We start from the raw sequence: 288,358 nt of genomic DNA on the forward strand, positions 1-288,358 counted from the left end.
GAGTAGAAAAGTTGGCTTAAAGCTCAACATTCAGAAAACTAAGATCATGGCATCTAGTCCCATCACTTCATGGGGAAACAGTGGCTGACTTTATTTTTCTGGGCTCCAAAATCACTGCAGATGGTGACTGCATCCATGAAATTAAAAGACGCTTACTCCTTGGAAAGAAAGCTATGACCAACCTAGACAGCATGTGAAAAAGCAGAGACATTACTTTGTCAACAAAGGTCTGTCTAGTCAAGGCTATGGTTTTTCCAGTGGTCAGGTATGGATGTGAGATTTGGACTATAAAGAAAGCTGAGTGCCGAAGAATTGATGCTTTTGAACTGTGGTGTTGGAGAAGACTCTTGAGAGTCCCTTGGACTGCAAGGAGCTCCAACCAGTCCATCCTAAAGGAGATCAGTTCTGGGTGTTTATTGGAAGGACTGATGCTGAAGCTGAAACTCCAATACTTTGGCCACCTGATGCGAAGAGCTGACTCATTGGAAAAGACCCTGATGCTGGGAAAGATTGAGGGCAGGAGAAGGGGATGACAGAGGATGAGATGGTTGGATGGCATCACCGACTCAATGGACATGGGTTTGGGTGGACTCTGGGAGTTGGTGATGGACAGGGAGGCCTGGTGTGCTACAGTTCACGGGGTCGCAAAGAGTTGGACACGACTGAGCGACTGAACTGAACTGAACTGAACTGAATATTCCATTGCATGGATATAGCCCATTTTGTTTATCCATTCATCATTTGGTGAACATTTGAGCTGTTCCCACTTTTGGGCTATCATATCACTGTTGTGAACATCTGTGTACATCTTTTTGCGTCGACATGTCTTCCAGTCTGTTGAGTCTCTAGGAGTGGAATTACAGGGTCAAATACGAACTCAATGCTTAACTTTTTGAGGAATTGACTATCTGTTTTCCTAAGTGGCTACACCATCTAACTTTAAAAAAAAAAAAATCCCAGTGGGGTCACTGGGATAAAGACTTTGAGGCTCCTTCTTTCACATTCTCCGTGGACTAAGTAGTAAAGCAGTAGATGGTGCCAATGCCGGTGGGATTCCTTCCTTTATGGTTTTGGTTACAGCCTGGGTGACTTGATTCCATAATTATATACATAGCCCAATCCTGGCTGCACCTGCAGTGTTACAGCATCTTCAGTTTTTGTGGATAAAGGGAGGGGCAATAAAGTTACCCTTCTCTGGATATGTATGAAGGGACCCTTTTCTTCATCCATTCCGTTAATCTAGGGACTTCCTCATGAACCATCCTCACAAAGGTATTAGCCAACAGAGGATGGGGTGGGGGTGGCCCAGATACTCCCTCTCTGGCTAGCAGACTTCAAAGCAGGGACAGAGACCCACTTCTAAAGGTCTCGGGAGGGTCATTTCCACAAATGTTTATTAGGATGATGTCTGTGATGATCTACAAAATGTCTCCATTCCTTTACTGAATAATCCCTTATTTCCATGGCTTCCTGCCCTCCACTCTCATCTTGCCCCACTTGAATTATCTCCTGAGTCATCATGGGTGTCACAGGCTTAGCTGGTTCATCAAAAATTATAGCGAAAAAAAAAAATTATAGCGAGTGCCAGCCAGAGAGGGCAGAACTCAACCCATGGAGATTCTGAGTTTGCTTTCATTTGGCTACTGCTCAAAGCAACAACCATGGGACTGAATTTGTAGCTGACTTGACATTGGTTTGCATTTCCCTTCTGATCCATTTAAACTCCTGGAGTTTGGATTCTTTCATTTCTAGATTTCACTGGATAGCCTTATTATTAATAAGTATCTCATTTCAAAATCTGTGCCATTTCAAACCAAGGATGGCTTATTCATTTTCATCTGCTTTATCAGAATTATCTTTTTTTAGGAGCTGTGTTTATTTATTTCTTATTAAGTTATTTATTATTGGCTGCATTTGGCAGCATGTGGGACCTTTGTTGTCTCACGCAGTGAATGGTCTCTAGTTGTGGCTTAGTTGCCCAGTGGCATGTGGGATCTTAGTTCCCTGATCAGGGATTGAATCCAAGTCCCCTGCATTGCAGGGCAGGTTCTTAACCCCTGGATCATCAGGGAAGTCCTGTCCTTTTCCTTTTTAAATAATGCCTTAGCCGTTAAGAATGAGGAGGCTTTCAGTAAGTCCTACTTCAGACACCAGCTGCATAAATGGTGGCAATTAAGAAGGAAAAGGGATAGGCTACCCACTCGTGTTCTTGGGCTTCCCTTGTGGCTCAGCTGGTAAAGAATCTGCCAGCAATGTGGGAGACCTGGGTTCAATCCCTGGATTGGGAAGATCGCCTGGAGAAGGGAAAGGCTACCCACTCCAGTATTCTGGCCTGGAGAATTCCATGGACTATAGTCCATGGGATCGCAAAGAGTCGGACACAACTGACAGACTTTCACTTTCACTTAACAGGGTTCAGTTGCTCAGGAAACTCACGGGGCAATGCTACAGTTTATTACAGGAAAAAAAATAAACAGCAACAGTATTAAAGTAAGGACATGCAGTATAGCCAAAGGCTATTCCATAGCAAAAGAGATGGAAAGACCAGGTCCTATTGTCCATTTTTTATAAGAACCACCAAGACAGAAATCACTTTTTCTTTTGGATCAGGAACCATCAACAGGTGCATGAAAACTTTGGAACAGGGAGCCCAAAGCAGAGTCCTTTAAAGATCTTGCCGGTCACATAGGCACATTCCCCAATGGCAGAGGCCTCTGTGGAGCCTCAGGAAGACCAGGTGTAAATTATCAGTCTGATTAGTATCAATAAATAATGCTGAGATGCTGACATAAACTATTCTAAAGCTCCTTGAACCCAAGGGTTACAAAGCAACACTTCATCAGTATGATGACCAGGGGTTGGGATCCTGCTTGAACTTTCACAAAACAGTTAAAGTTTCTTGTGGTCTTACCATGGTTAACTGCCACAGCACATATCTTATCTTTTGACAGCATTTTACAGTTTACAGAACATTTGGAGGATTTTTTGTTGTTGTTGTTCTGTCGCTAAGTTGTGTCTGACTCTTTGTGACCCCATGGACTGCAGCAGGCCAGGCTTCCCTGTCCTTCACCATCTCCCAGAGTTTGCTCAAACTCATGTCCATTGAGTCTGTGATGCCATCCAGCCATCTCATCCTCTGCCACCCCTTTTTTCTCCTGCCCTCAATCTTTCCCAACATCAGGGTCTTTTCCAGTGAGTTGGCTCTTTGCATCAAATGGCCAAAGTATTGGAGCTTCAGCTTCAGCATCAGTCCTTCTAATGAATATTCAGGGTTGGTTTCCTTTAGGATTGACTGGTTTGGTCTCCTTGCAGTCCAAGGGACTCTCAAAAGTCTTCTCCAGCACCACAGTTTGAAAGCATCAATTCTTCGGTGCTCAGTTTTCTTTATGGTCTTCGACTTGAGTAAGTGGATGTTATCTTCTCCACCTTAGGAATGAAGAGCCTGAGGTTCGGAGTGTTTGTGACTTACTCAAAGGGATCCACACAGTGAACAGCAAAGCCAGGACTAGACCCCAAATCCCACCTCCAGCCAGAGTCTCCTGCTCTCCTTTCTGCTGTCAAGGTATACCTTCTCTCCCAGCAAATTGTTTATCCTCAGTGAGTCCCTCATCATTATCACCAATGACATCCTTTTCTATCTGTTGGAATTCATATTTTTTCTTTTATAAAATGTTTACTGTTCTTTCACTTATGCAACAAGTATTTATTGATTCTGATATTTCACTGAGTTTAAGATGTTCATTGATTCAATAACAGCTTTTCAGAAAAAGAATTAGAAAGTGCATATGAAAACAGTGGAGTTAAAATGTTTTTATTTCTTTTTGGACTTCAATGCACAGAATTTACATGACTTATTTTTAATTTATAACAGCGTATATTTATCCTGACACAATGACCTACCACACTGCTCTTCACTTTCACAATCCAGGTTTAAGTTTAATCCATATTCACCAACTTATTTAAAGAACCTACGACCACTTGTAGCTATTCATTGCTTGCATTGGCATACTTGTCAAAGCCTCCACTTGTAATTTGATTGACTTTACCAACTTTAAGGTTGAAAGTATAATCTTGAGGATGAAAATTTTATCTTTGGTTTAATTATTTTCTACTGGAAGTTAAGCAGCTTCTTTTGAAAGCCAGCTGAAAGCTATTAATACTTTTGTCAAAGATAAGTGTTTCAGGGTACAGTCATTCTGTTTCACGACTCTTGAATGACTTCACAGTGGCATCTCCTAGGTTTGACCTACTTTAACATACTTAGCAGCTTCTGCTGCCTTTGTCACATATAAACCATCTTCACACTCAACAACTTTCTAGTTCAATGGTGAATCACAGGGTTTTCTATTTTTATTAGCTATCTAGTAGATACAAAATAAAAATTTTAAGTTACACATAAAATATAAACAATGACTTAAATTTGTTAAATAGCTGTGTACTCATGACCCTTTTTAAGATAGGGAACATTCCCATTACCTTTGAATTAGCTTGTGTGCTCTTCCCCTAGTCCATCATTTTAACACTTAGCATGAAGACTGTGCATCTTTTTCTTCATGATTAATTGTTTAAAAATTTTATTTAATTTTATTTTTGGTTGTTCTGGGTCTTCATTGCTTTGTGCCGGCTTTCTCTAGTTGCAGTGAGCGGGGGTTACTCTTCATTGCGGTGCACAGGCTTCTCATTGCGGTGGTTTCTCTTGTTGTGGAGCATGGGCTTCAGCAGTTGCAGCACGCAGGCTTCAGTAGTTGAGGTTTGCAGGCTCTAGACCAAAGCCTCTGTAGTCGTGGCTTAGCTGCTTTGTGGCATGTGGAGTCTTCCCCGACCAGGGATCAAACCCGTGTCCCCTGCGTTGGCAGGCAGATTCTTACCCACTGCGCCACCAGGGAAATCCTGTGCATCTTTTTCTCATGCTTTTTTGTCAGAGTTCTACCAATTATGTATACATCGCTAAACAATATGTCCATTATATTAGCATGTTTGGAAATTTTTTTTTTTTACAATGGAATTATGCTTCAATGTATCACTGTGTGACCTGGTCCCTGAGATTGAGCTTCTTTGCTGTGTCAGCAGTTTTCAATTATTTTCACTGCTCTTTTGTATTGTATTTGACTATATATGAATATACCTGAGGTTTACAGGCTTGCATTTGACTGTATAAGCATTTGTTTTCCCCCTTCCCTTAATTCTTAGTGATTACAAATAGTGGTCTGGGGGGGGGGTGGTGGGAGGGAGACTCAAGAGGGAAGGGATATACTATGCATAGTAGTGAAGTGAAGTCTCTCAGTCGTGTCCGACTCTTTGCGACCCCATGGACTGTAGCCTACCAGGATCCTCAGTCCATGGGATTTTCCAGGCAAGAGTACTGGAGTGGGTTGCCATTTCCTTCTCCAATACGTATGCATACATATGCCTAATTCACATTGTCGGACAGCAGAAACCAACACAATTCTAAGGCAATACATATGCCAACAACAACCAAAACAAAAAACAACAAAAAATAGTGGTGCTATAAACGTACCTAGGTCAATTTGTGCAGACGTCAAGTGTTTCTCCAGGGTAACATCTCCGGAGATAATGTACATCTTCAAATTTACTGGACAATGCCAATTTATTTTACAAAAATAGATCTAAGATCATTTTAAAAATTCATTTCATAATTTTGATTGTAGCAAGGGATACTTTCATCAGCAATGATTAATCCCGGAGCAGAGAGACACACAGACACACACGCACACCCGCACACCATTTACACGCATGCACACACTTTACACACACACCCATCAAACACTAAACATCATATACATGCACTGCCTGCAGCCTCGTACAAAAAGCACACGGACACTCAGATCCACAAACATGCACCACGCACGCATACTCCGCACACTCATTACACACTACTCTTACACAGAACAAGCAAAAGAACGTCCCGCACTCCACGCTTGCACGCACGCAGCCCACGTGCTCACGCGAGCCCCCCCCCCCCCCCCACGTGACCCAGCCAGGAAGCGTGGCCTCCGCCTCTGGCGACTGAGGAGTCTTGTCCCCGCCGCGCCGCCGTCGGACGGCAGGTGTCGGAGGTCAAGGCGGCGTTGGCCGTGGCGTTTCTTTCTACCCGGAAACCACGGAAGCCGGACCTGGTGACGAGACCGTGTCGCGGCGGCGGGAGCCCGACTGGCCTCTGGTCCTCGCTTCGGCCCCGCGGAGCCGGACGCTGTCCCCGGCGCGGCGGGGAGAATGGTGCCGAGCGGCCCCGGGCCGGCCGCGCGCCGCCGCTAGTGAGCTCCGAGCGGCCGCGGGCGTCCGGCGAGCAGCTGGCCCGGTCGGGCCCGGGGCGCGCCGCTGCCCACCGGGGCGGGGTGAGCCAGGGCGGGCGGGGGTCGGGGCTCGGCCGGGGCTGACGCGGGCCGGGAGGGGATGAGCTGGCCGGCTTTCGCCCTCGCGTCTCGGGCTGCAGCCCCCGCTCCAGCTGCCAATGGGGGTTGGTCCTTGTCCGGCCTAGGCTGGTGGCCTCGGCCGCCCGCCACCGGTGTTTGTCCACTCGCGTCCCCGGAGCCAGCGTTCCCTGGAGGCCCTCGAGATGGCAGGACTTTCCACGTCTGGAGCCGAGGCCTGGATAATTTGGATTTGGCACGGGGAACGTGTTGGTAGTTTGCCTTTGTTGACTTTGGGTCGCGTTTGCGTTATTCTGCTTGGGAAGGATACACATTTCATGATGGGAGGGAGAGACTTGCGTACGTGCAGGCACTTGAAGTGAACTAGTGGTATTTTTTTGTGTCAAGCTTGGTAACTAACCAGAGCGGGGGTGGATTATCATCTTCACTCCTATATTTTTTTTTCATCCTCACTCATATTTTAATAAACTAAATTGAGTGGCTTCAAGGTAATCTAGAGGCCGGTAATTCTAGTTCCCTTGATAGGCACCCTCTGGAATAAGACGAGGCCTGTTGTGCTGTTTTCAATCGTGTAAACACCATAATCGGTGGACAGCTGGTGAGGGGGCCTTTGTTGAAGAATCCGGTGTCTGTAGTTTAGTTCTCAGCCGATGACAGCCTTGGCTGAGTGTTGAATGATGAGATGCTTTGCGGTCTGCCTGAAAGCAGGAAAGCTTGTGGTTGCTGAATTGCTACTTTCCCGCCTCAAAGGTGAGCCGTCTCCGGGAGGTAGCGGGAGGCACGACCCCAGGGTTGGCGATGACTGTTGGTTTGTCCCTGTAGCACTCTTTTTGGTGAGCTTGGAGTCTGAGCTTTTTGTATCCCATCTGTAGATGAGTGCTCGGTTAAGGCTTGAATGATAAAAGCACCCTCCTGCTCCCTCACTGCATCTAAGTCTCAAAGGAAATAGACCTGTTGTGCAACTGAGATACACTTTATGACTCCAAGCGCGTTTACTCTGGGAGTAAGGAGGCCGCGTGTTGACTTCCTAGTAAAGGTTCGGGAAGAATTTCTGTGGCCTAATTGAGATGTACTGGAATCAGGGCTGCCGCCGGCGTCTGGATAGTAGGATCACAAATGCTGATGGAGCGCACCTGCGCTGTCGGGGCGGGAGCTGCAGCTGCTGCCGGGAAGCGAGACAGACCTAAGTGCAAATATAGTTTCTGCAGGCAAGGGACTTAATTAGAGAAAGGGATGGGCGATAAAACGTGGCAGGACTTAATTGCCATATAGAGATACTAGCGACTAGAGATTTCCTTCTGATTAGGATCAGAAAACCTTCGTAACGGAAGTGACTTTTTTTAAACTTTTTAATTTTTTGTTGGGGTACAGCCGACTAACAAACTATGTTGTGATAGTTTGAGATGAACAGTGAAGGGACTCAGGCATACATGTACATGTATCCATTTTCCCTCTAGCCCTGTCCCATCCAGGCTGCCGCATAACCTTGAAGGAAGTGACTTTTGAGGTGGACTTGGAAGGATGGGGAGGGTTTGGGTCATTCCAGATTTGCTGGGAGATGAAAAAGCTTGGGCCTTTGGTGGAAGGGCACCCGGTCTAGGTAGCTAGGCAGTAGGTGTCTGGCAGTATTGGGAGAGGCAGCTGGTTAAGGGTTAAATGCTTTTCTGCTTCAGAAAAACACAGGCTACTGAGTCTGGCTTCTGGTGGTTTTCTGGGTTACAGAGAATTGTTTGCATTTGATGTGTGTGTCTTGTTCTGTTAAACAGCCAATGACATGAAGCAGGTGCTTAACTTATTTTAAGGACAATGAAAAAAGATGCTGATTGTAGTTCCTGTCTGGTATTAACAATCAGGGAATTAAATTTGCTGTCCTCGAGTGGTTTATGTGCCTGTGTTTAGTTTGCAAGAACACAGATCTAGTAACATCTCTGCCACTCTGGCTGCAGCCCAGTGATGAATGACAGACTTTTAGTCATCACCTGAGTGTTTTTAATGACATTTAGTTAATGAAGCATCACTTCACAGAGATGCTGTTTGTTTCTATTACCCAGTTGTTGAAGAACTGTTGAGGCTGTTCAGACAGGACACCATGTAATTGCCCTGGAATGTTATGATTAGTCTTAGGACTTCACTGGCTTCAACCTTAGCTTTTCTTTAAACATACTAGGGACCAGCTAAACTTTTTACTCCTCCTTTTTGACTCTTCTTCCCTCTCTCCCCACTGCTCTGTCTCCTCCTTGTTACAGTCAAGTGTCTGAAAAAGAGTGGTCCTGGCAGGAATGGCCGATCTGTGGGATGTTTTTGTCACTATTAACCTGCTACAGAGTGATACTGACTTGTGAGAGGACTTTAGAATTTTTTAAGAAAAGTTAATTTTTTTTCACTGAGACATTCCAGTTAAAATGAAAAAAAAAAAGGTAATGGAGGAAAGATTATAAGAGTTTTTAGCAAATTAAATTTCCATTTAGGATTTGTTTGGTAAATGTACAAATCCTTAAATTATCATTTCCATACCAGAGGTATGCCACTCTTTCTGTGTATAACTATAAACCTGGGGACTGTAGAACAATGTCTGATGGTAATAGTTTGCAGAGTACTGTCATTTGCCATTTTGTGCTATTTGTTTTAAAATGCTATTTTCAGAATATATCCCAATCTTTACACTGTGTTCAGATGTTATGATTCCATGTTGTGTTCATTTAATTTTGTCATCACTCATGATTTTTTTTCTTAAGTATCTGTTAATTAAACCCCAAATCATTACATCTCAATCCAAAGATACTTTCAGTTTGGTTTTTAAGTAGGTCAGCAGTTAAAAAAACTAAGAACAAAGAGGTGAGTTATTTTCAATTTTGGGACTAAGATGAATTTATTTGTTAAAAAGAGGGATCTTGTTGGAAATTCCCATGATTTTTTTGTCATGATTTTGAAAACGGAGCAATGCATTAAGTAGTTACAAGTAAGTAGAAATACAGCCAAAGTCTGAATTTTGGAAAATAAGTCATAAAATTATATCAGCCCACATTGTTTTCGGAAAAGGCGATGGCACCCTACTCCAGTACTCTTGCCTGGAAAATCCCATGGATGGAGGAGCCTGGTAGCCTGCAGTGCATGGGGTCGCTAAGAGTTGGACACGATTAAGCGACTTCACTTTCACTTTCATGCACTGGAGAAGGAAATGGCAACCCACTCCGGTATTCTTGCCTGGAGAATCCCAGGGACGGGGGAGCCTTGGTGGGCTGCTGTCTGTGGGGTTGCACAGAGTTGGACATGACTGAAGCGACTTAGCAGCAGCAGCACATTGTTATCCTTTTGTCTTTATTTGAGTACTGTTATTGCCTAAAATGCACATTTAGCAACTGAAACTTTATGCTTTCTGTTATTTCCCTTTTGATCATTTAAACTTGTTGGGTGAAACAAGTTTTTGAGAGTCTCTTCTGCATTGTAAGTTGTATGAGATTAAGAAACAAGAAACTATTGGCAGGAGATTCCACTCATCTTTGCTTTATACCCTTGGTGAAAGTGCTCAAGTGGGAGTTGCCTTGCTAAAGAGATGGGAAATAAGGTAACCATTTTAAACTTCAGAAAAAAATCAGTCTTAATTGTGCTCATATTGAAGTCAGCTAAAATACACTATCCAAGGTATGTGAATTTTTTTTTTCCTATCAGGCATTTGACTTGAAAACTACTTATCAACCCTGGTTTTGTGATTGATGGCACAGGTTTTGAGGTCAGGTGAATTAAGTCAGAATCTTAATTGAGTACTTCCTGTGACTGTTTTGTAATATAATCTTGTATAAATTACCCCCTTTTGATTTCAGTTTCCTCTTGGGTAAAATGAGGATAGGCATATTTACTTAGCAGTGTTGTGTGGATTAGAAAATATGTATGTAAAACACTTGGCACGGAGCCTGGCCCTCAGCCCATTTTAAATGGTGGCTATTAAGCATGATCCTTAACCCCTAATGAGAGAGGTTTCTACTTATATCGCTGTTGATGTCTTAACTGCAAAACTGTATGACTGCTCTTCAGTGCGTGTTTCATTTGATGGGGTGGACTCTGTATTCAAACCCCTAACATCTCCTGGGAGCCGGTGGAGCACTTGGTTAATGTCCAGGCCCTGAAGTCTGACTGGACTTGAATCCAGGTTCATTTAGGACTTGGGGCAGCTTAGCCAACTTCCTTATTATGCCTGAATTTCCTCATCTGTAAAGTACAGATGTCATGAGGATAAAATATGTGCAAAACTCTTAGAACATTGTGCTTCACTCATGAAAGTGGGTGGTAATGTTAGATGTTACTGTTGAGCACCTTCCCAGGGCCAGGCCCTGCCCGAGGAAGGAGGTGTGCAGAAACGGGTCACAGAAATGAGAGCCCAGAGGAGCAGGATGCCTTTGGAGTCCAGCTGGGCTGAAGGAGGCAGCGGGGCTGGAGAAAAGCCACTGTTGAGAGACACTGCAGCGTGGGAGCAGCGGGGCTGGTAACCCGTAACTGTTGGGGTGTAGGAGAGAGTCCAGAATGGCCGGCAGGGGTCCCCGGGTAGAGAGGAGCTGATGTGGAGACTTTGGATAGGCTTTGAGCTGGATTGTGGGTCCTCTCCGTGGAATGTTCCAGTAGATGGATGTTTCCATCTGGAGTGAGGAAGTAGGTGAAATTGACAGAAAGCTGTGAATGAGTGTGTCCATCTTGAGCAGAGGCCCAGCTGAAGCCCAGGGGGGACCCCAAGTTTTGAAGAAGAGTGAGAAGGAAGAGCAGCCAGGTGAGGAGGTCCTGGCAGCTGGAAGGTGGGGTGGCCCTTGGTGTCCATTGCACTGGGAGGTTATAAGGACTGAGACCCAGACCTCGGCTTTAGAGTCGAGACCTTTATGGAGACCTTGATGTTTCCCTTAGACTTTGTTGCTCTGCATTTGCCTCTCTGAGGGTCTTTTCCATTTGCACTCACTTTTTTGTTGGGGAAGGAGGTGCTTTCTCAGTGCTGGAGAGCTGGGTGTTGAGATCGCCCAGGGTTTCTGTGACACGAGCCCGTGTCCTCATCTCTGCTGAGTCTTGGATAATCTGGCATCGCATCCATTAATGTTCTTTATTAGCCTTAGGGTTTTTTTTTTTTTTTTTTTTTCCCAGTGGGTTTTGTCATAGCCTTAGGGTTTATAGCAACCAGCCTTAAAGCCCTTTGACTGTGTCAAACATCACAGGATACTTGAGAAAGGCTGCTTTAATTTTTACACTCAGAATGAGCCTCTCCCACATCAAGGTGACTGCCTGGCCTTTTCTCTTAGCATAAGACCAGCATATTTCCCTCAGCGGGTGTTAGAAAAAGCTTGCCTCCCTCACCCTCCCCGCACAGTCCCCCTGTGAGTTCTTCCACCACTTCCCTGACTCCTAGTCTCCTCAGAACTTTGAAAAGGGTGTGACTTTTATATAAGAAAGTTTTAAGGAATTTCTCATTTAGCCTAAGGTCGAAAATTCAGTTTAATAAAATGGTGGTTTTGTTGTTCATGTGAAGTGAACTTTTTGATCTGCGTCACAAGTAGTGGTTTAGTGTAACTTAAAATAAGTCAGGAACTGTTTAGGAAATATCATCTGGAGTGTGGAATTCCCATCTTGTGCAAAGATTCTACTTTTAAACTGGAACAGGTTGCCACGTGGTATCCTTTGAAGTATGTGGGCTGTGGAGAGGGGGAGAGAGATGCAGAGAGGACTCGTGTATCTGGCATGATGAATGTTAATTTACTTCCTTTTCAATAAAATATTATAATTGCTAAATTATCTACTTCTGCCCTCACTGTCCCCTTGGGAGGCCTTCCTCTTTTACTGGCTGTTTCTCTGCCTGTGGATGTGCTGGCTTCCTCCCTCTCACTGGAACCAGTGCTGACCCCCTGTTATCATCTCTTTACCGGCTGATTCCCCCCAGCGAGAGCGAGGTTTCAGGGATCTCCAGTGGTCTCTCCAGGTGGGGGATTGTGTCATGCAAGCTCAGTTCACCTGAGTTCTTTCTAAAACACCGAGAACTCAGAGAGCCTTTCTTTTGTTACTGCTGATGCTGGGTCACGTCTCAGCAGTATTTGGCTGATACTTCTTCCTTGACACTCTTCTCCTATGCCTTGTGGGACCCTTCACCATCCTGGGCACCCCACCCCAACCTCTCTCAACCTCTGCCCTAAGGGAGGAGCCCACGCTTGTCTGGGGAAGCTCTCTGCACCACCTGCCCCAGGAGCACGCAGTACCGGGTTGTCTGGAGTCTAGTCAGTGTTCTGATTTCAGTTTTGGTTTCTCATAAATCCAAACACAGATTGCCACAAGTTGAGCTTTGCCTTTCTTTAGCACCAGGACATACTAAACAACTGTCCTGTTTTTTGTTTTGTGGTTTTTTTTTTCCCCTAGGTGGGTTTAACAAATTTTCTTTCCTGTTTATTGCCTTTATTAATGAAGAGAATGAATAGAATTAAGGTTTAATGAAACTTTATTTAGACCAGGAGACCAGCAGGGTCGATTGACAGTCAATTATAAATTTTAGTTAGAAATTATTATAAAAGAAATACATTCTCGTGATGGAAATGTTAAAGAAAGACATATAATCTCACCATCTAAAAGTAACCACCCTTGTTTGCATTTGAGGGTGTGTTATGTGTTTTTTTCCCATATGGGTGCTTGTGTAGCTCTCATATTTTAAAAACCTAAAATAACCTCATTTTGTGTGTTTTAGATCTGTGTTAATGGCTACATAGTTTTCCTTCTGGGGCTATGTTATACTTTAACCATTTCCCTCCTATTGTTGGATAGCTGGTTTTCCAGTTCTTAAAATTTTATATACTCCTAAGATGACTGTCATAGTAGTTAAGTCTTTGTTTTCAGCAGTGCGGGTTTTCTCAGGTTCACTTTTTAGAGGCAGAATCACAGAAGTAAGAGTGTGCTTGAGTTTTAGTGCTATTGGCATGTATGGCCAGGCTGGTCTCTAGAAAGTTCGTAACAGCCTCCTCTCTCCCCATTTTTAGGATCTCCTAACTTGTGGGTTGCTGGAGTTAACCCTAGGATAATCTTAGCATTGCCTTTTGCTTACTTAAAAAACTACAACCTGATGTTTAGTGTTGTCATTAAACTAGTCTCAGAGCTCTGGGCACTGAATCGATGGACTTTAGTCGTGTGCGCTCACACCTGTGAAGTTGGCCCTTGACTGTGTTCTGTGTACCTTACCTCCTTAGACTTTGCAGAGAGGCAGGTCCACAGCCCAGGTCAGCTCTTGTCTCCATCCTGGTGAACGTCTCCGATTGGGGTTGGGATGCGTGAGTGTAGGGGAGAGAGGTCAGCTCGTGTGCTTTCTCTCCACCCACTTCCTCCTCCCCATAGAGCTTAACTTATTTTTTAATTAAAAGTGAGACATTTACTGTTGAGAGGATGATGGAAATTTTCTTGTAATTCTTTGCAGGGGAAATAAATTTGTTTAGCCCTTGTTAATTCATCTTTGAAAACACTTGTGAATGGTGGAAAGGAATTTTAAGTTTATGAAGTATTTGGACTTTTAATAATTTCACTAAAAAACCACAAAAATGCTTTTACTTTTTAAGTGAATCCAATAGCCTCCTCTGGAACTTGCTCTAATTAAATTGGTGTATGTTGACATTGCTTGCTAATTTGTGGTTATTTATGTTGAGATATATATGTATTTATATGTATATGTGTGTTTATATATGTATGTGTTTATTTATATTCTAGAGTGATATGGTTTTAATGATAGCTTTATCTAGAAGGGAATTCAAATTTTTTTGTTTTTCTAAATATTTCATTATTGTAGTTCCAGGTGGTGAATAGTTCCTAATTATTTTATATGCAATTCAGATTTCATTGTTTTCTTAATAAATGGAGCTCTCATTTATTGTTGACATTTTGTTTCTGAAACCTACTAATATTTTATTTTTTAATTGAAGTATAATTGATCTACAATATTAGTTTCAGGTGTACAACATAGTGATTTAATACTTTTATAGATTATACTCTGTTGAGAAGTCTTATAAAATATTGGCTGTATCCCCTATACTGTCCATTACATCTTTGTAGCTTATTTATATATGGTGATTTGTAACTCTTAACCCTCTACTGCTATTTTGCTCCTCTCCCCTTCTCTCTTCCCACTGGTAACCACTAGTTTGGTGTATCTGTGAGTCTGTTTCAGTTTTGTTATATTTATTTGTTTCATTTTTTAGATTCTACCTATAAGTGATAACATACAGTATTTGTCTTTCTCTGACTTATCTCACTAAACATAAGACCCTCCAGGTCCATCTGTGTTGTTGCAAGTGTCAAGATTCATTCTTTTTTATGGCTGAGTAATAACCCATTATATGTATATGGGATATCTTCTTTTATTCGTTCATGTTGATGGACACTTAGGACATAGGTTGCTTCCATGTCCTGGCTATTGTAAATGGTACTGCTATGAACATTGGGGTGCGTGTGTCTTTTTGAATTATTATTTTCATTTTCTTCAGATATATACCCAGGAGTGGAATTGATGGATCATATTGGTAGTTCTATTTTTAGTTTTCTGAGGAACTTCTGTACTGTTTTCCATAATGACTGCATCAATTTACATTCCCACCAATGGTTTACTAGAGTTCCCTTTTCTCTGTGTCCTCGCCAACATTTGTTGTTTGAATCCTATTTAATGAATAGAGAGGACTATTGCTCCGCATCCTTGCCAGTATTTGGTATTGTCAGTGTTCTGAGTTTTGGCCTTACTAATAAATGTGTCCTGGTATCTTGTTTTAATTTGCATTTCCTGATGACATATGATGTGAGAGCATCTTTTCATATGCTTATTTGCCATCTGAAAAATCTTTGTCAAAATGTCTATTAAACACTGTGGCTAATTTTTAAGTTGTGTTGTTTCTTTTCTTATTGTTGAATTTTAATAGTTCTTTGTGTATTTTGGAGAACAGCCCTTTATCAGATGTCTTCTGCAAATACTTTATCCCAGCCTGTGCTTGTGTTCTTATTCTCTTGATAGTGTCTTTTGTAGAGCAGAAATCCTTCATTTTAATGAAGTCTAGCTTACCACTTCCTTTTTTCATGAATGGTGCTTTTGATATCCTTATCTTAAAAGTCATCACCAAACTCAGGGTTTTCCCCAGTGTACCTTCTAGGAGTTTTGTAGTTTTGCATTTACTGTCAGGTCTGTGGTCCATTTTGAGCTCGCTTTTGTTAAGAGTGTAAAATCTGTGCCTAGATTCATCTTTTTTGGCGTGTGTGGGTCCAGTTGTTCCAGCAGTATTTGCCGAAAGACTTGTCTTTGCGTCATTGTATTGACTTTGGTCCTTTCTCAAAGATCAGCTGACTGTATTTATGTTGGTCTCTTTCTGAGTTCTCTGTTGTTTCATTGATCCAGTTATTCTTTTGCCAGTACCACACTGTCTTGATTACGTAGCTTTATAGTAAGTCTTGAAGTCAAGTAGAGTCAACCTTCCCACTTTGTTCTTCTCCTTCAATATTAACTGTTTTGGTTTTTTACCTCTCCATATAAACTGTAGAGGAAGTTTGTTGATACCCACAAAATAGTTTGCTGGGATTTTGATTGGGATTGTGTTGAATCTGTAGGTCAAGTCGGGAGGAGCTGACATCTTGACCTACTGAATCGTTGTATTGATGAACATAAAATATCTCTCCATTTATTTAGTTCTTTGATTTTGTTCATGGGAGTTTTGAAGTTTTCCTCATATAGATCTTGTACATATTTGTTAGATTTATACTTAAGTATGTGGCAAGGGGAATGCTAATGTAAATGATACTGTGGTTTTTAATTTCAAACTCAACTTGTTCCTTGTTGGAATATAGAAGAACAACTGGCTTTTGTATATTAGTCTTGTATTCTGCAATCTTACTGAAATTACTTTCTAATTTATTTTTCAGTGTAAGTCTGGATTCATTTGATTCATTTAATAAACTTCATTTTAAAATTACCTACTTTAAAAAAAAATAAAATTACCTACTTTGTGTTTAGATATTGATAAAGTAGAGACAATAAGATATCGTATCTATCTGTGAGAGGCTTACAGCTTGGTTGGGAAGGTAGACATGTACACAGGCAGCTGCAGTAAGGTATTTCATTCTGTGTGAGAAATTTTTGGTGTATAGTGGGGACATAAAGGTGAAAGACACTTCTCCCTAAGGGACTGCTAGAGGTGGGAAATGTTTCATAGGATGAGGTAACCCCTCAGCCGGGACTTGAAAGAGGGGAGTTGAAGTACTGAGAAATGGCATATGACGGTCAGGAGGACCTGTGGACTCAAAGACCTGCAACTATAGGATTGTCTAATATGTTCCAGGAATCGTAGGCAGTTAGCAAACCATTAAGAAGGAGACAAGACAGAGTTTATGGTGGACTGCTATTATAAGGAACTTGGACTTTACCCCTAGGTCATTTGGAACTCTGAGATAATTATGCAGTGACAAGATTAGATTTGCATTTGAAAAAAGTCACTGACAGGAAGATGAATTATTTGACCCGTAGCAGGAAGATCCAGTTGAGACTCGTAGCAGTAGCTGCAAGTGAAGATGATGAGGGCCTGAACTAAGGGGAGTATCAGAGGAGTATGGAAAAGAAGAGTCAGAAGTAAGAGATGTTGAAGAAATAGAATCTTTAGCTCTTAATAGTTGCTTGGGTATGGGGCAGCAGTAGTCCAGGATGTTTTCCAAAGGTCTGGGTTGAGATGGAATACAGGAGGAGGAGTCAGGTTGGGCAGGAATGCAGGTTAGTTCAGTTTTGGACATGTAGAATATGTAGGTACAGGGGCAGTCAGTGGGCACTTGGATGCAGTGGTCTTAGGGCTGTGGGACATGTGGAGGACTGATGCAGTGGTCAGTCTCCATCATCTTAAGAAGATGGGACACAGCAGGTAGATCTGAGACATTATTTTGGGAAGAAAATCCACAAGATTTGCTGATGGATTAGATTGATGGTAGTGGTGAGGGAAAGCAATGCAGGTAAAGGAGGAGTATGTTGAGAAAAGTTTATTTTGAAATGCTTCCACTAAAAAAGAATAAAAAAATCTGAGATGAGATTCCAGCTGCAGAGGTTAGAAAAATCAAGCTGAGCTAACCCAAAGAAGGCCAGTGCAGAAAAATAATTTTTTTTAAATGTAGAAATTACTAAAAAAAGAAAAGAAATTATCTAGGTATAATCTATAAACCCAAATAATGCTTTTCTTTGAAAACACAAACACAATATAGCTCTGGTAAGACTGATTAAAAGGAGAGAGAAGAAGACAAACACATCACAACATTTGTAATGAAAAAGAACAGGACTACAAGTAAAAATTGAACAAATCACAAGATAATACTGTGCCAGAAATGTTAAAAACCAATATAACATGGGCAGTTTCCTAAAATAATATGTCTTATCAAAATTACTAGAAATAGAAGACATAGATTTTTAAAAAAATTATTTATTTTTGGCTGTGCTGGGTCTCTGTTGCTACGAGCAGGCTTTCTCTAATTGCAGTGAGCAGAGGCTACTCTAGTTTTGGTGTGAGGGCTTCTTGCTGCGGTGGCTTCTTGTTTCAGAACAGGGGCTCTAGGGTGTGAGGGCTTCAGTAGTTGCAGCACATGGGCTCAAATAGTTACGGCACATGGGTTTTGTTGTCCCAAGGCATGTGGAATCTTCCCAGACCAGGGATCGAACCTGTGTCCCCTTCATTGGCAGGCAGATTCCAACCACTGGACCACCAGGGAAGTCAAAGTTATTTTTAAAGCATGAATAAGTAATTAAGATAGCCCATCAAAATACAAAACTAAAAGAAACTTGAGTCCAGATGTTTTCTTGGTCAAGGTATATCAAACTTTGGGGCTTCCCTTGTGGCTCAGCTGGTAAAGAATCCGCCTGCAAGACGGGAGACCTGGGTTCGATCCCTGGGTTGGGAAGATCCCCTGGGGAAGGGAAAGGCTCCTCACTTCAGTATTCTGGCCTATAGAATAGAGCTGTATAATCCATGGTGTTGCAAAGAGTCAGACACGACTGAGTGATTTTCACTCTATCAAGCTTCCCAGAAAAAGAAGCAGATATCTTATATATGTTGTTCTAGAAAATAGGAGTGAACACAGTCAGTTAATCCTACGATATTAGAATGACCTAACTGTACTAGTCAGGGAGTATATATAGTCAAGGAGAGAATGATTTTGGCTTATAATTTTTTATTATCTCACTTGTGAATAGATGTGGAAATTCAGAGTAAAATTTAGCAACCATAAGTCAGCAATATAGTTTTAAAAGATCATGATTATATGAAATTTATTCAAGGAATGCAAATGAATCGTGAAAAAAAATCAGTAGAGCATAGTTCATGTTAACAGATTAAAGGAGAAAAATTGATTGTTCAGAGGTTGCAGATAAAACATTCATTAAAATGTAACAGTTATAGTGAAATTCTCTTTGCAAACTTGAAATAGAGGGTACTTCCTTAACCTGATGAGGAATTTCTTTCAGAAATCTTTGGCATATACTGTATTTATTAGTGAAGTGTCAGAAGCATTTCCTTTAAAGTCAGGAGTGAGGCAAGGATTCCTATTACTGCTGCTTCTGTTCATTTCACTGAAGGGTCTAGTCAAAGTAAGAAAAAGAAAAGAAGATGAAACAAGGATTGGAAAGAAACACTGTTATTCCTTGTGGAGTTACTGTCAAGAGAAGCTACAAACAGTCTAATTTGAATTTGAAAGATTTTAGCAAAGTGTCTGGAATTGAGATCAATACACAGAAGTCTATTGCTGTTGTATAAACTAGTAACAAGGGGAAATGTCATTTTTAGAAGGATACTGTCAATGGTAGCTGCATAAATTATCTTTGAATCAATCCAACAAGATGATTAAGAGAAAATTTTAAAAAACTGTTGAAAAAGAAAGTGGACCCAAATAGACATTTACTGCTAGAGGATATGAGGTTTCTTTAGAACATGATGAAAATGTTTTAAAATTGACTATGGTGATGGTTTTCCAATCTGTGAACTGAATTGTATATTTTAAATGAGTAGATTACATGGTGTGCAAATTTTATCTTAATAAAGCCATTAAAAAAATGAAGAACCTGTCATAGGGCCAAAAATACCATAAGCCATATTTAAGGAAAACCCACAGACTTGGAGTAGTTATATATAATGTTTAGAAAAAATTGGAAAAAAAGGTCCAGTGTCTAAAATATCCAAAAACAAAAAACTTTTGAATGTTAATAAGACACAGACAAACATCCTACTGGTGAATGGCCAGAGATTCAGGCAGTCACCTAGGAAGAATCTATATGGCTGATAAAGAAGTAGAAAGATACTCTTCAGAGAGATGTAACTTAAAATAATGGTGAGATACAGTTTCACATAGAATATCAAATGTTGGCATGAATGTTGGGAAATGGAGCGAGTGCTTTCCTTGCAGGTGGGGGGCTGGGGAGAGGAATATAAACTAGGACGACTTCCTGGGAGAGTCTGACAGTCAGGTTGCAGATGGGCCTACTGGTGACCTCTTTGTGTTAGAACCACTTGTGCCTGCTGTGGTGTCCTTTGTGAGTGACACAGTGGGAAGAACCCGAGATGACTGTGATACAGTTGCATGGTATACAGCAGGTAAGCCAGTGGGCTGGGTCAACAGGTTATGTCTCAAAACAGAAGGATGAGTCAGAGTCTTGTGCAGACAGACAGGCGCACAGCCTGGCTTGTGGCAGGGGGCTGCTCTCTGTTCTTAGGGGCTGTTGATGCATCTTTTTCTCTCTCAACTTTAAAAGCTGGCACATATTTAAAAAATAGTTTTTAGTATTGTAGCCTGATCATACATAGAAGAACTTATTATGTGCCTCTGCTGTTCTCGGGGCCAGGAGCCGGGGCCGTAGCAGTGAACAAGACGGGCAGCATCTCTGCTCTCATGGAGTCAGAAGGAGGGATGATAAGACTATAAACAAGTAAAAATTTAACTGAACAGCGTGAAGGAATTGAGGCAGGGTTCTGGGAGATTGGGGGTGGAGGGTGATAATGGAGGGGCTCTCTGAGAAGCTGACTACTGAGCAGAAACCTACTTTTGAAGAAGAGCAAGCCTGGAAATTTAAGGGGGAAGGGACTCTAGGCAGAGGTAAAAGCCTTCAGGTAGGATATGTTCAAAAATTCCAAGGGTAAAATACTTAGGAATAAGTTTAGCAAAAGGAGTGCAAATATGTGCTTTGAAAACTGCGAAATACTGAAATAAATGAAAGAGAACATAAATCATTGGAGAGACACCCCAGGTTTGTGGACTGGAAGACAAATATTGTTAAAGCGGCAGTACTCCCCAGACTGATCTGCAGGTTCAGGGTCATCCCTGTCTAAGTCTCAGCTGACTTCCCTGTAGAAATTGACGCGCTGCTCCTGAGAAAAGATGAGTGTGGCCAGTGCCCAGTGAATGGGGGAGGGAATGTTGGTGAAAATGGAGTTACTGAGGCTGGCAGGGTTTCTGGATCATGACACCCTGTGGGCCTTGACAGGAAGCCTCAGTAGGACGCCACAGAAGGGATTCAAGCAGGGGAGTGATAAAATTCAGTATTTGTTGGGTGCCTACTCTCTGCAAGGTGCTGGAATGGGCAGGAGTGTGGTGAACAGGACAGAACGTTGAATAAATAGAATTCCACTCTTCAGTGGTGGGAAATGAGAGCATCCTCAGCTTATTTTTGTACATGTTGGCATGTATTTGTGTCGTGTCACTGACCTACTTACCTGATTTCTGAAGTAATGTGGAGGTAGCAAACGTTCCTTAAAGAATAATTAGAAAATTCCAACCAAAAGAATGTCTGTCTTTCAAAATCCTACCATTTGGAAATAATAACAGTTAATATTTCATATTTGTTTTTTTCCCCTTCTAGTCTTTTTGAATGGATTTATGATCAAACAGTTCTCAGGTTCAATAACGTGTGACCTCCTCACCCCCCCCCAACCCCAGTAAAGAAACATGTGAGTCATAGGTTTTCCTTCAGCGAGTCTGTCAGTGATTCTGATGAACTCCTTTCAGGTGGAGCTGATCAGAATAATGTTCAGCATCAACCCCCTGGAGAACCTGAAGCTGTACATCAGCAGCCGGCCGCCCCTGGTGGTGTTCATGATCAGCGTCAGCGCCATGGCGATCGCTTTCCTGACCTTGGGCTATTTCTTCAAGATCAAGGAGATCAAGTCACCAGAGATGGCAGAGGTACAGTAAATTCTCAGCTCTCCTCTCAGATGGGCTGGACCTTTGTAGGGTGGGAAAACACCTTTTGGCTCTCCACATACCTTTCTTTGGCTCTCCACATACCTTTCTTTGGTTTGTGACTTTTATTTATCCCAGTGAGGAGTCATATTCAGAATTTTTGGCCTTCCATCTTGCAGTGACTCACTTTGGTAGGAAGTAACCTAGTCAGATAGTTATTGATTTAAATAATGCTACCAGCTTTAGTTAGACTGTTTCAGCAACAAAGCATGTGTTTTAGGAAGTATATTTGTAAAGTGTGTGTCAAGAAGTTCAAAAACTAACTTTTTGCTATTCACATTAAATTAGCTAATTGCTATTTTAAAAAACTTAAGCATTTATTTTAAAACCATATATTGTCATGGAGTTTTATACTGTACTGAAAGCCTTTTCACTGGAAAGAAAGAATTCTAAGAAAGCAGGATCTTATTTCCAAATATATTTCTCTTCTTCTTATCAAGGAAAATTTTAGTTATCTACAAACTTGCCTTATAGATTTTGTTTTTTGGTCAGTTTAAATGAATTATTTGGGCATTGCTCTTTAATTGTTAATCTAGGCATATAGTAGTTTTTGAACGGTCATAGTACAGATTTTATATGTTTTTGGAAATTACCTAGAGGTCCAGTGGATGACTCAGTGATTTTACCGCCAAGGGCCTGGGTTCAGTCTGTGGTCGAACTAAGATCCCACAAGCCATGCAGCACAGAGCCCCCCCCCCCTCCCCGCCCCAAAAAAGCATGTTCTTGCATATCAGAAAACAATACAGAGTTAATAATCTTGTTTAATAGAGGTAAATGACAGTATACCTGTTAATAAGTTTACATTATGCCAAACCACTGATACGGTGAATTTCCTGGTGGATGAGTTTCCTTTAGGACAAACTAGTTTCCATTTTAGTGGATTCTTTGAGTGCCTTCTCCTGCCCTTTTCCTTCTTGGGTGTGTTCCGTGGTGGGAATGTGGGTGGGGTAGGGATTGCATGATTGTCGCAGTGTGCGCGCCTCGGGATGGAGAGCAGAGTTCTGCTCAGTGGCGTGGGGATGGTGCTCACTCTGTGCCATTCTGGATTATCGATGATCTTGGCAAGAGGAACCACCTTCTCTGACACAGAGCAACAAGTTTGAGCTATTTCTCCCACTAAACCCTTCCAAAGAGTTTCTTACCAGGAGACCTACTGGCTGGCTTAGTTCTCCCTTTTCTGACCCTGCCTGAGTCTTTAGGGCTGAAAATGAACATTCTACTCACAACCAAAGTTCTGCAGCATCCTGGCATTCCTCTCCCTCCAAGCTCAAGTCCATGTTGAATGCTCAGCCAAGGCCAGAGGTTAAGATGTAGCGTGGATAATTAGCCCTTGATAAGCAGAATGGGGCCTGACATTGGCCTTGGCCAACTTCAGAATGGACTCGAACTCTGCAGGAAAGCAGAGCTGCAGGACGCTGCAGAACTTTATGATTTAATTTAGGGATTTTATCTTCAGTTAAGGAGCCTGGGTATATAGGGAAAGTTTGGGACTGTGAACCAGAAAACTTAGTTCTGATTCTGCCTGCTTTCACCTCAGCTGGAATTGGACAGTCCCCACTTTGCTCTGGGCCTCAGTTTGCTCATGTCTGGAATATGAAGGGGCAAGACTAGAATATTCATTCTCAGCTCTAATGTTCTTGAATGGTCTGCTGAGTTTTTAGGTGTTAGAGAGAGTGTAATTTGAAATTGCTGGTTGCCCTCTTACTAAACGCCCAATACTGATAAACTGGGGCTGTAAAAGTAGACTTGACCGCTTGGGGAATTACTTAAATAGTATTTTTAATTAACATTACAGTTATTGGCTGTGTCATTTGGTTTGTCTTCACATTTGGCAGCTTTCTGTAGATAATGTTACTTGGAAGAAAGGAATTGTGTGGAACAGCCTAGGTTGATTTGTTATTGCCATTCTAGCCTGAGTTCATCTTTGGGTTTCTGCTTAAATGAAAAAACACCCTGGTGGGTACTTTACTATGTTGGTATCAGTTTTAAAACTATTTATAGTTTAAACCATCAATATAGATATAAAGAGAAGCTTGAGAACATCTTTTCTCCTCCCTTTTGAAATTGTTTCTGTCCTAAAGTGGCACCCAGGGTCCATGACGAGGGGGAGAAAGTATTAACATCAGAGTGGGTATTTACTGCGGTTTCATGTTCTCAAGAGAGAAGGAGCTCGGTTTAGAAAAGGGACCTTTTAAGGAAATATTTTAAGGCAGCCTTAATTTTTAAAAAATAGCTAGTTGTACCCAGAGGGTTGGGGGTGTGAGAGGAAGGTTTAGGAAGGCGGGGACATATGTGTACTTATGACTCATTCACACTGTTGTATGGCAGAAACCAACACAGCGTGGTAAAGCAATTATCCTCGAATTAAAATAATAAAAATAGCTAATTGTAACTGCTGAATGAGTTTAGTTTAATACTTTGAATGTTTTACTACTTTTGTTCAAGTCGTCTTGAGGCTAGATGATTTTCTGTGAGTGTGATATACTTTTTTTCCTTCACATGTTTTCCTGAGTTGTTTCAAGTCAGTTTATTTAATAGGTCATGCCAATGGAGAGTTCATATTTTAGATTTTGAATGTGAGAGTGTTTGGAATCCCACACAGTGACGGCAGCGCAGGAAGCTGAAGGCTGTGCCCTCCCGTCGTTTGAAGGACTGACTGAGGCGCAGCGGGCCGTGTGCGGCACCACGCGGAGGGCCGTGACTGCGCCGGCAGCACTCGCAGACGCCTCACCCTTGTTCTCTTTCGTTTTGCCAAAGGACTGGAATACTTTTCTCCTGCGGTTTAATGACTTGGACTTGTGTGTCTCAGAGAATGAAACGTTAAAGCATCTCACAAACGACACCGCAGCTCTGGAAAGCACAGTGACCAGCGGCCAGGCCAGGACGTCCACGCAGTCCCCACAGGCCCTGGAGGATGCGGGCCCAGTGAACATCTCAGTAGCCATCACCCTCACCCTGGACCCACTCAAACCCTTTGGCGGGTACTCGCGAAACGTCACGCATCTGTATTCCACCATCCTCGGGCATCAGGTCGGGCTCTCGGGTACGTGAGTGGGAGCCAGCTCCCCCAGGCTTTCTCTGGCCACAGCTGTTAGAACACAGAGTATTAGAGTGTCTGGTTTTCCTCCTCAGACTGTTCCTTAGTTTTTGTATGTGTCTTCCCTTTTGTTGACTTTGAACTAAACAGAATCAGGGAGGAGAACCATTTCTACTGCATCTTCGCTTATTCAAGTGCTTGGTATGCAGTTGGTGCTCAATGAAAGCTTATAAGAGTGGGAGACTGGGAAGAAACTATAAGGCCTATTTATGGTCTTAACATTCTTAAATGCACATTTTTTTATTTGTGTTTTTTAAATTTTATTGACGTATAGTTGATTTACAATGTCGTGTTAATTTCTGCTGTAGAGCAAGGTAACTCAGTTATACATACACACTTTATCATTTCTTTTCCATTGTGGTTTGTCACAGAGTAGCGAATACAGTTCCCTGTGCAGTAAGACCTTGTTGTCTATCAATTCTGTATAATAGTTTGCTGGAGGGGAGGGAAGGATTGGGAGTTTGGGATCAGCAGAGGCAACCATAAGTCTGTTCTCTGTATCTGTGAGTCTGTTAAACACAGATTGTCTAAATTCTGGCTCATCATGTTGGAGTTTTGTACATACTACAGATATTGCTGTTAAGTCTTAAGTTTTTTTTTTGAATGCACTGGGCTGAATGCTAGGAATTAGAAAAAGCCAAAGATCTGGTCTCTTCCCTTTGCAATTTTGGCATATGAAAGAGACAAGCATAACGTAAGTTAATATTCATCAAGCACTTAAGAGTAGTTCCTGGCAGACAGGAAATGCCGTATAAATGCTTGTTAAATAATATTAAACATCTGTAGAACATTGAGCGCTGCCCTCGGACTAGTACCAAACCCAGGACAGACCATAGGTGAATCAGGAGGAAGTTGAAGTAGTGGAAGCTGGAATGATCAGGACGGGCTTTGTGCCAGAGACTTGGGCCTCAGAGGAATCGTCTTTGGTTACCAAGAACCTTTGAAAGTCCTTAAAGGAACTGGGGAGTACCTGGCAGCCCCCTCCTGGCTCCTCCTGATGAGAGGTGTTCCCATGTAAGGCGGTAAGGGCAACATCTGGGTTTTCCATGTAGCGGGTGGACCTTTTTCTTTTGCTGTGATGTTTAATACCTTGGTATTCATTTGCACTTTATCGCTCACCTGTCCCATGACCTTTCTTAAGTCTGACCTGCTGACCCTCAGTCTGCTCATATGTGAAAGGGTTACAGTAACACTTCTTTGGGCTTGTTCACGGGATGGTGGCCACCAAGTGAAGTAACACATACAGAAGCAGAGTGGCAGTGCTGAGCGCTGTTCCCGCACTGTGCGCGTGGTGAGGACTCACACAGCCCCAGCCGTCGCCCTCGGGCGTGGCCTCTCCAGGCGGCGGCTGAGAGCGGCCTGGCTGTGTCTGCCGCATCGTGGGTCTGCCGGCTCAGCAGGCCTCAGAGTCTGGCTCGGAACAACCACTGTTATTCCTGAACCCCCCGCAAAGGCAGGGGTCCCACCTCTCTGGGTTGATGGGATTCCTGGGTGGGTTTGATTTCAGGATTCAGTCAAATCCCAGAGAATCATAAATGGAAGATTTCTTGCCTTATTTACCAAAACACTGATTTTTTTTCCAGGCAGGGAAGCCCAGGAGGAGATAAATATTACCTTCACCCTGCCCACATCCTGGAGCTCGGACGACTGTGCCCTTCACGGGCATTGTGAACAGGTGGTGTTCACAGCCTGCATGACCCTCACAGCTCACCCCGGCGTGTTCCCCGTCACCGTGTAAGTGCTCCCTGACCCCCATGGACGTATGTGAGAGGCTGTTTACCGTGAACTTGACTAGAATGCTTTAGCAGCAAATTCTCAAGACAGCTGGCGTCACGTTACCTTGCAGAATTGTCATCGCTGGGACTTGTCTATAGGATTATTTCAGTTTAACTTGCTTTTCTGAGGTAAAACTTCTGCACATAAATATCAGAGGGTTAGTCTTTCAGTAACGTCATAAAAGCATCTGGTTGTGTTTGCAGGTTTTAGACTTCCTTTCCTGTTGGTAGCAGAAGCCACAGGAAAGATGTGTAAGAGCTGATCCTGTGACCATAATGACCCATAATGACGACTTCTGAACAGTATTTTGTTCATCTCCATTATCCAGGAAGAGTTATTTTTTAAATTGATAGTATAAATTGAACCTTATTTTCCATGAAACAGTTCCTGTTGCTGAAACTTCTGCTTCATTTTTTTTTTTTTGAGCACCTGTCAGTGTTAACAGCTTTGCCTTTAAGGCTGTTCTTGCCTCTGCTTTCTCTGTAAAGGAGGTAATGATCTATAAATACGTGAAATACACAAGGCAGAGCCTATTTAAGGATGTTAGGGTGGGTCTTTTTCAAATAATTGTCCTGGGATTAATCTGTTTTAGATGTTTGGAGGTTTGTAGGCCAAGTTCAGCATTATTTGCTGTTGGTTGTAACAGCTGATAGAGAAGTTTGTATGGAAAACTTCCAGTGGTGACAAAGTTTAGCTTATTTGAGAAAATGGGCTTAAAAGGAGTGACTCCTTTCTGGTGAGAGGACCTAGGATTGAATTCTGAAAGCAAAATTCTAACACCCAAACTCTCAAGTATCAATGCCTAGTTCTTATTCTGTTGTGTTCATTAATTTTAAAAAAGTCACTAAACCAAAAACATAATAGGCCTTATCTCAAGAAAATATGGCTGTCTCCGATTTCTCCTTCCCCACATGAGGCCTGCTCAGCGCCGTGTCTCGCCCCCTTCTCCTGCAGACAGCCGCCGCACTGTGTTCCTGACACCTACAGCAATGCCACGCTCTGGTATAAGATCTTCACCACGGCCAGGGATGCCAACACAAAATACGCTCAAGACTACAACCCTTTCTGGTGTTACAAGGGGGCCATTGGAAAAGTCTACCATGCTTTAAACCCCAAGCTTACAGTTATTGTTCCAGACGTAAGTGAGAAGAATCCTGTGTGTCCGTGTGTGTCCAGGAACCATTAGAGCAGACCCCACTTACCTCCGTCCTTGGGTTAGCTTAGCTCCTGCCGTTCTCGATGTACCGCCGGGTGGGGAGACCAGGCTGGGGGAGCTGGAGACTTGCCGAGACATGCCGCCCCTTTGCTTCTGTTCTTCATTTTCCACTTTGTCCAACAGCAGTTACGTATTGATTGCAGCTGTGTGCTAACTCAGAGGGGCTGCAGGAGAGGCTGGCCAGCCTTCCTCTTGCACACACCCCTCGCTGAAGCATCTGTGGTTAGTGGCGGCAGGAGCAGTACATAGTGTGGGATTCAGAGAGGCAGACAAAAATAGGAAGAGGGGACTCTAGCTAAATATTGATGCCTGGATGGGCTTTGACTTTACAAAGAGAAGACAGAGGGAAGGCCCTGTCCTCTGAGCTGGTGGGTGATTTGCTGATTTTGTTTGCTCCTCAGACTGGAGCCCACTTTTAAAAGACTGCACTGAATTTTTGTGAATGTTCTTCTCTTCTGTCAGTACCTGCCAGGTGGATTTCTTCTCTTTTTGCCGGTCCCTCTCTTTCCTTATGTCTCACTTGTATCGAGTTGTGGGCATTGGAACAGCAGGGCCTGCAGGAGCGCGCAGTGGAGCCGAGACTGTGTGGTGGGCGGGGGCCGGTTCCCGAGGCCCTCGGGGCCCCACTGAGGCGTTCGGTCTCCCTGGAGAAGCAGGCCAGCGCGGCCTGCATCTGGGCTGTAGGGAGTTTGTAAAGCAGTGTGTCAGGAAGACTGGTCTACCCCCCGATACACGAAATGGGAGGGAGCCTGAGGCCTGGAGCTGTGAGGAGGAACAGGAGTGGAGGCCTGGCTGGGATCTCAACAGCTGGCCGGGCCTATGGCCGGGCGCCTGGGGGGATCAAAGGCATGAGTCACGGCTGGCGTTTCCAGCCAGGGGCTCATCCACGTGGGGAACGGCTGCAGCCTCTCTGAGGAGGAGTAGCTAGGGGTTAGGAACACAGACTTGGGGGGTCAGCCGTGCAGCTTGAGGGCTGTGAGAACAAAAAGAAAGGGAAGGGCAGGGGTTAAAGGCTCCGGGGGGAATTTGAGCAGAGTACCGGTTTAGGAAGGGAGGGTGTGGGTGGGTATCTGGAACACCGTGAGCTCCAGCTTTCCTCCTTGAGAAGATAGGAGGAGAACCTTCGGTTCTCACGTGAGAAGGAACGTTGAGGCAAGCCTAGAGGTTATGCCCCCTGATTTCAGGAAGCCAGCCTTAAAATCTCAGTGACTCAGTGCGGACATCTCTGGTTGGCTCTCTCTGTTTAGGATGACCGCTCGTTAATAAACTTGCACCTCATGCACACCAGTTACTTCCTCTTCGTGATGGTGATAACGATGTTTTGCTACGCGGTTATCAAAGGCAGACCCAGCAAACTGCGTCAGAGCAATCCTGAATTCTGTCCCGAGAAGGTGAGCGGTGGGTGGGGTCTGGCCCGGGACTGCTCTGGAGGTCTCTGGGTAAAGTCCCAGTTAGTCCTATTTCCACTTACTGTGGGTGATTCCTTTTCTCTGGGGAAATTAGTTCCTGTCTATCAGCAGCCATTGCCCCTCAGCCTATAACATGGTGTTGCATTTTCAACCATATACCCGTCTTTGGTGGGAAAAAAACGTTCTCATATCTCCACTGGAGGGACTTCCCTGGGTCCAGTGGCTGGGACTCTGTCCTTCCAGTGTTCTGGTCGGGGAACTAAGACCCCACATGCTACACCGTGTGGCCAAAAAAACAAAACAAGCAAAATGAAAATTAGATCGTTAACAAATTATGTAGTAGGGACTTCCCTGGTGGTCCAGTGGCTAAGACTGCACTCCCAGTGCAGGGGGTCTGGGTTCGATCCCTGATCAGGGAACTAGATCCCACATGCTGCCACTGAGCCCTGGTCCAGCCAAATAAAATAATTTAAAAAAAAACTACTTAAAAAAATTATGTATTAAAAACAGTTCTCCGCTGGAGAACAGCTAACCTCGAGGGCTGCCGCCTTCCGCGTGGGTCAGCGTGCTGGTCACCTCCCAGGGTGCTGACACTTGGCCCATCTCAGCACGGAGCTTCCTGAGATCAGCCGACTTCTATTCATTACCTCCTAGATGAGCTTGATCTTTTTAGCGCTTTAATCATTCCCCTGTCTGGCAGATGCATGCGTGTGACTCCCTGGGTTTGGGGCTGGGCCCAGGGCCTCAGTAGGAGAGCTGATGGGGCTGAGTTACCTGGGCGTTGCTGCGTGACCTGTTGGCCGTCTTGCTCTCTCCTAGGTGGCTTTGGCAGACGCCTAATCCCACAGCTGCCGTTTGCCAAGAGAGACCGAAAGAACCATAATCATCGCCTGCTGAAGCCAGCCTGGGCCTGGACACTCTGTGAATACATTATCTTGCAATGTTGGGTTATTCCAGCCAAAGACATTTCAAGTGCCTGTAACTGATTTGTATATATTTATAAAAGTCCATTCAGAAATTGGTCCAGTGATGCACGTGCTTCGCACTGGGTGCCGCCAGAACCCTTCAGCCTCACCTGCAGACTCGGCGGGATGACCCACGCGGTGCCCAAGAGGATTCGCAACCTCGCTGCCGGGGCAGGCTGTGCTGTCTCTCCCGGGGCCCGAGGCGTGTCACCGCTGTGGGGGAGGTTTGCTTTGGTTCTTGTTCAGCCCGATCTGTACAGAATGTTCAAAACAGTCTGCCCCTTTGATATGATACTGCATTTCCAAAGCCACCCCAATCCAGTTTGTGGATTTTATGTGTCTGTGGCTTAATAATTATAGTAACAACAATAATACCTTTTTCTCTGTTTTGCTTGCAAGGAGACAGACCTTTTTTTTTTAATCCACCTCTTTTCCCCTTTGAAGAAAAAATAGTCACATTTTAATACTACTCTAGTTAGGAGAGATTCGTGCTTTTATCTTGAGTAAAAAGTTAAATATTTAAAAGTCACTTACTTGGTAAAGATCAAAGTTTCATTTTCCACATGGACAGCGAGGAGCTTGGTCCTGTTTGAGTTGAGCTGGCTCAGAGTGTTCCACTGTCCTTTTTCTTCTCTGTTGTCCCTTACCTCCGTTACAAAAGTTGAAACAGCTTCCTTGCTCCAGAGGGCTTCAAAAATGAAGCACAAGAGGCTCTAGCCGTTCTCTTCTCTGAAATGCAAGTGACAGTATGGGAAGGAGAGGGCGATGGTTCGGTCTAATAGTCATGAAAGGGTCTCTCGTTTTCTTTGAGAAGGGAGAAGATTTTTCTTTCCCGGGTGTTTCCCGGGGTTTCATTTTTATGCAGTTAACATACTTGGAAGGAAATGGCAACTTGAAGATACAACATTAAGAAAACATTGGCTGTGAAATCTGAGGGAAAATGATTCTGATTTGCCATTTATCAGGAAAACCAAAAGCATTTTTTTTTCTTATAACATTCGGATGATCTAATTCTTTTATCCCTTTTTCCTTCCAAGCCATCTTCATTTTAAAACGGTTGTGCATCTTTTCTAGCCCTTTATCACTTGTGTTCTTATTACCATTTTTCTTCACAGCTTTTTGCCTTACTAACTCACAGTCATTAATGATTTCTGAAAGTTCTCCGACGCAGTGATAGAGCAAAAGGGCAGTTAACAGTCTTGGGTGTGACTGTCAGCACTTCTATCCCTTAACTCCAGGTCTGTAGTCAGTTCTAAATTAGAACCAGCCCTGCAGTCTGAAATATATTGGCCTAGAACATTTTATCCCCAGGTTTTTTTTTGTTTGTTTGTTTGTTTTTTAAATCCCAGGCATTCTTGAATGGAAAACATTTGTGGGCTTTTACTGAAGGTTATTAAAATAATCATCATAGTAACTTGATATGTTAATACTTTTTTTTTTTCTTTTAGTACATTTCAAGCACAGTAATCAGACTTGTCTATCTGGTTTTTTTTTTAATGATGTGAGTTGCTTACCTGATGCATAGCTAATCAGTTAATTTAGTTTTCTCTTTAGAGACTTTGAGACTCTTACGAGACAAGATTGAGAAAGAGCCATTTGCTTGGCCTTTAGAAACATCAGTATCATTAAGACCAACAGATTTTAGATGAAGCTGCTACTGAATTAATAAAATCCCAAGGAAGTAGAGTTACAGGAATAGATTATTAACTGGCAGAGTAATATAAAAGGAAGACAGGTGAAAAAAGTCAGTTTCACTGGTTCGTTGGGTCCAGCTTGTTGCTAATATTAATGACCCTTGTGTTAATTACAGGGACTGGCTGGCATCTGCTGGCAGGGGAGGAGGGACTCTGTTAGGCACAAGGAAAGAAAGTGCCAAAATGCCTGGACAGTATGACTTGTCACGAGGCCAGGACACACTCTTTGAAACCCAGCATTCTCCTCTCGCAGGTGATCTCAGATCTTACAGAAGCCCAGTCAGATGTACAGAGGAAGGCTGGGGATGCCAAGGGTGCTGGGTCCGCCGACGCTCAGCAAGTCCAGAGGACCCGTTACTATCCGGGCACTGACAGACCAGGCCCTGTCCTCCGTGTCCCTCACGGGGCGGGCGGGGCCCTCAGGATGAGCAGAGGGTCGTAGACAGGGCCTGTCTCCCCTCCAGGGGCGACCCCGTGCAGAAGCACTGGCCCGTCCTCAGGCATCTTGGACTGGAGTCCAACAAAAGGTCAGCAACTTACTATTAAAACAGTTGTTTCAGATCATATTGATCTCTTTCCCTTTTCCTTTTGTCCTTTCACTGTATGACTTGAATCAGTTTTGATTCTATTTGTAAGTTTTTCTCGTCATTAGGAACCTGCCACTTCTGTTGCGTTCTCTTGGGCAGTGTGTAGGGGTTCAGCCTCCTGGTTTTTCACCCTCCTGCAGGCACTGTGGGGTTCCGAGGGCCAGCGGGTCCGTGTCACTCACCTTGCTGCATGGTGGTCGGTAGCCGATCTGTTCCGGCATTCACTCCCAGGTTAATTTTCTGTGTTGAAACTCTGTGCACATGTGCTTTCCAGAATAAAACATCTGAATTTATTCGCTGTGTCTCCATTTCCTCCTGTCTGCTGGGTGTTTTCTGAGGGGAGAACATACATGATAAGTCAGTGGGGATGTTTTGCAAGCTGTTCTTAAGTGTCACCTGTCGTCAGGATGAGGGGCGGGCACTATTTCCTACCAGGCTGGCTCCGCTAAGCACCCAGGTCTTCTCCCCAAGAGTACAGAACCTTAATGTGCTGGACTCACAAGTGCGCGCAGACCTGACCCAACTCCTGCCCGGAAGAAGGAGGAGATACAGGGCAGTAGGAGCGTGTGAATGGGGAGGGGGTTTACAGACACCCTTCTCGGTTCACGCGCTCTTGGTGTGGTCTCAGCCCGCGGTACCAGGGCCAGCCCTGACTCCCTGGAACAGAGCTACCACACAGGCCAGGCCTGCTTTGTCAGGAAAGGCATTCTCCGCAGTTAACCTGTAGTTATTTATAAAGGGCAGGGTGTTCATTGATGTGAATTCTTCCCTTTTCCCGGGAGGCTGGGGCTCTATGGGTCTTCCCTCCCTCAATCCCCCGCAGGTGCCAGGCAGTGAGGGGGTCAGCCTCCAGGTGCCCCGGTGGGAACGGGACCCCTCAGCGGGCTCTCGTCTCCCCCGCCCTCGCCTGGCCCTGCCTTCTCTCTCTAGTGGGTGGAGCACAACTCGCCATGCCTTCTGCCACTCGCTGCTACCTCCTCGGACTCGGAGGTTCGGGTGTGGCGTTCTCTCTCCATCACGTGCAGAAGCCCTTGGAGAATAACAGCCTGCATCTTCCTTCTCTTATCATCTGTAAAATCTGACATCGACCCAGTTCCACAAGTCCATTAGAGATGGTGCTTTATAAGCATCTCCTTGTCGGTGAGTCTCAGACACACAGGACCATCTCTGCAGATTTTGGGAGAAGCAGAGTGAATGCACAGACCCAAGGTGCACTGCGGAGTCGGGTCCAGCTTGTGAACTTATTTCCTGTCTTGAACAAACCCTCCCTGCCCATCTGTTTCCCCTCTGTAGGCCCCGAACCGCTTATACCGCGCTAGGTGTTGCTGGTGGATGAACAGCGGTGATCTGACCATTGCAAGAACAGACGGCAAGTTGCTAGGGCCTTGTCCAGGGGGTAAGGAGATGAGGTTTTGCTTTTCATGTTACTCACCCTCTTTACTCCAGACTCTTGCTCACCCAATAACACGTCTTTCTGGGGTTCTTAAGCGCTGTCGTCCATCTAGGAACTAGAGGCGCAGCAGCCCACAGACAAAATGCTTGCCCTCTGGGTGCTTCCTTCTGGTGGGGGAGACAGTGCATAAACACAGAAATATATTTCTGATGTAATGGCAGCTAGGGATGAGGTAAGGGTTCTTGGGACAGAGGATGAGGGCTGTGATGCCTCAGCTGCGGTGATCACAGGAGGCCTCTTGAAAAGAGGTACACTTTGAAGTCACACACAGAGCGGCGAGTGCTGGCCTGGGGCATTCCAGGCAGAGGGCAGAGACTGCTCCCAGGGCCCTGGCTTATTTTTTTTTTTTTTTTTAGGGCCCTGGCTTATGATGGGTGGAGAATGGGGTCCCACAGGGATCTGTCTTCCCACTGGAGGACAAGATGCCTCCAGGCTGCTGCCGGGGTGACCCCGCAGTCTCTGTAGGGAGATGTCTTACCGCCGTCTAGTCCATGCAGGGTGTTCTGAGTCAGCGTGGCAGGTCTGAGCTCTGGCCTCAATTCACAACGGGCCATGTAACTTAATCTGAATGGCTTAACCTGTGTCCATTTCCCATCTGTAAAGTAAGGATAACAGTAGCCACTTGAATACAGTGAGGACGAAGCAGGTTAACAATGGAACAGTATATGGTGCTCCGTAAACATTATAATGAAGTGTGGGGGAGGGGGGTCGTGTCCAAGAGCGAGGCTGGTGGGTCACCTCTGGTTTGGTAGGTGACCTCTGGTTTGGTAGGTGAGAACTAGCAAAGCAGAGAGATCTCCTCCAAGCTCTAGTCTTTGTCAACAGCGGTATTGCCCTTGTAGTAGGTTCCTATCATCTGATGAGAACTGATCTGCAAAGAAAGTGTATATAACACATTTCATGGAATGAGAACCATGCTTATCACATAGGACATGCATTGCTAATTAACATTTTTAGTTTCTTCTATCTAATTGAAAAACTGGGCTTAACCACTAAATCGATTGCATGGCCAACTTCAAGGAAGGCAGCCTGCTATTTTAAAAGCACTACAATATTATAAAGTAATTAGCCTCCAACTAATAAAAATAAATGGAAAAAAAAAAAATAAAAGCACTGTTCTAGTGCCAGCAGTCACAGTGACCAGATTGTGAACAGATAGTAGCATGTGGGGAGGCAATAGGACCTCGTGTTTAGGAGTTTGGGTTTAGGATCAGGAATTGGATTGTCTGGGTTCAAATTCTGGCACTGCCAACTTTTCTCTTGGAAAGCCTTGGGCAAATTTAATTTATACTCTCTGCCTCCATTTTTTCATCTGTAAAAGTGGGGAGTAATAGCGTTTACTTCCTAGAGTTGTGAAGATTCAGTGAATCAAAATCTGTGGAGCCTATAGCATCTGCCTGCAGTGTGGGAGACCCAGGTTCAATCCCTGGGTCAGGAATATTCCCTGGAGAAGGGAATGGCTACCCACTCCAGGATTCTTGCCTGGTGAATTCCATGGACAGAGGAACCTATCTGGTTACAGTCCGTGGAGTCACAAAGAGTCAGACACGACTGAGCGACTTACATTAGTCAGCAGCAGAGACAGATGATAAATGTTATAGTTGTGGAGGCCTGGAGTCAGCCCACTTACTTAGATCCCCTCCATGCAGGGAATGCGGTGGTGGCGTGGAGTCTAGCACTTGGGGGTCAGTTGAGAGAAACGAGACCAGAGCTGAGCCCACAAGCCCCGCCTACTGTCCTAGTCACACCCTCCCTACTTTGGTCCCTGGAAAAGTTCAAGGTTAATCGGGCAACTTGAGCAGTGATCGGGCCCATTGAACTATGTGAAAGTTGACATTCCTCATGAGCTCTGATGGAGGAGGGAGAGGCTAGGACTCATCTGCAATCGTGAGTGTCTGCTGGTAAAATCAGGTGCCTTGGATTGCAGGGCGGGGTGATGTCGGAGGCTGCTAGTTATGTACTGAGTTCTGGTCCTGCAAGTTCGACCCGAAAGCTTCTGAGTCTTCCCTCACCTGTGGAGGGAGGTCTACCTTAAGAAGCCGGGTTTATCCACTGGGGCTGAAGTGAGGAGGTTGGAGTCTGGGTTCCCAGAGGTTTAGGGGTGTCCGAATATTTCTGGCAAAGTGTCGGGCAACTGTAAAACAGGGTGAAATTGTCAAGATAACCACTTCAGGGCTCTGAAAGTTGACTCAAGGCAAGTAAATAAAAAAATAAATAAAATTGAGATGCAACTGTTTATGGAAAGATGGCTGAACTTCCAGAAAGAACACTAAGTATTTCGCCTGGAGCTGTTTCCATTTTCTCCCTCATCCCTAGCTTAGAATGTTACCAGGGTGAAGGTGTCTTTAAAAGCTAGCAGTTTCATTGTTGGGCTTGCTCTGGAGGGAAAGGTGAAAAACTCTTGTTCAGTGGCATTGTTTGTAAAAATAGCAAACTTGATAGGAAGTGAAAGGAGAAAGCTTGGGGTGGGTGGCAGACTCTAGAAGAATTTACCAAGAAACTCCTGGAAAAGAACCAAAGAGGTTCCACACATCCCTGGGAGAATGGGAGGCCACATGCACACACAGAGGAGACCCAAGGATTCAAGCTCTGTACTGGGAAGTATTAGAAGTTGGGATAGACTTGAAAACAGGCTGAATTTTGAATAGGCTTCCCCACTTGCCCCCAGGCCTATAGGCAAATGTCAAGATGTTTGAGCAGAACCTCTAACCAGGCATTGCCTGACTTCTATGCTATGTAGACCTAAGGGCAATCTCTTCGGAGGTTTTTATTTTACAAAAAACAAAATATAAGTTAAACTGAGCAGAGACATCATGGGTTACGTACCATGGAGAAGATAGTTTCTACAAGTTGAGTATAGGCTATTTACTAAAAATGAAACAGTAACATCAGCCTCAGGGGGGAGTCAATCCACAGTTACTACAATATATTAGCTAAAATGTCCAGTTTTCAACAAAAAATGAAAACCAAAATTAAAAATACAGTATCATGTGTGTGTGTGTGTGTGTCTTGAGTCGCTAAATCATGACCAACTCCTTGTGACCCCATGGGCTGTAGCCCATCTGGTTCCTCTGTCCATAGGATTCTCCAGGCAAGAATACTGTAGCAGGTTGCCATTTATTTCCAACTCCAGGGGTTCTTCCCAACCCAGGGATCTAACTGGCACCTCTTACGTCTCCTGCATTGGCAGGCAGATTCCTTACCCCTAGTACCACCTGGGAAGCCCCTAAATCCCCATAAGTTATGCAAAAATTAACTCAAAATGGATCATGTAAAATATAAAACTTTAGGGAAAAACAGAGAATCTTTAATGTCCAGGGCTAGGTAAAGGAACCATAGATATGACATCAGAAGCACAATCCATAAAAGGAAAAACTGACAAATTAGACCTCATCAAAATGTAGCTACTGCTACTGAAGAAGAGTGGTGAAATAGCTCCAGAAAGAATGAAGAGGATGAGCCAAAGTGGAAACCACGCCCAGTTGTGGATGTGACTGGTGATAGAAGCAAAGTCCGATGCTGTAAAGAGCAATATTGCATAGGAACCTGGAATGTTAGGTCCACGAATCAAGGCAAATTGGATGTGGTCAAACAGGACATGGCAAGAGTGAACATTGTTATTTTAGGAATCAGTGAACTAAAATGGATGGGAATGGGCAACTTTAATTCAGATGACCATTATATCTACTACTGTGCGCAAGAATCCCTTAGAAGAAATGAAGTAGCCCTCATAGTCAACAAAGAGTCCGAAATGCAGTTCTCGTGTGCAACCTCAAAAACAACAGAACGATTTTGGTTTGTTTCCAAAGCAAACCATTCAATATCACAGTAATCCAAGTCTCTGCCCCAACAACTAATGCTGAAGAAGCTGAAGTTGAATGGTTCTATGATGACCTAAAAGACCTTCTAGAACTAACACCAAAAAAAAGATGTCTGTTTCGTCATAGGACTGGAATACAAAAGTAGGAACTCAGGAGATATCTGGAGTAACAGGTAAGTTTGGCCTTGGAGTTCAAAATGAAGCAGGGCAAAGGCTAACAGAGAATGCATTAGTCATAGCAAACACCTTCCAACAACACAAGAGATGACTCTACACATGGACATCACCAGATGGTCAATATGGAAATAAGGCTGATTATATTCTTTGCAACCAAAAATAGAGAAGCTCTATACAGTCAGCAAAAAACAAGACCTGACTCAGATCATCAGCTCCTTATTGCAAAATGCAGACTTAAGTTGAAGAAAGTAAGGAAAACCACTAGGCCTTTCAGGTATGACCTAAATCAAATCCCTTATGATTTTACAGTGTAAGTGACAAATAGATCAAAGGATTAGATCTGGTAGACAGAGGGCCTGAAAAACTATGGATGGAGGTTTCTAACACTGTACAGGAGGTAGTGAACAAAATCATCCCCAAGAAAAACAAATGCAAGAAGGCAAAGTGGTTGTCTGTGGAGGCCTTACAAACAGCTGAGAAGAGAAGTGAAAGGCAAAGGAGAAAGGGGAAGATATACCCAACTGAATGCAGAGTTCCAAAGAAAAGCAAGGAGAGATAAGAAAGCCTCAAATGAACAGTGCAAAGAAATAGGGGGAAACAGCAAATGACAGACTAGAGATCTCTTCAAGAAAATCAGAGAGATCAAGGAAGTGTTTCCTGTAAAGATGGGCATGACAAAGGACAGAAATGGTAAAGACCTAACAGAAGCAGAAGAGATTTTAAGAAGAGGTAGCAAGAGTACACAGGAGAACTATACAAGAAAGGTCTTAATGACCTGGATAACCATGAAAGTGTGATCACTCACCTAGAGCCAGGCACCCTGGAATGTGAAGTTGAGTGGGCCTTAGGAAGCATTACTACAAGCAAAGCTAGTGGAGGTGATGGAATTCCAGCTGAGCTGTTTAAAATCCTAAAAGATGATGCTATGAATGTGCTGCACTCAATATGCCAGCAAATTTGGAAAACTCAGCAGTGGCCACAGGACTGGAAAAGGTCAGTTTTCATTCCAGTCCCAAAGAAGGACAATGCCAAAGAATGTTCAAGCTACCATTCATTGCTTTGCCAAAAATCCATCAAGTTAGGCTACAACAGTATGTGAACCGAGAACTTCCAGACGTGCTAGCTGAATTTAGAAAAGGCAGAGGAACCAGGGATCAAATTGCCAACATCCACTGGATCATCAAGAGAGTTTCAGACAAAACATCTACTTCCACTTCACTGACTATGCTAAAGCCTTTGTGTGGATCACGACAAACTGGAAAATTCTTAAAGAGATGGGAATACCTGACCACCTAACCTGCCTCTTGAGAAACCTGTATGAAGGTCAAGAAGTAACAGAACCGGACATGGAACAATAGCTGGTTCAAAACTGGGAAAGGAGTATCTCAAGGCTGTATATTGTCACCCTGCTTATTTAACTTATATACAGAGTACATCATGTGAAATGCTGGGCTGGATGAAGCTCAAGCTGGAATCAAGATTGCAAGGAGAAATATCAATAACCTCAGATATGCAGATGATACCACTCTAATGGCAGAAAGTGAAGAGGAACTAAAAAGCCTCCTGATGAAGTTGAAAGAGGAGAGTGAAAATGCTGGTTTAAAAAACTCAACATTCAAAAAAACTAAGATCATAGTATCCGGTCCCATCACTTCATGGCAAATATATGGGGGAAAAATGGAAACAGTAACAGGCTTTATTTTCTTGAGCTCCAAAATCACTGTGGGCAGTGACTGCAGCCATGAAATTAAAAGACGCTTTTTCCTTGGACAAAAAGTTATGACAAACCTAGACAGCATATTAAAAAGCAGAGCTATCACTTTTCTGACAAAGGTCCATCTAGTCAAAGCTATGGTTTTTCCAGTAGTCATGTATGGATGTGAGAGTTTGACTACAAAGAAAGCTGAGTGCTGAAGAATTGATGCCTTTGAACTTTGGTGTTGGTGAAGACTCTTGACTCCCTTGGACTGCAAGGAGATCAAACCAGTCAATCCTAAAGGAAATCAGTCCTGAATATTCATTGGAAGGATTGATGCTGAAGCTCCAATACTTTGGCCACCTGATGCGAAGAACCAATTCATTGGAAAAGACCTTGATGCTGGGAAAGACTGAAGGCAAAAGGAGAAGGGGGCGGCAGAGGATGAGACGGTTAGATAGTATCACCAATTCAGTGGACATGAGTTTCAGTGAACTCCAGAAGATAGTGAAGGACAGGGAAACCTGGAGTGCTACAGTCCATTGCATTGCAAAGAGTCGGACACAACTTAGCAACTGAACAATGACAACAAAATGTAAAACATCGGTTCTTCTGTGCTCACCCTTCTTTATGGCCCTGGTGGTTCAGTGGCTCAATGCAGGAGGCCCAGGGTCGATTCCTGGTCCAGAAACTAGATCCCACATGTCGCAAAAGAAGATCAAAGGTTCTGCATACTGCAACTGAGACCCCATGCAGTCAAATAAATCTTTTTTTTTTTTAAATGTAAAACTCTTGCTGCTCTGTGGAAGACAGTCAAGAGGAAGAAAAGGTAAGCTACAGAGTTGAAAAAAAAATTTGCAAACCATATATCCAACAAAGGACTGCTTTCTAGAATATATAAAGACTCCCAAAATTCAACAGTAAAGGCAAAACAAAACCCAAAACCACCCAACAATCCAATTAGAAAATGAGAAGAAAACAGGAACAGACATCTCACTGAAGAAGATCTACAGATTTCACATAAGCACGCTGAAAGATATTGAACATCTTTAGCCATTAAGGAAATGCAAATTAAAACCACAGTGAGAGATGTCCGTGGTAGTCCAGTGGTAAAGAATCTGCCTTTCAATGCAGAGGACATGGGTTCGATCCCTGGTGTGGGAAGATCCCACAGGCCGCAGGGCACCTAAGCCCATGGGCCATAACTAGAGAACCCACGCAGTAACTAAGACCTGATGCAACCAAATAAATAAACCACAATGAGATCTCACTGCGCACCTACCAGAATCACTAAAATTACAAAAAAATAGTGACAATATCAAATGCTAGCAAGGACACAGAGAAACTGAGTTACACATTGCTGGGGGGATGTAAAATGGCACGCATACTCTGGAAAACAGTGTAGAATTTCTTATAAAACTAAATGTGCAATTACCATACAACGAGAAATCCCAGAGAAATCAAAATGTATGTTCCCATAAACACCTGTGCATGGGCTTGCCTGATGGCTATGTGGTTAAGAATCAGCCGGCCAATGCAGGGGACACAGGTTTGATCCCTGGTCCAAAAAGATACCACATGCCGCGGAGCAGCTAAGCCTCAGCGCCACAACCGGTAAGCCTGTGCTCTTGAGTCTGGGAGCCACCGCAAGAGAAGCCACTGCAGTGAGAAGCCCTCAACGCTGCAGCTAAAGGGTAGCCCCTGCTCATTGCAACTAGAGAAAGTCATCAAGACCCAGCATAGCCAGAGGTAAAATAAAAAATAAACAAATAAATCTTAAGAAGAAAAAAACTTATGCATGAATGTTCATAGCAGCTTTATTTGTAATAATCAAAAACCAGAAATGATTCGACATGTTCTTTAGTGGGTGAATGGATGGTTCAACAAATTGTGTGTGTTAGTCGGTTTGGGAAGCTATAACAAATTACCATAGGCAGGCAGGCTTATAAACAACAGAAACTTATTTCTCACATTTCAAAAGTGGGAAGTCCAAGATCCAGGCTCCAGCAGACCTGATGTCTGATGAGAGCCTGCTTCCTATTCTGGAATTTCATTTGTTGTTGTTGTTAAGTCACTAAGTCATGTCCAACTCTGCGATCCCATGGACTGTAGCCCACGAGGGTCCTCTGTCCATGGGATTTCCCAGGCAAGAGTACTGGAGTGGGTTGCCATTTCCTTCTCCAGGGGATCTTCCCAATCCAGGGATTGAACATGTGTCTCCTGCACTGGCAGGCAGATTCTTTTCTGCTGAGCCACCAGGAAAGCCTGGAATTGCCTTTATAAAGGTGTTAATCCCATTCTTAAGTGTCTTGCCTTCACGACCAAATAATTTCCCCAAAGTCCCACCTCTAAATACTGTTATATTGGGTTAAGTTTCTCCATATGGCAACACAAAAATTTAATCTACAGCACTGTGGTACGCTCATACCATGAAACACTCTTCAGTAATAAAAAGGAATACATTCTTTTTTGTTGGCCATGCTACATAGCATGTGGGATCTTAGTTCCCCAAACAGGGCTCCAACCTACGCCCCCTGCACTGGAAGGCGAAGTCTTAAACCACTGGGCCACAAGGGAAGTCCCAGAAATAAACTCTTTTTTAATTATATTTTTTCTTGTAGTTATTTATAATGTTGTGTTAATTTCTGGTATACAGCAAAGTGATTCGATTTATATATATATTTATATATATATATAATATATAATAGAATATGATATATATTCTTTTCCATTATTGTTTATTATAGGATATTGAATATAGTTCTCTATGTGTGTATATATATACACACACACATATGTATATGTATACATAGTTCCCTGTGTGTATATCATAGAAGAAAGACCTTCTGTAGTAGTTTGTATGTATAGGAGTTTGTACCTGCTAATCCCCAAACTCCTAATTTCTCTCTCCTCATGCCTCTTTCGTGCTTCCCTGATGGCTCAGATGGTAAATTATCTTCCTGCCATGCAGGAGACCCAGGTTCCATCCCTGGGTCAGGAAAATCCCCTAGAGAAGGGAATGGCTACCCATTCCAGTATTATTGCTTGGAGAATTCCAGGGACAGAGGAGCCTGGCAGGCTACAGTCCCAGGGGTTGCAAAGAATTGGCCACAACAGAGCAATTAACACTTTCACTATCTGTTTCCCCTTCAGTAACCATAAGCATGTCTTCTATGTCTGTGAATCAGTTTCTGTTTTATGAATAAGCTCATTTGTATCATATTTGCTACGCCACCTGTGAGTGATGTTGTACGGTGCTTGTCTTTCTCTGTCTGAATTACTTCACTCAGTGTGACTATCTGTAGGTCCTTCCATGTTGTTGCAAATGGCGTTGTTTCCTTCTATGGCTGAGTAGTATTCCAGTATCAGAGAAGGCAATGGCACCCCACTCCAGTACTCTCGCCTGGAGAACCCCATGGACGGAGGAGCCTGGTAGGCTGCAGTCCATGGGGTCGCTAAGAGTCAGACACGACTGAGCGACTTCACTTTCACTTCTCCTTTCATGCATTGGAGAAGGAAATGGCAACCCACTCCAGTGTTCTTGCCTGGAGAATCCCAGGGACGGGGGAGCCTGGTGGGCTGCCGTCTATGGGGTCGCACAGAGTCGGATACGGCTGGGACGACTTAGCAGCAGCAGCAGCAGTATTCCAGTATATATGTGTCTATACATGTAACATGTATTATTATATACATCACATGCTCTTTATCCATTTATCTGTCAGTGGACACTTAGGTTGCTTCCATGTCTTAGCTGTTGTAAATAGTGCTGCTATGAACACTGGGGTGCATATATCTTTTTAAATTAAGAGTTTTGGCCAGAGGTATGTGCAGAGATAGGATTGCTGGATCATATGGCAACTATTTTTAGTTTTCTTAAGGAGCTTTCATACTGTTTTCCATAGTGGTTGCACCAACTTACTTTCCCACCAACAGTGTAGGAAGGTTCCAAAAAGAAAGGAATCTTTCTTTTAAATGTTATTTGCTTACTTTATTTTTGGCTTGCTGGGTCTTCATTGCTCTGTTCAGGCTTTCTCTGGTTGTGGCGGTTGGGGGTGACTCTCTAGTTGCGGTATGCAGGCTTATCACAGCAGCTTCTCTGGTTGCTGAGCACAGGTTCTAGGGTGTGTAGGCTTCAGGAGTTTGGCACTTGGGCTTAGTTGCCCTGCAGCGTGTGAAATCTTCCTGGACAAGAGATTGAGCCTGTGTCCTCTGCTTTGACAGGCATATTTTCAACCACTGGACCAGCAGGGACACCCAGGAATGAACTCTTGATACATGCAACAGCTGGGATAGATCTCAAAGGCATTGTGCTAAGTAAAAGAAGCCAGTCTTTAATGTTCACATACTATATGATTTCTCTTATATCACTTTCTTGAAATGACAATTATAGAATTGGACAACATTTCTTCCTAGTTTTCAGGAGTTGGAAGTGGGGGTGTAGGTATGGCCATAAAAGAACAACAGGAGGGATCCTTTTCTTCTTTTGAGCCATGCTGCACAGTATGCAGGATCTTAGCTCCCCAACTGGGAATCAAACCTGTGCCCCCTGTAGTGTGAGTGCAGGTCTTAACCACTGCACCACCAGGGAACTCCCACTAGATGATCTTAACAGTAGATGTGAGATGGTAGAAGAATCAATGAACGTGAACACAGATCGTAAAAATCGCCCAAGCATGAATACTAGACAGAAAAAAAGATTGAAGAAAAATGAACAGAGCCTCAGGACCCATGGGCAACGTCAAGTATACCAACACAGGAAATGGTAGTCACAGAAAAAAAGGAGGTTAAAAACAGGGACAGAAAAAACCTTTGAAGAAATAATAGCCCTCAAACTTTCAGATTTCATAAAGATCACTAAATCTGCAGATCCAAGAATATCAATGAATCCCAAGTTAAATCAACACAAAGAGATCCCTCCCTAAATATACCATAAAAGAACAAAGAAAGTAAGTGAAAGAGAAGTCACTCAGTCGTGTCCGACTCTCTGCAACCCCATGGACTGTAGCCTACCAGGCTTCTCAGTCAATGGAATTTTCTAGGCAGGAGTACAGGAGTGGGTTGCCATTTCCTTCTCCAAGGGATCCTCCCGACCCAGAGATCCGACCCGGGTCTCCCGCATTGCAGGCAGACACTTTACTGTCAGAGCTACCAGGAAAGCCCATGAAAGAACAAGGAAAGGTCAAAAAGCAGCAAGAGAAAAATGACTCAAAGGGACAGTGCGATTAACAACTGGCTTCTCAGAAGCAATGGAAGAAGACAGTGGAGTGGCATATGGTTGTTGTTGTTTAGACACTGTTGTGTCTGACTCTTTGTGACCCCATGGACTGTAGCCCACTGGGGCTCCTCTGTCCATGGGATTTCTCAGGCAAGAATACTGGAGTGGAGGAAACCAGATCTGAAAGAGACACGTGCACCCCAATGTTCATCGCAGCACTGTTTATAACAGCCAGGACATGGAAGCAACCTAGATGCCCATCAGCAGATGAATGGATAAGGAAGCTGTGGTACATATACACCATGGACTATTACTCAGCCATTAAAAAGAATTCATTTGAACCAGTTCTAATGAGATGGATGAAACTGGAGCCCATTATACAGAGTGAAGTAAGCCAGAAAGATAAAGACCATTACAGTATACTAACACATATATATATGGAATTTAGAAAGATGGTAACGATAACCCTATATGCAAAACAGAAAAAGAGACACAGATGTACAGAACAGACTTTTGGACTCTGTGGGAGAAGGCTAGGGTGGGATGTTTCAAGAGAACAGCATCAAAACATGTATATTATCTAGGGTGAAACAGATCACCAGCCCAGGTTGGATGCATGAGACAAGTGCTCGGGCCTGGTGCACTGGGAAGACCCAGAGGGATCGGGTGGAGAGGGAGGTGGGAGGGGGGATCTGGATGGGAAATACATGTAAATCCATGGCTGATTCATGTCAATGTATGGCAAAAACCATTACTTTACAACATTGTAAAGTAATTAGCCTCCAACTAATAAAAATAAATTAAAAAAAAAAAAGAATACTGGAGTGGGTAGCCATTTTCTTCTCCTGGGGATCTTCCCGACCCAAGGATGGAAGCTGCATCTCCTGTACTGGCAGGTGATTCTTTATCCCTGAGCCACCAGGGAAGCCCTGGAGTGGCATATTTAAAGAACTAGAAGAAAAACTGCCAACCAAGAATTCTATTTGCAGAAAGACTATCCTTAAAAAATGAAGTTGGAGGAGATCAAGATGGTGGAACAGAAGAACACAATCTTGCCTACCCCTTTGAACACATCAAAAATGCATGTGAGGTGGAGCAGTTCTCACTGAAAAACTGGAGAGCAGTGAAGGACACATACCACCGAGGCTGTAAGAAAGATTCACACGGAATCAGGCAGGAAGGGAAGAAAAGTGATCAGGTGGTGATCTGCACCCCTGGGAGGGGACACAGAAGAGGAGGGGGATTACAAGACCGTGGAGATATCCCCTGGGGATACCGGGCATCCCAGGCTTGGGGGCCTGACCCTGGGAGAATGAGTCCCCTAAACTAGTTTGGAACCAGTGGGGCAGACAGCAGGGCTGTAGGAAACCTAGACTGCTCCTGAAGGGTGCACACACCTGCTGATTTCCAAAACCAAGGTAGAAGAAACAGATTAAAGCTGTCTGGGACTCTGGCCAGCTTCTCTGAAATGTCCCAGTGGGGCCGCAGCCCGAGCTGAGCATCTGCCCGGCCCCTCTTGCCCCGTGGCACAGCTCCACACTAGGGCGGAGGCTGCCCCGGCTGAGGGGACCGCAGGGCTGTGGGGGACAGAGCCAGCTGAGACCCCGCCAGCCCCTGGACAGGTGAGGGAAGCCATGTTTGGTGCTTCCGGAGGCAGGAGAGAGGGAGGGAACAGGAACTCTGACTGGTGCAGGGACGCGCCAGCCCCTCTTGCCCAGCACTGCTCCCCTTTAGGACAAAGGTGCCAATGCGGGGAGCAGGGAGCGCACACACAGAGGGGGCAGACAGCTGGGGCCTGATGCTCAGGACTGCTGCTCCAGCAGCGTGGGGCCTGACCCACACCCGAAAGGGATGTGCTGGTCACTGTGACAGAAGAGATGCCCCAGCTCACACCAGGCTCCAGCCCGAGCCTCTAGTTTCTAGCCTCACTTCCTGTCAAGGTGATAACGGCCCGCACACCCTGGGGGTGATGACTTGTGCTCAGGCTTCCACCAGGTGGCGCCAGTGGGGAGAACCAGCCTGCCAGTGCGGGAGACAACAGACTTGGGTTCCACCCCTGGGCTGGGAAGACCCCCTGGAGGAGGGCATGGCAACCCACTCAGTATTCTTGCCTGGAGAATCTCATGGACAGAGAAACCTGGCAGGCTACAGACCATAGAGTTGCAAAGAGTCAGACGCTACTGAGCGACTTTCCACACATGCACGCGTGTCAGACCCAGCTCTCCCAGAAAAGCCACTGGGCACAGGGTTGCTCTCACACAAGACCAGGATAGGTAACTGTCTCACCTAATTCCATGGAGACAGAGACATTTAATCAAAATGAGAGGACAGAGGGATTTGTTTCAAAAGCAAGAACAAGAAAAACAACTAATGAAACAGAGATAAATAATTTAAAAGAAAAAAAGTTCAAAGACTTAGTAATAAGAATACTAATTAATATAGGGAAAAGAATAGATGAACATAGTGATAATTTTAGTAAGTAATTACAAAATATAAAAAGAAAATCTGGTCAAATCTGAAGATTACAATAACTATAACAAAAAAACACTAGAAGGAGCTAACAGGAGACTACGTGATACAGAAGAATGCATAAGTAATCTGGAAGATAGAATAATGGAAATCATCCAATCAGAAAAAGGCAAAACAAATTTTAAAAATAAGAACTGTTTAAGGGACCTCTGGGACAACATCAATTGTACCAACATTTACATAACAGAGATCCCAAAAGAAGAAGAGACAGAAAAGGGTCAAAAATGTATTCGGTGAAATTACGGGTGAAAACATCCTGAACCTGAAGAAGGAAACGGATATCCAGGTAGAGGAAGTATAGAGGGCCCCAGAAAAGATGAACCCAAAGAGATCCATGCCAACATATATCATAATTAAGATGGCAGAAGCTAAAAAGAAAATTCTAAAGGGATGCAGAGAAAAAGAGTCATAAACAAAAGTGAAAAGTGAAAGTCGCCCAGTTGTGTCTGACTTTTTGTGACCCCATGGACTATACAGTCCATAGAATTCTCCAGGCCAGAATACTGGAGTGGGTAGCTGTTCCCTTCTCCAGGAGATCTTCCCAACTCAGGGATGAAATCCAGCTCTCCCACATTGCAGGTGGATTCTTTATCAGCTGAGCCACAAAGGAAGCCCAAGAATACTGGAGTGGGTAGCCTTTCCCTTCTCCAGAGGATCTTTCCAACCCAGGAATCCAACCAGCATCTCCTGCATTGCAGGCGGATTCTTTACCAACTAGAGGTAGGAGAGAAGCCCATCTAGAATGGAAGGACATGTAAAGAACTTGTCAGACAAGTAAAAACTAAAAGCTAATCAATACTAAACCCACCCTAAAAACCATGTTACAGGGTCTTTCCTAGGTGGAAAAGAAAAGGCTGCGACAATAAATAAGACCCCTAGTGTGGGAACTAAGATCCCACATGTGAGGGGCAACTAAGGCTGTGTGAGGCAACTACAGCGCCCACGCCCTCTGGAGCCCGTGAGCCACCAAAAGACCCTGCCTGCTGCAACTAAGACCTGACGCAGCCATAAACAAATATTAAAAAACCCACAAAATCCAGTATGGTATTGGCCCAAAAACAGACATATAGGTCAGTGGAATAGGATAGAGAGCCCAGCAATAACTCACACACTTGTAGCCAGTTGATCTATGACAAAGGAGGCAAAAACATCCAGTAGGGAAAAAGACAGTCTCTTCAATACGTGATGCTGGGCAAACAGGACAGATTCATATAAATCAATGAAATTAGAAAATGTTCTAATGTTCTCACATAGTATACGAAAATAAACTCAAAATGGATTAAAGTCCTAAATTTAACACATTATTAACCAGGGAATTTTCGCAGAAACTAACACCTGTGGCCAGTGATTTGTTATGAAGGTGAATACTAAATCATCTCTGGTCAATAATGTTTGGCCAACAAAAGATGTTTTAATACATCACCAGTCAATAATGTGTTAAGACCGGAAACCATAAAACTAGAAGAAAACACAGGCAGAACACTCTTTGACATAAATCAGAGCAGTGGTTTTCTGGATCTGTCTCCTAAGGAAAAGGGAAAAAAAGCAAAAATAAACAAGTGGGGCCTAATTAAACTTAAAAGCTTTTGCACAGCAAAGGAAACTATCAACAAAACAAAAAGACAGCCTGCTAAATGGAAGAAAATACTTGCAAGTGATATGACTGATAAGGGTTAACATCCAAAATATATAAACCCTTCATATAGCTCGATATCAAACAAACAACCTGATTTTTAAAATGAGAAGACCTGAATAGACATTTTTCCAAAGACATACAGAGGGCCAGCAGACACATGAAAAGATGCTCAGCATCACTAGTCACCAGGAAAATGCTAATCAAACCCACAATGAGATATTACCTCACACCCATCAGAACAGTTACCATCAGAAAGGATCACAAACAAATGCTGGTGAGGATGTGAGAAAAGGGAACTCTGGTACACTGTTGGTGGAAATGTAAATTGGCGCAGCCACTGTTGAAAGCACTATGGAGGTTTCTCAAAAAGCTAAAATTAGAACTACCGTATGATCCAGCAATTCTACCACTGGGTATATCTCTGAAGGAAATGAAGACACTAATTCCAGAAGATACATGCATCCCAATGTTCATAGCAGCGTGACTTACAACAGCCAAGAAGTGGAAGCAACCTAAGCATTTATCAACAACTGAATGGATAAAGAAGATGTAGTGTGTACACACACACACAATGGACTGTTACTCAACAATAAAAAAGAATGAAAACTTGCCATCATACCAACATAGATGGACCTGGAGGGTATTAAGCCTAGTGAAATTAGTCAGACAAAGACAAATTCTGTATGTTAATACTTATATTTGTAATCTAAAAAAAAATGAATATGAACAAATCAGGAACAGATGCAGAGAACAAACTACTGGTTATCAGTAGGGAGAAGGAAAAGGTTTAGGGGATTATGAGACACAAACCACTATATAGAAAATAAATAAGCTACAGAGAATACAGCCAACATTTTGTAAGAACGTCAAGTGAAGTATATTTCATACTATAAAATGTAGTATAAAAAGCTTATACTATAAACTATAAAAAAGTTTATACCATACTATAGAAGTCTTACACTATACTATAAAATTTATACTATACTATAAAAGTTTATAAAATTTTTGAATCACTGTGTTGTACCTCTGAAACTAATTTTGTAAATTAATCATATTTTAATTTTTAAAAAATGACTGAATGATGATTAAAAGGGGAAAAGGGGCAATCTTTCACATGGAATTCCAAATAATGTGTGGAAATGCTTGCTGACCCCTTCTAGGAGATGGAGCTTAATTCCTTTCCCCTTGTGTGTGATCTGAGTTGAGTGACCTGCTTCTAAGGAATAAAGTTCAAAAAGAAAAAAAAAACTACGTGGAGAAACCCAGCAGATGCAATCTTAGCCTACTGATTAAGGTTATATTGCCATTAATGTTGTGCTTTCAATACCCTAATATGATGCATTAAGAAGGGTATTTCACTTTGAAGTATTCTTTCCAAAAACATATAGCCCCATTCTAATCACAAGGACACATCAGAAATTTTGCAGGACATTCTACAAAATACTTAGCCAGTATTCTTCAAAAGTGTTAAGGTCCTCAGGATATGAATAGATTGAGAAATTGTCACAGGTTGGAAAAGGCTAAGGGGACACACGATAACTAGATGCTAGGGGTATCCTGGGTTGGGTTCCAGAACAGAAAACGCTCTTAGTGGAAAAACTAGGGAAACTGGAATAAATCATATCAACTTCATTGATATTATAGTATTTTACTAATGATAATTTCTTAGTTTTGACAAGTGTGCCACAGGTGTTAGATGTTAATATCGGGGGAAGCTGGGTGAAAGATATATAGATAGGAACTGTCTACTGTCTGTAATTTTTCTGTAACACTAAAATTATTCCAAAGCAAAAAAGTGTTAAAGAATGAGAAAGATGTCTATGGAATGATATGGAGAAAACTCCAAGACATTCGTGAAAAAAATCCAGGCGTAGAATGACAGATGTTATTTGCTTTTGTGTGTCATTGTAAATGCTGAGGCTGCTTCGGGAAAGACACCTCTCAAGGCTGGTCAGAGAGCTGCCTCAAGGGGAGGGTAACTGAGTGGGGGTGGGCTCAGGAGTGGGACGGAGACTTTCTGCTCTGAACTTTTGTACCTTTTGAATTTTATAGCATGTGTAAAAAGTAAATTATATAAAAGGTGGGTAGGAAAATTGCAGTTGGGGTCCTCCCTGGTGGTCCAGTGGTTAAGACTACCCACCTTCCACTGCAGAAGGTACAGGTTTGATCCTTTGTTGGGGAACTAAGAACCCTGAGATGTGTGGCATGGCTGAAAAAGAAATAGGAAAAAAAGAAGGAAAATTACTGTTGGTCAAAAGCACACCCCCACCTTTTATTATTATTATTAGTCAAACAGCACTTGATGAAAGTGAAAGAGGAGAGTAAAAAAGCTGGCTGAAAACTCAACATTCAGAAAAACTAAGATCATGGCATCCAGTCCTATCACACTTCATAGCAAATAGATGGGGAAACAATGGAAACAGTGACAGGCTTTGTTTTCTTGGGCTGCAAAATCACTGCAGATGGTGACTGCAGCCATGAAATTAAAAGATGCTTGCTCCTTGGAAGAAAAGCTATGACCAACCTAGACAGCATATTAAAAAGCAGGAGACATTACTTTGCTGACAAATGTCCATTTAATCAAAGCTATTGGTTTTTCTAGTAGTCATGTATGGATGTGAGAGTTGGACCATAAAGAAAGCTGAGTGCCAAAGAATTAATGCTTTTGAACTGTGGTGTTGGAGAAGATTTGAGAGTCCCTTGGACTGAAGGAGATCAAACCAGTCCATCCTAAAGGAAATAAGTCCTGCTTATTCATTGGAAGGACTGATGCTGAAGCTGGAGTGCTAATACTCTGGCCACCTGATTCGAAGAACTAACTCACTGGATAAGACCCTGATGCTGGGAAAGACTGAAAGCAGGAGGAGAAGGGGGTGAAAGAGGATGAGATGAGGTGAAAGAGTCAGATCACTGACTCGATGGACATGAGTTCGAGCAAGCTCTGGGAGTTGGTGATGGACAGGGAGGCCTGGCCTGCTGTTGTCCATTGGGTCGCAAAGAGTCGGACACAACCGAGCGATTGAACTGAAAAGCACCCACAAAGATCCCTGAAGTAACCCAGGATTAGAAAAAAAGTTTAAATTTGGTTGATTCTCCCAAAGAAGCAGCTGGCCTGATCTTAGGAGCCAGGATATGTGGTTTTCTGTGCTCAGGTCACTGGGAGGGGGCTGCCCGGAGTAGCTGTGAACCTGCGGCAAGCAGGTTCACACGCCCTCCTAAGAACGGTTCTCAGTTCTCAGTTCTCAGCTCTGCCCTCATTCTGGCTCACTTTTTTTTTTTTTTAACAGGTTTGGTTGAATTCACTTCATTTGCCACTCTGCTCATCAGCACTTCTCCGCCCTGACTTTCTTTATAACACTGACGCTGTGTAACATGAACGTTATATTATTTGCTTGTTCTGACTATATACTGCCCCATAACAAACCATCCCAAATGTAGTGAGGCAATAATCATTCCGTTGCGATCACGAGTTCTGTGGGTCAGAATCTGGACAAGGCAGGGATGAACTGTTTCCGCTCCAGGCTGTGGGAGTGCGGAGGTGGGGAGGGGGTGACCTGGATGCTGGCGGCTAGCATCAAGTGAGGACTGGAGAGGATGCTCACTTGGGACCTTGAGTACAGCGCCACCTTGTGGCCGCTCCACCAGGGTTGCCCTTCTGAGAGCATTGGCAGGTGCGTCTGGCGCTCGAGGTAAAACCTGCCTGCCGATGCAGGAGATGTAAGACACGTGGGTTGGATCCTTGGGTGGGGAAGACCCCCAGGAGGAGGGCATAGCAACCCACTCCAGTATTCTTGCCTGGAGAATCCACGGACAGAGGAGCCTGGCAGGCTACAGTCCATGGGGCCGCAAAGAGTCAGACACGACTGAGCCTCTGAGCAGGCAGGCACACCCGAAGAGGCGCCTCAGCAGAGCAAGTGTTCCAGGAGACGCGGCCTTCTATGAGCTAGTCTGGGGTCACTTGTGCCCTTCTCTAATGGCTGAAGCAGTCCCAGGCCTGCCCAGATTCAGGATGGAGCGGTTATCAACTCCACCTCTCCTTAGGAGTGCCAGAGAAGCCGGGGTGGGGGGCATGTTTTAAGACCACCACTCTCTCAAGATGGAGGGGACATATGTACACCTCTGGCTGATCTATGCTGATGTTTGACAGAAAACAACAAAATTCTGTAAAGCAATTATCCTTCCATTAAAATAAATAAATAAAAAATGACCACCACTCTTGCTTATTTTCTGTCTCCTTTCTATGAGGGCTGGGACTCTTGTCAGTTGTGTTTTCCACCATATCCCTCAAAGGCACAGAAAGAAATGTTTGCCGATGAAAGCTGTATGAATTTCATGTGGAAAGTGTCATTTTATTCCTAGTTTTAAAGCTTTTCATTGAGAGAACATCTCAAATGGCAAGAGCGTCTTCTCAATGGTCTGTGGAGACCGCCAGATGGCCCAGCCACCTCACCTTTCCTGAATCCACACACTGTGCCCTGAGCCTTGCTTCTTCCAGGCTCCACGCTTCCACCCTTGCTATTTCCCAGCACTGTGGTCCTGCTGGCCCCTATAAGCTGTTTAAGACATCCTCAGACTTGACGAGCATTGGATATGACATGTATGCCCAGGACCAAGAAGCATTTGAAAGTGCTGTGGTGTCAAGCAGGTGAGGGGCCCCTGGGTTGGCAATGTCACTGACATTTCCCAACAATGCCACCCGTCCATGCCACATGCCGGAGCATGACTACCTGTGACCCCAAGAGTTAACAGAGTCCAGAGGCCTTCTGGGTTGAGAATGTCCCCTACTTGATGGTCCCTTTCATCCTCACTGAATCCCAGTCCTTTTGGTTAAGACTCTGAGCTTCTCCACTCAACCTGGCGCCTTGCTCGAACCAGAACAGGAATTTGCCATTTTGAGGTCACCTAAGCCTTTAGAGATGACAGCACATTATTCTGCTTTGAGAAAGCCTCTCTGCCACCATGTGTCATATTGCTGGGATCGCAAATCCAAGTCACCCGCCCTTCCTCTATAGAAACCGTGTGGTCCCTTCACTGGTCACTTTCTCTCCCCTCCAAGCCAAGGACTTGATCTACATGTAGCTCATCAGTATGTCTGTCGTGGGACTGCATCTCTCAAAGGCAGTGACACAGGGTAGAAAAATGACCAAAGCCACCCTGGAAGTAGCTCCAAGGCATGACTGTTGAGCAGTTCCCACTGCTGCGCCTTCCCCTAAAGGTGCCAGGCTCCTGTCTGTTCCGAGCCTATGTCTCCATCCTCCTGTGCACGCTGTTGCTTCTCCCACACATGAAAAGACGTTCAACCTCACCAATCATTAGGGGAATGCAAATCAAAGCCACCTCATGCCTGTTAGAATGGCGATTACCAAATAGGCAAGAAATAACCCGTGTTGGTGAGGAGGTGGAGGAAAGGGACCCCTCAGACAGTGTTGACAGGAATGTAAATTGGTGTTCTCACCATGGAAAACAGCATGGAGATTCATCAAAAAATTAAGAATAGAACTATCATATAATCCAGCTATCAACTTCTGAGTATTTATCCAAAGAATTATAAAATACCAATTTGAAAAGATGTATGCACCCCTATGTTCAATGCAGCACTGTTTATAATAGGGTTTCAGTTATGCGAGATGAAAATTATTGATACCTGTTGTATAGCAGTGTGATATAGTTAACAGTACAATAAATTTAAAAATTAAAAAGCGAGGAGAGATAAGAAAGCCTTTTTAAGTGAACAATGCAAAGAAATAGAGGGGAAAAATAGACTGGGAGGGCTTCCCTTTTAGCTCAGGTGGTAAAGAATCTGCCTGCAATGCAGGAGACCTCAGTTCAATTCCTGGGAAGGGAAGATCCCCTGCAGAAGGAAATGGCAACCCACTCCAGTATTCTTGCCTGGGAAATTCCATGGACAGAGGAGCCTGGCAGACCACAGTCCATGGGGTCACAAGATTCAAACATGACTTAGTGACTAAACCACCACCAGAGATCTCTTCAAGAAAATAGGAGACATAAAGGGAACATTTCATGCAAAGATGGGCACAATAAAGGACAGATACAGTATGGACCTAACAGAAGCAGAAGAGATTAAGAAGAGGTGGCAATATCAAGGGTGAAGCAGATCACTAGCCCAGGTTGGATGCATGAGACAAGTGCTCGGGGCTGGTGCACTGGGAAGACCCAGAGGGATCGGGTGGAGAGGGAGGTGGGAGGGGGGATCGGGATGGGGAATACATGTAAATCCATGGCTGATTCATGTCAATGTATGGCAAAAAAAACCACTACAATATTGTAAAGTAATTAGCCTCCAACTAATAAAAATAAATGGAAAAATAAATAAATAAATAAAAGCAAAAAAAAAAAAAAAAAAAGAAGAGGTGGCAAGAATACACAGAACTATACAAAAAAGTTCTTAATGACCCCATAACCACGATGGTGTTGTCACTCACTTAGAGCCAGACATCCTAGAGTGTGAAGTCAAATGGACCTTAGGAAGTATTGCTACGAACAAAGCCAGTGGAGGTGATCGAATTCCAGCTGAGCCATTTAAAATCCTAAGAGACGATGCTGTTTAAGTACTGTACTCAAAATGCCATCTAATTTGGGAAACTCAGCACCATACAACTGGAAAAGGTAACTTTTCATTCCAATTCCAAATAAAGACAATGCCAAAGAATGTTTAAACTACCATACATTTGCACTCATTTCACATACTGGCAAGATTAAGCTCAAAAATCCTTCAAGCTAGGCTTCAGCAGTACATGAACCAAAAACTTCCAGATGTACAAGCTGGATTTAGAAAAGGCAGAGGAGCCAGAGATCAAATTACCAGCATCCACTGGATCATTGAAAAACAAGGGAATTCCAGAAAAACAGTTACTGCTTCACTGACTACAGGAAAGTTTGTTGTGTGTAGATCACAACAAATTGTGCAAAATTCTTCAACAGATGGGAATACCGGACCACCTTACCTGCCTCCTGTGAAACCTATATTCAGGTCAAGAAGCAACAGTTAGAACTGGACATGGAACAACAGACTGGTTCCAAATTGGGAAAGGAGTATGTCAAGGCTATATATTGAGGTCCTGCTTATTTAACTTCTATGCAGAGTACATTATGCGAAATACCAGGCTGGATGAAGCACAAACTGGAATCAAGATTGCTAGGAGAAATATCAACAACCTCAGATATGCAGATGATACCATTCTAATTGCAGAAAGCAGAGAGGAACTAAAGAGTCTCTTGATGAGGGTGAAACAGGAGAGTGAAAAAGCTGGCTTAAAACTCAACATTCAAAAAACAAAGATCATGGCATCCAGTCCCATCACTTCAAGGCAAATAGATGGGGAAAAAGTGGAAACAGTGACAGATTTTATCTTCTTGGGCTCCAAAATCACTGTGGATGGTGACTGCAGTCATGAAATTAAAAGATGCTTGCTCCTTGGAAGAAAAGCTATGACAGCAAATTAAAAAGCAGAGACATCACTTTGACCACAAAGGTCTGTATAGTCAAAGCTCTGGTTTTCCCCAGTAGTCATGTATGGATATGAAAGTTGGACCCTAACAAAGGCTGAGCACCAAAGAATAGATGCTTTTGAACTGTGGTGCTAAAGAATGCTCTTGAGAGTCCCTTGGACAGCAAGGAGATCAAACCTGTCCATCCTAAAGAAAATCAACTCTGAATAGTCATTGGAAGGACTGATGCTGAAGCTCCAATACTTTGGCCACTAGATGCAGAGTGCTAACTCATTGGAAAAGACCCTGCTGCTGGGCAAGATTGTGGGCAGGAAGAGAAGGGGGTGACAGAGGATGAGATGGTTGAATGGCATCACTGACCCAATGGACATGAGTTTGAGCAAACACCGTGAGATAGTGAAGGACAGGTAAGCCTGGTGTGCTGCAGTCCATGGGGTTGCAAAGAGTCAGACCCAACTTAGTGACTGAATGAGAACAATACAATACAACTTAAAATTTAAGAGGGTAAATTTATGTTGTGCGTTTGTGTTTTTTTTTTTTTTTTTACCACATGAGAAAGAGCAGGGCAGGGCAATGTTTTCAGTAAGTATGTTTAAAAAGTAAGGAGAAGGAGGAAGAAGACAAAGAAGAGGAGGAGGAGTCCTTATCTCTTCCCAAACACAGAAATGTTTAATATATATAAATACAGTCTTCTAACTCCTGGACATCTCTGGACCTTTATGCTGCTGTACATTGGCACTCTGGAACCAGGAAATTCGTGGAATCAACCCAGTGTCCATGGACAAATGAATGGATAAGCAAAACGTGGCATATAATACGATGAAATATCAATCATCTAAAGAAAAGGAAATTCTGACTTGTACTACAAAGCGGATGAACCTTGGGGACACAAGGCTCAGTCAAATAAGTCACAAAGAGACAAATACTGTGCAATTCCATTTACTTGCAGAGCTTAGAACAGTCAGTAGCATGGAGGCAGAAGGCAGAATGGTGGCAGAGTGGTGTCGGCAGGTGGAAACGCTCCCTTTGTCCGTCCCTTTCACTCTACAACCAGCAGAGCATCCACAACTCCAAGATACCTCCGCCCAGCACCCCAGAGAATGCCGCACATCTGACGGTAAAGGTGGGTGGGCTGGAACCCACCGAGGGGCGGGGGGAACCAGGGAAACCGCGCGCGTGGTTCCTGCGATCCTGGCCTCTGGCTAGGGCAGCTGAGCCCAGAGAACGTGGGAGCCCCAGGAGGAGAGGTCCACGCGGCTCCAGCCTCAGGCGGCAACAGCATCTGCAGCCACAAGTAACTAGGGAGTGTCGGCAGTGGCGGCCCCCGCAAACCTTACAACACCGCACACAGCAGGGGTGCCCCTCACCATTCCAGGCGCTACTTCACCCCACACACCGCCGGCAGCAGCAGAGCCTGAGAATCAGGGGACCTCGGGCAGGGCAAAAGGAGCCCGCCATGCAGATGCTCCAGGCCAGGACACCAGAGACACTGGAAGCCTGGCACTAAAGACCACAGAGGCACAAGAAGCAACAACAGGGGCACAGGCTACGGACAGTGAAAAAGGCTACGGACAGCAGAGGGCGCGGATTCTAACCACCTAAGGCAGCTCAGTGAAGAGAAACCAAAGAACTGTGCTTTAGCGCCACCTGCTGGAAAACAAAAGAAAGGCCTCTACATTCGAATCTTTAGAATTAAAAAAGGTTTTTTCTTTTCCGAAAGAGACACGTGTATATGCATAGCTGATTTATTTTACTCTACAGCAGAAACTAGCACAAAATTGTAAAGCAACTAAACTCCAATAAAAATTAACTTTAAAAAGGTTTTTGTTATTCTAAATGTGCCAGTAGATGAACAACTCATCAAGAACCATGGAGAAACTCAGTAACAATGTACCGCCAAATGAAAATTACGATTCTCCAGAAACCAATCTTAAATTTATAGAAAATTGCAATCTAACATAGAAAATTCAAAATAACTGTGAGCATGAAACTCAATGAGCTCAAAAATAAAATGAATAGAAGGAATACTTTACCAAAAAGACTGAAATTCTAAAAAGAACCAAACTGGGACTTCCCTGGCCATCCAGTGGCTAAGGCTCCATGCTTCCAATGCAGGAGATGAGGGTTCGATCCCTTGTCAGGGAAGTAAGATCCCACATGCCTCGAAGTGTGGCTAAATAAGTTAATAAATAATAATAATAATAAAAGAACCAAACAAATTCTGGAGCTGAAAAATTCAATAAATGAGATGAAGTATTCATTACCAAGCATTGGAAATAGAGCAGACCATATGGAAGAGAGAATTAGTAACCTTCAAGACAGAAATTTAGAAATGAAGAGGAAAGAGAAATAAGATATTAAAAAATAAAGAAATTCTGTGAGAGTTTCCAACTCTTTTAGAAGGGCAACATTAGAGTAATGGATATCCCAGAGGTAGAAGAGAGGGAAAAAGGGAAAAGAGAGTTTATTTAAAGAAATAATAGCTGAGAACTTCCCGAACCTGGAGAAGGAACTGGATATAGAAGTTCATGAAGCTAAAAGAACACCTAATAATCTCAATGTAAACAGGTCTTTTTCAAGACACACTACATTAAAATTGTCAGAAGTAAATGCCAAAGAATTTAAGGCAAAGAAGGAAAAAAGGATGGTAAACCGACAAAGAACCCCTATTAGGTTATCAACAGATTTCTCAGCAGAAACTCTACAGGCCAGGAGGAAGTGGAATGACCTTCTCAAAAAACTACTGAAAGATGGAAATGGTCACCCCAAAACACTCTATGAGAAAACTTATCATTCAGATGTGGAGGAGAGATAAAGACTTTTCCAGAGAAACAAAAGCTGAGATAATTCATCAATACTAGACCTTGTCTTACAAAAAATGTAAAACTTTTCTAACTCATCTCTTCTTTTGTTTCCTTTTAGGCAAAGGTATACAAAACTTTGAGTAAGCTGATAAATAGACAATCAGAAAATTTCGATTCCTTATCAGAATTGTTTTTTAAACACTTTATTGTAGTATAAAGGTTAAAAGAGGGAGTAGAAAAATAAACTATAGATACTTCAATTTGGTAACAAACCCACAGAATAAAAAGGGATATTTTGAGATAAGAAAATCACAAAAGGGAAAAAGGAAAGAACAGAACTTATATAGATAAAGGAATATATGATGTTATCAGCAGCGGGACCTCCCTGGTGGTCCCGTGGTTAAGACTTTGCCTTCTAATATTATCAATATAAAAAGAGCTATTTTATCTATGAGACATTTTATAAAACTCTCATGGTAGCCAAAATATAAGTCTAAAGAAAAGACACAAAATCTTTATTTTTATTTATTTTTGTCACAAAATCTTTAAAAAAAAAAAGGAAAAGAAAATGAGAAAACATTGTAAATCCCCACCAAACAAAATGGCAGAGAGAAACACAAGGATAAAGCAACAGTGAAAATATGGAGCAACTAGAAAAGATAAAATGGCAGTACTAAATTTTCCTCTATCAATAATCACCCCAAACATAAATGGATTAAATTCACATATCAAAAGACACAGAATGGCTGTATGAATTAAAAAACAAGATGCAACTATATGCTGCCTCCAGGAGACTCATCTCAGCTCTAAAGGCAAATACAGGCTATAAGCAAAGGGAAGGAAGATGATTCTCCAAAAAATGGAAGCCCAAAGTAAGTGGGTATAGTCATACTTGTACCAGATGAATTAGACTTAAAGTGAAAGAAGGTAACAAGAGACAAAGATAGACAGTATATAATGATAAAGGGGACAATTCATCAAGACGACATACAGTAATTAGTATATATGCATCTCACATAGGGACACCAAAACATATTAAAAAAGTAACTAATAGACCTGAAGGGTAAAACTGACAGCAACACAATAATGAGGAGGGGACTTTAACAGCCCATTTACATCAATGGATAGGTCAACAGGGAAATGGTTTCCTTAGGTGAAACATTAGGTCAGGTGGATTTAATCGATTTATACAGGACATTCCATCCAAAGGCAGAAAAATACACATACTTCTCAAGTGCATGTGGAACTTTCTCAAGGATAGACCATCTATTGGGACACAGAACAAGACTGAGATCATATCAAGCATCTTCTCCAATCACAATGGTATGAATTAGAAATCAACCACAAGAAGAAAGCTGAAAAAATTACAAATATGTGGAGATTGAACAACTTGCAATTGAACAACTATTGAGTCAATGAAAAAAATCAAAGGAGAAATCAAAAATTACTCAAAGACAAATGAAAATGCAACACGAGATCTATGGGGTGCAAGAAAAACAGTACTAAGAGAGAAACTTATTGAGCAGGCCTACCTCAATAAACAAGAAAAATCTCAAATAAACAATCTCACCTTATAACTAAAGAAACCAGGGAAAGTAGAACAAATGAAGTCAAAAGTCGGTAGAAGGAAGAAAATAATAAAGATCAGAGAAGAAACAAAAGAGCCAATAGAAAAGGTCAATGAAAATAATGTTTTTTTTTTTTTAAAAAGATAAACAAAATTGATAAACTTTTAGCTAGCTTCACTAAGAAAAAGTAAGAAGTCTATGACAAGTAATATTAGAAAGCAAAGAGGAGAAATAACAATAAATAGCACAAGGATAGGAAGGATTAAGACAGCTTTATGAACAGCTATATGCCAAACAAATTACACAACCTAGAAGAAACAGACAAATTCTTAGAATCATACAACCATCCAATACTGGTTCATGAAGAAACAGAAAGTCTGAACAGACTGGCACTAGTGTAGAGATTGAAATAGTAAATAAAACGCTCCTCCCAAACAAAACTCAGAACTAGAAAGCTTCACAGGTGAAGATGGCTACCACATATTCAAAGAAGATTTCATGCCTTCTCAAACTCCTCCAGAAAACTGAAGAGGAGGGAACACTTCTTATTTTATGAGGCCAACATCACCCTAATACCAAAACCAGACAAGAACAACATCAAAAAAGAAAATTACAGGCCAATATTTCTGATGAACACAGATACAAAAACCATCAACAAGATATTAGCAAACCAAATCACATATCATAATCAAGTGGGATTTATCACAGAGATGCAAGGATACTCCAACATCTGCAAAGTCAATATGCTACAAGTGCATATACAAAATGAAGGATAAAAACCATATGATCATCTCAATAGATGCAGAAAAAGCAGTTGACAAGATTTAACACCAGTTTATGATTTAAAAACTCTCAATAAAGTGGGTATAGAAGGAATGTACATCAACATAATAAAGACTACATATGACAAACCCACAGCTAACATCATATTCAGTGGTGAAAAACTGAATGCCATCCCTCTAAAATCAGGAACAAGAAAAGAATGTTCACTCTTGCCATTCTTATTCAATGTATGTTGACATTTCTACCCAGAGCAATTAGTCAAAAACAGGGCAGGGGGCATCCAAATTGGAAAAGAAGTAGTAAAACTGTCACTGTTTGAGGATTACATGATTTTATGTACAGAAAACCCTAAAGACTCCATTGAAAGTCTGATAGAAAAAATAAGCAAATATAGTATAGTCACAGGGTAAAAAATCAACATACAAAAATATATTGCATTTCTATACATTAACAATGAGCTACCAGAAGGAGAAATTAACATTTTCATTTACAAAAAAGGAAAACATACCTAGGAATAAACTTAACCAAGGAGTTAAAAGACTTGTATACTGAAAACTATAAGGCATTGTTAAAAGACATTAAAGAAGATGCAAATAAATGGAAAGATACCTGTGCTATTGGATTTGAAGAATTAACATTGCCTTAGGTGATACGGACATTTTAATAATCTACAGATTCAATGCATTCACCATCAATATCTCAAGGACATTTTTCACAGAAATAGAGCAAAAAATTCTAAAATGTATGTGGAACCACAAAAGACCCCAAACAAAATCATCCTGAGAAAAAAGGACAAATCACTTCCTGATTTCAATCCATATTACAAAAGCACAGTAACCAAGACAGCATGGTATTGGCAGAAAAACAGATACAAAGATCAATGGAACAGAACTGAGAACCCAGAAATAAACCCATGCATATATGGGCACTAATATTTAACAAGACAGCAAAGAACATACAATGGAGAAAGGATAGTCTCTTCACCAAATGGTTTTGGGAAAACTGGTCAGTCACATGCAAAAAAGTAAAACTACACCACTATCTGACACCATACACAAAGATCAATTTATAATAGATTAAAACTTGAATGGAAGACCTGAAATCATAAAACTCTAGAAGAAAACATAAGCAATACATTCTTTGATAATGGTTTTAAGAATAACTTTTTAGATATGTCTACTCAGGCAAGGGAATCAAGAGCAAAAATAAACAAATGAGATTATACAAAAATAAAAAGCTTTGCATAGGAAAGGAAATTATCAATAAAACAAAAAACAACCTATAGAATGAGAGAAGATATCTGCAAATGATATATTGGGTTGTCCAAAAAGTCCATCTGGCCATTTTACAGAAGAGCCAAATGAATTTTTTGGCCAACCGAATATCATATGAAAGTGAAAGTGTTATCGCTCAGTTGTGTCCAGCTTTTTGCGAATCCATGGACTGTAGCCTGCCAGGCTCCTCTGTCCATGGGATTCTCCAGACAAGAATACTGGAGTGGGTAGCCATTTCCTTCTCCAGGGGAATCTTTCCGACCCAGGGGTCAAAGCCTGCTCTTCTGCATTGAAGGCAGAGTCTTTACTGTCTGAGCCAGCAGGGAAGCCCAGTATTATCTGATGAGGGGTTAACATTCAAATTATATAAAGAACTCATACAAATCAATGAGAAAAAATAAACAACTTGATTAAAAAATGGGCAGAGGAGCTAAACAGACATTTTTTCCAGAGATGATATATAGATGGCCAACAGGTACATGAATGATGTTCAATATCACTAGTTATTAGGGAAATGCAAGTCAAAACCCCAGTGAGACATCACCTCATGCCTGTTAAAATGGATATTCTTAAAAAGGCAAGAAATCAGTATTGGTAAGGAGGTGGAGAAAAGGGAATCTGCATGCAGTGTCGGTGGGAATGTAAATTGGTACAGCCACTATGGAAAACGGTATGGAGATTCCTCAAAAATATTAAGAATAGAACGACCATATGATCCAGCTGTAACACTTATTCATATCAGCCAAGGAATACATAAACACCAATTTGTAAAGAAACATGCACTTCTATGTTCATGGTGGCATTATTTACTATAGCCAAGATATGAAAAAAAATCTAGATGTTCATCAACAGATAAAGAAGATATGACATGTACTATATGTGTGTACACACACATACACAGACACACTAGAATCTTAAGATATTTTGAAAGCCAGACACAGTCACATAACTTCTTACAACTATTTTTATAATTGTTTCACTTTATTATTAATTATTGCTAATCTCCTACAGTACCTAATTTATAAATTAAACTTCATCATAGTGATATGGGGTTGGTATTATTCCAGGTCTCAGGTATCCACTGGGGCTCCTGGGATGTATCCCCCTCAGGTAAGGGGTGACTGAAAGTGAAAGTGTTAGTCGTGTCCGACACTTTGTGACCCCATGGACCGTAGCCGGTCAGGCTCCTCTGTCCATGGGATTTTCCAGGCAAGAATACTGGAGTGGGTTGCCATTCACTTCTACAGAGGATCTTCCCGACCTAGGGATTGAACACAGGTCTCCTGCATTGCAGGCAGGTTCTTTTTTTTTTTTTTTATAAATTCCAAACTACATATTTGTATGTTGTTGGTGTTTAGTTGTTAAGTCATGTCTGACTGTTTGCAACCCCATGAACTGTAACCCGCCAGGCTTCTCTGCCCATGGGATTTTCCAGGCAAGAATACTGGAGTGGGTTGCCATTTCCTTCTCCAGGGGCAGGCAGGTTCTTTATCTTCTGAGCCACCAGGGAAGCCCTACTGCATATATAAAAACACATCATTGCCTCGCATCTCATTGTCAAGGGATAGATACAGACTTTATAATGCTCAAGTCAATCTTACTCACTCCCAGAACACACTAAGAAATGAGATGTGCCTGGTACCTGCTGTCTGGTTATTACTGGATGGCCCATCCAGTCTTGGACCTGATTCCATGATAGGCAAGTAGCCTTGATAATAACAATCATATCAAGGCAGAAATAAAAACTACAAAATAGGTCTTCAGTTGAGAGTTCTGGCCAAAGATGAGAACTCCATCTTTTTTTTTTTTTTTTTTCAGTTCTACCACTTTATTGCTACCAACCCATCTCCCTCATGTGTGCAACCCTCATGCACACGCTCAGTCATATAAACCCATGGACTGCAGCCCGCCAGGCTCCTCTGTCTATGGACTTTTCCAGGCAAGAATACTGGAGTGGGTTGCCATTTCCTTCTCCAGGTAGAACTCCATCTTTTTTTAAATGATGAAACCAGGGCTCAGAGAGGTTAAGGAACCTTCTGGAGGCTTCATGCTATTAAGTGATAGAACCAGGTCTGTTTGATTCATACTTTAGCTTTTGTGATATTAAACGTGAAGTTAATGTTACTACATGCACCAGAAATTTATAATTCCTTTAAAAAATTATGCTTCTGATATGCAGGGCAGAGAAAATTAACATTCCTGAAGCTGATGGTGGGGTTATTTTCCTGATGAAGGTGAAAGAGGAGAGTGAAAAAGCTGGCTTAAAACTCAACATTCAAGAAACTAAAATCATGGCATCCTGTCCCATCACTTCATGGCAAATAGATGCGGGGAAAAAAGGAAACAGCAACAGACTATTTCCTTGGGCTCCAAAATCACTGCAGACAGTGACTGCCGCCATGAAATTAAAAGGTGTTTGCTCTTTGGAAGACAAGCTATGACAAACCTAGACAGTGCATTAAGACACAGAGACATCATTTTGCTGACAAAGGTCCACATAGTCAAAGCTATTCAGTAGTCATGTACAGATGTGAGAGCTGGACCATAAAGAAGGTTGAGCACCAAAGAATTGATGCTTTCAAACTGTGGTGTTGGAGAAGACTCTTGAGAGTCCTTTAGACAGCAAGGAGATAAGTCAATCCTAAAGGAAATCAACCCTGAATATTGATTAGAAGGACTGATGCTGAAACTCCAATACGCTGGCCACCTGATGCAAAGAGCGGACTCACTGGAAAAGACCCTGATGCTGGGAAAGATTGAAGGCAGGAGGAGAAGGGGATGACAGAAGATGAGATGGTTGGATGAGATCACTGACTCAGTGGACGTGAGTTTGAGCAAACTCCAGGAGATGGTGAAGGACAGGGAACCCCGGCATGCTGCAGTCTATGGGGTCAAAGAGTTAGATTGACTTAGTGACTGAACAGCGAAATTATAGGGCGTGACTGTAGGTGGCACCAGTGGTAAAAGAATCTGCCTGCCTCCAGTGCACAAGAGATGTGGGTTCAATCTCTGGACTGGGAAGATCCCCTGGAGGAGGAAATGGCAACCCACTCCAGTGGGGTTGTCTGGGAGATCCCATGGACAGAGGAGTCTGGCGGGCTACAGTCCATGGCGTCACAGAGTCGGACATGACTTAGCTCCTGAGCAGCGGCAGCAGGGCCCCTGGCAACAGAGCTGCCCTCTGTCCCTTTTCCCATGGGAGGCCCATTTCATGTGAAATATAAAAATGTCTTCACAGACTTCATGGATAATGAAATATTAGACCTGTTAAACTAAAACAAAATCCAAAACAGGCACCACCGAAGCTCAGATCATTTCAGTCATATTATTAAGGGCAAAATAACAGCGTGAAAACAAAATGATGGAGGTTAGGCCCCAGACTTTGGGAAATAGCAAGTATAATCACTGACTTGTTCTACAGGGATGAAGTCGAGATGAACGATTTGAAAATTGCATGAGATTTAGAAATGTCTGGCGTCCTTTACTTCCCTGTCACTGGGTGTGTGTTTCATGGAAATTCAGTCTCATCTGACTGGAGGTGTCAGGCACTTTTCCACGTGTGCCTGAGTTTTTCTTTCCAGGGTGTTTTGAGTGGCTGTTTATGAAATCTATTTATGGATCATTTCATGTGAAAAGGTTAGGGCTGTTTGCATTGAGTTCTGGGAGAAACCTGCATCCGGAGACAATTAGGGTGGCAAAGGTCAAAGGGCAGGGAGCTTCCTTGGGAAAAATAAAACAAAACATCGAGGTCTTTTTTCTCTCTAGTGCCTGTCTGGGTGGGACATTCTGCTGACCTCAGGTATCCGGGCTCACAGCTGTGCTCTCTGACCAGGAAGACAGTTCCCTCAGGACATCACATCCTTTTAAATTTTATTCATCTTTTTTTATTAATTTTTTTGATGTGGACCATTTTTAAAGTCTTGACTGAATTTGTTACAATATTATTTCTGTTTTATATTCTGTTTTTTGGCCACGAGGCCTGTGAGATCTTAGTTCCCTGACCGGGGATCGAACCCACGCTGCCTGCATTGGATGGTGAAGCCTTAACCACTGGACCCCCAGGGAAGTACCACATTCCTTCTCTAGGGTCCCTTTTTATCTTTTCCTCAAGTAAGCCTGTGATCTCTGTGACCTTATATGATCTTCGGTTTCCAGTCCCTGTCCCATCACAGGACTTCCGGGAGGTTGGGGTTAGAATGAAGACTGGTCATGAAAAAGTGTGTTTGGCTTAAAGGTGGTTTTGCAGGTGGCCCGAGGACCAAGTGGGGTCGGGGGGCTTCTCCAGGGACACGGTGTTTAGCAGTCCAGTGGATTCCTCGGGCACTGGGGATGGAAGGTCCGTCTCAGCACTGTGTCATTGCCACACGTTTTGTGATTCCCTGTGAGCTGTGTGCAGACAAGGTTTTGTTGTTTTTAGTCCCTAAGTTGTGTCCAACTCTTTTGCGACCCTGTGGACTGTAGCCTGCCAGGCTCCTCTGTTCAAGGGATTCTCCAGATAAGAATACTGGAGTGGGTTGCGATTTCCTTCTCCAGGGGATCTTCCCAACCCAGGAATCAAATCCCCGACTCCTGCCACATCTCTTGCATGGCAGGCGGGTTCTTTATGGCTGAGCCACTGGGAAAGCTCTGGGGACAAGCTGGGCAGAGGTTAAAGGGCTCATAAATTGTTAGCAACATGTACCAAGTTCAAAATGACTTTCATGTAACAGTTTCTCAGGAAAGGTAGTGTGGTGATTCTAACCTCCATCCACAAGAGGGGGCAACTGAGAGTCCCTCATGGGAAGCAAGAGGTTGCCAAGGCTGGCAGTTGGCAGTGCTGGAATCTGCCTTCTGACCCCAGGATCCCTTCCACCCCGTAGACCCACCTCCCTCCTGGGGAAGCAGCAGGAAGGAGGGGGCTGAGGTTCTGGGCCTGACACCAGTTGCTACTCTCCTTGTGGGGGCGTTCACTATCATGGGGACAGGCGTTCACCGCTAGTCCAGTTGGGCCCAGGGTTTGATGGACAGTGAAAGTCTGAGCCAGGCTTTCTCAAGAAAATCCCCAAAGCTTTTGTCACTCGTAGATGCACATTTCAGTGAGTCTGAAATTTTTACAACAGCTCCCTTCGGGTAGTTTATTTTTCTTGGAAGCTGTTCAGGTTTGGGAAGCTTGGACTTGGTTAAGATCAATGTGGTAACCAAGGCTCTGGCAGGAGAACGTTCCAAAATTCCCCAGCCACCTCTCCCCCTATGAGGCAAGCCAGGGCAGCCCCTGGTGACCCATGACCGACCACAGGCTCTGTGCTCCAGACCCTGCTTTGTTCTGGCTACACAGCTCCTGAGAGGTACTAGGGAGGATCAGGCAAGGATGATTCTAGAAACCCCAGCCTCTGCTCCAGGGACGCTTCCAACTCACTTTCCTATGTAAACGCTCTATTGAGGCAATCTATACATAGGATATAAGGGCTTCCCTGGTAGTTCAGACAGTAAAGAATCCACTGGCAATGCAGGAGACAAGGGTTCAATCTCTGGGTCGGGAAGATCCGCTGGGGAAGGGAATGGCTACTCACTCTAGTATTCGTGCCTGGAGAATCCCAGGGACAAAATCCCATGTAGCTTGCGGGCTACAGTCCATGAGGTCACAAAGAGTCAGACGCAACTGAACACTTTCACTTTCAAAGACAGTCCATCTCTATTATTTGCCTGGAAGTAAAATTAGAAGGCTAATATTTTTCTTCTCTGCCTCCATATTCTAGAGGAAATTCCGTTTAACATCCACCATGATTTATGGCAACCCACTCCAGTATTCTTGCCTGGAAAATCTCATGGACAGAGGATCCTGGCATGCTACAGTCCATGGGGTCCCAAAGAGTCGGACACGACTGAGGAACTTCACATGATTTATTACTTTGTAGCAAAATAAAACCAGGTAGCTCTTTTACTTGATGTGAATGCCAAAGGAATTCACATTTACAGCATCCATAATTGTTTGGTGGTGGTGGTGGTGGTGGTGGTTTAGTCGCTAAATCTTGTCAGACTCTTGCGATCCCAGGGACTGAAGCCCACCAGGCTCCTCTCTCTATGGGATTTTCCAGGCAAGAATACTGGAGTGGATTGCCATTTCCTTCTCCAGTGGGGATCTTCCTGACCCAGGAATCAAACCCAGGTCTCTTGCATTGCAGGCAGATTCTTTACCAACTGAGCTATGAGGGAAGTCCCCGTTAATTGTTTACCTCCAAATAAATCTTTTGAATGGAACAATCCACAAAATACTTCCTACAGAGAGAAAGAAGTAGGCACATCTGATTTCTTAGTGTGTCCTGGGGGTCGGATTGACTTGAGCATTACAGAGTAAAACCTGTATCTGTCTCATGACAATGGGATGTGATGTAATGATGTATTTTTGGATATACAGTAGTCACCCCCACGGGCTTCCTAGGTGGCTCAGTGATAAAGTATCTGCCTGCCAATGCAGGAGATGCAGGTTGGAACTCTGGGTTGGGAAGATCCCCTGGAGGAAGAAATGGCAACCCATTCCAGTATTCTCGCCTGGAGAATCCCATGGACAGAGGAGCCTGGTGGGCTGCAGTCCATGGGGTCGCAGAGAGTCGGACATGACTGAGCAACTGAGCACGCATGCATGCACCCGTTACCTGAGGGGGATACATAACTGGAGGCTCAAATAGTACCAAACCCCATTCATACTATGATGAATTTTAATTTATAAATTAGGTACTGTAAGAGGTTAACAATAACCAAAAGGGACTTCCTTGGCGGTTCAGTGGTTGACTGTGCTTCCAGTGCAGGGGCCTACAGGTTTGATCCCTGGTTGGGGAACTAAGATCCCACATGCTGCATGATGCATCCAGAAAATTAAAAACAAAAACAAAACAAAACAAAACAAAACACCCCCCCACCCCAGGAAAAAAAACAAGGAAAGTGTGAGAAACCATCAGGGCCAAGAAGCACCTAAAGGAGTCATGACAAATAAATGTAATGTATCCTGGAGGGGATCCCGGAGAAGATAAAGGACATTAGGGGAAAACTGAGGACGTCAGAATAAAATCTGGATTAAAAAAAGAAACAAAGTAGAACAATTATAAAAATATACTGTAATAAAGGTTATGTGAATGTAGTCTGTCTTTCAAAATATCTTATTGCACGGATTTTATGCCTTTTCTGTCTTAACCAAGGACGTATGTGCTATGGCCATGACTTTTGCAGTTTGCGGTGGACAGTAAATGTAACACGAATTTCTTTTTTCCTTTTCCACAATGTCATGGACTGATTTATTCTTACCATAAATCTTAGGAACCTCACCATGTGATATTCTTTCTTTTCCTTATTAAGTTGAGGACTTTCACATTTTCACATAAAGGAAACACTATGGCTTCTCTTTGGCACAGATCGCCATCTTCACTCCTCTTGCACTCTGGAGTCATTATTAAGTCAAGTAAGGGTCACTTGATATCAGAGTTGGCTACTAAGTAACTAACGGGTGGTGGATATGCTGGACAGAGGTATGATTCATGTTCTGGGTGGGACGGAGCTGATGTGAGATTTCACCACATGACTTAAAACAATAAGCAGTTTATAACTGATGAGTTGTTCAGTTCCAGAATCTTCCATTTAATATTTTTGAACTGCAGTTGACTGTAGGTACCTGAAATGGCAGAATGCGAAACCGCAGATAAAAGGCGACTACTGTCATCTCCTTTATTGCCTTCGGGCTCCTTGAGGGCAAGAGTGCGTCCTGCTTGCCACCGTGGCCTCAGCATACGGTCTTGACTATTGATTCGTTTTAAATCAAGGAAGCAAAAGTTCTGTCTTTTGTTATTTGAAAAGTTTGTTCTAAAAGACCCAGGAAGACTAATATTAGAAAGGAAAGCAGTTTTTCGAAAACACCTGTCCAGAGGTTGAAATCACTGAAAGGTACCTTACCACTTCCTCGCCAATCTGGACAAGTTATCTGTGGATGCCCGGGCTTCTGGGTGGAGGCTAGGTAACAGGCCCAGGAGCCACGCTCGTCCTTCTGCCCCAGAGCAGGGGGGTAGCACAGAGCTCATCGCCAGTCGATGAGGTGGATACTCTGAGCCTCCATTCAGAAACACAGACACCGAAACAGTGAGATCAGGAAACTGCTAACACTTTCTTAGCAGACTCTCTGCTTGCGAGTCACAAACCAACTGAGGCTTAATTTTGTAAAGGAAAAAAGGTAGGGGAGGGGCAAGGAGGCCTGTTTATATTAATGCATGTGTGTGGAATCTAGGAAAATAGTACTGTGATCTTATTTGCAGAGCAGATACAGAGACACAGACATAGAGAACAAATACATGGACACCAAGGCGGGAAGGAGGCGGGTAGGAGGAACTGGGAGACTGGGGTCGACACATACGTTACCGATACTACACATGACACAGGCGCCTAAGGAGACCCGACGTGAGCACAGGGGACGCTACTCGGCTCTGAGGGGCCTAAACGGGACGGGGTCCGAAGGGCAGGGATACGTGTATCCACGTGACGGAGTCATTCTGTCGCACAGCAGGAAGTAACACACGTTGTACAGGAATTGTAAAGAACAAGAATTAAAAAATAAGAGAGTTGGGGAAAACAAAGAATCCCAGGATATTCTGCACAACCCAGAGGCAGACTTGCCGCTAGACCCAGGAGGGTATTGAGTTCAAATCAGTAAAGCGCTGGGAACCCAGGAAACACACCCATGATTCTCTCCTGCAGAATGGTTTCTTTTTCTTGACATCCTCATCTGTGTAGAGAATAATAGCCGCTCCACAGCTCAAGTCATATATTACAGGAAAGTGTTATAATATATATATATTATAGAATAACATATATTATTATATAGTATATTATATATAATCATATATTCATATATGATATAAAAATTATATTATATAATTATATATCACATTATACATATTAATACTACATAATAAAATCATACATATTTGTGTATTATTATATATTATATATAATTATATATTATACATTACATATTAATATATAATATAGAATAATTATTTTATATATTATATACACTTTATAATATATATCATTATAATGGTAATATAATATTAATATGTAATATATTAATATTATATATTATATTATAGTCATACATTATTTGCACTTGCAAAACCTGATTGCTCCTCTGTCTCAATTCTAATCTCCTTAGAAAAACAATTGCAATTTCTTAGAAGGGCCTGGAGCCAGGCACACAAATATGGTTGCAAGAGTCTCTCCACGGGAGAAACATTGAAAGTCAGATTCCACGCAAACAACGCCAAGTTCACACAACTAGTAAAGCTTAAATTTCTGTTTATCCCACTTTTTCAAGCAGACTCTGGGCTTTTTCTGCCCCTCTGATGCTTTGAAGAAAGCTGTTTGATACTTTTTCTCGTCCTTTTCGGCCTCCCAAGAAGGTCATCAGTTTAAAATCCATATGATCTCAATAGAAGCAGAAAAAGCATCTGACAAAATTCAATGCACATGTTCAAGACAACTCTCAAAGTTGGTATACAGAGAACATCTCAACATAATAATGGCCACTTATGACAAATTTACAGCTAACATCATACTCAATGGTTAAAAGCTGAAAAATCTTCCTCTAAAATCAGGGACAAGACAAAGATGCCAACTCTTGCCAATTCTATTTAATGTAGTATTGGAAGACCTGGCCACAGTAATCAGACACAAAAAAGAAATGAAAGGCATCCAAATTGGAAGGGGAGAAGTAAAAACTATTTGTAGATGACATTATGTATGGAAAACTCTAAAGTTTCCACCAAAAAAACTAGTAGAGTTCATCAATGCATTCAGTAAAGTTGCAGGATACAAAATTAATATAATGAGATCTATTGCTTTTCTATATACTAATAATGAATTATGAGAAGGAGAAAGCAAGAAAATAACTCCATTTTACATCTGATCAAAAAGAATAAATATCCAGGAATAAATCTAACTAAGGAAGCTCCAATACTTTGGCCACTTGATGTGAAGAACGGACTCACTGGAGAAGACCCCGATGCTGGGAAAGATTTAAGGCAAAAAAAAAAGGAGAGGTTTGACAGAAAACAACAAAATTCTGTAAAGCAATTATCCTTCAATAAAAAATAAATTAATTTAAAAAAAAAGGGAGACAGGGGCGGCAGAGGAGGAGATGGTTAGATGGCATCACCATCTCAATGGACATGAATTTGAGCAAACTCTGGGAGACAGTGGAGGACAGAGGAGTTGGGCGTGCTGCAGTCCATGGGGTAACAAAGAATTGGACATGACTTAGCGACTGAACAACAACAAAGGATGTAAAAGTTTTGTACTCAAAATAGTCCAAGACTTTGATGAAAGAAATTGATGATGTAGACGGAAAGACAACTGTTTGCAGACTGAAGGATTCAAATGTTAAAATGACCATACTGCCTGAGGCAATCTACAGGCTCAATGCAATCTCTATCAAAATACCAATGACATTTTTCACAGAACTAGGACAAATAATTCTAAAATTTGTATTTAATCAAAAGGTCTCAAATAACCAGAGAAATCTTGATAAGGAAGAACAGAGCTGGAAATATCACGCTCCCTGACTTTTGATGACAAAGCTATACTCATAGCAACAGTGTGGTACGGGCACAAAAACAGACATGGAACGAAATACAGAGTCCAGAAGTAAACACACACATATGGCCAATTAATCTGTGGCAAAGGAGGCAGGAATATACAAATGGGAAAAGACATCTCTTCAATAAGTGGTGCTGAGAAATCTAGACAGCTACATGTTAAAGAATGAAATTAGAATATTTCCTCACAACGTACATAAAAAATAAACTCAAAATGGATTAAGGACCATAAAACTCATAGAAGAGAACATAGGCACAACACTCTTTGACATTACTTGTAGCAATATTTTGGGGGGTTGTCTCCTAAGGCAAAGGAAACAACAGCAAAAACAAAAGGGACCTAATTAATCTTGAAAGCTTTTGCATAGCAAAGGAAACCGTTAACAAAAAGACAACCTACTGAATGGGAAAAAAAATATTTGCAAATATGTATGAGTGATGAAGGGTTAACATCCAAGATATATAAACAGCTCCCACAACTCAATATCAAACAGACAACCAGATTTAAAAATAGGCAGAAGACCTGAAGAGTCATTTCTCCAAAGACGACATACAGGTGGCCAACAGGCAAATGAAAAGATGCTGAACATCACAAATTATTAGTGAAAACGACTAAAATGAGGTGTCACTTCCTATCAGAATGGCCCATCGTGAAAAAGTCTACAAACAAATGCTGGAGAGGGTGTGGAGAGAAGAGACCCCTCCCACACGGTGGGTGGGAAAGGAAACTGGTGCAGCCACTATGGAAAAACAGCACACCCTCCAAGCTTCACGTAGCTTAGATAGTATGTCAGAGGACTCTCGACCGCCCCCAGTAGGTAACACCTCTGATGTATGGGTCACAGTAACAGTTGCCTAAGTTGTTTTTTAAAAACTAATTCTTGTCCAACTCAAACTGGTTGAGACCACCGACCATTCAGCTGGGCCTGTGTGAATGTCCGGTGGATGACCTTCTGATGTCAGGGGGCCAAATACCCTACCCTCAGATCACGCTAAAGCTGCCATTTTCTGAAATGCTTTCTATGAAGCCTGATACTCAGTTTCACCTGCACAGAAAAAAGTACCCCACCTTTGCTGATGGCTCTGATGGTAAAGAATCCACCTGCAATGCAGGAGACCTGGGTTTGATCCCTGGGTTGGGAAGATCCCCCGGAGAAGGGAACGGCTATCCACTCCAGTATTCTGGCCTGGAGAATTCCATGGACCCAGGAGCCTGGCGGGCTACAGTCCATGAGGTTGCAAAGAGTCGGACACAACTAAGAGACTTTTCACTTTCCTGCTTCCAGTTGCCTCCCCTGCACCTCTGACAACTCTCTACTCTTTACCCAAAAATACCTCGAGGCCCCCCACCCCCCACCTTCAGGGAAGCAGATTTGACACTTACTCTCCCATCTTCTCACACAGCTGCCTCATGAGTAAACCCTTTCTTTAGTACAAACATCGACGTCTCAGTGTTTGCCTTCATGCACACTGGGCAAAAGGCCCTGGTTCGATTACACTTTCCTCTATAAAAACAAGTCCCTGTCGTCTGTTCTCGCCCATGGTTTGCCATGTTTTGTATATCCTGATTGCAATCTCTGCAGTTCATGAATAAACTGATTTTGCTGGTACCATAACTGACTCTTTTGTTTTATAAAGGTCAGTATTACGTGGTGGCCAGAAGTTGAGTCCAAAGGAGACAAACCCTTGAGAAGTTAACAAACCCCGGAACCGTGGGAGGTACCCAGTCAGGCCCTTTCTGCCCTCTGCTTCTGTGAGTTGACTTCTTCCTCTTGGTAAGTCTCCTCTCAGATGCAAGCTCCCTCCTTTCAGTTGAGCTCTGGTTTTACTTGGGATCCGTTTAAAGGTTTGCCCTTTTTGGTGTATGCTCGTTCGTTTTTTTGAACCTCTGGGTTTGAGTAATGGCATCCTAATCTGTTAAATTTTCTCAGGAGGGTCTTCTTTCTGAGATCCCAGCAGGTTTTATGTTTAAAAAACTTGCACACATTTTTTGATATCACTTATATGGACATGAGTTTGAGTATGCTCCAGGAGTTGGTGATGGACAGGGAAGCCTGGCGTGCCACAGCCCATGGGGTTGCAAGGAGTCAGACACGACTGAGTGACTCAACTGATATGTGGAATCTAAAAATCATACAAATGAACTTATTTACAAAACAGAAACAGACTTATAGACATAGAAAACTAATCATTACCAAAGGGGAAAGGGGCTAGGGGAAGGACAAATTAGGAGCTTGGATTAACAGATACAAGCAATTATAAAATAAACAACAAGGACCTACTGTATAGCACAGGAAACTATATTCAATATCTTATAATAACCTCTAATGGAAAAGATTTGGAAAATGATATATATACACACTATCTAAAAAACTGGATCAGTTGGATGTACACCTGAAAATTACATTGTCAACTAGACTTTGTCAATTGTCAATTACAAAGTCAACTAGACTTTACTAAAAAACCAAACCAAAAAAACATCATATACACATTTTAAACTAATTGGACCAACTTAACCAAAAACAATTTAGGACTCCAATTGCCACTATGGGAACTTTTGATCTCAGACTTGCTTCTCTTAGAACCAGATTGGGAGACTGAAGCTGTAAAATCAAACAAATGGGACACCATTTTCAATTGGTATCTTGAGGCTTCTAAGCATATTTGAGACTCTAGAATTGCCTCTTTACAAAATATTATTTCTAAATTAATCAATGTGAACCAACAATTGAAAGAAGACAAAAGAAAAAAAAAAACCTTTGAAGCCCCTTTCTCCCCTTTCCCATCCTTTGTCTCCATCCCCACCTCCTTCATACCCTCCTCTTCCTCATTCAAATTCTCTCACTGAACTTTGGTTTTTCCCTGAAAGTGTCCCTGCTTCTTCCTCACCTGAACCCATCAGAACCTGTCCCATTCGAGTCATATCCTCTGCAGACTCTCATGCTAAGCCTCTAACTTCCAATGTCCCCCAGAACAAGGCTCATATACAAGCCACAGGGAAGGGATTTTCCTAGTAAGGATCCCTTAATTTGCTGAGAAATTTAGTATAGCATGGACTTCCTTACCAAGGCCATAGACGAGGAGCCCAGAACCAAGTCACCTCCAGACTGGACTGAGTCCCATTTTAACTATTGCCAGAAATCCCCCTGATCCTTACTGGGCAGCATCTTGACCCCAAATTAGGCAAAAATGCCCACCCCAGTACTCACTCACTCTTCTCGCTAACACTGACAGCTTGTGGTTTACCGAACGATCTTAATTAAAAGGTGAACATGGTAAACATTATGTTGGGTATGCTCTTTTTAAAACATTTACTTTTTGTTGTGCTGGGTCATTGCTGTGTGCAGGCTTTCTCTAATTGTGGCGAGTAGGGGCAAACTCTCTATTTGTGGTGCATCAGCTTCTCACTGTGGTGGCGTCTCTTATTGTGAAGCACGGGCTCTAGGCACATGGGCTTCAGCAGTTGCAGACTGCAGGCTCTAGAGCATAGGCTCAGTAACTGTGGCCCATGGGCTTAGTTTTTGCGCGGTATGTGGGTTCTTCCTGGACCGGGGATTGAACCTGTGTCTCCTGCATTGAAAGCAGACTGTAACTCATTGCTCTATAATGTGTTTCCCTTCACCCACCCCCTCGCCTCGCCTCCACCTTTTATTATCATGGATAACAGGTTAAGTACCTCTCATTTGTAAAAACTACGTTAATACTTCACAATAAGGAGGTATCTCAATTTATTTACCTACATGCTATGGATGGTTAAGTCATTTTCAGGTCTTCTACTGCAGAAAACATCCTTACATGTATATCCTTTGAATTTAGATAATTTATTTCTGGAGGACAGATACCTAAATCTAAGGTATATATATTTAAATTGTTAAAGATACCATCAAGTTGCTTTCCTAAAAGACGAGCAATTTATACTTACATCAGTAGATGTGTGAAAGTGGTGGTTCCATCCTCATCCTTGCCACCATCAGAATTAATTTTTTTAATCTTTTTCTCAATATGATGGATAGAAAAGTATTTTTCACATTTCTCTGAAAGAAGTTGACCATCTTATTTTGCATATTATTTCTAGTGCTTGGGGTTGAGCCTAAGACCGTTTAATTGGTTTGTCCTGACTTGCTGACATGCCACCTGTCTTAAATACTGTATGTATTTTCCTGCAATTATATTTTCTCTATGCTTTTTTAAAAAAAAAATATTTTTATTTATTTGTTTGGCTGTGCCAGGTCTTAGTTGCTGCATGTGGGATCTAGTTCCCTGACCAAGGATCGAACCCAGGCCCTCTGCACTGGGAGTCAGGAATCTTAACCACTGAACCACCAGGAAAGTCCCATCTCTATGTTTTCTTGAAGTCAGAAATTTCACTTTTTTATATGGTTAAATCCTTTAGTATTTTCCTTTGTAATTTCTAGGTTTCCTTTAGAAAATTCTCTTTTAATCTTAGGTTAAATATTTTCCTGTATTTTCTAACACTTTATTTCCTACATTTTCTCATGTGTTTTACACTTAGTTCTATAATTCTAGTAAAATTAATACTCTTTATGTTATGATGTAGGAGTTTAGTTCTGTTAGACAACTATGCAGATGTCTTTAATAAAATCAGCTCTTCATGCTTGTCACACTGAAACATCCATAATCTACAGTTTCTAGTACTTTGGTGCTTCCAGCGCCAGGGGCGTGGGTTTAATCCGTGATGGGGAATTAGAGATCCCACATGCCGCCCAGAAAAAACAAAAGAACAACAAATGCGTAAACTTGTTACCTTACGGTTCAGTGTGAAGCCCAGTTCAGATCTCACTAGGCTAAAATCACAGGGTCAGCTCTGTTCCATCCTGCGAGCCCGAAGGGAGAATCCAATTCCTCACTTTCAGGTTGTTGGTAGAATTTAATTCTTTTCAGGTCCCCATTTCCTTGATGGCTGTCAGCTGGGGGTCCTTCCCAGCTTCTGGAAGGTCTGGGTCATGGTCCCGTTCCTCCACTTTAGACGCCAGCAGTGGTGGGTGGAGAGCCTCTCACGGTTCTAATCGCTCTGCCCCTTCTCCCTTCATTTCATCTCTTTGAATCGCTCGTTCTGCTTCCCTTTTTCAAAAAAAATTTTGACCATACCCTGTGGCAGGTGGGACCTTAGTTGCCTGACCAGGGATGGAGGGAAGTACTCCTTGTTCGTTTTTAAGAGCTCAGGTGGTTACACTGGGACCACTTGGATAATTCAGGGTAATTTCCCTATTTTAAGGTAACCTTAAGTCCATCTGCAAAATGTCTTTTACCATGTTAAGAATTATATATTCACAGACTCCAGAGATTAGGGTACAGGCATCTTTTGGTTTGGTGGGTGTGTGGGTGGGTGAGTAGGGGCACATTTCTGCTTACTGGAGTTGCACTTCATATTTTCATCTATTTGGGGTTTAGGGTCCACACCTCTGGGCTCTAGATTATTGATGGATATGTCTTATTCTATATTGCCAATTCTATGTTGGCTTGATCATAGTTACTTAAAGTTTCATTATTTGGTGAGACAATTTCCTTTCGATTAATCTTTTTCAAAATTGTCTGGGCAATCCTTATCCAGACTTTCTTCTAGTCTCTTATATGACAGCCATAGTGATTTTGGTCCAATGCAGGTTCGATTCCTGGGTTGTGAATATCCCCTGGAGAAGGAAATGTCAACCCACTCCAGTATTCTTTCCTGGAGAATTCCATGGACAGAGGGACATGGCAGGCTATAGTCCATGGAGTCCCAAAAGAGTCGGACACAACTTAGTGACTAAACAACAACGGTGATTTTGGTAGTAATTTTGAAGTTGTTTCAACAGTTAGGTGGGAGTGCAAACATTCCATTAAAAATTTCTAAATATTTTAAGTCTTATACTAAACATTTAATAAAAATTCTTAGGCTATTGCTTTCAAACTCTGGGACTACTGTTGACAGTAAGGATTTTGTAGTTTGGGTACAAACGTTTTAATAAGGACTAACTGGCTTCCCTGGGTTGTTTGGGAGAATGAACTACTATAAATAAATTCCTGACCTTTTGGACACAAGAATACACAGAGCTGCCCCTGTGAGAAGCGGCTTTGCGGTGACTCAATACAAGTGACTTATTGCCCTTGTTACTGTGGACTCTGGATAGGGGAGCTCATGTATACAAAAAGTCTGTCTTCTGTGTCCATGTGCATTTAATACGAGGCTCATTCAGCTTTCCAGAACGAACTCAGAACGGCTTCATTGTACCTGGTTCCCACTGCTCTGGAGGATGTCTGCCTCTCTTAGAGGGGCCCCCCCAAAGTAAGTTTCCTGAAAATTTCAAGTTATACCCTCTGTATCTGGAGAAGATCCATCTCACTGCTTTTGCTTGATTGGTAACAGGGATGATCCCATTTACATAGTGGTATAGTTCTTTGTTTTTACTCATAAGAAATATCCCAACTGCAGAAATGACAAGCCCTTTTAAAAATAATATCCTACACTATTATGAAACCTTGATTACGTCAGCATGTTCAACCCAATTACTGAACTCCTGACAATCACCATGTCACTGAGAAAATCAAGTAGTTATCATTTAAGCTTTACACAATTCTCTCTTTACATAAATTTCACTAAGAAACACTTTCAGGGAACCCAAAGCCGGTGCTCTGTTACAACCTGGAGGGATGGGGTGGGGAAGGAGGTGGGAGGGGGTTCAGGAGGGAGGGGACACATGTATGCCTATGGCTGATTCATAGTGATGTAAAGCAAAAACCATCACAATATCCTAATTACCCTCCAATTAAAATAAATAATGCCACAATGAAAAAAATTATTTGGCTGCATTGGGTTTTAGTTGCATCATGTGGGATCTCTTGTTGCGGCATGCAGGCTCTCTAGCAGTGGGACATGGGCTCTGTAGTTGCTGTGTGCACGCGGGCTTAGTTGCTTACCCCAACATATGGGATCCTAGTTCCCCCACCAGGGATTGAACCCAGGTCCTGTGCATTGCAAGATAGATTCTTAACCACTGGATCACCAGGGAAGTCCCAAGAACTGCTTTCTTTACTATTCCCTTTTGTCATGCCTGTGTATGTCCAAAACCCTCCTATAATCTGCAAAGTTTTAACTTTAAATACACAAACTATTTTACCTGCAAGATTCCTTGATTAAATGCAAGATTCCTAGTCTTCATCCTATTTCTGCATGATAGTGATAAGTAAGCAAGCTTGTGGCCCTTTTCCCTTGAAAAGTACGTCAACTATGCTTATTTGCCAGGAAGAGTGCCACTCAAGAATCATTTGACATTCTAGTGTATCACCACATGAAAAAATCTCCTAAGATATGAATGGCATTGAGTGTAGAAGACAGGTCTGCTCCTTTCTGCAGTAAAAATGACTGTTCTTTTCAATTCCTCCATAATCCATTTATTTCCATTCTCTGCCAACTGAAAATATGTAGCAATTTGGTGACACTGATGACTCTTCCTGAGGTATTTGGAAGGGGTCTTGAGCTCCTTTAAGTACACATGCTCAGAGTGTTGTAAAACCATTTTTGAAGTAATCGAGCTGGTAAACAATGAGTCTGGATTGTACTTTTAGCTCACAAGAATTGCTGCTGCTACAAAATTACATTTAGACTCGCTAATTTTGTAGGTACTATTAACATACATGTGTAGATGAAAATCAATGACCTTCATCATCTCAGCCATTAAACTCAGCCGTAGTTAGCGGCCAACTACGTATACACGACCACCCCTAATACGTAGCAGCAGAAAAGTATTTTCAAATAATCAGTATGTTGCATTTCAGTAATTTAAGAGCAGGGATGCAAAAATCTCTAGATAAGGAAACTTATGACTACCAAAATCATCGGGACCTCACGATAGGGGTTTGAGGGTAGCATGCAGGTTTAAATCGAGTGTGTGGCTTCTGCTTACAGTAATGAGTACTGAGCTATTTCCCCCATCACACCCCAGGGCACGTGTATGTATGACACCGTGGGGTCAGTGTGAGAGGCTGCTTGCTGGCTGACGTTAAAGGCCCGAGGGCTGAGAGGATGTGTGCAGACAGAAACCACCAGTGGCACACCAGCATGCATGGGTATGAACAATGAAAGCTCTGGCTTAGCCGACAAAACTCAATTGAGCTTTACTGATGGATTTGAAAAAGTCATCAGTCAGCCAAATTTGTCATTACTCATCCTCACTTCTGATGGCATGAACCCCCACTGAGAGTATGCTTATTATACTCCCCAGATGTCTATTCTACGAGGTCCAAACCATGGTGGGATACAGAGCTGGCTCATCTCCAGCCCTTGAGCTGCTCACCATCTAGCATGCCAGGCAGATGTTTAAGCAGCTCTTTGTAACACTGTGTATGCTCAGTCGTGTCTGACTTTTTTGACCCCATGGACTGTAGCCTGCCAGGCTCCTCTATCCATGGAATTTTCCAGGCAAGAATACTGGAGTGAGTTGCCATTTCCTCCTCCAGGGGATCTTCCTGACCCAGGGATCAAATCCATGTATCTTGCATCTCCTGCATTGGTAGATGGATTCTTTATCGCTGAGCCACTTGGGAAGCCCTCTCTATAACACACAGTTGGGCAGAAATCAAGGCCAAATGGGGAATTTCAAAATATATGAGGTTACACAGGCTGGAGCAAATAATTGTGTATGGGAACAGGGAAGCTACAAAGACTCTATGCTCCCAATGCACGTGCCCAGGTTCAATCCCTGGTCAGGGAACTAGAGCCCACATGCCGCAACAAAGGATCCTGCATGCCATGGAGACTTGGTGCAGCCAAACAAACACACACTAGAGAAATACTAATAAAAAGAAAAAAGCTCTGAAAATAGAAGAGGCTGAATTCTGAATGCCATCCTGACCAAATGTACACAGTAAAGTTTGCATTGAAAAAACAAAATAAACCAGTAATCCTTAAGGTAACCATTACAGCAGTAGTACTGGGAAAACGATTACGAACCAAACTTTTTAATTATTTTGAATAATGAAATTAATATAAGGTAAACATTTTTTTATTTGTCATAGGTTCAGAAACATGACTCAGACTGGTCTACATTTGACATTTCTTGAAGTTCCAGCTTTTTAGAAGAAATGAGCATGAGATCAGGAAAAACTTAAGGCAGTGTTGTAGTTACATTTATCTTTTTCTCTTTGATATGCAGCTGTTGAACATTTTTAGCAATTATGACTTCGATCTGAAACATAGCTTTATCTGTTTAAGCTAGAAATAAAAAATGTAAACCTCATTGGTTCAAATTTCTTGCCAGGATTTCAAGTTTCGATTATCTTCATAAAAAACAAATTATATAAGTAAAACGGAATCAGTGAGGGGGATCTTGAAGACTGTATCAGAATAATATTTCAATTTCAGCATTAAAGTGTGTGTCCCATGTTATTCAACAACAAAAATATTTCTTCTAACGTTGTGAGAAAAAATTCGATGAGAATTTTTTTTTTCTCAAAAAAATTTGAGAAAAAATGATGAACGTTATGAGTTCATCATTTCAATGGAAGTGTCTGTAAAATGGGGGCACTTCTGAGAGCTTGTATTAGCAGTGGGTTCTACGTGCTTATAAAACCAATCAAGACTTGTTTAGGTCAAGAAATCTTTTGCACTTAAAAATACTTCCGTCCACAAAATACATCTGATCTGTATATTTATTTTGAGTGAAACCCTACTTTATGTTTTAGACTATCTCTTTTGAGGATACAGATTTTAAACAACTTTTACGTTGTCTATTTAAGTGCTCAAATACTAATACTCAAATTCAATTACATCCCAAATTATTTTCACTAAGATTTACCAGGTATTTAACAGAACAGGCCCGCCTCGAACAACCCCCTCCCCCCAAACAAACAAGTTTAATCCTGCTAAGAACTTGCCCATACTCGCCCATCCTACCAGACAAAAGGCAGAGAAAAGGGAGTTAGGAAGCTGTCTAGAAATACAAGCCATAGCTTAACAAAAATAAAAAGTGGTTTATTGATTTACATAAGATTTCAGCTCTAATAATATATATTATAAACCTTAAGAATTAGAAATAAATGACTTTATATTTTACCAAGAATAATCTAAGTTATGGCAGCATGTTTGACGAATACTGAAGTCCTGCAGTCATCATATATCTATTTTTCAGAAAATCAGGACGTCATCATCCAAGTTTTATATTATGTCATGATACAGTTACCCCCATACACACATTTCACTAAGTAGAAATAAGACATTCTGTTTTCTTTTTTGGCAAATCCTCCTTTTCAGTCATACAGATATACCCTCCTAATTTCTTACAATGTACAAAATTTAACTTTTTATCCAAAAGAGTTGTCTCAAATAACTTTCACCCGGGAAAGCTACAAAGGCATGAGGCAGCAACTGAATACTTCTCTGGACTTTGTATCTTGGATTTTCACTTTTGCCTAAAACCCCATTTTATAATTAAAACTGAATGAATCCCACATCATCACACTTACTGAGGAACGTCTTTTTGTGTACACGTTTGTCACAAAGATGCAAAACGGCAACTCATCTGAACAAGTATTTGGCTGATCACACAGAGAAAACAGGACTGTGGGAAATGAAAACGCTTTAGTGTTTGATAGCTGAAGAGATGGGTGACGGTCACTCGAATTTCTCGTCTCCTTCTTCCACGTCTTTCAAGTTGAGTACTTCCAAGGAGCCCTTGCCTTTTGTCTCCTTTTTTATGAGCTCATCGATTTCTCTGAAGCAGCCGGGGTCAATGAGACACACCTGAAACATTGAAAACAGCTGCTGACCACATGAGGACGAGTGGTACGACAGTATGGACACAGCTTTAACTTTTCTTTCATTAAAAAAAATTTTTTTTTAAATTGGAGTACAGTTGCCGAACAAAGTTGTATTAGTTTCTGTTGTACAACACAGTGAATCAGCTATAAGTGAAGAAGCTGTAACTTGCTCTGAGATGAATATGCCACACTTTCCAGGTCTCTCTCTGACTGCACAGGATGGGGGCTAGCTTCTAGTCTAGCCTCTGCCCTTCAGTATGCACACAGGCCCCTGTGATGAGGCCCTGATTCCCCTATTGAGGATGTTTCCAGATTCCTCAGCTGTAAAATGACGTGGTTGGATTAGAAGGCTGTGGTCCTCTGCATACTAAATTTAGCATTGAAATTTATAGTTCAATGAAATCATCTCTCTGGAGCCACATTTGTTTTGCTTTTTTTTTTGTTACATAAACTATTTTATTTAAATAAAATCAGGGGCAGACCCTTTCCCCCCATACACACAGGCACATGCATGCACACACGCACGCCCACGTCCTCCTCCATTTTCCCTCCACCCATGGCCACCTCAAACCTGGCAGTTCTCATCATGACCATCCTGTTTTAACCCTGGGACAGGGAGACAACCTCAATTTGAAGGCCTGCTCCCCACCCCCCACCTCCCCCCAGTTGATGGCAGCAGCACACAGGCCTAGGCACAAATTCTCCTGTCCAGAGTCCAGCTCTCAGCCCTCCTGGGGTGGGACAGGAGGATCGGTTCCCCAAGGCACCCAGATCCAGTGTAGCTTCCCTGCCTTTCCCCCACACAGCATGGGAGTGCCATCAGACACCTGAAACTGCTCCCTATGGAGGGTGGGTTCCCTCACCGCAGGCCAACCCTGCCCTGTATCAGCAGAGGTTCTGCAGCCAAACCTGAGCATCCCCCAAGAGATCCTGGACTAGGTATGGTTTGGTTTCGGGAAGAGTGAGGGAGAGCAATTGAGCACCAAATTCCCTAACTCCACCCTGTAGAAGAATGCTGAGATTTGGCTCAGCATCCTCTACCCAGAAAAAGTAAACAGACCTAACTCCACAGCAGAAATGGGAAGAGCTTCAACCGTCAGAACCTCACTACATCTCCACCCCCTCAACATGGACCCACTAGCACCTTGGCAATGTTGGACACAGCCCAGCTGGGGAAACGCAACGCACACAGGAGCCTGTTTGGAGTTGGTAGTGTCCCCTCTGTTGACAATGGGATTGGGCTTCACCTTCCCTGACACCAGTATCCCTCAAGTCCTGCTTTGAGGCACAGGTGGCTTCGGTCATGAGGAGGGAATACTGAAGGGATGGATGGTGTCTTCCAGAGGCACACAGTCCTGCAGCACTTCTTACAGGTTACCCACGAGCAGGCTGGGACAGAGGATGGGCTGCTGGGCTGCTGGAGGGTTCCGCAGCATCCCAGGAACCACCTGGGAGATGAGTAGGTGGGAGGGGGACCCATCCATTCACTCAAGCTGGGGGGACCAAGATGCTGGGACCCAGATCCAGTGCCCACCTTCTCTGATGCTTTCCCTGTGCCGCCCAGACAAATTTCCCTGAGGGGAAAAACCAGACAGAAGTCAGAAAGAGGGCAGCAGACAGACAGACTATGAAGGACCAACACAGGGAAAGGAGATGTCAGAGCCAAAGATAAGCCTTCTGAAAGGGTAAGGCAAAGAGAGCTGCCACCTGCGGGGGGCAGGGCCAGGTGAGAAAGCCAGGACATATACAACAGACTCAAGACACAGCCAACCTGCCCTCTCTGAGGGAAGCAAGGACCCGAGGAGAGGGAGCTAGGAACCTGCAGGGCCCTCCTTGGGCCAGTGGTGGTATGAATGCATCAGCCACCCTGAGCACGGGGTTACAGGCTGATACTGCGCTGGTGGCGACCTCCACGACCCCCACTCCGAGGACCCAGCTCCTGGCCATCTAGACTGGTGTGGTCCGAGAGACCCCGCAGGTGCTCCACGGAATCGCACTTCTGCAGGTCCGAAGCCACAGTGCGCAGGCTCAGCAGGCTCAGCGTGTCGGTGTCCAGGGCAGGGCCAGGCCCCAGGCTGACGCCTTCCTCCAGCCCTCCACCCTCCGCCCCCTCAATGATCCCGCTGTCCGCATCCTCGCCACCATCAGGCCCAGCCTCCGCCCCCACTGGAGAGGAGCGCCTCTGGCCGGGGGTATGAGCAGGCTGGCCCCGGCGCCGCGCATGAATCTGCTCGCTGATTTGCTCCAGGTTGCGCAGGGCGACTGAGTAACGGGTCTTGGCCTGGGCCACCTGCTGCTCCAGCTCCATCACCTTGGCCTTGTGCTCCTCCAGGATCTGGCTGAACTGGGCCTTGAGCGCAAAGTAGGGCCGGCTCTTGCCAATGGCGCGGCGGAGGGTCTTCTGCAGGGCCTGAACCCGAGCCTCGGCCTGCTGGCACAGCCGCGTCACCCGCTGGTGCTCCCGCTCACCACGAAGACGCTCTTCCTCTGCCTCGTTCACCTTGCAGGTGGCGTGGTTGAGCATCTCCTGCCACGTGGGGTCCAGCCGGTTTTTGTCAGCCATGACGCCCTGCTCAGCCACAAACACCATCTCCCGGGCGGCGTTGTGCATGCTCACAGCCCGCTCATACCGCAGTGCTGCCTTCTGTGTCTCCTGCTGGGCCTCCTTAGCCAGCCGCCGAGCTTCATAGTAGGGCCGAGCCTTCTCGATGCAGCTCCCTAAGTGGGAGCCCTGCGTGTTGAGTTTCCTTGCTGACTCCTGCAGGATCCTCCGGTAGGTGGTTCTGGCCTCATCCAGCTGCAGCTCCACTTGGTTGATTTCCTCGCTGGCCTGGTTCAGATGCTCCAGCTCCTCCTGTATTCTAGGATCCAGTTCTTCTTCTTCTCTTGGGGACAATTTGGCTTCACTGCTGTTGCTTCCGCCTCCTCCAGGCTCCTCTGCAACTGGGCTCCGAGGGACTTCATCCTCTACAACCTCAGGCCGAAGCTGCCCTTGTGGGGTCTCCCACCCCGCTGGAATCTGCCTGAGTTCAGCCATGCTGGCAGGGAGAAGGCATAGCCCTAAGCATAAAAGAGGACTGACATGCTGGGACCAGGGCCCCAGCATGGGGCTTCCTGGGCTCTGGGTGGCAAGAAGGGTTTCTCTTCTCAAAGGGTGGAAACAGGACACAAGAAGAACCTCAGACTCGGTTAGAGGCCGAGATTCAAGTGGCCAGTGGGGTCCCAAGAGCTATAGCTTTGTATATGCAAAAGTCCTTCCCTCCCCGTCACAGGGAGTCCACCAGGAGAGACCCGGAGCAATAGCTCCGAGGCGGGGGGCAAAAGGGGCCTGGATCCTGGGCCGAGGCCTGCGAGGAGGAGCACCATTCGGGAGGGCGGAGGCAGGCGCCTCCAGGCTGTGGTGGCAACTGGAGAGAGAAGGCTGGGCCTGAGCAGAGGCTGCTGGCTAAGAGTCTCTGAGGAGCTCAGTTTACCTTCCCGTGCGCGGATCTCTGCTGCAAACAATCTTCCCCTGCCCTCTGGAGCCACATTTGAAGGGAAAAAAAATAAGGGGGTGGAAGGCCTATTTTTCAGAAACTACGTGCAAAGTTTTGCAAAGATTTTAGAACTTTGGAGAGTTTCCTTGTTTCACATTTGCAGTGGGAAGTTCAACAATCCTCTAGAACAATCCCCAGCCTTTCTGGCACCTGGGACCAGTTTCATGGAAGATAATTTTTCCACGGATGGGGGCAGGGAGGTTTCAGGATGATTTAGGCACATTACATTATTGTACACTCTATTTCTATTACTATTACATCAGCTCTACTTCAGATCATCAGGCATTAGATCCTGCTCTAGAGTTCATTTGTCAGGAAGCTGTAAAGCTCTAAGATGTGGGTTTGCAGACAGCTGAATTTACATGTTATCTGAAGCTGTGGGGTGAGGATCCAAAGACATGATGTTTTTGCTGCTTTTTAAAAACGTTCTGTGGTAAATGAGACTGAAAGAAGATTCACTGTAAAATATAATCTTTCATCAAAAATAAGCATGACCCATATCCGCTTACTGGGAATCATTTAACTAAAAAATAAACACAAAGACATCTTAAGTGTTCTTAACTACAATCTGGTTCTATGGGGATTTTGACCTTTTTATCTAGTTCTAGGTTAAGATGTTTCAGGAAATGTCTTACTGTTCACACTTTATAAATGTCTGGGCCACATTTATGACTACAGAAGAAACTATTTTGGTCATGAGGAAGCAAAGAACAAGAGTACGCTAATCTTACAATTTCTAATTGTTGACCGTAGTCTTCACTTTCGATAACCTTGATCAATGGCTTGAGTTTTTCTTTCAGCTTCTTCCCTTCATTTACTGGAAGGATGAACCGAAGTCTCATGTGAGCGCGTTCTATCTTCATTTTCTCTTTTAACTGCTTTATCACTTCCAAAGCCTATCAAGACAAAATGAAAAAAATGTTTGCAATTTCTTTATCTCTTCTGATGCACAACTGAGGAAGGTATTCAAAATGAAGCAGTTTCCTTCTAGCTGGACCGGGCAATGGTTTTTTTAGATGACATGAAGAACATTTGCAACTACAGGGAAAAAAACAGATAAACTGAACTTCAAGACTAAAACTTTTGTGATTCAAAAAACTATCAAGAAAGTGAAAAGACAACCCACAGAATATGAGAAAATATGGGCAAATCATGCATTTGATTGGGTACTAGTATCCTTGGGCTTCCCTGATGGCCCAGTGGTAAAGAATTCAAATGCAGGAGACATGGGTTTGATCCCTGATCTGGGAAGATTCCATGCGCAGAGCACTGAGCCTGTGTGCCACGACTCTTCAGCCTGTGCTCTAGAGCCCATGCTCTGAAACAGGAGAAGCCACTGCAATGAGAAGCCCATGCACTGAAACTAGAGGAAAGCGTGTGTAGCAACAAAGACCCAGCACAGCCAAAAATAAAAATAAATAAAATTATTTATATATCTATATAAAACAACTCACCTGCTGTTTCGTGCTCTTGTTGGGTTTGACTGAATAGTGGATGTCCTTCATGGCTCTCTCAATAAGGATAACGGTGTATGGTCTCTTTGTTTCAGGGTTCACACATTTGTCGGCCACAATAGTTGCAATGTCCCTAAACATCTGCTCCAGCTGCGTGTGCCGTTCTTTATCCGACACTTGAACCTCTCCTTTAGTCAAAATCTTAAAAAAAAAAAAACCAAAACAACAAACCCAACAAGTTTAAGAAAGCAATGTCTTTGTTCCACACTATTTGTTAACTAACCACAGGAATGAAATACTGGGGGAGAAAATTAAATTTCATTCTCTTCAGCTACTGATATTTGGTAATAATTTGAGCTCTGCCTAAAAGAGGCACTGGATTACCTTGTTTTGAAATCTTACTTATTTAGATGGGGGAAGGGGTAAAGGCAATCCTAGCAGAGGGTGGAAATGATGAAATACTCAAAAAGAAGTTCTCTCTTCAGGTTTATTACACTAAAGAAATATATAAGTGGACAAAAAAAGGCAGTTTAGCAGATAATCTGATTTCTGGAGGCTTTTGCAAAAGATGTCCATGTCCTGGGACTTCCATGGTGGTCCAATGGTTAAGAGTCCGCCTTGCAATGCAGGGGATGCAGGTTCGTTCCTTGATGGGGGAACAAAGATTCCCCATGCCACTGAGCAACTAAGCCCATGAGGCAATTAAGACCCAACACAGCCGAATAAATAAATATAAAAAGAATCCATGCCCTTAATTAAAAGTGATGTACAGATCAAATTATTGCAAACTAAATGTTCACTCCAAAGAAAAAAAAAGTAAATTATTAAACCTTAACATACCTGTAACACAATACCTAATGCTAATGGATGTCATGGTCAATGATGCTGATAACTCACCTGCTTACAGATTTCAGTCTGGTCATCTGTTCCAAACGCACTGATGAGATCTTCCTTCTTTGCAACCTGACCTTTGGAGACATTTACAAACACTGAGTGGGTCTGTAGCACTTCATCAAGGTCTTTTTCCCTTGTGAGGATAGAAGAGAAAGTCCTATGTGAGTACTCTTGAAACTTGGACGTTCATTCACACTTAAAAGACAAGATGGGCAATGATAATGTAAGAAACAACAAATACTCCTAAATGACTCTCGGTGACATTTTCAAAACCCATAACTCCGTTTGGATTCGCTTTCACTTATAGGGGAAAAACGTTGTGGGAATACGGGTGAATCACTGAGGGGTGGGGCCCGGCTGGTGCCAAGGAATTCCGATCCCTAGATGGCAGCAGTGATGGTGAAACTACTGGGCAGAGAACTGTGACAGACGCACTAACTACAGAAGTACCTGGAACACTACTCCCTTTGTCTTGATGATTATTTTGAGAAAAGGACTCCGATTATGGAGGTTTCTTGCTGTAGCTTTTATGACACCAACAAAGCAAAGTATAACCAAGCCCCAAACCAAAACTACCAATGATAAAAGGGAACGTTTGGTTTAGACGCGAAGCCCAGGCAGCAAGAAATAAAGTTTCCTATTCTCCTTCGCTGACAAAACCCCAGTTTGGCCGGTTCATTAGACGACCAGAGGGAGGCCGCCTCCGAGGCTACCCGCTCCGGCCAAGGCCCAGAGGGAGAGGGTCACTCACACGCCGCTCCGCCAGCCCACGACCTTGTTTTTGTAGCAGGCGATTTCGAAGCGCTTCCCGGCTCGCTTCATCCGTACCACGGCCACATTGGTCAGGCGGATCTGGTTTGTGGGGGTGAAGATCGACATCTTGGCCGCTCACAGATCTTGGGGCCGGCGAACTAAAGCAGGCCCGCGCCACTGGCCACAGGGCCACCCTCACCTAGATGTAACCACCCGGCGGCGCGCGGCCCAGTAACGCCCGCAGACTGCGCGGCGCCGTTACTAACCCGACCGCCACAATACAGCCACCCAACTTATTGCGCAGGCGTCAGGTGTTGCGGAAACCCGGAGAGGAAGAGGGACCAATAACGTCTGCGCATTTTGACTTTTACGGCATTGTTCCGCGCCGGGAAAGAGAGGCGCTCTTTCTTGACGTAATGTTCTTTCTCCAACGAAAGAACTCCGATTGGTTGGTGAGGCCGAAGTTTGGTGACCGGGTGGAAACTCAGTGCCTGACGCCTCACAGTTCCGCAGATTTCAGGGTCCATCTTAAACTTTCATGATGGAAAAAGTTTAACACCAAAAACATAGAGAAAAAAGTGTAATGAACTGCCATGTACCCATCACCCCGCTTCAACAGTTATCAACATTTTGCCATTCTTGTTTCATTCTCCCTCATTTTTTTTTTGTTGGAGTATATTAAGGCAAATCGTCATAAGGTCAGCTAAATTTCCAACAGATACATCCAACAAGATTAACTATAATTCCTTAATAGCATCTCCTAGTCAGTCCATAATTAATTTTCCCCTAAATAAATAATGACTTTTTACAGTCGGTGTGTTTCAATTGAGATTCAAACGGGCTCATACGTTGCATTCGGTTAATGACGCCCTTAGTCTCAACGCAGACCTCTTCTCTCGCCCCTCCAACCTTCCCTCCACCCCAGACTACTCCTGTTTTTCCAGTAGTCATGTACGGATCTGAGAGTTGGAGCTTAAAGAAGGCTGAGTGCCAAGGAATTGATGCTTTCGAACTGTGGTGCTGGAGAAGACTCTTGAGTCCCTTGGACAGCAAGGAGATCCAACCAGTCAATCCTAAAGGAAATCAATCCTGAATATTGGTATTTATCAGTTGGAAGCACTATATATATGTTGGATATAATATATCAGTTGGAAGGACTGATGCTGAAGCTCCAGTACTTTGGTCACCTGATGCAAACAGCCGACTCACTGGAAAAGACCCTGATGCTGGGAAAGATTGAGGGCAGAAGGGGGAAGACAGAGGATGAGATGGTTGGGTGGTATCATCGACTCAATGGAGATGAGTTTGAGCAAACTCGGGGAGATAGCGAAGGGAAGGGAGCCTGGCGTGCTGCAGTTCATGGGGTCGCAAAGAGTAGGACGTGACTGAGCGACTGAACAACTCTCGTTCTCCATCCCTGCTTTGTCCACACCCAGGCCTTCCTCCTCAGTGTCATTTGTTTGGGGCTGGGAACCCTCCCGTTTACTCGGCCGGAGCTCTGGGCGGCGCTTTCCTTTGGTCACGCCCCTTTATCCTCTGAGCCAATCCGAGCAGGGCCCGGAGGGCTCTGGCTTTCTCCCACCGAACTCTGGGCGGAGCTTCCCACTCGGCCCGCCCCTTCCCCCTCTGAGCCAATCGGGACGATCTGCAACTGGCCTGGCTGTCCTCAGCTCCTCTGTCTCCGGGCACACAGCTAGTGCTGCGAGGTAGTTCTGGCCGCCTCCTAGTATTCACACCGGACCCTAAGTTTCTTAGGTCCGCAGACCTGGTCTCTTGTCGGGCCGCAGGGCTCAGGCTCTGAGGAGAATGGGTAAGGGCCCCAGACGGGCAAGTTTCGTGGGCCAGGAAGGGAGGAAATCATTTTTCTGAGACCCTCGGGCCCCTTCCTCTAGAATGTGTTGCCCTTTTCCGGCTAGGATCGGTGCCGCTGGGCCCTTGGGAGGACTGATCCTTGCTTGTGATCTGGCTTTTGCCTTTTGAGGCTAGGAGATGAATTTAGAATTGTGCTTCTGTCCTCAGGTAAAACGCAGAGAAAACTGCCTTTCCCGATTACGCACGTGTGTTGAGGACTTTTGGTCCTTTCCAGGGCAGAGTGGCATCTGTAAACCCCAAATTTTAGACTTCGTGTTTTGAAATTGCCCCCAGACTCAGCTTTTGAGGCCAAGTCCATCCAAATCTCCCTTAAAAACTGTGGGGCTTGAGGTCAGTTATTTGAGAATCCTTTGCAAGTAGCTTTGGGTCTCTAAGAATAAAATTAGAAGAAAAAAAAAAGGAATACTTTTAGTATTATTTTAAGCTTTTCTGATGGAGCAGCTAACAAAAAGAAAAATTAACTCATAATTCCAAATTCAATGTTTTGACTTTATATTCCTTTCCTTTCAAATGCTATATATATCTAGATGAAAATAAAAATTTTTATTTTTTGAATTAGCATTTTATCATTATGGTAATTATGTCATGTTATCACATAATGTGTATGTGTTGTTTATTATTAGAGTTGCTTTTTATAGATTTCTGAGCAGGGTTTTTGAATATGAAGGTTGACTTTTCTTTTATAATGCTTATAAGGATGGGCATCATTGTATGTGTAATTTTATAAATAAAATTGTTTATATGGATCATTTTAAATTTAGATCCTGCTTTGGATACATGGGACTTCTCACCTTTAATATCGTTATGGATAAACAGGTTTTACATATACTTGGGCTTTGCCTTTGGTTTTAGCCTTTGGATTTGTTTCCAGATTGTCATCAGGAAGCAGGTGAGTGGAGTTGTTGTGTTTTTTTTTACAGGAGAGTATTTGGCATCAGATTTTATAGAGACTTCAGAGTGCAGATTTTCTAAGGCTTCCAGAAAAAATATGGAAATTCTAAAAAGAACTTTTGATTACTTTCACATTTGGTCTCTAGACATACTTTTTTCATGCCCCCATTTTCTTCTTGTCAATTAAAAAAAAGTGTTTTTATTTATTTATTTGGTTACACTGGGTCTTAGCTGTGGCATGTGGGATCTAGTTCCCTGACCAGGGATTGAATGGGGGCCCCCTGCATTGGGAGTGCAGAGTCCTAGCCACTGGCCCACCAGGGAAGTCCCTCTTGTCAATTTTTATAGACTAAGTTATTTAGCTTTTCTTTGCTGGACAGTGGACATTGCATTCTTAAGATACAGGGGGATTTTGTAATGAAAAATTAAATTTTGCAAATACCAAAAATCTGCTCAGCACCTTTAAGGGATAGTAGTCTTTTTTCTTTCCACTAATTAGAATCAGAAAATAAATTTGTACTATTAGGCCACTAAAACACATTATAGGTGAAAGTATGTGTAATATTTTATCCTGGAGGGAATGGGAATCATTATAGTCTTAAGAAATGTGGTCCCTGGTTTTAAAGAACCTAATTATATCAAGGAATCAGTATTTGAGGAGTACAATCAAAAGATTAAGAGAATAAAATGGGTCAGTATCTGAGCTAATGTTCATCCTTAATGAAGTTGGGAGAATATTGAAACTTGATGGATTTTGTGTTTATTTCAAGAACAAGAACTCACAGGATAAAACCATTCCAAAAGCATCTCAGGATTTGATGACGAATGGCTATATCTCTCGTCCAAAGAAGGAAGTCTTTGTGTCTGGAGTGAAGATATTTTATGGTTCTCAGACTGGCACAGCAAAGGTAAGAACTTTATATGACACTTTTCCTTGGGTCTCCTGATCTTTTAAGATAATCTTTGAAAAGTGTTCTTTAGTGTCTGGTGGCCACTGTCTTGCAGGGTTTTTGTTCCAAAACTTACTTCTGCTCAGCAGAATGGAGACTTGGAGTTCCAAGTCCATTATCGGCTGTAGAAGTAGAGACTAGTGAGAACTGGCAGCGGCAGTGTCCAGTATGGGCCCTGATGTTCACAACTTCACACATCTATTTAGTTAAAATCTGTTTTGATTTCTAACAGTGTTAAAAGTATTAATGACGTACATTGAATACTGTAAATACAAAATGCAGATGTAGAGCTGAAAGATGCTTTAGTTGTATCTGAATGCTGCCTGCTTTTTTTTGTTATGAAAGTCACAGCTGTGACTTTCACAGCTAAGTCCTATTGCTTTCTAGGAAAAGAATCTAAGGCTAACATGAAAATAAATTGAAAATTTCAAGTTGCTATTTTGGTAGAGTATTATAGAGTTTTACTGCCCTCTTGTGTATGTTTTGTAGAATACTACTTTTTAAAAGGTTCTCAGTACTTTGTGCTGTAGATCCTAATTGAAGGTCACTATTAATTCAGTTCAACTGTAAACAACAGAGCAGGAAACAGGAAGAAATGTAAGAAAGGCCTCTGGGCTGCCAAAACAGAGTCCCTTTTTTGTGTCTCGTAAAAGAGCTCATTCCTAGCCTCTTTTATGCATGCTTTTACATTTTTTAAAAAAAAGATCCAGGTAATACTTGCAGATAGTAATAAATACATGCATACAGAGGGTTCATAATGAAAGTACACTTCGGAGAATCTGTTTTAACTATTTTATGTTTTTAATTCCTCTGAGGGTTACTTCTTGAACCTGCTGGGCCACGTTTCTAGGTTTATTCCAATTAGATAAAAATTATTGACTCCTTTTATCAATCAGTTCCTCAGATCTCAGCGCCCTAATGTTGTTGCCCACATAGTTGATATGAGTTCAATGGCCCTCCTTAAAGGTGTGCCATCTGAATTTCTCTGTTTGGCTTTGAATTTGGTTGATTCATATTTGGCTGAGTATAGAAGACTCGGTTAAAAGTTTTTCCTTCCAACTTTGATAGTGTCACTTCCTTGTCTTTAGCAGGCAGTGTTGCTGAAGAGGAGGCTGGTTGCCTCATTCCTTCATAGATGAATTTTTTTTTTTTGGTTGTTCCTGGAAGCTTTTAGAATCATTTGTTTGTCCTTGATGTTTGGAGCTTGTGTGAGAGGGGGTCTAGGGTGGGTCTTTTTCAGACATAGTGTTGAATAGTTGTGCTGTTTTGTTTTGGAAATTTTGTGTGCATTAATTCTGCTAATATTTCTTGGGTCAAGAAATATTTTTTTTCCTTTCTGTTTTCTCTGTTCTTTATTTCTGGGACTCTGTTGGATGTTGGACCTTTTGGATGGCCTGTGTTGCAAGGGAGTCACAGTGGTAAAGAACCTGCCTCCCAATGCAGGAGATGTAAGAGTCATGGGTTCGATCCCTGGGTTGGGAAGATCCCCTGGAGGAGAGCATGGCAATCCACTCCAGTATTCTTGTCTGGAGAATCCCTTGGACAGAGGAGCCTGGCGGGCTACAGTCCATCGGGTTGCAGAGAGTTGGACATGACTAAAGCGTCTTAGCATGCATGCATGCTGCATTTCAAATCCTTTCTCTCATACTTTTTCTTGAATTTCAACTCCAAACCTTTAAAAATTTTATTTATTTATTTATTTGGCTGAGCTGGGTCTTAGATGAGGTATGTGGGATCTTCATTTGGGTATGTGGGGTCTAGTTCTCTGACTAGAGATTAAATCCAGGTTCCCTGCGTTGGGAGTGTGGAGTCTTAGCCACTGGACCACCAGAGAAGTCCCCCAAACCTTTTTTTTTTTTTAATGTCTTAGTTTGGTTATAGTGTTTTTATTGTAAAAATTACATCCTGTGCAATTTTTATAGCATCTGTTTCATAATTTAAAAATACATTTCAGTGAGTTCCTTGGTGGGTTCCGTGATTTAGCCACTTCCTCAGAGTTTCTGCTGCTGCTATTTCTCTTTCCTGCTGCTTGTTCTCATCATGGTCTTGGTGATCCGTGGTTTTCTGTTCATATTAGGGGTGAAACGATGGGGTAACTGGTGTGGATTTTCTCAACTCCAAATAGATTTGTTTTCTCCAGTTGCAAGTTCTCACTGGATGCTCTGTGCGAGGTGGGTCAGGGTATGCCGTGTGACCTGTTGCCTATTGGCCTCACATCCCCCTCTAACTACCACCTTGATTTTGTGTGTGTGTGTGTAGTATTCCTTGAAAGTGTTGTCTATGCTTGTTGTCTCTGGTCTTTGTTCTCCTGTTTTTCTTGACCCACTCCAGGTAGGCTTGCGTGCCCCAGCCTGTTCCCAGTGACTTGCATGTGGCTAATTCATCCTCAGTCTTCATCTTCCTTGATGTGTTAGCTGCATGATAACACCTTCCTTGTTGATATACCTTCTTCATTGAACTTTGGGACACTTGTCTCTAGGTTCTCCTCCTCCTATGCCGAGGCTCACCTTCCTCACTATCATTGGCCGATTTCTACCCATCTTCTCGCCCTCCAAAGATAGGAGCTTCTTAGGGTACAGTTCTTCAGACCGTGTCTTTATCTGCACTCACTTCCCTCTCAAGGGATCATGTTATCTAGAGCTTTCAGTTCTGTTTATCAGAGTTTTTCTGTAAAGGGCTAGATATTTTATTTGGCATGTAATTTTTTAGATTTTTAGGTTTTACAAACTGTGTGGTCTTTGCTGAAGCTGTTCGGCTCTGCTGATGCCCTGTGGAAGAGGCCATAGATAATTTTGTAAATAAATGAGCATGACTGTATTGCAGTAGTGTTCATCACTCAGTTGTGTCCAACTCTTTGAGATCCCATGGACTGCAACCTGCCAGGCTCCTCTGTCCACGGGATTCTCCAGGGAAGAATACTGGAGTGGGCAGCCATTCCCTTCTCCAGGGGATCTTCCCGACTCAGAGATTGAACCTGGGTCTCCCACACTGCAGGCAGATTCTTTACCGTCTGAGCAACAGGTATTCCAGTAACCTTCACTTGTAAAGACAGAGGGCTGGGTTTTGCCTGCAGGCCTGAGTCTGCTGATCCCTGTAGAGCAGGCTTAGCTATAGTCCCTGCAGGTGGTGAGCCAAGTATTAGACTACCAAGTCAAAAAGAGGAGGAGGTTTTTCCTGGGGTGCCAGCATCTGGCTAGAAGTTGTAGTCTTCTCCAAGCGTTGGTTCATTTTGTTTGGAGAAGAGCTTGCCGGAGTCTGCCTGTAGGTAAAAGGTGAACTCACACAATAGCTCTGGGTTCACTGGTCCTATATATAGGTTCTCTGCTGACTGGTTCCTTTGTGGCCCATGGCTCCCTCCCATTTTTGTCATAGTGACTGACAGATCCCAGAGCCCCTCTGGTTTTCTGTTTCCCCTGAGGTTTCCTCCTGCCTGTCAATCTACTTCTGTTTGGTTTCTCCCTTCCAGAATTGTGTTCACAGTTCTCACATTTCTCATTCTATCCCCTCGTTAGTATTTCTTCTCCGTCTATATGTTTATTGTAGAAGGGCAAAGCAGCCTGAATGTCGGAAAGCCAATTGAGATCGAATCCCACCTGTGTACTTGTAGAGCGAGAACGGCACAGTTGAATGATTGATCTCTGTAAAGATGCTCGAGAAAACAGTAGAAGTGAGAACAGTATTTGTGTTTATGATGATAACTGTCAGTCACCGGGAAAGTTTTTCCTGATAAATGTCTCCTTCCCCGGCCAACAGGAGTAAAGGAAGACTGTATTTTTCACTTATTTAGTTTATTGGAGACTGTATTTGATTTTTTTTTCCCTCCTATTAGGGATTTGCGACAATTCTGGCTGAAGCACTTAGCTCCCTTGATCTGCCTGTGGCAATGATTAATCTGAAGGACTATGACCCTGATGACCATCTCGTAGAAGAGGTTGGTAATTGTCTTATTTTTCCTTTGGTCACAGCTTTCAATTTTAATTGACCGCCTGTGTTCTGGGATAAATAGACTCTTCAGATAAAATTTAATTTTCACGCTAAGGGATTTCCACTACCTGACTTTACAGGATTGGTGAGAGGTGCCGAGTGTGTGGTGAGGGTGCTGACTCTGCAGTGGTTGGGGCTGGTCCCTCTGGGGTGTTAGACTGAGAGCTTGTGCTTTGAATCTCATAATCAAGGAGGTTTGTTACTCACGGCCGGGTGCCGGGTGTGTGAACCACATGTCAGCCTCCTGAAAGGTCAGGGGCCACTTGGATAACAGAAGTAGTGTGGGTTTTGGAGTTAGAGAAATCTCATACTGCCTTTGTGACCTCCATGCATTACATCGTATCTGTGAGAGCTTAATTTCTTCACCTGAGGAATGCCCCGCCCCCTCCTCCAGCCACTCCCAGGTAGGGAGGTTGGCCCAACAGCAGAGGTTGTCCAGGTGTGGTCCTTGAACTGGCAGTATCAGCCTCTCCTGGGGACTCATCAGGATTGCAGAATCTCAGGTCCTGGCCCACCCCCCCACCCCGAAGCAGAGTCTGGACGTGGTAGGGCTGTGTTTGAACAAGTGCCCCAGGTGATTCTGGAGCAGCTCAAGCTGGAGAAGCCCTTAGAACACGTGTCCACAAACCTTTTCTATAAAGGGCCACATGGTAAATACGTTGAGCTTTGTGGGCCAGGCAGCTATGGAGTTCTGCCTTTGAGACAAAGAAGCCAGAGACAGTATGTAAATGGGTGAGTGTGATAGTGTTCCAGTAAAATTTTGTTTACAAAAGCAGGCAGCAAGCAGGATTGGGCCTGTGGGCTGTAGTTTGCCAGTCCTTTCTTAGTGGAGAAACTTTTGGCTGTACATGTCCATTTCCTTTTCCCCCAAGAGCACATTGGAATGCAAATGAGTAAGCTTGAATCTGCTTGAAATTATTTGTTAAAAAATTATTAGCAGGACTTTCTTGGTGGCCCACTAGTTAAGAATCTACCTTGCAATGCAGGGGATGTGAGTTCGATCCCTGGTGGGGAACTAAGATCCCATGTGCTGGGAACTGAGCCCATGTGCTCTGAAGCCCAAGCACCACTAATAGAGGGTCTGTGAGCCACAGCTCAAGATCCTGTGTGCTGCAACTAAGACCCAAAGTGGCCAAATAATAAATTTAAAACATTGTTAACAAGCTTGGGTACTTAATTATCGTAAAGGGTTACTTGGGGGTGACAGAGGATAAGGTGGTAGGCTGGCATCACTGACTCAATGGACACGAGTTTGAGCAAACTCCAGGAGATAGTGAAGGACAGGGAAGCCTGGTGTGCTGCAGTCTGTGGGGGTCTCAGAGTCAGACACGACTTAGCGACTAAACAACAGCAACAACTTATAACTTAGTTCCTGACTTGGATCTGCGAAGATATACTCAAGCAGATGAAATTCTATGGTTCATAGGACTGTTGATGTGGTTTTTTGTTTCCCAAGGAGATGTTGATGCCAAGTGTTAAGTCACTTTACGTTTACACTTAACATTTTATTGTTTTAATTTTTCAGGGAATTTTTTAGAGCTCTTTCTATATTTCTTCCTGACTGATTTGGCTTTAGTTTCTAATATGACAAATGGGAGCTGATAGGAATTTATAGTCTGGGAAATGGGATGGAGTATATGGTGAAGGGCACAAGGAGGTGTGTTGGCAGGAACAGAGAGCTGGGTTTTCTCCCCTGGCTGTGTTTTCTTCCTCCTCTGAAAATAAGTAACATTTCTAAAAGCACCCTTAGAGGCTACTGCGATATGAATGTCAGCATTTCAGAAAGGATTTTCTTGATTGAGATAGCTTATGTCTTGGCCACTCTTCTGAAATAACGACTTTTCTTGGTTAGGTTACCAGTAAAAATGTTTGTGCCTTCCTGGTTGCCACCTACACTGACGGTCAGCCGCCTGAGAGCGCCGAGTGGTTCTGCAAGTGGCTGGAGGAAGCAGCCAACGACTTTCGATTTGGCAAAACGTACCTGAAGGGGATGAGATACGCGGTGTTTGGCCTGGGAAATTCTGTGTACGTGAGCCACTTCAACAAGGTAGGTACATTTTCATCCAGACATCTTTTCAAGATGTGTGTTCTCCACCTGCCCCTGCCTCCATATTTTCAAAGGAATTAGGCCAAAGGTAAAATTCAGATATGTAAGTATTTTGTTTACTGCCTTGCCACTCAGGAAGCCTGTTGAGGTTTTGAACTGTTCACTGTGCTTCTTGATAACTCCCGTGCCTCAGCTGAAGTGCTTCATACTGTAATAAAACACATTTCTGGTTACGAAGTCATGAGTTTTGCCAGATGGGTTCCGTTTGTACCTTGCTGTTTCATGGTCTTTGGCCCCAGAGGTATTATTACATTTTGGAAGAAACTGATCACGCTACCGAGTGGTTTCATTCTGACCATTACTTAGAGGAGTTGTTTTCAAGTTCTTCTTTAGGTACTAGCTCCTAGTTTAAGAAAAGAGTTTGTCCACCCCTTTATTTAAAAAAAAAACAAACTTTTACAGAATCTTATCTGAATATATCAATTGCACCCCTGGATGGATGGGGCTGGAGGGCACCTGGCCCCTTTTTTTTCCGCCTGTTCAACATTTTTTTAAATTGGAATATAATTGCCTTACAGTGTTGTTTTAGTGTCTGCCATGCCACAGTGTGAATCAGCTGTGTGTGTGTATATCCCCCTTCTTGTGCCTCACTCCCACCCTTCATCCTCGCACTCCCGGTCATCACAGAGCTCCGAGCTGAGTTCCTTCTGCTACACAGCAGCTTCCTGCTGACTGTCTGTTTTACACATGGTAATGTGTATATGCCAGTGCTACTCTCCCAATTCACCCCCTCTCCTTCCCCCACTGTGTCCATATGTTTTCCACATCTGTACCCTGAAGCCCTTTTGACGGAGCGATTCCTTCTTCCCAGCAGCCACCGGGGACCGTCCCCCAGCGGAAGCCCCAGCTGTCGCAGCGCAGACTGGCATCTTCTGGTCCGGAAGGCTGTTCTCGCTCACCCGTCCCTTTCTCCCGCAGGTGGGGAAGAACGTGGACAAGTGGCTCTGGATGCTCGGTGCTCATCGCGTGATGACCCGAGGGGAGGGCGACGGCAACGTGGTGAAAAGCAAACACGGCAGCATTGAGGCCGACTTCACTGCTTGGAAGGCCAAGTTCATCTCCCGGCTGCTGGCGCTCTGCAAAGGAGAGGGCAAGCGCTGCAGGGGCAGCTGCAAGAAAGGCAAGTGCGAGTCCAGCCAGCGTGGCTCAGAGGCGGCGGAGCCAGGGTCCCACGCGCGAGAGGAATTGCATCACAGAGACGCCGAGGTATGGAGCCCACGGGTCCATGTCTCCCTGCTTTCCTCTTGCGTTTGGAGATGCTGAACTTTTCCTCTGTCCTGAGAAATGCTTTTCTTGGCTTTCGGTTGGAAGGAAGAGCTGAAATTCACATGGGGCGTGTTCAGAGGGAGCGGGGTCTTGGGTTAAGCCATGTTGGGCTGGGTGCTGTCCTTAACGTGTTCTCTAGTTGTTGCCTTGCTAGAGTCCAGTAGGTTTCTACCCACGTGTGCAAGTGAGGAAACAATCCTGGAGAAGTTAAATGTGCCCAGAGCTGAGCTCATTATCTTTTTACCCTTTAACCACATATTCCTCCCGTTGTCTCTTATTTAATGACGCCGATCATTCAAACTTGAAGGCTGCGAGTCATCCCAAATTCCTCTCTTTGATCCCTCACGTTCTAAACTTGTCTCTTTCTTCTTCCTTCGGACACCCCAGTTCCTTTGAGGCATGTGTTGTCAGGCTGTATCACTGCTGTTGCCTTTGGGCCATCTGGTCGCTTGTGTCTTTCGGGAACAGCTTTGCATTCTCACTTCCTGTCTTTCTCTCCACCCTTGTTCCTGTCGTTCCATGTATGCAGTTGCCTCTTTAAAATCCCTCCTTGGGTGTCTAAGGTAGCTCCTCTTTGACAAATTCAAAATGGAACTCTTCCTCTCTACTCTTCTGGTCTGTCTCTCTGCAAGTTTTTTTCATCTTAGGAAACACCACCACCATCTCCGTTACTTAGGAAAAGGAATCAAAGAGTCATTCTCGATTCCTCCCTTTTCCTCATTTAATTCCTCACTGAAGTCTGGTTGCTTCTTTGTTTAAATCAAGGGTCAGGAAACATTTTTGGTAACGGGCCAGCTGGTAAATATTTCCGGCTGTGTGGGCCATACTGTTCCTGTTGCAGCATCAGTTCTGCCATATTCTTAAAGTAACCCTTGATGATGTGTAAGTGATGGGCTTCTTTAGATTTGACTTGAAACTGGCTGGCCTCTAGCCTAAAATATCTCAAGTCCATCCAGTGAACTCACAATTTGGGAAGGATGGTTAGACACTTTGCTCCTTTTTACAGTTGATGTTCCAGGAGGAAGAGCCCTTTGAGAGCAGCAGTGAGGAAGAGTCTGATGCTGAGGACCGTCAGAGCCGAAATTCTGTCGTTGATGTTGAAGACCTCGGCAAAATTATGGATCATGTGAAGAAAGAAAAGGTACCGTAATTTTGGGAAATGGTGAGCTGGGATCCTACAGTTGGTTGACAGCTAGCATCATCTCTTGGTGCATAGTCCATCTGAGCTCATACAGTTTTATTTCTTTTCCTCCTATCTTGCGAGTTTTATACTTTTTTTTGCTGTTGTAACATGAGCTTTGTGAAAACCTTTTTTTTTTTTTTAAAAATTGGAGTATTGTTGCTTCACCCTGCTGTGTCAGTTTCTACCGTATAGCAAGGTGGATTGGCCACACGTGTACATATATCTCCTCCCTTTTGGATTTCCTCCCCACTTAGGTCACCGCAGAGCACCAAGTAGAGTTCTGTGTGTTGTCCAGCAGGTTCTCATTAGTCATCTGTTTTATACATGTGCCGTTGTGCTGAGTCACTTCAGTGGGGTCTGACTCTGTGCAGCCCTGTGGACTGTAGCCCGCCAGGCTCCTCTGTCCATGGGATTCTCCAAGCAGGAATACTGGAGTGGGTTGCTATGCCCTCCTTCGGGGGATCTTCCCGACCTAGGGATCGAACCCACGTCTCTTAGTCTCCTGCATGGGCAGACGGGTTCTTTACCACTGGCGTGACCTGGGAAGCCCCCCTGTTTTATACATAGCAGTGTATATACGTCAGTCCCAGACTTTGTGCTCTCTCTCCTCTTTGGAGGTTAGACTTGCCTCTTTTCCCAGGGGACGTGTTCAGCATGCCTTTGGGGACATTGTCCTTGGCTGTCTCCCAGCCTGGCCCCTTGCACTGAGCACCGAGTACCCTGAGAGATGTGCCTCTGATGGTCCGCGCTGTTTCCTCTGAGTCTCTGGTTTCCTCTCTTGAGGTCTTGCGTCTGTTCTCCTCTCTGGTTGCCCAGTGGGTCAGGATCTGAGATCTGGCCCATCCCCTCTCCCCCTCCCAAGGGGGTGCTCCTGAGTTCCTTCTTCTGGGCGCACAGACCAATTGCTCCCCAGCAGCAGTGCTCACTCGCTAAGCCACCAGGCAGGCTCTCTGGATTTCCTGGTCAGGAGTGATTCGCCAGTCTGAGTGCAGGGGACACATCGTAGCTTCTCTGAGGAACCCTCCTGGAGCCTCTTTCCTGGGGCTTGAGGTGAGAAGCATCCTCCGACACCCCCAAACATCTCTCCATTTGAGGCAGATGGAGCTCAAAATACCTTACTGATGTTCTCTGAAGAATTCCTCAAGAATCTGCTCTCCTTATCTCCATACTCTCTACCTTTTCATATCCTTGACGTGAGGGAAGCACTCTTAAGGTTGTTAAACTGAGGACTTCCCTGGTGGTCCAGTGGTTAAGACCCCACGCTTCTATTGCAAAGGGGCGCAGGTGCAGTCCCTGGTGGAGGAACTTAGATCCTGCATGCTACGCAGTGTGGCCCCCCAAAAAAGTTGTTAAACTGGTTCTCAGATATTTCCTTTAAACATTTATAACTTGATCTGACCCTCTCTTTGGCGTTTCCTTTAATTTAATACTCTGTTTACATATGTTCAAAAAAATTCACAGAATACAACCGTCTGTCCTTTTTCTTTCTAAACCCACAGGTAACCTAGTTTACACTTTGGCACTATTGTTCTAGGTATTTATTTTACTGCCTTTACAAACACACCTGCATTTTGGTATAACTTCATGTTTCAGGCTATGCAGATGGAATCATTTTGTACTCCAAGTCTACAGACTGCTTTTTTCTGTTTAATGTGACAGCTTTCTTTCCAAAGCCTTGTGAGTGAAATCTGCCTAATTAATTTTAATGCCTCTGTAGCAGTCCACAGTTATGTCCGATTGTTAGTTGACCCTTGTTGATTAACATTTAGTTGCTTTCTAATTTCTATGATGAACACTTTTTTTTAAACATGTTTTTAATCCCTGAATGGTGCTTCCCCCTCCCTGCCACCCCGATTCTTTACCATCTGCACCCCCGGGGAAGCCCTTTTTTTTGGCCATGCCATGCAGCTCATGGGAGTTCCTCAACCAGGGGTTGAACCTGGTCCACCGCAGTGTCTGCACTGAATTCTAACCACTAGGCCACCAGGGAACTCCCTCTAATGAACCCTCTTGCTCTTATATTTTTCGTGGCTGATATAAATTTATCTTGAGTAAATTTACTCAATCTATAAAATTAAATTTGTAAAAATTTCTGGATCAAAGAGAATTTTATCATTTTGGTGATATTTCCAAATGGCCCTGTGAGAAATTAAAAATGTTTTAATTTCTTCTCACAGTGTAAGAGAGACACGAGAATGCTTGTTTCTTTGAACCCTTGCCAACCCCCAGATATTCTCAGTCTTTTAAATCTTGGCACCTGAAAGGTGAAAAACCATAACCTTAAAAAAGTAGTAGTTTGCATTTCTTTAATTTTGAGTTAAATCCAGTGTGTTTTTTTTTTTTTCTCCCCTGAAGCGTCTCTTTCTGTCTCCCTGGTGTTCGACAGCTTACAAAGTCTGAGGGCATAGTTCTCGAGACTGCTTTCACTTCTGACACCACTGCAACTTTGGTGGTGGGGGGCGGTTTTTAGGACCTGCCCTAAATTAGATTTGATCATTTGTTAGAAAGACTCACAGGACTCACTGAAAGCGCTCATCCTCACCATTGCAGTTCATGGCTGCAGAATAGGCATGGGCAGAATAGTCAGCTGAAGGAGGAGACACACAGTGTTCTGGGAAGCATCCCGATGAGGGCTACTCTTGGTTGTGGTGCGTGTGCTCCTCACTGCGGGGGCTTCTCTGTTTGCAGAGCACAGGCGCTAGGCCGTGTGGGTTCAGTAGTTGTGGCTCAAGAGCTGTTGATGCCGGCTCAGTAGTTGTGGTTAATGGGCTTAGTTACACCATGGGATCTCCTATGAGCAGGGATTGAACACATGTCCCCTGCATTGGCAGGCAGATTCTTAACCACTGGACTACTGGGGAAGACCCTTTTTTTCTTTCTGATGTGGACCATTTAAAAAATCTTTATTGAATTTGTTACTGTATTGCTTCTGTTTTATGTTTTGGGTTTTTGGCTGCAAGGGATGTGAGATCTTTGCTCCCCAGCCAGGGATCAGCCTGCATCCCCTGCGTTGGAAGGGGAAGTCTTAACCACTGGGCAGCCAAGCAGGTCCCAAGGCAAAATTCTTTACTAAACAGTATCCTCTGCCCATGCTTATATTGTCTTATTTGGCTTCTTTGGTAAAGTTCATAACCCCAAAATACTGTGTGTAAGACTCAAATTATTTTCCAGATTTAGAATTGCGATTGTTCCTGTTGCAGCATTTGTTCCTTTCTTCCTGATACTTCTGTGTGTTGCTATTGCTGCTGTCAGTTTTAGTAGCTTCTGTATTTTAGAAGCCCTGCATGTGTGCATGCTAAGTCACTTCAGTTGTGTCCAACTCTGTGTGACCCTATGGACTGTAGCCCTCCAGACTCCTCTGTCCATGGGATTCTCCAAGCAAGAATACTGGAGTGGGTTGCCTTGCTATCCTCCAGGGGAATCTTCCTGACCCAGGTATGGAACCTGCATCGCAGGTGGATTCTTCACCACTGAGCCACCCGGAAAGCCTTTAGAAGCCCTGCAGAGAAGTTATTAAGAATGACAAGTGTGTGTGAGATGTAGGTCCAGGTTCTGGGCCAGCTGGTTTGTAACTTGGTGCCTTAAGGGCAATGCTTAATCTTCTCTGGCCTTAATCCCCTTGTCTGAGAAGCGTGGACCTTCACCTCTGCCCTCCTCACAGCACTGAGTGAGGTGAGAACCTGTGTGTGCAAATGCATTATAATCTCCGAGAGCCTGACAGATTGAAATGAGAAGTAAATATGCTTAGACATTTTACATTTGCTTAGGCATTCTGCTGGAGTTGGTCATTTAGTCTGTTTTAGCTTTTCTGCTGTTGTAAATAGTACTGGTCTGAGACCTTTTTTACTTAGAATGAAGTATTGATATTTTCTTGGTTTACATTTTCCCTGAGTTGAGTTACTGGGTCAAAGCAAATGTATAATCTTATGACTTAATAAAAATCTGAGTAATTTTCACAGTGAAATTGTCTTAAGATAGGATAAATTTCAGTGTGTGAGGTGCCTGCTTTAGGTCGATTTCTGGATCTACCAAGTTAAGAGCAGATATTTATAGCTTTAGGGCTTCCCAGGTGGTTCTAGTGGTAAAGAATGTGCCTGCCAATGCAAGAGATGCAGGTTCGATTCCTGGGTCAGGAAGATCCCCTGGAGTAGGAAGTGGCAACCCCCACTCCAGTATTCTTGCCTAGGAAATCCCACGGACAGAGGAACCTGGTGGGCTACAGTCCATGGGGCTGCAAAGAGTTATATATGACTGAGCAACTGAGCACATTTACAGCTTTCTTTGTAGTGGATGAAGATTTGTGGGATAATTTTTTTCCAACTTCATTGAGATATGATTGACAAATAAAATTTTATATACTTAGGTTGTATAATGTGATTCTTTTTAGGTGTATAATGTGATGATTTAATATATGTATACATTTTGAAATGCTTTCCATGGTCAAGTTAACACCTTCACCATTTCTTATAGTTAACACTGTATGTGTGTGTGTGTATGGTGTGTGTGTGTGTCTGGTGTGTGTGGAGAACACACGACATGTACTTTAGCAGATTTCACATGTACTGTAAGGTTTTGGAATAGTTTGTGGGTGTATTTTTTCTTTGCCTTTTCATCTTATGTCCATTAGAGGGCACTGGAGAAAAAGCACTAAGGAAAAATTTGGACATCCATGTAAATTATTTTTTGAAATGAAATGGTTCTGGACTTTATGAACTTCAAGCAGCTGGCTTAAGATATTTCAGGTTTCTCATAGAAATCTCATAAAATCATCAGATTTAGGGGGAAAAATACATACATATATATATATATATTTCCAGCTTAAGTGCATCATGAAAATAAGCCACCAGTTTTTGATTTTCATTATTATGTGGTCGCAGCAGAGTTCCCATTTGTGTCCCGTGTGTTCACTTTCTGCTGGGCACAGTGTATTAAATTCAGTGATGGATTTCTTATCGCTTGGCTCTTCTTTTTTATATTTTTGGGGGATTTTCTTTGGGGGTTCATCCATACATATTCCCAGGCTGCTTTCTGCCTGATCATCATTCTGCTTCACACTAAATTGTCTTAGTTGTTACTGTAGAGGAAACAGGATGCTCTAGTCCTTAGGAGCATCAGCTGTAGAATTGGACCACAACACTCCTACCGGAAGACCTCTTTTTGAATAATTTTCACTAGTTTTCACGGAGTCACACAATCTCAGCTTGTCTGTCTGGGCACGTTATTTCACTCTCTATGTTTCAGTGGGAGGTAATAACATTAACTGCTGTATAAAGTTGTTATAAAGATGCAGTAAGTTAATCCATCGAAAGCCTTTATTTTACTGTCTGCCACATAGTATGTCCTTGATAACTAATAGCTGTCATTGTCTAAGAAGATATTTTCTAATGGGATACTGACTAGAATACCACGATGGTTTTCTGTCTCCCTCGCTCTGCAGCAGGATGTAAAGCCAAAGAGAATTTGAGTGGTGGGAGTGATAACCAAGAACAAGAGAGCCAGAATTTGAAGCATTGCACATGTGGAGGGAGTGGGTGTTGGGGGAACCTGGCAAGTCTGGGGAGTCCTGTAAGCCTTTGGTATGTTGAGAGTGGAATTGGGTGGGAATGTATAGGGAGCTGAAATAGACAGGGAGGGCAGGGGCAGGGTCCTGGAGGCGCTTTCATGCTCCGCCATAGGGGTGTGGGCTCTGTGCTCACGGCAGTGAAAAGCAGTGTGGTTTGATTGAATAGGATGGGTGGGTTGGAGCTGTGGGGAGAGAGCTCCAGGGTAGGTTCAGCGGGTTAGGAGAAATCGTAGTACACATTGGATGATCTCATTCAGTCTTCACTCTGACCCTGATATCTATACTCTTGTCACCTCCACTTTACCATTTTACAGGGTAAGACACAAGCTTAGAGAAGTAAATCAGTTTGTCTATAGTTAGATGGCTGCCTAGTTAGTGGTGGGGCCAAGCCCAGTCTCTGTCTCTTTGTTTCACTCCCCTTTGCCATCTCTCCAGAGGAGAAGCAATGACAAACCTAGGCAGTGTATTAAAAAGCAGAGACATCACTTTGTTGACAAAGTTCTGTATAGTCAAAGCTATGGTTTTTCCAGTAGTCATGTATGGATATGAGTTGGACCATATAGAAGGCTGAGCACCAAAGAATTGATGCTTTCGAATTGTGGTACTGGAGAAGACTCTTGAGAGTCCCTTGGGACTGCAAGAAGATCAAACTAGTCAATCCTGAAGGAAATCAACCCTGAATATTCATTGAAAGGGTTGTTGCTGAAGCTGAAGCTCCAGTACTTTGGCCCCCTGATGTGAAGAGTCAGCTTCTTGGAAAAGACCCTGATTCTGGGAAAGATTGAAGGCAAAAGGATAAGGGGGTGGTAGAGGATGAGATGGTCGGATGGCATCATTGACTCAATGGACTTGGATTTGGGCAAACTCCAGGAGATGGTGAAGGACAGAGGAGCCTGGCATGCTGCAGTCCGTGGGGTCGGGAAGAGATACGACTTAGCGACTGAACAACAAAACAGAGAAGCAGTGGTTTCCAGGAGGGAGGCTGAGGAGTTTGACTGAAGAACAAGGAGTCAGGAAGAGCCGGACAGTGCTTAGGTTGTTTCTTTTCTGTTTCTCTCATGTTGTGCTTGTAAATCTAAAGCAGATTGCTCCTTGTTTTTTTCCTGCAGTAAATAAATGTTGCTCAAGTGCTCCCCATGGTGTGTTCTGGTTAAGCAGACAAACAGTGGTATCAGTATCATTAGTTTGGAAATCAATGGCGGATGCTTGGTAATTACTCACCAGAGAAAGATTTCAATTTACAAAAAGAGCTCATTGTGCCCAGTTTTGATTAGAAGGTCTCTTAGTACTGCAATGTAATCACGAGAAGCCAGTTCTCCTTTCATAATTAGTTTGAAGGCTTTATGTGTTAAATTCACCCTCAAATGTAAGGTGACATCTCTGCAACCCCAAGACCCTGTCTTTAAAACAGCCTGATTCAGCTGTGTGGGCTGAATACAGCCAGGAGGACTTACTGGTGAGTTCTGGGGTTATTATCCTAAGTCAGGTTATCCAAAATAGAATTATGAGGCCAGAGGAAAGCCATTTTAAAGCTCTTGACACACCTGGTCAAAGTACTTTTTGAAATGTTCCAAAAGCATCCTTAAAACCTAGTGTACACAAAAAGCTTTGAGTCTTGTTGGAAATCGGTCATTTAAAAACTCACCTATGACAGATGAGTGGTGTATGGGTGATTCCTTTATTAGAGGATTAGGAACACTTAGAAGTGGGGTGGAATTGCAGAAGGTGGAGTTGTAGTTAAACTCAAGGAAGGGTTTTTACTATTGAAAGTTGCCTGGTTTAGAATCCAGATCTGCTCTTGTAGAGCTGGAAATAGCTATCTGGTAGCTTTGAGGCATTTATTCATTTATTCAGCCAGCATTTCCTGAATATCAATGTTGGCTGTGCCGGCCTGGCCCCAGGCTGATTGCAGGGGAAAATGACCTTTGGATAACTGGGGATTCTATATCCAGTGTTTTCTGCATGAATTGGTATTGAAGGGAGTCACTGGATCGTAAACAAAGATCAATAAAAATAACCAAACAGGGACTTCCCCGATGGTCCATTGGTTAAGACTGTCTTCCTTCGAAGCACATGTTGATTCGATCCCTGGTTGGTGAACTAAGACCCCACGAGTTTGTGGAGCAACTAAGTCCCTATGCAGCCAAATGAGTAAGTAAATGAAAATGAAAAAACCCAGACAGACAGACTTAAACACTTTAATCAATCAGAAAGATGACCTGCTTGCTGCAATACATCTGTTTGGCATTTGACCAACTAGATGGAACTTTTATCTTAAAATCTTAAATTCCTGTTTGTCCTGTTTTTATCCTAGGCAGTATTGGGGTGGTGGTGTGGTTTCTGGGATGAAGAGATGTGAAGATGAATTAGGTAATATTGTATAGTATCTTTTTTTTTTAAATAAAGCAAATTTGTACTACTTTTTGGCTCCCCTTAATTATGTCAGATTCATATATTGCTGCCTGTTTAGAAAGAACTTTTCACTTATTTATAGTCATTTTCCCAAGTGCCTAGGAGGTGAACTTATAATCGGCTTTTCATTTTGCATATCAGGAAATAGCAGCTTGGAGAGGGTATGCGTTGTTTTTTTTTTTTAATTAACTTGAAAAAAAAGTTATTTATTTTTGGTTGCACTGGGTCTTTGTTGCTCTGCTTGGCTTTCTCTAGTTGCGGTGCGTGGGCTTCTCATTGCAGTGGCTCCTCTTGTTGCAGAGCACAGGCTCTAGGGCTCTGGAGCTTCAGTAGTTGCAGCATGTGGCACACAGGCTTAGTTGCCCCATGGCATGTGGGATCTTAGTTCCTGGACCAGGGATCAAACCCACATCCTCCACATTGCCAGGTGGATTCTTAACCACCTGACTACCAGGGAAGTCCCGGGGTATGCCTTTTCTTTCAAGACAAGCGTGACGGGTTTGACCGTTGGGAAGGTGTGAAAGGTTGGAGACAAGGAGACTTGAGTTCGGCCGTTGTAGTTGTTCCTTAGAGGAAACCATGGCTGTGGTCAGAAGCTGTGACATGTTGGATGGGGAGGACTCATAGGTTGGGAATTAAAAGTTTAGAATTTGGTCACTTGTTGTTCAGTGGGGTTGCAGGAGAGGGAGGAATCCAGATTGACCAGTTTTGGGATCTTCATTTATTTCTGCTCAGCCTATGAAAGGGCTATAAAAAAATAAATAAAAATATACAGGCCCTGTGTCAGTTCTTATAGTCTGGGCAAACAGGGAAAAATGTCTGCACCTAGGAGATTAGAATTAGAATTTGAAAGGGGCTCTGCACTTCCTTGGAGAGTGTTATGAACCATTGTGTATCTTTTCAGAAAGGAAATTACTGTTGCATAGGGAAGATAGAATTAACCTGCCGTAGAGGGAAGGAATGAAGAATGTTTGTCCTGGATGCTCAAGACCTTTAATCACAGCTGCTCATCTCTTTCCATACGAACTATGTGTTCAGATGATTGAATCTGGAGTAGCTGTGCTCACGATTTATAATAGATAATTTCTCCAGTGATGGGACGTGGATGGTGTCCCATGGCCATTCTTTAAAGAGTGTGTTCATTATATAGGGGTTAGAAGTTTACATTTAAAACCAGAAGGGTGGAGTTCCCTGGTGGTACAGTGGATAGGAATCTGCCTGCAGGGGACATGAGTTCAATCCCTGGTCCAGGAAGATTCTGCATACGGCAGAGCAGCTAACCCTGTGTGCACAACTACTGAAGCCCACATGGTCCAAGGTCCGTACTCTGCAACAAGAGAAGCTACCCCAGTGAGAAATCCAGGCAACCCCTGCACATCACAATGAAGAATAGCCCCCACTCACTGCAACTAGAGAAAGCTTATGTGGAGCAATAAAGACCCAGTACAACCAAAAAAATAGTCCATAAAACCATAAGGGGTTGTCTGTGGAGCTTTGAGCATGGTGGTCAGAGGCCAGTGTCATGCTGGGTCCAGCTTTGGATTTGTGTGGCCTTGAGGGTAAGAAGATAAGCTGGTGATGTTTTACAATGACAGGCTTTGGAGGCCAGCAATTGCCACCTAATGTCAGTTCTGGCATGGAGGAGGGAGTTACAGTAACTCTCTGTGGAATGACTTCAGAGACATTTAAATACTGTCAGGGTCAAGGTTAGTTCACATTGCTCCACCATGAGACTTCCTTCTCAAGCTCACATCTTTGCTTTGGGGTCTGAAATAGACTTTAAAAAAAGCCAGAGAATTCTTTTATTTTTAAATATTTTAGCAAAATCATAGCTGTACGTTTTTTAAAGCAAATGCCCAGCATTAAAACTGATTACTTTCCTAATAGATAAGAACAAATGATTGATGTTTGTTTATAAATTTTTTTAGTTCCATCTGGAAAAGTGTCTTGGAGAGCTCTATTAGCAGCAGCAAAACTTTTCATTAACTTTGCTGTTTGATTATATTTAATGATCTGGAATGCTAACTTTTAGGACATGTATAAACTCACTGTGGGATTTGGGTGTCTCATTTAGTATATTTGACTACTCTAACGTGCTTTTTCACTGACTTCCTATTTTGGAAACGTCCCTGGAACAATAGAAGGTAGAGAGGTTAATTCTGAATTTCATTGGTGTACTTGCTGTTTCTTTAAAAAAAGAATTTTATTTATTTTTGGCTGCGCTGGGTCTTCATTGCTGTGTGAGGGCTTTCTCTAGTTGTGGTGACCGGGGCGGGGCTACTCTCTGGTTGCAGTGTGTGGACATTTCATTGTTGTGGTTTCTCTTGTTGCAGAGCCCAGGCTCTCGGGCATGTGGGCTTCAGTGGTTGCAGCACATAGGCCCAGTAGTTGTGGGGCACCGGCTTAGATGCCCCGTGGCATGTGGGATCTTCCTGGAGCAGGGATCAAACCTGTGTCCTGGAATTGGCAAACAGATTCTTAATCACTGGACCACCAGGTCCACCAGGGAAGTCCCTCTATTTCTTTTTTAACATTTAATCTTGTTTTACATTTTATGAACAGAGAACTTTGAGCATTCACTAGAATAGACAGAACGAGACAGCAAATCCCTATTCCCTTCCTACCCAGCTTCAAACATGGACCATCTTTCTCCTTTCTGTACTAGTTTGACGTAGACCTGAGACAGTTTGTCATCTGTGAGCTGTTTTAACTTTTAGGTAGCAAGGGGCATTACTGTGAGTGTCCTCACTGATTCACTGGGGGCTGGACATGGAAAATGGACAGGCCCTGAGGGTGGTTTAGGGCTTGGTGGTAGGGTTTCTGCCCAGGTGAGTTATTTCGGATTTCTGTAGCTCTTAGTGAGGTTTGATGAGTGTCTCCTTTAAAGTGTGACACAAGTCTTTGTGTGTTGTCTCAAAATTATTGATGAGCACTTAAACCATCTTCCAGAAAGACACTGTATACACATGTATACATGTATACACATGTAATGAGATTTAAAAAGAGGAGAAGAAATCAAGAACTTCCCTGGTGATCCAGTGGTTAAGCATCTGCCGTGCAATGCAGGAAACGCAGGTTGGATCCCTAGTTGCGGAACAAAGATCCCATGTGCTGCAGAACAGCTTAAGCCTGTGTGCTGCAGGTACTGGGCCCCAGGCCACAACGAGGAAGTCCATGCAGCACAAAGAAGGATGCCACGTGATGCAATGAAGATCTGCGTGCCACAACTAAGACCCAACAGCCAAATAAATAAATATTAAAAATAAGAAAAAAAAAGGAGTCTCTCATGTAGCTACTATCTTGCCTCTTTACAAAAAACAAGAAGAGAGGAAGAAATCAATGGAAATAGTGAATGGGGGTCATTGTAATATGATGTCACAGACAGAGACTATAGGACAAGCACGATGCAAGGTCCGAGGCAGCGATCAGAGCTGGGCTGTGAATTTTCTAGTGGTCAGAGGCAAAAGGAAAGCCAGGTTTATATTATCCTTCAGATTTCTATCACCGAAGACAAATTTCCACCATGGGATCGTCTAAAAGAAGCCTTTGGGGCTACAGGTGGAGGTGGTGGAGTAACTTGACTTGTGAGCAGATAGCCGTCTGGGCAGCTCAGAGCGATTTTTGAACTTGTTTTGGGGGTTTGCAGATGTTACAACCAGCAGTGGCCATGATTTAGTGAAGTCCTATGATGTATCAGGCATCATGCCAGGTCATTTCATTTCATTTAATCTTCAACACAATCCTGCTCCATGGATATTACTTTTCTTCCTTTTCAGGTGAGAAAATTGAAATTCAGAGAAATAACTTGTGAAAGTTGGGCAGCTGTCTGTACTCAGATTGTGAACACTGTTTGACATCTAGATAAGTGGATTATCGATTTATGCTTTGTGAATATGTGTGTTTGACTATGTAGTCACCTTTTTATAGGGGGAAAAAAGGTGCTGGTGCTTCTTTAGCTCACTGTGGGACTGGCAATGTGATCACTTGGGAGAAAACAGGTTTGTGAGGAGCACTTTTATCCACGCCACGTGTGGACAACTGACGTGCTCTTATTTCCCCCGCACATGACCGATGATGCGTTTCATTCATTTCTTTTTTTTTTTTTAATTTTTTTTTATTTATTTTTTTTTATTAGTTGGAGGCTAATTACTTCACAACATTTCAGTGGGTTTTGTCATACATTGATATGAATCAGCCATAGATTTACACGTATTCCCTATCCCGATCCCCCCTCCCACCTCCCTCTCCACCCGATTCCTCTGGGTCTTCCCAGTGCACCGGGCCCGAGCACTTGTCTCATGCATCCCACCTGGGCTGGTGATCTGTTTCGCCATAGATAGTATACATGCTGTTCTTTTGAAATATCCCACCCTCACCTTCTCCCACAGAGTTCAAAAGTCTGTTCTGTATTTCTGTGTCTCTTTTTCTGTTTTGCATATAGGGTTATCGTTACCATCTTTCTAAATTCCATATATATATGTGTTAGTATACTGTAATGGTCTTTATCTTTCTGGCTTACTTCACTCTGTATAAGGGGCTCCAGTTTCATCCATCTCATTAGGACTGATTCAAAGGAATTCTTTTTAACAGCTGAGTAATATTCCATGGTGTATATGTACCACAGCTTCCTTATCCATTCATCTGCTGATGGGCATCTAGGTTGCTTCCATGTCCTGGCTATTATGAACAGTGCTGTGATGAACATTGGGGTGCACGTGTCTCTTTCAGATCTGGTTTCCTCAGTGTGTATGCCCAGAAGTGGGATTGCTGGGTCATATGGCAGTTCTATTTCCAGTTTTTTAAGAAATCTCCACACTGTTTTCCATAGCGGCTGTACTAGTTTGCATTCCCACCAACAGTGTAAGAGGGTTCCCTTTTCTCCACACCCTCTCCAGCATTTATTGCTTGTAGACTTTTGGATAGCAGCCATCCTGACTGGCGTGTAATGGTACCTCATTGTGGTTTTGATTTGCATTTCTCTAATAATGAGTGATGTTGAGCATCTTTTCATGTGTTTGTTAGCCATCTGTATGTCTTCTTTGGAGAAATGTCTGTTTAGTTCTTTGGCCCATTTTTTGATTGGGTCATTTATTTTTCTGGAATTGAGCTGCAGGAGTTGCTTGTATATTTTTGAGATTAATCCTTTGTCTGTTTCTTCATTTGCTATTTCTTTTTAATACAGAGAGAAAAGGAGCAGCACGAAGGGGAAACAGGTGTGACCAGGAGCCTGGTGAAGAGCGAAGCCAGTGAGAGAAGAGCTATGATCACTCCTGCTCTCCGAGAAGCCCTCACTAAACAAGGTGAAAGTCCTCAGGAACTGTTAAAATACTACACTCTTAAGTGTTCTGAGTGCATGCATACTAAGTCTCTTCAGTTGTGTCTGACTCTCTGTGACCCTGTGGACTATGGCCGGCCAGGCTCCTCTGTCCATGGGATTCTCCAGGCAAGAATACGGGAGTGGGTTGCCATTTCCTTCTCCAGGGGATCTTCCCACCCCAGAGATCGAACCCACAGCTCCTGCGTTGCAGGCAGATCCTTTACCACTGAGCCACCGGAGAAGCCCTTAAGTGTTCTCATTTATCACTTAAAAAAGGAAACATAAAATAGGGATTGCCAAGAGGAAAAAAGAAAAGTCCCGCTACAGTTGGCTCAGCTGTGTGTGGCCGTGGCAACTGTAGCTGTTTGGGAGCCACAGTCTTGTTTCTGTGGGTCACTTTTGTGTGGGCTGCTTGGACCAGCAAGCTTCCTCTTTGCTTGGTTTATTGGGTTGGTACTTGACCATCAGCGAGGCTCAGGTATGCAGATGGAAGATGCAGTCACTGGCTTCTTTACATATCATTGTCTATTGAAAAATTATTAAATGCAAAAAAAAACCATATGATGTTAGGCTGGGTTAATTAGAAATGTTTTATGTAGAAGTATGTGTGGATTTCTGTGGTCCTACCTTATAAAGAAGGCTGCAGTTGAATGAATGAATAATCCTGGTTTGCTTGTAGAAGGAAGAATAATAAATTGGGGGTGAGTAGACTGACTTCCTTACCTCCCTCCCTCTTTCTATAATTATTGAGATCCTTTTATGTGACCGATTTGGTTGTACAAAGGAACTTAAGATGCTTGAAATTATCTCCTTTACGGAACTCTGGACCTATTAGAGGAGACAGACGAGAATATACAGATTTTGTACATAGAAATATATATGCTTTTTCTTTTTTTAATTTTTAAGTTTTTTTTTTAATGTGGACCATTTTAAAAGTCTTTATTGAATTTGTTACAATATTGTTTCTGTTTTATGTTTTGGTTTTGTTGGCCACAAGGCATGTGGGATCTTAGCTTCCTGGCCAGGGATCCAGCCCACACCCCTGCATGAGAAGGTGAAGTCTAAGCCCTGGACCACCAGGGAAGTTCCTGTGTCTTTTAATTAGAGTAAATGAAAGTGATTTTATAATAGGTTTCAATCTGTCATCTTGCTGTTTGTTTTCTACTTGTCTCGTGGATTCTTTGATTTCCTTTCTCTTGTTTAACTATCTTCTTTTAGATTTTTTTTTTAATGATCCTGCTTTGTTGGTTTATTAACTGTAGCTTTGTTTTGTTCCTTAGTGGTCTCTTGAGGTTTTATACTATCCGGTATCACAGTATATCATCACATGGTGTTACACAACTTTATGTAAAGTAGAAGAACCTTCAATACTTCTGTTTCTTCCCCACAAACCTCTATGCAGTTGTTTTCATATATTTTACTTTTACATATCTTTTCAGCCCTGTAGTACATTGTTATCCTTTTGATTCAAACAGCCATTTATCTATTACACATTTAAGTAATTAGGAAAAAATCTTATATATTGACTCATGTAGTTTCCACTCTTGGTACTTTGCATTCCACTGTGTAGATCCATATTCTGCCTGATGGCCTTTTCTTTCTGCCTGGAGGACCCCTTTTAGCATTTCTTGTAGTGTGGGCTTGCTGGTGATGAATTATTTCACCTTTTGTATATCAGAAAAATACTTTCTTTTGCCTTCATTTTTGAAGGTTTTTTTTTTTTTTTTGTTATTTAATTTTTGAAGGATACTATTGATGTGTCTAGAATTATGAAGTTTCACAGTTGTGTCCAATTCTTTGTGACTCCATGCACTGTAGCCTGCTGGGCTTCTCAGAGTGTCCACGGATTTCCCAGGCAAGAACACTGGAGTGAGTTGCCATGGCCTCCTCCAGGGGATCTTCTCAACCCTCAAAATTGTGGGTTGGCGGTTTTCTTCTTTTTTTGCACTTCCACTGTCCAGTGGCTCACATTGCTTCTCATGAGGCCTCTGTAGTCATCTTTTGCTTGTTCCTTTCAAATGTAATGTTTTTTACCCCCTGGCTAATTTTAAGATTTTCTTCTAACTATTGATTTTGAGTGATTTTAATTATGTCTCAATGTAGCTTTCTTCATGTTTCTTTATTTGAGATTTGTTGAGGTTCTTACTTCTGTGGATATATAGTTTTAATTGAATTTGGACAAATAATGACCATTGTTTCTTCAAGTACTTTTCCGCTACCCTGTCTCTTTCTTCTTCCCTGGGGACTCCAATAAATAGGCCTCTTGAATTTGACCCATAGCTCACAAATGTGTTTTTCATATTTTAAAATTATTTTGTCTGTCCTGCTTTACATTATTGGATAGTTTCTATTGCTGTCTTCAAGTTTAACTCAGTAATCTTTTCTTCTCTAATGTTGAATCTTTCATTACTTCTATCCAGTGTATGTTCCAACTTAGAGGTAGTTTTCATCTCTAGAAGGTCAGTTTAGGTCTTTTTCTATCTTCCATGTCTCCACTTAACTTTTGAAGCCTATGGAGTACAATTTTAAACTGATTCAATGTCCTTATCTGCTTACATCTGTGTCATTTCTGGGTCAGTTTTTGTTACTGGAGTGTTTTCCTCATTACTGGTCATGTTTTCCTAGTTTTTTTACATGCTTGGTAATCTTTGGATGTTATTGTTGTTTGCTTGCTAAGTCGTTTTTAACTCTGTGACCCCATGGACTACAATATGCCAGGCCTCTCTGTCCCTCACTATCTCCTGGAATTCACCCAAGTTCATGTCCATTGAATCAGTGATGCCATCCAACCATCACATCCACTGCTGCCCTCTTCTTCTTTTGCCTTCAGTCTTTCCCAGCATCAGGGTCTTTTCTAATGAGTCTGGTATCTGATTGGATATCAGATCTAATTTTACCTTTTGGAGTGCTGGATATTTTTGTATTCCTGAAAACATTTTTGAGATTTATTCTGGGACAAAGATAAATTATTTTGAAACAGCTTGAGCCCTTTAATCTTGCTTTTATGATTTGTTGGATGAGACCAGAGCTAATTTTTCCCCCCACCACTGAGGCAGAACCCGTCTATGTACTCTGTCCAGTGCCTTGGGAATCTTGAGGTTATCTGTCCGCCTGGTAGGAGCAGGCACAGTTCCCAGCTGGCTGTGAGTACCAGGCATGCTTTTAATCTTTTCAGATGGTTCTTTCCCATTGTTGGGTAGTTTTTCTCTTGCATATGCACTAAGCAGTATAGGAATCCCCTGCAGAGTTCAGTCTCTGTGTAGCCCTTGTCTCTGCTGAACTCAATCCTGCAAACTTTAGCCACAGGGGTTCCCAAGACTCTACTTCTGTGTTCTCAGCTCAGGGAGAATGCTGAGCTCTCCTTAGGTTCTCCCTCCTGCTGCATAGCCTGGAAACTTCCAAGACAATAAGCTTGGGTAATGGTAAGTCTCAACCTTGTTTATTTCCCATCTCTGTTGGATCATCATCCTTTGTTGCCAGATGTTTCATGTCTTGAAAACTGTCGTTTCATCTATTTTGTCCAGTTTTGGTATTTCAGGTGGGGGGTAAACCCTCTGTTACTCCATCTTGGGAAGAAGAAAAATCCTGCACTTGGATTCTTAGCAACTGCATAGTGTGAACTGTGGTCAATTAAGGTTGTTTCATCCTGTGCTGTACAGTCTTTACCTACCCAAATGCAGAGTTTTGTAGAACCCTGTGTGTTTTAGGAGAGAAAGATGTAAAAAGCTAGTAGAGTGTGATTTCTATGATAGTGCTGTGAGCAACATATAATGTAGGAATTTTCTCCAGGAATCTATAAAATGCTTATTCTGTATCTGAGATTAGCTATTCATTTGGACTTGGTTCCATCTTCAAGTAGATAAGCAGTTCTTTATTTATATGCAAGATGTTTATATAAATGTGGAAGAGGGTAAAAGACAAAGCCTCATAATATTGCCACTAGAGACATGTAATCCAAATTGACTTTGTTCCATTAATCATCACACTGTGAACATGGGTGTTTAACCAGCCACTGATCCACTTATGCCATCATCCAGGCTGTATTTCTCCATTTACCTCATTTGTCTGCAAGTCAAGGGTCTTTTTGTGCAAGAGACTCATGGTAATTGTGGTTTATTACTTGAAGCCTCATGAGAAACTTTATTAAATGCTTTCTGAAATCAGTATGTTCTACTTGTTTGCTCCACCAGTGTGTTAAAATAAGGAAATGTGATTGCTTTGGCATAGCTTTTCCATGCTTTTCATGTCTCATGTGGCTCAAAAAATTTAAATGCTAGGTTGTGGAGGGTGCTGAGAATTCATGTCAGGTTCCTAGAATTTTATTTTCCCACTTTTGAGGACAATATTTCTTTCTTTTAATCTCCTCTTGCCCATCTGATTCTTTATTTATTTTTGAAGATTATTGGTGACAGTTCCCCAGTCGTTTTTTGTACAGAAATGTATGGTTTCTTGCTTTTGCTGTTTGTTGCAGTACCTGGTTCTTTTTTATCTGTATAAATGTTCCTCAGGAACTCGTAAAGCATGTGCATCCTGTAGTTGTTGACTGCGGTCTCTCTCTCTGTGCCCTTGATCAAGTTTACTTTGTTGCTTCAGATCGCAGGGTTCCACTGAGTTTTGACCTATGAGATCTGTTAGATACTGAGAGATCTTAAAATCACTTCCTGTGATTTTGGATTGGCTTATTGTTTCTTTATGTATTTTGAGCCTGTGTTATTAGAGGCATACCTATTTTAAATTGTTGTACTGTCCTGGTCAATTAAACCTTAGTGGCCTTGGGGATTGTTGTCTATTATTATTTAAATGAAGAAAAATTACTTTGCTACAGTTTTATAATCACTTTTATAATAAAATACATATATATAAAATCACTTTTTGATATAAGGCTTTGAATCATTTCAATTTTGTGTTTCCCTGTTTTTTCATTTAGGTTATCAGTTGATTGGGAGCCACTCTGGGGTGAAGCTTTGCAGATGGACAAAGGTATTTGTTTTTGTTCAAATATTATTTCTGTTTTAGGCAACTTTTATATGGCTGTAATATGCAATGCATTTTTACCATTTTAAAGGGTTAATTTACATTTAATAAAGTATAGTGATTTTGAATGAATTAGTTACATGAGTTAGCATATTTTGATGGATGTTAAAAATCCTTATCAAACACCTGAATTAAGCTGTAGACTATTTTCCTCACCGCTACAAGTTCACTTATGACTGTCTCTGGACAGTAGCCCTTGCCCTGACAGCCACACAACAGTTGTTCTCTTTGGTCTCACTGTAGTTTAGTTTTGCCTGTTGTAGAATTTCACATGAATAGGATCATATAATGTGTAGCTTTTTGCTAATGGCTTCTTAAACTCAACATCAGGTTTCTCAGATTCATCCACATATAATGTGTATCAGTTCATTCCTTTTTATTGCTGAATACTATGCAGTAGTATAGGCATAGTACTCAGGGAAGCCTCCGTGGCTTAGCGGTAAAGAATCTGCCTGCAGGCAGGAGATGAAGGAAGAGGTGAGTTCAATCCCTGGGATGGGAGGATCCTCTGGCATAGGAAATGGCAGTCCACTTCAGTATTCTTGCAGGGAAAATCCCAGGGGCAGAGGAACCTGGACATGATTGAACATCTGTATGCACACATTCAGTCAGTATTATGAACATACCACAGTTTTTAATCTGTTACTAGTTGTTTGGATTGTTCTCAGGTTTTAGCCATTAAGAATAAAATGACTGTGAATGTGTGTGTACAGTGCTTTTTTTGGGGTGAACATACGTTTGATTTCATCTGGGTGTATACCTAGGAGTGGAATTGCTAAGTTATAGGGCAGGTATATATTTAACTTTATAAGAAACTCCCAGTCTGTTTGCAGTGTGGTTGTACTGTTTTATACTTGCATCAGCAATTTAAGAAAGTTGCTGTATTCTCTCACCATCATGTGGGATTATAAATCTTTTTCTGATTGTGAAGTGGTACCATTTTGGTTTTAATTTACATTTTGAAAATAACTACTGATGATGAGGAGCACCTTTTCATGTGCATATTGGCTTTTCATAGTTACGCCGCCTCTGTTGAGATATTTTACCCAAACTGAGTTGTTTGACTTTGTATTATTGATTTGTAGGAGTTCTTTATATATTGTGGATATGAGAGTTTTGCCTGATGCATGCTGTTGTTATTTTCTCTTAGTCTGTGGCTTCCTCTTTCATTTCCCTAATGGTATCCTTTGAAGTTTTTAATGTGAATAAAGTCTAATTTATCCTTTTTTCTCTTTTGGTTAGTACTTTTCATATGTTAAGAAGTCTTTGTCAACTTGAAGGTCACAAAGATAGTTTATGTTTTCTTCTCGAAGCTTCATATATAGTTTTAACCTTTATGTTTAGGTCTTGAATTAATTTATATGAATGGTGTGAGGTAAGGATCAAGATTGTTCCTTTCCACCACCTATCACCTACATGGATATTTTGATGTTTTAGAACCATTTGTTAAGAAGGATTTTCCTTTCACCACTGAATTACTTTTAGGCCTTTGTAGAAAAGTCAGTCAACTCTATATAGGAAGGCCTGTTTCTGGACTACTCTTATTCTGTTGCATTGATGTGTTTGTCCTTAAGCCAATACCACAATTGGCTTGATTACTGTGGTTTTGTAATCAGTTTGAAATCATGCAGTATAAGTTCTCTGTCTTGGTTTTTAATTTTCAAGATTGTTCCTTCTCTTCTGGGTCTTTTGTATTTCCATATACATTTTAGGATCAATCTATGAATTTCTATTGTATGTATTTATTCTGTTTTCTTATGTTCTGTATTTGTCTATTTGTCATCTCTACCTCAGGGCCAATTACATAACTATAATTTCTTACTTTCTGTATTAAAAAATATTTTATTATTATTGTTTTTCATTTTTGGCTGTGCTGGATACTATGGGTCTTTGTTGCCACGCATGGGCTTTCTCTAGTTGCGGCGAGCACGGGCTACTTACTCTCTAGTTGTGGTGGACGGGCTCTCATTGCGTGGCTCCTCTTGTTGTGGAGCATGGGCTTTAGGGCACACTGCCTCAGTAGTTGTGGCGCATGGGCTTAGTTGCCCTGGGCCATGTGGAATCTTCCTGGACCAGGGATCAGATCCGTTTCCCCTGCATTGGCAGGTGGATTCTCAACCACTGGACCACCAGGGAAGTCCTTATTTTCTGTATTCTTGATGCTCTGTCAGGCTCATAGAGACTGCCCCTCCCAGGGCTAATTCCTAAAGATTAACAGTAGCTTGCCTTGAACATACCTTTCATCTGTGATTCTAAATCTGTAGGCTTTAGCTACCTCCTTATCTGACTCTGTCACACACCAAGCCAATATCTTCCCTGCCCTAAATCATGCCAGGGCCTGATACAGAAAGCTAGAGATAGCCCTGTAGTATAGAGCCCACTGGAACAATTCATTTCAGCCAGTCTGGCATCATTTACCCTGCTCTGCCTTTCCTGTCCTAAGGAGACTCCAGTAAGGGCTGTGGCCCAGGCTTTCCCCTCACTTCTCTCTGCCTCCTGAACAAACCCTGTGGGCTATGGTGGGCACCTTTCTCTCGGAATATGTAAGTAATATCTTCCTTCAGTAGCATTGGCCTGTGTTGGCACTCAGTCACCCTTGTGAATTAAATTCCCATGGGTACAAATAAGATATCATTAGAATTATTGTGTTTTCTAATGAAAATGCAGTGATGTGCAATATTATGTTAGTTTCAGGCATATGACATAGCTGACATTTGCCTACGTTATGAAAGGCTCACCACAATAAGTCTAGTAACCATCTGTCCCCATACAAAGTTCTTACACTTTGTTGATGGTATTCCTTCTGTTGCATATTGTATCCCTGTGATTTGTTTGTTATAAAACTGGAGGTTTGAACCTCTTAGTTCCTTCACCTATTTTGTCCACCCTCTCTCCCCTCCCTTCTCTCCCTTCTGACCGTGACCGATTCCCTGTATCTGAGTCTGTTTTCATTTCATTTGTTTGTTTTGTTTTATAGATTGCACATATGAACTAAGTTCATGTGGTGTTTGTCTTTGTTTCTCTGACTTACTTTACTTACCATGGTAGCCTCAAGGTCCATCCATGTTGCTGCAGACGTCAAGATTTCATTCTTTTTATGGCTGAGTAATATTACTGTGTGCGTGCATGTATGTGTGTGTGTCTATATATATCTATCTATATCACAGTTTCTTTATTCATTCCTCTATCTATAGACACTAAGTTTACATCTGTATCTTGGCTCTCGTAAATAAAGCTGCATTGAACATTGGAGTACATGTATCTTTTCTGATTACTGTTCTTGTTTTCTTTGGGTAAATATTCAGTAGTATAATTGCTGGGTCGTATAGAAGTTCTATTTTTGATTTTTTGAGGAACCTCCATAACTGTTTTCCATAGTGGCTGCACCCATTCACAGTCACACCAGCCGTGCACGAGGGTTCCCTTTTCTCCACATCCTCACCAGTGCTTATTTGTTGCCTTTTTGATGATAATGATTCTGAAATATGTTAGGTGGTGTCTCACTGTGGTTTTGATTTGCATTTCCTTGATAATTAGTGATATAGAGCATCTTTTCATGTGTCTGTTGGCTGTCTGCATTTCCTCTCTGGAAAAATGTCTGTTCAGGTCCCCTGCCCGTTCTTTAATTGGGTTGTTTGTTTGTTGCTGCTACTAAGTTGTGTGTATTTTTATATATTTTGGATGTCAACCCCTTATTGGATATATTGTTTGCAAATATCTTCTCCCATTTTAGTAGGCTGCTTTTTTGGTTGTTGAGAGTTTCCTTCACTGTGTAAAAGCTTTTTGGTTTGATATAGTCCCATTTATTTATTTTTGCTTTTGTTTCCCTTGCCTTAGGAGACATATCCAAAAAATATTGCTAAAACTGATGTTGAAGAGTGTAGTGCTGAAGTTTTCCTCTAGGAGTTTTATAGTTTCAGGCCTTACATTTAAGTCTTTGATCCATTTTGAGTTTATTTTTGTATATGGTGTGAGGAAATAGTTCATTTTGATTCTTTTGCAGGTAGCTGTCCAGTATTCCCAACATCGTTTACTGATGTCTTTTCCCTTTTGTGTATTCTTGCCTCCTTTGTCATAGATTCGTTGATCATATAAGTGTAGATTTATTTCTGAGTTCTCGTTTCTGTTCCTTTGATCTATGTGGGTGGATTGGAAACAGAAATGGAAGTAAGAGTGGTTAAAGGGAGTAAGATGGGCCTCTGGTGACACTTTCAGAGTAAGATTTAAAGATGACAGGCAGTCCTCAAATAAGTAAGTTTAATTTCAAATAATTATTGCAAGATAGATTTCTCATCATTGTGCTATAAAAATTAGCAGTACATAAAATGACCACAATAACTTCTTAAACAACTTTGATTTGTGAAAATCCTGTATTTCATGTCTTAATATTTCATATGTTAACTTAATATTTGGTTTCAAGTCTACCAAAAGCATCTCAAATCTCTTCTGTATTGTATTTATGTGACACCTACACATATAACATGGGATACATGTATTGTGTTAGTGACTTAAATATTAGAAGCAGCATTATTCTCCATGGTGTGGGTTTTCAAAATGGTGAAATTTCTTACAAAAGCTTCACATCAAAGAAAGTGTTTTCTGTCCTCATTTTCCATAGTAGCTACATTCCTGGAAAATTCAGTATATGGTAGAATGTTCAGAAAATACTTTATCTGTAAAATGAAGTTGGAATCTAAGCGTGGATGATTATAATCAGGTTTTCCACAAGTATGGAGATGTAGTGAGTCATTTGAAAGGAAGTGGCTTATATGACCCTTTGTATGTGTGGGAGGGTGGGGGTTTGGGGGGCTATCTTAAACATTATAGGAGATGTGACAGTCTTGCCTCTCCCCTCACTTATTGCCAGAAGTGCCTCCCAACCATTTTGATAACAACAGTATTTCAGTGAATTTCCAGAATACCCCCAGATAGTGTTGACCCCATTGAGAACCTCCGCCCCAATCCATTTTCATTGCCATCCTTGAAGTTCAGGTTGTCCTCCTGGACACTGCAGCTAGGTTTTTTTCCTGTCTACTTCTGACTGCCAGTGAATCCCCTCCTCCACCTGCTCAATTTATCTGATATTAACCAGGTTAATCTCTGAAGTTCAGTTCTCATTTAGCCGTTTTCTCTGAAGCCTTATGGTAGCTCTTCATTCCTTCGTACTCAACATATCAATTGGGATGTGTAATAGGCATCTTAAACTTAACGTGTCAGAAGTAGAATTCCTGATTTCCTCTCCTAAATCTGTTCTCAGTCTTCATTCCAGCGATTTATGACAACACTGTCCTTTCAGTTACTCAGGCCAGAAGCCTGGGAGTCATTTCTGTTCTTCTGTTGTTTTTCTGTTTTCCTTTTTACCCTCCCACATCTATTCCGTGAGCACATCTTTTCAAACTATATCCAGAGTATAACTACTTTTCAGCATTTATACTGCTATGCCTGGATCCAAGTCACTGTCATATGTTCCTTTTATTGTCGTAAGTGATCTTCTAACTGCTGTTCCTGGTTCCACTCAGTCATCTCCACTGCTGTTCCCTGCCCAGCAGTTGGATGCCTCAGATCATGTAACTCTTTTCCTTAGAACTCCCAGGGGTTCTAATCTCTCTCAGAACCAAACCCTGATTCCTTACAGAGGCCTCCAAGGATCTGATCTTCCGTGCTTCATCTCACCTTACTGGCCTTCTTGCTGTTACCCGAATACACTGAACTCAGACTCCTCCCTGGCTTTCTGGTCTCATGTCTGCTCACTTAGATCTCTGCTCAGTGAGTCTCTGTCAGAGAGGCTCTCCCTTGACCACCTTTGAAAAATAACAGCCTTCCCCCGGTCCCCTAACACTGCTTGGAATTTCTCCATAGCACTTATTACCAATTAACAGATTAGGTCTTGCTTATTCTGTCTCCTCTTTCCCTTCTCATCTCCTCCCCAACCTAAGAGTCTTCATTTTTCTTTCCAATACTGAAAACAGAGCCTAGCAGGTAGTAATTGCTTAGTAAACATTTGTCAGATGACAAAATTATATTAAACCCCAAACCTGAGGAAGACTCTCTCTAGTATAGTTCTGATCTACTTGTTCAGCTTTGTTTTCTGTTTTAACCTTCATACATCCTATTGCTGCCTCTCTTCCCCACTCTGATCTCCACCTGGCTGAATCCTTCCCATCTGTCCCAGTCAGGAAAACAGAAACCACCCTGGGTATTTTCGCAAGAACAGATTTAATAAAGTAAATTAACTGAATGCTTACAAAGCCATTGAAAGGCCTGGGGTAATGAAGGTCAGAGAGAACTTCTCCTTGCTTGGAGAAAGTCGAGAAGTGCTGGGCTCACAGGACACTGCTGGAAGTGACCTGAAACGCTGGCAACATTAAAGCAAATGTGTCCCAGGAGCTCACTTGAAGCCGCTTCGGACTTAGTGTTTGTTGTATGCCCTTGTGTCTGCCAGCTGCTGCCAGTGAAGAATAACGATTTCTCCTTTCTCGCCATCTAAGTCTTGGCATAAGTGCCGCTCATTGGTGGAGTCTAATCAGAACCCCTCAGACAAGGGAATCTAAGAAATATGGTATAAGGGCTTCTTAGCCCCTACTTATAAGGGGAGGCACAGGACTCAGTGTTAATAGCACTGTCTACCTCTTTAGATGCTCAGCATCTGTACACACCCTTTTACCTGTATTTACATTTTCAAACCATGCTAAAAACAAAACATCTGCTTCTCCCTAAAGTGTTATAATTATTACTCATGCAAGGGAGGATGTATTCATTCTCTCCCTTCACTCTGTTGAGATCTTTTACCTAGGGATGACATTATAAGGTTGACCACCACTTACCTGTTCTATATAAAATAGTTGGAGGGGAGGAAAGATAATTATGTATATCCAAGCAAAGAAGACAGTATGTATATTTGTAACTGCTCATATTTGCACTTGGTCACCTGGTCGTGGTTGGTATTTCTAACTTCCTTCCTCCACGAGGCAGGCCACATTTCCTTTGTGCTGTATCACCACCTCAATATGATGCTTCTTTGCAAAGATGAATGATTCTGTCAGTGAGGAGTCTGAGCCACTAATGGCTCCTTCTGTAATCTTCTCTTAACTTCTACGACTGTAAAGGAGAATACTAAGGGCTTCCCAGGTGGCTCAGGGGTAAAGAATCCACCTGCAATGCAGGAGACACAAGATACATGAGTTTGATCCCTGGGTTTGGAAGAACTCCTGGAGGAGGGAATGGCAGCCTGTTCCAGTATTCTTGCCTGAAAAATCCCATAGGCAGAGGAGCCTGGTGGGCTGCAATCCATGGGATCACAGAGAGTGAGACACTACTGAGAACACACACACACAGAGATGTCTCGGAGGTCCCCTTGGTTCCTGAGAAAATATTTGTTTCTGTGACATGAGGCGCTCAAAGGAACCAGGGGCTAATATTAACTGTCAAGAACTGTGGAGGGTCTCCTCTTTCAGCCTGCTCACAAGCCAACATATTCACCTGGTAGAGTTTCACAGATGCTGGTGGAGAACCCAGGACTCCTAGGTCAAAGACAAAGAACAACAGGCAGAGTGAGATTCATGACCAGGTGGGGAGACAGATTCCTGATGCTTCCTGTTCCTCTATCCCCCCTAAGTCCTCCTCCTGTTTGTACTTTTTTTTTTTTTAACAGTTTGCTTAACCAGTTTAGAATTTATTTTCTGTGTGTGTGTGTATGTGTGTGTGTGTGTAGTCACTTAGTCATGTCCGACTGTTTGTGACCCCGTGGACTGTAGCCCACTAGGCTCCTCCGTCATGGGATTCTCCAGGCAAGAATACTGGAATGGGTTGCCATTTCCTTCTCCAGGGGATCTTTCCAACCCAGGGATCGAACCCAGGTCTCCCGCATTTCAGGCAGATGCTTTAACCTTTGAGCTACCAGGGACGCCATTTTGCTCTGTAGTATGGAATAAATCTCTAAATCAGGGGTTAGCAAACCTTTTCTTAAAGGGCCAGATGGTGACTTTTTAAGGTTTGTGGTTCATATGATCTTGTTGCAGCTTTTCAACTATGCCATTTTAGCCCCAAAGCAACCATAGATATAAGTAAACAAATGTGGGCGATAGTATTTCAACAAAACCTTACCTGCAGAGACAAGCTGCAGCCTGACTTTGGCCCATGGGCTGCACTATATTGAACACTGCATTGAACTCTTCATCCCCTGTCAAAAATGGAAGACTGAAATTTTACCCAGACTCTGTGTTTACTTAGTCTTAATCTAGCAGCAGAAGCCCACTCGTTTAGGTTTGTTCCTCCCTTGTATGCAATGAGAGTCCCTCTAACAGATTCTGGTGAGCCCAGAACCACTAGCAAAGGGGATCAACCGGGAGCCCCACCAATAATAAGCAGCTGGGACAAATGCTCTTCTTCCCTGTTGGACCATGAATTCCCCCCTCCTGCTAAGAGATATCAGACGGTCAAGTAAAAATGGAAAGAGAGAAACCTTCTCCTTACCACCTTACTCCTGCTGTAATCGACCTGGCCTGTGAAACATTCTCTGTGCCTGCTGGGCTCAAGACTCCTTTTCTTCACTGAGAGATAGCATGGTGGTTGGGTGGCCCGAGACTTCTTTCCTTCACTGAGAGATATCATGGTGGTTGGGTGGCAGTCCCCTCCACAAGAAGTGGCCTGTCTAGGGAAGCCAAGTCTTTTTATTCTTGTCCTGAGACTTCACTCTCCCATTCAGAGTTACTGGGGCTACCCAGGCCCATCGGCCAGAGCAACTCTGCCAAATAAGCTGCCTGTATGGGAAGCCTGCTGGCCTGAGATTCCCCTCCTCCATGTGAAACCTCTTTCACCCCCTCTGACGGTACCAGCCAAGATCAGTGGGAGCCCAAGCAAAATTACATTGCAAAGCCTCTGAAAATTAAACTGCCATTGGAGCCACAGCATACAAAATAGTCCAGGACCTGCAAGCTCAACCTAAACTAAGTGCCTGCTGCTAAAATGAAAGAATGAAATAGAATTTAGAGCCTCCTAACATAGTAGACAAAATGTCTAGGATGCAGTGAAAAAAATTACCTGTCATTCCAAGAACCATGAAAATCACAACTTGAGCAAAAAAAGATAATGAACTGACACCAACACCAGATGAATCAGATGGTGGAGTCATCTGACAAGGATTTTAAAGCAGCTGTCATAAAAATGCTTCAGCAATCACTTACAAAGTCTCTTGAAACAAATGAAAAAATAAAAAATCTCAGCAGAGAAATGGAAGTTATAAAAGGAACCAAGAAGGAATTATACAATTGAAAAAATACAGTAACAGAAATAAAAACTCACTGAATGGGTGCAGTAATAGAGTAGAGATGACAGAGGATAGAGCCGGGGACCTTACCAATTGACAGAATGATCTGTGACCAGAGCAAGTCAATAGAATTTACCCAACCTGAATAGCAGAGAGAATAAACTCCAAGTAGAACAGAACCAAGGAAATCCACATGAAGATACCTTACAGTTAATGATCTGAAAGCTAAAGAAGAAAAAGATCTTGAAAGATGCTAGAGAGAAACCGTGAACTAACATCAATTTGACATCAGATCTCTCATCTGAAATCATGGAGGCCAGAGAGAAGTGGCACATGTTCAAGTGTTGAAAGAAAATACCTGTCAATCATGATTTCTGTGTCTGGCAAAACTATCCTCCAAAATGAAGATTAACTAAACACATTATCAGATTAAAGAAAACTGAGTCTTTTTCTAGCAAGTCTGCCTTAAAGATAGTTAAAGGAAGCTATTCAAACCTAATGAAGTGATGAAAGAAAGATTCTTAAAGCATGAGAAAGGAAGTCAGAGTGATGAAAAGAGCAAAAATATGAGTACATATAGTAGCTGATCATTTTCCTCATAATTTTTATAATCATATTTGATGATTGAAGCAGAATACTTTTAAACATTTTTATTTATTTTTATTTGGCTACACTGGGTCTTAGTTGTGGCAGGTGGGATCTTCAGTCTTCGTTGCAGCATACAGAACCTTTAGTTGAGGCATGCAGACTCTTAGTTGCAGCATGTGGGGTCTAGTTCCCTGACAAGGGATCGAACCTGGGCCCCCTACACTGGGAGCTTGGAGTCTTAGCCACTGGACCACCAGGGAAGTCCTGAAACAAAAATTTTAACACCATGTGATACTCAGGACAATGATATATAATTTAAAAGAGAAAATTAAAGGGATCTGAATGGAAGTGATGTTTCCACACTTCACTTGAAGCTGGTAAAATTTTTTTACTAGTAGACTTGATGGGTCATGTATGTATAGTTTTATACTCAGAACAACCACTACAAACACCATCTCAGTGAAAGTCACTCAGTTGTGTCCGACTCTTACGATCCCATGGACTGTATAGCCCATCAGGCTCCTCTGTCCGTGAGATTCTCCAGGCAAGAATATTGGAGTGGGTTGCCATTTCCTTCTCCAGAGGATCTTCCTGACCCAGGAATTGAACCCAAGTCTCCTGCGTTGCAGGCAGATTCTTTACAGACTGAGTGATGATGGAAGAGCTATGAGGAAAGCCCACAAACACTATACATAGAGATAAAATCAAAACAAAAAATAAAGATGGAATCCTGAAAATGTTTAAGTAATCTGCGGGAAATCAAAAGAATAACAGGAGTGAGAATCAGAGGGAATAAGCAGGAAACAAATAATAAAATGGTAGGCTATTTTAGTGCATAACTAATTACTTCAAATGTAAATATTCTAAATCTGTCAATCAAATGATAAAGATTGGCAGAGTGGATTTAAAAAATGACCCAAATATAGGATGTTTACAGAAAACTTACATCAAATTCAATGACATAGATAGGTTGAGTAAAATGGTGAGTCAGTCAGTAGAAGCTAGTTGACATATAAGGAATATACCACCCAGCAATAGCAGAATATGTGTTTCTTCCAAGTGCCTATGGAACACTCACCAAGACAGACCATGTTCTAGGCCATAGAGCAAACCTCAGCAGATTTAAAAGTGTTAAAATCATACAGAGTGTGTTTTGTGATCATAATGGAATCAAACTAGAAATCAATAATAAAAACAAAAGGAAAATCTCTATAAATATGTGGAAATTAAACAACACATTTCTAAATAAGCCTTGGGCCAAAGAGGAAGTCTCAAAGGAAATGAAAAAATACGTAGAACTGAATGATAGTAAAAAAAAATGTAAATGATGCATGCAGCTCAGGCAATGCTCAGAGAGAAATTTCCAGCAATGTATGCTTATGTTAGAAACGAGGAAAGATGTCAAATCAGAAACCAATGAAAATCTAAGTAAGTGTAAGTAAAAATCTAAATGTAAATTTAAATAAATGTTTGTGGATTGGACGACTCAATGGAGTAAAACATCAAATCGATGTATGGGTTTAATGCAATTCCTATTAAAGTCCCAGGAAGGTTTTTGTAGAAGTAGACAGTTTATTATAAAATTTATAAGGAAAGGCATGGGAATGTAAAATAGCTTGAACAGTATTGTGGAAGAATAAAATGGGAGGAGTCATACATCCTGATATTATAGCTTACTGACTGCTACAGTAATCAAGAACATATGGTATTAGTAGAGGGATGGACATATAGATCAATAGAACAGAATGGAGGTCCCAAAAATAAACTTACAAGTATGCTTAACTGATTTTTTACAGAGGTTCAAAAGCAATTCCTTGGAGAAAGGATAACCTTTCCAACTAATGGTGCTACGGCAACCAGCACCATCCATAGGCAAAAAACCATAGGCAAAGAAACCTCTGCCACCAAACCACGTGCACCAAAAGTACACACACACACACATTTTGAGTTAAATAGATCAAGACCTAAAATCTAAAGTATGAAACTATAAAACTCGAAGAAAATAGTTTTAAAGAAAAATGTGCCGTCCTCCTCACATGCGTCCATCCCTTTATCCTTTTTGCCCTTCAGTGTTCAGTTTGGATATCTCACCTCTGAGGCGTTCTCACGGGTCCTGGAAGCTGGGCTGATCACCTGTCCCAGGGGCTCCAGTAACAGCCCCTGGACATTTGTCTTTTCTCTGCTTGCCCAACATCTTAGTCTTTTCACGTTTGGGAAGTTTCTCATTAAATGGGCTCTGGTTGGTATGAGGGACCACTGCCTGCTATGGAAGCTAAGGATGACAGATACTGTTTCCTGGGACCATGTCCTAGTGACTTGGGTATGAAAGTGTCATCTAGGATAGTCATTCCTTTCAGCCGGAGACTTTGAATATGGGGTGAGTGAAGGAAAGGAACTGGGACATGGAGAACTCATTCTTGTGCAGGTGGCAGCAGCCATCTGCAGTTCAGCGGTGGTGCTGCTGATGGTCTCGGGAGAGGGGGCATGGTGTCTGTAGTATATAACTTCTGGGGGATCCAGTGGTGGTCCTGCTGCTGGCTTTCCTTCATTATTGCCTTTTTAATGGATCATTGAGCTGTGAGATCCTTTCAATAAATTCCTTTTTTTCTTTAGCTAGACTCCATTTCTATTGCTTGCAGAAGAATCTTAACTGGTTTAATCAGATTATCATAATAGTATTGCACATTTTTCTTGCTTACTTGCCATTTCCTCCAACTAGCTCCTCCATGGGTAGAGGCTCTGTCTTATTAATCATTGTACATTCAACACACAGTATGCTTGAAGTACATTAACTGATTGGTAAATAATGAATGAAACATGCAAGTCTTCAACTTTGTTTCTCCATTGCCATAATATTTAGTGGCAATTATTCTGTAACTTTTGCATATGGTGGACATTTTAGTTTTCAGTGCTGCTTTGGAAGATGTGAATATTTTGTTTGCCTTCTTGAATATTTTCTTGGGAACTTGGAAGAGCGTTTGTAGAAACAGTTATCCTGAACAGCATTTTCCCTTCAGTCCTTTTTTTTTTTTTCTTTTATGTGAAAGGACTAAGTGAAACAGATAGGGGAACCTCTTTTATTAGGACAAAAAATAAGACTCTTTGGTCAACTGACATAGTAACAAGCTGGTAGATTTTATGTGGGCAGCATTGTAATATCATTACACCGATGTGTAATGTACACTGATCCATACGTATGAAGGCTTGCCAGCTGTTTCCTCGTTTGTTGTTCCTCTTGTTAATTCCGTAGCATTTTGGTCACTTTGCTCAAAATCTCAGTTATCTTGGACAGCTTCCTCTGTTTGTCCCTCTGATTGGGACCATACCTCTTAAGTTCCCTTTGCTGTTCCTCCACCAATGTTAGAGCAAAGTCACCAGGTCCTTTCTTGCATGACCTCCTTACAGGTTTCACTTTTTACTGAACCAAGCCCATCTGACACACAGCTCCTGGGTGGATCTTTCTAATGGTCACCACAGGAAGCACCATGGTATCTTGTGGTCCCAACCCTGAGGTGATCTGCAGTATTTCTTCAAGTTACCATTCTTACGGTGGTTGTGCCAATCACATTGTGTTCTTTTCTGGAATAATCTATTTCTTGTATACATGCAGCTTGTCCCCTCAACAGTCCCAACTTCCGTCTATGTTCAACTTCTACCGTTGGGTTGACATAGAATGTGCTCCAGGTTTCATTCCCTTACTCACCCTCCTTTATTCAGTATGGAGATAACTCTTTCAGGTGAATGTACTTCCCCCTTTTCTGGGAGCCTTATTTCTCCTTTGGCATTATATATTATTGTACTAATATTTGAGGCAGGTGAATGGATTTGAAAATGAAAGTATCCATGGTCCTGCCTGTGGAGCTTTCAAAATTAATGAATCATAGGTTTATCTCATTAGGGTTTGGAAAACCCAGAGCACTATCAAAACCCAAACACCATCAAAACAATCTAATGTTAAATGTTGGTTTTCTGTCTCATGCAGATACTGGTAGGGGTATTTATACTCCTGAAACACTTGGTTTCTTCTTTAAAATGATGCCCTGGTATTTTGTTTCCTTGCTTTGAGGATCTTTTTCAAATTATTTGTTTTTTGTGTTCACAGTCCATGCTCCGAGGGAGAGGAGGTTGCTATAAACATACATTCTATGGCATTGAAAGCCATCGTTGCATGGAAACTACCCCGAGCTTGGCATGCGCGAATAAATGTGTCTTCTGTTGGCGGTAAGTAAAAATGAATGGCCATGGTGATCAAATAGGTAATGTTGTGCTGAGGCTGAAAAATCCTGGGAGTTTATTACGCTCTCTGTTAACCTGTTCTTTCCTATTCTGATAGTGGTGTCATTAGCTATTCAGTGGTGTAGATTGGTTTAGACTGAAAATCTCTACTTTCTCTAACTCACTATATCTGTTTACGTAGCTAATTCAATTGATTGTATTTTAGGTTCTCACTATTTCATCCTTTTTTTAAAAAAAAGTTCCACTGAATCATAAAAGTACTCTAGACTTACATAGAAAATTTTAAAAACCATTAAAAGTTATAAAGAAAAGCAACAATTCAAGCATCCAGGGAAAACACTTTTAATGCTTTGTAGTATTTGCTTTCTGTTTTTTTTTTTCTCTCAGAGTCTTTTGTTTTTAAAAATATAGCTGAGAGCATTTTCTACTTTCTGTTTTATATCCTGCTTTTATTTTTTAAATATAAGACTCTTTCTCTGTCATTAGAATTTTATATACATAAGCTTTTTATTTTGAAACAATTTTAGCTTACTGAAGATTTCCAAAGAAATTTTCCAACTTCTGTTAATGTTCAGACCTTATGTAACCATGGAACAACTATCAAAATCAAGAAATTAACATTGATGCAGTATTATTAATGAGATTGGAAACTGAGTTTCATTGGTTTTCCCACAAGATTCAGTTCAGGAACCTACATCAAATTTAGGTCTTAGGTGTCATGTCTTTCTAGCTGTCTCCAGTTCTTTAGTCTTTCCTTGTCTATCGTGACCTTGACACTTTTGAAGAGTCTTAGTTAGGTATATTTGGATTTTGGGACAAAAACCCATAGAAGTGATGTAACCTCTCAGCATATCATATTAGGGAGTACTTCTGACTTTCATTATGGATATGTTTTGAACAAAAATAGAATAGTATAATGAATCTCTATGATGTTTGTTAACACATTTCCAGTCATGTTCCATTTACCTACCCTAGTTCTCACTATTTCGAAGCAAATCTCAGCTATTATTGTTTTATCTTACTACCTACTTTGATTGACAGATAATATTTTAAAAAAAGGCCTAAAAAAAAGAATCTAGTATCATCATCCCATCATAAGTTCTTTTACATGGTTTCCCTTTTCTAGTTATCTAGGGATATAGTAAAAAAACAAAAACAAAAACTGAAAAATATCTTTTCAGACATTCTGTTAAATCATTGGTTCTCAACTGGGGCAGAATTTCTATTTTTTCATCCCAGGGGGAAACTTAGGGCATTTGACCGTGTCTGGAGACATTTTCGATTGTTGTAACGGAGGGAGGTGCTGCTGGTGTCTCGTGGGTAGGGGCCAGGGATGCTCTTACACACCCTGTAACACACAAGACAGCCCTCCACAGCAAAGAGTCATTGAGTTCCAAATGTCGGTTGTGCTGAGGTTGAAAAGTTCTGTGTGCAGTGGTCCAGGGATGTGTAGCATAAGAGTTTCACAACAGTATATTTGCTATTTCTATTATACTTTTTGGCTGCTGTTGGCATAAATTTTACTTTTATATAAGCTGTAAACACAGTATATCAGTACTCTGTTTTAGTTGTACTATCAGTTGTTTTTAGAGTAATTAAAAGGAAAAATAAACTTTATTTTTTGACATTTTTTTCTTTTTTTCAGCACTCATCATTTCTTTGAGTAATCTAAGTTACTATCTGGTGTCTATTTCTTTTTCCTGAATGATTCCCTTTAATATATTCTGTAGTATAGGTTTGCCAACAAGGAAAATTTTCAGATTTTTATCTGCAAAAGTCTTTCTTACTCCATTTTTGGAAAGATATTTGCAATGGGTATAGAATTCTGAGTTGACAAGTTTATTTCCTTTAAGCATTCTTTCAGGTGTCATTATAGTTTCATCTGGCTTAATTGTTTTCTGATGAGTTGTCAGAAGTAATATCAGTCTGTGTCCTTAAGTAATGTGTCCTTTTTCTCTTGAAGATTTTCTGATTTTCTTTTGTTTTCATTAGCTTAGATACTGTATTTTTACACTGTCTTCAAATATTCTGGTTGTTCTGCAAGCTTCTTGGATCTGTGGTTAATTGTTTCTCATTAACTTTGGGAAATTGTTGGCCGTAATTTTTCTACATCTTTTTCTACTTTATTTTGTGTTTTCCTTCTGGGATTTTAATTATTGTACTTTGGCTCTGGGATTCCAATTATGTATATTTTGGACCTTTTGATAATTGTCCCACAGCTCTTGGATGCTGTGTGTTTTTTTTTCCCCACTTAAAATTTTATGGGTGTTTTAGTTGGCTTATTTGTCCTCTTCAAGTTTTTTTTTTTACTCTTTCCTTACTCTTTCCTTTACTCTTTACTGTTGAGCCTGTCGAAGTCCTATTTTTTTCATATTTAGTATTTCTATTTGATTATAATTTTCATCTCTGTGCTGAATTTACCCATTTGGTCTTGCATGTTGTTCACCTCTTTCTATTAGAGCTTGTAACATATGGTAATCATAGTTCTAAAAATACAACCTGTCAGATTCTTTCACCCCTTGTGTCAGAAGAGTTTGGTTTTGTTGATTGCTTTGTCTTTTGGAAATGTGTTGTTTTCTTGCTTTTTTGTATGCCTCTTATTTTTTTTTGAAGTCCAACATTGTTAGAGACTGAGATGAATGTTTTTTGTGTATGGAAATTGGCACCCCTTTCCTTTCTGGTGTCCTTTAGAGATACCTTGCGTGTTGCCTGGGGTTTGCTGAAGGTTTTTCCCTCTATATCTGATCCATCCTAAGGTTTAGGTCTTCCATTGCCTCCCAGAGAGAGTCTTGAAACAATATTGTACTGGTGGTCATTGCTGGATGCTTGTTAGCCTGGTGGTGTGTGGCTGGGAGATAGGGGTACATGTTTTGTATTATTCTGATTAAGCCTCAGTCTTGGCCAAGCATTTCCCTTGTCCATCTATCTGTCTCTCCTAGATGTCATGACTCAAAATAAGTTGTAAAATATAGCTATAGATAGCTCAGCTTTTAGGAGAAAACCAGCTTGGATTTTATAATTATAGGGACTCCCTCATAGGGGGTGACTAGCTGAGATTTAACAGAGTTCTAAAGAACTTTTGCCTCTTTTTTTTCTAGGCACCACACCAATCCAGTGGGTACTGAATGGCGATGGAAGATGGACCAGCCTGAAATGATCTTGAAGGAAGCCATTGAAAACCATCAGAACATGATCAAGCAGTTTAAAGGTATTTATCTTCCCTCTGCAAAGGAATGCTAATAGCCTGAATTAAATTGGCAGAGGAATTGCCTCCTTTGGCAGAATGTTGTCTCTGCTGGCAAATTCTCCTATAGGAAATGGAAAACTTTGTAGAAATACTATATATACTTTGGCCTTTGTAGTTTTCACTGATAACTTTGTATATCGTATAATGGGAGAACTAAAAAATTAATTTGAAGATTAGCTACTTTTAATACAGTGCACTCAGCTTGTAAATTTTGGCTGGGAATGTATCATCATTCCTTCTAAAAACTTTTGCTGTTGTTCTGTGTTGGATACAAAGCAACCGTGTGATTTGAGTGATAATTTTAGATCATTCAACTGATAAGTAATACCAGTTAGATAGTATCAGGAAAGCATTTTTTAATAAATGCCATACAAAAAAGGGGGGTTAATTTTAATCGGATTTCCTCCACATGATCCACAGTGATGGATAGAATTCTGCTACTCAGTTCCTAGAATTTCCTGATCTAGCTGTGTCTCATAGTTCAAGGTATTTGACTCTACTGGAGATGGCTGGTTCTTAAGCTTTAGTGTGCATCAGAATTGATCATTAAAATAGAGATTCTCAATCTCCTTCCCCACGGATTGATTCAGAAAGTCTGAGGGAGGGAGCGAGAATGTACATCACTTACACATTTTCTGGTAACCCTGTTGTTGAACTGGGAACTAGACTTTGAGACCCCTCCCTGTAGATAGATGTAGAGGACTTGTATTGGATTGGCCAAAAAGTTCTTCGGGCTTTCCCATAGCAGTGTAAGGAAAAACGTGAACAAACTTTTTGGCCAACCCAATAAAAGAATGGCTTTTTAAAGACAGTTGCAGGTGATCGACGGAAATGTGTTAGGTTCCCTGCTAAATGTGCATGCCTCTGTCTCCACCCACCACTTGTCAGTCCTGTTTCCTTTATTCTCCTTTCCTTTCACATACAACAAAAAAAGTAAATTCCAACCAAGGTGGGTTTGGCATCAGCACTCTTGCATCGTAAATGGGAGTCTTTATAAACCCCGGTAATTAGCATTTTGATGATCAGGTAGTTCTTTCATGCAGAGAAGTTGGTTCTGCCAGATCACTGCTTCTTGAGATCACAGTGTTTCTGATGTTTTTCTTCCACCAAGCAGTTCTCCAGGTCTCAGTAGACAGTGCCTGGGTGTCCGACAAATGTAATTCAGTCCTGGCACAGTCTGGAGATAACATCAGACCTACAGGTTAGGGGTTCAGTCCTGTGTGCCCCACTTCAGATGCCAGTGGAAAGCCTGGGATGTTACCTGTGTTTCGGATCGACTGTCTGTAAATCAGAAGTTCCCACGACCTCCTCAGATTCTGTTAGTTTATTAGAGTGGCTTGCAGAACAGAGAAGCATCTCCTTATGTTTACCAGTTTGCTATAAAGGATATTGTAGAGACCACAGGTGAACAGCCAGATGGAGAAGTATAGGGTCGGTCTGGGAGGGTCCTGAGGCCAGGAGCTTCTGTCCCCATGGAACTGGGGTGCACCACCCTCCTAGCACATGGATACATTCACCAACCCAGAAGCTCATCAAATCTTGTTCAGGAGTTTTTATAGAGCTTAATATGTCAGTCCCCCTTCCCCTTCTCACCGGTCCTTGGGTGTGATTAAAATTTCTAATCCTTTGAACACTTGGTCTTTATGGTGACCAGCCCCATCCTGAGGCTATTTAGGAGTCCTACCCTATGTCACCCCATTTGCATAAATGTACTTAGGTGTACTTAAAAGGGGCTCCTTGTTTATTTTTTGGCTATGCTGCCTGACATTTGGGATCTTAGTTCCCTGGCCACGTGTTGTGTCCCCTGCAGCTGAAGCATGGAGTCTTAACCCCAGCCTGCTAGGGAAGTTCCGAAAGGGATCCTTATGAATGGCAAAAGGTATTCCCACCACTCAGAAAATCCCAGGGTTTATAGGAGCTTTGTGCCAGGAACCAGAGCAAAGACCAAATCTATTTCTAATTTTTTACCGTGGTATTTCTTAGTACTATTCTGACTTCCTAGGAGAAATTGGGAAAGTAGTGCAAATAGTGATGCAAGTAATTTATAAATTTATATTACTCTTTATGAGTTTTCTAAGGGAAATTGCCTTATACATATATGTGTACACATGTATGTGCCAACTTGTACATCTGCAGAGATGCTAATAAATATTTTAATATTTCATCTTGGTTTTTTAGTTTCAAGAATTTTTTTTTTGGAAACAAGTTATTTTCTCTTATTTGGAAAAAGCAGTGTCTCTTACCAGCCTTTTGGAAAATTAAATGAGACGGTGTAGTAAAAAACCAGTAAATCTCTACATCAGGAATTTACTAGCTTTTCTTAGACTCTTTGTTGATTTAGTTAATATTATCCATTGTTGATCTTCAAATAAACCTTTAAGCCTTTTAAGTTAATGTCAAGGCAAAGTCTTACTTTCTTTTGGATACTTAGTTACTAGTGAGAGTTCTTCAGAGAAACAGAGTCATCAGGATGCTGTGTGCGTGTGTTTAGAGGGAGAGAGAGAGAGATTGATAGAGGGAGATTGGCTTAAAGAATTGGATCATGGAGTTGTACAGACTTGGTCAATCAAAAAGATAAGAATAATCTGATGGGATAGACCAGCAGGCTGGAGATTTAAGGAAGCACTGCAGTTCAAATCCAGAGGCAGTCTGCTTGCAGAATTCCTTCTTGCTTGGGGGCTGTCAGCCTTTGTTCTTTAAGGCTTTCAGTTGATTTGATGAGGCTCATCTGCATTAAAAAGGGCAGTCTGCTTTACCCAAAGTCCACTGACCTAAATGTTAATATCATCCAGAAGACATCTTAACCATCTAACATCCAGAATAACCTTTGACCAAACTGGGCACCATGGCCCAGCCAAGTTGACACGTAAAATTAGCCATCCTAGATAGTCATATCAGAAGCAGGCAAATACCAGTAATTTTACCTTTTTAGTGTAATCAGTATGTTTTTATTTGGTGCTTAAAGAAGCAGTTGAATCCTTAAATAATGGGGTGATGGCCGAGGATATGTGTTTCCTGGACATCTAGGAAGCTCCCTGAATAAATTGTGTGCCAGGCATTTTGTATGGGCGGAAGCAGCCCCGAGGAGTAGACATGCATTTTTCCATCCTGAGATGTCCCTGATACAGAGTGACAACCTGAGTTTTGATAGTGATTTTTCTGACAGGAGCATTTTTGTAAATGTACTTTAAATGGAAATAAGAGATGAATAAATCATGAGGCCGCCTTTCTTCACGTTAATAACATATGTTAGGTGAGCTTGGTGAGCACGTAGTCTTTGTTGTCTGCTTAGCTTGTTGGAGGGTTTGTCCTGTGCAGAAAGGTGTCCCTGGTTAGTAACCTTGTACTTGCTTTAATCTCAGACGGTTTGTCTTCAGGTACCTGTGGCATAAGAGACAAAAGCGTTTTAAAGTATATATATTGTCTTGCAGGGGAAGGACAGATACAGGATTGTAGGGAGAAAGAACAGAGCTTGTCTGTGAATAAGTGAATCCTGAGTGGGGGTGAGAATGCCTAAGAGGGTGGGGTGACCCCTGAAATACAGCAGCTGCCATTCATTCACCCTTAAAAACAGCTTTTATAGAATATCTACCTTGCCCTTGTAATTCTCACAAAGGATGCTTTTTGCATACCTTAATTAATTGCCTTGACAAATGTTACCATGTCAGCAAAACATCTCTTTATTTAATCAACAGTAAATTTTCTTGAAAGGTTTTCAAATTGGAACTGGTTGATACTTGTACATTGACACTCTTCAGAATGCCGAAAACAGTTTTTCTTTACAGTAGTAGAAAACAAGTGTATTTTTGAAGGTGTGGTGGGCACATGGGCACAGGTCTGCACATGGGCTTAAAGGAGCTCTGATTCATTATATTTTCATTAAGAATGAGAACTCCCTTAGTTTCCAATATTTTAGATGATGGTGACTATTTGTTAATGCTTCTTACTTCGTACTGGGCTTAATCAAGACATTACTTTTTTGAAAATCTGTCTCATTGTTTTAATAACTGCAGCAAATCCTACTGTGAGACTATAGTATTAGAAGATATGTTTTCTGTCTTTTGGGCTCTTGGCAGAAAGTAACCTGAAATGTAAAAATTAATGGCTGTTTACTGTGGCCATTCAGCTAGGCAGTGAGATTTTCTAACTTCACTCAGTTTTTATCAATGGTTATAATCTAAAGTTTTCTTTTTTAATGAACCCGAATTCCTGCTGCAATCAGTGAAATCCCTGTGTTCTGTCTCTCATTCATCCCCAAGTTCAGTTCAGTTTAGTCACTCGGCTGTGTCCGACTCCTTGTGACCCCATGGACTGTAGTACACCAGGCCTCCCTGTCCATCACCAACTCCCGGAGCTTACTCAAACTCATGTCCATCAAGTCAGTGATGCCATCCAACCATCTCATCCTCTGTCGCCCCCTTCTCCTCCCACCTTCAGTCTTTCCCAGCATCAGGGTCTTTTCAGATGAGTCAGTTCTTCGCATCAGGTGGCCAAAGTATTGGAGCTTCAGCTTCCAGCATCAGTCCTTCCAATGAATATTCCAGACTGATTTCCTTTAGGATGGACGGGTTGGATCTCCTTGCAGCCCAAGGGCCTCTCAAGAGTCTTCTCCAACACCACAGTTCAAAAGCATCAATTCTTCGGCGCTCAGCTTTCTTTATGGTCCAACTCTTACAGCCATACGTGACTACTGGAAAAAACAGTAGCTTTGACTAGACGGGGACCTTTGTTGGCAAAGTAATGTCCCTGTTTTTTAATATGCTGTCTAGGTTGGTCATAGCTTTTCTTCCAAGGAGCAAGCGTCTTTTAGTTTCATGGCTGCAGTCACCATCTGCAGTGATTTTGGAGCCCCCCAAAATTAAATCTGTCATTGTTTCCAGTGTTTCCCCATCTATTTGCCATGAAGTGATGGGACCAGATGCAATGATCTTAGTTTTCTGAGTGTTGAGTTTTAAGTCAACTTTTTCACTCTCCTCTTTCACTTTTATCAAGAGGCTCTTTAGTTCTTCTTCGCTTTCTGCCATAAGGGTGGTGTCATCTGCATTTCTGAGGTTATTGATATTTCTCCCGGCAATCTTGATTCCAGCTTATGCTTCATCCAGCCCAGCATTTCCCATGATATACTCTGCATATAAGTTAAATAAGCAGGGTGACAATATATAGCCTGACGTACTCCTTTCCCAATTTGGAACCAGAGTGTTGTTCCATGTCCAGTTCTAACTGTTACTTCTTGACCTGCATACAGATTTCTTGGGAGGCAGGTAAGGTGGTCGGTATTCCCATCTCTTTCAGAATTTTCCACAGTTTGTTGTGATCCACACAGTCAAAGGCTTTGGCATGGTCAGTAAAGCAAAAGTAGATGTTTTTCTGGAACTCTCTTGCTTTTTTGATGATCCAACGGATGTTGGCAATTGGATCTCTGGTTCCTCTGCCTTTTCTAAATCCAGCTTGAACATCTTGAAGTTCACAGTTCACGTACTGTTGAAGCCTGGCTTAGAGAATTTTGAGCCAGTGTGTGAGATGAGTGCAATTGTGTGGTAGTTTGAACATTCTTTGGCATTTCCTTTCTTTGGGATTGGAATGAAAACTGACCTTTTCCAGTTCTGTGGCCACTGCTGAGTTTTCCAAATTTGCTGGCTTATTGAGTTCAGCAGTTTCACAGCATCATCTTTTAGGATTTGGAATAGCTCAACTGGAATTCCATCCCCTCCACTAGCTTTTTTCATAGTGATGCTTCCTATGGCCCACTTTGCATTCCAGGATATCTGGCTGTAGGTGAGTGATCACACCTAGATTATCTGGGTCATGAAGATCTTTTTTGTATAGTTCTTCAGTGTATTCTTGCTAATTCTTCTTAATATCTTCTGCTTCTTTTAGGTCCATACGATTTCTGTCCTTTATTGTGCGCATCTTTGCATGAAATGTTCCCTTGGAATCTCTAATTTTCTTGAAGAGATCTCTAAGGGTGTAAATATTAATGAAACAGGTGACTGTCCTTTCTGGATAGTCAGTTTCAGAGTGAGGATGGCGAGACTAATGAAGTCACTGTACCTCTTCTGAACTGAGTTCCGTCCCTGGGTGATGCTCTGACACACGTTCCGGTTCTGGGTGCCAAAGATGCAGGAGTGTCGCTCTAGATTTCATTTCAGCCCCTGGTGAAGGGTCTAGTCTGTCTTCCCCAAACCAGAACTCATTAGTAGAGACTGGCCTGGAGAAGGGGCTTAATCTCAAATGTAGAATTACTCACAGATGCCCTACAGGAAACTAGTTCTGCTTTCTCTTCTTCCACATCCATTTTAGAATTTCCCTGTTAAAGCCCTGTTGTTATTACCCCATGTCCCCTTGTGGCTTACAAAAAAGAAAAACAAAACAAAAAGCCAAAAGTAGAAGTGTGTTTCTGGTTTCTTCAGTTGGAACTTGGGATACATTTTCCTATAGGAAAAAAAGAATTGAATTTGATTAGGTGATACTGAAGTGGCCTTGGTGGTGCTATAGTTTAGGTGTGTGCTGTGCTAAGCTGCTTCAGTCGGGTCTGACTTTTGGCGACTCCGTGGACTGTAGCCACAGGATTTCTCCAGGCAAGAGTACCGGTGTGGGTTGCCATTGCCACTTTGGGGATCTTCCTGACCCAGGGATCGAACCTGAGTCTCTCACATCTCCTGTGTTGGCAGGTGGGTTCTTTACCACTAGTGCCACCTGGGAAGCTCATAGTTTAGGTATACTACAGATTAATTTGATGTTGGTGGGGCTGGTGGGGGTTTGAATGGTAACTTCATCTCCGTTTTAATAGCATCTGGAGGAATATGAATTTCAGATTTGAACAGAAATTTAGGAAACAGGACTCATAAGTTGGAAGTTACAGGCAATTTTCAAAGGTTTGTAGCTGTTTTCTTCTTAGTTTGTTATATTTTTCCACTCCCACGTCTCCTTAGACCTCACTCTTAACTCACTGATGTTTCCCCTCACTCTGCCGTGGAGTCCTTTGTTTCTTTGGGTGCTTTCCCACTGCATGTTGATCACCCACTCCCTCCCCTGGGTCTGGTCCAGTCATTCGATGATCTGATTTTTATATGGGATGAGGCTTGTTGTAGGTATTGTTTTTGCCTTTGAGTTTCCAGCTTTTGGGGCTTCCCTTGTAGCTCAGTCAGTAAAGAATCTGCCTGCAGTGCAGGAGACCTGGATTTGATCCCTGGGTCGGGAAGATCCCCTGGAGAAGGAAATGGCAACCCACTCCAGTATCCTTGCCTGGAAAATCTCATGGACACCGGAGCCTGGTGGGCTGCAGTCCATGGGGTCACAAAGAGTTGGGCACGACTGAGCGACTAACACTTACTAACACTTACTTCCAGCTTTTGGCTCAGTGGCCAGCCTTCAGCACATTTTGAAGACATTCTGATCTTTTCAACGTTTCTTTTTTGTGCTTCTGTTCTCAACCTCAAGGGTAATCATTGTCTTTTCAGTTATTTCATTGATCATTAAAGAGTCTTCTTCCCATGACCTTTGTTAGCTTTCCCCTTTATATGCACAATGTAAAATTAACTTCACACTGATTACAAGTGGGTCAGGATTAAAGTGCATCTCAGCATCTTTTCAAAATGCTTACTGCCCCCCTCTAAATACTACCATGGTAGGGAGACACAGGCTTCAGAGAATGGGGTTGAGGTTTCTTTTTGTTTTTTTCCTTAGTTATATTTATGTATTTGTCTATGCTGGGTCTTAGTTGCGGCACACAGGATCTTCGATTTTCATGGTGGCATGTGGATTCTAGTTCCCTGACCCGGGAATGAACCCATGCCCCCTGCCTTGGGAGCGTGGCGTCTTAGCCACTCGACCACCACGGAAGTCTCAGGTTCAGGTTTCTTTCACTCAGTTTCCCACCAGTTCAGCTGAGATCAAGTGAGTGAACACTCTTAGGGAGGAATGTGCTCAGGGCTGAAAGTGCAAAGATGAAGAAGACATCATTTGTTGCTTGGTGTTTTTATCTATCGTTTAATGCAAAAAATAAAGGGTCTCTAATAGATGGGGCTCAGGAACAAGGTGTGCTAAAGGACACATCCAAAAGGAATGTGGAGGAAGCCAGGAAAAGAATATCACGGGCTAATTGTTTTCTGAAGCTTGTTTATGAAATAAATGTCACAATAGAAGTGCCTGGATCAACGATCTATTGTTTGTGACTTTCAGCCAGGAGGGGTTCTTAGGAAGATCTTTGGCCAGGAATGGTATCATTATTTGAGAAGAAAGAATGTTTTATTTCTGATTGGTCCAATCTTTAGAAATAGGAGTACTCATATTTGTCAATTATACCTCAATTAAAAAAAAGACATAAAAAATTATTGAAAGAATAAAGGTCCATTATTAACCAATGCCCGCTCGCCTTCCCCAAAACCCCAAAGAAATAGGAATACTCGGTGTTGAACCTTATGTCATTTTTCTGGGTTATTCAGCTTATTGTACAACCTTAGGATAAAAATTCTGGAATCTTAAGTTTCTGCTTCAGCTTCTTTCAGTGATATAAAGTGCATGCATGCACGCTCAGTCACTTCAGTCATGTCCAATTCTTTATGACCCCATGGACTGCAGCCAGCCAGTCTCCTCTGTCCATGGGGATTTTCTTTTTTTTTTTAGAGTTTTGGCATTTTATTTTTTAAATTTTTTTATTTTTATTTTTTGATATCTCCATGACTTATTTATTTTATTTATTTATTTCATTTATTTTTATTAGTTGGAGGACAATTACTTTACAATATTGTAGTGGGTTTTGTCATACATTGACATGAATCAGCCATGGATTTACATGTATTCCCCATCCTGATCCCCCCTCCCACCTCCCTTGACATGAATCAGCCATGGATTTACATGTATTCCCCATCCTGATCCCCCCTCCCACCTCCCTCTCTACCCAATCCCTCTGAGTCTTCCCAGTACACCGGGCCTGAGCACTTGTCTCATGCATCCAACCTGGGCTGGTGATCTGTTTCACTATAGATAATATACATGTTTCGATGCTGTTCTCTCAAAACATCCCACCCTCGCCTTCTCCCACAGAGTCCAAAAGTCTGTTCTGTACATCTGTGTCTCTTTTTCTGTTTTGCATATAGGGTTATCATTACCATCTTTCTAAATTCCATATATATGTGTTAGTATGATGTAATGTTCTTTATCTTTCTGGCTTACTTCACTCTGTATGATGGGCTCCAGTTTCATCCATCTCATTAGAACTGATTCAAATGAATTCTTTTTAATGGCTGAGTAATATTCCATGGTGTATATGTACCACAGCTTCCTTATCCATTCATCTGCTGATGGGCATCTAGGTTGCTTCCATGTCCTGGCTATTATAAACAGTGCTGCGATGAACATTGGGGTGCACGTGTCTCTTTCAGATCTGGTTTCCTCAGTGTGTATGCCCAGAAGTGAGATTGCTGGGTCATATGGCAGTTCTACTTCCAGTTTTTTAAGAAATCTCCACACTGTTCTCCATAGCGGCTGTACTAGTTTGCATTCTCCATGGGGATTTTCTAAGCAAGCATACTGGAGTGGGTTGCCATGCCCTCCTCCAGGGGCTCTTCCCGACCCAGGGATCGAACCTTCATCTCTTATGTTTTCCTGCACTGGCCAGCGGTTCTTTACTGCTAGCACCACATGGAAGCCCAAGGTCTTTACCCCCAGTCTAGAGGCTGAATTAGAGACATTGTGTTTGGGGGCAAGTAAACCATTTGGGTGCCTGTGGTGTTGAACTCATGGGGTCTGGATTGGCCATTGTCCAATATGAGGCATTGTCTAATATCAAAAGAACTTTAAAAGACGGTCCCTTGCCAGCAAGGTACTTCCTGACTTCAGGGACAGAGCATCCATGAAACCAATCCAGAAAAAGTCTTCCCATTGTCCACACCTTCTTTTTGTACAACCAGAAGACTGGCAGCTGGTGTTTATCTTATCTGTTGAAGGCTCAGGGGTTAACAACTTTATTGAGAAGAGCAATCGTAATCATAAACCTGACTGCATTTGCCTAGCACCAAGGCATTAGCCTGCTCATTCCTGCCTTAAATCCTGGTGCTGGCTTCTCTTCCTTACTAATAAAATGTCCTTTGAAGCTTTCTTTGCACCGCAGCATAGGGCACTTTTGACTACATTAAAAACCTGTTCTGGCAGGTATCCTTTCTTCTCAATGATTTTCTTTGCTGGGAATTCCTTTGCTGCCTCTTGGTTGGCAGAAGCTCTCCTCCTGTTATCTTGACATTTTAAAAGTCAGACCTCTTTTTAAAATCATCAAACCATCCTTTGCTGGCATTCCATTCTCCAGCTTTAGATCCTTCACCTTCCTTTTGCTCTAAGTTGTCATATAATGACTTCACCTTTTGAATCATATTCGTCTATAGGTATGTCTTTCTTATAACAATCCTGCCCCACACATAAAAGCTACATTTTCAATACGAGATAAAAAGGCATTTTACAAAAAGCTCAAGGTTTTCACACCTGCTGTAGCTGCAGCAACAGCTTCATGAATTTCCTTTCCTTTTTCTTTTTTTACAATGGTCCTTCCACTGAACTCATTTGTCTTGAAGTGGCGGGCAACCACAGCTGCAGACTTGACTCTCGGTGCATATCAAGCCATTTACCCTTTTGTCACTTTTCTCTGCTTCTTGGGAGCACTTCCAGCATCACATATCATATGGGTCCGTGCTGTTGTTCAAGGTTTATGGTATTGCACTAAACAAGATGAAAACTATGAGAGAACTTAAAACTCAATTTCATACCGCAACGAAATTGACTAGAGAGACAACTGCTCAAGTGATGATGAACCTCAGGTGGAGTTTCAAACAGATACTTGCAGCATTTGTGCTCAGTTCTGTAGCAATAGGAGGTGCTAGGAAATTTTTACAGTGTTGCAGTCTATACTGCATCTTTACCTTTGTTTACATTTCTGTCAACTGGGAGTGGTGCTACACTGGTCTGTTTGTGTGAGTACATTTTGATACATTTTAACTTTAAAAAAATACATGTATATTTTATGATAGGAAATGATAGATACACACAATAAATACATGTATTTTATGCATTCATGAAACACCTAAGTTTTTTCTTAATTTTTTTGGATATTACTATGTTATGGGGTGTATCTGTGAGACTTTTCAAATTGTCACAAATCTTCAAAAACTTTTATATAAATAGAAATTTCCAAAAATTTTATGTATATATATATATATATAAAAGAACTAAATATATATATATATATATATGTATGTGTGTATGTAGAAAAAACCACATACACGTGGGCCTGCACTCTTCCAAACCTTGTTGTTCAAAGATCAACTGTATGTTGAATTGAATGGAATTACCACTTTATTGAAAATATAAAATAATTGAATTTATATTACAATTCATGAAATAATTATCATAATAAAATATTTGCAGCTAAGATTTTTTGAAAATGCTTATGGGCTGGGCTTGGTACCAAACTAGTAATTTCATGTGGCTTATTTCATTGAATTCTCACAACTGTGTGCCTGTGTGTGTGTGTGTGTGTGTGTGTGTGTGTGTGTGTGTGAATTCCCCACGTTATGCATCAGGAAATAGGTGTAGAGGGGGTGAGTGACTTGCCTCAGGACACAACCCTAGTGGTAGAGCCAGAGTTTGAACCTGGTGCATCTGACTTCCAGTGCATCTGACTGCCTTGCCAGGGCTCAGTCATTCTTCTTTCTGAGTTTTAGGTTAATTTTGCCACTTCAGATTAAATCTGCCCTTCAGCTCTTCTCCTAATGGGGAGATTAATGATGTTTCTTTCTTTTTTTTACAAAAAGAAAATTTTATACTTGATGCTGAGTTGTCTTGGCAACACAGAGTGAGTTAAGTATCAAGTTTTATTTAAAACCTTGATTCACTTAAGATTTTAGATTTCAGTAACTTAAAAAATTATCCATCTCAAAAAAAAAAAAAAAATTATCCATCTCCAATACTGACATGAAATACATTGTTAGAATTGCAGTTAGATAGTCATAAAAGAAGATAAACCTGCCACTTTTAGATTGTTCTGATTTTAGCCTGTATTATGTTGATTTTGATGGCTTGGGTGTTTACTTGCATTTGCTTATTTCCAAGTAGATATTGTGTGTGTGTGTGTGTGTGTGTGTGTGTGTGTGTGTGTGTGTGTGTGTGTGTGTGTGTGTATGTGTTTAAAATAAAGTCACCTCCTGGAAACTAAAGCACAAGCAAGCAGTGAAAGCTAACTTTATTTTCTCCAGATTTGTTCTTCCTTAAGGTGATAGTGACTGGGATTTAATTATTTTAAGAAACCAGGATGAAGGTGATGATAAAAACACATCCTTAATGAATTTTTGTGTGTGTGTGTGTGGTAGGCCGTCTGCTAAAGCCTTTCCATGCATTATCTCGTTTAATTCTAACAAACATTCTTTGGGGTAAATACTTCTTATAGTGAAGAAAACTGCATTTCAGAGATGACTAAGAAATGACTGAGAAGATGTATGAATATGCTTCTCCCCACTTCCAATCTTGGTGACGAATATTATACTCTTTAGAAAGAATATATTTTTCAAAAAGTACCTACAGAAAGCAGTATGGATGCGTATACACTAACATATGTAAATAGAGAGCCAATGGGAATTTGTTGCATGACTCAGGGAACTCAAACGGGCTCTGTGACAACCTGGAGGCGCGGGGTGGACTGGAGCTGGAGGGGAGATTCAAGAGGGAGGGGACATACGTGTATCTGTCAGTCCTAAAGGAAATCCGTTCTGAATATTCACTGGAAGGACTGATGCTGAAGCTGAAGCTCCAATACTTTGGCCACCTGATGCAAAGAACCGATTTATTAGAGAAGACTGTGGTGCTGGGAAAGATTGAAGGCAGGAGGACAAGGGACAACAGAGGATGAGATGGATGGTATCACTGACTCAATGGACATGAGTTGAAGCAAGTTCTGGGAGAAGGGAAGCCTGGCGTGCTGCAGTCCATGAGGTCACAAAGAGTCAGACGTGATTGAGTGGTTAATTCATGATGTATGTCAGAAATGAAACCATTATTGTAAACCAATTGTCAATCAATTAAAAATAAATAAATCTTAAAAAATAAAGAACCTAGAGAGAGCACCAAATCCTAACCATTACTAAGGAGACATTACCATATGTAAAAACAGATATCCAGTGGGAATTTGCTATGTGATGCAGGGAGCTCAAATCCAGTGTTCTGTGACAACCTAGAGGGCTGGGGTGGGTGGGGTGGGAGGTGAGAAGGAAGTTCAAGAGGGAAGAGGGCATATTTATACCTGTGGCTGATTCATGTTGCTGTATGGCAGAAACCAACACAGTATTGTAATTATCCTCCAATGAAAAATAAATAATAATAATTAAAAAGAACTGAGAGATAATGGACAGAAATGTCTGAAGGTTTATTTTTATTGGCCTTCTTATGCTCTTTCCAAGCCTTTCCAACTTAGGTTAGATTGAGGGACACTAATGAATGCTTTCTATTTATTAAAAATAATTTTTTTCTTTTTTCTTTTTTTCCCATGAATGCTTTCTGCGTTTAGTCAAAAGCAGTACGACTTGACCTATGCAGTCCACTTGAGTCACATGGGGGGTATTTAATAAATACCAATGTCTCAAGCTCATCCTCAAAGAGCAAGATTTAATTGGCTTGGGATAGTGCCTGGATGCTGAGATTTTAAAAAATTCTTTAGGTTATTTCTCAACGTCTAACTACAGTGGAAATCCATGGTGTGTGCCAGTGGATCCCTAAGCTTGACTGCACATTGGGATCACCTGGGGAACTTCAAAAACTCCTGATGCCCAGGCCCCTCCCCCAGAGATGGTGATTTTATTGGCCTGGGCTGTGGCCTGGAGTTTGGAACTTTGAAGATAGTCCCAGGTGATTCCAGTGTATTTCTAAGTTTGGAGACCGCTGGTTTAATACAGTGGTTTTCTTTTTTTTTTTTAATGGTTTTAAACTGATAGAAATTTAAAAAGAAAAGTTATTTATTTGTTTGCCTGCACTGGGTCTGAGTTGTGGCATGTGGGATCTAGTTCCTGGACCAGGGATGGAACCTGGGCCTCCTGCATTAGGAGCTCAGAGTCTTAGCCGCTGGACCAGCAGGGAAGTCTCTGTGCAGTGGTTTTTTACCTTGGCTGCACATTAGAATCACCTGAGAAACTGTTAAAGCTCCCATGACCCTGGCTTGCACCCACTCCAGTTAAATAGAACCTTTGGTGTTGGATCTTGGCGGCTCTAGTTTTCCACACTCTTAATTCAGAATACTTGAGGGATGAAAGGAGGCAGTGATTAGTATAGGAGAGGCTATTCTTGGGCTTCCCTTGTGGTTCTCCTGGTAAAGAATCTACCTGCAATGTGGGAGACCTGGGTTGGGAAGATCCCCTAGAGAAGGAAAAGGCTACCCACTCCAATATTCTGGCCTACCCACTCCAATATTCTGGCCTAGAGAATTCCATGGACTATATACAGTCCATGGGGTCGCAAAGAGTTGGACACGACTGAGCGATTTTCACTTCACTTGCCTTATGTAGCTATACTGAGTTCATTTTCTTAGACCAACATGATGGAATGCAGAGCTAAGCAAATTATGGAAAGTAATGTATTCTGTGTTCCAAATGATTAGCTAATAATACAATTTGTTTTGCCTGCTTTATTGATGTAGTTTAAATAGTATTAAAACCAAGGATGAGATTGCTGGTTTAATAATTCTAGGTTTTTCCTTTTTTTTTCTGACTTAATGTGGCTCAGCTGGTAAAGAATCCGTCTGCAATCCGGGAGACCTGGGTTTCATCCCTGGGTTGTGAAGATCCCCTGGAGAAGGGAACGTTTATGTCTGCCCTCTTAGTGCAATAGGCAGTGCATCAGTCTCATAATCTGAAGGTCCTGAGTTCGAACCTTAGAGAGGGCAGATCATTCTTTTTGGGATTCCCTGATGGCTCAGACAGTAAAGAGTCTGCCTGCAATGCGGGAGACCTGGGTTTGATCCCTGGGTCGGGAAGATCCCTCAGAGAAGGAAATGGCAATGCACTCCAGTATTCTTGCCTGGAAAATCCCGTGGGTGGAGGAGTCTGGCAGGCTGCGGTCCATGGGGTCACAAAGAGTCGGACGTGACTGAGTGATTTCACTTTCAATAATTTTCAAGGGCCCTCCCCCCCAGCCCTTGTTTTGTATTATTTGGCTGGTATCAAAAATGACTTTTCCCTCTAAAATTAAAGAACCATTAAGAAAAATAAAAAATTTTTAATTATGGAAAATAAAAGTGACATGCTTTATTTGTACCTTATTGAACATGATCCTTTCCACTGTCTTCCAGGTGTGCCAGGCGTCAAAGAAGAACGCTTTGAGGAGGGAATGACAGTAAAGCACTGTGCGTTGTCCCTCGTGGGAGAGCCCATCATGTACCCAGAAATCAACAAGTTTCTGAAGCTGCTTCACGAGTGTAAAATCTCCAGTTTCCTGGTCACAAATGCACAGTTCCCTGCGGAAATCAGGTGAGTGATCTCACCTGTCAAGATGATGCTTCTTGAATCTGTGTTTAACTAAGAAGTAAAACTAACAGGTATTGATTCAGAAAGGATTTACTCATTTCTAACTATGTATAAATGTTGGCTTTGAGGGGTCAGAGCACCTTCTCCTAAACATCGATTCTATTGGGAAAGATAACATTTGTTTAAAGAACAGAGGCAAAAAAAATTGCTGGGGGAGTTCAACAGAGAAGTTTTTCTTTTTTTGTTAGATAGAAGCGGGATAAAAACTTCTCTGAGAAGGCTTATTAAATTTGGGTCTCAAAATATGGCAGTGACAACTTAGAAGGCTGGGAGGCAGGTTCTAGAGGGAGGGGACATGTGGATACCTGTGGCTGATTCATGTTGATGTATGGCAGAAACCGACACGATATTGTAACGTAATTGTAGGGAGAGAGCAGTTGGCCAGGTGGCGGTGGTCAGGCTCTCTTGCCCCTCCCCTCACGTCCTGCTAGCTGGGCTCATCTGGGGCTCTGCGCATGTGCATGGTGGTGTGGTCCTGTGTGCGCACCACCTGGAAAGCTCTCAGAGGCAGAGGAGAGTTGTGCTGAGTTGAGTTGCTGCTGCATCAGCCATGAGCCAGTGAAGCATGTCGGCAGTTTATATGGCTCCTTGCATCTTCTTCCAGCTTCGCTGCTCATACCTTGCCTGCACTGGGTTCAGCAGACAGTGAGATACAGCAAGATAGTAATTATCCTCCAATTAAAAAAGTAAATTTTAACAGTATGGCTGGGATTGGTACTTGGGGAGATAGAAAACTGTAGGTTTTTAATAGCCTTTCCTTTCTCCAGGGGATCTTCCCAACCCAGGGATTGAAGCCAGGTCTCCTGCATCGCAGGCAGATTCTTTATCAGCTGAGCTACCAGGAAAGCCCAGGAATACTGGAGTGGGGAGCCTGTCCCTTTTCCAGCAGATCTTCCCGACCTAGGAATTAAACCTGGGTCTCCTGCGTTGCAGGCGGATTCTTTACCAACTGAGCTACCAGGGAAACCTAATTTAAAAAAATATAATAAATTTTAAAAATATGGCTGGGATTGGTACTTGAGGAGATAGGGAACTGTTGGTTTTTAATAAGAACTACCTGAGAAAGATACAGAATTGGGGTCTTTGGGATACCACTATGTAAATATAGTTGATTTGGACCACAGAGGGTGCAAAAGAGCCTGGCAACTGGAAACCAACTTGAATAGGTTGGGTCGACGACTTCAAATGCTGTTCTTTAGGAAGATCTTGCTTTCTGCAGAGTAATCTGCCAGAATGTTTATATAAAGTGGGAGGGCCAGGAAACAGGAAACTGGATAGGAGATGGTAAGGTTTGTTTAAGAGTTGTAAGGATGAAAGGAAGACAGAATGAGGAGTCTTCAAAAAGGTGTCATTGACATTGCCCTTGAAAATAGGTGGATTATTTTCAGATATCTTTTGATATTGATTTCTAACATAATTCCACAGTGGTAAGAGAATAGACACTGTGATTTCAATACCTTTAGACCATGAAATTTTTCACCTTGTTTTATGTCCTTGGATATAGTCCAGTGTCTCCTAGTTTATAGTCTATGGGAACTTGAATTTGTATCCTCCTGTTGTGTGAAAATTGTATAAATCTTAATTATGTTGAGTTGGTTCATGGTGCTTTTTGGATCTACCACATCCTTCTACTTTTCTGTCTATTCATTCTATTAATTTTTGAGAGTTTGATATTGAAACTCCAGCTAAAAATCTTAATTTTTCTACTTAAAAAAATAATTGTAATATAGTGGAACTATATGTAACTTTGTTCTATGTTTTCCAAGTCTGCTGTATATGTGTTGTCATACTTTCATAATTTAAAAAATAAAAAAGGAAGAGAAAAAAAAAGGTGTCATTGAGGCATGATAGAGCGATAAGCTTGGCAAACTGCATGGTTCTGTGAGCCCTGCATAGAAGAGGACTTAGCTGATGACTGGGAAAGTTCCGGCCAGGTTGATTGATAGGATTGTGGGGCCCTGTAACAGCAGAGGGATCACCCATACTCTGATCAAAGAAACTCTTGACTTTGTCAGCTGGTCTTCCCTTGACCTACATACAAGCGTTATATTCAGGCTAGTGGCCTTTTCAGGATACTTAACTTTTCTTTAAGAGGATCTCAGTTTCTCCTCCAGCTCCAAAGCATAGGGTTCCTTGCTGACAGTTCTCCCACAGAAGGGAGTTTTCACAGTGAGTGGTCCTTGAGGATTTATGGAAGATAGGAAAAAAACACCTTAGGCAGATGAGAAAGCTTTATGTTTTTATTTGTCAACATGGCGGCTGATAAAAGTGACCAGAATGTGACACTGAACGATAGAGCTGTTGGTGATTAATCGACAACAAAAAACCCTTCTCTTGAGAAAAAGTCCTCTTAGTTCCACAAAAGCAAGTGTTTTTATAGTAGTATTTTTGATAGGCATTAACTGAGGTACCAGAGCATGTATCAGTTATCTTTTGCTGTAGTCATTTCCCTTGGAACTGAGTCACTCAAACTCGCCACCATTCGTTTGGTTTCCAGGTCAGTGAACACTTTAGGTGGTGGGAAGCTGATGCATCTAGAGAGAGTAGAGATGCCAAGTGCCCTTTCCCCCTCATCTTTTTATCCGGCAGTTTTCTGAGTTGTAATCTTGAAAATAAACTAGTAATAGAAAGTAAACTGTTTTCCCTGAGCTCTGAGAGCTGTTCTAGCAGATTATCGAACCCGAGGAGGGGGTCATAGGGTACCCAGATCCTCAGGCAGTTGATCAGAAGCACAGGTGGCAACCTGGGACCGTGACTGGTATCAGAAGTAGGGGCAGCTTGGGACTGAGTCCTGACCCAGGAGGTCTGTGCTGACTCCAGGGATTTACTGTCAGAATAGAATTGAATACAGGACACCTAGCTGGTGTCTGCAGAGAACTACAGGACTCCTTGGTGTGGAGAGGAACCACACATCTGGTGTCAGAAGTGTTGTGAGTCAAAAACCAGATAAGAGTGTTCTGAAGTGATCTAATGTCATAAAAACAGCACTTCATACTTGGTTCTTAGCAATTTTTGCCAGATTGTCTTTCTTCCCAAAGATTTCCAAAAGAAATTTCTTTTATGCAAAATCTCAGGATTTTAAATGTTGGCTCAAAAAAAGAAAAATGTTTCTAAACATGGTGCAGGACAAATAAAACCTACTCCTTATCAATTGCCAGTTTGAGATTTCCAGTCTTAAGAACCCTCCAGGCCTTCCAACATAGCTCTGATTTTTTTTTTTTTAATTGAATTCCTGAAAAAGACGGAGTCCCAGTAGGTTCAAGACCATCTTCCTTGTACAGGGTACAAAGTACAGTCTGATTTGTGCTACAGCAGACTACAAACAGTGGCCATAAATTCTCCCTCTCCTTGTATCCATGATCCTTTGTGCTGTAGCTCTGAGTGTCCCCCCATTGACTCCAGGCTCGGCCACGTGACTTGCTTTGGCCAAGGGGAAGTGGGCGAAGGTGACAGAAGCAGAGGCTTGAATGATGTCTGTGCATCGAGGCTTGCCCTTTCTTGCTGCTCTCTGAAACCCTGCCCCCATGTGGCGAACTTCAGACTTGCTGGGGGATATGTCCCAGCTGAGGCCGTCATAAACCAGCCAGTCCAGCAGACATGCCAGCTGAGACTAGCAAAGGCAGCCAAGATGAGAGGACCTCGCAGCCCACCCACAGAATTTCAAGCCACGTCTCTTGGGTCTCCTGCATTGGCAGGCAGGTTCTTTACCACTCGGGCCAGCTGGGAAACAGGATTGATTGAAATCATTGTGATCAAAAAAGAAATCATTGTGATCGATCACTGGTGATGAACTCAGTCTCTTATCTAGCTAGTCTCCCTTTCTTAGAGGTTGTGGGTGGGGCTGAAAGCGCCAACCCTCTAATCATCGGGTTGGTTCTTTTGGCACCAGCATCTGTCCTGAAGCTATCCAGGGGCCCACCAAGAGTCACCTCATTAATATAAATTCTTGTTGGGTGGAGAGGGGCTCATTAGAGATAACAAAAACCAATTCTCTCACCCCTGTCACTCAAGAAATACCAAGATTTAGGAGCTCTGTGCCAGGAATTAGGGACAAAGACCAAGTGTCTGCTTCTTACTATCTGACAGTATCACATCAGTGATGGTTATCTGTTCAGTGAAGCCCGTACTTTTCAGTTTACCATGCTCTCCACCGCTTGGCTGTCTCTTCAGCCCTGAGGCTGAGCGTCATCTGCTACTTGTCAGAGGAATCGCACTGTTGAATCCTTTACAGCAGAGAAATTTCCGTCAGCATTTCTAACAGGCCTGAAACAACGGAAGGTAGACAGAACACCGCATACCAGAAAAATGGAAGCCTATTGCTTGGGGTAAGGCAAGAATATTCTTGAGTGTTTCACACACAGTCTGTGGTTCGGTGTCCAGAGAACCTCTTTTTCGTTTAGAAGTGGCTTGTTTGACTCGCAGCGTATCCTTGGTTCCTGCAGACATGTGAGTTTAGGACTCTTAATTCTGGAGACTGCATGGTCTATGCTGACATTCAGCCCTGCCATCAGAAAGGCCCATGGCACCTGGATAATGCTGTCCCACTAGATCACTGCATGTCGTTCCTTCTTGTAAACTGTTCTGTGCTAAAGTGTCAAAGACTTCCTTGAGACATCTTGCTCAAAGCAGACCAGTGGTAGAGTAAGGAAGGTGTTGAGGGTGATGTTCCACAACACTGAACCCAGTTTTTTTTTTCCCTTCTGTTTATTTATTTGGCTGCATGGGTCTTACTTGCGGCATGTGGGTTCACAGATTCTCTACTAGGGGTGTGCAAGCTAATTGTGGCACGCAGGCTCCAGAGCACACAGGCTCAGTAGTTGCTTTGTGTGGGCTTCATTGCCCCATAGCATGTGGGTTCTTAGTTCCCGGACCAGGAATCAAACCCATGTCCTCTTCATCTCAAGGCAGATTTTTAGCCACTGCACCACAAGGGAAGTCCCCTGAACCTAGTGGGTCCTTTCCTTTGTGGGTGTTTGAATCCTAAAACTGTCTCCCTCTTTATGAGTGTATTAGAGGGTGTAGAGTCAAGTATACAGCCCTATGTAGACTGCCCCGCTCTTAGCTTCATCTTTAGCTCACCTCTACATGATTTTCTTGTCCATTGTTTTTAAGTTTACGTTCAAAATCTTATATTTTTTCTTTTTCGAATTCAAACCTTACTCACTGCCAGCAGGCTTATTGTAAGAAGACAGAGCTCTGTTCCATTTTTAACTATGACACAATTAACATTTAACTTCCCACACCTCCTCCACCACCATGGAATTTGTCCCTGTGTGTGTTTACTTTTGAGCATCTTCATCAAAACTGTGTGTGAGCTTCATTCTCTTTCTTCTACTTCTTCCACTTGTGCTTCTGTTACTTTGCTTGCTTCGTGTTTTTGCTATTAATAAGAGAGTCACTGTATGTGTTAGAGAAACTCTGTAAATTGGACATCTCTTCACATATTACTTAGTAAATGTTTGAAGAAATGCATGAATTTTAATAAAGTTTTCTTGTGTTTATCAGCTCAAAGTGGCTATAGATAACAGTTGCAATGAAATGAAGATTGGTTATAAATACTACTTGCTCCTTTCCACAGAAGTTTTTTATTTCCTCCTAGCCTGTTTTGTTTGGTTTTTTGTTGTTCAGTCACTAAGTCACTTCCGACTCTTTGCGACCCCATGGACTGAGCATGCCAGGCTTCCCTGTCTTTCATGATCTTCTGGAGTTTGCTCAAACTCATGTCCAGTGAGTCAGTGATGCCATCCAGCCATCTCATCCTCTGTTGCCCTCTTCTCCTCCTGCCCGCAATCTTTCCCAGCATCAGAGTCTTTTCCAGTGAATTGGCTCTTCCCATCAGGTGGCCAAAGTATTGGAGCTTCAGCTTCAGCACCAGTCCTTCCAATGAAATTCACAGTTGATTTCCTTTAGGATGGACTGGTTTGATCTCCTTACAGTCCAGGAGACTCTTAAGAGTCTTCTCCAGCACCACAGTTCAAAAGCATCAATTTTTCGGTGCTCAGCTTTCTTTATGGTCCAACTCTCACATCCGTACACAACTACTGGAAAAGCCTTAGCTTTGACTGTATGGACCTTTGTTGGCAAAGTAATGTTTCTGCCTTTTAATACGCTGTCTAGGTTTGTCATAGCTTTTCTTCTGAGGTGCATCTGTTAATGTTGTGGCTTTAGTCACCGTCAGCAGTGATTCTGAAGCCCAAGAAAATAAAATCTGCCACTGTTTTGTTTGTATTAAGTTTAAAATACAGTCGTCTTTTTTGTCTATGAATTGATGGAATACTTTTCAGAACTATGCTTTTCTGGATGAGCTAAAAAGAGAGAGAGAGGCAGCACAGTGAAATGATGGAGAGCTTCGTTGGGCTCTGTCTAGAAGAGATCTGAATTTGAATCTTGACTTGCTTTTTTATTGTCTTTCTGACATGAGGAAGATAACTTCTCCGTGTCTAGTTTACTCATCTGTAAAATGATCACAGTAATCACGACCACCTTGTAGTGACATTTTTAGTGCATGATATAATACATGAAAAACACCGTTGGAAAGGTAGGCTATGTAATATCAGTGAGGTGTACTTTAAGGCAAGAACCATTACTTGAGATGAGATGGGGCATTCTTAATAATAAAATATTAAACCCACTAGGAACATAAAGCAATATGTTTGTATATATGTCAGAATCTGTGAACACTCAGTAACATAATCTCAAAATGGACAGAACCCTAAGGAGAAATAGCAAGTTTTTAACATGCTTCTCTCAGATGGATAAAACAAGCAAATCAAAATCAGTAGAAGTAGTGAAGATTTGAACAACTAAATTAACAAATTTAGCCTATATGGCAGAAATAGAGTATTGCAGCTTGAACCTTTGGAATATAAATTCCTCTTAAGAGCACAGAACTTGCTCTCAGAACAGTTAACACATGGCCATGTGCTGGGCATTACAGCGGGTTTCAAGAAAGTATTGAAATAATTTAGAGCACAGTATCTGAACACAAGGCAATTAAACTATGAATCAGTACTTAAAGATAGCTAGAATATTCTAATATGTGTTTAACTTAGTGCACTTCTCACTTGCTTATGGTCACTTTGGTTATTTTTTTATTAATAGGAGCATCAAAGTTACTACTGAATTCCCTTGATTTCTTGTTGTTCAGCTGCTAAGTCATTTTCAACTCCCTGCAACCCCATGAACTGCAGCACACCAGGCTTCCCTGTCCTTCACTATTTCCCAAAGTTTGCTTAAATTTAGGTCTGTTGAGATGGTGATGCTATCCAATCATCTCATCCTCTGTCACCCTCTTCTCCTGCCTTCAACCTTTCCTAGCATCAGGAAAGGTTCCAATGAGTCGTCTCTTCACATCAGGTGGCCAAAGTTATTTGAGCTTCAGCATCAGTCTTTCCAGTGAATATTCAGGGTTGATTTCCTTTAGGATTGACTGGTTTGATCTCCTTGATTTCTTACAAATATGAATTTTTCTCCCTTTTTTCCTTTCTGTAGAGATGAATAGGTTCATTTTAGGTAGGACCTTGATATGATTATTGAGATTATTCTGGGTAGAATGAGGCCTGATCTCTAAAGAAAGGAAGAAAGAGAGGATTTTTATTTTCAGTGACTGTGTGTTTCTATATACGATCATTCATAACTCAGGTTTAAAATTAGCAGGATGAAAGATCATCACAATAATCATATCAAGATTCACAGGATATTTTCACTGGGGATTGGGCTCCCGCTTTATATCCTTTTCATTGTATAGTTTTTAATTATTCTCAACAGCATTGTGAGATTCTGAGCCTCAGGAATTATGATAGTTTTAAGGATGTGACGGGCTTCCCTGGTGGCTCAGATGGTAAAGCGTCTGTCTGCAATGCTAGAGACCCGGGTTTGATCCCTGGGTCGGGAAGATCCCCTGGAGAAGGAAATGGCAACCCACTCCAGTATTCTTGCCTGGAAAATCCCATGGACAGAGAAGCCTGGTAGGCTACAGTCCATGGGGTCGCAAAGAGTTGGACACGACTGAGCGACTTCAGTTAGTTACTTACTTAAGGATGTGACTAAAACCATCCTATCTCTGTATAGAATGGAGGCAGACAAATGACTGAGCTTGGAGCCTCATTGCCTGTTTTTTCAGGGAACAGAGGCCAATAGCAGGCAGACGTAAGACCCCTGAGACTCAGAACATTTCTCCAAGGTCCTTTTACTGCTTTTGAGCCACTCAGGAATGCACTCCACAGCTCCTTAGGACTTTTCCGCTTCTCCATTCTTCCTCTGCTCCTTGGAAAAAAAATCTATAAAATTCCTTGATTATAGTACTTCAGACATCTAGTATTGACAAAATTCCTTATTGCTAGTGTCAATGTCCAGGCCTTTTTTTTTTGGTGAAATGATGGAGGCTTGTAAAACGACGAAGGCCTTTGGAATTTACTGTTCTCTAAAAGCAGGTATGGAGGTGTAGTGAAAAGGTCAGGCTGGTTCCCATTTTGCATCAGGTAGCTTTATGACACAAAGTCCTGAGAGTTATTAGATGATGGTAGCCTGCAGTATCCATTAAGACGATCTTTTTTAGTTTTGTAAAACACAAAGTCCAGTTAGAGTAGCTTATCTTATTAAAGAGGCCCCCAGCAAAAGGGGTGGTGAGACAAGTTGCTGCCATTATAGTTTGCAGTCGTTTTGCGTTTCCAGTAATTGATGTCCTTTGCTCAGTAGTGACACATTGAACTTTTAAGGATTCCTTTTAGATATCATATCAGCACTGGAGAGGGATTAAAGCAATGAGAGTCTGTCGTGTTTTAATCATTCTTTCCTAGCTTTGATCAAAGCTTCCCCACTTTTAACAACTTTGACTTTAGCCCCTTCTGGTTTTTCCATATGTCACTAAGCCAGATCATTACAAGCATTCGTTTGGCCTACATTCCTTTAAAAGTTCTGTCAGTTGAAGTCAACAATATCCACTGAAAAGTAGCTTTCAGTGTCTACTGATATGACTGGGTAAAAAGAAAAATAGAGTTCCTGTCCATCAAGGAAAGTTGTAAGGCCAACCCTGATAGATATAAAAAGCACATAAACCACCCCCCCCCCAAAAAAAAAAAAGCACATAAACCCCTTTGATGGTGAATTTTACGGCATGTGAATTGTGTGTCAGTTTTTAAAAGGGCATAGACTTTGAAACCAGAAAAACACATAAATAACATTCTCGAGGTAAATATAAGTTATGGAATAGTTATAGGAAATTAATAATGGGAGAATTTAGTCAGGATTATTAAGGGGCAATTTCTTTCTTTCTCGAAATTCACTGAAGAGAGTGAATTATGAGACCCATTGGCAGGGAGAACAGAGAGGCTTTGGAAAAAGTACAATCTGAGCTTTAAACATAACTGGCAGAAACGTGGTAGATGATTACTTTGTGAAATGAGCCAGTGAGTTTGAGAAAAGTGGGGAATGAGTGGTACTGACAGATGCAGATTAAGAAGGCAAAGACAGATAAAAATCTGCAACATGTGTTTTTCTTTTGGGTTGTGCTGTTTTGTGAATATGTGGCTGCCCTTCTGCTAGCTCTGTTTTGCTGATGGCCCTCAGAGTAGGTCATTGTCCACGCAAGGCTTGACTGTCAACCCACTCCTGCTCTCAGAGGCCTAGGCGAGGCCTTGGGGTGGCCCTGTGCTTCAGAGAAGATTTGTTCTTGTTCCTTAGAAAACCCCACCAGCAAATTGATGATGGGAGGTGGCCCGTCGGCACAGACCCCTGGAGAAGTCTTAGCAGCAGAGTTTTTGGAGAAGCTTTGGTCTGAGAGCCCCTTGTAATTGAGCTGAAAGTGCCGGACCTAAAGCTTGATCTTGTTTTATTTTCCACTGAAACACGTGTTTGATGAGAGGCCAGTTTTAAGTAATCAAATGTTTTCAGTTCATAAGGGATGGTGTCCAGTCATTTTAAAAAATAAACAACTGATATTTTATTTTGTTACAATGTCACACACGCTCAGTCCTGTCTTGACTGTTTATCACCCTATGGACTTAACTCACCAGGCTTTTCTGTCCATGGGATTTCCCAGACAAGAAGACTGGAGCAGGTTGCCATTTCCTTCTCCAAGGGATCTTCCCGACCCAGGCATTGAACTTGCATCTCTTGCATCTTCTGCATTGAAAGTGAAAATGAAAGTCCTCAGTTGTGTCTGCCTCTTTGCAACCCTATGGACCATACAGTCCATGGAATTCTCCAGGCCAGAATACTGGAGTGGGTAGCCTTTCCCTACTCCAAGGAATTTTCCCAACCCAGGGATCGAACCCAGGTCTCCCTCAACACATGCAGATTCTTTACCAGCTGAGCCACAAGGGAAGCCCAAGAATACTGGTGTGGGTAGCCTGTCCCGTCTCCAGAGGATTTTCCGACCAGGAATCGAGCCAGGGTCTCCTGCATTGAGGCAGATTCTTTACCAACTGAGCTATGAGGGAAGCCCACCAGCTGAGCCACCAGTGAAACAAATCATACCTTCAATTTCTGGGAGAAGTAGATGCCTCTAGACCCAGTGACATATTTAAGCACCTCATCTATTACAGATTGTAAGTTTAGCATTGTGAAGAGCCTGACTTATGTGTCATTTTCTTCTGTTGTTGTGTTTGTGTGTTTTTTTTTTTTAATTTTTAATTTCCAAGGGACCTCAAACCAGTTACCCAGCTCTACGTCAGTGTGGACGCTAGCACCAAAGACAGCCTGAAGAAAATTGACCGCCCACTCTTCAAGGATTTCTGGCAAAGATTCCTTGATAGTTTAAAAGCCTTGGCTGCAAAGGTAAGAGTTATGACATCTTTAAAAAAAAATGGAGAGGTTTTTCTTTTCTTTCTAACAAAGACTAAAATCTACAACTTTTTTGTAGACTTCCACTTTTATTATTCAGTAAATATTTATTTATTGACTTCCTCTTAAGTTTCTAGCACTGTGCCTTATATATATGTCTTTCACGTATTTAGAGAGAGGAATGCATACCCCCAAAGCTAATTAAACACAGTTAAACCGCAGTACATAGCAACCCTAGAATATGTTTAAATATGAAATTAGTTTTCCTGAATTTCTAGAACAAAATTATCTACCCAGTAAGGAACTCAGCCCCAAAGCGTCCAAGTCTGATGTCTTTTCCTGCAAACCTTTGCTCCTTCTTAAGTCTCCGTATTCTTTTAGACCTAAAGTACTGGTTCTTCTCCATTGGCCTACTGTCAGTATTTGATATTTTCTGTTAGTTCTACCTTTAAAAAAAATTAATTAAAAAAAAATTTGGGTGTGCTGGGTCTTCGTATGTGCATGGACTCTCTTAATTGCCGTGTGTGGGCTCAGTTGCCCTGGGGCATATGGGATCTTAGTTCCCCTACCTGGGATCAAACCTGTGTCTTCTTCATTGGAATGTAGATTCTTAACCACTGGACCACCAGGGAAGTCCCTCGCTCTGCCTCTTATTCTCTTGTAGCCGTTTTCCCCTTTCTTGTTTTCTTTGCTTCTGCCCAGCAGTCCCTCATGCTCTACCCAGATCTGATATTGATGACCACTGTAGGAGCTTAAAAAATGAGTTTCCTATTCCTAGTGGGATTCGAGAATCTGCATTTTAAACATCTCGGGGGACTTTTGATGTGTAGCCGAAGATGGGAGTTAGTGTCCCAGAAAACCTGCCCTGCCCTCCTTTGCCCTTCCTGCCCCATGGCTGTCTGACTGCAGTGGACATTTCCAGGCTAATCGTTCACCATATTCCCCAGGAATGCTACACATCTCTACTCACCTTGCCATTTCCGCAGGTGTGCCCAGCACTTTTTTTGAGAGCCCAGACTGTCCTTTCTTTCCAGTTCTTTGACTTGCAGAAATTCTATGCAACCTTCAGGTCTCAGCTTCCTTACTACCTCTGCTGTGAAGCCTTCTCCAGTTGCAGATAGCTGCCCCGTCTCCCTTCCTGAGTTTCATATCTGTAAATACACTTCATTTCCTCTGTTTTATCCTAGCTTCCCTCCCCTGAACTGGATTCCTTACTCATATCTGAATTTTGTCTAAATAGCACACTTTATGGTATCTGTGTGCTATGCTTAGTCATTCAGTCATGTCTGATTCTTTGTGACCCCATGGACTATAGCCTGTCAGGCTCCTCTGTCCGTGGGGATTCCCCAGGCAAGAATACTGGAGTGGGTTGCCATCCCCTCCTCCAGGGGATCTTCCCAACCCAGGGATTGAACCCAGGTCGCCTGCATTGCAGGCGGATTCTTTATTATCTGAGCCACCAGGGTATTTGACAAATGTTTGTTAAAAGAATGAATGAGACTCGCCAGAGCTCTGTAGTGATAAAAGGTACTGTATATAGTTTCTTTTCAGCTGATCACATTCCATACTCGCTCCTATCCCTCCCCACCCAATTTTATGCTTGAGAAATTAAATCAGTGCCTTTTTTGGTGATTAACACTGACATTATGTAAGACATGAAAAATAGGCATTAGTTTCTGATCCATCTTGGATTATTTATAAAACTAGCAAGTCAACATCTGGCTTGGTTGCTAAGTTCTCTTTGGCTGTGGACTTTACCGTCAGGTGTATCCTCTTCGCTTGTTGCTGAGACAGGAGATACAGCACATAAAAATCAGAATGGGTTTAAATGGAAGTAAACAGCAGGGCCTACTGTATAGTGTGAGGAACTACTCAGTATTCTGTAATGGCCTAAATGCAAAAAGAATCTGAAAAAGAGTGGAGTATTTATATGTATAACTACCTGAACTACTTTGCTGTACTAACCTGAAACTAACACAGCATTGTAAGTCAACTGTACTCCAATAAAAATGAAAAAAATATCAAACACATATGAGATTGTTATACAGGCCTGTCTGAGTCAGAGTGTGGAAGATGACAAGTAGGCATTAGCAGACTGGCTCTATAGTCTACTTTTTTCCTTTTGGCCAAAAGTTTCCACAAATGCCTTCTTTAATTATTTATTGATGTATCCTGATTTACAGTGTTGTGCTCACTTCTGCAGTGCAGCGAAGTGACTCAGTTATATATCTATATACTTAATATTCTTTTCCATTATGATTTATCCTGGGAGATTGGGTATAGTTCCCTGTGCTATACAGTAGGCCCTGTTGTTTAGCCACTCTAAATGTCATAGTTTGCATCTGCTAACCCCAAACTCCCCATCCATCCCTCTCTACCTTACCTCCTTGGCAACCACATGTCTATTCTCCATGAGTCTTGTTTCTGTTTTGTAGAAAGGTTCATTTGTGTCCTGTTTTAGATTCCACATGTCAGTGATATCATAAGGTATTTGTCTGTTGCTGACTGACTTCACTTAGTAAGACAGTTGTATCTACATTGCTGCAAATAGCACTGTTTTGTTCTTTTTAATGACTGAGTGATATTCCATGGTATATACGTTCTACATCTTCTGGAAGAACGTGAGGATGTCTTTGGCCCACTATGGAAATTTAGCAAAAATACAGAAGGCAATTCCTGCTTCAAAGCAACACAAAATGACTTCTTATCTTGAAGTTACAAGTCTTTGAATGTCCAATTCAATTGTAAGTAGTCTGGATTGACTCATTGTTAGCCATGTAGTAACTTTAAGTTCTACAGTATTTTCTAACCCATGAGCTTCTTACATTTAACATCGTATTTGTGTCCATGTAACTCTAGTTGGAAAAGTTTTCTTGGGCTGTTTAAACTAGCTGCCTGCAGTTTAGGATAATTGCTTTCTAAGCATTTTGTAGTGTTTAGTTTGTTTGTCATTCTTCCATTGTTTATATTGTCATTTAGGAAAGATCTGTGGCAGGAAGCTGCTGTCAAAATAAAAAGTTTTCTTTAACTCAAGCTATGTTATTTCCTTTTGAATATGTGATATGATTGGCATATTAGATAATTATCAAGAAAGGTCAGCTTTACTGCTGATTAATACTAGAGAATAAGACATTTATGTTGTGGCTATACTTTTTCACTAGGGCCAAATATAGGATTACTATAAGCTCATATATCATTTGAGTTTTTAAATGAAAACTTTATAATAAAAGTGATACTTCAATTAGAACACCCATAATATTATCTCCTGTTACTTGTTTGAGCATTTAATATACCTGTGCAAGGAAAAGCATTTGAAGAATTTCTTAAACTTTATAAACAAAAATCTGATTTTTCCCAAGTTTTTCAGCCAAATGTGAGCTTGTACCACCCAAAGTAGAAGGTAGCATATTTTGTTTTATTACTCTTGGCAAGTATAATGTTTACATTTCAAGATTTTTATCCTTTGTCAAAATGTTCCTTTTCAAATATGAGGGGAGAAATATATTGGTATTTGAGTATGTAGGGCTAAAAAGCAATTTCGTCAAGATAACACAGCATAAAATGTGTTAGCTTCAGTTTCTGGACATGGCAGCTACTTGTCAAAGTCTTTTTTTTTTTTTTTTAAAAGAGAAATTCATTTTGTGCAAGACAACACTGCCTACCTTTGGCAGTAGACTTTTCATCAGCAGTGTGACCAGATGTGTTTCTGCTGGTCCATTATTATGCCAAGTTGAAGATCCAGTAGGAAATGAAAGTAATTAATCTTTCCCCATGTTTGAGCAATAATATTGATATTCTTGAAACCTCATGTTTGAAAGACAGAATTAATTCCCTGCATTACACTTTCTTGGATGTCCAAAATGAACATTAGTTCTATGGATATGAGCATGCATTGAGCCGAGGTTCTTGGAGTAATGTCTTACTCTTAAGAAGGGCTTGCGTGCGTGCTTGCTTAGTGACTCAGTCATGTCCGACTCTCTGTGACCCCAATGGACTGAGCCAGGCTCCTCTACCCCTGTGGATTGTCCAGGCAAGAAAACTGGAGTGGGTTGCCATGCCCTTCTCCAGGGGATCTTCCCAACCCAGGGATCAAATCCATGTCTCCCGCATTGCCGGTGGATTTTTTACATCTGAGCTAGCAGGGAAACAGTACATTAATGAGATGGCTCTGTATCTAATATTTAAATAAATATTTAAATATTTAAATAAACCGAAGTATCCATGTGGCCTACGACTGGCAGATTTTAAAAAACAAACATTTAATATTTGTCCTTATCTGATTATAGAAATATTACATGTTGATTGTAGAAAGGTGGGGGAAGTAAAAAGAAAAGAAGTTACCCATGATTCCAGGATTTTGAGACAACTGCTACTGAGATTGTGAAGTAGTTCTGTTCATCCTTTGGGGGAGGGTGTTTTGTTTTGCATTTATGATTCAGTTTTGTATGTTGTTCTTTGTTGTTAACACTGGCTCATGAGCATTTTTCCATGCTAATAAAAATTCTCTTTGACCTTCAGGTTAAAGCCAGTATCGTTTTTCATCAGTAACAGTGTGAAATAGTAGAAAATATATATATTGGTCTCTGTCCCTAGTTCCTGGCACAGAGCTCCTAAAGCCCTTGTAGTTTTCTAAGTGATAAGAGCACTAGAAGCATCTTTTGTTCCCATAAGGCAGTTTTGGATGGGCTCCTGGATGGATCCTGCTTGAGGGCTGGTCAGCAGGGTGACTAAACCATAAATAGAAGCTTGGAATTATCAGCACTCCCCACCACACACACACACGGAGAAGGGCTAGAAGTAAAGTTAATGATTGATTGTGCCTACAAGAAGAAGCCTCTACAGAAATCCCACTCTGGGGTTTGGGAAGCTTCCAGGTTGGTGAACACAACCACATATGGGGAGGGCGATGCGACCCCATCTCCATGGGGACAGAAGTGCCTGTACTCAGGACCCTCCCAAGACCATGCATTATGCGTCTGTTCATCTGTACCATTTAATAAACTTGTGAATGTAGGTCAGTGTTGCCCTGAGTTCTCTGAGCTGCTCTAGCAGATTAGTCAAACCAGAGGAGGGGACCCTGGGAACCTCTGATTTAGAGCCCATCAACCAGGATCACAGGCGACAGCCTAGACTTGGGACTGGCCTCTGAAGTAGGTGTAATGTCAGAAGTGAGTTAATTGGTGGGACACCCAGCTCATGTTGCAGAGAATAATTTGGTGGGGGAAAATCCCTCACACATGTGACCAGAAGTGTCAGAAGTGATGTTGTGTGTATGAATGGTAATGTAAAATGGTAAAAAACCCAGGGGAGGGAAACCTGGGTTTTCCTCTCCTCACTTAGCTTCCTGCTTGTTGGCCAGTATCAAGGTCTCACCAGAGTGCATTCCAGCCTGCTTCTTGATATCGTGGGGGCCTACGTGTAGGTCAGGTTCCTGTCCCCAGCACACTTGGGAGGGAGCCTTGTGTCTCTGCTGCTCTCCAGTTGCAACAAGAACATTTTGTTACTTTCTAACATTTCTAAAGTCAGATGCAGCTAGAGATGGCATGTCATATTCAGTTGGTAGCTTTGTTATTTTCATAGAGGAGAGACATAAAATAATGGTACATAAAATAATTGTGTGTCTTACAATGTAGAAAATCTTTGTGTGTGAGTTGCTCAGTTGTATCTGATTGTTTATGGCCCCCTGGACTGTAACCTGCCTGTCTCTTCTGTCCGTGGGATTCTTCAGGCAAGAATACTGGAGTGGGTTTCCATTTCCTCCTCCAGGGGATCTTCCCGACCCAGGGATCGAACCTGGGTCTCCTGCATTGCAGGCAGATTCTTTACCATCTGAGCCACCAGTTAAATAGCATTCTTCTTCCCTCCTTCCTTTTTAGAATAAACTAACCTCTTCTCTATCATTCTGACTAATTGCCCTGCTTATTGACCTCTTTGGTTTATTTCTGCTTCCCATCATTGTTGCCAAAGTCTTCCCTTGAGCCTTAGTCCATCTGGCTGTAGTCTGGATATCTGTTTCTTATTATTATCTTTTCTTAGACTTTTATCTTGCCCTTTACGTTTATCTAACCTGTGTGTATCCTCTCTGTGGGCATAGATCTCCCAGGGTGTTGATCCCATCCAGCCTTGATTTAGTGCCATTTCGTCCTCTTCTGCTTGGCTAAGAGGGTGTTCTGGTTTTAGCCACTCTAGAAATCAGACCAGGACTGATTTGATTTCAGACCAAGAGATTTGATTTGATCTCTCCAGTTGTTGTTTTTGTTGTTGTCTAGTGGCTAAGTCATGTCCGACTCTTTTATGACTCCATGGACTGTAGCTTCCAGGCTCCTCTGTCCATGGGATTTCCCAGGCAAAACTACTAGAGTGGGTTGCCATTTCCTCCTCCAGGGGATCTTCCCCACCCAGGCGTTGAACTCGAGGCTCCTACCATGTCTCCTGGATTGCAGGCAGATTCTTTACCACTGAACATAAAAGTGAACGTGAAGGTGCCTCAGTCGTGTCCAACTCTTTGCGACCCCATGGACTGTACAGTCCATGGAATTCTCCAGGCCAGAATACTAGAGTGGGTAGCCTTTCCCTTCTCCAGGGGATCTTCCCAACCCAGGGACCGAACCCAGGTCTCTCACGTTGCAGGCAGATTCTCTACCAGCTGAGCCACAAGGGAATCCCTTTACCACTGAGCCAGTGGGGAAATCTGCAAACTGGTTGACTCTCCTCAGTCCTAGGAAATTCCCTAGTGAATAGAGAATAGATTTTCTCCAGACCTGACTTCTGCATAAGCTTATTATGGAAGGATGAGCATGTTGCATCTTAGGTTCATGTTGAGGCATCAAGTGATGTCTTGTAGCTAAGTAGATAGTTGCTTAGATGACTTGGAGACTCAGAGGAATGTTGGAGTGTGAATATGTAGGTTTCTTAGAAGTCATCTCTGTAGCAGTAGATTGCAGATGAAGGCAAGAAGGTGGATGGAATTATCTAAGAAATGTCTAAAGAGGGCCAAAGAAGGAGCCTTAGGGCAGACAAATTTTGAAGCTTTCAAGATGAGGCACGTATGTAGAGAGTGAGTCTGGTGTGGTATGTAGTGAGTTTGGTAACTGTTTTTACAATCCCATGCAAGTATGGTGTATTACATACAATTCAAAGAAATTGAGTTTTCATGAAGTTACTGAGGGACGGTTAAGGGGTAATGAAAAAGAAGCTTGGTTTACCAGTTGACCTCTTAACAACTGTGTCAAATAGTGGAATATAGTGTTTTGCATAGAAGCCATTGTGTAGTGGGTCAAGTGGAAGAATGGGAGTTGGGAAGAGTGAACAATAGATATTAATGTAGTGAATAGTAACTTTTTGAACCCAGAGCAATAATACTGTTTAATGAAGAAAATAAAGGCATTTCCTTTTATTAGGTTAAAATTAGATAAGCACATGTACTAAAAACAAATTAGAAAATAAATATCCCCATAATTAAAATAAGATGACTTGTATGCCACCAGAATTCAAAGACAAAAACACTATTACTATGATGCTGTTTTTCTTCCAGAGTTTTAATTCATGTGTATGTGTATGTCTTACTTATAAAATGCGATTGTTACATATTTTTGCAACTGTACTTTTTATTTAACATTATCTTGAAAACTCTGTCATCTTCCCTCACCATAGATTAATTTTGCCTGTTCTTGAACTTTTGTTTCTTATTTGACTATTTTTTTTAACTTCATACAAATAGAACCATTTTTAAGTTTTATTGTGTGTCTTTTTCTCTCCTCGGTATCATGTTTGAGATATCTCTATGATGTTTTGGTAACGGTTCATTCATTTTTACTGCCCTACAGAATATGACTATACAACAGATGTTTTAGTGTTTCTACCTTTGGTGGACAGTTGAGTTATTTTATGGTTTTGACGATTATGGATAATTTTTTTGGACATTCTTGTGTATATGTAAATATACATGCATATCTGTTGGGTAGATATGTACACCAGATTTGTTAGATTACAGGATAAGTGTACGTCCCACTTTGGTAGGTATTGCCAGTTTTCCAAATTAACTATGCCAATTTATACTTCCCCCAACATTGTATGAGAGGGTCAGTTATTCTGTGCTCTCTGACCTCCTCCCCACTTTAAAAAATTTAGCCATTGTTGTTGATATCTTTTGATAAGCAGAAGTTCTTCGTTTTAACAAAGCTCAAATATTGATTTGTTGAAGTTTCATGGTTAGTGATTTTCATGTCCTGTTCATGAAATCTTTGCCTACCCCAAGGTCATGAAGATATTTGCTAATTTTTTTAGTAAGAGCTTTATTAGTTTTTCTTTCACGTTTGGAACTATGAATCATCTCAAATTAATTTTTTTTAGGATAATTTGAGGAGGGTTTATTTACTAAGGGCTTAATTATGCAAGTGTGTGGGAGGAATAGGGGGACCAGGGGGAGAGTGCCAAGAATCCTGGGGCCAACAGCACTAGAACATTACCATCCCAGGAGTCAAAGGGAGAAGGGGGAGGAGAGGTTACTGCAACCTGGGAGGAGGGGAGAGTACTGTAGAGCAGGTCATCTGGAGAAGGTAGTAATGTTCTGTGATGTTTTGTCCTGGGCCACAGCCACAGCCTTGCAAGGAGAGAAGAGGCCCTTTCTCCTCCCTTCTCAACTGATGCTCCCACTGGCCAGAGCCCAAAGGAAGGACTAGGTAGGCTGGGCACTGGTCCCTCTTGACGGGGATTACTTGACCTGGGGAGGCCTCTCTAGACCAAAGTACAGCCCAGAGGAAGGAGTAAGTAGTTTTGTAGTAGAGCGCAGCCCTGTGCAGCCCTTAGCATGCAACTGTTGCTGTGCGCCATCACCCTGCATCCTGTTACTAGGCAGTGGTTACCACGGAACGATTAGTGGTCCTGCTTAGCCATTGGTCAGCGCCACAATGGGCCCTGCCCCCAAGCAACCAGCTATCAAGGAGCCACTGTTAGTGGGCTATTCAGCCAGAGGTCAGAGGAGTGGTGGTCCTCAGGCAGAGAGTGAGATAAGAGGCGAATCCCAGCCTTCTCCCTGGGGTCCTCCAGCTCACCCGGCCTTGGGTCAGGCTGGGAGCTGTGTCCTGCAGGGCTCCAGAGCCCTCACCAAGGCCACCCAACTGGCCAGGCCCAGGCCTTGAGGTGGCGGTGACTCTCTCCCCCATCCCCGTCTCTGCGACCTCGTGGCAGTGGCTGTCTGCATAGGATGCAGTGTGTGTGACTTGGCCCCCGCTGTTCGGGCAACCTGAGGAACCTGGGGGCCAGTTGGGTCCTGGGTGCCTGGATCCCTCAGTGTTGACAGCTGGACCTCAGAAGGTGAATGTTGTGCCTTGGGACCTGGTGCTTTCTTGTCAAAACAGAGAATAACATTCCTTTGGTGGAGTATACAGGAATTTCGTTAGCTGACCATGACCTGCCTGACCTCAAGAACAAAGGATCTGATACCAAGACTTAGAACAGCTAAACACGCCCCTCTCTCACCTTTGCTAGAAATGGGCTTTGCTGAGAGCTTTGGGGCAGTTTGGACTTTTTAAGGCATAAACCCACCTCTCCTTGCAGGGCCCTCCGTAAACCTTTGTCTGCTCCAAACTCTGACATTTTGGTATTGTTTGGCTCCTCTGTGTGATGGGCACACAGACTTGCTTTTTGGTAACCGTTGGGGTCACTGCTTGGACACTGCAGGTATGAACTCCGTCTCCCAAGGCCCACGTGCTGGTTGTTGCAGGCCCCTCCCCACCGAAGAGCGGTCACCACTGAAGAGTCTCCTCCTGTCCCCATGGGCAAGGTCAGGGTGGGGGCTCCCACGAAACCACCCACGATGCTGGGGGCAGGGAGGGCGCAGGGTTCTCTTTTCCCGTTGGAGCAACCAGAGACACGGGAAGTGGTGCTGCCCTGGCCTGGAGGAGGGGCGGTGTGGTCAGTGCGCTGCTGTTTCTCCGGCCTTCCATTGCTGTCTCGTGGTCTCCATGGCGCTGGATGTGCTTCAGCCTCACGTTCCCCATTCCACAATTCTCTCCGTGGTGTCTTGTTTTGGAAGAGTTGCTAGTCAGTCTTCTGAAAGGGACAGAAGTGAGGAACAGCCTGTGTGATGTCACTCTCAAATATATTTTTATATATGGTATGAGATAGCAGGTTGGGGTTAATTTAAAACTTTGAAATTGGTTCTCTATGTCCATCTTCTAGCTTTTTCCTTCAAGATCTAGTCCTCTTTCTCTTTGTGAATTCTGCCCTTAGTGACGTGCTTAAAATGTCCTCCCCAACCCGTCCTGGCTTATAAAAATATTTATGTGTATTTTCATGCTCTTTCATGGCCTGATTTTAAAAATCTTGACTCTTTAATCCAATTGGGATACAATTTTATATTTACTTTTATCTAGTCACCCGGTGTCATTTATTGAATTATCTATTTCTCATGCACTGATTTGATAAGCTTGTTCTATCTTGAAACATATCGGTGTCAATTCATTCCAAGGAGATGCTCTGTGTGTGTTGATTTTGACCTTTCTTTCCCCATTAGCAGTGTGTTGCAGACATTTTTCCACAGTAGTACGTATAACACTTCAGCACCATTCTTATTGTCTGGCTGATATCTCATTCTGCGCATCTCATAATTTAGTTTGCAGGTCTTGTCTTTGGCTTCTTTCCCTGTCTCCTTCCTTCTCCCCATCCCGTCTGTATTCAGCACGTATATGCCAGCCGTGCCTTGTGCGATCTTGTAACAGGCCATCATCATGCTTGCGTGGTAGGTTGTGACTGCTTAGTTAATTGTCTTTCTTCTTGCGAACTGAAAGGTCCCTCAGACACGGCACCGTGTATGTCATGTCATTTTTGCTCATTGTCGTTTTCCCAGCGCATCGCAGTGTGACACACAATTGCCACATGATAAATGTTTGGTAAATGAGCAAATTAGATTTATCCCTCTTCCTCTTGGTGTATATTTCATTGTTAACCGTCTGTCTTGTGTAGCAGTTAAGAGCTTGGGATTCTTAAATGAGACTGCTCATGCTGGAATCCTGTCTCTACCACTTCCTGGCCAATATTGGTCAAGGGACTCAGTTTTTGCATCTGTGAAATGGGATTAATAGCAGTGCTAACCTCCTAGGTCTAGAAAGAAACATATAAAAACATGGGGTGCTTGGGTTTATATTTTAAAATATACACTCTCTCAGCAATGTTGTATGTGTGATTAAATATTTTGGAGATATAAAAGATATAGTAAATAAGGTGATAAATCCCAATATACCTACCATCTAGCTAAAGAAATAAAAATATAAATATGCTTTTTTAAGTTTTGCCAGTCTGATGCATATGACTTGATGTTTACCAAGACCTGTGGTTTTATTTTCCATTCCTCTCATTAGTGGCTGAATATCTGGGGTGCCCTCTACCGCATGCAGACTTGGCCCTAACCCCGGTCTCCTTGCACCTGGCAGAGTCCTCTCGAGCGGGCCGGCGCTGCAGCACGTGCTTCAGGTGCTGAAGGGCGGGAGAGGTTATTAACTGGGCAGCTGGATGCTCTTGCAGTAGTGAACTCCTTCACTGTTTAAAGTCCATCCTGATATTCAGCATCGATAGTACAATCTAGATAATACATGCATGGCCTGCCATGCTCTGCGGCCACAGTGCTCGCGTTTGAAAACTGGGTCCACTCCTTAGAGTTCTGTGATCTCCTTAAAGCTCTATGAGCGCCGAATTTCAATTCCTTTATCTGTAAAATGGGGATAAAGGAGCACTTAACCACTTAGGCTTGTTTTGAGGATTAAATGAATTACCGTGGAACGTGCTTACTGGAATGACCTGTAAGACCGAATAAGACTTAATAAATGAAAACGTTATTTATATGCCTCCAAAGTGGGTAGTGAGAATTTATAACCTATATGTCATGCTGAGGAATTTATGTCCTCAGTTTTAAAATATATATATTCTTTGAAATACAAATTATTCAGCTACTTAAATTTATATCTATTTTGGGTATGAACATTTCAAAGTATTCTGAGTTTATCTGGTGTCTGCTTTGAATGTGTATTCTCAAGACCAGAAATTGTGTTTGTTTGAACTCTGAAACTCTAAGCAGAACTTCATTGCAAGAGGGGGTTCTGAAAAGAATTTTGATACAAATACCTGCAGTCCATAATCTTCCCTGTTGCCTTACTTCATGTGTATTTATCTGCAGATCATTTTTATCTTGAATTTTAAAATGGAACAGATGTTTGTAATACTTGAAGCAAGTATATATGGACACATGCATACAGTGTATGTTTATATACATGTGTGTGTGTATATATTTTTTATGGTATCTCCCTATTACACACACACATACATATATATATAGTATATATAAAATACACATTTTTATATTGTATAAAATATACCTATATATTTTATACAGTATCTCCAAATAAAAAATGTAAATCCCCAAACACTAGAAACTGTAATGATCACCTTATGAAAAAAATTCTATTCCCTCTTAGAACTATCTTCATGAATCATCATTTTGCTTCATGACCTGTTACTGTTAGAGGGATAAGATACCTTATATTTGCTTTTAGACCTCATAAAAATACTGATCAAGCATCTTGTTTCTTTCATTGAATTTTTCTCAGGTTTATAATGGTGCGTCTTAGGATAAGAATAGTTCTGGAAAAAAAAAAAAAAAGATTTTTAGGTTAAGTTTTAAAATAAACTTAATAAAGTGAACAGGCTTCCCTAGTGGTCAGCAGTAAAGAATCTGCCTGCTAATACAGGAGACTTGGGTTCGATTCCTGGGTCAGGAAGATCCCCGTGGAGAAGGAAACAGCAACTCACTCCCGTATTCTTGGCTGGGAAATCCCATGGGCAGTGGGGCCTGGAGGGCTACAGTCCCTGGGGTTGCAAAAGAGCTGGACACGACTGAGTGACTAAACAACACCAGCAATAAAGTGAGTAGTTAGTAAAGTTTAAAAAGTACTGAATTTAATGAAAATGCTACTACACAATCATTAAGAAAAAGCCCAATAAAATAATAGGAACATAAGCCAAAGATTGATGTTGTTGTTCTGTTGCTAACTCATGTCCCCATGGACTGCAGCACACCAGGCTTCCCTGTCCTTCACTGTCTTCTAGAGTTTGCTTAGCCTCATGTCCATTGAGTCCAAAGATTAAAAACCCATAATAGAACATGAACTACAAATGCTTTTTAATGCAAATGAAAATAACAGTGAGGAGACAAGGACTCTCATATATCTCTGGTGAGAATGTAAATTGGTACAACCTCATTTTTGAAGGACACTATATTTTATGCTTTCTATTAAAATAGAAAGTACATATGCCTTTTGAGTGAGCAGTTCACATCGAGTAGTTAGTTTACCCTGAGACGTACTTCCATCCACACGAAGTAGACCAAGTGAGATATATACAAGATTATTCACTGTGACATTGTTAATAGTCACAAATGATTGGAAGCAAACTAAATATCCATCAGTAGAGAGCCGATGAAATGAATTGTGGTACATCTATACATTTGACTTCTTTTTAGCTTGAGTGTTGGTAGAGGGATCTCTTTGTCTGTTTTCCTCTTTGTACCTTTTCAGAGTGTTGTCTGTTGTGAGTTCTCAGTCATGTCTGACTTGTTGCAACCCTATGGACTGTAGCCCCCCAGGTTTCTCTGCTCATGGGATTCTTCAGGCTAGAATAGTGGAGTGAGTTGCTGTTTCCTTCTCCAGGGGATTTTCCCAATACAGGGATTGAACCCGTGTCTCTTACATCTCCTGCCTTGGAAGGCAAATTCTTAACTACTGCACCACCTGGGAAGCCCTTTCAGAGTGTTCTTAATTTTAAAAAGGATAACTATCAGAAGCTGCCCCAAGCAGATACTTTTTTCTAGGGAAAAGAACTGTAAAAATTGTTTTATATTCTTCTTTCTAGTAAGTAGTAACAGTCATTATTGAAGCTTGAGTAAAGCAGAGAAAGTTGGTATAGAAGCTAAAAAGTCCCTAGCAGAGAACAAAAATTTGATTGAAGTCAGATCATAGTGAGTTACAGAAAGTGGGTATGTTAATTGTCTCATGTACAAACATTTTCACTTTGAGCTCTTATTTCATCAACATTACACACATTTGTTTTTCCTAAATATTCTAACCAGCACATAATTTCCCAAGACTTAACACTAGTAATTAGTCATCTTAAACATATTATTTGATCATCATTTGATACAATGTTTACTAAAAAACATTGAATTTGCTTTCATGCTCCATCTCCTCTTATTTTTGTGTGTGTATTTTCACCCTTTAGAAGCTTTCAGGCAGTGATTGTAGTTAGTGTTTTGTTAAAGTGTTTGATTAGAACTTCATGGGGGATGTTTCTAGTTCTTGGAAAGTAAGCATAGTGGACATATGTGACTCCACTGTGGTACTGTACCAACTCCATGACCTCGGTGAAGCCACTCAACCTCTGTAAGGCCTTTGCTTCCTCACCAGTTCAGCAGCATTAAAACAGTTCCTAACTCACCAGATTGAGTTGAGGGGTTAAATGATGTAACACAAGTAAAACTCTTAGTACATTGCTTGGCACATGGCCTCAGTAATGTTAGTGGTATAGATGATTAATAAAATTAGTTCTAATCTAAGGAGTGATCCTTTGCCTCTTGGAATAATTTTTGGTTACAAATTGATTCTTAACACTTGGAAGAGTTTGTTTTTACTGCATTCATTTTAGCCAGCTCTCACTTGGAGCTTATTATGTTTCAAGTCCTGTGCAAGGCCCCGGGTATAATTATATCTAGGATGTGGTCCAAGCCCTAGGGGGATCACAGTCTTCTGGGGACAAATACAGGCATACCTTGCTTCACTGCACTGCACTTTGTTGTGCTTTGCAGATATTGTTTTTTTTTACAAATTGAAGGTTTGTGGCAACCATGTGTCAAGCAAGTCTATCAGCATCCTTTTTCCAACAGCATTTGCTCACTTCATGTTTCTTTGTCACATTTTGGTAACTCTGACAATGTTTCATATTTTTTCATCACTAGTGTAGTTGTTATGGTGATCTGTGATCAGTAATCTTTGATGTTACTACTCCAGCTACCTGAAAACTCACATGATAGCATTTTTTAACAATGAAGTACTTTTTTGGTAAAGATATGTACATTTTTTAAACCATGATACTGTGCACAATTAATAGACCATAGGATTGTGTAAACATTACTCTTCTGTGCACTGAGAAAACGAAGAATTCATGAGACTCGCTTTTTTGTGATATTAGCTTTATGGCAGTGGTCTGGAGCTAAGCCTGCGGTGCCTCTGAGGTCTGCCTTTAGACACATAGACAATTTTAGCATGTGGAGACAAGTGCTGGGAAGGAGTGTGTACAGGCTCAGGAGAGACGCTGGGATCAGAGTTGGGAAGGATCTGTATTACTCAAAAAACAAGAAATGGTCAGGGGGCTTCCCTGGTGGCTCAGTGGTACAGAATCTGCCAATTCGGGAGACATGGGCTCGATCCCTGGTCTGGGATGATCCCGCCTGCCTCGGAGCAGCTAAGCCCGTGCACCACAGCTGTTGAGGCTGTGCTCTAGGCCAGGAACTGCCTCTGTTCAGCCCACGAGCTGAAACTGCTGAAATCTTCAAGCCCTAGAGCCTGTGCTCCACGACAAGAGAAGTCATTGCAATGAGACTGCCCCAATATGCGCACTGTGCCCCATAAGCCACAACTAGAGAAAAGCCTTTGCAGCAACGAAGACCCAGCACAGCCAAAAATAAGTAAAATTACTAAAAAAAAAATTAGCCTTAAAGATCTAGTCCTCCACAGGTTAATAATGCCTAGCACATCAACAGAGTTTTAAAAAATCTGTTAAAGTAATTCTGTGGTTCTAAAAACACTCGATATGTCATTTAACTGAAGCTGGAAAAATATATACTAATGAGATGCTTCTTTTGACTTACATTGAACAAAAACATTATTAAGAGTTGTATAATTATGCAGGCATGGGTGATAAAAATTTGCTATAATTTTATATGTCATGAATGTAACAGTGGATAATTTATCTAGTAGAAGTTTCGAGATCTTGATGGCCTAAACAACCAGGTCCATCCGCAGAGTAGTATCAGTTTTGGGTGGATGACCTTCATGGCAAAAGTTTTTTTTTCCCATTTGAGGAACTATCTTTTACATGAAGCTCACTTGTGTATTAAGGTCAGCCCCAGGTAGGTTGTGGCTTGAATAATAGTGAATAATACTGACATGCTATAGCTCAAAAAATGAGAAATGATTTTAAAGATCTAGTTATCCACAAGTTAAGAGGGTTTTATCCACCCTTTGACCTTCAGTTCATATTATCGGATCCACTGAAGGATATAAGAAGAGACATCTCTTCTAAATGCAGGCACACCCTGCACACCATCCCCCTGTCAGTTGTTGATTTCCACCTTTTTGTTTCTAATACCCAAACACTTCCAGTGTAGATGATTTTCAGTACAGTGTTTTAAGTTGACATTTACAAGGGCAACGATGGCAGCGTGCTCAGTCGTGTCTGGCTCTTTTCTGACTCCATGGACGGTAGCCCACCAGACTTCTCTGTCTGTGGGATTTTCCAGGCAAGAATACTGGAGTGGGTTGCCATTTCCTCCTCCAGGGGATTGTCCCAATACAAGGATGGAACCTGCATTTTCTCCGTTGCCAGTGGATTCTTTACTGCTGAGCCACTGGGGAAGCCCTTACAAGAGCAAAATTTATACTTAATTTCCAAAATTTAATACAGCATTTAAAGCAAAATGATATGCAAGGAAAGTCTTGAATGACGTCCCAAGTACAATTGGTAAATCATCAGAGTCAGGTGTAGATGATGTGAAAGCTCATCATGTGAGCCGAGGGATGCCAGCCTGGAGGGAGGCCACTTGCCTCTACTGAGCAATTGCTGTTTACCTTGTTTGTCTTCCATTGTTAAATTGGAAAGTAGTGTTTTACACATTTTACAGGCTAACATAATAGTTGTTACATTTGTGGGCATTTTACCCTGTTTTAGTTTCATTTTAAGAGAGTCTTTGGAGGCTCTGAACTGATCTGTAATACATTTTAATTTTTCCCATTTAAAATAATGGGAAATATGCTTCATTTAGCATTCTTATGCATGCTATTAGATTCCAGGAACAGATTACTGCTCTTAGCTAGGAGATGCCTGTGTTACTGTAGTTCCATTCTTTTTAATTAATTAGTGATTATGAGTCTTGAAATATATTGGGTGTGTGTTTCCTGTGGCCATTTTTTTTCTCCAAATGTCTTTCTGCTTCCCAATATATTTTAAATTGTACTTTCAAATTTACAGTTTTCAGGGAAGCATGGTTTATGTTCTTTTTTTGTTATCTTTATAGTTCTTATTTAGACATAAGTTTGAGTTTTTGGTAGCATAGCATAATCATGTATAACTATGTATTACTTTATCTCCTTTGCAGCTTAAATATTTTTCTGTGCTATGATATAATCTTTTTCTACTATTCACTGATAATGATGGATCATCTTCCTCTAATATTTATCAGTTTTCCCTTTTATTTTTATTTTTATGATGGTTCCTTATGTGTACATAAAATTTAATATACTGGATCATAAACAAATGTTTAAAAGATATAAACTATACAAACTGCATTCAGTCATTCATTCAGCAAGTATATATTTTGCTAAATATTTTAAGGACTCTTCTAGACACTGGGGATCAGTGAATAAGACACACAAGGCTCCTGTTCTCTGTTAGGAGAGAAGGAGAGACAGAAAACAAATGGATTAAAAAATTTTGCCATTTATAGCCCACCAAACATAATGTGGTAAGAGCAAAAGTTTAAATGAACAAGGCTCAATAACTTGATAATTCATGGAGTAACTTGTAATTTTCATTAGATGAAAGGAAATCAAGACTATAATTTCAGATATGTGTAGACTAGAGGAAGTCAGAATACTGCATGACAATATCCAGAATTAAACCAAAGATGAATTCTATCACTTGGGATTCAGATTAACTATGTATAACAGACACCCCCAAACAGTGAGTGGGATAATTAAGTTAGAAATCCTTTTTCTTCTCATGTCACAGAAACTCAAATAAAGGTGAACCAAGAACTGTTATGGCTTCCCTGGTGACTCAGATAGTAAAGAATCTGCCTGCAATGCAGGAGACATGGGTTCGATCCCTGGATTGGGAAGATTCCCTGGAGAAGGAAATGGCAACCCACTCCAGTGTTCTTGCCTGGGAAATTCCGTGGACAGAGGAGTCTGGCAGGCTACAGTCCATGGGGTCATAGGAGTCGGACATGACTTACTGACTAAACCACCATCACCAAGAACTGATGCAGTGGCTGTGAGATACTGGAAAAGAATATAGATTGGGTTTTTGTCTTCAGTTCCTGAAGATCATTGGCACTGATCTCCTGAAACTCTTGTAATTTCCTAAGTGATAAGAGCATCTTTTATTCTAATATTGGTTTTTGACCCTGGTTCTTGACACAGAATCCCTAAATCCCTTGGAATTTCATGGATGTATTTTGTTCTCATGAGGTGGCTTTTGGTGGGCTTGTGGATGGAAACTGATCACTAGAAAGACCAAGTCAAACTTAGACGCTTGGAACTTTCACCCTATACCCATATCTTGTAGGGAGGAGAGAGGGGCTACAAATTAATCATCAATCATGCCTACATGATGAAGCCTTTATAAACATCCCAAAGGCACAGGGTTCAGGGAGCTTCTGGGTTACTGAAGACATGGAGGTGCTGAGACAGTAGTTCCTGGTAAGCATGCAGACTCCTCACCCCTTCCCACTTATCTTGCCCTCATCACCTATCCATCTGCAGGGTCATCTGTATTCTCTATCATATCCTTTTATAATAAACTGGCATATAGTAAGTAAATTGCTTTCCTTAGTTCTGTGAATTGTTCTAGAAAATTAATTGAACCTGAAGAGGTTGTGGGAATCACCAGTTTATAACTGATCGGTGAGAAGTACAGGTAACAACCCTAATTTGCACTTAGAATCTGAAGTATGGTTGGGGCAGTCTGGAGGGCATGAGCCCTTAACCCTGGGGACCTGATGCTGTCTCCAGGTAGATAGTGTCAGAATTGAGTTGAATTGGAGGATCCTCAGATGGTGTCACACTCTTGCTTGATAATGGGAGAAAAGCCCACACCTCTGGTGCCAGAAGTGTTGTGAATATGGTAGTAGTGTGAAAGTAAAGGAGAAACACAGGAGAGAGAGTGAGTTTTTCATTTTCAGTTTTTTCACAGTGTTTTCAGAGACACAGTTTCCTGTCTGACATTCAGCATATGACTCTCATTCTGAAGTTTACTTCATGGTCCAAAATGCTTGCTAGAGCTCCAACCATCATGTTGCCCTTCCAGCCTTCATTTTGAGCAGGCAGGATAAGGATGGGTATTAGAAGAGCACATCTTCTTCTTTTTAAGATAATTTATATAACTCTTTCTTTTACATCTTTTTGGCCTGAGATTAGTCCCTTGACTACATCCTCCTAAGGGAGGCTGGGAAATGTAATCTTTTAGCTGAGAATACTGTTGTCTCCAAGTAGTTCAGACATTATGTTTATAAGGAAGAAAGGTGAATGAGTTTTGGTAGGAGACTAGCAAACTACATCAATGAGCTAAGCATTAAGTTCGAATGTTAGGCAAGTAGCAATAAAATAAGGCTATTAGGAAGAAGGAAATAATCAAGGTAAAAAAAGATCAATTAATTTGAGGGTAAACCCCCCCCAAATATTGGGCATATGGAATGTTATTGATGCTCATCATCAAAGTAATCTTAATGATTTGCTGGAGATGGAAGGCAGATTGTATAGCATTTCTAAAGACAGAAAACAGGTGACTTCTTGAAAAGGAGACAAGAAGGATTTAGGGTTTGTTTCGGGGTGTTGCTTGTTGTTTGAAGTGAGGAAGCCTGAACATGAACGTGTAGGTAGAAAGGAAGATGTGTGAGAGAGGGTTGATCTTTATATACCTCTCAGGAAGAGGTATGTTTTATTTCTAATTTCTAGACTAATACTTGTATCAGTGTCTCAAGAACACATATATTCTTGTGATATATGTGTTACATTCACTCAACACAGTGTTTTAAAAAAGATTTTAAAAAAAGTTAGTCCTAGACAAGTTAGAACTGAGGTCACTTACCAGGGTTCCTTTGCAAGGTACGTATACTTGTCCTAATGTACATAGATAATGGATTTTCTTCTGACAAAGGGCTAGAGAGGGACACCCAGGTGGTTTGAACAGACATTTTCAAAAAGAACCACCCCTTTCAATTTGGTTTTAGTGATATTTGCTTTGACATTTCAAACAGCATTAAAGGAAAATGTTCATGTTTATCGAAAGTGCTTTGGGGTTAAATGTGATTGAGATCCACTGCCACAAATGAAGGAAATCACCAGTTCCCCCCTCCCCCTCACCCATCACTAAGAGACCAGTAAGCATTTTTTCCTGCAGCTGCACAGATTTCATCCTCTTTAATATGTTCCAAATGGAATCATTTAAGGCCATTCATCTCAAAGCTTATTTTAAAATTTTAGCTTAGCTATTGTTATTTTGGACATTAGAATTGGACCTTTTCATGAGAATCGTATTTGATTTGTGAAAAGAGTGTGGAGAAAAGGGATGTTAAAAAGATGGGCAGTAGCTAATTTCTTTTGCTATTGAAACCAGAAAGAAGGAAGCACGTTGGACATTTGAAGACCCTTATTAGTGTATTTGCGAAGTGAAGATAGTGGAACCTGAGTTCTGTTTGACTTATGGCAACATGAAGATAATTTGCTTCTTTGATGTGGCCCAGAAACTAGTATGTATGGCAGAAACTCATTTGCCACATCATAGGAGTAAAAAATTATGCCATTAGTTCCTTCATAGTCTGAGATATTGGATTGAAATAAATACCATTTATATGTAGCCATTTGCACCTTCACGTCATCCAGCCACACAGTGGGGAAAGAAAAAAACGATGTTTTGCCAATGACAAGTTAGAAATATTAAAAATCATGTAAATAGAATTTGAGTAACCTTTGGAATTTATTAGCTTTATTTCCACGAGGTTTAGAATCTTTCTGATGGTGTATCGCCTAGCTTTGGGGTTTGTGAAACAGACAAAAAACCCCAAATCAAAAAGGAGATATGTCATTCATCTTCCTGCTGATTCATGAACTGCATGTATCTCAGGATGTCGGGAGACCCTGACCTGGTCCAGTGATTGAAGAGAGCTTCCATTTTATATTACCATAAAGAACATTTCTGTTTTTTTTGTTTTTCTCTTCCTGGTTCATGTTGGAAAATTGTCATCTTTTGACTGTTTGTACTTTGAAAATATCTGGTAGATGCTGGAAAATCCTTTAGTTGTAGTTCTATTTGTATAATTATAACCGCTTATAATTCAAGTACATCTTCCCCAGGGGAAAAGCAGTGATTATTTTTTGGACTTCTGGTCACCAGTTTCTAGGAGTGGTAGGATGTAGAGACTGAAGACAAGGATAGGAGAAAGGATGGAGACCATCTTATTTTCCAGAACTTACTCCTCATCATCTCTAAAAGGGCGTTAGGGTACACAGACCACCTCCTGCCCATTTTTTTTAAGATGGTTCCATTTAATGGAGCTCTGTTTTGAATATGGTGGTTTCTTGACCAAAAGTCAATTTTATGTCCTAAAAAAATTCATGGAGTAGGAAAAGGCACATTTGAAGAATTTAGCACTTAAAAGGAAATTTTAGATTGAAGCTGGGAATTAGAGCGAATCAGTGAAATCCCTTCTAAGTACTGTGTTCATTAAATAGAAGGACAAAGGAAATCATATTGAGTACAGTGAATGTTAATAACGTTTTACAAATCTTTCATTAGTATTGGGTACTGTTCAGCTAATTTTTACTTCTCTGTTCCTTGTTTGCAATAACATCTCAGACTCCTCTACAGCAACCACATGGTAATTGCAGATTTGCTTGTGTGTAGTACATGAAGGATTTGTTTTTTTTCTTTCCTGTCTCACCCATGACTAAACTGACTTTTAACTTCCACTGTAGGTCAAAAACCCAGAGAATTTGATGCTTGAAATGAAAAGCCTGGGGATAAATTTTATTTAACCTGTTTAGTTTACCATGTTTTAAAATGTCTTCCTCAACACACAGAGTTAACTACCTGTGTGCCACCCACAGTAACTTTACACCAGACCTCACCAGAATTTAGTGAAATTGGAGGCAGAAGGGGAAGGGGACAACAAGAGGATGAAATGGTTGGATGGCATCACCGACGTGATGGCCGTGAGGTTGAGCAAGCTCTGGGAGTTGGTGATGGACAGGGAAGCCCAGCATGCTGCAGTCCATGGGGTCACAGAGAGCTGGACACAACTGAGCGACTGAACTGAACTGATGGGTGCCAAGATGCAGGTTTATGGCCTGTGTTTGTCTTTTTAATTATTACTCATGACTATAACCCAAAAACCTTCACTGCTCTACTTTTTATTTTCTATCCTTTTTTTGTCTTTCACTACCATCTAGATCCTTTTTTCCCTAACATATCCAGTAGTCATGATTCAAAATCCCTGTACAAGGTCATTCAAATGTTCACAGCAAAGGAAAATATATACAGGAATAAATCTACAAGTGGTAGGATTTTACAAACAAGGAACCCGTGACTGACTTACAGACATCATGAAATGATCACCATTGGAAGTCTAATGAACATTCATTGTCTCATATGGATACAAAAATGAAAGAAATAGAAAAAATATATTTTCCTTGTGACGAGAACTCTTCAGATTTACTCACATAACAACTTTCATGTGTTACATTCAGCAGTGTTAATTGTATTTATCATTAGCATCATATCCCTAGTACTTACTTATAGCTGAAAGTTTGTACTGTTTTGATTTGTTACTGTTTTTTGCTTTTGAGATGTTTGTGATTTTCATTGACTCCAAATACTTTTAATTAAAGACTTAACGATCTCTTTCTATATGTATACAGATATACACATAACGTGTATATGTATGTACATATCTATATTTATTTTAAGTGTGTTACAAGACAGGGCTTCTTTTTCTCCTTTATGGATTATTGATTGGAGCTGCATCATTGTTGAATAATTTATCCTTTACCCCATGATTTGTAATGGCTGCTTGTCGTAATCAAGTTTTCATGTATTCATGGATGTTTCTCAACTTTCTACTCTGTTATATTGGTTTTTTTTTTTTTAAATCTTGCTCCATTAGCACACTGAGTTACTATAAGATTGATATTTAGTGCAAAAGACCCCTCTTCTTCAAAATTGTTCTTGCTTATTCTTAGCCCCTTAATACATTATCATATTTATTTTAGAATCATTTTGTCAGTTTTCACACCCCACACGCACACCCACATACGCACATAACTTTCAGATATTGATTGGAATTGCATTGAATTTATAGTTTAATTTGGGAAAATTGCCATCTTTATGAAGTCATGTCTTTGGTTTAAAGTCACTTGTTCTGTCACTTTAATATTTTTTTTTTTGACTGAAATTTATCTTCTAATTGTAGATTCTGTTGGCTGTCTTTGTGAAATGTTGCATTTCCACACATCTCTTGGAATTGTTTGCAGGCTCTTCTTGAGTAGGTGGTTGTTTTTGCTCACATGTGCGCTCTAACAGGCGGCTAGGTCCAATTCCTGGTCACGAGGCTGTTTCATTATATATTTTTAGCCAGCTTTATCTATTGGATTTTCAGTTTTCATTTCTTCTATGTATCCCTGAAGCAGGGGCTGGCTCAAGAGGTGAGCTTAAGGTACCCCTTTGTACATTCATTTATTGGTAAATTATGCACATTAGATAACTAAGGGGGTTTTGGATGAAAGGCTTAACTTTTGGTATTTTTGTGTCTGTATAGCAAGCACCAGATACCCTTCTTCCAGGCTCTTCTTGCCATCCATCATTCCAGATTCACTTTCTTGTGAGTCACACATGAGGTAAAGTGCTGTACACTCAGTCTCATCTTGTCACTAACGAGCTTTCCAGGGAGGAAGCTTTATAGGCTTACTTCAAGGACTGAGTCACCTTCTAATGAGTCTGGTTTCGCTTTTTGGTTTTTGTGTGGGTTTTTTTTTTTTTTTTTTGCAGAGCCAAGCTTAGGTACAGGGAGATTGTTAATGGTAGATTAAAGACAGTCTGAACATCCCTCGACTATAAAAGCATATGCATTTGGACGGTTAATTCCCCAGGAAGGGAACCTTTACCATTTAACATTTGGGGCTTGATCTTGTGAATTGTCACAGGTAATATTTCTGGAGAAGTAGATCTGTAGGACTTATTGATTTTAGAGTGGTGTGGTTTCTGGCTGCCCTGTTACTCCTTTCGCATTTGCTTTGTCTCAGTGGTTTTGTATTAATAAGATGTGCTTTGGGTATGTCCAGATGTCCTTCTCGTTCCGTCCTCTGCACACTCCCAGTGTTTCTGTGTGTCTGCTGTAGGATGATGGAGAGATAGTTGCCTGAGGGAACTTTGTCAGAGATTTTACTTCCCTGTCAATATCCTCAGACTTTGAAGTCGATGGGCTGCTTAGGTGACTGCATCTGTGTATGCCACCCTGGTGTAGGCCTTCACAAAATCTTCTGCTTATCGATTTGCATAACATTGTTTCTCTGACTTCCGCTTATTCTTATGTAGATAGGCTGCCTCTCTCATTCACCTTGTGATAGCGGCCCCATAATTTTGTACTCACACCTTTCTTCTGTAGAAATCTTTAGTTCAGTTCAGTTCAGTCACTAGTCATGTCTGACTCTGCAACCCCATGGACCGCAGCACGCCAGGCCTCCCTGTCCATCACCAATTGCTGGAGTTTACTCAAACTCATGTCCATTGAGTTGGTGATGCCATCCAAACATCTCATCCTCTGTCATCCCCTTCTCCTCTTGCCTTCAGTCTTTCCAGCATCAGGGTGTTTTCCAGTGAGTTGGTTCTTCGCATCAGGTGGCCAAAGTGGAGTTTCATCAGGTGGAGTTTCAGCTTCAGCATCAGTCCTTCCAATGAATATTCAAGACTGATTTCCTTTAGGATCGACTGGTTGGATCTCCTTGCAATCCAAGGGACTCTGAAGAGTCTTCTCCAACACCACAGTTCAAAAGCATCAATTCTTCAGCACTCAGCTTGCTTTATAGAAATCTTAGCATTTTGTTTATTCTCTTTCATTTTTTTGGTTTCGTCTTGAGCTGTTTACATTCTGTCTTATTAATCATCTTTTTTCCCCCCCTCCTTTGTTCTTGTTTCTTTCCTTTTCCTTGCATTCCCATGTTTTATTGATAAATTTTTGTAAATGAGGACTGCAGCTTGGGAGACGGCATTTCAGATAGCTCTGAGAAACTGATCCAAAGAGATAGGGGGGAAGGTAAGTGTATATGTGATTTTGGTGAAGGGGGAGTGCATGCAATCAAGCATGTATTTTTTTGTAGAAGGTTTCTGCTAGTCATGAGAAGCAGCCATCACCATGAAGGATTTTAATGCTTTTCTAGATATGAGGAAGTGCAAGAATTGGGTGCATAAAATCGGCTCCTGAAAATAATCGAACTATCTGAAGACCTGTCATGCCAATTGTTCCCCTAGCACAGAGTGCCTCATTTCTGCTCTCTGCTCTGAACTCCTTTCATAGGGTATTGAAAATCAGCTGCTGCAGTAGCACATGATTTAATCCTTGTAGAGGTAGATGGCAAGTGCCAATGGCAAGTGTCAGTTTGTAGTTGACACAGGGCAGTAGTCATTTTTACACTGTGAGAACAGTTCTGTTCAAAATGCCAATAGAGTTTTATCTCTTCCATTCTATCCTAACCTCCAAAAGATGGAAAAACACTGCTCCATATTACTCATTTGCTTTTCTGATGTGTAAATGCTACTGCCTTTTTAAAAAATCCTCTCATGGGGTTTGTTTTTCCTGCTCTTATTTATGTACAGTTTCTCTTTATACAGCTACGGCGGCTCTTAGTCTCTTCTGTGTTTGCATTTTGCACTCCTCAGCTTCCTCTTGTTGTTTTTCGAGAGATGAACTTACAGTTCCCCTTTGACCGTACATCCACCATGCAGTACACTCCATGTCTGCCAGTTCCTCATCCTCAGATTCAACCAACTGCAGAGCAAAAACGTTTGGGGAAAACAAAAAATTCCAGAGAGTTTCAAAAAGGAAAACTTAAATTTGCCTTGCAACTGTTTACATCGCATTTACATGGTATTTCCAACTATTTACATAATATACATTGTATTAGGTATTATAAGTACTCTAGAGATGATTTAAAATGTACAGGAGGATGTGCATGCGTTATATGCAAATGCTGTGCCATTTTATATTAGAGATTTGAGCATCTGAAGATTTTGGTATCTGCGGTTGTCTTAGAACCAACCCATGAATATTTAATGTTGACTAATATGCATACATTATAATGTGATTTTTGTGTGTGTGTGTGTGTACATGTATGTGTATATATATAAAATTTTTTAAATTATATGTGATTTCACCTTCCTTCTACTCCTTCACAAAGCAACATCTTCCTTCATATTAGCCATGTTACCAGGAGGATGTCAAGCCGTTTTTTTTTTTCCTCTTTGCTATTATAAGTAACACAGAGGTCCATGACTCTTCAAATTCAGGCCACACTGTCTCATATTCAAGTTGATTTGCATGGTCTTCTGAGGCTCAGCTGAACCTAAGGCAAATCTTTTTCTACCTCCTTTACCAGATTTCTGGTTTTTGAGCAGAGAATTTTATTTGAGGGATCTGTTTTAAGGATAATTAAGATTAGGCATATCAAGAAACTTTTAAACTGATCCATTCTCATCTAAAGAGTCAATACTATTAATATTAAAAAATATATGTGTGTGTGTGTGTGTGTGTGTGTGCACGCACAGGTTTTCTGACCCCATAACTTTTCTTGTGTTTCCTTCTCAAATTTTTGTGTTTCTACTGTGTATATGTATTTATGTCATTAATACTGTAGTACGTGTACAATTTTGTTTTTAACTTTTAAAAATTTTGATGCTGTTACATAAAAATTACCCCTTATTATTAAACTTTCTTTTAAAACAGTTATTATCAATAGGAGCAAAGGTTCAAAAGAAAAACAGGTCTCCCACCTCCATCCTTCCTTTTTTCTGAGACTCACATCCATATGGAACTCTCACAGTTAGGAGTATGTTTCTCTGCCATGTTCAGATTCATGACCGCTGTCCTGAAATAATCATCTTTAGTGTTAAATAGCTGTATCATAAATCATCTAGCTATTTCTTGGGATTGAGATATTTATAGTATCTCATTATTACAAATAAAGCTGAAATGAACCTTCTTATTCATCAGTATTTGTCCACAAATTTTATCATTTCCAGAGGCTTACATCTTTAGAAATGTAGTTATTGGATCAACAGATTTGAGTATTTTTCAGAGACTTTAATCATGTTGCCATGCTACTTCCCAAAATGTTTGTAGTGAATTATGCTTTTACCATCAGTGAATGAATTTCTCTGTCTTGCTGTACTCTAGGCAGCAGTGAATATTGCTATTTAAAAAAAAATCTTTGCCAATCTGATAAGCCAAAATGGTACCTCATTACTGCTTCAATTTGCATTTCTTTGATTACTGGTAACTCAGAGCCATGTTTTAGGAGACCATTTTATCTTGTTTTGACACAGCCTCAGCTCAAGTTTGTCTTGAATTGCATCTGTCAAGATAAATTGTTGAACCTTTTTAATATGGTTTTTTAAAACATTCAAGAAAAGAGAGAATAATACAGGGAATTCCTATGTAACCATGATCTTAGCTGTCATTTTCACCTCTCCTTCTGAGACTCATAATGTGTATGTTAAACACTTTAATCCTTTCTGGTATTCTTCCCTGGAGAATTCCATGGACAGAGGAGCCTGGCAGGCTCCAGTCCATGGGGTCACACAGAGTTGGACATGACTGAACAACTAACACTTTCACAGGTGTTTAAAGAGGAATGTAAATAAACCTACAACCCTTCTGATCCTTATAAGTAAGCACTATTAATGTCTTGATGTGTTTCCTTTATGATTTCTTTTCCTGTTGGATTTTCTTCACTGAGTCTTATAAAACTGTCCTTCCCATCTTTCCTTGATCTACATTTTCCATTACTCATAAAAGTTTAAATTAGTTGGTTGCTTAGTTAATTTATTTTGGGAATAATTCTGTAATAGTTTTCCTTCCTGTCTTTGAATATGAAGAATACTTTACTTAGCTGCATCATGAGTTATATCTTTGAATTTATTTTCTACTTTTTTGAATCTTGAGTTATATCTTTGAATTTATTTTCTACTTTTTTGCGTTACTTGACCTATCAGATTGACACATTTTGTTTTGTCTCCCATGAACAGCATCAGACTTAATTAAGGGACTTCCCTGGTGGTCCAGTGGTTAAGTTTCTGTGCTTCCAGTGCAGGAGGCTTGGGTTCAATTCTTGGTCAGGGGACTAGCTCCTGTATGCCACGACTAAGAGCTCGCACACCACAACTAAAGATCCTGCATGCTGCAGCTAAGACCTGGCACAGCCACACAAAACCAAACCAAAACCAAAACCAAAAGCAAAAAAATAACTCTTGGCTAATTAAACCCATTTTAAGAACAGGTATGCTTTCTAAGGTCTTTAAAAGAATTCTCATCGCTCAGTTTCTAGTATTGGCGAACACATATTCCTTTGATTTTAGAAACAATGGTTTTCAAAGAGGGGTTGTTTCAATTTTAAGTTGTTTTTTTGTTTTAAGGAGTTCAAACTCATTTTTTTGACAAGCATGATATGATCTGGTCAATATTCTATCTGGTTTTCATGGCTTGTGGAGCCAGGCAGGAGTGTTGAAGTCTTGCCTTGATAGTTTCCTGGCTCTTCTCCTCTTCTGGTATTAACCATTATTGCTAATGTCTTTTCTGACTTGAGTTTGTTCATTTACTAGAATAGAATGTAGATTATACAACAGTTGACATGGTGGTTGCTTCGTTCACTGCTATATCTTCAGCACCTAGTGTTAACACCTGGTGACTGTTGGTTGAGTTGATATCTGTGTGATCAAATGAATGGATCTCTGTAACTGCTGGTGGTGGTGGTAGCCGAAATTTCTTCATAGTTTTCTCTCTGTGGGGACTGTGTTCTAGGTTCTTTGTCTTAGTTCTTCTAATTTAACAACAATACTATGAGATACAGATACTGTTTCTCTTCCTATTTTACAGAGGGGCAAAGAGCGCACCTAAGCTTGCACAGTTGACTCAGGGGTCCAGTAGCTTCATTGCTACTGTGGACTCTTTTCCTCATTTTATACTTTTTTCCTCTTTTCTTCACTCAGGCCTTTTCTACTTTGTACTTGATTCTTTATACTGCCTGCCTCCCCGCCTCCCCATGCAGTTCCCTTTGATAAGCATTTAACATTTACCTTTGGAATTTCGACCTCAATTTTCACTTCATGTATTTTCAGTCCATGTATTGCTTCCCTCTAAGAAACATAATAAGTTGAAACTCAAATTTAAAATCTGTCACAAAGATCTGATCTAAAGTCTAGAGGTGAAGGTCTAGGTCTCTCGCTGCACAGCCCAGCTGTGCATTTGTTGTCATGTAACTTTCAGATCACCCCGCCTCCCATTTATTGTGTCTGTTCTCACCACTAGGGGAAAAGTATATTAGACTCTTAAATTAAACAAATACATGTCATGTTGAGGTTCGGCAGAAACCAACACAATATTGTAGAGCAATTATCCTTCAATTAAAAATGAATAAATTTAATGATTGAAAAACCCCAATAATACATGAAATTATAACATGCCAAATAGTTGATTTTTTTTTTTTTTAACAACTCACATTGTGACATTTCACATATCACATTGTAGCTTGAACAGAAAGTAGCTAAACTTTTTGCCTAACTGGATACTTTTCATCTTCGTTTTTATATTCCATAGTATTCAGTTCAGTTTAGTCACTCATTTGTGTCTGACTCTTTGTGACCCCATGGACTGCAGCACACCAGGCTTCCCTGTCCGTCACCAACTCCTGGAGCTTGCTCAAACTCGTGTTCATCGAGTTGATGATGCCATCCAGGCATCTTATCTTCTATCATCCCCTTCTCCTGCCTTCAGTCTTTCCCAGCATCAGGGTCTATGAGTCAGTTCTTCGCATCAGGTGGCCAAAGTATTGGAGTTTCAGCTTCAGCATCCATGGTGTTGGATTGGCCAAAAAGTTCATTTGGGTTTTTCCATAAGATGTAACAAAAAACCCCGAATGTACCTTTTGACTGACCCAATATCACACCATCCGTGTCCCCTACTAGACAATATGACACATTCAGAAAACCCTGCAGTAATAACCAATCCAAAACCTACACAAATGACATTTACTAATTACATCCCCAAACTGGGGAAAGATATTTTTTGTTTGAATTAAATTACTACAAATCCAATATGTACTCCAGTTTTCCCTCTCTCTTTCTCTCTCTCTCTTTTTTTTTATCTAAAAGGATAATATAAAGTGTTAAGTATGTCCTTTGCAAAGGCAATTCCAGCTCTCACCTCTCAAGCATCATCTATGCTCAGTTTTTGTTTTAATTTGATCTAACTGGAGTATAACTCCACTTTCTTCTATATAGACTTTAGGAATTGCTTTAACTAATTTTATATAGACTTTAAAGTCTCCAAAACTGTCCCATTGAGCAGGCTCCCTACAGATACAGTGAAACCCAGAATGTGAATCTGATCATTTGAAATAAAATCTAATGACATTCCTTTTTTTGTAATCCCATAGTAGTGCTTTTCTTTGTCTTTAATCATCTGAACATTAGTATGCTATAGATAAAAGGTAAATGTACTACAATCAGTTACTTCTGTTGATCAAAATATATGCAGAAAGTAAAAAGGAACGCCTTAAAGCAGATGAAAATATTTCTGATACAGTTATAACTGAGTTCTTATAGCCAGGATATATAAAGAATTTGAAAAACACGGTAGTAAAAAAACCATTATCCCTATAGAGAAATATTCAAGACACTCAAATACTTCACAAAAGTAGAGATCAGAATGGCCAAAAACATACTCAACTTCATCAGTAAACAGACAGATACAAAATAGAACAGCATGAAAATGGCTCAAGTTTTAAAAGACTACCAACAAGAGTTGTTGAAGATGAGAAGCAGCTGGAACTGTGATCCACTGCAAGTGGATGTGTGGTGAAATGACCTTGAAAACCAGTCTGGCAAAATACCTGCACTTCCTCTGATCCAACATTTCCACTCTTAGGAACATCAAAGAAACATGTCTATCAGGAGTCAGGTGCAGTAACACTCTTTGCAGTGGTGTTTTGTAAGAGTCCATGCTGGGAAAACAACCAACCAACCAACAACTTTCACTAGTAGTTAATATTTTCATATACTTGAGTACTAAACAGCAGTAAAAATGTATCTAAAGCCAGAGTCACCATCAAATTCAGTGAATTAAATTCAGTAAAAGAAGCAGACATAGAAGAACACATGTCATAAGAGCATTTCATAAAATTCCCTAAAGTAGAAAAAGCTAAACTCTAGTGTTATGAGAGATAACAGCATTGTTTTTCTTTTAATTTTTATTGGAGTATAGTTAATTTACAATGTTGGGTTATTTTCAAGTGTACAGCAAGGTGAATCAGTTTTATATATATTATATTTAAAATATATTTATATATAAATATATAGAAAATATATAAAATATATTTAATTTATTTATTTTATATTTATATTTATATAAAATACAAATATATAAAATTTATATTGTATATATATTTATATACTTCTTTTCCCACATAGGCCTTTATAGAGTATTGAGAGATCTCTATGCTATACAGTAGGTCCTTATTAGTTACTATTTTATATATAGTGTTGTGTATACATCAATCCCAATCTTCCAACTTATCCTCCCCCCCCACCCCTAGGAACCATAAATTTGCAGCATTGTTTTACAACAGCTAAAAGATAGAAATAATCTAGATGTCTATCAGTGGGGATATGGCTGAGTGAATTATTGTATACTCATGTAATGGAATGTTAGATAACAAAATGAGCAGATCCTAACATACAGCAACATGGATGAACTGTATAAACACCATGTTGTGTGAGAAAAGCAAGACACAAAAGAATATATGGTTCTCTTTATATACATTTCAAACATAGGCACAAGTCTAAAATTTAATGTTGAAGTCAGAATATCAGATAGCTTTCAGGTGAAGGGAATAGATGGTGCTGGGTGGGCGATGGATATTTCTTTGTGTTAATCTGTTGAGCGATACATTTGTGTTTTATGTACATTTCTCTTCGCATGATTTATTTCACAATTTGAGAAGGTTTAGCAATGAGAGATAGAGTCTGCCTTGGATTCATTCTGCTTGGGTTCATATCTGAGCTCTGCTGCTATCCAATTGTGTAGCTTTGGGAAATTTATTTAGCAGCACTGGGCCTCAATTTCATATCTATAATGTGAAGATAATAAACCTATTTTATAAGATTTGTTGCAAAGAAGAGACAAATATTGGAATCTTTGCTAAGATACTAAACACAACAGCTGGCACATAGTAAGGGCTGACTCGTTGCCAACTCCTGCTGTTGTTTTTGTTGGTATCACTGCTAGTTTATTTGTTGAAAAGAATTTTTAACTCCTATTGGAATTACATTATATTTAGAAATCTATCATGGCTCTCCATGTAGGCTAGTTTTTTGTTATGGTCTCAGAAATGTTTCCTCTTTTCACTGTCCATGTTATTTCATAAATAATCATCAAGTATTTTATAGTTGTATTTTGTAAAGTAGAATTTGTGCTTTGTAATATATATGTATATGCTAGTATACATATATATAGTATATATGTAGCATATATATGGCATATAATAGCTAATACATATTATGACTTCCTGTTGCCAGCATGGATCTAAGTATTATGTAGTAGTGAAAGTCGTTCAGTCATGTTTGACTCTTTGCGACCCCATGGACTATAGAATCCATGGAATTCTTTGGGCCAATATACTGGAGTGGGTAGCCGTTCCCTTCTCCAGGGCATCTTCCCAACCCAGGGATCAAACATTGATCCTCCTGCATTGCAGGCGGATTCTTTACCAGCTGAGCCACCAGGGAAGCCGGAGCATTATGTAGATGAACACTTGCAGTCCTGTGCGAAACCTGCGTTTTACCCAGGGAGGAACTGAGTCAGAGAGTTAAAGATGGCTAGTATGTGGTCTGAGATTCAGTCTGAACTGGCTTCCCTGATAGCTCAGTTGCTAAAGAATCTGCCTGCAATGCAGGAGACCCCGGTTTGATTCCTGGGTCAGGAAGATCCCCTGGATAAGGGATAGGCTACCCACTCCAGTATTGTTGGACTTCCCTTGTGGCTCAGCTGGTCAAGAATCCACCTGCAGTGCGGGAGACCTGGGCTCGATCCCTAGGTGGGAAGATCCCTGGAGAAGGGAAAGGCTACCCACTCCAGTATTCTGGCCTGGAGAATTCTATGAACTGTATAGTACATGGAGTTGCAAAGAGCTGGACCGACTTTCACTTTCAGAGTCCACATCTATCCTACCACTCTATGCTAGGAAAGCTGCTTATTTTTCTATTTTTATTTGGTCACTGGCCAATTTGACTTGATGTGATTTTTAGTTGATTTTCTTAGGTTTCCAGGAAGCCAACTATATCATTTGCAAGTGATATACTATCACTTTTTTAAAGTAATATACTAGCACTTTTTTATTTTTTTAGTGATATACTGTACTTTTTTTTTTTTTGGTATACTATTCAATTAGTCTTGTTCTTGCCTTATTGCTTTGATTTTAACTTTCAGAAAAGTGTTTATAAAGATAATAGAGTGGACATTCTGCTGTTAGTCTGATTAAATAGAAATACCTCTCTTTTTTACATCTATAAGAATGACTTGGACTATTGACTCGAGGGTGTTTTCTTTATGTTAATGGTAAGTTTTTTAATTTTTGAGTTTACCAAATGGTTTTTCAGTTCATTCTATTTTGTTTTAAAATCAGGGATGGAGTTTAAACTATATCTATAAGATGACTGATTGATTTTTCTGTGTCACAATATTAATGTGATGAATTATATTAATATTAATACATAACCTAATATTGAATGGGCTTCCCTGGTGGCTCAGATGGTAAAGAATCCACCTGCCATACAGGAGACCCAGGTTCAATCCCTGGGTCGGAAAGATTCCCTGGAGAAGGAAATGGCAACCCACTCCAGTGTCCATGGAGAATTCCATGGACAGAGGATCCTGGTGGGCTACAGTCCATGGGTTGCAAAGAGTCAGGCATGACTAAGTGACTTCACTAATATTGAATCATCTCTCCTTTTCTAGAATTTTTAACATAATGCTGAATTTATTTTGCTAAAATTTTGGTAAGACTTTTGCATGTATGAATACAAGTGAGATTGGCCTGCAGTTCTCTACCATTTTTGTTAGGTTTTGGCATTGGGTGAATTCTAGCTATGTAAAGGGAATCTGGAAGAAGTGTGTCTTTTCATGCTTTATATGCTACATTTTGGGGCTTCCCTGGTGGCTCAGAGGTTAAAGCATCTGCCTGGAATGCGGGAGACCCAGGTTCGATCCCTGAGTTTGCAAGATCCCCTGGAGAAGGAAATGGCAACCCACTCTAGTACTCTTGCGTGGAGAATCCCATGGAGGGAGGAGCCTGGTAGGCTACAGTCCATGGGGTCGCAAAGAATCGGACACGACTGAGCAACTTCACTTTTTTTCTTTTCTTTATGCTGCATTTTAAAAATAAGTTTTGAGTGCATTTTCTAAAATGGCCACCTAATGATATTCATCTCTTCATCTCTTGGTTATCTTCAGATATAATTAAAAGTAGAGAGATTGGTATTCTTTTAATTGAAGTATAGTTGATGTGCAATATTATGTAAGTTTCAGGAGTACAATATAGCAATTTGCAAAAAGATTATACTCCATTTATAGTTATTATAAAATATTGGCTATATTCCCCTGTGCTGTACAATATATCCTTGTGGATTATTTTATACATGATGGTTTATATCTTTTAATCCCCTACCCCTATCTCCCTCCTCCCTCCTTTCCTCTCGCCCCTGGTAACCACTAATTTATTCTCTATATCCGTTTCTGTTTTGTTATATTCACTGGTTTGTTGTGTTTTTTTTTAGATTGCACATATAAGTGATATCATTCAGTGTTTGTTTTTCACTGACCGCCTTATTTCACTTGGCATAATCTCCTCCAAGTTCAACCATGGTGTTCCAAATGGCAAAATTTCATTATTTTGTATGGCTGAGCAATATTCTGTTGTTTATATATACCACATCTTTATCCACTCATCTTTCGGTGGACATTTAAGTTGCTTCCATATCTTGGGAATTGTAAATAAATGCTGCTGTGGACATTGGGGGGCATGTAGAGATTGGTATCATTCTTTTCAACTGTCATCTCACTTTGTCTTTCTCTTGAGTATAATGAGCCTTGCTACTTAAAGCATGGTTTGAGGTTTAGCAGCATGGATACTGCCCAGGAACTTGCTCCAAATGGATGCAATCATTCGCACATAACCACAAGCACCAATCACTTTTGCCGTATTCTACTGGTTATAGGCAAGTCATAGGTTCTGCCCCCACTCTTGTAGATTTTAAACTACCATTAATCATGTTTTGAGATGTTTGAGTTAGTCCTTGAACTTTTAACAGTTTGTCTAGGGTCCTGGAAAGGAAAGTCAAAGTGTATAAAGTTTTTAAAGGCTTGTATGACTGTCGTCTAGTTGCTTTTCAGAAAATCAGTACCTTTTTTTTACATGATAGACAAACAAATGGCAACATTGACAGTTCATCACTGTGCCTTTTCTGCCAACTAGGGATCATTAAGTAGTAAGAAAGCAGGAAAGAGGAAAAGTGTAAGTTAAAAACCCTTATCATAAATAGTTTGAGTGATTGATAACAGAGAGTCTGAAGGTTATTTGAATTCATTTTTGACAGTCTAAAACTATTTAGTCAATTTACTATTTCTGACCAAATGGAATCAGTGTATTTGTTAAGAAACTTTTGGGTGTCTTATCCAGTGTTAATGACTCAGACAGTAAAGAATTTGCCTGCAATGCAGGAGACCCAGGTTCCATCCCTGAGTCAGGAAATCCCCTGGAGAAGAGAATAATGGCTAACCACTACAGTAGTCTTGTCTGGAGAATCCCATGGACAGAGAGCCTGGCGGGCTACAGTCCATGGGGTTGCAAAGAGTCAGATATGACTGAGCAACTAGCACTTATCTAGTGTTAGATACTATTAGTGAGAGAAGAGAAATATGCCAATATTTGTGCCTATAAGGCTTCTGGGAGTCTTATGATATTGTTTACTTTTTTTCATCTTTTTCTACAAAGTGTAAACTTCAATTTTTAAAAGTTCATACCGGATTTCACATTGCCTGGGTTTTCTGTGGGTTGAAGAAATTTGAAAATCTTCCAAGGTGATTAAAAACAAAGTTGTCTTTTCCTGTCTTTTAGCAACAACGTACTGTCTACAGACTGACTCTAGTGAAGGCATGGAACGTGGATGAGCTCCAGGCCTATGCCGAGCTGGTGTCCCTGGGGAACCCTGACTTTATCGAGGTGAAGGTAAGCCCCTGCTGGCCAGTGCTGGGCACACTTCCCCTGGCACTTTGCTGGCTACGGTGGAGTTGAAGTGAAGTGAAGTGAAGTTGCTCTGTAGTGTCCGACTCTTTGCGACCCCATGGACTGTAGCCTACCAGGATCCTCAGTCCATGGGATTTTCCAGGCAAGAATACTGGAGTGGGTTGCCATTTCCTTCTCCAGGGGATCTTCCCGACCCAGGGATCGAACCCGGGTCTCCTGCATTGTAGGCAGACGCTTTACCGTCTGAGCTACCAGGGAAGCCCTTCTAAAACCCTACATGAGGTCCTGGATGTTTGATTTATTCATGCAAAAATATTAATCAAGATCCTGGCACTGTTCTAGCCATTGGGGATAAGAACAGTAAAGACCAAGCATTTGCTCTCACATATAAAAAGCTTATATTTTAGCGAGCCATAGACTGTCAAGAGAAAATAAATGTACTGTCCACTGCATAGTAACTTTAATATGCGGAGAAGTAGAACACTGTTATAGTGAGTAATTGACTTTTAAATAAACCTTTGCTATGGAAAACTTCAAATATATACAAAAGTAGAGAGACTGATGTAATGAACCCCCATCCATCCATTACCCGGCTTCAAAAATTACCAGCTCATGTTTCAACTGTACTCCAACCCATTTTCCTGCCCTTACCTATTATTTTCAAGCAAATCCTCACATTATACCATTACCTATAGCTGTTTCCGTGTGTATTTTTGAAAGATATGCACTCACTTTAAGCACTTATTCAGAGTACTCTTCTTACAACTAAACAGTTTTAATAGTAAATTCTTAAGTTTTGGGGCATATAAGGTTTCAAACTCAACCGATTAACAGTATTTTTTTAGTTGAAATAGAGTTGATTTACAATATTGTATTAGTTTCAGATATACAGCAAAGTAATTCAGTTATATATATTATTTCAGGTTATTTTTTATTATAGCTTATTATAAGATATTGAATATAGTTCCCTGTGTTATATAGTAAATCCTTGTTGCTTGTCTATTTTATGTATAGTACTGTTTGTTTATTAATCCCATATTCCTAATTTACTCTTCCCTTTCCCCTTTGGTAATACCTAAGTTTGTTTTCTATGTCTGTGAGTCTGTTTCTATTTTGTATGTAGATTCATTTGTATTTTTTTCAAGATTCTTTACATAAATGATCCCCTGTAACATTTGTCTTTTTTTGACTTACTTCACTTAGTATGATATTCTCTAGATGATCTGTGTTGCTGCAAATGGTAATATTTCATTCTTTTTAATGCCTGAGTAATATTTGATTGTGTGTATATACATCATATCCTCTTAAACCAACTGTCTTGGTTATTTGAAAATCTAGATCCAAGTAAGGGTTAGAATTGGATTATTTCTGTCTTTAATTTTTTTAGTCTATTAGTTCTGCTTCCATGGGTTTTTTGTTCCCCTAGTAATTTATGTTGTTAGAAAAAATGGGTCATTTATCCTGGTTAGTTCCATTTTTTTTTACATTTTAAAACAAAAATTTATTTTTTGACCTATTACATATTCTTCTGCCCCATATATTTTCTGTGGGTTGGTAGTTAGATCAAAAGAAGATTGATCATGTGTGTGTGTGTGTGTGTGTGTGTGTGTTTGCATTTCAAGACTATTTCATTGGTGGTGATTTCCAGCAGGCGGCATTTAATGTCATGTTTTTGCCAGTGTTTCTTTGGGATAGATACCTGTAAGTGGATTGATGTGTGAGAGGATCCATGGATATGCTGTTTTGCTAGATATTGTGGTTGACTGTTTTAGATTTCGTAAGCAGGAAGGTTTTTTGAGGAGATGACTCTTAAAAATAGATACTTGAGTAAGAAGAAGCAACACAATATTCAAAGGCTTGGGGTCAGAGAATTCTGGGCAGATGACACAGCTAGTCTGCAAGAGGGCCTTTGTGACCTCTGGGGCGTTTGGAGTTGGCTGTGGTACAAGATGAATCAGAGAAGGGGGCTGGGGCCAGATTTTGTTAGGCCTTTCACACAAGGATGAGAGAATCAGATTTTATACTAAGTTTAATGATACAACTTTTTTTTATACCTGGTGTACTTGGAAAGGATTTTAAAAGCTAGAGAGTGATGAGATCTGATTTATGATTTTAAAAGATCACCCTGCTGTTGCCGTGAGTTGGTTACAAGGGCAGTAGTAGAAGTAGGTAGACCAGTAACAAAACTTTTGCCAAGGAAAAGGTGTGATGGCTTGGGGAAGGTCTTTGGTGATATAGTTGGAGAGGAGTGGGTGCTTTCATGATGAATTTTGAAAGTAGATCCACCTGAACTTGTTAGATGATATAGGGAATGACAGAATAAAAGGAATCAAAATAGTACCTAGGTTTTTGGCTTAAGCAACCGTGTGGATGTGGCACAGTTTGCTGATGTGGAAAAGACCAGTGGAGAAGGGAGACAGATTTGGGGAGCGATTTCATGAGTTTTTGTGTCAGCCTGAGTAATTTGAGATAGCTTTTAAATATCTAAGGGTATGTTCAAATAAGCCATAGGTTATATATAAGGCTGGAGTCCTGGGGATGAGGCAAGCCTGGCAATAATGACTTGGAAGTCATCAGTGTGAGATAGTAAGTAGTTAAAGTTGTAGAATATTAAGAGGCAGATAATATGCTAGGCTTTCATGGACAACTAAGAATATGCAAAAATGAGAAAAAGTGACCAGAAAATTCACCTAGTCTGTCAAAGCTCCACTCTTCAGTTCATGTTTATGAAGCTGGGTGCACTCTGTCATATCAAAGGATATTTCAGTTTTAGAGCTCTCTTTTAGTAAGTTCAGCATTCTGTATGACTGTCTTCTGGAGGGATGGGGAGGTTGGAGCAGATGAAATATTGCTGTCTGAGTGTGTAGCAATCTCTAGTCAGGTCAAAGACACTTTTAAAGTTGTTCTTAATTTCAAAAGGCTCCTCTTGGCAAGAACTCTAATGATGCAAAGATACAAACTACATCTTAAATATATGCCTTGGCTTAACAAAACTTTGCCAATGTCAATGATTAGTGGTGGTTTAATTTATGACTTAGCTATTAAAGAATGTTGCTTCAAATTATATTGCAGTAAAACATCTATTATTAAGCAACTTGGCTGAATCACACCATCACCTTTTTTTCTCCTTCCTTCTTTCTTTGCACTCATGTTTTCTTTAATGAACAAGATATTTTACAATCTGAAAAGAATCAACCAGAATTATTTTTTAATGAAAGATGACCACCTTGTAAACAGTGTAATTCTCTGATGGGCATTTTGTATTTGGATAAACTATTACTATGACTTGGAAATAGATGAAGCCTTCTTGCCTGTAGCTGAGATGTTATAATGACATAGTTTCTTTCAAACAAGATTTCCATTTTACTGTTTTATCCCTGCATTTAACAAATATTTCTGTGCTCTCTCCACGTGCCAGGCCTCGTCAAAGCACCATAGGTACAGAGTTTGTGCCTAAATTTGGATATGCTGTTTGGGAAATGGATGTCTTGCTGAGCAAGGCCACATCTACAGAAGTAAAATGAGCTACTTGGAGAGACTTTTTCTTTTTAATTGAAAAATTCTTGGAGAAGTGTGTAATCTAATCACGATGTAAAATGCCATATTTAAATTTTTAAAATATAGGGTAATAGAAAACAGTTTGTGTTGTACCAGGAGAAAGTATGTGATGGTCACTTGACTCTGTAATATCAAGTACCTGGGCATTTTTTTTTAATTATATTGATTGATTGATTTTTGGCTGTGCTGGGTCTTCGCTGCTGTGCGCGGGCGGTCTCGTTCTGGTGAGTGGGTGCTGCTCTGGTTACAGTGCTTGGGCTTCTCGTTGTGGTGGCATCTCTTGTTGTGGAGCCCGGGCTCTGGGCCCAAGGACATCAGTAGCTGTGACATGTGGGCTCAGTTGCCCCATGGCATGTGGGATCTTCCCAGACTAGGGGTTGAACCAGTGTCCCTTGCATTGCAGGGCGAATTCTCAACCACTGGACCACCACCAGGGAAGCCCCTCAAGTACCTGGGCCTTTGAGGATTAGATCACATGGTTTACTAAATTCATCTCTCATTTGTCCAGCAAGGCAGTGAAGTATGTTTTTTTTAACGGAAGTAGGAAAAGGAATGTTTACAGAAGATAGTATATTATTAAGAAGCAAAGCAAGTTATAGAATAATTATTGTTTGAGTAAATTTTCACAGTATATGTTTACATACATTTATATAAGGAAAGTATGGAAGGATACATATCAGACTGTTAACTGTTCTGTTTGGGAGAAGGGGAAGGAAAGGCTTGTTTTACTTTTCATATTTCTGTGTTATGTGAATTGTTGCAGTGAGCATGCATTACTTTTTATAATTCACATGACTGAAGCGAAATCAGTAAATGGAGAAGGCCTGCTTTCCTGTTAAGTAGGGTTCAACTATTCCATGTCTGAAAAGGGAACTTTTTGTTGTTTTTTCTTATTAGAGTTAAATTTTTCTAAAATGGAAGAGTTTTAAAAATAATAACAATAAACCCACTCCAAAAAACAACTGATAAGAGCCAGCAGTATGGCAGCTTAAGATAACGTCAGCTTCCTCCAAAAACAAACTTTTAGAAGTAAGCGTTATGGTAAACATACTTTTGAGAGAGCTGTTAATCTGTCAGGCCTGTAAGGGGATTCCTTAGGGGCTGGAAGAAGGGAGACTGCCGGGTGGTACTCACTCCACAGCTCCCGTAGAGACAGGATGTGGGTGTGAAGGCAGAAGACTAGGCCCTTTGACCTTTAGCAAACGGACAAATTAGGAAAAAATTCGCACGTTGATACCAAGTGGCACCTGGAGGTTTCTCTCTTACCTGTGAAGTGAAGTGTTAGTCGCAGAGTTGTGTCCAACTTTTTGTGACCCTGCGGATTGTAGCCCACCAGCCTCCTCTGTCCATGGGATTTTCCAGGCAAGAATACTGGAGTGGGTAACCATTCCTTCTCCAAAGTATCTTCCTGACACAGGGATGAACCCGCATCTCCTGCATGGGCAGCCAGATTCTTTACCATCTGAGCCAGCAGAGAAGCCCATCTCTTACCTATCTCTTGGTAAAAAAAGAAAAAATGTCTCCCAGGGTCTAACCTTCAAAAGGAGTTAGTGTTAAAGCTTAATAGTACCTCAAGGTCACATGAATGCCCTAAAGATGTGAAATTGATAATATAGGATGACCCTGGGATAGTGATATACCTGGGGCTCTCAGATACCATTCATATCCTTTCCCTGGATTTCCTGGATGTGTGTGTGAACGTGGAGGGTGTAGCAGTGTCTCTCATAGTCTCCAGTGGGGAAGATGTGTGAACTTTGCTGTATTCTTAAAAGGTACTGATGTCACCTGGGACAGATTACTTACCTTCATTGAGCCTAAATTTCCTCAGTATTAAAATTAGACTAATAATTTCAATTTAATAGCTTTGGTTGAGAATTCAAGGGGGTAACATATGCCTGGGTTCAATAACTGCTTAGATCACTTTCCATCAAGCATATTATTAAAAATGAATCAATAGAAGCTGCTTATTATATCGATTTTCTCTTTACTTTCAGTTTTAGTGTCATAAAACATCTCTCTGTTCCATTCCCTGTAAATTATCATGTATTTTGGGTTCATTAGGCTTAAATGGGCCTCTATTTGCTAGCCTGAGAAAGTTAACCATCGTTATTTGCTTACTTGTTTAAGAAAATGTGTTCGGCGTTGTAAACATCTGCCTTATTGAGAAGCTTTCATAGCACAATCCATTTTGTAAATGAAATACTGTCTTTGTATTCTGTGCCTAGCACTGCACCTTGAGATGAGTAAGTGCAGTAATTATTTGTTGTCAAATGATTTAAAACCTTCTTCCCGTTAGCACTGTGACTCTCGACAGAGCTCAGTCCTTGCAGAATGCACCTTGCAAAATAAATGGCTTAGCATATCTCGCCCTCTTTCTGCACACAAATGTAAGGAATATTGGTCATATTGGTGAGATTCCTTACAATTGTTAGTTGTTCAAGTATGCAGCAGTACCTGAGCAGTGGTTTCAGTTGGTTCATAACCATTAAAGAGCAGAAAAGTCATGAAACATATGAAGGAAATTTTGTATTAGAAAAGAGTTATGAAGTCTAATGTCATGGAAGAAATCTGTGACTTGATCTTAGAACAGATTGGTTGAGGGTACAGAGAAGAACAAGGTACAGTTTCTGCCCTTTGAGAGCTCAGGATTTATGCCCATTATGTGATAAGAGATATGCACAAGACATGATGAATTTGGGATTAGATGGGATGGGGGTTCCTGGCCAAAGATCAAAGAAACGTGGAGAATTTAGCTGGGGAAAGACTAGATGCTGAGTCTAGTAAGAAGGCCTCAGGTGCTATGCTGAGAAATTTGGGCTGGTGTTGGGGGGGTGGTGGGCAGTGATTGAAACATTTTTAAAAGAGTGACATGTATTGCTGCAAAAAGTTACAAAGACATTTCTTCTGTTCTCAGACGATCAAGGACAAAAGAATAATATCAGGAGCCTTTTGATACCCAGTCAGTATAATTAGAATTTCAAGAGCCAAAATACTGCTCTTCCCATAGACTTTGAATCCCCAGGTGAACTTTCTAAGCAGCCTATAAAAAAGACCTGCTGGCCCCCATCTCCTTGAGCAGAGTGGTCCCTGCAGAAGACACCAGTGTAATGTAATGGTGTGTGTGTGTGTGTGTGAATCACTTAGTTGTGTCCAACTCTCTGCGACCCCATGAACTGTAGCCCACCAGGCCTCTCTGTCCTTGGGATTCTCCCAGCCAGAATACTAGAGTGGGTCGCCATTTCCTTCTCCAAATGGAATGGTGTGGGTGGTGCTTTTTACCACAAATATGAAGACACGTAAGTGGTCCTGCTCCTCGGGAACTTCTCTGGGTCTGCCTGTCACTGCTCAGCCTGCAGATATCTGGAGTGAGTGCTTTCAGCCGCCACATCGTTCCAATTTGTTTCCTTAAGGATGTTGTTTTTTCAGAGTTGTGAGGAAAGAACATGGTGCTGGTGATAAATGGGGGGTCGTGCTGGTAGGAGAAGGTGGCAGAGAGCTGTGGTATGAGGGAAAATGAAACATCTTGAGACAGTTCAGGGGCAAGTGCGACCAGGAATCAGGTCCAGGCGGGTCGCCGGTGGACAGGAGTGTGGCGTGATGTGAAGTAGCCCATGCAGAGTGGGGAGCCCCCGAGGGGCAGCTGCTGGAGACCAGCGCACTGCTGGGTACGTGCTTTGTCGCACAGTCGTGTCTGACTCTTTGCAACCCCATGTGTTGTAGCCCATCAGGCTCCTCTGTCCATGGGGACTCTCCAGGCAAGAATACTGGAGAGGGTTGCCATGCCCTCCTCCAGGGGATCTTCCCAACCCAGGGATCGAACCCAGGTCTCCCTCATTGCAGGTGGATTCTTTACCCTCTGAGCCACCAGGGAAGGCCCCGGTTCACTGGGGCAGGTTTCTACCTGTTGCAGCTGTGTCGCGATGAAGGCTTGGGCTCTGTAGTTGGCTCAGGAAGGAACCCATACTGCCCACCTCGAGGATTTTGTTTGGCTAAGAAGAGAATTTTTACAAGAAAATACTTTGTTAATTAAAATCTGTAATGTGAACATACAGAGAAAGTATTGGTGAAGGCCAAGTGATGACCTGTGACAGTCACACTTTCATTTCCTTTCCAAACCAAATCCCTCCTTAGCATATTGTGCTTTATTATTGCTGAATAATCAATGTTAAGTGAAAATGTCTCAGTCGTGTCTGACTCTTTGCGACCCCATAGGGTATACAGTCTATGAAATTCTCCAGGCCAGAATACTGGAGTGGGTAGCCTTTCCCTTCTCTAGGGGATCTTCCTAACCCAGGGATCGAACCGAGGTTTCCTGCACTGCAGGCAGAATCTTTACCAGCTGAGCTATGAGGGAAGCCCAAGAATACTGGAGTGGGTAACCTATCCCTTCTGCAGGGGATCTTCCCGATCCAGGAATCGAACCAAGGTCTCCTGCATTGCAGGTAATTCCTTTCCAGCTGAATCTCAAGGGAAGCCCAAGTACAAAGCATAATCTGCGCCACCCAGGAATCTTGCATGATAACTACTACACCAGCGGCATGGCTAAATCAATTAAACTATTTTCCAAAGCCATTGTCATGAATATAAGATCTTACCTAAAACCCCTGCTTCAGTGAATTAAGGTAAATATTAAAAATAAATTCCTCTGAATTAGCCACTATCTTGGTTATTCATATAATTTGTCCATCATAAACAGTATTTAAAGTGAAGTAAAGTTCATATTTATGGCTAATTTGACTTATGAATAAATCATTTTTGTGTGTTTTTAATACATTTGGGCAAGTTCAGTACAGTTTTCCAACTATGCTTTCTTAAAGATTTTTTAAACTACTGTTTGCTTTTTTTATTCAGCTAAAACCCGAACTCAGTTTATATGAATTCTGTAAATCATTGGGCTAATAGAGAAGATTCTTTAGTTTATTGAAATTAAGCTGAGTTGCCTCTAGTTTATGTTCAGCTAAGGTCATCTCAGTGTAGTGTACAGTAGTCTTTGAACAGCCATCTGGAGTAGAGGGTTTTGCAGAACTCATCTGCATTTTTGGCCCCCTCCCAGCTCTGCCATCTGTAGGGTCACGATCACTCTGCTTTGCCCATTGTGAGCTTTTCGTTTAAAGTCTTTCTATCCCCTCCAGTCTGTGTATGTGTGTGTCTCAGAGAGAGCATCTTTTTAAATTTTAGTTATTCTCTACTTAGTAGCAGCATATCTAGACTATTCAAATCTTTTTTTCAAGTAAGTTTGATTTCTTAGGTATTTAGAGAGCCTACAAAGTTAAGATATTCCTTATTATTGAAAATTAGTCATTACTCGCTTATCACTATGTAACTTACCAGTCAAAGAAATTAATTATGGAACTTTTGGGTCTTAGATGCTTGGGCTGTCAGGTAGAATTCAAAAGAGTTAAAAATCAATTTATCTTAATGTGTTTGTACTGAATGAGAAAATCTCTGTAGGGGTAGATACATGTATATATCTACATGTATATATGTGTGTGTATATATATATATATGTATTTCTACAAATGTATTTTCATTTTGGCATGATTCTGTGTTTATATTGGGTTGGCCAAGAAGTTTGTTTGAGTTTTCCCATAACATGTGAAAAACTTGAACGAACTTTTTGGCCAACCCAATACACATCCACATACAAAATATACTACAAAGTGATCTCTTTAGAGAATAATTTGAAAGGATTCCCTATCTGACCCTTTACAGAAAGTTTACCAGCCTCAGGTTTCCCTGGTAGCTCAGTTGATAAAGAATCTGCCTGCAATGCAGGAGACCCCAGTTCCATTCCTGGGCCAGAAAGATCCACTGGAGAAGGCATAGGCTACCCACTCCAGTATTCTTGGGCTTCTCTTGTGGCTCAGCTGGTAAAGAATCCGCCTGCAGTGTGGGAGACCTGGGTTCAATCCCTGGGTTGGGAAGATCCCTTGGAGAAGGGAAAGGCTACCTACTCCAGTATTCTGGCCTGGAGAATTCCATGAAATGTATCGTCCATGGGGTTGCAAAGAGTTGGACACGACTGAGCAACTTTCACTTTCTTAGCAATCTCAAATCTAAACTATACTAGAAATGGGAGCTCATTTTATTTCCCCAGTCAGTAAATTATTCATTGAATTTTTGTGGGTGTCAGCTATGCCCTCATTATTATAATCCCATGACAGTCAGTCTCTTACACTGCATGAGTGAATCTGATTGGAAAGGCACACTATCAGGTGAAAAGTATCATCGTGAGTAGACTGTGCAGATGGCGATGTAGCAGAAAGCACAGGTACCCACGCCCCCAGCTTTGTCAGAGTGCAGAGAGCCGTGGCCTGGGAATCCCCATGCTATTTTTGTCACTTGCTACTTGTATGAGCTTCTAAGCCAATTTTATCATCTTTGTATTACTTTTTCTTCACTTTAAAATATAGATTGGATTGACTTGGATTGGTTTGAAAGTGTGTTAGTTGGCTCAGTCATGTACGGTTTCTTTATGACCCCATGAACTGTAGCCCGCCACGTTCCTCTGTCCATGGAATTCTCCATGCAAGAATGCTAGAGTGGGTAGCATTCCCTTCTCCAAGGGATCTCCCCAACCCAGGGATTGAACCCGGGTCTTCTGCATTGCAGGCAGATTCTTTACCGTCTGAGCCACCAGGGAAGCCCTGGATTGGTTTGTTGGATGACCTCTAGAAGCGTGTCTGGGTCTGAAGCTCTTAATCTGTGACATCTGAATAGGCCCATAACTGTCTCTGTTTCCACAGGGTGTTACCTACTGTGGAGAGAGTTCGGCGAGCAGTCTTACCATGGCCAACGTGCCCTGGCATGAGGAGGTGGTGCGCTTTGTCTGTGAGTTGGTGGATCTGATCCCTGACTATGAAATCGCTTGTGAACACGAGCATTCCAACTGTCTTCTAATAGCTCACAAGAAGGTAAGAACAGCTCAGGTATGCGTTCTTCCATCACCCTTGTCCTTCTTGCTCCCTTCTCTTTTCTCTTTATTTTTCCCCTCACCTTATTATAGTGAAATTCTACTTGTTGGCTACCTTTCCTATAATGAACTTTAAGAAAACCCTGAATTCTGTCTGTTGGACTCATAAACCCTCTTTTCTGTGTGAGATTGCTTCATTTTCAGCCCTCACTCAGGCACTTGAAGTGCCTTCTGGCTTGTAACTGGCGCATCCTGAGATACAAAACAAAACACCCTTGTAATAACCTCTAGTCCTTTACCCAGAATGACAAGGGAAAGCTAAAATAGTAAACAACCCTCATATGACGGTTTTTGACTGTCAAAAGAAATATTGAGGTGTTTATCAAATTTTAGATCACTTTGAATCCCGGCCTCTGCAGAAATATTTCTGGGACTTTGGTTTTCCTTTTTCCTCTTTAGTGTTTTTAGTACACAGAAAAAGTACCTAAATTTAATGTATTTTTTAAAGTAAATAATGCCTAGCAAAGGAAAAATTCAGTTTTTGCTAGAGGTAGGCTCTTAAAAAGAAAAAAATACCCAATCAGAAGTCCAGTGTTAGAGTAGCGTAGCAATCATACTGATATGCCCTTACTGAAATATTTATACAGAAATAATATAGTGTCTTGGGTTTGATTCAAAATGGTATTAGGTGAGAAGTATGTGGGTGTGTTGATGGGCTGAGGGCTTTTGAGGCTAACTGATGGATACATAGAGGCTCATTTTACTTCTCTGCTTAGTCTTCTGTTCATACTCTCCTTTTTTAAAAAAAAGTGGACATTGTTAAACCTTGAAAACATTATTCTAGATGCAAAATGGACACAAAAGGCCACATGATATATGATTCTGTTTATATGAAATGTCCAGACAGATCAATCCTTAGAGTCAGAACGTGGTTTAGTGGTTGATGGGGGCTGGGGGAAGAACAGGTCGGAAAGTAACTGCTAATAGGTATGGGATTTATTTTTGGGTTATGAAAATATTTTGGAATTACATAGTAGTGTTGCTTGCACAACTTTGTGGCTGTGTGAAAACCCACTGAATTGTATACTTTAAAAGTTGAATTTTATGGTTTGTGAATTATATCACAATAAGGATAAATTAATACCAAAAAGATTAAAGAATGGGCTTACCTTTTCTTATAAAAATGTTTTTTATGCGAGTCAAGTCAGGCTTCATTAATTCCAACACGAGTCTCACTTTTTCCTCCCTACAACCTAAGTGGCTTCCAGAGCAGCTTCATAGGTTAATGATATTTAATAATATTAGAAGTGCTCAATTAAAATGTCACTTGATCTAGGCTCAAACAAACAGGAGGTTAAAAGGCCCTCATGTCTTAGTTGCAGTGAGATTATCTATATCTGACCTAATGATCTGTCAAACTTAAATATTTAGACAGAAGAATGTGTTCTGGGAGTATCAGGGAACAAAGAAATAAAAGCCGCCTAGTATTTGAAATGTTCATTAACGTAGCTGCAAAGACAGTTAACTTACAAAGTAAATCTTAAAAAATTAAAGCCAAAAACCAGAATTTTATTTTCTAGCTTTTTAATCACTGTTTCTTTTTCAGGTAAGATAGTACCTTTAAAAAAATTACTTGATTGGAGGGGCAGTGCCCTGGAAATAGTTCTGACAATGGTGGCAAAGTTCTCTCTTCCTCCCTTAAGTCTGGTCTTCACACCATAGCCAAAGAAGTCTTTGTAGAGCGTAGATCTCTTACTGCCTTTGATTGACCTCCCATTGCTTTTAGTATGAAAATTAAAATCGTGTAATGTGGCCCCCAGCATCCTGAGTGATCAGTCTCTGTCTGCCTCTCCAGCTTCTTCTGGAACCCCTCTTCCTTCCCTTTCTGCACTTTTTTCCTTTTCTCAGCCATAGTAAGTCTTAGTTTTGCTCCAGGTAGGCTGGGAATTATATACTTTTTCTATTCTTTTAGTGGATGTACTAAAGATTACTATTAACATGCATTCTGTACATAATTATTTTGAACTGCTGTCCTATATTGCCTGATTGTTTTCTTCTCTCCTCCATTCAATTAAGCCTCTCTAAACTTCATCTCGAAACTGACACTAATAATACTGACTTTAGATGTTATTGTTAAGAATAAAGCTAATATATTTGAAGTACTCAGAAGGGAACCTAAAATAAAATCAGCAGTTCGTAAATAATAGTTGTTACTGATGCTTTTATTGGCCTGCGCCTATCCACAGGGAGCCCTCAGAAGATGGCCAAGCAAATTACTGAAATCTAGTGTGATAAATGCAATGACAGACATGGGTAGAAAGTACAGGCCAGACAGAAGAGAGAGTCTGAGATTGACCTTCATTGTTTTCTTTAATGTGTGTTGAATATCCAGACGTGTCAGGCACTGTGTTGACATAAAGATGAGTTTAAAGAAAAGATCCCTGCCTTTGAGAATGGTCTACCAAAAAAGACAAACATCTAAACAAATAAATGCCCGCAAATTATTTTAGATCAATGATGAAAGATTAGAATGGAGCCCAAAGGAGAGCATACTTGGGACTATGGTACTATCAGGAGAGATTTCACAGAGGAGTTGCTGTTTGATTGTGTCTTAAATGATGGCCAAAATGTGGTCCATGAGGAAGTGTGGAGCCCTGGCACATTGGAACAACTCCAAAGTAGTTTGGTGGGGCAGGAGATGAAGAGAAGGGCTAAAAGGAGCAGGGGTGATTTGGCAGGGGCAAGATCACTGATGGCATTGAATGATATCCTAAATGTGCTTTTTTCCATATGGTGTGGGCAGGCACCAAAGAGTTTTAAGTAGGGGAGTGACACAATCAGATTGGAATTGCAGAAAAATTTCTCTAGCAACATTATAAAGGATGAATAGCAAGACAGAGGAACCAGTTAAAACTGGTTGTGAAAGTCCAGCAGTCTGAGGGCTAAATGCTGAGGGTCTGAAACAAATTGGTGTGAAGGGGAAGAGTTGGGAGGAGGTGGTCTTGGGGAAGTACTGAGTGAGGGCTATTACATTAAAGAGTCTGCAGAGTCAAGCGTGACTCCCTGGTTTCTGACTTCGGTATGTGGGTGATAGTGACTGTGAACTTCACTGAGGTCGTACTGTTTGCATATTGCTTTTTATTGGTTTGTTCGGGGACCTAGGATAGGGAGTGGATAAGTTCACTGCAGTATCAGCAAGCAATTCCAGTAGAATATAGATATCAGATGATGGAGTCAACAAGTTGTGCTTAGAAAGCACGTCAGTGAGAGAGGTGGTCAAGGTGAGAACTCCAGTGTGCTCACCCTGAGGTGTCTGTACCCCAGCACAGAGCGCTCTCACTTTCTCTCTTTTTTTTTTTCCCATTTATTTTTATTAGTTGGAGGCTAATTATTTTACAATATTGTAGTGGTTTTGGCCATACATTGACATGAATCAGCCATGGATTTACATGTGTTCCCCTTCCCAATCCCCCCTCCCGCCTCCCTCTCCATCCCATCCCTCTGGGTCTTCCCAGTGCACCAGCCCTGAGCACTTGTCTCATGCATCCAACCTGGGCTGGTGATCTGTTTTATCCTTGATAGTATACTTGTTTCAATGCTATTCTCTCAGAACATCCCACCCTTGCCTTCTCCCACAGAGTCTAAAAGTCTGTTCTGTACATCTGTGTCTCTTTTTCTGTTTTGCATATAGGGTTATTATCATTTTTTTAAAATTCCATATGTATGCATTAATATACTGTATTGGTCTTTATCTTTCTGGCTTACTTCACTCTGTATAATGGGCTCCAGTTTCATCCATCTCATTAGAACTGATTCAAATGAATTCTTTTTAATGGCTGAGTAATATTCCATGGTGTATATGTACCACAGCTTCCTTATCCATTCATCTGCTGATGGGCATCTAGGTTGCTTCCATGTCCTGGCTATTATAAACAGTGCTGTGATGAACATTTGGGTACATGTGTCTCTTTCAGATCTGATTTCCTTGGTGTGTATGCCCAGGAGTGGGATTGCTGGGTCATATGGTAGTTCTGTTTCTAGTTTTTTAAGGAATCTCCACACTCTTCTCCATAGTGGCTGTACTAGTTTGCATTCCCACCAACAGTGTAAGAGGGCTCCCTTTTCTCCACACCCTCTCCAGCATTTATTGCTTGTAGACTTTTGGATAGCAGCCACTCTGACTGGCGTGTAATGATACCTCATTGAGGTTTTGATTTGCATTTCTCTGACAATGAGTGATGTTGAGCATCTTTTCATGTGTTTGTTAGCCATCTGTATGTCTTCTTTGGAGAAATGTCTGTTTAGTTCTTTGGCCCATTTTTTGATTGGGTCATTTATTTTTCTGGAATTGAGCTGCAGGAGTTGCTTGTATATTTTTGAGATTAATCCTTTGTCTGTTTCTTCATTTGCTATTATTTTCTCCCATTCTGAAGGCTTTCTTTTCACCTTGCTTATAGTTTCCTTTGTTGTGCAAAATCTTTTAAGTTTAATTAGGTCCCATTTGTTTATTTTTGCTTTTATTTCCAATATTCTAGGAGGTGGATCATAGAGGATCTTGCTGTGATTTATGTCGGAGAGTGTTTTGCCTATGTTCTCCTCTAGGAGTTTTATAGTTTCTGGTCTTACATTTAGATCTTTAATCCATTTTGAGTTTATTTTTGTGTATGGTGTTAGAAGGTGTTCTAGTTTCATTCTTTTACAAGTGGTTGACCAGTTTTCCCAGCACCACTTGTTAAAGAGGTTGTCTTTTTTCCATTGTATATCCTTGCCTCCTTTGTCGAAGATAAGGTGTCCATAGGTTCGTGGATTTATCTCTGGGCTTTCTATTCTGTTCCATTGATCTATATTTCTGTCTTTGTGCCAGTACCATACTGTCTTGATGACTGTGGCTTTGTAGTAGAGCCTGAAGTCAGGCAGGTTGATTCCTCCAGTTCCATTCTTCTTTCTCAAGATTGCTTTGGCTATTTGAGGTTTTTTGTATTTCCATACAAATGGTGAAATTATTTGTTCTAGTTCTGTGAAGAATACTGTTGGTAGCTTGATAGGGGCTGCATTGAATCTATAGATTGCTTTGGGTAGTATACTCATTTTCACAATATTGATTCTTCCAATCCATGAACACGGTATATTTCTCCAGCTATTTGTGTCCTCTTTGATTTCTTTCATCAGTGTTTCATAGTTTTCTATGTATAGGTCTTTTGTTTCTTTAGGTAGATATACTCCTAAGTATTTTATTCTTTTTGTTGCAATGGTGAATTGTATTGTTTCCTTAATTTCTCTTTCTGTTTTCTCATTGTTAGTGTATAGGAATGCAAGGGATTTCTGTGTGTTAATTTTATATCCTGCAACTTTACTATACTCATTGATTAGCTCTAGTAATTTTCTGGTCACTTTCTCGTTCATAGTTCCCTAGTGCCTCAGTAACTTCTCCACAAGAACCATAGGTTGAAAGAAAGAACCAACAGTTCCATCTATTAGGACATAATTGAAAGAAACGTAGCATAACCTAATGTTGAAACTGTGAACTCTCTCATGCTACTGGTTGATGTGGTACCCAGCAGATATCCAGTATCACTGCCCTTCCCTCCAGAGTTTAAAATATTCCAGTGAGTATTCTGCACTCATGTTTTGCAAGCCACCACTCTAAGGAAACAACACAGACACCCATCCAAAGGGAAATAGAAATCTCATTTGGATTGTTCCCCATTATGTATTTATTTTTTGGTGCTTCTTTTCTTTTACATTGTTGGTATTGAAGTGTGCAGACCTCATAATTTTCCAATTACTTCCTATTCTCTGTTCTTAGGGTAGTGCCTAGTGTAAGAGATGAAAGTATAACTTCTTATGAAGTAGCCACTTTTCACACTTGTTGGAGTGGCTCTTTCTTTTGACTTACAAGCTGGGAAGGGTCACTTGAAACCAGAAAGGTCAGAATCATCAACAGCTGTTTATCATTCCCTGTTTTCTCAGCAGAGTGCTCCGTTTCTGTTTGTAATCCTAGGGCTTCAGAACAGGAGGATAAGCTGCAGTTGCATTGCTGTTGTTTTACTGTAATACCAGAAGACAGCCAGAGAAGAGATTGGAATATCATGTCCTTTTATTTTGAAATGATTACAGATTCATGGAAAACTGCAAAAATAGTCCAGAAACACTCATGTACCTGTTACCTGCTTTACCCTGGCGATATAAATATCTCTCATGAGTAAAGGACATTGTCACAACCAGGAAACAGACAACAGCCAACTAGGAAATAGACATGAATGCAATCAGCAAACCTTATTCTGATTTCACCAGTTTTCAACACCTTCATTTGTGTTGTTTTCAAGACAAATTCATTTGCCATTTTATCACATGTAGATTCACCTAATCACCACCACCATCAAGTTACAAAACTAGTCTGTTGCCACAAAGATCCTTATACCCCTTTTGAGTCCAACCTACCCTCCATCCCCAACTACCTATAAGCCCTGCCAACCACTAACCTGTTTTCTATCTTTATAATTTTATGATCTTGGGAATCACATATAAATAAAATCATGAAAATGTGACTTTTTGAGATCAACATTTTCACTCATCATAATACCCTTGAGTTCCATGTGACTCACTGCACATGTTAGTAGTTTATTCCTTTTTTATTGCTGAGTAACATTCCATGGTAAGGATGATGTACCATGGTTTGTTCAACCATTTAACTGTTAAAGGTTTTTCCCTGTTTTGGGCTATTACCATTTCAGCTGCTTTGAACATTCTTGTATAGGTTTTTGTGTAGACATAAGTTTTTGTTTCTCAGGGTTAAATGCACAGGAATGTAATTTCTAGGTCATATAGTTAGTGTATGTTGTAGGTTTTCTTTAAAAAAAAAAAAAAGTCAAACTATTTTATAGACTGGCTGTATGTTATTTTACAGGTTTCCCAAGTGGCTCAGTGGTAAAGAACCTGTCTGCTAAGCAGGAGATGCAGGTTTGATCCCTGGGTTGGCAATATGCCCTGGAGGAGGAAATGACAACCCACTCCAGTACTCTTGCCTGGGAAATCCTGTGGGCAGAGGAGCCTGGCGGGCTACAGTCCATGAAGTCATAAGATTCGGACACAATTTAGTAACTAAACAACAACAAAATGCTGTTTTCCATTTCTGCCAGCCGTGCATGAAAAATCCAGATTTTTTGCATTCTACCCAGCACCTAGTATTGTCATTTTTTAGGTTAGCTGTTCTAACAGGTTTGTCATGATCTCACTGGATCTTAATTATTGACATCATGAACATGATATGTCTCTAAATATAGACCTTTGATTTTGTTAAAAATTTATAGTTTTTAGAATGTACGTCCTGTACTTTGTTAGATTTATGTAAAGAAAGTGAAAGTTGCTCAGTCCTGTCCGACTCTTTGCAACCCCATGGACAATACAGTCCATGGAATTCTCCAGGCCAGAATACTGGAGTGGGTAGCCTTTTCCTTCTCCAGGGGATCTTCCCAACCCAGGGATCGAACCCAGATTCTCCACATTGCAGGCGGATTCTTTACCAGCTGAACCACAAGGGAAGCCCAAGAATACTGGAGTGGGTAGTATATTCCTTCTCCAGCAGATCTTCCTGACCCAGGAATCAAACTGGAGTCTGCTGCACTGCAGGTGAATTCTTTGCCAAATGAGCTATCAGGGAAGCCCTAGATTTATACCTAAGTATTTTTCTGTTTTAGCAATTATAAATGGTATTATGTTTTTAATTTCAGTTGCACATGTTGATTGAATTCTGTAGAAATAGGATTAATTTTATAACCCTAGCCAATCTGCCTTCTTATCTCTACCTTTCAGCGTCTTCTTATATTTGTTTTATATATAATATCTAGGGGTTCTAGCTATAGAAATACAGTTCTCATCTGGAACCAGAAGTCTTATGACTACACAGTTTTGACATTTATACTTTTTATTTTACTATCTCCCCAGTGAATAGTAATATCAGTACACCTGGCACTATTTGTTATTAGATTATTTCCATGTAAACTCACTTTCTTTTCTTATCTTTAAAGTGTCACCCAGTGTGGTTGCACAGCTGTGTCTGTTGTGTTACTGGAAGATTTTTTTCTGAAACTTGTATGAAAAGATCTTTTTCTAATCTTAATCAGATCCCATCAAATCCCATTTAATAACTAGGCTAGCAATTTACAGATGAATGCCTTTTTAAGGGTACTAAAAGCAGAGTTATAACCAAAAGACAAACAAAGGAAAGAAATGGAAAAAAGGACAAAAACAAAATCCACAAAACAAATCATTTAGTCTACAAATAATTTAGAGTGGGCACTGACAATTCAACATCCTCATTGTTTATGTTGCCAGCTCCCAGTTTATTATTTCTCCGCTGTAGTTTTGAAACACGTGACATCTTACAGAGTATGTAGGAGAAAAGCCTAAACATTTATTTGATTTTAATGGCCTTTACAATCAAGTCCTTTCAGCTTCATTTCATGCCTACTCCTGGGGCCTTGACAAGGCACTGCCATATTATTTCCTTCCTCTTATCTGTTTGCCCAACTAAGGTTTCTCTACTGCTAGACCTCCTCTCCTTATCTCACTTCACCTGGTGAACTTCTGCTCTTTAAAACTATAAAACAAACCTCCTTGGGGACCACTTCTTTCAGAGCTGTGTGCCCATCTATAATGCTGTTTTCTCTAAGAAGCCAAGGTTCCTGAACTCAAGGACTGTCATTCCCAGCACTTCCTAGAGTACTTAGGTTCTTAGTGTTTGTTTAGTGAATTAGCAAACTCTTTACCTTCATTTTCTCTCCTTATTCATCATCTTGCCTTCTGAAATCAGAGATACTGTCCCATCTTCCTTGCTAATTTTGGTACCTATTTCCCTTCTTCCTTATCATTTATATACTGACTCAGTCATTCAATGAGTATTCTACCGAGTTTGCTATTTTATAGGTCATCAGTAACCTGCTAGTTGTTAAATCCAGTTGTTTTCCGTTTACCATTATTTTTTTTCCTGCAGCAGGAAATTGATGCCCTCTTGTATTTTTGAAAGTCTCTCCTGCCTGCTTGACTGTACTTTTCTGATTCTAGTAAAGTTGGCTAGTAAAAATATGAACATTGCCAGAAAGTGCAGCATTTCTTTCTTTACCAGTTTCAAAAATTTGAAATTCTCTCTGAGCCAGGAAAGCTCAAAATATAAGGTGAATCTTTAAAAAAAAAAGAAGAAAAAAAATCTAGAGTGATCCCAAGCACTGGTTGACTGTAAATAGATGACCTTTCAAGATCCTGCATTAAATTTGTAAGATTTTCACAACATGAAATAGCCTCTAGAGAGTCTGTTATAATTTGTACCCTGCCCATTCCCAGAATACTCTGTGGTCATTTGCAGTGCAGTGATCTTGTCGCTGCCATATGTTCCACTACATGCAAAGACTTTTTTTAAAAATTCTACTAGTGGAATTTTTTTAAATGGATGATTATTTTTTAATATCTTTATAGAACAGTTTTATCATTTAGAAGCAATGTTTAGGCTAAACATAAAGGAGTTTCTGCTATTGATAAGAAGTTGCTTCTTAAACTAGGTGGAAGAATAGGTGGGTACTTCATAAAGTTGAGTGAATGTCTCTGACTTTGAACAAAGGGAAGATAAAAAAGACTCACATTAAGATCAGTATGTCAGCATATGCTGGTTCCAGAGTTGAGCTGGAGAGACACAGAGAGGACTATAATTTCCCACAGGAGATCATTGGCAGGAGGAGGGTCAACCTGGCTGTGTGCTTTGGAAGGGTCAAGAGGGCTCAGCTGGAATAAGGAGGCACAGTCAGCCCTACGTTTCTGGGTTTCCAGCCTCACAACTTAAATGTACCCATGATCCTGTCAGTCTGCAAACTAGTAAGACCATGATGAGTCCAATACACTTTGACCATTTTAGTTCAGAAACTGTGAAGTTCTTTCAGCATATTGGCAATACCCCATTAGAGTGGATCACTGCCTATGAAAACCAAGTGGTGGGTTGTATGCACGGCTTGCAAATCTACATAGCATTGCTTTAAAACTAATTCTTAATTGTTTTAAAGAACAGGCTTTGTATTTTAGTAGTTCGAAATTTACAGAAAAATTGAGAAGATAGCACAGAGAGCTATTATATACCCTGAATTTGCCTATTATTAACATCTTATATTGGTATAGAACACATGTATTACAATCAGTGAACTAATACTGACACATCGTTATTAACTGAAGTCCATAGTTTAGATTTTCTTAGGTTTTACTTAATGTGCTTCTGTCCTAGGATCCCATCCAGGATAACACATTACATTTAGTTGTCATGTTTCTTTATATATACCCCTTGGCTATGGCAGTTTCTCAGACTTTCTTTAATTTGATGACCTTGGCAACTTTGAGGAGTACTCATGAGTATTTTGCAGGATGCACCACTACTGAAATGTGTCCAGTGTTTTTCTCATAAGACTTGCATTGTAGGTTTTTAGGAGGAAGATCACAGAAGTAAAGTGCCATTTTTATCACATCATGTCAAGCTCCCTTGATTTTGACCTTGATCCGCAAGCTGTGGTAGTGTTTGTGAGGTTTCTCCACTGTAAAATTACTCCTCCCTCTCCTTTTCTATAGGAAAACTATTCTTTCCCCTCTCTCCTTTGGAAGGAAGCCTATGTTCAGCCCGTATCAAAGGAGTGAAAGTTAAATATATGCACAAATTATTTGGAATTCTTCTACATAGGTTTGTCTTTTCTTCCTACTTATTAATTTATTCAATCTGATTTTTTTATATCACTATAGACTCGTGGGTACTTATTTTGTAACTTTGGGTTGTTATCCAATTCAGCTTAATTACTTTTGCCCACCTTGTTCTAGCTTTGGCCACTAGTAGTTCTTTTAGTTGGTTCCAATGTTTCTTTTATCTCCATTAATGTGTGTGTTTGGGGGGGCGGTGTGGGGCGTGAGGGGTGGTGGGGTGGGGAGGGAGTTTTTGTTCATTTTGATCACTTTCCTTTCTGGTGCTTCAGGAAACTTCAGGCTCATCTTGTATATTTCCTGCCTCAGTCCCAGAGTCAGCCATTTTTCTCAGGAGCTGTGGCTTCTTTTCTTGGAGAGTGGTGCTAGAAATCAGAAGGTGAAGGTTTGCTCATTGTTTGGAATGTTGTTTGTTTTAGGCCCTCTTAGATGACAGAGCAAGGAAATATATATGTATATATATGTATACACTAACTTTTGTATATACACATGTAGGAAACTATTTCTATATGTACCTTTTGTGTCTGTATTCAGCTGAATGTACTGTTGTCTCAAACTCTTAATACCATATAACTCATTCTGGTGTCCTCTTCCTGCATATTTGTAAATTCACACCTCCAAGAGCGAGAATCTAATGCTAGCTCCTATTATCAGTCAGCTGTTTACTTAATTGTTCAATTTCAGTAGACGTATACGGCAGTAACAAAATTTTTAACCCTAGCATACAATGTTTGTATGTAGAGTCTTTTGCCTTTAGTCTTACGGGCTCCACTTATTTTCAGAATTACTTAGGTCAGTACCCTTTCCACTCCCTTCCCTTCACTGAAGTTGTTTCACTAATTTGTAATTTAGTTAAATGCTCTTGTCACAGTCTGTACCTCTTCCTGGTTTCCCCTGACCTCCTAAATGATTTTTTAAACTTAAACCACATACTTTAAGATTCAGTATTTATGCTATAAAGTCCTATAGGTTTTGAAAAGCACATATTACCATGAAAATATGATTGAACGTCTTTTCTTATGCTTGTTTGTCATCTTATACCTTTGGATAGGTGGTCAGATCTTTTGCCCATTTTTAAATTTGGCTAGTTGTTTTGTTATTGTTGAATTTTAAGAGTTTTTAAAATGTATTTTGAATATAAGTCATTTATCAGATATGTTTTGCAAATATTTTCTCCCAGTCTACATAACTTGACTCTTCATTCTCATAACTGTACCTTTCTCAGAACAAATGTTTCTCATTTTAATAAAGTCCAGCTTATCAGTTTTTCTTTTATGGTTCACGTGATCAGCAAATAGAGACAATTTTACTTCCTCCTTTCCAATTTTGACACCTTTTATTTTTTTCTTGCCTGATTGCTCTGCCTAGGACTTCTGGTTCTGTACTGAGTAGAGTGGTGAGAATAAGCATCCTTGTTTTGTTCCTGATCTTAGCAGAAGCGCTTTCTGCCTTTTGCCATTGATTATAGGCTTGCCTGGTATGGCCTTTATTATGTTGAAATATGTTTCTTCTCTTCCTAATTTGCTAAGAGTTTTTTTCATGAATGAATGTTGAATTTTATCAGATGCTTTTTTCTGTGTCTTTTGAGATGGTCTTAACAACTTTCAAATGTATCTTAGACCTAAACATAAAATATAACACTGTGAAATTTCTAGAAGATAACAAAGGGGATTATTCCCTTCCTCCCTTCCTCTCTCTTCTTTTGTGTGTTCATTTTCAAAACCACTCGTTATGGCTACTGTAGCCCCCATGTAGCTCAAGCTAACTTGATTGAATCAAGCCAACGCGACTTGATTCAATCTCAAGTGCCAAATTCTCAAGAGAAGTCTTGCCTATGTATAAAATTGTATCATCTCTGAAGAGATAATTTTACTTCTTCATTTCTTGTTTGGATACATTTTTTCCTTTTTCTTGCCTAATTGCTCTGTCTAGTACTTTTATATATGTCTGCCTATTGATCTAATTGATTTATTGTGTTGATCAAATTCTTTTTTAAAAAAATTAATTATATTTATTTTTAGCTGTGCTGGGTCTTTGTTGTGGCATGTGGGCTTTCTCTAGTTGTGGCAAGCAGTGGCTACTCTCTGGTTGCAGTGCACAGGCTTCTCGTTGCGGTGGCTTCTCTTGGGTAGCATGGGCTCTAGGACATGGGCTCAGTAGTTGTGCACAGACTTAGTTGCCTTGCAGCAACTTGTGGAATCTTCCTAGACCAGGGATTGAACCTACGTCCCCTGCATTGGCAGGTGGATTCTTAATCGTTGTATTACCAGGGAAGTCCAAGTCCTTTGTTTCTGTAGTTATCATTTGGTTGGTTGTTCTGTACACTATTGAGTATGAGATATTAAAGTCCCCAACTATTACTGTAGAACTGTCTATTCCTTCCTTCAATTCTGCCAATATCTGCTTCATATATTTTGATGATCTGTGATTAGGTACATAAATGTTTGTAATTGTTACATTGTCTTGCTATATTGAACCTTTTACTGATATATAATGTCTTTGTCTCCTGTAACCTTTTTGATTTGATCTATTTTGTGTGATATTAGTATAGCCACTTCTACTTCCTTTTGGTTACTGTTGGCATGGAATAGCATTTTTCATCCTTTGCCTTCCAGCCTACTTGTGTCCTTGGATATAAAGTAAAGCTCTTGTAAACAGCATATAGTTGGGTTATGGGTTTTTTAAATCCATTTCTCCAATCTCTTGTTTTTTGATTGGAGAGTTTAATCCATTTACACCTCTGATCAGAAGCAGCAGTTAATGGTCAGAAGACTGATATCCAGTGTTTGAAGGACAGAGACCTCAATGCCCATTCTGTCTCCCACAGGTTGCATGCAGGCTGCTCCACAGCTGCCTGCTGTGGGTGGGTGGGGCCTGTCTAAACTGAAATTGACTGAAATTAGCTGCAATTTACAGTCCAAACTTTCCCCTCAAACTTACAAACTTTCAATAGACTTCAGAGTTCCTAAATAGTTATGTCAGACAAGATTCTGCCAGTACAATTTTTGTCTGGGTTGAGAGAAGTATTCTTAATGCTTCCTACGCCACCATCTTCCCTGAATCCTGTACTCTCATGTTTTAAAAGTTTATACTTAGTTTAATTCTGAAACTAATTGACATTGCTGCACCCCTTCAACATAATACAAGGAGTTACTAGTACTCTCCCCTGCAGTTAATGCATATATTGATGAATCCATGTAAATCCTATTTGCAGCCTAATTTTTACTCCTGGGTGTGGTTTCCTTCTTGATGACATAAGTGGTAAACTTAGTCTTTTTTCCCTCTGAAACATCTTTATTTCATTTTGCCCTTGCATGAGGTATTTCCTTTCAGCACTTTAAAAATGTCATTTTGTTGTCTTCCAGCATAATCTTTCCATTATCTTGTAGCATCTTTCACCATCAGTGAGCTGTCTGGTGTCATTCCTTAGTATCTGCTGATAAACTCAACAACCAGTAACATTTATTAAGGTCACTTTGATTACACTATGCATGCATTAATTCATTGACTCCTTACAAAAATCTTATGAGTCATGCTATTTTTCCTCATATTCCAAAGGAAGAATCTCAGGCTAAGAAAGTACAAATCTTGGCCAAGCACAAATAGGGCACAGTTAGAATTCAATTCCATATCTTTCAAAATACAAAGCCTACTTTTTAAAAAAATTATTTATTTTTGGCTGTGTCAGGTCCTGGTTGCATCAGGAGTGATCTTCATTGTGGCACACAGGCTCCCCAGTTATGGCGCGTGGGCTCAGAATTGTATCATACAGGCTTAGTTGACCCATGGCATGTGAGATCTTAGTTCCACGATCAGGGATTGAACCCCCATCCCCTGCACTCGAAGGTGGATTCTTAACCGCTGGACCATCTGAGAAGTCCCACAAAGCCTACTTTGGACCACTATATCATGCTGTCTCTCAAATGCCACAGAGCAGTCAGAACGAGGGTGGGGAAACGGAAGGGTCCCTGGGAAACAAGGTGTGGATTCCCATCCCCCACTCATCAGGCACCATCTCCTCCAAGATCATCATCACTGAAAAAGATTTTGCCGAATCTGAGGCCCTGTAAGTAATTAAGCACTGATCACAGAGGCCTCCCTCTTGGATGTATTATAAGCCTGCAGTCTGTAAAGGGAGGGGATGAAGAGCTGTCACCTCCCACACCTTCCCCTCTTGGAATAAGAAGGGAACCGTATGTCTCCATTAGGGTTTAGTGCAGTGTTTTCCTAACAAAACCTACTGACTGAATATTTCCTCCTCTGTGTTACATGTGGAACTCATTCTTATCGGAGCCCTGAGTGTTCTGGGTAATTACTTTCAGAAGAATGTCAGAGAAAATTGGCAATTTGGTGACACTACCTAGAGGACTTAGTGCTACTCCAGCAGAATGGGGGATTAAGATGAAAACTCCAGAAACTGAGTTTCCAGATAAAAATGTTTTAATTCCCCTTGGATAGATCTAGAAATCAGTTACATTGTAGTTTTACCTCCCCAAACTGTTCCCCAGGCAGCTGTGCCATGAAAGTGCTGCTTATCACCGGTAAGCTCTGAGGAAGATGGCCCAGCATCTCACTGTGGCAGGCAAGTCAGGTCACTTTGAAGCCTGTCTTTGGGATCTTGGCTTCCTCTTACCCAGAGAACAGACAATGCATTTGTAGCTACAACAGGTGAAAACAGAACTCGTAACTCTGGGAAATTCAGAAAGCATTGATGTAGCACCCTTTGGTGTGTGTTGCAAAATCACTTCTCCCTCTAACTACCCTGGACTCCCTCTGCTCCTCTGGCAGAGCCCCCTTCCATCCTTCAAGCAGTGCTTTTCTAGTTGTTTGGTTCCTGAGTATTACTGTATGTTTGGAGGAGCCAACTAGAAAATAATTGATACTGAAATCACATAAAAGCCCTTCTGAAGAAGTGTGAAAATGAAAGTGGTATGTGTGATTCTTATTTTTGTATCATTGTACTTTGTTCTCTGTATGTGAACTTTGAGGTGAGTTTATTTGTAATTCTGCATAGATTTGCCTCTTTCCTTACTGTTGGATTTGAAGAACTCTTGAAACTGGGTGACCTCATGTCCCTGAATACTTAACCTTAAATTTTGTGATTTGAGGTTTCATTCCTCTATTTAGGCAGCTCTGTCTTTCGGCTTTATTTGTGTGCCAGTCATACTAAAATTTGCCCTTTTAGCTTCTGCCTTTTGCGTGGAACACTTTGACTTTGTCTGAGCTATTATTCAATGTGATTATTCTCAGATTGTTTTGAGAAGGGGTATGTGTCATGCAGTTTTGTCTTAGGACTCTTATGGCTCAATGTTAATTTAAGAGTGACCTGCCGTTATAGACTGAAGGTTTATGTCCCTTGAAAATTCCTGTGTTGAAGTCCTAAGTGTGGCCTTATTTGAGATGGAGTCTCTAAGGAAGCAGTGAAGGTTAAATGAGGTCATAAGGGTGAGTCCCTGGTCTGGTGGGTTGGTGTCTTTATTAGTGGAGACACCAGAGCACCCCCACCCCAACCCCCTCCCATGGAACCTTGGTGGAGTAGATGACATGTGGAACCTTAGTGAGAAGGGGGCTATCTGCTGGAACTTTCACCTTAGAATTCTAGCATCCAGAACTATGAGGAAATAAATTTTTATGATTTAGGACACCCAGTCTGTGTTATTTTGTTACACAGCCAGGCAAACTAATACACTCAACCTTTTGTTACATTTACTTGATCTTCTAGTTTGTTTTCTTAGACATTGGCAATGTAAGAAGAGTTGTCAGTTGTCAGATGTTAGGTTATAATTGTCATATCCTTGCAACTCATTTCTTCCTTTTTAAGACCTGGTAAAGTTTTATAGTTAGAAGAGACCATATCTTCAAACTGTAATAGGAGTTAGGAAATCAGTGCAGTAGGTTGCAGCTGGCAGTTTTTTAAATGAAATACATTGCCTATGGTTTTATGAAAGTTGTATTTCCAGAGTATGTGTGTGTGACTGTGTGTACTAGATCAAGATATAAAATGTGTTTCTTACTGTAGGTTGTGGCAAAAGATTTTAAATCTGTTGCTCTAATCTAAGATAATCTTTTAGATGCTCTTAAAATATCCGTGGCAGGTGATTATTGCTAGAATTTGAAGGAAAAGGAGGACCAGGATTGTGGACTCTGAGGGTTCAGAATTCTGACCTAGAGGTCTGAACCCCAAAAGGGAAAGATACAGGGCAGAGGAGAATAAGTTAGGTATATTCATGAAACCAGTAGTCTTGGGAGGGTGAGGATGGGTGGGGTGACTACAAAGGCCAGTATAATGTGCTCTTGTTGGACGAGTTCAGGGTACAGTGAGGTTCTGTGGCAGAGGACTGTCATGGTCATCCAAAGGGATTCAGGAGGACTTCGCAGAGCAAAGGACGTTTATGAAGAGACTTGGTTGTTTAGTCACTAAGTCATGTCTAACTTGTGAGACTCCATGGACTGTAGCCCACCAGGCTCCTCTGTCCATGGGATTTCCCAGGCAGGATTACTGGAGTGGGTTGCCATTTCCTTCTACAGGGGATCTTCCCAACCCAGGGATTGAACCCGAATCTCCTGCATTACAGGCAGATTCTTTACTGCTGAGCCACCAGGGAAGCCAGCTTGAGTCTTAAGTCGGCGTTAATTAGACAGACAGAACAGCATGGGGGTCACATGAGGGGGTAGGTAGCTCATTGAACAGCTTCCAGTGGAGATTAGATATTTAGACCATATGTCCTAGGTAGCAGGGCTCCCTTCTGCTGTAAACATAGTCATCTCAGGCAGTCTGCAGAAGCTGGCAGCAGCCAAAACTGGACTCAGACAATCAATCAGCTGGCAGACTGTTGCCGAGTCCTAGAAGCGAGGACCTGCCTTAGGGCAGTGCCAGGATGTGGCTGTGCAAATGCAGCGAAGGAAGAATCAATGAGGCCTGACCGTGTTTGGGGTGTAAGAGGCCAGGGAAGGGAGGGGCACCTTTGGCTCATTTTGGGTTTCAGCACCCAGGGAAAACAGTCATTACTTTCCTAGCAGTAGAGAACATTCAAGAGCAGTCAGCCTTGGGAGGGAAAGTGATGGGGAGATATGGATCTTACATCTTGAGTTGTAGAATTCATAGAGCTCTTAGGGCAGCTTTTCAAGGAATGGCCTTATTAGAAGAGCATTTCTCATGGTTCATAGGTAAAGTTTTCCATTTGTTTGGCTTTTTTTGTTTTCTTTAGAAAGCCCCCAACTGTTGGGTAAAATATTAGATGTTATTTAAATTCAGCAGGTTTTATTATTCTAAATCCAGGAAGCTATATATTTTCAATATTTTTCTCAGCTAGAACATGAAATTGTTACTTACCTTGACTCATAATCAGGTTTTTAAAAGAGAAGGTGGCAAAACAAGGATTTGTCTGTTTATAAATCAGGTATCAGTGTATTATACATTTACATGATGAAATGCCAGGTGGTTGCTTTGAATTAAAAGCCTTCGCAATTCAATTTTTACTTCCTTCAGAGCCTCCTCAACACACTCTGTTTTCTTTATTCGTGGTCATTATTCTACAGTGACTTTTGAGAAGCAGTTTCTTAGAAAGAGTACAAATTGGATTATTCCTCTTTATTGAATTGAAATTCTTAACTAGGCTTTCCATTAATGAACTATGGTATCCATGTTAGGCGAAAAAGGCTAGTTGGATTCATTAAAGTAGTGTTTCGGAATTGGAGTCATCAATGAAAGTTTCCCTAACAACTCAAGCAAAATTTAGTAACAACCATGAAAATTCATACGAGGGAAAAAGTGGCAACAAGAGGAATTTGAATTACACATGATAATGCCAAAAAATTTCATTAATCTTCTTTCAGTGATACTGCTCAAGATAAACTTGACTTTCAGTTTTGGGATGTATTCTTTATTTAGTGATTGGGTCTTCCAGGCCCAGGATGGCAGTGGTCCTAAGGAAAAAGAAACTCCCCTTTGACTGTTTATAGAACATTCTGCTTTGATATGGAACCGTGTCTGGAGCGTGAAAGAATTTTCTTTAACATGATAAGGAGAAAAGATCAGGCTCGTTTTTGATGTTCTGATACTTACTTGACCGTCTTTACAGCTATTTTCAGTTCTGACCTGACTCCTTTTTTTCTTGCTAGTTTAAGATTGGCAGAGAATGGTGGACATGGATCGATTACAGCCGCTTCCAGGAGCTTATTCAGGAATATGAAGATAGTGGCGGATCAAAAACTTTCAGCGCAAAGGATTATATGGCCAAAACGCCTCACTGGGCCTTATTTGGTGCCAACGAAAGAGGCTTTGATCCCAAGGATACCAGATATCAGAGAAAGAACAAATCAAAGGATATTTCTGGATGTTGAGATCGTCTGAATTTAGGATACCGAAGGACACGAACCGATGGCAACAGAAGGTTCTCAGACTCCACTGTGATTTTTTTCCAAGGACAGGTTACGCAAATAATATTTCACATAGAGAAGGGTGTGAGGCAGAACACGGGGATGCAAGTCATGTCCCAAGGCTCAGGAGAGAGCAGCCACACTGGAGTGCCTGGGAGTTGGCCTCACCGTCTCTTTCCAGAATTCAGTCCCTTTTCTGAATTTACTTCTGAAAGAAAACCATCTTGACGGGCAAGTCCATGAGCATGATTAGTTTTGAATTACAACTAGGAGGACTCGCTGGGATGCCATCCATGGGAGTGTTGTACAGTGTGAATTTCTGTTTCTCTTCCCTCATCATGGGCTGTTGGTCTTCTGTCGATTGTACTACCTTGAGGTCCACGTGTCTGCTCACTGTGAGATCTCCATCCCTTTCTTACGTCTGATGATAACACCTCCTGAAAGTAATTTAAATTGTCATCATTCTCAATTACTTTAAATACCACATAGATTTCTTTGAAGTTTTGCTTACTTCCAAGCCTTTAGAAATTGAATCAGATCTAAAACTGTACTAGATTTCATTGTTCCCGTACAGATTGCCAGAGAAGGTAGCATGTGAGCTGGAGTAGAGTAAAATCTTCTGTAAGGGGAATTGTCATGTGATGTCACTGGATAGTTAGTCTCACACACTGTGAAACTAGTACAGTTTGCTTTTGCTTTGAAAAGTCAGCGTGTAAACTCATCACTACCCTTCTCGAAGGTTTCCGTCTTCTTTCACTCTTGTGCCCTCGCTACTTCCTGCCGTGTTTTTTTTTAAGGCTCAATTTTTTTTTCTAGTTGAAAACATCACTAAATACTCAGTGATTTTTTACAGTATTAGTTATTTTAAAAATTCCTTTATCCTAAAAATCTAATAAATATCTTTTGTAAAGACTTGGACCACACATTTTCTTTTGAGAGCTTATTTTAAAGATGCTTCTAGTCCTGTGTCTCTAAGCCCCATCAGACCCACCCCCCCTCCCCGCACCCATATATTCTCCCTGTATCCTCTGCTGAACTTCATTATGATATAATCTACCTACTCATTTAGTTGAAAACCGGGCACTGTATTTATATCTGAGTGATAGAGTCAAAACATGTCTCTCTGTTGTGCCATACGGTGAAATCTGATGTTCTTCGTCAGCCCACCACATCCTCACATCCCATGTTCCGTTAACTCCTGAGACAGACAAGGGACGGGAGTGATCCAGGCCAGTGAGGCAAGATCTCAGTGCAGCTCGGATGTGTTAGTGGTCATTGAGCAGAGATGGAAGATCACTGTGAAGTAGAGCAGCGCCATGTGGTCAGCGCTCATGCTGGGGGGCACACAGATTGGCTATTGTCTGTGACAGTCAGCTGAGCACACAGCTCTTGGAAACACTTCAGGGGCTACTGTGAGGAGCAGGGCAGGTGGCAGGGCCTGTTTGACTTTGGACTGTCCCTCAGCCTCCTTTTCAGCCGGGCACTTCTGCTTTTATTTTTTCATGCATTGAGGTTCTGCTCACAATTTAATTTGAACGAACATATTGTTGCTGCAAAGGGAAAACATACAACAAACCTCTCACCTCCTGAATGAACCCTCCTGATGCCATTAGCTTTAAGTACATAAATGAGCAGTTTTTCTCCCTCTGCCGTCCAGGAAGTGTTTGCTTTATATTTTTAAAAGATAGCATGGCATATTAATCCTGGTTCACAGACACAGCAGAGAAATTTAAATGCCTAGGGGAAAAAAATACAGTAGAATCCGTGTGAAAAAAATTCAGTGTTTGCTGAGCAGTATTCGAGTAGAAAAGATGGGAAGTTTGAATGTTCTTAGAAGGTAAGCTGCTTAGAAAATAGCATTCTAGATGTCCAGTGGAAGTTCTTGTTGGAGTTTGAGCCAATGATTCCTACATTCTGCTGAAAAAAACAGCCAATAAAAATAGTTACAAAATTCTAGAAAAATCATTATTCAAGGAAAGTCCCTTTGCAAGATATTAAATCATGTTGTCTAAATAATTAAAACAACATGAAACAAGAAGTCAACTTCCAAAATGACAGAGTAAGAACCTCAGTGAACTCACTCTCCCTCGTTAAAACAGTGAAAATACGGGCAAAAAAACTAAAACCAGTGAACTGTAGCGTGTGCGCTTACTCATTCATATCCGACTCTTTGTGACCCCAAGGACTGTAGCCCACCAGGCTCCTCTGTCCATGGGATTTTCCAGACAAGAATACTGGAGTGGGTTGCCATTTCCTCCTCCAGGGAATCTTTCAGACCCAGGGATCAAACCTGTGTTTCCTGCATTGGCAGGTGGATTCTTTACCACTGCACTACCTGGGAAGCCCATGAATTGTAGAATTCTTGACAGTTTAACCAAAGCTTCACCATGAGCTGAAAATCATCTGTTAAGAGAAACTACTGAACCTCAATGAAAATTAACAGTTTACTTCTCATCAGAAAGCATAGAGGCCAGAAGACAGTGGGATGATGTCTTTAAAAAGCTGGAAGAAAAGACTTCCTACCAGAAATTCTATATCTAGCTAGATTTTCCTTCAAAATTAAAGAAGAAATTAAGACATTTCCAGATAAGCATGAAGTAAGAATTCATCACCAGCAGACCTGCCTACAAGGAGGAGTCCTCAGGCCTTAACAAATGTATGTTAGCCACTAACTTGAAACCATGCGAAGAAAGAGCATTGGTGAAAGTACCTATGTAAGTTTTATAAAAGACAATATAAGTGTATTTTTGTTTGTAACTCTCCTGTCTGTTTTATAAGACAACTGTGTAAAGCAGTATTTATAAAAACTGGGTTAATGGACTTAGAATGTATAAAGATGTAATTTGTATGACAGTCATAGCACAAGAGGAGTGTGGGGGGGAACCAAGGTATACTGGAGCAAGTCTTGATTACCCACTTTTGAAATTGAGTATGTTTCCAAAATGAATTGTTTTAAGATGCTAATTGTAATCTCTAGAATGGCCATAAGAATAAATTTTAAAAATTACAGAAAAAAATTTTTTTTTGCTTCCAGTTTCAATGTGTGGATTTTTAACCCTCACACCAAACAATTTTCCAGTACCAGCTTCAGCTTAATTCTGACATTGTCTGCCTGGAGGTAGCATCAGATCCCACAGATTAAGTGCCCAGCCCCCCAGCTTCAGATGCCAATCATCCACTTTGTCACCTGTGCTTCTGATCAGCTGGAAGCACAAGTATAAACTGGAGGTTCCCTTGGGTTTGATTAATGTGCTAGAGCAGCTCACAGAATTCAGAGCAACATTTTACTTACTAGATTACTGATTTATTAAAAAAGGATATAACTCAGAAACAGCCAGATGGAAGAGATACACAGGGCAAGGAATGTGGGAAGGAAGACAGGGCTTCCATGCCTTCTGCAGGCACACCACTCTCTCCAAGTCTCCATTTGAACACCAATCTGGAAGCTCTCCAAACCCAGTTATTTTAGGGTTTTATATAGAGGTTTTATTACCTTATCATGGTTGGTTACATCATTGGCCATTGGTGATTGACCTTGATCTCCAGCCCTTCTCCCCTCTCTGGAGGTCCAGGCATGGGTCTGAAAGTCCCCAACCCTCTAATCACTTGGTGAGTGCCCTAGCAATGAGCCCCCTTCTTTAGCTACCTAGGGGCTTTCCAAAAGTCACCTCATTAGCAGTGAATGACTCCTTTTGTTGTTATTGCTCTCATCACGTAGAACATTCCAGGTGTTTTAGGAGCTCAATGCTAGGAACTAGGACGAAGACCAAATATATATTTCTTATTATAAATCACAGTATCACAAGAGAATTTAAAAGGTATACTAGAAAATACCTGTTTAGCACAAAAGAAGACAGCAATAGGAATAAAACAACAAGGATCTAAGACATTCAAAAAAAGCAAAAATGCCAGGCATGAATCTTACCTTATTGGTAAGTATATTATGTAAGTAGATTAAATACCCTAATCAAAAGAGGCATAATGTATTTTTCTTCTAAATCCAATTATATGCTGTCTACAATAGACACATTTTAGATTCAAAGACTAAAGGAATTGAGACAGATATAGCATGGAAGCAGTGACCAAAAGAGAGCTGGAGTGACTATACTCATATCAAAAACATAGGCTTTATTTATTTTTTATTTAAAAAATTTATTAATTTAATTGGAGGCTAATTACTTTACAATACTGTAGTGGTTTTGCCATACATTGACACGAATCAGCCACGGGTGTACATGTGTTCCCCATCCTGAACCCCCCTCCCACCTCCCTCGTCATCCCGTCCCTCAGGGTCATCCCAGCGCACCAGCCCTGAGCACCCTGTCTCATGCATTGAACCTAGACTGGCGATCTATTTCACATATAATATACATATTTCAACGCTATTCTCTCAAATCATCCCACCCTCACCTCCCACAGAGTCCAAAAGACTGTTCTTTACATCTGTGTCTCTTTTGCTGTCTCACATATAAGGTCATCGTTACCATCTTTCTAAATTCCATATATATGCTTTAATATACTATACTGGTCAAAAACATAGACTTTAATACAAAAAATTTTTTACTAGGGACCAAAGGGATGTTTTATAGTGATAAATTTTAATTATTATTTTTAATACAATAATTTAAATAATTTTTAATCAATAATTTAATAATTTGTTTTTAATTAATAATTTAATAATTATTTAATTATTATTTATAATTGCATCTTATTGGAAAGATGTAATGATTGTAAGCATGAATGGACCTAACAATAGCGCCTCAAAATATGTGAAACAAAACCTGACTGAATTTTCGGGAGATGATTCAGTAGTAATTGGAGGCTTACATAACCCACTTACAATAATGGATCGAGCAACTCGGCCAAAGACCGACAAGCAAATGAGATTTGAGCAACACTATGAAGCAAGCACACCTAACAGACCTCTTAGAATACTCCACCGAAAACACCTCCTTCTCAAGTGCCCATAGAACATTCCCCAGTAATAGACCATATGTTAGGTCATAAGACAAGTCTCAATACATTTAAAAGGATTGAAATTATACAACGTATATTCTCTGACTAATGTAATGAAGTTAGAAAGCAATAGCAGAAGAAAATTTGGAAAATTCATACATCAAAAAAATATATACATCGAAATTACTCAGCATCCTAAACAGTGGGTCAAAGAGAAAGTCATAGGGAAATTAGGAAAGACTCTGGAATGAATGAAAATGAATATACGACATACCAGAACTTAATGGGATGCTGCTAGTGTTGTGCTTAGAGGAAAATTTATAGCTGTAAATGCCTACATTAAAAAGAAGATGCATCTCAAATTAATAACCAGACCTTCCATCTTAAGGAACTAGAAAAAGGAACAACTAAACCCAAAGTGAACTAAAGTGAAGTCGCTCAGTCGTGTCCGACTCTTTGCGACCCCATGGACTGTAGCCTACCGGGCTTCTCGGTCCATGGGATTTTCTAGGCAAGGGTACTGCAGTGGGTTGCCATTTCCTTCTCCAGGGGATCTTCCTGACCCAGGAATCGAATCCAGGTCTCCCCCACTGCAGGCAGATGCTTTTACCCTCTGAGCCACCAGGGAAGCCCAAGTGAACTAAAGGAAGAAAATAATAAACACCAGGGCAAATATCAACGAAAGCAAGAAAAGCAAAAGAAAAAATCAGTGAAGCCAAAAGTTGGTTCTTTGAAAAGATCAACAAAATTGGCAGACCTTTAGCTAGGCTCACCAAGAAAACAGGAAAATGCAAATAGTTAAAATCAGCTGTGAATGCAGTTTTGTAAATATACTAAAAGAGATGCTTTGTGATTATACTAAAAGCTATACTGTACAATTTAAGTGGGTAGATTTTTAGGTATATGAGATATATCTCAATACAAGTGTTTTAAACACACAGAGGTGAACTCTAATGTTTATGAAACCAATATAGGATAAAATCAATGGAAATTTTGGAGAAAAATTATGTATTTTTATGTTTATACTAAATACCAAAAAGTCAAACAAAAATCTCAGAAGAAACCTTGAGTGATGGCCTTTCTTGACCAATGGCTTCCAACTTTCTCATGCATTAGAATCATCTGCGGGGTGTGTCTGTGTGTATGTGCACTCAGTAGTGTCCGACTCTTTGCAACCCCATGGATTGCCCACCAGGCTTCTCTGTCCATGGGATTTTCCAGGCAAGAATACCGGAATGGGTTACTACTTCCTACTCGAGTGGCTCTTCCTGACCCAGGGATTGAACCCACGTCTCGTATGTCCCGTGTTGGCAGGCGGATTCTTTACCACTAGTGCCACCTGGGAAGTCCTAGAATCATCTGGAGGGCTTGTTAAAAAAGATTTCTGGACCTCTAGAGTTTCTGATACTGCAGGTGTGCAATGCAGAAGAATTTGCCTTTCTAACAGTCTCCTGCGTTTTACAAATGCTGCTAAGAGACCACACTTTCAGAACCTCTCACAGATACAAAAGTGGTATAAGAGTTACAGAAGTCGGGGGAGGAAGAACGTCGCAGATAGAGGACTGAGGATGCCCAAAGACCAGGTAGGGAAGGATCGTGGCACCTTTGAGTAGCCGTAGGCAGGCCACAGGGGCTGGAGACTGCAGAAGCTGTAGGAAAGAGCCTGGCCACTCAGGGGAACCAGGAAAACAGAATGGTGATGACCTAGGGAGATGTAGGCCAGCCCAAGCCCTGAGAGCAATTATGCAAAGGGACAGCGTGATTAGATTTGCATCTTAATAAGATCACTCTAGCTTCAGGTTGGAAAATGGCCTGGAAAGACCAAAACGGGAAGGCAATGAGTTGATAGGTGTTCCTGTAGAACAGGCCAGAGGTGATGGCCCGGGAGGTAGCCTTTCAGCAGTGCACGTCCTTGTGTGCTGCCCTGGTGGTTGGAATGGAGGAGAATGGGTGGATTTGAAAGAGACCTTAGGAGGAAACAGGGATGGATTTGGCCACTGATGGGTGGGGGAGGGTGGAGAGCAGGGAGGCAGGAGGGATGAGTCGTCAAGGATGACTCCCGAGTTTCTGGCTTGAGAGCAGGAGAAATGACGGTGCTGCTCTGCAGGCTGGCTGAGACTGGAAGGGGGCCAGGCCAGGGGGAGATCCTGAGTTCATCTGTGGACGTGTGGGCTTGGAACCACCCAAGGCTTCCAAGGGGAAGGTCGAGCCAGCAGTCAGGCTTACACGTCTGGGGTGGAAGAAAGGTATGGACGGTCATTGGTGTAGGTTATTTTTGGAGAAGAGCCAAGTATACTTCTTATACTTAAGAAGGGCCAAAGTTACCTTAGAAGAGAATGTAAAGTGAGGAGAGGAGAGGTCACACCTCTAGGACTTCTAGCAGGTAGGGGTGGGACAGGAAAGAAAGTCCCCTGACATCTTCAACAGAGGAGACAGGAGAATAACCCGACCTGTGGAACCACAGAAACCTGTGGTGAGGGGTGGGGATAGATCAAGAAAAGACTGGAGAACAATTTCAGAGGCAGTGAGAAGTGAGTCACCGAGGAACATCCCTTGGATGGGGGTCCTAATCAATACAGGGCAGTGTGCCCACCAGTGAAAGCATTTGAAGGCCTTTTTAAAAAATTACTTTTTATTGGAGTATAGTTACTTTACAACATTGTGTTAGTGTACTATACAGCAAAGTGAATCAGATATATTTAGCCATGTTAAAAGTGCACGTCACTCAGTTGTGTCTGACTCTTTGAGGCCTCATGGGCTGTCCATGGATTTCTCCAGGCAAGAATACTGGAGTGGGTAGCCATTCCCTTCTCCAGGGGTGCTTCCTAACCCTGGGATTGAACCTGGGTCTCCTGCATTGCAGGCAGAATCTACTGTTTGAGCCCAGGGAAGCCCATATGTATACATATAGCCCCTCTTTTTTTGGATTTCCTTCCCATTTACGTCACTGCAGAGCACTGCGTAGGGTTCCATGAGCTATAAACATTAAGTTCTCATTATATATCTATTTTATACTCAGTATCAATCTGTAGAATCTAGAAAAACGGTTTAGATGATCTTATTTGCAAAACAAATAGAGACACAGACATAGAGAACAAACAATTGAAGACTTTTTACTGGCAGAAGATGTTTATGATATAATGCTGAGTTTAAAACTCAGAATACAAAGTCAGTTATCATCATAGTTATATAAAAATCCTATGTCTGAAACAACCAATAAGTGAACATCTATTATTTTAATTAGTCTAGCACTGTAAAAGGTATGAGGAAATGTGTTTTCTACCTTGTGGAGTCAGCCTTTAAACTTTTTCCTTAAATAAGATCCTGAAGTTGGAATTCAGCCTCTGCTGCTGCTGCTGCTGCTAAGTCGCTTCAGCCGTGTCCGACTCTTCATGACCCCATAGACGGCAGCCCGCCAGGCTCCCGTCCCTGGGATTCTCCAGGCAAGAACACTGGAGTGGGCTGCCATTTCCTTCTCCAATGCAGGAAAGTGAAAAGTGAAAGTGAAGTTGCTCAGTCGTGTCTGACTCTTAGCAACCCCATGGACTGCAGCCCACCAGGCCCCTCTGTCCACGGGATTTTCCAGGCAAGAGTACTGGGGTGGGGTGCCATTGCCTTCTCCAGGAATTCAGCCTATAGTTGGAGTTAAATCTATTCAAAACAGCATATTTTGTCAGCTGGAAGATTATTTACTCTTTTTTGTTTTTCTTTCAGTGTGTTGGGTTGCTTTTTTTCACCTTTTATTTAAATACAAATTGATGAACCCTTCCCGGGGCACTGTTGATTTAATGCAAGTTGGCAGTGACTAATCTCATTGGCTATTAGCCTGCGTGATGTTCTTGTCCTTTACTGATTTCCTTTCATTCAATATAATAAAGTATGTTACTCTCATGACTAGGTTTTCAAGCTGTTTGGTACAGAGTTGTAAATTTCCTTGCCTTTTCTGGAGAAAAAGACCCTCTTATTTGGAAGGAGCTCTTGCGTGGTTAGATTTCTCCTCACTGATTTCAGGAATTCCAGCCTCGATGTTAGAGACCTTATAGCGGCCACAGTCCTCAATCTAAGGCAAGTCAGTTTGCAGCGGACTGTGAGGGCAGCTACCCACTTCTGGGTGAGAAAGGAGCGTGTATTTGCAGAAAATCGGACCAGGCAGACATTTTGTGATTTCTTCTCTGGTCTGGTCAGAAGTCGCTCAGTCGTGTCTGACTCTTTGTGACCCCTTGGACTGGAGCCTGCCAGGCTCCTCGGCCCATGGGATTCTTCAGGCAAGAATACTGGAGTGGGTTGCCATTCGCTTCTTCAGGGTATCTTCCCAGTTCTGATCAAGCACTGTGAAACTCCAGCTAATGCTTTCACCTTCCTCCTTATTGAGGAAGCAGATTAATTGTGTAGCTAATTAACTGGCTCTCACTGAGGACTACTAGACATTTGCACTCTGATTGCTGGCTAAGGAGAAGTGGGATAAAATCACTTGGACTGTGGAAAAATTGAAGTTTATTTTTTTTTAAAGCTCCTAGTCTCTCCCCTCCACGCTCCTGCCAGGAGGAGCCTGCAGTTCCCTGATCTGCCCGTCACTCGGGCAGGAAAGAGGGCCTGGACTGTCCCCCAACGCAGGACCCCAGCTCCGGGAGGGATTAGCAAATGCCAGTTTCACCGTGTTCACACCCTCCCACCTGCCTCCAGAGGAGGGGGAGGAGAGGCCATAGAAGGAGGGCTCAGGAGCCTAACTCCGGGGCAGCGAGGCAGAAGGGGCTTTGTGAGATTATGCCGAGAGGGTTAAGCCCACCCGAGCACTGCTTTGGGGGTATTGGGCACATCTGGGTTGAGCGGGGGAGCCCTGTGGTCAGGTTATGGTGTCTGCGGGGTGCCAGCTGGGCTTGGAACTCTTGCCACTCACCTGCTGTGCACAGCAATAGGGATTCTTGGGGCAAGGCCTTACGAAAGGCCTTAATCCTGGAGAAGGAAATGGCAACCCAGCCCAGTATTCTTGCCTGGAGAATTCCATGGACAGAGGAGCCTGGCTGGCTACAGTCCATGGGTTGCAAAGAGTTGGACACTGTTGAGTGACTAACATTACTACTAAGGCCTTAATAGCCAGGAATTTGGGCTCTTCTGACTTGTCTCCGACCTGGCCCCTTCCCAGGGGACCAGGACTCTGCACTTCCGCGGTAGCACAGTCAGCTCCTGAGCTGCAGTGTGGGAGCTGGGGACAGTCTGAAAAGCAATGCCTCGTGAAGGTGAAGATGTCCCTGGAGGGGAGGGTGCAGCTCAGAGCACATGGATGCAGATTGTTAGCAAGTGTGTGCCATGTGGTTGGGGTTGGATTGTTTTTCCTGGCAGATAGAACCCAGCAGTGTTCATCTGGTGGATGTGCTCTCTTTAGGCATCAGTCTGCACATGGTGCTGGAGGGACACAAAATCAGAGAAGTAATTCCTGGCCATTTATTGAGAACCCTGGCTTCCCTGGTGGCTCAGATAGTAAAGAATCTGCCTGCAATGCTGAAGACCTGGGTTTGATCCCTGGGTTGGGAAGAGCCCCTGGAGAAAGGAATGGCCACACCACTCCAGTATTCTTGCCTGGAGAATTCCATGAACAAAGGGAGCCTTGCCTGGCTACAGTCCATGTGGTCACAAAGAGTCAGACACAACTGAACAACTTACACTTTCCTATTTTCCAGAAAACATTTATCGACAGTCCAGACTCTTGTTCAGCGCATTCAAAAGAATGTAGGCAAGGAATAAAAAACTGAAAGAAACTCACACGCTGATGCTGAGGAGCAAAAAGAACAAAGAAAGCAGTTTATTGAGGCAAAAGCGCAGGATACACTTTTCGAGTGCAGGCATCCTCGAAAGTGGGGGGGTACACTACAGAGTTGTTGATTCCCCCTTTTTACCTTATTTTAGGCCCTTGAATGGCAGGAGGTCATTTGATTAGGAGGTAGAATATGCATTGAGGGGAGAGTCGAGGTGAGGCCTGGATGGCCGTAGGTTGCACCTGTGCATTTGTCTCCTGAAGTCACCATTATATGCACTGTTAAGAGCTGTTTGAAAAGCTATGATAAACCTAGACAGCATATTTAAAAGCAGAGACATTACTTTGCCAACAAAGGTCCGTCTAGTCAAAGCTATGGCTTTTCCATTAGTCACATAGAGACTGAATGTGAGAGTTGGACTATAAAGAAAACTGAGCACCGAAGAATTGATGCTTTTGAACTGTGGTCATGGAGAAGACTCTTGAGAGTCCCTTGGACTGCAAGGAGATCCAGCCAGTCCATCCTAAAGGAAGTCAGTCCTGAGTATTCATTGGAAGGACTGATGCTGAAGCTGAAACTCCAATACTTTGGCCATGTGATGTGAAGAGCTGACTCATTGGAAAAGACCCTGATGCTGGGAAAGATTGAAGGCAGGAGGAGAAGGGGACGACAGAGGATGAGATGGTTGGATGGCATCACCGACTCAATGGACATGAATTTGAGTAAGCTCTGGGAGTTGGTGATGGACAGGGAAGCCTGGCATGCTGCAGTCCATTGGGTTGCAAAGAGTCAGACATGAATGAGCGACTGAACTGAACTGAACTGAAGAGCTGTTTTTCCTTAAATTGTCTCTCACGAGTCGAGCAGCCACAGGTGGAAGGTTGTTCAGGGTCATCAACAACCTGTACAGTTTTACTGCACATGCTCCATGGTTTTCATGGTCAGAGTTTCTTGTTCAGATGCTGTAAAGGTTCTGCCTTAGATGCCATTCCTCCATGTGTCATGGCCTCAGGAAATGCGAAGCAAGGAGGTGGCTTTGCCTTCTGCCTAATTTTTATGCATGAGGAGGCTGTCCTTGGGCCCGGCCCTGTCTTTCCTGTGTCATTATACGCCAGGCTGTGAGCATGACCTCTGCCTCCAGGTTTGGGGGTTAAATGGCAGGCCCTGGTCAGAGCTGTAACTTTCTGCCTCACCTCAAACTCTGTCCAACTCTCTCAGGCAGGCTGCCAGAGTGAAGGTTCTTGAATGCACATCTGACTGTGTCCCTTCCGCCTAAACCTTCTCATGCCTCCTCCAAGCCCACTGTCAACTCCTCAGCCTGACTCACCTCACCACCTGGTCCTGGAGAACAGTTTATGCCACTGCTTCATCCGTAATATCCAGTCCCCTAACCAGCTCCTGCTCAGCTTCTACACTCAGACTTCTGTGTTTGTGATTTGTGATTAACCTCATTCAGATTATTTTATTGGTTAGCTGGTTCAAGTACTCATTGTCCTTGAGTTTTTTCACCCAGAGCATTTCAACACATTTGCAGAACTCATAGCCTTTGGCAGAGCATCCTTATTCATATTGCCCTGTCTTTAGGGTTGGAATCTTGGGGTGGACTGTAATGGTCCCCCAAGGACATGAGCCACACTGAGCAGTTTCGCTTAGATGCACATGCTCAAGAGTTCTGACCTCTGGATTTACGCTTAAGCCACAGTACATTATTGATCACTTTGTACTCGAAATGGTTGATAGTTGGGGATAAAAATTTTCATGATGCTTTATTTTTAGGTGGTTTTGTCCTCTAATTATTCTTAATTGCTATTAGATGGAAAAAGATGTTTATACTGTAGAGTCCCTAACTGCTGTCATGTCATGAAAGCATGTAGCACTCAGCATGCTCTCCGCTACCGGTAACAGAATTAATGGTTCTGAACTAGTGGTTTTGAAAAATAGGGATTTTTATTGTTTCATGTAAGCAATCTGAAAGTAGGTGGTTCCAGGTTGAATCTAGGGATAAATAATCAAAGACTCGGGCAGTTTCCAAGCTTTACACCACACCCTGTAGATATGCTGACTTTTATTTTCAGACTGTTGCCCCATGGTCTCAAAATGGCTGCCACAGCTCCAGGCATCACATTCTCTCACTGTTGTATTCAGAGCCTGGTAGGAAAAGGATGAGGAAGAGAGCTCTCTTCTGTTGGGTTGCTCTATTAATCAAAAAGGGAAGAACACCTTATAGACTTCTCTTTAAGTTTTATTAACCATAATGGGTCATTTGACAACCTCCAGGTGCAAGGGAGGCTGAGAACACAAGTGTCTGACATTTTTAGCCTCTAGTGTGAGAGATGAGTTCTATTAGGAGGGAAAAAACCGGACAACAGCTCCATTTGCCACAGAGAATTTGTATCTCGCATCATCCACCAAACAAGTACAGAGCACCTGCTAAGAGCCAGATTCTTGCTGTGGGTGCTAGAAGCGAAGCTTCACGTCATCTGATTCAGCCCCTGCCCTGTCCTGGAGAGAAGCTGTATTCGTGAGCCAGAGGTTAAAAATTAGCGAATTAAATGCAAAACACTCTCAGAACTCCTAGGAGCAGAACTGAGAAGCAGTCTTGGTTTTGGAGAGTGGAGAGCTTCATGGAAGAGGTGACAGTTGAACTGTGTCTTGAAGGATGAATAGGAGTTTACCAGGGGGAAGAAACAAGAAAAGGCCAATTCTGACCAGGGGGCAATGAGGGCAGATTCAGAGCTTTGCAAAAACCTGCTTTGGTTTTATTGACCACCACCTCCTCCATCACCACGCTGGCTCTGAAGGAGTGCCACCCTTAACCAGAGCTGAGCCTCAGGACCCATTTGGCTGATCTGAGAGTGACAGTGATGTGTGCTCATTCCACCTGGGGAGTCTTCATTCAGAAGGACACGTAGTCCTTCAGGCCTGCCGTGGGTGGTGTGGGCTGCTCTGTGGGGGCATTTGTTCTTCATTCAACCCACAGTGACACCCCCACTATTGGAGGAGGCCCTGACCCTCACCCCTGTATGGGGGGGGATGTCTTGCAGAGGCTGTGCTTAGTCTCTCCCTGCACCCCCGCCCCTGCTGGCCTTGACCTTGGCCATACGACCTGAACCAGGCAGTGGCTATGCCTGCCCGCTGGGTATGGTGATGAGTCCAGATGTGAGCAGGACCGATTGAAGGCCTTCCCTGGGCTTCTTGAAGTCCAGCCTGCAGAGGCTGATTTGAGAGCTGGAGCCCGTGTCCTGCCAGGGCTCCGAGCCCATATCCAGGCATCTCTGCACAGCTTCCCTACGCATCCCGTTATGAGAGCGACAAATCACCTTTCCCACTTGGGTTCATTGGAGCTGGTTTTATCACTTGCAATAAAGTCTTGGCTAATCTACTAGCACACATCATTAGCGAAAGCACACTGTCTGCCGCCTGGCTGCCACCTCTCCTGGTAATGTCCCTGTCCCCGGTGAGGCCTGCTCTTCTGTCTTACTGAGTCTGGTTGGAGGACGAACTCCTGGGAGGGCTGGCTTGGCGTCTCTTCTGTTTCTCCAAGACCTTCCCTCTGTGGCTTCTTTCGCTTCAAGCCAGCCAGTGACTCCGGTGGCCCCATTGGCCCAGGGGTGCAAGTCCTTGTCATCCCACTGCTACCCGGGCTCCATGCCATCCAGGAAGTTCCCCCATGCACAGCTGGAGCCCATACAGGTGATAAAACTCCCTCTGCCTTTCACTGTCACTCCTTTGGGATGTTCACATGTTTCCCTGGGCCTGTGGTCCACTCGCCAGGGGAGCCCATCACCTTGCTGACATATGAGCCAGAGCACAGAGGCCCAGAGAAAATCAACAACACTTGATGACCTCGTCTGGCCCAGGAGCTCCCTTCTCTGGGCAGCCCATCTCAGCTGGAGTCTCTCCAAGCTTCATCGACAAGATTACTCTATACTCAGATGAATGACTTCTCAACTCCTCATTTTCTTCTCCTGAACAGAACACCCTCCTATGGAGACTTCCCTGGTCTAGTGGTTAAGAATCCGCCTTCCAATGCAGGGAATGCAGGTTTGACCCCTGGTTGGAAAACTAAGATCCCACATGCTGCAGGACAGCTATGCTCGCCCACCACAACTACTGAGCCTGTGGGCCACAACCAAGACCCGACAGAACAAAAATAAATAAATTAAAAATAAATCTGATTCAAGCTGAATTCCTTTAAAAAAACAAAAACAAAAAACCTCCTATCAAAGGGATTGGAGAACCAGGCCCCATGAGCCACATCTAGCTTGAGTCCTATTTTTGTACAGTTGCAAGGCGACCTTTTGTAAAATAGGTTTTACAATTTCAAATAGTTGAAAAAAATCAGAAGGGTGATCCAGGTGGCGCTAGTGATAAAGAACCTGCCTGCCAATGCAGGAGATATGACACTCGGGTTCGATCCCTGGGTCAGGAAGATCCCCTGGAGGAGGGCATGGCAACCCACTCCACTATTCTTGCTTGGAGAATCCCGTGGACAGAGGAGCCCCTGGCAGGCTACAGTCTATAGGGTCGCAAAGAGTTGGACATGACTGAAGCGACTTAGCACCCAGTATGATATTTCATGGCATGTGAGAATTGTATGAAGTTCACATCTCTGTGTCTATAAGTAAAGACTGGTTGCAACACAGCCTCGCCCATCTATTTGCATATTGTCTGTGGCTGCTTTCACACTGCAGTAGCCGTGGGTGAACTGCTGTGACAGAGACCATAGGACTTCTTGGCACCTAAATGATTGACTGTTTACAGAAGATGTTTGCAGACCCTGCTGTGTCCCTTCCCCTTTGGTTTCTGGTGACTTCTGTTCCACCTGAATCTCCAAGAGAAAGGCACACCCCTTGTGCTGCTCCAGCGTGGGGACTTCAGATTTTTAAGGGGACAGGAAGGAGAGCACAGCTTAATCCCAAAGACTTTATGGTCAGTGTTGTTGTTTCAGACTTCCGAGGGGACTTCTTGGGGGAGAGTGGGCTTTTCACGCCCTTCAAATGACAACATGCGACAGTGGAAGCTTCAGACCCAGAGGCCAGTCCCAGGCCAGTCCTGGGGCGGCTGCTACTTCTACGACCTTCCAAGACAGGTTTGGAGGCTGTCCCACTAGATCTCCCGAGGCTGTCCCACTGGCTCCATAAAGAAAGGCCTAGATCCTGCTCCTTCCTAGGCCAACTGTCACTTCTGCTTTGCTATAAGGATTCAGGAAACTAATGAGGACTTTGGCCCAGCATGTCTTTGGGACATGATGGCAACCTCCCCCTAGTTTTCTCTTTGGAACCCCAAGTCTTCGGACTCCCACAGTCTCAGCTGGCCTGGCCATGAGCCAGGGTTACCCCAGGTTCCATTCTGAGTCCTAAGGTTTGCCACCACTTGCTCTTAACGGCCGGCTGACCCAGGAGGCACAGGGGAAACTCTCAAGCTGGGTACCCGGGGAGCATCTGAACTAGAGATGGGCAAGCGTAAGCATCAGTGATGGGCTGATCGGAAGAGGAGACCACACAGGTCCATCAGGGTGCGTTTGGCTGCAGGTAACAATCCCGCGTCAATGGTCATTAAGCACAGCAGGCACTTAATCGTCTCACATAGTACGGCATCTGGAGGTGTCCTCTGCATTTTCTTTGGTGGCTCAATGATACCAACAGGACTCCAGTTCTTTCTCTTTCCATTTTACTGTCCACACGATAGAGTCATCATAGCTCCAGGCGTGACAGCCACATTCAAAGGCAGGGAAGCCAGGGCAGCAAAAAACTTTATACTTGCTTGGCTCTTGCCCTTCAGAGGGTGAATGCCTTTCCCAGAAGCCTCCAGCAGACTTCTCTGTACATCTCTGTGGCCAGAACCATCTCCACCTGGTACTTGAGCAAAATTGGGATTGTATGAGCAGGAAGAGGGGGAGATGTAGCCTTGGCAGCTCCCACCCTTCATGGCCACTGGACTTTTTGGACCAATGAGAAGTCAGCCCCTTCTATTCATCTCCTGCTGAGTCTTGCCTTTGGAAGGTACGTTGGAGGAGTGAGATGTGTGTGTGTCGGGGGGTGGGCAGGATGCAACTCAATGTTGGGTCTGACGCACCTCTCAGCACCCTGCAAGGAGGAGGGGAGTCAGAAAGCTGGGTACCCAAAGTAACTCTTTCAAAAGTCTTCGTCCACAAGGGCTATAAAAAAATGCTGGAATTGTTGGGACTTCCCTGGTGGTTCAGTGGCTAAGACTCCGTACTCCCAATGCAGGCGGCCCAGGTTCAATCCCTGGTCAGGGAACTAGATCCCACATGCCGCACTCAACTAAGAATTCCCATGCAGCAGCTAAAGATCCCACGTGCTGCATCTAAGACCTGGCACAGCCAAATAAATATTAAAAAACAAATTTCCTGGGGTTGATGGGTAGAGACCTAAAAGGCAAGAAGGTTGAGCTTCCCAACCCAGCCTTCCCTTCTGCCCCCTTCTCAGGTCACCTAAGTATGAAATGGTGGTTTTGTTGTGAGCAGGGCCAGGCCAGGCTCTTGCTGATGGAGAATGCTGGTGATGTGGGGTTGTCACCATGGCGGGCCGTCTGGTTCACAGAGCAGGCAATTTCCCTTCCCTCAGCCAGCCTCCCCTCTTCCCAGGCCTACCCTACTCCCATCAATCATCTCAGCAGGACCCTGCTTTCCTAAGAGGGTGGTCAAGAGTTGGGTGTTTGTCCTTGAGCAGTTGGGTTTGTGATCACAAAGTTATCCTTCCCCAGGAGGTCATCCCAATTCCCAAACCCTTCCTGGCAGGGACTCATCCCTGGTTTGTTCCCAGGAGTAAGAAGGGTTCTCTCATTTTGGGTTTTTTTCTTGTTCCTTTTCCTGGGACAGAGGGGGAGGTTCCCGGAGGTGACATTTCAATCTATCTTCTCCAGGACCAGTCGGCCAGAGGTCTGTCTGGGTCTGTCTGCTGCTAACGGGCCCTGTGCTGGCCATTAGGTAGAGCCCTAGCTGGCTGTTGTTTTTTTTTTACGCCTATTATTTTAATTCCCGAAGCTTTTACAAGGAACAGGCAGAAAATACAGCAGCAGCAGCACACTCTGTCTGCCTCCTAATTATGACAGTTCATGACTCAGAATCTCAAATTGGTCATTTCTTTGGCCCCAGCATCCTACCCCACTCTTCCCCACATCCCCTCCGAAAGAGTCAGCCCATCTTGCAGGAGGAGAGGGTGCTGATGTAATTCATCATGTTATAGATATTACGCGTGGGGTGGAATAGCGATGCTGTCTGCTGCAGGGCAGGGGGTGAAGAGAGGACTAAAACTTATTTCATTAAAAACCAAGAGAAAGTCACATCAAGCCCTCATCCCTGCATGCTCCTTTTACTGTGCTGTTTACCAAAGATCCTGTGTGTTTAATTTTATTGGAAAATAAGAAATACGCTGCCCTTCCCCCCATCACTGCCTCACACAAACATGACTAGAAATAAAGTGTGTTTATAATGCTTTTAGATTTTCTCTCATTAATCCACCACTTCTCTGACCTGGTAGGGTGTGGACATTGTGGGGGTGGGGAGGCAGGCATCGGGGTGCTTCTTCATGTGCGGGGTGGGCTCCCTTCTCCCGGCGTGCCAAAGCCCCCGCCACCCTCCTTCCATGGTTAAAAAGCTTTCCAGCACATTCTCTATTTCATGAGCATGTCCCTAGTCATTTCATGTTTCCCCCAAGCAACAATTGGAAAATTTCCCCTGAAATCAAGCTTTGTTTTTTCCATCCTGATGAATAAAAAGTCAGGCAAGGTGAAGAAATCCCCTTTCTCACCTCCAGTTAGTTCTCTGCCTCATCTGTTCTGCTCATGCCACTGAATCCAGTTCAGCATAGTCCCCGGGGATGCCTCAACCTCAAGTCCAACTGATGCTTCCCTGCATCCCATTTGACTCTCTAGCTTCCGGTCCCAGAACTGCTTTGCTTTCCCCTCCCCCTCCACTGGCACCTCCTGATGGCCCAGGTGATTCTCACCCAGGCTTTCCATCTCCCCTTTCTCTCGACCCCACACTGTGACCTCAGCCTTCCTCGCCCCCTCAGGTCTTGATCACTTCCACGTGGATGGCTCCAACCCTGGGTTCTCCCCAGAGCTTGTTTAGCCAACTATCTTCGAGGTAACCTCACCTTTTTTTTTTTTTTTTTGGCTGCACCATGGAACATGTGGGATCTTAGTTCCCTGACCAGGGATTGAACTCAAGTCACCTGCATTGAAAGCAAGGACCATTGGACCACCAGGGAAGTCCCAAGGTTCCCTCACCTGGAGTCCCCTCCCACTCTCCCTTATAAAAGGATTAACTGTTCACCCTTCAACCCATGTCCAAGATAGTAGGGCCCCTTGGGGGCCCTCCGTGCCCGCCACCCCAGGGAGCTGCCCCTTTGTATACAAGTGTCATATGGTCCATTGCATGTGGAGTTGTCCTTTATTGGTCTACATGTTTGCCTCACCTCCCCCTGCAGAAAGACACTGTGTCCCCGTCACCTTCCCTGACAGTGCCCAGCTCTGGGCAGACCTCTTGCAAAGTCATTATCACCGGCGTGAAGAGTAATCATAGGAATGATTTCCTTTGGCAGAGTCACCAAATAATAGATTTCTGACCTCCCTCATTACTTCCCCTCCCTCCTATTTAACCAGTTCTTGGGGCCCTAATATCTCACAAGTCCTTCCTAATGGGCTCATTTCTAAAATCATTCTCTTTTTTAATAAGTCAGGGGTAACTTGCCACATCTATCACTAATGGCCTCTTTCAAAATGCCTGAGCACCTCTCCTGGTTTTTGAAAGGCCCTGAACGGTTTTCTGAGTTTGAGCGGGACCGATTTTTCCTTTTACCGATCTGCAGCGAGAACATTTCTGAATGACTCATAATATCTGTATCACAGTTCTCTTCCAGTGGCTTAAAAAAAATTTTGTACCTTTGATATTTTTTGCCCTGATACGTGGTGTCTGCAGACCAGGACCCTCTTTCAAGGGACCGTGTCTTCCTTGAGGGCCGCGGTAGTTTACATGATTTGTCCACATACTCACTGCCCTTCTCTGGGCCCATCTCTTGAGCATCCTCCCCATTGTCTCCTCCATGGGAGGGATAGATACCCTTCCTGTCCCGCTGGCTTCTGGCTTGGCTGTTGGACTTACTTTGGCCAGTGGTATATGAACAGATACGACATACTTTGGGCTTCCCCAGGTGGCTCAGTGGTAAAAGGTCCACCTGCAGTGCAGAAGCCACAGGAGACGCAGGTTTGATCCCTGGGTCGGGAAGATCCCCTGGAGGAGGAAATGGCAACCCACTCCAGTATTCTTGCCTGGAGAATCCCATGGGCAGAGGAGCCTGCTGGGCTACAGTCCATGGGGTCGCACAGTGTCAGACACGACTGAAACAAGTGCACACCAGAAAATTGCTATGGCGCAGCACCGCATGGCAAAATCAGACCAATACAGATGCTGCTGGTCATGCAGAGAAGACGGAGATTTATATGTTGAAAACTCTAAGGAGGTTTTCTTACTTGCCCATTGGATCATGGGATGCCTGCTAGGTTGTTAAAAGGAGTACATTTTGGAGAAGACTCATTAAACCTTCAAAACCCTATTTCCCATTGCAACTTGTCACCATCTCCCACTCTTGGCAGCCGTTCCTCCCATCACCATAGCAACATACATTTGGGAACAGAAACTGGAAAATCCTCGAAAGGGATGAGGGAAGCAATTTTTACTTCCTCCTCGGACCTCAGAAACCTCATCTTATCTTCTGTAGCTTTGTTACCTAAGGTAAAGATGAAGGCAGAATGTCCTAAGACTAAAGGGTCTGTAGACCAAGGAGTCTGTTTAAGTACAAGGAGATGTTACTATACCTGCTGCCAGAGGAGAAGGGGAGGAAGGATTCCTCAGAGCGTGTCCCACTGCAAGGGCATGGCATATATATGGGAAGAGCTCCCCCCAATCCAACTGAGCCCCACTCCACACACTGCAGCAACCTCTAGGTGGTACTTTGTGGAGAATGTGTCTTGATTGGGGGTCTGCCCTGTGTGTCACTTGGATCACCTACGTCTTGGAACCAGCAACCCCAGATACTCTGATGAATCATGTGTATTTTGAGGTCATTGAATCGAAATTAGTGCAAACAGCTCTGTCAAGACTGGCAAGTGCATCTTCTCTTTCTTACACAGAAGTCTAGGCTTGGGTTGTTGATTTGTTTCACCAAAGACCTACATCAGAATTTTTTTTTTTCACCTGCATTTTCTTTTTTTTTTTTAAAGAGAAGATTCGACAGTCGGCTTTGGAAATAAATGTCCTGGTAACTTTATATGCTCACACCTGACTCAGCACCAAACCAGGACAGAGGGGAGCAATGACCCATACCTGTCCCACGTGTGGGCATCCTGGGCTGGAGAACTTGAATTTGAGATGGAACAAGAGGGTCTCAGCAACATGGACCTGCCAGGTAGGGAGGTAGGTGGACTGTCAGGGTTCTCAAGAGAAAGAGAACCAATAGGAAGTTGGGAATATTGATTAAAAGAAGTTAGCTTAGGGCCTTCTCTGGTGGTCCAGTGGCTAAGTACCCACACTCCCAGTGCAGGGGGCCTGGGTTTGATCCTTGGTCAGGGAACTAGATCCCATGGGCTACAACTAGAGACCTTGCATGCCAAAACAAAGATTGAAGATCCTGTGTGCTATAACTAAGACATGGTCCGGCCAAATAAAATAAATATATATTAAACAAAAAAAGAAGTTAGCTCAAGCAATTATGTGGCCAGAGAAGCCCCACGATCTACTGTCTGCAAGCCAGAGACCTGGAAGAGCAGTGGTGTAATTCAGTCTGAGTCTGAAGGCCTAGGAACCAGGGGAGCTAGTGGGATAAGTCCCAGGCCAGGGACAGGAGAAGATGAGATATGCCTGCTGAAGCTGTGAGGCAGAGAAACAAAAAGGGGCGAATTCCTGCTTCCTCAGCCTTTTATTCTATTTAGAGCCTCAGTGGCTTAGATGTTGCCTAGCCACACTGGGGAGGGCAGGTCAACTTATACTGAGTCCCCTGATGCAGATGCTGATCTCATTGGAAACAACTTCATGTGGGGAGTTCCCTGGTGGTCCAGTGATTGGGACTCAGTGCTCCCACTGCCAGGGGCACGGGTTTGGTCCTTGGTTGGGGAACTAAGATCCCGCAAGCTTTGTGGCTCAGCAAAAAAAAAAAAAGAAAGAAAAAAAACACCTAATAGACAACCTGGAAATAACGTTTCATCTGGGCATCCTGTGGCCAGTTGGGTAGACACATAACATTAACCATCTGAAGAAGAAGGCCAGATGCAGTCCCAAGGCCTGCCCCCAAGGAATGGGCTGATGAAGAAATGCCAGCAGCCTGAGAAGATGTGGGGAGCAAAATCACTTCTGGGGAGGCTCAGTTGAGGTGGCGGTACACAGCCCGGAACAGGGGTACCACGGCTTCCACAGCATGATCTCGGACTTATCCATTGTTAGCCGGACTCTCATCAGCACCTGGAATAAGGAAGGAAGGTTGGAAGAAGAATCCAGAAGAAGGTGGATGGCAGGAGCGGGCAGGGGTGAGTGCCTTATTGGAGCAGGGCTGGGTTGGACCTGCCAGGGGAAACCAAGACAGACTTCTTGCAGCCAGATGTGTGTTGGACCAAGGAACTGGAGAGGGTTGGAGGTGGGGCTGCGATTTGAGAGCTTCAGGGCCCCCAAGGCTGCCCCCCACCAAAGTCTGAGACACAGAAGGTCTGGTGGAGCGACCCCTTCCAGCCTCCCTGTGAGGAGCCCACCTCTCTGGCTGTCACAGGTCTTTGCAGATTTCATGGGACGGAGACCCTCCCACCCCCCACCCCCGACCAGCTCAGAAAGCTTCTTGTTTCTCTCTCCCATTCTGGCAACAGCATCTGACAGTTTTCACTCTCTCAGGCTGTTAAGATGTTCATTTCCTCTCAGGTACAAATGGAAATTAGAGGCAAGAAAATGCCCTAGAATTATTTGATGTTTCTCAATTTGATTGCCGGCAGCCCTCTGAACCTGATCATCTCATTATTGCCACAGAAGGAAACGTGAGAGCACTGCTGGGGGCGGGAAGGGGCGGGGTGGGTTAGTCTCTGTCCTCTCCTTAGACCGCAGAAACCAAAGCGCCCCCTCGAGAGAGAGCCTGTCCTATTTTGTCACGAATAGATGGATTCCCAAAATGAACCGAAAGGCCGTGAGTAATTTTGAAGGAATATTAAGAGAATTGTGTTTGTGTTTATGATCAGTTTCTGTCAGTCTCTTCCCGTCTGCTTTCCTGGGAGGAGCCCTCTGCAGGCAGCTTCTTTCAAGAGTCTTAGCTGTCGTGGTGCCTTGAGCATCCTGAGATGGGCAGTGGTTCCATTTTATGCGTCCCCGTGAATGTTCCTCTCCTTTCGTGTGGAGCAGAGTGCTGGACTGGGCATCGGAATGCTGGTTCACTGGACTCTGTTACAGCTTCGAAAAGAGCCCCCTACTGTACTTTTTCCTGGTATAAGGGTAGCAACTCCTGTCATCTGCTCCCCAGCCTCCGAGCTCCAGTTTAGAGGCAGGCACATCTCTTCCAGGATCACTTTCCAGACTTCTAGTGGGAGGCACTGTGATGAGGGCTAATAACATTCAGCAAATTGAGTTTTTGAAGTTGAGGCTTTTAATAACCGTGTGTGTGTGTTTCTTTCAAGTCTTTCTTATGGAATTGTCCCAATGTCAAGGTAATAATAACCTTTTAGTCAGTACATCATAAAGAGCACATGTGGATCTTAGAAAATCAAAGATTTAGAGGCCTGGCAGGGACCGTCAAAGTCATGAAGCCCAACTTCCCCAGTGTTTCTGTTATTTCTACAGAATCCTAACATGGTGTTGTCCAGCGCAGAACAGAATGCCTCTGGTGATGGAGACCTTACCACCGCCCTGAGGGATGAAACCATTAGTGAGAGATCCCTCTGGGTGAGTTGAGATAACTCTTTGCCACTAGCTCTCAGGTCTGGGCCTGGTTCTCACAATTTGGAACTTCAGAGGCAGATGAAGCTGCTCCCTGAGGTTTCCTTCTCTGGACCAGTTGCTCCCACCATTGCCCACGTGAAAAGGGCTCAAGTCTTCTTGGATTTCTGGCACATTCTGCTCATCAGTCTCTAAGAAAAACCAGGAGCTCCAGTTTTCTGAGCAGGGCGGCCTCTCCCTCCACTTTGAGAATTTGAAGGCCAGCCAGCTTGGAAACCACGGCCTCTGCATTCCCTCAGGTGACAGCCTCCTCTCGCTCTTGGTACAGGCAAGTGTGCAAACAAGGATGGAGGGCCGTGAGGCCCACACACTGGGCCTGCTGAGGACTTCAGACTCCAGCGGTGGGACCCCAGTCCTTGACCCGAGGACCTTTTAAAAATTGTTGATGCATTTATTAAGGTATAATTGACCCACAGCAAACTGCACATATTTGAAGTGGACAGTTTGATCAATATGACTTATGTGTATATACTGGGTTGGCTAAAAAGTTAATTCAAATTTTCCCATAAGGTGTTATAGGAAAACCTGAATGAACTTTCTGGTCAACCTAATACATCCATGAAACTATCACCTCAATTAAGACAGTGGACAGTCCATCACCCCCTAAAATCTCTTTGTATCCTTTATAAACTCCTCTCTCTTCCCTGCCAGGCACCAGCTGGTCTGCTTTCTGTCACTAAAGATTCGTTTGCATTTTATGGAGCTTTATATAAATGGAATTGTATGGTATGTACTCTTTATTTTCTGGCTTTTAAAATTTTACTCAGTGTATTTACTTTGAGATCCATCCATGTTCTTGTTTACATTCCCACCAGCAGTGCACCAGTGCTCCTGTTTCTCCACATCCTCACCAACACTTCTTATCATGTCTTTTTGACAACTGTTGTGAGATAGTATCACTTTGTGGTTTTGATTTGCATTTCCCTGATGATCAGTGATGCTGAGCACCTTTTCATGTACCTGATGGCCATCTGCGTGTCTTCTTTGCGAGAAATGTCCTTTCATGTTCTAAGCCTATTTGAAAATCAGATTGTTTGTTCCGTTCATATTTTATTGATGCTATGTGTATGGCATTTATTTCATTTATTTTGGTTTCCAGTTGTTCATTGGTAGTATGTAGAAACACAGTTGTATTTTTTTTTGATATTGTATTCTGCAAACTCACAAAACTCATTTATTAGTTCTCGTAGCTTTTTTGTAGATTCCAGTAATCATGTCATCTGTGAATGAAGAGAGTTTTACTTATTCCTTTCTAATCTGGGTGACTTTCATTTCTTTTTCTTGTTTTATTCCACTGGTTAGAGTACACTGTTGAGTTGAAGTGGTAAGAGCAGAAATGTCATCTCCCTGATCTTAGAGGAAAACTGTTCAATCACGATTAAGTATGATTTAGCTATAGTATTTTGTAGATACCTCTTTTCAGGGCTGAAGAAATTCCCTTCTATTTCTAGTTTGATGTGAGTTTTAATTAGGAATGGATACTGGATTTGATAAAATACTTTTCTGCATCTTCTGGGATATTTGTACAGTTTTCCTATTTCATTTAGTCTGTTAATATGATGAATTACACTGATTGGTTTTTGAATGATAAACCAACTATATATTCCTGGGTTAAACCTCACTTGGTCATGATGTATTCTTTTTTATATATCATTGAATTGAATTTTCTAAAGTTTTGTTAATTTTTTGCAACTATATTTATAATGGATATTGGGCTGTATAGTTTATTTTCTTGTAATGTCCTTGTCTAGTTTTGGTATTAGAATAATTTTGGACTAATAGGTTGGGTTGAGAAGTATTTGTCATTCAGTTTTCTGGTAGAGATGGAGCAGAATTGGTCTTATTTTTTTGATAGGTGGTAGACTTCAACAGTGAACTCATCTCGGCCAAGTGATTTCTTTATGTGAAGTTTTAAAACTACAGATTCAATTTTCTTTGATATGAACTTTTCAGGTTACTTGTTTCTTCTTCAATGAACTTTGTGACTTTCAAAAAGTTTGTGCGTTTCATCTAAGTGGTTGAATCAAAAAGCATAAAGTTGTTCTAATATTTCCTTTTAATCCTTATCATATCTGTTCAATCTGTAGTGACATTATCTGTCTCATTCTGAATGTCTTCTTACTTATGTATGACTTGATTCCTTCTAAATTTATTGTGATGTGCTTTATGGCCTAGACTATGGTCTGTCTCAATAAATGTTCTCTGTGCACCTGAAAATAATACATGGTCTGCTGCAGTTGGGCGTAAAGTGCTCTCAAATGTCAATCAAATCAAATTAATATTGTTCAAATCTACTGTATCCTTGCTGATTCTATTTCTGTCAGTTACTGAGAGAATGGGCATTGAAATATATGCCTGTGATTTTTCTACTTCTTCTTGCAGTCTCCAAGGTTTTGCTTCATTTATTTTAAAACATTTATTATTCACATTTAGAATTGTCATGCCCTCTGATTAATTGACCCCTGAATCATTACGAAATGACCTTCTTGGTAATATTCAATTGTGCTGAGATCTACTTTGCCTGATATTAACATAGCTGTTCAGCTTTCTTTTGACTGCTTGTACATGGTATATCTTTTAAAATGCATTTGCTTTTTTGTTTATATTTATTTCATTTGTCTATATTTGAGTGCAATTTAAGGGCAGCATATAATTAGGTCTCACTTTTTTACCCGATGTGACTATCTCTGATTTTTTGGGGGCATGTTAACAGCAATTTAGATTTAATGGGTTATTAATTTTTTAGGCTTAAATCTATCCATTCACTATTTATTGTCTATGTGTCCTGTCTATTCTTGGTTTCTTTTTCCTCTTTTTCTGCCTTCTTTTGGTTTAATGAGTATTTTTTGTGATCTCATTTTATCTCCTTTGTTGGCTCATTAAGTCTTAACACTTTTTAAAGATTTTAGTGGCTGCTTCAGGATTTATCGAATACATTAAGTGATATTATACGACTTCACATACAGGATAAGAACCTTTTAAGAACAGACTTCCATTTCTCCCCCATAACCTTTATGCTACTGCTGCCCTATGATTTATTTTTACATATGCTATAAACTCCAGAATACCTTGCTTTTATTTTGTATGCTCTGTCAGTTATCTTTCAAATATATCTGTACAACAACAACATGATATATTTATCATCTCTGGTGTTCTTTCTTTCTTTGTGTAGAGCCATACTTGCATTTGGTATATACTTCCTTCTGCCTGAAAAATTCCTTTAACAACAATTATTAGCTCAGTTAATAATTAGTTTTTTTTAGCCTTTCTATGTCTAAAAACCTTCATTTTTTGAAAACCATTCTTGCTGGGTATGGAATTCTAGGTTCTCTGTCTTTTTTCTTTCATTACTATAAAGATGTTGCTTTATTGTCATCTTGTTAATTTCTGACAAGAAATCTGATGTAATTTTATCCTTCTCCTTGTATGTGTGACATGTCCTTTTTTCTCTGCTGCTGCTTTTAAGGCTTTCTTTTTTATCCCTGGTTTTCAGCAACTGATAATGATATGCTTTGGTTTATAGTTTTCATCAGAGTAGTAAATTTTTCAGTTATTTCTTCAAGTATTTTTTCTGTTCTTTCCCCTGCTTTGGGGTTTATAATTACATGTATATTGACCACTTGAAGTGTTCCAACACCTCACTGATGCTCTTTTCATTTTTTAAAATTCATTTTTCTCTGCGTATTTCATTTTGGATAATTTCTCTTACTAATCACTAAGCTTTCTTTTCTTCTGCTATGTCTAATCTATCATTAATCCCATCCATTGAAATTTTCATCTTAGATACTGCAGTTTTCATCTTTTTAAAAATATCTCCCATGTCCCTACTTAACTTTTTGAACTTACATAGTATAATTATAAGACTGTTCTAATATTCCTGTCTGATAATTCTAGTATCTTTGTCAGTTCTGGGCATTTTCAGTTGATTGCCTTTTCTTCACCCAATGGGTCCTGTTTTCTGCCTTCTTTCTGCATGCTTTGTCAAAATATTTGATTGGATGTAAGACATTGTAAATTTTACCTTATTGGATGCTGGAGTTTTTTTTTTATTCCTATATTCTTGACTTCTGTTCTGGATTGCAGTGAAGCAACTTGGAAACAGTTTGATCGTTTAACGATCTTGCTTTTAAGATTTCTTAGGTGGAATCAGCAGTGTTCAGTTGAGGGTAATGATTCCTCATTATTGAGGCAAGACCTTCCTGAACACTCTACTCTAGGCTCCATGAGTTATAGGAGCTTTTTTCCCACCTGACTAGTGGGAACAGGCATTATCCCTGTGTCTGTGTGAGCACCAGGCACCACTCACTCTAATCTTTCTGGATGATTCTTTCCCCAGCTTCAGGCAATTTTCCCTACACTAATGTGCCAACCAATTTGGATGAATTCTCCAGGGGAACTTTCTACAGATCCCTGAGGTTATCTTTCTGTATCACTCTCTCCTTTCTTTTACTTGGTTCTGCAAACTCTAACTGCCTTCAACTCCCCACACTCTCAAGATGAGGGATTTTTAATCTACATAATTAGAAAAGCAGCAGGCAAAACATACACTTCACTATGGCTAGGATAAACAGTATGATATAACAGAATCTTAGGTTTAGCCCTATCCTACCAGCTAAAGATGTGTATTTGGGGGAATGGGCATCATCTCCTATCCTGGCGTGATCTGGAGGCTAGGGATTATTCCTGCAGTTGCCACTGGTGGGGTTTATCATAGAACACAGAGTTGAGGCAGCACCTTCTCCTGTGATGCATGTTGGGGAGATTGAGGTCCAAGCCTTGTGGTTGAATGGGACTGATTGCTATAAACACCGGGCTGGAGTTAGTTTCTGTGCTTTTCAGGAGCTCCTTTTTCTGTGAGGCTATCCTGCAGGGGATCAGTCTTGGAAAAGTTAATTTTCAATTTTTTAATTAAATTAAAAAATTTAAATAAAAAACAGCACAGCAAAACAAAACCAAATTTGTGCAAAATACATGCCAGAGTAAGTGGCTTAGAAGCAGCACATATTAAAAAACTAAGACTAGTAGCTGACATCATGTGAGTCAGACTGGATGCGGCTGCCAAAAAAAAAAAAAAGTTAATGTGACCTCAGGTTAAATTAAAAGAAATATTTCATCTAAGGCAAAGGAGGTGACATTTTCTCCACTCTGGCAGCCGGCTAAGGGGGCAAGAACTGTGATGATGCTGTTGACCTCCTCATCAAGTCCAGAATCCTTACCCTCTACACCTTTTGATTTTATAGATAATTAAATGTCTGTAATTTAAAGCTGCTTTTGGCTATAACTTGCACTGAATATTCGTCACTAATGCAATCTTCCCAACGAAAATTAATTGTTCCCCATTATAAGCATACATGTCCTTTCTTCCTAGACTGTGATCTGATGGAACTTGACTCATTGCCTGACACATAGTAGGAAATACAGACATATATTGGATGTTGTATGGAAATACAGATATATATTGGATATTGTATGGATATTGTATATATTGGCTATATTGGATATTGTATGGAAAAAATGAAATTCTCTACACATCTGACTAGCCTTGGCCACTTGTCTACACTGATGGATAATAGCAGAATATGGAAAAATGTTTCTCAGAGTGTAAATGTTTATCAGTCTTCTTGGTATGTAAAATTCAGATTCCCAAGCTCCATGGCCCAGAGATTCACCTTAGGTAGGTCTGGAGGTGATCCTGGAGTCAACATTTTGAATTAGCCATGATGATTCTAATGTTTAGTGTCTTCAGACTACTTTGAGAAATACTGATAAAGAAAATCAAGGACTGCTCAAATATATACATGGAGATTCTCCAAGTCTAGAGGGTAAATTTTGCAGCCACTGCCTAAATTAACTTTAAAGTCTCTTTATATGTCTTTAGACCTCCTGATGTTTTTTTTTTCTAAATGGGGTATAGTTGTTTTACAATGTTGTGCTAGGTTCTGCTGCACAATAAAGTGAATCAGCTGTATGTATACATTTATCCCCTCCCTCTTGAACCTCCCTTCCACCCCTCCCTCATCCCACCCCTCTAGACCACCACAGAACATGGACCTGAGCCCCCTGTGCTATATAGTAGCTTCCCACTAGCTGGGTATTTCACACATAGTGGTGTATATGTGTGCATGCTGAGTGGTTTCAGTTGTGTCTGACTCTGTGACCCTATGGACTGTAGCCTGCCAGGCTTCTCTGTCCATGGAATTCTCCTTCATTGGGAGACAGGTTCTTTACCACTAGTGCCACCTGGGAAGCCCAGTAGTATGTTTACATCAGTCCTAATCTCCCATTTCATCCCAACCCTCCTTTTCCCTGCCCCATATCTGCATGTCTGTTCTCTACATCTGCATACCTATTCCTGCCCTGCAAATATGTTCATCTGTATCATTTTTCTAGATCCCACATATATGTGTTAATATACAGTATGATATTTATTTTTCTCTTTCTGACTTACTTTCCCCTGTATGACAGACTCTAAGTCCATCCACATCTCTATAAATGGCCCAGCATCGTTCCTTTTCATGGCTGAGTAATGTTCCATTGTATGTACCCTTGATGTGTTTTTAAATGATGTGGACCAAAATCTCTTTTCCAGGATATCATAAAGATCTAGTCCAACCCAAACTCATTCCTGGGATGTCTGCAGGACAATTGTCCTCCCCTCTGTCCTCAGATGGCCTTCTGGAGTCTCCTTGTGTGCATACTAAGTTGCTTTAGTCATGTCTGACTCTTTGCAACCCTGTCAGGCTCCTCTGCTCATGGGATTCTCCAGTCAAGAATACTGGAGTGGATTGCCATGCCCTCCTCCAGGGGATCTTCTTGACCCGGGAATTAAACCCGTGTCCTTTATATCTCCTGTGTTGGCAGACTGGTGGGTTCTTTACCACTAGCGCCACCTGGGAAGCTCATTGTCTTTCCTTCCAAACCAGTTAGTCTGCTAGACTTGGCCTCAGGGTTTGTTCCAAGTCTTGAACACAGGATAGAAAGAGGACGAAAGTAGGGGGAGGGAGAAGGGGGAAGGGAGGGAGGAGGAAAGACAAGGAAAAAAGAGAGAAAAGCAGCAAACACAGATGGTGCACTGTCTCTTTTTTTCTTTAGGGAATTTATTCATTTCTTCTGGATGGGTCTCCTAAGAACTTTTGAAAACATTGCCTTTTTGTTCAAAAGAAAAATCTATGCACTTAATCACTTGCACAGAAGGAGGGCTCCTGACAGGTAGGAACATTGGGACCAAAAAGGTGATATTGGAATAAGAAACATATTGTCAGTCCCATAAGCCACATGCAAGTCATATAGAAATTAAAAGGAAATAATCAGTCTTATTTTTGATCATATTTATTGTACAGTATTTAGATAGTATGAAAAAACACAAAGATGACAGTAAATATCATGATCTATATATAACTCAATAGCCCCAATAAAACCATGGTTAGAGTTTCTTTGCTTGCATAAACATATACTTTTTAACTTTTGAAAAATGAGAATGAGGGACTTCTCTGGTGGCCCAGTGACTAAGACTTTGTGCTCCCAATACAGGGGGCCTGGGTTTGATTCCTGCCCAGGGAGCTAGATCCCACATGTCCCAACTAAGAGTTTGCTTGCTGCAGCTAAAAAGACATCCTGCATGCTGAAACAAAGATCCCAAATGCTGCAGCTAAACCCTGGCACAGCCAAATAAATAAACGTCTAAAAATCATTAGAAAAATGAGAATGATAGTTTTTAGCCTATATTTTCCACTTAAATTTATAATGAACATTTTCTCCATGCAATCAAATATTCTATAAAAACCTATTTTTAATGACTGATATATATATATATATATATATTCTAAATCTGCCTATTGCTGGATATCTAGATTATTTCTCTTTTGTCCATTAAATAGAAATACTGTTCTTCCTTTCCCTTTTTCTCTTTCCTTCTCATATTCTCTTTCCTTCCTCTTTTCCTGTCCCTTCTCTTCCCCATCTTGCTTCTTATCCTAGAGTGAGGATGGCCTTACCCAGAACTTGGGGAAGCAGGCTGGCAAGGGAAAGAGGGGCCACATGGAGGACTTGGTGGCAGTGTACCCAGTGAGTTTTGCCCCCATTTCTGATTAATTCCTTCGTATGAACTTAGTGGGTTTGTGCTCAGTTGATCCAGTCATGTCTGACTGTTTGCAGCCCTGTGGACTGTAGCCGCCAGGCTCCTCTGTCCATGGGATTCTGTAGGTAAGAGTACTGGAGTGGGTTGCCATGCCCTCCTCCAGGGGATCTTCCTGACCCAGGGATTGAACCTGAGTTCCTGCATTGCAGATGGATTCTTTACTGCTGAACCACTGGGGAAGCGAATGCGTCCAAGGGGCTTCATTTTTAAGGCTTTTCAGATCAGTTGTAAGGCATCATACTCTCACTATCTGTGTATGGAGGACCTGTCTAATGATATTGACTAGTGTTATTCCTTAAGTCCTTGCCTGTATGGTTGGTTAAAAAAAAATCTTTGATTACCAGTCAAGTTTAAAATTCCTTATGTTTGTTAGCCAATAAATAGTATTTCTTCTTTTTTGAATTGTTGGTGCATGTCCTTTGAACATTTTTTTTTTTTTTGGTGGGTTAGTATTTTACATACTGGTTAAGAAGTAATTGATTTTGAAAGCTGTTACTCTTTTGTTTCCTTTGAAATCTTTTCCTCAATTTTTCAGTTTCTCAGTTTGTTTTTGCATTTTTGAAGAAATAAATAATTTTTACATAGTCAAAATATAAGTATTTTAAAAGTAACATTTCTTAAATTAGATATATCAAATCCTGAACAAGGAGAAAAATGACCTTAGTAGAAAAATTGATGAAATCAGAATACAGTCTAGACGAGTTTAGTTTAACAGAAATGTTGGTTTCTCAGTTTGACAAAAACTACAGTGATAATGGATGATGACATTAGGGGGAAATGGGTGAAGAATATATGGAAACTCTCTATTTTGTCTTTGTAATTTTTCTGCAGATTTAAAATTATTTCAAAATAAAATTTGCATGTGTCTGACTTTTTGTTATTGGCCAAGAGGAAGTAATAGATATTGGATTTACCCACTTGCCTGAAACAACCAAAAATTGGGCAAAATATCCAAAGTATATTTTTATATAAAATATAAAACCAGACAAAATGTACAAATTAATGAAGACAGATGACACCAGGCTGAAATGAAGAATAGTAATCCCTGAAAGACAAGAACCATGAAATGAGTCCCAGGGTTGCTATAACCTGTAGCCTGAGGAGAGACTTCCAGGCTGTGGTGCCTGGAGGGGAAACCAGGCGGAGCCCAAGAGTCTTCTTGCCTTGAGGACATGGGGCTGGGAGTCCAGGGGGACCAAGATGTATAGAGTTTTCAGGGCAGGGTATTGGAGAGAAGATAGCTACATAGAGAGAGAACGCCAGAGATTTAACAAAGGGACTTAGGCTTTAGCTGAACTCCAAAGAATATGAGGAACTACTTGGTGATGGGAAATAATCCTTTGTAAATATTGACAGGAACAATCTACAGGGGTCCAACAGGAACATGAAGAGTTTCTGTTCCCACCAGCCATACTAGCACCGGATAGAGTACTAAGAAGAGTTTTACCATAGTGGTGAGAAAAATAGAACAAAGAATATATGGGGTAAAGTGAAAACAAGTAACAAAATGGTAGAATGAAATTCTACCATATCACTAATCACTATCACATTTAATATAAACAGTATTAACACCTTTTAAATTAAAAAGCATACATAGACATCCTTTTAGTTAAAAGGCAGAGATGGTCAAATTGGACAAAAAATTATTCCCTCACTGTATCCTGTCTTCAAGAAAGCCACTTTAAATATAAAGACACACAAATAAGTTAAAAGTAAAAAGAAGGAAATAAATATACCATGCCAAATCCAACTACTAGAAAAGCTGAGTAGTTATATTAATATCAAACAAAGTAGATATCAGAGCAAAGATTATTACCAGAGATAAAAAGGTCATTTCGTAATGATTAAGAACTCAATGCATTAGGAAGACAAAATGATCCTGAACACTTATGAATCTAAAAAAAAGAGCTTTGAAATAAATACATGAAGCAAAACCCAATAGCAATGCAGGCAGAAATGGCTGTAACCACCATTATAGTTGGATGTATCAACAATCTTCTCCATAACTGATAAAACAAGAAGACAGAAGATCAGTAAGGATGTAAGAGAACTTAAGCAACATTATCAATCAGCTTGACTTCATTTATAAAACACTCCATTCAGCAACAGTATAGGGGAAAAAACATCCCTTTGACTCTGAGTTTCTGTGGCTGGCCTAAGAATTAAACTGACATAGGAAGATCTTTTTAAATTTGTTTTTTCGTTGGAGGATAATTACTTCACAACACTGTGTTGGTTTCTGCTATACAACATCATGAATCAGCTGTAAGTACGTAGTACCCTCTTCAACCTCCATCTCCCACCCATTCCGCCCCTCTATGTCATCACAGGACCAGGCTGAGCTCCTTGTGTCATCCAGCAGCTTGCTACTAGTTACCTAGTTTACACATGGTCGTGTGTCTATGGCAATGCTACTCTCTCAGTTCATCCCACCCTCTCCTCTCCCCGCTGTGTCTCCAAGTCTGTTCTCTACGTCTCTATTCCTGCCCTGCAAACAGGTTCATCAGTACCATTTTTCTGGATTCCATAAATATGCATTAATACAGGAGAAAAGGTGTACAGATTTATTTAACACTTTAAGATGCAGATAGGAGTCTCCAGAAAGGAAAAGATCTGAAGAGGCTGTTAGGCCCAAAGGCTTATTATCTTTTTACACAAAGGACAGTAAATTGTGTGAATAGGGCAAAGTAAATGGACCTGGGCTCAGGGCAGTAAATTATAAAACAGGGACCAGAAAATATATGAGGAAGCTAATGGAAGATGAGGGTTATTTTAGTAAGTTTGTTTGAACAGGTGCATTTTGGCATTGACTCCCAATCTCCTATCATAAGAATAGTCTTCTCTTCCTGGTACAGGGAGGGTGCCTTTCTCATGGGAAACTTTATGCCTGCCTTTATGTAAAAGGGGGAAGGTCAGAGCGCCCTTCTCATCTGCTGTGTCTCAAGTCCCTTCAGCTCAAAATAATCAATATTCCAAAGCAGCATATTTTGGGATGGCAATTCTGAACACTTAACAGCAGCAAAATATACATTCTGTTCAGAATAGACCATATTCTAGGCCAGAAGTTTGATATGTACAAAAAGATTCAATTAATACAAAGTATAGCCTCTGATTATAGTGTTGTTAGATTAGAAATTTATTACAGAAAGATATCTGGAAAACCTCACATATTTGGAAACCAACACATTTCTAAATAATACCTGGGTCAAAGAATAAATCAGAAGAGAAATCAGAAACTATTTTTGAACTGAATTAAAATGAAAATAACATATATCAGCATTTGACTTTCTAAGCAGGGCTTAGAAGGGTATTTATAATAATGAATTTTCATAATGGAAAAAAGAAAAAATGCCTTAAAGCAATAATTGAAAGTTCCACATCAAGAATTAGAGAAAGAAGATCAAAATAAACCCAAATCAAGCAGAAAGAGGGAAACAGTAGGGAAAAAAATCAATGAAACAAAAAATTCATCCTCTGAAAAGACTGTTAAAATTAATAAATTTCTCTCAAAGAAATTTGGCAAAGATAAAAAGAGAGAGGACACAAATGACTAATATCAGAAATGAAAGGGGAGACATTACTATACAACTCATAAATAAATAAATTTAAGAAATAAGGAAATAAATCTTTGCATCATAAACTTGATAATCTAGAAAATGGACTAGTTCCTTCAAAAACTACAAACGACTAAAGCTAAGTCAAGCTGAAATAGGTACTTTTGGTTGAAAAATACCTATTTGTTTTATTTTAATATTGTATATAATTTTAATGAAAAACCTAGTAAAAACTGTGTGAGATATAAAATAAATTTAAAAATATGAACCCTGAGATTAAGTGGCTTAAGTGTGAATCCCTACTTTCCCATCTACTTGGTCTGTAATTTAGGAATGATTAGTTTCATTTTTTGTACCTTAGCTTCCTAATCTGAGACATAACTCCTGAAAGAGATACTCTTAATATTTCTATAACTATTAAAGACATTGCAGTTGTAGTTCAAAACCTTCCAAAAGCTAAATTCCCAGTGTATTAGTTTTCTAGGCTGCCTGGTTGGCATTTGGGGATGTGTATTGTCACACATCCTGGCTCAGAAGATATGACATTGTCCATGACTCCACAGGGAAAAATGACTTATCAGACCCTGCCCTGTGTGTTTCTTCTTTTGGCTGGTTCTAATTTGATCACTGTACTACGATTCCGCTGGGGGAAGCTGAGTGAAGCATGTACAGAACTCTCTACACTGTTTTAGTAACTTTGATGTAAGTCTAAAATTATTTCAAAGTGGAAAGAAAAAGAAAAAAAGCAGTCAGATCTTTGATTCCCCGCTCCCACCCTGCTGTACAGCCCATAAGGTTCTTCCTCCATCTGGCAAAGACCAGAGGTTTATTATCTGAGAAGTATGTATGGGCTGTGGTGGATGGGGACCATTAACCCAGGTGAAGGCAGGTGAATTGCATACTGATAAAAATGATTATTTAGATTCTGAATACAGAGACTCATTGCTAGTCCTCTCCTGTTACTAAGCCCCCATATTTAGGCAGCTTCCTGCTGACAGTACTGATCAACTCAAGAAAAAGACTTAGACCTGACACTTGGGTATTTCCAATGAAATGGCCCAGTCAGATCACCTTCCATGCAAGACAATAGTCTGTGGGTTCATGCATTCCAACAGCTTCTTTGTCCTCAGTTTCTAAACATGAGTAGAATACCAAAAACATCAGGCTAAGGAAATGCTCTAATGTGAAATTTTATTACGCAAACAACTAGCAAGCACCTAGAGGAAACAGAAACAATTCAGGAAAAAAGAAGTTTTAAAAAGAACAATCATTAATAACCTCAGAGAAGTAAGAGAGCATAATACATTCATTAAGCAAGAACAGAACAGTATGTTACTTTAAGGAAAAGAGGGGGACACAGAACAAAAAGGAACATGTTGAAATTAAAAGCATAATAGAAGACATGACAAACTTGATAGAATGAAAGATAAAATTAGGAAACCTCCCATAATGTAGAGCAATAGGAGAGGGAAAATAGGAGAGGAAAAGATGAGAAAATTCAAGGACTATTGGAAGCAGTCCAGCATCCAAATAATGGGAGTTCTAGTGACAGAGAAAAAGGAAGATGTGTATAAGAGAAGAACAGATACAGAATTTTCTCCAGAACCAAAGCTACAAATGAAATAGACCCACACCAGGAGAAACTAAGAAATGAAGACCCCTTATAGTTATATCTTTTTAATTTCTTAAAATTTTATAGGTAATTATAGAACAAATCTATTATTCACTATTTTTTTCCTTAGAAAAAAAGGATTGATGGTGGAGATGGCAGGACTGGTATATTGTAGTTACATAGCTGCTTTCCAGTTCATTGTTTTAACGACCAGAGCTCCCTTCCATGCCTTATAATGCTAAAACAAAAGAACAATAACAAAAATGCTTTGAGAAAAAAAAAAACCTAAGTTTATTGATTTTTATACTTCCAAAGGAGTTGCCTGAGCTAGAAATGAATCCAGAATCTCTTAAGAATCAGTCAAGAGACTCAAGAGGTCAAACAAAAAAATTGGGACATTTTGAGAATTTTAACCCCTAATAAATTATACTCCCATAAAAGGGAGACATACATAGAACTATTCCTTTGCCCATTTTCCTAAAGATTTTAGAGAAAAAATAATTAAGATTATATAGAAAATTATATCTCTGTGTGTTTATATATGTAGGTGTATGTATTGATGTGTGTGTGTATATATATATGTAGGTGTATGTATTCATATGTGTGTGTATGTATGTATGTATATATATGTGTGTGTGTGTGAGTTGCTCAGTTGTGTTTGACTCTTTGTGACCCCATGGACTGTAGCCCGCCAGACTCCTCTGTCTATGGAATTATCCAGGCAAGAATACTGGAGCAGGTAGCCATTCCCTTCTCCAGGGGATCTTCCCAACCCAATTATCAAACTGGAGTCTGCTGCATTGGCAGGTGGATTCTTTACCACTCTGCTACCTGGGAAGGCCCATCTTTGTCTTATACCTACATGAAAAGAAAAATATAAGTGAAATGACTGATAAGGCATGGGTTCTCAAACTGGAGCGTCCGTATCACCTGGAGTATTTGTTAAGACACAGGTTGCTGAGCTGCACTCCCAGCGTTTCTGACTTGGGAGGCCTGATTCAGTGGAGCCCCAGGTTTGTACTGTTACAGGGAAAGCTGATGCTGCTGGTCCAGGAACCACACTTTGAGCACCATTGGATTAATGACTACTTCTTCACATTCAGAGTTCACTTTCTGAGTCACGTTTTAACTCAGTGTCATTAATGTGCATGATTTTCCCACAGTTTTATGAACCATTAAGAGCATAGGTGAGGCAATATTTTTAACAAGAATCCATTAAAGGGCAACAGCCATTGGTGCTGGGCTCTTTGGCTGGTTTTGCAATTATGCAGACCCTGTCCACTTTTAATGTAGTGTAATCCCCCCCCAATGTAATTTACATAATATAAAATCCATCCATTTAAAATGTACAGTTAAATGATTGCTAGTGTATTTACAGAACTATGCAAACACTGTCACAGTCTAATTTGAGACCATTCCCATCACTCCAAAAGAATCCTCTAGCATCACTGATTCCCCATTCTCACCTTGCATTGTAGGCAAATGCTAGTTTACTTTTTGACTGTGTAGATTTGCCATTTCTTTGGACAGAGAGAGATTATTTGCTTATTTTAAAATTATTTAACTTTTTATTATTGAGTTGTAAGAGTTCTTCAAATATTCTGGATACAAATGCCTTATCAGATATATGATTTGCAAAATTTTTCTCCCATTCTATAAGCTGTCTTTTTACTTTATTAATGGTACTGTTTGTAGCATAAATGCTTTAAATTTTGATGAAAGCCAGCTTATCAATTTTTTCCTTAAGTGCTTGTGCTTTTAGTGTCATAGCTAAGAAACCATTGCCTAACTCAAGATTATGAAGGTCTTCTCCTCTGTCTTCTGAGGATTTTAGGGTTTTAGCTCTTACATTTGAATTTTGGATGCATTTGAGTTAGTTTTGTGTATAGTGTCAGGAAGGAGTCCAAATTCATCTTTTTTTTCACGTGACACACAATTTTCCCAGCACCATTTGTTAAAAGGGTTATTCTTTTATCTTTGAATTTTCTTGGAATCTTTCTTGAAAATCAATTGACTGTAACTGTAGAGATTTATTTTGGAGGAATATCTCAATTCTTTTCTATCTATCTATTTATCTACCTATCTCTATACTAATACCACTTACTGGAAAAACTTACTGCACTAATATTATAATAAGTTTTGAAATCAGGAGTTGTAAATGCTCCAACTCCTGGGTCTTTTTGGATTTTCATGTAACTTTCAGACCAGGGTCTCAATTTCTGCAAAAGAGCCAGATGAGCCAACTCACTGGCTTTCTCTAGTTGCAGCAATCAGGGGCTACTCTCTAGTTGTGGTATGCAGGCTTCCTATGGCAGTGACTTTTCTTGTTGAGGAGTGTGGGCTCAGTACTTATGGCACCTGAACTTAGTTGCCCCACAGAATCTCGGATGTTAGTTCCTGGACCAGGTTTCGAACCCATGTCCCCTGCATTGGCAGGCAGATTCCTAACCACTGGACCACTATGGAAGTCCCACATGCTTTTTATTCTTGCTTGGGACTATTGTTAAACATCTCTTTCATCTCATCCACTCTCCTTGTCCTCAGCTAACTGTTTTCTATAGCTTGTGTTGACATGTTTTTCTTGTAAGCTGAGGACACTTGTTTTGGAAGTGCTGATGCAGGCACTTTTAATATCTGGGTGTGTTAGGGGCAAGACCAGTTTGCCTCCCCTGATAAAAAGACTTGAGAAAAATCCTCTTGTGGCCGTACTGGTTCGAGGTGTCTGTCACTTTTATCATACATTAAAATTCCACATGTAGTTGCACTTATTTTTGGATATTCTGTTCTTCTGTTGATCTATTCATGTACTAACACTGAAAAGAAAAGTGAAAGCATTAGTTGCTAAGTCGTGACTCTTTGTGACTCTATGGACTGTAGCCCGCCAGGCTCCTCTGTCCATGGGATTGTCCAGGCAAGAATACTGGGTTGCTGCACCCTCCTTCCGGGGATCTTTCTGACCCAGGGATAAAACCCGTATCTCTTATTTCTCCTGCGTTGGCAGGTGGGTTCTTTACCACTAGCATCACCTAGGAAGTTCACTCAGCAGTCAGTAGAGACTGGCAACTGGTAATAAAGACTGACATTTCTTATAGAGACACAGATGTAGAGAAGAAATGTATGGACACCACGTGGGGAAAGGGAAGATGTGGGATGAATTGGGAGACTGGAATTGACGTACTTATGCTACTATGTTTAAAATAGATAACTCCTGAGAACCGACCGTATAGCACAGGGAACTCTACTCAGGGCTCTGTGGTAACCTACACGGGAAGGAAATCCAAAAAAGAGGTGATATATGTATACATATGGCTTGATTCACTTTGCTGAACAGCAGAAAATAACACAACATTATAAATCAGCTATATTCCAATACAAATAATAATAAAAAGACTGAGATTTCTTGATACCACAGAAGACCAAAGATCTGGGGCACTGGCCTTCTCTATTCTCAGCTCCCAACTGCTACCCCTTTGCAACCTCTTTTCTCCTAAAGGGTGCCTTTTGTGAACTTCTTCCCTGAATTTCCATGTAGAGGTGGTCTGGAGTGACTGGGGTCGCCTCTGGCTTTCCTTCCATGACCTTAGAGCTATGGGGTGAGACCCTGCCCACACCACGTGTGTGGGAAGAGGGAGAGAGAGATGGGAGGACCGTGGGCTCTTCTGGGAGGGAGTAGGAAACTCATTTGCAGACAGAGGCAAAGTAACCCGAAGGACCAAGTGAAGACCTGTGTGATGAAAGAAAATTAGGCTGCCAACCTTGAAACAGTGACCTTGGATGACATCCATTTGGACAAAGCCCGTGTTTCCATCTACTTCAAAAGACTCATTGAAGTTAGTCTTGTAAGTTTCCCAATCCATCAGCCAGCTGGGCTTGGGGAGTAATATTTCATCATGAAAACAGGTTCATCAGAGAGAAAGTAGGAAGAATCAGTAGGCAGTTTATGACACAACCCCCCTACCCCCCGCCCCAAACCCAGGTTAAGCAGAGCAGTCAGTTTGCTGTCATCACCTTAAACTTTATATTGCGGGCATCTCAGCCTGAACTTCAATCCTGGTTGCCATAGGCATTTACCCCGATATGGGGGTCTCCCCACTTGGGACACCAACATGTGCATGAAGGAAGGGGATACCCTAATGGGGAGTCAGGACACAGCAGAACATCAGTCTGTTTGCCTTGTGTTCTCCTCTTTTCCCCATTTCCCCGTTTTCAGCCCCATTTTCTCTCCCTTCTCTTCTCTCTCCATCTCCTCTATGGGTGACTCAGCTTGTTTCCAGAACTCTGAGATATAGAAGCAGTATCCAAAAATATGAATGAAAGTCTCTGTGCAGTCTCTCAGGGAGTCATTGAGAAACCAAGACATTTCCACCTTGACCATTAGCAAAGCATCAGTCCAGCGTTAGCATTTCTGGCATGTCCTCAGCTCTGGCCATCAACCCTCAGAGATGTTCAGAGCCCGTGGGAGGATGCTGGGATGATGCATGTGAACCCAGGATGCCCCAGGATTCAGGTCCAGGAGGAGAGCATGACTGTTTCATTTCATCAATGGGGAGGCAGACTCAGAGACCTTTACTGGTACTGGATGGATTGATTTTCAGAAGTCATGATAGAAACAAAGTATGGGATGGTGGAAATAAGAACAAATGGAAAAGAACTTAGCAAACCAGGGAGAGCAGAGACTCAAGCTTGCAGAGGAGAAAGGCTGAGAATAACATGAAAGTGCCTGTCTGAACTCCAGAGGCCACAGGTCTCTCTCAAAGTGGGAATACAGCTTGGGTTCAAGACAGGAGGGTTGGTGGAAGGTCTGTAGAGAGAAGTTGTCTCTCTATGTCCTCCGCCACACCCGGGCCTGCGGTGACCATGTCTCCCTTAGTGGAAACTTGCAGGGCTCTTCCTTGTGTAGTGGTGGACTTTCCAGCCCCAAGCCAAGGCGTGATGGGATCGCCCCTCCTCCTTCCCTGATGCCAGGCCCCATGCTCCGCTGAGGCAGGGGCCACTCCACTGCACCTCTCTGTGTGTGGCCCAGCCTCGCCCACCAGGCTGACCTGCTCCTGCTGCCCGCCCACTGTGCAAGTGGGCAGCTGGGAGTTCTGCTCCGAGGGCATCAGCTCCAGGGCCATCTCGGCAGTCATGGGCTGGCTGGTTGGGGCCATGGTGGGCTGAGCCCATGGCGGCGCCCGCTGCCTCAGACAGGGATCACTGAAAGTCAACCGCCTCTACGTGGCCACCGTGGACTCTGCTTCCTGAATGCCTCCATCCACCTAGGGCCAGAAGATGACATTGCTGGAGGGGTTGGGTACTTCTTCAAACCGGGCCACTTTCTGGAGTCGCACCTTTCTGCCCCTGGTGCCCTGGCAGTGAGGCAGGCACCAGCTACAAGTAGCCGCTCAGCCATTGGCTGGCGCCACAGAGGGCTCCTCCCCCAAGCCAGCGACTTCGTGAGCAACTGTCAACCAGCGACCGTTGGTTGTCCTGCTCAGCCATTGGTCAGTGCCACAGAGGGCCCCTCCCCCTGCTCTTGTGTTTAAAAGGAACCTGACTTTGGACTGAGGGAAGACCGTTTTTTGAGAAGCGAGTCTGCGATCGTCTCAGTTTGCTAGTTTTCCCAGTAAAGTCGTTGTTTTGTGTTTGAACTACTCGTCTGCCGTTTTGTTGGCCTCTCCTGTGGCGAGCAAAATGAACTTGGGCTCGGTGACATGTGGAGATCTTGATGTAAGTGAAATCTGGACTCTGGGGCACTGGGCCAGGTACTACAGTGAACACAGGGGGATTACGTACAAATCGACACCCCGAATGGTATAGTATAACGATCCTTGCCTTCCATCTGCCACTTCGAATAACTCAGAATTATACATTTATATACAATTACTGATAGGTGATAAGAGATAAAATGAGACAGTCATGACCGACTTCAAGGTGATGTTGCCTAAAGGAGAAATTGTTTCCAAGTACACCACTCAGCCTTGAGTCATATTTGCATCGGTACTGAATATTGATTTCACCTGAAATTGTAAGGACATGAGGAAAGTTTCATAAGAAAGTTAAATCTTCATCTTCAAGTAGTTGATACTTAAGACTCAGTAGTTACTCAAGTAGTTAATACTTAAGGTCAGTAGTTTTAAGTACTCACTACGAAGTCAGTAGTTAATAGTTAAAACTCAAGAAAGAAACAGGATAAATGTGCCATTCTATAATGTAAAAATGGTGCTCTGTGGAGTGATAATGGGGGAATTTAAAGTTTTGAATGTGTATAATAGTCATTGATAAGACATAATAAGGTGTCTGAATTATAATTATGTATTATATACAATAGGTGTGTATATCTGCACATACATAAAATGGAGAGGCTTTCACAGTTTGAAAAATATGTTAAAGTGCTCAGATGTTTAAGAAATTATACCTTATATTTTCAGACCTTAATCATAAAATTTTCTGAAGGTTCCAGAGCCAAACATCTACCATCACTCAGCAAGGAGAGTAGTATTCAGCAAGGAGAATGTAGTATTCTGACCACCCCTTCCCAAGGTTATAAAGATTTTCCCAACAGTACGGCAGGAAGATACATTTAAGTCATTGATAAGCATGGAACTCAAATGAATCTTGACACCCTAGGTTCAATAAGGAAACCATAGTCAGCAATTAAAAAGATTTTAATTCCAGTGTTTACTTATTTAAAGAATGTTATAATGGGTCCTCTGTTCTTAGAGTTCCTGTTTCTCTCCACCGAGGTTCCCTCTTACTGCTAATCACTTGAGTCACCTAAACTTGAAACCTTCAGTTATTCACCCTTTACCCCAACTTCCCTAAGCATTTTACCTCTCCAATTCTGATGTCTTTCTACCCACTCTCCTGATTTCATCTCACCAAGGTTCTTCTTGGAGGGTGTGGGCAGAGAGGAAAGACAAAATTGTCTTCAGTAGGTAAAAAAGTAGAGAGAAGTCCTGAGACTATTTATTAGTCAATGAATTTCATTCTCATCACAAATGCAAACACTTACTATGAGCAGATTCCTCATTATGGTAAATAAGTAATGTGGTAACTTAGGTATTGTTCTTTTGAATGTTTTCATATAAATACTTTATGGAATCACGCATGTAAATTATTACTATTTTGAGGAAAAAAAATGACTTAAGAGAAATTGATCCATACATAGTGATTCTGAAATGGAAATCACTGGAAATTTTTAATAAGAAGTCTTTAAAGTAGAAATGCGCAGGGAATAAATAATAACACCAGTGCTTTATCACCGAGAATTAATCTATGCTACCAGGTTTTCATGTTTGCTTTACGTATTTCTTTTTTTTTTTTTTTAATTTTAAGAAACAAGATGTCATCCATTAAAGTAATAAGGGCCGGGTTCAAAGGATTTAGAGAGGTTATATAAGCAGAGGAGGGTATTGGTAGGGAAAGGGAGGTCAGAAGGAGCAGAAATGATCTGAAAGTAAGTCTATGAGGCCCACAAAAGAGGCACAGGAACTTAGAGATGGAAACTTACAGCAAAAATCATAACTGATGGTGGCTTTAATGTTAGATGACTAAAATTAGTCGTAACTAATTTTCGAATGAATGAACAGCACTATTTACATAAACTGATTTGGAAAGAGAGGTAGTTGAGCTGGAAAATCATATACTTAGTTTCTGTATGAAAACAAATTTTTCCCTCACATACTCAAGTTGTTTTGATTAAAAAATGCAACTCTGGAGGGCAGGCTTTATTATATGAAACTGTATCTTCTTGGATGATCTGTTCATTGCTTGATTAAAGCCATATCTAGGAGAAAAAGGCTCATTCCTTTTAGAAACAATTGTTCTTGTATATTTGCCCACATATTAACCATTTCCAGTACTCCTCATGCCTTTTTATAGGTTCAAATTTTCAATAGTGTCATTTCCTTCAGCTTAAAGAACTTCCCCTAGCACTTTTCCCAGAGCAGATCTGCTGGCAACAAATTATCTCAACTTTGATGTATCTAAAATATCTTTGTTTTCAGTTTTGAAGAATGGTTTTACTGGGTATAGACTTCTGAGTTAACAGTTTTCTCTTCCCACACATTAAAGATATTGTTTCTTTGTCTTCAGTACTCCATTTATTGGATGAGAAGTTGGCTGACGGTCATTCCCCATATGGGCTTCCCTGATAACTCAGTAAAGAATCCACCTGCAATGCAGGAGACCCTGGTTTGATTCCTGATTCAGGAATATCTGCTGGAGAAGAGATAGGCTACCCACTCCAGTATTCTTGGGCTTCTCTTGTGGCTTAGCTGGTAAAGAATCTGACTGCAATGCGGGAGACTTGGGTTCGATCCCTGAGTTGGGAAGATCCCTTGGAGAAGGAAAAGGCTACCCACTCCAGTATTCTGGCTTGGAGAATTCCATGGTCTGTATAGTCCATGGGGTCGCAAAACTTGGACACAATTGAGTGACTTTCACTTCACTTCACTTCTTCCCCTATATATGATACATCCTTTCTGCCTGATTGCTTGTAAGATTTTCTATTTCACTTTGATTTTTATCTGTGATGTGGCTAGGTGCAGGTTGTTTTTTTGCTTTGTTTTGGTTTGGTTTTGGTTTTGATTCTTTTTAGAGGTTTTTTAAGCTTCTTACATACAATGTCTGATGTTTATAATTAAGTTTGGAAACTTTTTGGCAAATAGTCCTCCAAATATTTATTATTCTCTATCCTCTCCCTATCTTCTGAAATCCCAATTAAGCATATATAAAAATGTTTGATACTATGGCTCTATTTGGTATTTGATATGGAAGTTCTGTACATCTCTTTTCTAAATACTTTACTTTTACTGGTTCATTTTGGATAATTTCTATGTATTTGTCTTTAAATCAGTAATAATCTTTCTACTACCCCCCATTCAATCATCTCTTAATTTCATGTTATGGTATTTAAAAATTTTTCATATACTGTATTTTTCAGTTCTAAAGATTCTACTTGATACCTTTTTAAGAGTTTCCATATCTTTTTTGAGATTCTTTCTCTTCCTCTAGTGTATTCATTCTACTCACGAAACCCTGTAGCATTTATCACTTAGTTTAAATCATATCATTCCATATTATACTGGAGGTTCTAACAAGTGGAATAAAATAAGAAAGAAAGAAATGGTATCTGAATTGGAAAGGAAGAAATAGAATTGGAGTTATTTGAAGATGATATGAAAATGCAAAATCATCTATAGAAAAAAAAAACTTTAATTGTAGTAAAAGTTAAGGAAGGATGCTAGGTATTAGAGCAATGTTTTAAAAATCTGTTGCTTTCCCTACATCAACTTCAGGTCTCTTAAACTATGCTTTAAGAACATCAGAGATTTGTGTCAGATTTGGAACAACTTTACCATCCTAATTCTTTTTATCTGGTTTCTTGAAGCAATCTTAATTTTGTTCTCTGTTATTTGCTATCAGAAGAACTTTAGCAAAAGAGATTTCTCTGAGATCAGATATAGAGAAGGTGGACAAGGGGTCCCTTGCTCATGGGGTATGGCGTGGGCCTCCTAGAGTAGAGTGAGGAAGCTAAACTGAAATGAGCTATTGGGAGGCAAAAACTGTATTCTGTTCACTGCTGTATCCCCAGTAGCTGTCACACTGGCTCTGATGCTGAGTAAGTCTAAATCAGTGTCTGTTGGCAGAACATGGTTGCTCTTGATAAGCATTTGAAGGTCTCACACAGAGGAAGAACTGACTCAACATGCAGAGGATGTCAGGGCCATCTGAGGACAGAGCAGTCAGAGCTGGAGGACCTTGAACTCCTGCCCAGAAGGATTCAGTCAGTGACTGAGTGAATACCTGGAATCTCATTCCAATTCTCTTTAGCTCTAAGGATCTATGGTGTTTTTACATTTTATCATCTTCCTCTGGATTGCTTTTGACGTAACACCAGAGACAAATGTTCTGGGCAGCAACCTGGTCCAACAAATTCCTGAAGCTAGGAATTTGGACTTTGACCTTCAGGGTGGAAAATGAAAAAACAACAACCCAAAACTGAATAGTAATGTGGTAGCCAGTCTGAGAAGGCCCTCAATGACTCTTGCCTCCTGTTTTTCATTTCCTTGTATAGGTCCTTCCCACACTGAATTGGGTCTGGCTGTGTGACCCGTAGAATATGGTGGCAGTCATGGTAGGTGACTAAAACCAGGTCTTAGAAAGCATTGCAGCTTTCAGCTTGGTCTCTTACATTACTCACTTTGGGGGAAGCCAGCCCTCATGTGGTAAGGACCCTCAAAGAGTCCAGTGGGAGGACCACTTGGAGAGGAACAATCTTGACAATATCAGCTTACTAACTATGGGAGTGGGCCACCCAGGAAGCAAACCCTTCTGCCCCAGTCAGACTTTCAGATGATTCTAGCCCCGGCTGACATCTGACTATAATCCTCACAAGAGACCCTGAACCAGAATGACCCACTGAGTTGCTCCTGAGTTCCTGACCATGGAAACTTTGAGAGATAATTAATTACTATTATTGTTTTAAGTCACTTGTTTTTTAGGGTGATTTGTTACACAAAATCTTTGAGATGGAAATTCTCAGGTGGCTCAGTGGAAAAGAATCTGCCTGCTAATGCAGGAGACGGGGATTTGGAACTATGGAATCTCATTCCAGTTCTCATTAGCTCTAAGGATCTATGATGTTTTTACATTTTATCATCTTCCTCTGGCTTGCTTTTGACATAAAACCAGAGACAAATGTTCTAGGCAGCATTCAGGTCTGGTGAATTGCTAAAGTTGAGGGGGTTGTGTTGGACAGGAGTTCCAGCATGTGACAGAGAGAACTCCTCAAGGTCAAGGATTTCCTGGAGGACAAAAATTACTGCCACATGTTTGTACCAGCTCAGTACCTGACACAGTGTAGATGCTCTTTAAAATGGTTTTTGAATAATGAACAAATAAAAGTATTTGTCAGAAACAGGTCCTCTGACTTGGGTGTCTTTTCATATTCTTTTGGTTTTTAGTCTTCCTGACGTACTACTCAGCAGAGGGCAGTATAGTGCATCCCTGAGATGCATGAAGAGTCCTCTTTTGAAATAGGGAGATTTCCCAAGTTCCATGGCTCTCTTATTTTGGTGGTAATTTTTATCGTGCAATAAGTCCTAGATTGATATATGACCAGAAAACTATACCCACAAAACACAGCTAAACATTTCTGAAGCTGAGGTATCTAGTGAGTGCTGCTACAGATATACAAATCGATTTACTTCACCTTAGAAATAATACAATGCCACTCCATCAACGGGGCTTCCCCAGTGGTTCAGCAGTAAAGAATCTGCCTGCAATGCAAGAGGCACAGAAGATGTGGCTTTGATTCCTGGGTCAGGTAGATCGTCTGGAGGAGGGCATGGCAACCCATTCCTGTATTCTTGCCTGGAGAATCCCATGGACAGAGCAGTTTAGTGGGCTACAGTCCATGGGATCACAGAGTTGGACATGACTGAAGCGACTTAGCACTCATGCACTTCCATTAGCACACAAAAAGTTTAGATAAATAAAATTTATTTTCATTCTGATTTCCAGTAGTAACCAAAATGTTTGAAGATGGCCTAGAAAGCCTTGCAAGATCCAGAAAAGATGCTGTAAGAGCTGTGTAAAGAATTAATACAGAGCATAAATGAACCTTGAAAACATTACGCTAAATGAAAAAGGCCAATTACGAAGGACCACATACTGTGACTCCGTTTCTATGGAATGTCTAAGATAGGCAAATCTGTAGAGAGAGAAAGTAGATTAGTGGGGGCCCAGGACAGGAGAAGATTGGGGAAGGTAGGGGATAAAGAGTTTCTTTGGAGGGTGATAAAAATGCTCTAAGATTAGGCTGGGATAGTGGTTGTAAAATTAGGTGAATCTATTAAAAACCATTGAATTGTATACTTTTAATGGATGAATAGCATGGTTTGTGAATTATATCTCAAAGCTTTAAAAAATAGTTAATGATGTTCAGCTAAATATTTATGTTCTTCTTGTCTATCCCCCTGGTTTAGTCTCTGAAAATATGTTAGACATCAGTGATGGAGATGATGACTTTTTAAGGACTGAATGTATCATTGTCCAGACATTATGGATAGCACCCGTGTAGAGACATCTGTTCCAACACTTGGCAGTCAGTCTGTTTTCTGATCATTGTCATGGTGTTGTGAAGGCCTCATCCATTGTTCCCACTGACAGATAATGGCCAGGCTGGGAGAGAAGTCAGTGTTTTCATTCTAGCTACCTGTCCCGCTGCAGGGTAAGAAGCTACCTGTAATGCAGGAGCCACAGGAGATGTGAGTTTAATCCTCAGGTGGGGAAGATCCCCTGGGGGAGGAAATGGCAACCCACTTCAGTATTCTTGCCTCGAGAATTCCCTGGACAGAGGACCATGGTGGGCTATAGTACATGGGGTCACAAAGAGTTGGACATGACTGAGCAACAGACACTCACTCAATATCCATCTTTGGAGGAAGCATCCCTGCCTAGGGATTAGGAGGCTTGGCTTCTGGTCCTGGCTTTACTGTTTGAATTGACCAAGATCACTCCCTGAGTTCTCACTGACCTTGGGCATGTCAGTAAATCAAATTTCATATGGGAATCAAGGCTTGGAACTGCAAGGTCATCCTCAGTTCTAACTTCTATGAGCTATTGATTTACACCCTTGGGAATAAACGTAGTTCTACTGTTGGAGGCCAACAGAAAAGGCAGTGAATCTCCACTTGTCTCTTTCCTGTTTGCTGTCTCTGCTGTTTGCAATTACTGTAGTTTGAAAAGCTTTGGCAACTTTGCCTACTGCCCAGGTGCCTGAAGTGCCCTGAGCCTTTGTGGTGACAGGAAGGGTGAGGCTGGGGGAGTGACGGGGCTTGGAAAAACTGCCTTTAAAAAAAAAAAAAAAAGATTGAAATTAAAATTTTATTTTTCATTGGAAGTATGATTGCTTTACAATATTGTGTTAATTTCTGCTATACAACAAAGTGAATCAGCTATTTGTATACGTATATCCCCTCTTGAGCCTCCATCATACCCCTCATCACAGAGCTGAGGTCTCTGTGCTATGCAGCAGCTTCCCATTAGCCATCTGTTTTACACATGGAAGTGTGTATATGTCAATGCTACTCTCTCAATTTGCTCCACCCTCTCCTTTCCCATGCTGTGTCCACCAGTCTGTAGAACCTGCATTTGACTGCTTGAGTCTCTTGTTTGGCCTCCCAGAGTTTGCCCCATATCTCAGGCTAGAGGGAAATTGTGCCCATTATGTGACATTGGCAGGAAAGGAACGTAGCTCAGAGCATCTTGGAGAGGAGAGCATAGTGCTTGAAAGAGCACCTCAGTGTTTTCTTGCTACTTGCATATAGAGATGCTGGGTGTTCTTTCAGGATCGTTGGTTACTTAAGCGAGAGGAAAGCAATGCAGTTGTCTTCAGAGACCCTCCTTTCTGGTCCTCTGGGTCCCATTATCCACTGGTCCCCATGCAGAGGTTCTTCCAGCAGAAGCATGGTTTGCACTCAGCAGGACTGAAGACCCTTTTGATGAACCTCACTGAATAAACCCTAGATGGAAAGAACCTTTCTTGACTGCCGAGCTGTGATTCAGCATATATAATACATGTTTATCATATAAAATGTGGTTGATACAAGCAAAGAAAAGAACAAGTTACCCATAGTCTCACTGCTTAGAAGCCACAATAATCAATCGTTTCCAATTTTTGAGCATTATTTTAAGGACTAGGCACTCTGCTGGGTAATTGCAAACATTACGTAATGTAATTTTCACAACAACTCTCAGAAGTGTATGCTATTATTTCCCTCTGCAGAGACAAAAACTGAGGTTTAGAGAAGTTAGACAACATGCCCAAGGCAGCACAGCCGGTAAGTGGCAGAGCCGAGATGAGCATCCAAGGCTGGATGACTCCAGGGTCGTTGCCATATGTAATCTAATTCCCTAACATTTTGCAGTGCTCTCTCTGCCAGTCTTTTTGCCTGCATGGTTCTTTGTTTCTTTTTATCCTTGCATAATTGTGGCCCTACTGTGTTTTCTGAGGGGTATCCAACCTGCCAGACGCCCAAGCCCTCAGGTGTTCTTGGCTGCTGGATCTCTGCAGGAATCCATCCAATAGAAACCATTTCTAGGGAACGCTCACGCATTCTACCAAGGTGGCAAGCCTTTTTCTATGTGGCAGGGAGAAGACAGGGTGGGTCTCTTTTTCAGTCTTTCTTCAGTCCCTAATCTCTTGAAGCTTTACTTGCAATTCCTTTGTCTAAAAAGCAAAGGCTTAAGAGAGTTATTTGTATCTGAGATGATCACCATGGGGCTGTCCAGAGAGCCATGGCCAGGAGCCAGGAGGCTTGGCCATGTATGCAGGCTCAGGTGTGTATGGGCTCCATGATATCTGAGGCATACAATAAAGACACTGGGGGACTTCCCCAGTGGTCCAGTTTTTGGGAATCCGCCTGCCAATACAGGGGACACGGGTTTGACCCCTTGTCTGAGAGGATTCCACAATGCCATGGGGCAATTAAGTCCATGTGGCACAACTGCTGAAACCTGTATGCCCTAGAGCCCATGCTCTGCAACAGGAGAAGCCGCCGAAATGAGCAGCACACGCACCACAACTAGAGAGTAGCTCCCGCTGGTTGCAACTAGAGAAAGCCTGCTCACACAGCAACGAACACCAAGCACAGCCAAAAATAAAAAAAAAGTGACATTGAGGTACATGTTCCAGCAGCCTTGAAATGGGGGAGTACTGAGGAAGGGTCTGTGTGAGGCCCCTGTAGGGAATGCAGCCAGACTCCACCTCATGAGTCTGCAAGCATCCCTGCCCAGGCAGGGGACTGCAGTCTGGGACTGCAGGATGGGCCCACCCACCCTGTACAGGGTGCCACCCCACCGGGCCTTCCCTCTCATCCTCACTGACTCCTGGAGCTTGCTCTATTGCCACTCCCTGCCCCCAGCATTCCAGTTTTCAGGAACATCAAATAAAGGCTCTTTCAGGAGGCTCTCTTGAGGCCAACAGCCAAGAAGTCACATTTCATTCTGCCGACCCAGCAACCAGCCAGACTGATGGGATTCAGCCCCTTTAATAGAGAGAAGCTCTGCCCTGAGATTAGACCATCCTGGGCCTGATCCCTCAACTTCCTAGCACATCAGGCTTAAGCTGTGAGAAAAATTTATAAGGAAAATGTGACTTAAAAAGTAAAAAGCTCTGAACTCTGCTTTCTGACTTCTGCTAAGACTATTTACAGATAAGATTGTGTCCAAAATCCAAGCCTCAGGAGGGCTAGGACCACAGGTACTCAGCAAATGTGTCTTGAATTGAAGTTAGAGAAGCTATAATGATTCCTTCTGGTAAAGGGAGAGTCATTTTCACCTTTTTGTTGTTGTTGTTGCATGTTTCCAAAGTGGAGATGCCCTCTGGCCTGTGTCCTGGAGGAGGAATGTTGGGATGAAAACTTCCACACCCGTTCTCACCACTTACTGGGTTCTTTGGACAGGGAGTGGCTGATGGGCTCTTGGAACCCAACAGGGCTTGATCCACATAATCAGGGATTGAGTTACTGTACTTAAGAAGCAAAAAATATTCCACTACATCTCTCTAGACCATCTGCCTCCTGGAGTCCATGGCCTCCCCTTGGCTTCTGGCTCTGTGAGGGAGCACACCTGGGTCAGGGCAGGGGTCAGTTTGGAGAAGTAATTGGGTATGTGAGGCCAGCCTGGGATCCTTGATCCTCCATGAAGCTGGTGGGGGTAAGAGGAGACCAAACCAGTCACTTCTAAAGGAAATCAATCCTGAAGTTGGTGGGATAAGAAGAGATTAAGTAGTCAGTCCTAAAGGAAATCAACCCTGAATATTCATTGGAAGAACTGATGTTGAAGCTGAAACTCCAATACTTTGGCCAGTTGATGCTAAGAGCCAATTTATTGGAAAAGACCAGACCCTGATGTTGGGAAAGATTGAAGGCAGGAGGAGAAGGGGATGACAGAAGACGAGATGGTTGGGTGTCATCACTGACTCAATGGATGTGAGTTTGAACAAACTCTGGGAGATGGTGAAGGACAGGGAGGCTTGGTGTGCTGCAGTCCATGGGATCACAAAGAGCTGGACATTAGGGACTAAACAATGAGAGTAGACCCACATGGTCCAAGGCACATGTGCTAACGTAGTTTTGCAGAAAGTCCTGTTCTTTGGAGTCATGGATACTATCTGGCCCACTAGTAAAAATAATCTTCTGGTATTCATTTGGCCCCTCCTGTTAAAGAGAACGCACTGGTCATAGCAAACACCCTCTTCCAACAACACAAGAGAAGACTCTACACATGGACATCACCAGATGGTCAACACTGAAATCAGATTGATTATATTCTTTGCAGCCAAAGATGGAGGAGCTCTATACAGTCAGCAAAAACAAGACCAGGAGCTGACTGTGGCTCAGATCATGAACTCCTTATTGCCAAATTCAGACTTAAACTGAAGAAAGTAGGGAAAACCACTAGACCATTCAGGTATGACCTAAATCAAATCCCTTATGACTACACAGTGGAAGTGAGAAATAGATTTAAGGGACTAGATCTGATAGACAGAGAGCCTGATGAACTATGGATGGAGGTTCATGACATTGTACAGGAGACAGGGATCAAGACCATCCCCAAGAAAAAGAAATGCCAAAAGGCAAAATGGTTGTCTGAGGAGGCCTACAAATAGCTGTGAAAAGAAGAGAAGCGAAAAGCAAAGGAGTAAAGGAAAGATATTCCCATTTGAATGCAGAGTTCCAAAGAATAGCCAGGAGAGATACAAAAGCCTTCCTCAGCAGTCAATGCAAAGAAATAGAGGAAAACAACAGAATGGGAAAGACTAGAGATTTCTTCAAGAAAATTAGAGATATCAAGGGAATATTTCAGGCAAAGATGGGTTTGATAAAGGACAGAAATGGTATGGACCTAACAGAAGCAGAATATATTAAGAAGAGGTGGCAAGAATACACAGAAGAACTGTACAAAAAAGATCTTCACGACCCAGATAATCACAATGGTGTGATCACTGACCTAGAGCCAGACATCCTGGAATGTGAAGTCAAGTGGGCCTTAGAAAGCATCACTACGAACAAAGCTAGTGGATGTGGTGGAATTCCAGTTGAGCTATTTCAAATCCTGAAAGATGATGCTGTTAAAGTGCTGCACTCAATATGCCAGCAAATTTGGAAAACTCAGTAGTGGCCACAGGACTGGAAAAGGTCAGTTTTCATTCCAATCCCCAAGAAAGGCAATGCCAAAGAATACTCAAACTACCACACAATTGCACTCATCTCACACGCTAGTAAAATAATGCTCAAAATTCTCCAAGCCAGGCTTCAGCAATATGTGAACCGAGAACTTCCAGATGTTCAATCTGGTTTTAGAAAAGGCCGAGGAACCAGAGATCAAATTGCCAACATCCGCTGGATCATCGAAAAAACAAGCGAGTTCCAGAAAAACATCTACTTCTGCTTTATTGACTACGCAAAAGCCTTCGACTGTGTGGATCACAATAAACTGTGGAAAATTCTGAAAGAAATGGGAATACCAGACCACCTGACCTGCCTCTTGAGAAACCTGTATGCAGGTCAGGAAGCAACAGTTAGAATTGGACATGGAACAACAGACTGGTTCCAAATAGGAAAAGGAGTACGTCAAGGCTATATATTGTCACCCTGCTTATTTAACTTATATGCAGAGCACATCATGAGAAACGCTGGGCTGGAAGAAACACAAGCTGGAATCAAGATTGCCGGGAGAAATATCAATAACCTCAGATATGCAGATGACACCACCCTTATGGCAGAGAGTGAAGAGGAACTAAAAAGCCTCTTGATGAAAGTGAAAGAGGAGAGTGAAAAAGTTGGCTTAAAGCTTAACATTCAGAAAACTAAGATCATGGCATCTGGTCCCATCACCTCATGGGAAATAGATGGGGAGACAGTGGAAACAGTGTCAGCCTTCATTTTTTTGGGCTCCAAAATCACTGCAGATGGTGACTGCAGCCATGAAATTAAAAGACGCTTACTCCTTGGAAGGAAAGTTATGACCAACCTTGATAGCATATTTAAAAGCAGAGACATTACTTTGCCAACAAATGTCCGTCTGGTCAAGGCTATGTTTTTCCAGTGGTCATGTATGGATGTGAGAGTTGGACTGTGAAGAAAGCTGAGCACTGAAAAATTGATGCTTTTGAACTGTGGTGTTGGAGAAGACTCTTGAGAGTCCCTTGGACTGCAAGGAGATCCAACCAGTCCATCCTAAAGGAGATCAGTCCTGGGTGTTCATTGGAAGGACTGATGCTAAAGCTGAAACTCCAGTACTTTGGCCACCTCATGCGAAAAGTTGACTCATTGGAAAAGACCCTGATGCTGGGAGGGATTGGGGGCAGGAGGAGAAGGGGACGACAGAGGATGAGATGGCTGGATGGCATCACCGACTCAATGGGCATGAGTTTGAGTGAACTCCGGGAGTTTGTGATGGACAGGGAGGCCTGGCGTGCTGCAATTCATGGGGTCGCAAAGAGTCGGACACAACTGAGCGACTGAACTGAACTGAACTGAACTGTTGTGTGTGCTGTCTTATCAGCTATAATCCTGGAGAAAGGAGGGGAGATGAGGCTTGGCCCCTCTGACCTCCAGTAACTTCCAAAGTATTCGACCTTGAACCTACCCTCTGCTGCCCTCCATGCTGGTCTTACTTTCTCATCCCCTAAGGCATAGTTTTCTTTTCTAGAGTCAATGTCCAGAAGAAGTTTCTCCAGTCTTTGCCATGTGTGTCAAACCTTTATAACTTCCTTTTTTTTGGATCTGTTTTTAAAATTTTATTATTATTATAATTATTATTTATTTGGCTGCACCGAATCTTAGTTTTGGCACACAGGATCTTTGATCTTTGTTGCAGCATGTGGGGTCTAGTTCCCTGACCAGGGATTGAATATGAGCCCCCTGCATTGGGAGTTTGGAGTTTTAGCCACTGGACCACCAGGGAAGTCCTATAACCTCCTTTTGATCCTTCTTCTGTGCCTACTCATCTTTTCTTTTTTCATAACACTCTTCCCAAATTGTCTATTTCTGCAGATCTTTATCCATCCCTGACCCACATCAAAAAGCAAATAGAGACACATCCACATCTATGATGATTATGTTTACATGTGACACATGCATGATGCATCGTGTGCACCTGGACACTACACTCCCATGAATATCCCTGGATTTTGAATGCCATGATGTTTTTTTAGAGAAGCAAAGAAAGGTTGCCCCAGATGCATTTTATAACTTTGTAATTAAAGTAGCCATTAATTTAATTAAACTTGGTGTTTTACTACAGTAGTAGGCAATCAATGAATATTTGTTGAATGAATGGTTAAATGAAAAAGGGCTATGAAGGAAAAAATAAATGGTGGTAATATAAGTTAAAACGTTAAATTTTGTTTTTAATACTATATATAGTGAAGAGATAGCATGAACAAATCTTATTGTATTGTAGAAAAGGATATGATTTAAAGATTTACATTTATTATTACCATAGTACCTTTGTTGAGAATTCCATTTGCATTGTTATTATATCTATATTTGGTCTAGTAACAGCTCACTTCAAATTATGCAAAATGACCATGGATCAATCTACCTTATACACAACATGTATGTAGACAGCACCACTTAAACTCATCAGTTCCTTATTTTTAATGAGATTTATGCATAATTAAAAAATGTTTTAATTAAAATTGTACAATCCATGGGACAGTCCATGGGATTCTCCAGGCTGGAATACTGGAGTGGGTAGCCATTCCCTTCTCCAAGGGATCTTCTCAACTCAGGGATCGAACCCAGGTCTCCCGCATTGCAGGCAGATTCTTAACCAACTGAGCTACCAGGGAAGTACCTTTCATTAAAATAGTGACAAATTTCAAGATAAATTCTGTGACTGATGATCATAACTACTAATGATGCATCAAAAGTGGTGACATAGATAAGAGTAAACATCTTCATTGGTGAACTGTACTATACATTTAATGAAGAAATAATGCCAATTCATGTAAATTCTTCTGGACAATTGAAAGCGAGGAAGTATATCCCAACTGATTACCCTGATACCAAAATAAGACAAAGACATTGTTAAAAAAAAAAAAAAAAGAGCAATAAAGTTGGA

At 41.7% G+C, this 288,358-nt stretch overlaps 4 protein-coding genes and 2 non-coding genes across 9 annotated transcripts; 4 read left to right on the forward strand and 2 right to left on the reverse strand.

Annotated features, from left to right (window-relative positions):
- Positions 1-6,283: 6,283 nt before the first annotated feature.
- Positions 6,284-32,666, forward strand: TMEM248 (transmembrane protein 248). Of its 4 annotated transcripts, none has more exons than XM_061153360.1 (7): positions 6,284-6,356; positions 21,396-21,572; positions 24,387-24,672; positions 26,310-26,460; positions 27,457-27,640; positions 28,966-29,109; positions 29,947-32,666. In XM_061153360.1, the coding sequence occupies exons 2-7, from the start codon at positions 21,414-21,416 to the stop codon at positions 29,965-29,967; spliced, it is 945 nt and encodes a 314-aa protein (XP_061009343.1). In that variant the 5' UTR covers positions 6,284-6,356; positions 21,396-21,413; the 3' UTR covers positions 29,968-32,666. The 4 variants fall into 4 exon arrangements, with proteins under 4 accessions (XP_061009343.1, XP_061009342.1, XP_061009340.1 ...); XM_061153359.1 differs by lacking the exon at positions 6,284-6,356 and adding an exon at positions 6,563-6,644 and having other exon boundaries at positions 24,439-24,672; XM_061153357.1 differs by lacking the exon at positions 6,284-6,356 and adding an exon at positions 6,563-6,640.
- Positions 32,667-82,397: 49,731 nt separating this feature from the next.
- SBDS (SBDS ribosome maturation factor) lies at positions 82,398-91,133 on the reverse strand. The gene is made up of 5 exons (XM_061153362.1): positions 90,802-91,133; positions 90,054-90,183; positions 89,157-89,357; positions 88,434-88,598; positions 82,398-84,149 (listed from the first exon to the last, which is right to left on the reverse strand). The coding sequence occupies exons 1-5, from the start codon at positions 90,927-90,929 to the stop codon at positions 84,021-84,023; spliced, it is 753 nt and encodes a 250-aa protein (XP_061009345.1). The 5' UTR covers positions 90,930-91,133; the 3' UTR covers positions 82,398-84,020.
- Positions 84,156-88,427, reverse strand: LOC133063687 (SH3 domain-binding protein 5-like). Its single transcript, XM_061153361.1, has one exon. It carries the CDS (start codon positions 87,270-87,272, stop codon positions 86,046-86,048), a length of 1,227 nt encoding a protein of 408 aa, XP_061009344.1. The 5' UTR covers positions 87,273-88,427; the 3' UTR covers positions 84,156-86,045.
- A 1,318-nt stretch (positions 91,134-92,451) lies between the features above and the next one.
- On the forward strand, positions 92,452-234,254 carry LOC133063690 (S-adenosyl-L-methionine-dependent tRNA 4-demethylwyosine synthase TYW1). The gene is made up of 16 exons (XM_061153363.1): positions 92,452-92,613; positions 93,437-93,564; positions 94,337-94,474; positions 98,346-98,447; positions 100,353-100,547; positions 101,526-101,813; positions 102,880-103,014; positions 116,214-116,331; positions 121,276-121,328; positions 135,338-135,456; positions 138,570-138,679; positions 154,038-154,215; positions 164,913-165,048; positions 201,531-201,641; positions 211,964-212,131; positions 230,977-234,254. Exons 1-16 carry the CDS (start codon positions 92,610-92,612, stop codon positions 231,196-231,198), a joined length of 2,205 nt encoding a protein of 734 aa, XP_061009346.1. The 5' UTR covers positions 92,452-92,609; the 3' UTR covers positions 231,199-234,254.
- On the forward strand, positions 153,560-153,632 carry TRNAM-CAU (transfer RNA methionine (anticodon CAU)). Its single transcript has one exon. It is a non-coding gene; the product is annotated as a tRNA-Met (tRNA).
- Positions 234,255-248,133: 13,879 nt separating the features above from the next.
- TRNAG-CCC (transfer RNA glycine (anticodon CCC)) lies at positions 248,134-248,206 on the forward strand. Its single transcript has one exon. It is a non-coding gene; the product is annotated as a tRNA-Gly (tRNA).
- Positions 248,207-288,358: the final 40,152 nt, after the last annotated feature.

The sequence above is a fragment of the Dama dama genome, chromosome 10 (genome assembly GCF_033118175.1).
Source record: "Dama dama isolate Ldn47 chromosome 10, ASM3311817v1, whole genome shotgun sequence".
In the NCBI taxonomy this organism is placed as follows: Eukaryota; Metazoa; Chordata; class Mammalia; order Artiodactyla; family Cervidae; genus Dama; species Dama dama.

Bases quoted from the DNA above. Each gene is read 5' to 3' on its own strand.
- LOC133063690 (XM_061153363.1), top strand. The intron at 103,015-116,213 runs GTACCGTAATTT...TTTTTAATACAG, and splicing joins ATCATGTGAAGAAAGAAAAG to AGAGAAAAGGAGCAGCACGA. The intron at 212,132-230,976 runs GTAAGAACAGCT...TTTTCTTGCTAG, and splicing joins TTCTAATAGCTCACAAGAAG to TTTAAGATTGGCAGAGAATG.
- LOC133063687 (XM_061153361.1), bottom strand. From the start codon at position 87,272: ATGCTGGGGCCCTGGTCCCAGCATGTCAGTCCTCTTTTATGCTTAGGG.
- TMEM248 (XM_061153357.1), top strand. From the start codon at position 6,578: ATGGCAGGACTTTCCACGTCTGGAGCCGAGGCCTGGATAATTTGGATT. The intron at 21,573-24,386 runs GTACAGTAAATT...GTTTTGCCAAAG, and splicing joins AGTCACCAGAGATGGCAGAG to GACTGGAATACTTTTCTCCT. The intron at 26,461-27,456 runs GTAAGTGCTCCC...CTTCTCCTGCAG, and splicing joins GGCGTGTTCCCCGTCACCGT to ACAGCCGCCGCACTGTGTTC.
- SBDS (XM_061153362.1), bottom strand. From the start codon at position 90,929: ATGTCGATCTTCACCCCCACAAACCAGATCCGCCTGACCAATGTGGCC. The intron at 90,184-90,801 runs GTGAGTGACCCT...TATCCTCACAAG, and splicing joins GTGGGCTGGCGGAGCGGCGT to GGAAAAAGACCTTGATGAAG. The intron at 89,358-90,053 runs GTGAGTTATCAG...TTTTTTTTTAAG, and splicing joins AGACTGAAATCTGTAAGCAG to ATTTTGACTAAAGGAGAGGT.